Consider the following 265,000-nt stretch of genomic DNA (forward strand, 5'->3'; position numbering starts at 1 on the left):
CAGGTCAGTGGAGGCCAGCGCGAGAGGAGCGGATGAGCTGCCCTTAGTTGTCAGTAGAGCACCACTGTGTATTATACACAGTTACCGAGGCTTTGTGTCATTTTGTATACAGATTCCTGACAGCCTTGGGTGTGCTTCAGTTATTATTCTTAGCTGTTAGTGGTCAAGTGTGACGATATAGACCAGCGGTTCTTAACCTTGTTGGAGGTACCGAACCCCACCAGTTTCATATGCGCATTCACCGAACCCTTCTTTAGTGAAAAATAAATGTTTTTTTTTTTCATATTCAAGACAAAGTTACTGTATATGTTTTTGGTAACACTTTAGTATGGGGAACATATTCTAAATAACAAAGACTTAATTTAGAGTTATTTGGACACTAGGGGAACATATTCTAAGTAATAAATACTTAAAGGCCTACTGAAACCCACTACTACTGACCACGCAGTCTGATAGTTTATATATCAATGATGAAATCTTAACATTGCAACACATGCCAATACGGCCGGGTTAACTTATAAAGTGACATTTAAAATTTCCCGGGTAATATCCGGCTGAAACGTCGCGGTATGATGACGTATGCGCGTGACGTAGTCAGTTTAACGGAAGTTATGGTACCCCGTAGAATCCTATACAAAAAGCTCTGTTTTCATTTCTTAATTCCACAGTATTCTGGACATCTTTTGCAATTCGTTTAATGAACAATGAAGGCTGCAAAGAAGAAAGTTGTAGGTGGGATCGGTGTATTAGCAGCGGACTACAGCAACACAACCAGGAGGACTTTGTTGGAGAGCAGACGCGCTAGCCGGCGACCTCACCTTGACTTCCTACGTCTCTGGGCCGCCAAACGCATCGGGTGAAGTCCTTCGTCCTTCCGCCGATCGCTGGAACGCAGGTGAAGTGAAGTGAAGTGAAGTGAATTACATTTATATAGCGCTTTTTCTCAAGTGACTCAAAGCGCTTTACATTGTGAAACCCAATATCTAAGTTACATTTAAACCAGTGTGGGTGGCACTGGGAGCAGGTGGGTAAAGTGTCTTGCCCAAGGACACGACGGCAGTGACTAGGATGGCAGAAGCGGGGATCGAACCTGCAACCCTCAAGTTGCTGGCACGGCCGCTCTACCAACCGAGCTATACCGCCCCAGGTGAGCACGGGTGTTGATGAGCAGATGAGGGCTGGCTGGCGTAGGCGGAGAGCTAATGTTTTTAGCATAGCTCTGTGCGGTCCGGTTGCTAAGTTGCTAAGTTAGCTCCAATGGCGTCGTTAGCACAGCATTGTTAACCTTCGCCAGCCTGGAAAGCATTAACCGTGTATTTACATGTCCACGGTTTAATAGTATTGTTGATTTTCTATCTATCCTTCCAGTCAGGGGTTTATTTTTTTTGTTTCCTTATGCAGTTAAAGCACGATGCTATCACGTTAGCTCGTAGCTAAAGTGTTTCGCCGATGTATTGTCATGGAGATAAAAGGCACTGAATGTCCATTTCGCGTTCTCGACTCTCATTTTCAAGAGGATATAGTATCCGAGGTGGTTTAAAATACAAATCCGTGATCCACAATAGAAAAAGGAGAGAGTGTGGAATCCAATGAGCCAGCTTGTACCTAAGTTACGGTCAGAGCGAAAAAAAATATGTATTTCACTGCATTCTAGTCCGTCACTGTAACGTTCCTCGTCCATGAATCTTTCATCCTCGCTCAAATTAATGGGGTAATGGTCCGAATCGCTCTAGCCGCGTTGAAAACAATAGGAAAATATGAGGGAGTGAACAACTGACAACGTCACGCTACTTCCGGTAGGGGCAAGGTTTTTTTTTATCAGAGACCAAAAGTTGCGAACTTTATCGACGTTGTTCTATACTAAATCCTTTCAGCAAAAATATGGCAATATCGCAAAATGATCAAGTATGACACATAGAATGGATCTGCTATTCCCGTTTAAATAAAAAAAATTCATTTCAGTAGGCCTTTAATTTAGAGCTATTTGGTTAGGGTTAGGGTTAGGGTCAGGGTTAGGGTTATAATAAGCCCATGCCGAATAAGGCATTAATAAGTACTTAATAATGACTAGTTAAGAGCCAATATGTTACTAATTTGCATGTTAATAAGCAACTAATTAATGGTGAATATGTTCCCCATACTAAAGTGTTACCATGTTTTTTTACTGGTGCATAAAATGAACCGTGCATGAACATCACCTTGTTCAAACAACAAAACCAACACAGTGCATAAACTCACAACAAATTACACACCTGCAAATCAGTCAGCTGTTGCCGTATCCGTAATACGCTGATAGGGAGAAGTTTGTATTTACACGATGAGTCGGGTGTGTCTTGACCTCCGCCGAACCCCTGAGGCCGACTCACCGAACCCCTAGGGTTCGATCGAACCCAGGTTAAGAACTACTGATATAACCTCAATATAAATCCAATTCTTACACTGCAAAAAGTCAGTGTTCAAAAACAAGAAAAAAAAAAAAAAATTAGGGGTATTTTACTTGAGCTAAGCAAAATTATCTGCCAATAGAACAAGAAAATTCGGCTTGTCAAGACTTTCCAAAACAAGTAAAATTATCTACCCTCAATGAACCCCAAAATACCTCAAATAAGTATATTCTCACTAATAACAAGTGCACTTTTCTTGGTAGAAAAAAAAAGAGACCTTTTTGCTCAATATGTTGAAAAATATTCTTAAATTCATTAAATGCTAGTGCCATTATCTTGACATAATGATATGCACTCGGCATCATGATTTGTTTTTTCATGCTTGAAATAAGAAAATATTACTTTAAAAAAGTAGTTTTATACTTGTGAGTGTTGATGACACAGCTTTGCAACAGTTGATATTCTAGTTTCAAGCATGTTTTACTCAATATAGGTCATCAAATCTCAGCAACAAGCTGTAATATCTTACTGAGATCATTTAGGACCAAAACACTTAAAAGAAGTAAAACACTCTAATATAAAATCTGCTTAGTGAGAAGAATTATCTTATCAGACAGAAAATAAGCAAATATCACCCTTATTTGAGATATTTCATCTTACTTAGATTTCAGTTTTTGCAGTGTAACTACAGGCTTCCACCACCTCAATGTTGTTTATGCAATACAGTGAGTTGGTGTACATTATGTAAGTGCTGAAGAAAGCAGCAGAGCTATTTTAATTAACAGTTTGACAGTTTGGTACTTGAAAGTCAAGAGCCGGCAGCTCATTACTTCACTTTATCATTATTACAGGATACACTGTAACAACAACTAAATCTATTTACTCTGCAAAAAGTCAGTGGTCAAAAACAAGAAAAAACAAAACAAAAATAAGGGGTATTTTATTTGAACTAAGCAAAATTATCTGCCAATAGAACAAGAACATTCGGCTTCTTAAGGCTTTCCAAAACAAGTAAAATTAGCTAACCTCAATGAACCCAAAAATACCTTAAAATAAGTATATTCTCACAAATAACAAGTGCACTTTTCTTGGTAGAAAAAAAAGAGACCTCTTTGCTCAATATGTTGAAAAATATGATAGTGCCATTATCTTGACATAATGATAAGCGCTCGGCATTACATTTCTTGAAACCAGCAAACTTATACTAAAAACTAATTTATTGTTCTTAATAGAAAGGCAACAAGGCAACCGCTTGTTACTCTCGGGGTCTCCTAGCCACTCAGGCAAGTCATATTGTCTAAAAATGCATTTTTCCATCGATAACATGACATCATCGCGCCAAGTGCGTGATCTTTCAGTCAATTAGTGCTCATATATACAGCCCGGCCCCCGGCCAAAACATTTTTAAATGTAATTTGGGAGAATTCATCTGAATGTGCATGAACTATTTTTGTTCAAAATTGTTTGAAATGTCACATGTTAAATGTTTAAATAGTCAGTTTGCTGTACTGTGCCAACTGTACTACTATATGAGTACGTATTTTCTACTGTTTCAATTAAAATAAAACAACAAAGTCTATTTGGCTGTCTTCCATTTTAATTATGAGACACAATTGTGTCAAAATCATGATTTTTTTTAAATGTTGAAGTAAGAAATTATTAGTTTAAAAAAGTAGTTGTATACTTGTGAGTGTTGATGACACAGCTTGGCAACAGTTGATATTCTAGTTTCAAGCATGTTTTACTCAATATAGGTCATCAAATCTCAGCAACAAGCTGTAATATCTTACTGAGGTTATTTAGGACCAAAACACTTAAAACAAGTAAAACACTCTAACATAAAATCTGCTTAGTGAGAAGAATTATCTTATCAGACAGAAAATAAGCAAATATCACCCTTATTTGAGATATTTCATCTTACTTAAATTTCAGTTTTTGCAGTGTAGGGGCTAATCTACTAAAGGTTTGCGTGTATTAAAAGATGTGCAAACTTGATAGCGCACGCAACTGCACAGCAGTGGAGATCGTAAGCAGCACCAAGTTCCTCGGGGTGCAGATTACTGACTATAACCTGGTCCCTACACACTCTTGTAAAAAGAGCTCGGCAGCGCATGCACTTTTTTGCGTCGGATGAAAAGAGCACAGCTCCCTCCCCCCATTCTCACCACATTCTACAGAGGCACTATAGAGAGCCTACTGACCATCTGCATCTCTGTCTGGACCGGAACCGGCAGTGCCTCAGACTGGAAGTCTCTGCAGAGAGTGGTGCTTGATGTACAGCTTAAGTTGTTCAACAGGAATTATGGTATAGGGTTGTTTTTCCGGAGTTGGGCTTGGCCCCTTAGTTCCAGTGAAAGGAACTTTGAATGCTCCAGGATACCAAAACATTTTGGACAATTCCATGCTCCCAACCTTGTGGGAACAGTTTGGAGCCGGCCCCTTCTTTTTTCAATATGACCACCAGTGCACAAAGCAAGGTCCTTAAAAACATGGATGACAGAGTGTGGTGTAGATTAACTTGACTGGCCTGCACATAGTCCTGACCTGAACCCGATAGAACACCTTTGGGATGAATTAGAACGGAAACTGAGAGCCAGGCCTTCTCGACCAACATCTCGAACAACAATGCGCTTTTGGAAGGAATGGTCGAAAATTCCTATAAACACACTCCGCAACCTTGTGGACAGCCTTCCCAGAAGAGTGGAAGCTGTAATAGCTGCAAAAGGTGGACCGACATCATATTGAACCCTATGGGTTAGGAATGGGATGGCACTTCAAGTTCATATGTGAGTCAAGGCAGGTGGCCAAATACTTTTAGCAATATAGTGTACTTCACATAGTTGCGTAAGACAGCACTTTACGGCAGAACACGTCGTCAAACAATCTTATGAAAAGCGGGGTGTACAAAAACCAAGGCACCACTGATTTGCATGAAAGTGGGTTACTTTTAAAAATACCGTAAGGTATTTGGTCACCGTCTGGTAGAAGTCAGCATATCTACATTACAGGCCCAAAAAATGTGGAGTTAAAGTGAAGTCTTATTTGTGAAATGGGTATCATAAATTTCTATCCCCCTTATCCTGTTCAGAATCACGAGAAGCCGACTTTGAGGGAAAAAGGTGACTCCACTCCACTGGAGCATGGCCACCAGTAAATCACAGTGCATACGTAGAAAGATAACTACTGAATTTACAACAATGAATGTACAGTACTGTGTCTAATCACAATTAATGATTGCATGATTAAAGAGTCTGCACCTCTAAGCATTGTTTACATCAATTCTGTAGCTACCTGTTTTTTTTTTTAAATTACTGCTTTTGCCTCGCTAGGATAAGTTCCACATTAAGTGCTGAGAGCAGTTAAACATTAACTGCAGCTTTCCCACTGGAAAGATAATGAATGCATGCCTCTGTTTTGCCTGGTAGGTAGCCAATTGCATTTGGCCCACTGTACTGCATACTAGAGGTGGGATTCTTTGGCCACCTCATGATTCGATTATGATTCAGGAGCTACGATTCGATTAAAAATCGATTTTTTTAGATGTATGTTTAGTTTATACGGAGCCCCTAAAGGGACATGGGGGAATTTTTTTTTTTAAATAATTTTTTTATTATTATTATTTTTTTTAGACATGTATCTCGTGCACACAAGAAACTTTGTCGTGCGCACAAGAAACTTTTTATAAAGTTATAAAAAAATTATTTTTTTTAATTTATAATTTTTTATTTTTTTTTATACATGTATCTCGTGCGCACGAGATACATGTCTGAAAAAAATAAAAATAAATTATATATATATATATATATATATATATATATATATATATATATATATATATATATATATATATATATATATATATTTTTTTTTATAACTTTATAAAAGGTTTCTTGTGCGCACGAGAAAGTTTCTCGTGTGCGCAAGATAGTTTCTCCTGCACACAAGATATATGTCTGAAAAAAAATTAAAACAAAATAAAATTATTAAAAAAATAATTTCCCCCATGTCCCTTTAGGACATGGGGGGACACCCAAGGGGGGGGGGGGGGGGTATTTTTTATTTTTTTATTTTTATTTTTAATAAAGAAATACAATCATGTGTGCTTACGGACTGTATCCTTGCAGACTGTATTGATCTATATTGATATATAATGTATATATTGTGTTTTTTATGTTGATTTAATAAAAAATCAAAAATAAATTATTTTTTATTTTTTTAATTTCTTGTGCGGCCCGGTACCGGTCCGCGGCCCGGTGGTTGGTGACCACTGCTTTAGGAGCTCCGTAAGTTTATGTATATTGATGCAGGTTTACATTTCACTAAATAAGCGTTTATCATTTTCAGCTTATAAAAACGGTGCATTTTTATTAAGAAATTCCCATCACATATATTAAATTCATGGAAATGTGTGAAAAACTGGAATATACAGTCGTGGTCAAAAGTTTACATACACTTGTAAAGAACATAATGTCATGGCTGTCTTGAGTTTCCAATCATTTCTACAACTCTTTATTTTTGTGTGATAGAGTGATTGGAGCACTACTTGTTGGTCACAAAAAAACATTCATGAAGTTTGGTTCTTTTAAGAATTTATTATGGGTCTACTGAAAATGTGAGCAAATCTGCTGGGTCAAAAGTATACATACAGCAATGTTAATATTTGCTTACATGTCCCTTGGCAAGTTTCACTGCAATAAGGCGCTTTTGGTAGCCATCCACAAGCTTCTGGTTGCACTTTTGACCACTCCTCTTGACAAAATTGGTGCAGTTCAGCTAAATGTGTTGGTTTTCTGACATGGACTTGTTTCTTCAGCATTGTCCACACGTTTAAGTCAGGACTTTGGGAAGGCCATTCTAAAACCTTCATTTCAGCCTGATTTAGCCATTCCTTTACCACTTTTGACATGTGTTTGGGGGTCATTGTCCTGTTGGAGCGCCCAAGACCCAACCTCCGAGCTGATGATTTTAGGTTGTGTTGCGTCGACCAGCTCTTCCTCCCAGGGAATCTAAGTTACTGGTCAATCCCAAGTTCTTTTGATGACATATATGCTGAGTAAGAAGGACCATCAAGACAGAATAGGAATATTATCAAGTTTTACTGTCAGGAGATCAGCCCACACCAATACATTCATATCGGCTACTCGAGTTGATCTAACATTCAAACGGAAAAAAAACTAACCTTGACCTCATTTTTACCACACAATAATCTTTTAATCTGAGAACAATGACTTCCCACAATAAATCATACAGGACCAACTTTTTGTGTAATCCTTGTCACAGACAGATAAACCAGCAGGATAAAAAAACAAAAACATAAACTCCTTGGTGGGTGTCGATAAACTGAGATGTTACTTAACATCTCATGACATATAATACAAATAGTTTTATTTTGGCTCCTCCCACCAGTAAAACAGCAAGTCATCTGGCTGATTTGTGGGTTTAGTTTTCATTTCATTCATCTTTGCTTGGGAATGGTCATGGTTTACCCCATATCAATGTAATAGTGTTGTCCCGATACCAATACTTTGGTACCAGTACCAAAATAATTTCGATACTTTTCTGTACTTTTCTAAATAAAGGGGACCAAAAAAAATTGCATTATTGGCTTTATTTTAACAAAAAATGTTAGGGTACATTAAGCAAATGTTTCTTATTGCAAGTTTGTCCTTAAATAAAATAGTGAAGATACAATCCAACTTGTCTTTTAGTAGTAAGTAAGCAAACAAAGGCTCCTAATTTAGCTGCTGACGTATGCAGTAACATATTGTGTCATTTTCCGTTTTATTATTTTGTCAAAATTATTAAGGACAAGTGGTAGAAAATGAATTATTATTATACTTGTTCATTTACTGTTAATATCTGCTTACTTTCTCTTTTAACATGTTTGCGGGGGGCGTGGCCTGCGGACCTGCAGCGAAGCGGGGTGTGTCGGGGCTGGCTTCGAGATTAGCGACAGGTGCGTAAATGGCACACCTGGGTCGGTTTATCTAATCACCGGTCGCTCTGTTAAAGAGCAGCAGCCGGGAAGGAGAGGGGTGGTTGATGATGGAGAACGAGTACGAGCATGAGAGAGAGCGAGGACTGACACGTAACGCAATGACTGAAAAGGAACACAGGGAACATTTTTTGAAAAATAAATCATTGTTCAGAACTATGAATGGAGCTGTCATGTCCGTGATTGGTGGTCTGAAGAACCCGGAAGAGCAAGTTTTCCACAATGTTCTATCTAAGCTTCTGTTAAAATGTAATAATCACTTATTCTTCTGTTGTTTGATACTTTACATTAGTTTTGGATGATACCACAAATTTGGTTATCAATCCGATACCAAGTAGTTACAGGATCATACATTGGTCATATTCAAAGTCCTCATGTGTCCAGGGACATATTTGATGAGTTTATAAACATAATATAAATTAAAAAAAAACAAAAGAAAATGTTGTGATGCCAAAAAATATTGACGTAATCATAGTAGTATCGACTAGATACGCTCTTGTACTTGGTATCATTACAGTGGAGGTTAGGTGTAGATCATACTTGCCAACCCTCCCGGTATTACCGGGAGACTCCCGGAATTCAGCGCCTCTCCCGGTAACCTCCCGGAAGAAATTTTATCCCGATAAACTCTCGGAATTCAGGCCACGCCCCCTCTAGCTCCATGCGGACCTGAGTGGGGACAGCGGCGACAGTCTGTTTTCACGTCCGCTTTCCCACAATATAAACAGCGTGCCTGCCCAATCACGTTATAACTGTAGAATGATCGAGGGCGAGTTCTTGGTTTCTTATGTGGGTTTATTGTTAGGCAGTTTCATTAACGTCCTCCCAGCGCGGTAACAACACACAACAACAGCAGTCACGTTTTCCTCTACCGTAAAGCAGTTTGTCTGCCGTAAACAGCAATGTTGTGACACTCTTAAACAGGACAATACTGCCATCTACTGGATAGCCTCCGGAACACTGAAATTCAAGTATTTTTTTTTTTTATATGTATAATAAAATAAATATATATATATATATATATATATATATATATATATATATATATATATATATATATATATAGCTAGAATTCACTGAAAGTCAAGTATTTCATACATATATATATATATATATATATATATATATATATATATATATATATATATATATATATATATATATATATATATATATATATATATATATATATATATATATATATATATACATATGAAATATATATGAAATACTCGAGCTGGTGAATTCTAGCTGTAAATATACTCCTCCCCTCTTAACCACGCCCCCAGCCCCGCCCCACCCCTGACCACGCCCCACCCCCCACCTCCCGGAATCGGAGGTCTCAAGGTTGGCAAGTATGGTGTAGATCCACCAATGGCATTTGTTTACATTTTACAAAAGAAGATGTGTATTGTTGATATTTATTTGGTGATTTATTGCTCTATTTAAAAGCTACTAAAGTGCAGAAGGCACATGTTAGTTTGCGCATGTGGAAAAAATGTGTTCCTATATCTTTAATGGGATGAAGGATGTCTTCTTAATTGCAATACTCTGATATCTTCTTGCCTACGCTAAAAAACAAACTCTGAAGTACACTTTCTATCAAAGTCCCTGATCCAGTTGTCTTCCTCCTTTTCTTTTGAAGTGTGATGTTGTTGCACCTTCTTTGACAGCTGACGGACAGCTGCTGTTTACTTTCTGCAAAGCCAGTCTCACTGCTCTCATACCAATGGAAGGCTGCCACTCCATGTTGGACTCACAATGTTCAGTTGCACGTTGTACTGTGCAGTACATGTGTTGGCAAGGAATCTTTTTTTCCAGGGCGCTATAGGTAGTAGGCCTGGGCAATATGGTCTAAAAATTAAATCTCAGATTTTTTCACAAACAATTCCATTAATGATTTTTTTCTGATTTTTTTTTACCCTACTTTTGTCATGTCTGTGTGATCATGTTTTGTTTTAGTTATGTTCGGTTTTGTTTTTGGACTATTTGTGCACTCTTGTTTTGTCACCATGACGACCGATTAGTTGCACCTGTTTTCACGTTCGGTTTCACACACCTATTGTCAATCATTTCTGGATTATTTAAGTCCATTGTTTTGAGTTATTCTGCCTGGCGACATCATACTTTATGATCACATGCCATCTTCATGCCATGTTCACAGTCCCATGCCAAGTAAGTTTTTGTTTCATGTTTATAGTTTTTTGCCTTTGTGCAAGTCTTTTGTTTTTATTAGCCAAGTTTTGTACCTCCGCCATTGTGCGCGCCTTTCGTTTGTTCTTTTTTGATAGTATTAAATCAAATCATGTCACGTCTTGCCCGCGCCAACTTTCCTTTGCCTTCCGGAAAAACAAACCCCAAGGACCAAGTCGTGACAACTTTTTTTTTAAAGAAACTTTTGCAATTTTTCTTTTATATGATCAAAAACTATTAGTTTGAAATGACACTGCACACACTACATTTTATTTTTAGTAATTTGAATGTTTTTTTTTAAAACAAGATATAAATTGTACTTTTTATGGAATATTTTTCAAAGAACTAAATTAAGCATTTAAGCACCAACACCGTTCTAAAGGTACTGTTTTGGCACCAGTATCAGATAGACGACATCCAACCCTAGGTTTGATGAAAAAAGGGTTCTGCAAAACCTTTAGTTGTCTTTTTACCTGGTTGTTTTGTTTACCTTCCACTCCTCAGGATTCTGGCCATTCCTCAGCTCATTGACGCTCTGCTTTTTCAAGCAATAGTCTGCTAGCAGTCTGTGTCTTTGCAAAGAAAAACTCTGATTCTCTTATGACATTACACTGTAAAAACTGAAATCTAAGTAAGATTAAATATCTCAAATAAGGGTGATATTTGCTTATTTTCTGTCTGATAAGATAATTCTTCTCACTAGGCAGATTTTATGTTAGAGTCTTTTACTTGTTTTAAGTGTTTTGGTCCTAAATGATCTCAGTAAGATATTACAGCTTGTTGCTGAGATTTGATGACCTATATTGAGTAAAACATGCTTGAAACTAGAATATCAACTGTTGCAAAGCTGTATCATCAACACTCACAAGTATAAAACTGCTTTTTCAAAGTAATAATTTCTTATTTCAAGCATGAACAAAAAAAAAAACATGACTTTGACAATTGTGTCTCATAATTAAAACAGATCACAGCCAAATGCTGTTTTATTTTCAATGAAACAGGAGAACATATCTACCGGTACTCATATATAGTAGTACAGTTGGCACAGTTAATATTTAAAAATTTAACATTTCAAACTATTTTGAACAGGAATAGTTCATGCACATTCAGGTAAATTCTTCAAAATTACAATAAAAAAAAATTTGGCTGGGGGCCGGGCTATATCTATATATATACCGTATATTACCAAATAGTAGCCCGGGCGTTTATTTCATAAAATCGATTTTGGAGACAGGCGTTTAAAAGAAGCAGGCGGTTATTTGCACAAAGCTTTTATTTATTTTTGCACCAGCCTGCACCAGGCCATTATTTGGTTACAATGGTTACTGTCCAGTATTTTTTTTTCGTACAAAAAACTTTAAATGTAAAAGCTATTGTAAACATACAAACAAAAAAACAAGAGATTAACATGAGGTAGGCTATCAAAAGACAAGCGATCAACAAGGCCTCAACATGGCAGTAGTGCAACAATTTTCAAATAGAATACCAATACTAAAAATAAATACACTTTTTAAATAAAGCAGCCTACCGGGAAAAATAAAATGATTGTACCAGGTACTCAAGTATAAAACCCACCATCAAAACAGAACAATAATACTGTCACTTAAATAAAATAAAGGCTACAGTACTCCAAGTTTTAAATAAAGCAGCATACAGGAAAAATAAAAGTATGGTACCAAGTACTTTATAAAACCATCAAAACAATGATACCGCGGCAAACGCAACCCCAGTAGCATTTTAATCTAAAGTATGCAAATAACAGCCCATGGGCGGCTATTTGGACATAGGCGGTTATTAGGAAGAGGCGGTTAATTCACAAAATGGGGTCAGACCCCGGGCGGCTATTAGGACATGAGCGGTTATTTGCCCAAGGGCGTTTATTTGGTAATATACGGCAGTGGTCCCCAACCACCGGGCCACGGCCCGGTACCGGTCCGCGGACCGATTGGTACCGGGCCGCGCAAGAAATTTTATTAAAAAAAAAATATATATATATTATTATAATTTTTTTTTTTAATTAAATCAACATAAAAAACACAATATATACATTATATATCAATATAGATCAATACAGTCTGCAGGGATACAGTCCGTAAGCACACATGATTGTATTTATTTTTGAAAAAAAAAATAATAATAATAATAATCCCCCTCCACCCCATCCCCACACCCCGGTCCGTGGGACAAATTTTCAAGCGTTGACCGGTCCCCAGCTACAAAAAGGTTGGGGACCACTGATATACGGTATATATATATATATATATATATATATATATATATATATATATATATATATATATATATATATATATATATATATATATATATATATATATATATATATATAATTGAAAGAGCACGCACTTGGCGCGATGATGTCATGTTGTCGATGGGAAAATGCATTTTTAGACCATATGATTTGCCTGATCGGCTAGTAGACCCCGAGAGTAACAAGCGGTTGCCTTTCCATTAAGAAAAATAAACTAGTTTTTAGTGTAAGTTTGCTGGTTTCAAGAAATGTAATGCCGAGCGCATATCATTATGTCAAGATAATGGCACTAGCATTTACTTAATTTAAGAACATTTTTCAACAGAGAAAAAAGGTCTCTTTTTTTTTTCTACCAAGAAAAGTGCACTTGTTATTAGTGAGAATATACTTATTTTAAGGTACTTTTGGGTTTATTGAGGTTAGCTAATTTTACTTGTTTTGGAAAGTCTTGACAAGCCGAATTTTCTTGTTCTATTGGCAGATAATTTTGCTTAGTTCAAGTAAATTACCCCCCATTTTTGTATTTTTTTCTTGTTTTTGAACACTGACTTTTTGCAGTGTGAAGTGAAGTGAAGTGTGAAGTGAATTACATTTATATAGCGCTTTTTCTCAAGTGACTCAAAGCGCTTTACATAGTGAACCCCAATATCTATGTTACATTTAAACCAATGTGGGTAGCACTGGGAGCAGGTGGGTAAAGTGTCTTGCCCAAGGACACAATGGCAGTGACTAGGATGGTGGAAGCAGGGATCGAACCTGCAACCCTCAAGTTGCTGGCACAGGAGCTATACCGCCCAGTGTAGTGCGTAAACAATCGCCAGCTGTACTATTAGGCCCGGGGAGCACATATCAATGGCCTCTGGTATCTATTGTGGTCTTTACAGACAACCAGGCTCATCATCACACATGAGTGACCAGTTCTAGGTCAATAAGCACCACGTTTATTGACTGCTTCTCTGGCCCACAAGCACTTTGTTTTCTGGTGTGAGGTCAGCTTTGGCGACTCACATTGACCTCAAAGGGGACATGGAGTTGGTCAGTCAATAGATAACATGAATCAACCGGTTTTTTTTTTTCCAGGACAGCACAGATCCAGGACACATAGATATTTCAGCCCGTCCATCCCTTTCCACAGCTCACCGGGAAAGGTTAAGCCAGAGGTGTCCAAACTAATTCCATTGAGGGCCGCACACTTAAAAATTAAAGCATGCGGGGGCTATTTTGATATTTTTCATTTTCAAAACCAATACAATGTATAGATTTTTTTTTTTTTACCTTTAGGGATCCCCTCAAGTTTGGTCCCAGGGACATGAAAGGGTCTCAGTCATTAAAAGGTTACATCAGTCATATATATACAAATATTTTTAGATCAACTTTAGGTATATCTGTCAATATAAAGTTATTTATTTCTTCAAATTCAATACTTTTTTGGCAAATCCATTTATTTGGCAAAAACACAAAATATCCAGTCTTTTAATATTATATAATCAATATAACATTGATTTTGATTTATTATTATTTTTAGAGCAATGACAGTAAAAAAAAAAAAAAAAGTCCCACTAAAATTATTGGGGATCCAAAAGTGTCCCACTCATGAAAGTGTTAAAAATAAGTCATACATTTTTTTTTTTCCAATGCTTGAGTCTCTAGATCAGTGGTTCTTAACCTGGGTTCGATCGAACCCTAGAGGTTCGGTTAGTCGGCCTCAGGGGTTCGGCGGAGGTCAAGACACACCTGACTCATCATGTAAATAAAAACTTCTCCCTATCGGCGTATTACGGATACCCCCAAACAATGTTCCATCTGGTTTGCAGGTGTGTAATTTGTTGTGAGTTTATGCACTGTGTTGGATTTGTTCTTTGAACAAGGTGATGTTCATGCATGGTTCATTTTGTGCACCAGTAAAAAAAACATACAACTTTGTCTTGAATTTGAAAAAAAAAAAAAAAAAGGGTTCGGTGAATGCGCATATGAAACTGGTGGGGTTCGGTACCTCCAACAAGGTTAAAGGCCTACTGAAAGCCCCTACTACCGACCACGCAGTCTGATAGTTTATATATCAATGATGAAATCTTAACATTGCAACACATGCCAATACGGCCGGGTTAACTTATAAAGTGACATTTTAAAATTCCCGGGAAATATCCGGCTGAAACATCGCGGTATGATGACGTATGCGCGTGACGATGTCAGAGTAACGGAAGTTATGGTACCCCGTAGAATCCTATACAAAAAGCTCTGTTTTCATTTCATAATTCCACAGTATTCTGGACATCTTTTGCAATTTTTTTAATGAACAATGAAGGCTGCAAAGAAGACAGTTGTAGGTGGGATCAGTGTATTAGCAGCGGACTACAGCAACACAACCAGGAGGACTTTGTTGGAGCGCTAGCCGCGCTAGCCGCGCTAGCCGCGCTAGCCGCCGACTTCACCTTGACTTCCTACGTCTCCGGGCCGCCAAACGCATCGGGTAAAGTCCTTCGTCCTTCTGCCGATCGCTGGAACGCAGGTGAGCACGGGTGTTGATGAGCAGATGAGGGCTGGCTGGCATAGGTGGAGAGCTAATGTTTTTAGCATAGCTCTGTGCAGTCTGGTTGCTAAGTTAGCTTCAATGGCGTCGTTAGCACAGCATTGTTAACCTTCGCCAGCCTGGAAAGCATTAACCGTGTATTTACATGTCCACGGTTTAATAGTATTGTTGATTTTCTATCTATCCTTCCAGTCAGAGGTTTATTTATTTTGTTTCTATCTTCATTTGAGAACGATGCTATCGCGCTAGCTCAGTAGCTAAGTGTGTCACCGATGTATTGTCTTGGAGATAAAAGTCACTTTAAATGTCCATTTTGCGTGCTCGACTCTCATTTTCAAGAGGATATAGTATCCGAGGTGGTTTAAAATAAAAATCTGTGATCTACAATAGAAAAAGGAGAGTGTGGAATCCAATGAGCCAGCTTGTACCTAAGTTACGGTCAGAGCGAAAAAAGATACGTCCATCGCTGCCTCTCAAGTCATTCACTGTAACGTTCCTCATCTACGAATCTTTCATCCTCGCTCAAATTAATGGGGTAATCATCACTTTCTCGGTCCGAATCTCTCTCGCTCCATTGTAAACAATGGGGAATTGTGAGGAATACTAGCTCCTGTGACGTCACGCTACTTCCGGTACAGGCAAGGCTTTTTTTTATCAGAGAGCAAAAGTTGCGAACTTTATCGTCGATTTTCTCTACTAAATCCTTTCAGCAAAAATATGGCAATATCGCGTAATGATCAAGTATGACACATAGAATGGATCTGCTATTCCCGTTTAAATTTAAAAAAATCATTTCAGTAGGCCTTTAAGAACCACTGCTCTAGATCATTGCTTAGTTTATGCATTTGCTGTAAAAAAACGGAGTTTTCTTTGACAAAAAGGGTATAAAATAAACAAACAAACCAAAAAAATTCCAAAATAATGAAAACTTAGAATCAGCAGATAGATCTATCTGCTGATTCTAAGTTTTCATTATTCATTATAAAAAATTCCAAAAGTAAATTCCTAAAGTAAATTCCCAAGTTTTCATTATTTTGGAATTTTTTTGGTTTGTTTGTTTATTTTATAACCCTTTTTGTCAAAGAAAACTCAGGTTTTTTTTACCAAAAAAATTCCAAAATAATGAAAACTTACAGTAGAATCAGCAGATCTATCTGCTGATTCTAAGTTTTCTTTATTTTGGATTTTTTTAGGTTTGTTTGTTTATTCTATACCCTTTTTGTCAAAGAAAACTCTGTTTTTTTACGGAAAATCAGCAGATCTATCTGCTGATTCTAAGTTTTCATTATTTTGGAATTTGTTTGATTTGTTTGTTTATTTTATACCCTTTTTGTCAAATAAACCTCCGTTTTTTTTTACAGCAAATGCATAAAATAAGCAATATTTTCCCCCAAAAAATATTTCATTTTTGATGTGAAGTAATTGGAGCTTTAGGTAGGTCACTAATTCAAAACATTACTTTTGATTGATTATTATTATTTTAATAATTACATTTGTAAATGGAAAAAATACCTGCATTAGAGACAAAATTGCAACATTTTCTCGTTACATTTCACCTGTTTTGCTGTTTTATTTCACCTTTTGATGTTACATTTTCTTTTTCAGTAGTATTTGTAAAGGGTGCCAGGGGCCGTTAAACAAATTAGCTGAGGGCCACACTTTGGACACACCTGGGTTAAGCCTATTGGAAAGACAAAATGCACCCTTAATTGGTCTCCAGTCAATCACAGACCAACAATTATTCACCCATCCATTCACGCCAGATCCCAACCTAACCTTTTTTACTTCAGGCTTTCAATATGGGTATTGATTTAACCACACCAGCAAAACATCGGCATGCATGACTTGGTTGGAGTTTGTGGAAACAGAGAGGACCACAGAAATGAGTGTGTGGTTGAAATGTTGGATTTAGGAATGTGCATGAATCAAAGTCTGTGCAGCCTTTGCCTCTGATCCCAGAAGTGGAATAGCGGACATATTGAAATTCGTGCAGCGACAGCTTTCAACTCTACATGGTTTATATGATAATACTGGATTCTATCACTCCCAAACAAACAAGACACTCTCTGACAACTCTGAGCCTCTTGCATGTCATTTTGCAACCCCCTTGAGGTTTGCTCTAGTTAAGTGGAAAGGCCGTATGAATTCATAAATTCACCAAATATATTTTGTACTGTGGCTAACTTCTTTTTACACTGTGATATGCAGTAGGCACATTGCTGACGCAAATCACCCTTTGGGAGTTAAGACGTAGGGCCTGGTCTATGAAAGTTTGTATGTATTAAAACATGTGCAAACTTGAAAGCACACGCAAAATAGAAAGCACAATCAATTTAGCTTGTCTGGCTATATATGTACAGTCGTGGTCAAAAGTTTACGTACACTTACGTAATGTCATGGCTGTCTTAAGTTTCCAATCATTTCTACAACTCTCATTTTTTTGTGATAGAGTGATCGGAGCACATACTTGTCGGTCACAAAAAACATTCATGAAGTTTGGTTCTTTTATAAATTTATTATGGGTCTACTGAAAATGTGACCAAATCTGCTTGGTCAAAAGTTTACATACAGCAATGCTAATATTTGGTTACATCTCTCTTGGCAAGTTTCACTGCCATCCACAAGCTTCTGGTTGTATTTTTGACCACTCCTCTTGACAAAATTGGTGCCGTTCAGCTAAATTTGTTGGTTTTCTGACATGGACTTGTTTCTTCAGCATTGTCCACACGTTTAAGTCAGGACTTTGGGAAGGCAATTCTAAAACCTTCATTCTAAGCCTGATTTAGCCATTCCTTTACCACTTTTGACGTGTGTTTGGGGGTCATTGTCCTGTTGGAACACCCAACTGCGCCCAAGACCCAACCTCCGGGCTGATGATTTTAGGTTGTCCTGTAGAATTTGGAGGTAAATAAACGTAAATAAAAGAAGCCAATGAGAGGTCCACTATTCCGACCATAAGACCAAATAAATAATCATACAAAAATCGGCGAAAATATTCAACTTACATTTTGAAACTTGAATATTAACCAAATATCAGTGTTATTCTAAGCACTAAAGTTAGTGATCCGCTATAATAGCGGCCACGTGATCACTAGCTTATGCTGCTAGGTTGATATCGGCTAAACTCGTGAAAGTTTATTCTAGATCATAAATAATGCCTCTCGGGACATAAATGAACAAGTTAGTACACTTTGCCAGCCAATTTAGACCCGGGAATGGCGAGAAATACACGAAAAGACGCTTGGTTCCACCCCCCCTTTTCTTTTCTTCATCTAAATGGGAATCTAGCAGTCGACAATCCTAATAACAACAGACATTGTACAGTAAGTGATGTTTTATTATTATTATTGTTGGCGCTCATGAAGTCTGATAGAGTAATAATCAGTGATGTTGTTAAAGAAGAAAATTAATGTTGTAACGAAATTACAAATTCAATTTTAAAATTAATGAGCGAAAAACGTAAATATTACATGTTCTTTTAAATGTGCCCATCACTACATTACATATACTTACAGCATGTATATAAAACCTTAATGGAGGAGTTTGGGTGTTTTTTAAGCGCTTTATAGGCAGAATAGAGCGACTCTAATAGGCTCCATTGTAAGCTACTTTTGATCGTATTTAATTAATATTTCAAATACATACAAAAAAATGTGTTCCTGTCTTACATAAGGATTGTGAAAGACAGGCAACATTAAAAAAAGTGCAGTTCCCCTTTAAGGGACTAATTAAAACAACCTCTTTTTCTAATAATATAAATACATTTAAATAATATAAATACATTTAATAAAGTCAAACACAAATAAGGCAACAAGAGAAGTATCCTACACTTCTCTTTTGTAAAGTAAATCTGAACAGCCGATATGGGCATCTACATCAACTATATGAATTGCCTGAGAAGCTGGACAGGACAAAAAAATAAATCAATAAAATTAAATAAAATTAAAACAAACTCAATTGATTCATTTTGGTGTCTGCTGGCATTTTTTTAATGGCTCTTGTTTTTTCATTTGGGAGATACAGTACCGTATTTCCTTGAATTGGCGCAGGGAATATAGTATTCGCACGTCTAGAATTACTGCCGGGTCAAACTCGTTTCTCAAAATAATTAACGCATGCTTGGCCTAATCGCCGGTTTATTATTGAAGCTGGATCAAATTCGTTTCGCAAAATATTAATTTTATTATCGCATGTCTATAATTTTCGCCGGGTCAAACTCGTTTCGCAAAATATTTAGCATATGGCTACAACTTCCACCGGGTCAAATTCGTTACGTCACGAGTGACGCATCTGTCCTCATTTTCAAAATGGAGGAAGCTGCTTTCAGGGTTAGGGTGATGTTACCTGCACCTTATGTAACATGCATCCAGAGACTGTTTACCACCTGTTTTGGACTTGTGAAAGCACTCGATCACTATGGCAGGGCATCTGTCGCTTCATCCTGGACAATATTCACGACACATTTGTGCTTTGTTTTAAAGATGTGATATTTGGTTTTACACTATATGAACAAAAATTTGAAAAGGAATTTTACCTTTGCAACCTCATTATACTATTGGCTAAGTTTTATATTCATAAATGTAAGTTTCTCAATACCCGACCTGTCTTTTGTGCCTTTAAAAAAGAGTTAGAACTGTACATTAAGACACTCTCTACCTCTAGCAACCAGAAAGCTGTGAAGACGATTATGCTGTGTTCCAAATTTGAGTTGTTTACTGAAATTGAGTGAGCCTATGGCTTTGCACTTTGTTTATATTATATATATGTTTTTTTGCATTCTATTTTAGTTACTTTGAATTTATAACCCCCTGGCGCTGCTTTGTATTCTTTTTGTACTGTTTTGTACTACTTTTGTACTTATTTGATTGTTGAAATGTTGAAATGTATAAATAAAACTTTATAAAAAAAAAAAAAAAAAAAAGGAAGCTGCTTTCAGTAGTTTACAATCGCACAAAGGAAAAAAGATAAAGAGCTTTTCAGTTGGATTTAAGGTCCAAGCTATTGAATACTGGTACAATATGCTAAAGAGAACAGTAAGCAGCTATGTTTTATTAATATACCGTAGCTGCGTGTGTGAAATACTGTATAAGTCATTAAATGACTCCCGCCTCCTGGTGGTAGAGGGCGCTGCCGCGCTAGTGATCCTTCTTGCGACTTCCGGTACTGCAGAAGAAGTGAACACACGCAGGAAGAGATTTTTTCTTTTTCCTCTGCCTGAACTTTTAACATGGAGGATTACATACCGGTATCTAAAATAAAACAGTTTTCTAAACTGGACTTTCAATGGAAGCAGGAGGTAATAATTAAAGGAATATCTCCATCGAAACAGAGACTTTTAAAACTGAAGAAAGAAAATAAGGAAGACTTCTATAAACAAGTTATCGATGCTTTTGGTCAGAAGGAGCTGCAAATGGACTCCATTTATAAGTACAGGTAAGACCATAATAACGTTTTTTTTAATTAAATGTGCTTTTCATGATGGTATGCTTACATCACACTCAAAGCGCACGCCTAAATTTTATGGATTCCTTTTGGTAAACGCCGGAGTGAGAAGAGGTTTTAAAATAATTACCGCATGCACGGCCATCCCGCCGGTTTCCGGTAAACGCAGGAGTGACAGGAGGTTTTAAATTAATTAACGCCCCTGCGGCTATTCAAGGAAATACGGTATATTATTTTAAAAACATCTGCACGCAATCCGCTGATAAGGGGGTTATAGTAATGTCAAAAAAAAAACCCAGTGTATTCTGTCCTTCTAGAGGAGCGGAAGGAAATAAACTCGATCAAGTGATTCGAGACACGTAGTGGCTGCTGAACGGCAACACTGCAGAATGTCTCGAGCTTTGCCGTCCATCAACACCCCCAAGTGGGCGTCTGTGACGTCGCCGACTTGAATTGACCCGTGGAAAAGATGACAGTCTTGCAGAGCATTCGCTTTATTTATTTTTTTTATAGCAAACAACAACATAACAGTAACATCATTCCTGGTGAGCGTTGTACACACACACACACACACACACACACACACACACACACACACACACACACACACACACACACACACACACACACACTGGTTATCATTTGGAATGGGGACCAAGTTTTAAATCTCTGGATTGATGAGGTAATGTGCTCATCATTCTTACTAGGGACCCTGGGGAAAAAGAGTTAATATGGTTCATGGGGACCAAATTTAAATAATTTTGCATAATTCACACAAATTTGTATGCGACTACTGAGGACCATTTAAAAAAAAAAAAAAAAGTTCAAATTAAATATGACATGATCCTCAGAATACAGCACAACAGCTGTCCTCTTATAGGATGTTTCAAGTAAACATTGTTTTATGGGCCAAAGCTTAAAAATCACTTTGGCATCTTCAGAATGGATCTGACTATCATTTAAAAAGGTTTCCCTTTAGGGGACCTGTTTTTTTTTGTCCCCATACCGTCAGAGGTCCCCTAAAGGTGACTGTGTAAACCAGGGGTGTCCAAAGTGCGGCCCGGGGGCCATTTGGGGCCCGCAGCTAATTGTTTACCGGCCCGCCACACATTCTGGAAATACTATTGCAAAAATAAACAAAGAACATTCAAAAAAGTGGAATGAGGTGAAATCTAACGAGAAAAAGTTGACACAAAGCTGCCATGCAGGCTGTTTTTTTTTTAATTTTGTCTTTCTTTTTTTGCAATTGTTTAAAAAAAAAAATAATGACAAAAAAATCCATGTAATAATGAATTATTTTCAAGGCTTCAGTTACTTCAAATATTTCACTTTAAAATGTCTTAGGTGGTAAATATTGCATATATTGTGCAGATGCCATATAAAAACATTAAAGTTTTATTTGACAAAAGAGCATAAAACAAAAAAATAATAGTTTAAACATATAATGGACAGATGTATCTGAAGTTGATCCTGTAACTTAAGTGTTGAAAGTAAAAGAAAAACCTAATAAAAATGTATCACTTTATGAGTGGGGCACCTTTTGGATCCCAAATATATTTAGTGGTATTGTATTTATCTTTTCACTGTGATTACCGTACTCAAATATATTAAAGAATTAAAATCAATGGTGTCCTGCATTATTGATCTTTTAAGGCTCTAAGTACTAAATACTGCATATTTCAGTTTTACTATAAAAACTAAGTTGTTTTGACAGAAAAGCCATAAAACCTTTTTTTTAAAAATTACTTTATTTGAACTTGAAGTTGATATAGAGATTAACTGTAAGCGTTAAATAAAAAATAATAATTTTACTTATTTTTAACATTTTAAAAATGTCCTTTATGGTCCCCGGGACCCCTAAAGGTAAAATAAATAAAACATCCATATTTTTTTTTATGTTTTGAAAATGAAAAATATCAAAATGGCCCCCACATGCTTTAATTTTTCCATGTGCGGCCCTCAGTGGAAAAAGTTTGGACACCCCTGGTGTAAACAGAGCGATGTCCCCATTAAGTAAGCATTGCCAGAACACACACACACACACACACACACACACACACACACACACACACACACACACACACACACACACACACACACACACACACACACACACACACACACACACACACACACACACACACACACACACACACATCTTATTTAACTCCCACAAAACACTCCCCTGCTTTCCTGACCCCCTTATCAGCTGGCATTTGACACAGAACCCCATGTCTGCACATCACTGCCAATGATAAGCCCGTATAAAGTTCTATGGTACCATGGTACATTTTTAGTCTACTTTATAACTTTTGTTACCATGGTACATTTTTAGTCTACTTTATAACTTTTGTTACTATGGTACATTTTTAGTCTACTTTATAACTTTTGTTACTATGGTACATTTTTAGTCTACTTTGTATATTTTGTTACCATGGTACATTTTTAGTCTACTTTATAACTTTTCTTACTTTGGTACGTTTTTAGTCTACTTTATAACTTTTGTTACTTTGGTACGTTTTTAGTCTACTTTATAACTTTTGTTACCATGGTACGTTTTTAGTCTACTTTATAACTTTTGTTACTTTGGTACGTTTTTAGTCTACTTTATACCTTTTGTTACTATGGTACATTTTTAGTCTACTTTATATATTTTGTTACTATGGTACATTTTTAGTCTACTTTATGTCTTTTGTTACTCTGGTACATTTTTAGTCTACTTTATAACTTTTGTTACTATGGTACATTTTTAGTCTACTTTATATCTTTCGTTACTATGGTACATTTTTAGTCTACTTTATATATTTTGTTACTATGGTACATTTTTAGTCTACTTTATATCTTTTGTTACGCTGGTACATTTTTAGTCTACTTTATAACTTTTGTTACGATGGTACATTTTTAGTCTACTTTATATCTTTCGTTACTATGGTACATTTTTAGTCTACTTTATATATTTTGTTACTATGGTACATTTTTAGTCTACTTTATAACTTTTGTTACGCTGGTACATTTTTAGTGTACTTTATAACTTTTGTTACTATGGTACATTTTTAGTCTACTTTATATCTTTCGTTACTATGGTACATTTTTAGTCTACTTTATATCTTTTGTTATTATGGTACATTTTTAGTCTACTTTAGGCCTTTTGTTTTCACCCTCTTTTTGTGTCCTTGTGTGCATTATCCTGTCCATCCTTATCCTTTCCATCCTTTGTAACTGAGCTACTGTGTGGAACAATTTCCCTTGTGGATCAATAAAGTTTGTCTAAGTCTAAGTCTTTAATTTGTGGACCTCCAGAATCAGCATTTGGGTCAACAATTTTAATTTCCCCTATGGGATTAATAAAGTATTTCTGATTCTGATTCTGAAGATGAAATTACATCCGAAAACCTGTGACAAGTTGACTCCATGTCCGTCCGTTTCAAAGTGTAAAATAAGATTCGCCTTAAAAAAAAGAGGACTTTATTTTGAAAGTAAACCGTATCATCCGTCAGACTACCCCAGGGCAGCTGTGGCTAAGAAAGTAGCTTACCACCATGGGTTCTCACTTCTCTGTGAAGCGCTTTGAGTGTCTAGAAAAGCGCTATATAAATCTAATCCATTATTATTATTATTATTATTTATTTTGTGTTTGTGCATGACTTCCTGTCCAACATAAGCTACTTTGTAGGGATTTGTTGCGGCGACCGACAAATATAGAAACTGCGTATATTTAGCGCATGAATCCGAAATGGAACTGCTAGTCGGTGTCGTTTCAATCGTTCAATTTTATTTAATTTTTTTTGGTAATTTTAATGCCTTTTTTTACATCATGGCCAAGGGACTACAGATGAAAACTAGCCTTCTGGCTAATTCTGGCTTTTTAAACCATGTGTAGTCATGTATTTTATAAAATTGCATTGCCCCCTTTGAAATAAACTAATCTTAACAAATTTTTTTTTAAATAAAATCTAAATACAAATTAGAATTTTGCTAAGAGTAAGATGCAGTGTACGCAGTGTCATTTCAAACGACTAATTTTTGATCAAATGAAAGAACTTGTTTTGAATTGTCTCTGTCATTTGTATTCAATGGAGTCTTTAAAAAGTAGGGAAACAAAGTGGAAAAAATCTGGGATTTTATTTTTCGACCATATCGCCCAGGCCTATTTTACCTTGTGGTTAGAGTGTCCGCCCTGAGATCGGTAGGTCGTGAGTTCAAACCCCGGCCGAGTCATACCAGAGACTATAAAAAATGGGACCCATTACCTCCCTGCTTGGCCCTCAGCATCAAGGGTTGGAATTGGGGGTTAAGTCAGCAAAATTATTCCTGAGCGCGGCCACCGCTGCTGCTCACTGCTCCCCTCACCTCCCAGGGGGTGGAACAAGAGGGTAATTTCACCACACCTAGTGTGTGTGTGGGACTATCAGTGGTACTTACTTACATTATGGCAACAGTGTCGCCCTGTGATACATTATTTCCATTTCCATTATTTCCAATGGGAACACAAATCCATCAAACAAATCAGAGGTTGACCAGCGTCCCACATTTGACTGGGTATGTTCCATTGTATCTGTGAACACATTTAGTGGGATTTTAGCGCTTGTATGTCATCACTTGGAGTGACCAGTAATGGAGTGGCCTGTACATTGGCAGCAATGGTCAGACAGTGACCCCGCAGATAGGAAGGCATCTATTTTCTGTTGAGAGAGTGCCAAACTCCTGCGGGGGATGAAAGCTTAAGTATTCATCTCCTCCAGGTCACCACCTGGCTCCGCTTATGAGCCCTATGGGATCTGTTTACCCGCGTGGGAATTATGCTTCTTATATTCACATTTTTGCCACGCTTAAGAGCAGAGTGGGGGTCTCAATGATGGTTGACACAATCAAATGCATGTTTAGATGATCCACTGTTCTCTGGAGGGTTCATTTTTTCCCCAAAATGTGTAACTCTTTGAAAAGAAATAGCCCAAAAACAAATTGACTCTTGGCATGTTTTTACAGTCGAGCAAAAGGGAGCAAATGTCAAAGCCTGGTGTCCACACTAGGGTTGTACGGTATCCCGGTATTAGTATAGTACCGCGATACTAATGAATCATATTCGGTACTATACTATGCCCCCGTCGTCGTCAGGTCGTGTCATTGCTGGTTTACGAGCAGACGGGCATGTTCGGCAGTGCACAATCACAGAGTACTTACAAGCAGACACAGTGTGTAGACAGAAAAGGGAGAACGGATGCATTTTGGCTTAAAAACTAACGATAAAGGTGAAGTTATAACACTGAAACGCCCTCAGGAAGAAGTGTTTTAAGACATGGTTAGCTAGCTAGCGGCTAAAGTCCAGCCCCAGTCTTCTAAATCACAAATCCTCGTCTCCATGGCGACAAATAAAGTAAGTTTCTTACAAGTATCATCCCTGCAGGACGAGGAATAGCTGAACATGCTTCACTACACACCGTAGCTCACCGGCGTCACAATGTAAACAAACGCCATTGGTGGATCTACACCTGACATCCACTGTAGTGATACCAAGTAAAGGAACATATTTAGTCGATACTACTATGATTACGTCTATATTTTTGGGCATTACAACATCATCTTTCGTTTAAAAAAAATATGATATTATTTATATAAATTCAGGAAATATGTCCCTGGACACATGAGGACTTTGAGTATGATCCTGTAACTACTTGGTATCGGATTGATACCCACATTTTTGGTATCATCCAAAACTAATGTAAGGTATCAAACAACAAAAGAATAAGTGATTATTACATTTTAACGGAAGTGTAGATAGAACATGTTAAAAGAGAAAGTAAGCAGATATTAACAGTAAATGAACAAGTAGATTAATAATTAATTTTCTACCACTTGTCCTTAATAATTATGACAAAATAATAGAATGGGAAATGACACAATATGTGACTGCATACCTCAGCAGCTAAATTAGGAGCCGTTGTTTGCTCACTTACTAATAAAAGACAAGTTGTCTTGTATGTTCACTATTTTGTTTAAGGACAAACTTGCAATAAGAAACATATGTTTAATGTACCGTACATTTTTTTTGTTAAAATAAAGCCAATAATGTTGTGTACAGGAAGAGTAGACGGCACAGACCACAAGGGGGCATAGTTAAGCTCTAGATTTGTTTATATACATACAATATATATATATATATATATATATATATATATATATATATATATATATATATATATATATATATATATATATATATATATATATATATATATATATATATATATATATATATATATATATGTGTATAAAAAACAAAAAATGATATAATAAACCAAGGGAAATGGAGTGTGACGAATCTAAAGTGTGTGTGTGAGACTATTGTGGAGATTAGCTGTTGTGTGATTACCGGGAGTGTTGAGCGAGAGGCGCAAGTCACGGAGGAGAAACTAAAGGCATGCTCGAATGTCTGTGGGTCAAGCAGGAAGTCGGGGGCTATAGCGGGGTGTAGGAGGTCCGTGTCCAAGCGGGAGGTCGGGATCCAAGAGGCAGTCCGGGAAGCAAAGGAACAAGGAATGACGAGACACTGGTAGTGGGTTGATGAGGCGTCATGAAGCGTTTCGACACATTGCAAAACTGCATTGATACTGTGTCGATACTGTGTCACTAAATACTGACATCTGCTGGACATTAAAAATCCTTACAGGCAACCTATGAACCGACTCAACTGACACTGATTTTATGACCTAGTATATACAATAATATAAACCAAGTCATTGTATTTCATTTAGGATTATTTCATATCTTCATTTAAATCAAAATATATTTTTATCTTTTTTAGATACAGTCAATAAATAATGTGAACATGTATCATAACATGGAAATCTAAGAGAACGTGTTGTGAATGAGGATGCTTGTGCACTGGGAATTTTAAAATATTTTTTTTACACATTTTTATTAAAAAAAAAAACAGTTTGTCCAACGTATTAAATTTTACACAATTTCTCTTCTTAGTTATTATTTCTCCGGCTGTAGAAAAGACCCGCTCACAGGGCACAGAGGAGGCGTCAGTGCGACACAGTTCGCGTATCGGTCACGTGACCGAAACAGCTCATGATCGGTCACGTGACTTTCTAAAAGCGGTACTCGCACCGACACAGGGTTTTGCTCTATGAGCTCGACGCATGCGCCGATGCATCGGTGTTGCCGGACCCATCACTACGAGACACACAGCACGTCAACGCGGGAACGGAGGTCTGTAGACAAGGAGGACACGAGACAATCAATAACACGGGGAAGAAAAACACAGAGAGCAAAGTGTGCATACGGCAGGGTTAGTCGGCTTACGGTACACAAAGGGATGGTTACGTTCTGGCCCCGGATAGCAGGTTGCGCAGGCTTATGAAGGCAGGACCTCTCATTAACCACAGGTGCGCTGATTACAAGGTGTATGATTGCAGCTGCCGGCTGCAGCAGGACTGGCGCACTCCTGGAAGTGCTCTCATCAGTGCGCATTGGCATGCCCCCGGACCATGACAAATTGTTTGTGGTCCCCTTTATTTAGAAAAGCACCAAAATCATTTTGGTACCGGTACCAAAATATAGGTATCGGGACAACACTAGTCCACACTCATGCTTAGAAATGCAAAAGCTAAAGTGCGCTCACTGTATTGGGTTTCGCCATCTGGAGAGCACAATAATTGGTCACCAGCTGTCGAAGTGTACCTAATGAATGTAAATGCGGTGGAGATCCGCCAACACCTGCATGCAGTCGCTCCCCCCCTGCAGGATGGAGAGACGCACTGTGAGTCTGTGGCTCTGGCACGACATCAAAGCGTGGAGACGGGGGCCACCGTAGCCGATGACAGCAGTTGACAGTGTTCTGTGGGTGTAGGAAGACGGCAAATTAGCAGGCAGCAGTGTAGAATTAGTGTTTGCAAAGGTCCCCTCATCACACTGTTCAAAGGGGATCTCGCCGGCTACTTCAGAGCGTGCTGCTCTTCACATGTTCACACTGAATCCACTGTATTATTATTATTAAACGGGAACTTTAGATCACCGTGCCTACTTTATCATCGTCCGTCTTTATCTTCACATTTCGTACAGCGACCGTGCATCATCAGGACAAACAGGACAGCGTGTAATATTGTGGGTAATACTCGGCTTATCTGATTTGGGGCCCAAGCAGGCTGCTCTGCTGTGAATTCATTTGACGGTGACACGGTTTTTCTCTGCCTGCGAAACAGTCATGACAGCGTGGAGGCAAACATAGCTGCTCCTTTTGCTCATTAAGATTGCCTTTTTTGTCTCTGAACTAAACAAATAGATATTTTACACTTTATACGGCGTGTCATTGTATTCCAGACATGCGGCTCTTCACTGTGACCTATGAAACGTCCTCATTTATTATTCATTTATCACGTGTCACTTTCCATTAACCTTTCCGTTATGACCGCAAAATATAATTGAATAATTTGTAAAACAATTTACTTTTAGCTTTGTGTACTCGTTTTTTTGTTGAAATTACATGTCATTGTTATCAGAGCTTTTGGGTGTATTGTATCTTCATGTAAGCCCATTTAGTCGATTTATTTTTACTATCACAAAAGGATTTGTTTTCATGTATTTTCATTAGGGATGTCCGATAATATCGGACTGCCGATATTATCGGCCGATAAATGCTTAAATAAATATAATATCGGAAATTATCGGTTTTGGTTTCAAAAAGTAAAATGTATGACTTTTCAAAACGCCGCTGTGTACACGGACATAGGGAGAGGTACAGAGCGCCAATAAACCTTGAAGGCACTGCCTTTGCGTGCCGGCTTTTCACACACACAAGTGAATGCAAAGCATACTTGGTCAACAGCCATACAGGTCACACTGAGGGTGTCCGTATAAACAACTTTAACACTGTTACAAATATGCGCCACACTGTGAACCCACACCAAACAAGAATAACAAACACATTTCTGGAGAACATCCGCACCGTAACACAACATAAACACATACCCAGAACCTCTTGCAGCACTAACTCTTCCGGGACACTACAATATACACCCCCCCGCTACCTCCAACCCCGCCCACCTCAACCTCCTCATGCTCTCTCATGCTCTCTCAGGGAGAGCATGCCCCAAATTCCAAAGCTGCTGTTTTGAGGCATGTTAAAAAAAAAGAATGCACTTTGTGACTTCAATAATAAATATGGCAGTGCCATGTTGGCATTTTTTTCCATAACTTGAGTTGATTTATTTTGGAAAACCTTGTTACATTGTTTAATGCATCCAGCGGGGCATCACAACAAAATTAGGCATAATAATGTGTTAATTCCACGACTGTATATATCGGTATCGGTTGATATCGGAATCGGTAATTAAGAGTTGGACAATATCGGATATCGGCAAAAAAGCCATTATCGGACATCCCTAATTTTCATCTATCAATCCTAATCAGTAATTTATAAAGAATATCAACTCTGGCTGTGAAATGATTGGCATATTTGCAAATTATTATATTTTAAATCCAATTAATCAATGTTTTCAAATTAATTATTTGTGATTAATCACCACTCGCAGTTATATCTTAAATATGCTTATGTTCACCATCACACTATCACCTTGCACCTGCTTTTACCTTTATTTTTATTTGTTATAATTTATTTCCCATTTTCTATACTTGTTTTTACCATGTTTTTACTTAAAATCATCTATTTTACCGCTCTGAAGCACTTTGAGCTGCAATTCGGTATGAAAGGTGCTATACAAATAACGTTTCTTATTATTTACTGTGTTGTGCAGAAAGCCAAACGACGTCACAATTCTATACGTTTATGTTTATTGATAATCGCCAAATAAAAATGCAAATTTAAATCATGTTAAAACATATTACACAGTATATAATTAGTTTTGGTTTAGGTCAGGGGTGTCAAACTGGTTTTATTGAGGTCCACATCGCAGTTGTGGTTGCCGCGTTTAACAATGAGTAGTATATGAATATACATGTGTATGTATAATATACTAACAATGTATTTTTTTAGATAAGCTGCAAAAAAAAAAAAAAAAAATGTATATATGCAGCTCAGTCACCAGAATTTTACAGTGGAAGCAGTGTTTTTTTTTACAGCATTTAAAAAAAATGAATAAATGGAATGGAGACACAATACTGTCAGGTTCAAACACTGATGACATCTATTAAACAAGACAAGAAGCAAAGAATGAAACAGAGGCAGAATTCAATTTTGCTCAATTGAGGAGAAACGTGTCGACCTGTAACCTCTTACAGTGTCACCCACGCTCTGACGAAAAATGTTTACGTCTCCTCCTTTATTTGGACACTCTCTGTTTACACAACAACATCTGCTTTCAAAGGAATGGGGAGCATGTAAACCAGTGGTCCCCAACCACCGGTACCGATTGATACCAGGCCGTACAAGAAATTAAAAAAAAAAAAAAAATTAAAAAAAAAAAAGTATTATTTTTTTTAAAATTAAATCAACATAAAAAACACAATATATACATTATATATCAATATAGAGCAATACAGTCTGCAGGGATACAGTCCGTAAGCACACATGATTGTATTTCTTTATGAAAAATAAATAAATAAAAAATAATCATAATAATAAGCGTTGACCGGTCCACAGCTACAAAAAGGTTGGGGACCACTGACGTAAACAGTCATTGTTTTCGGTCACATTAACACAAAAGAAAAAGATGCCTCGGGCTTGGGCTGGTCCTGACTTCAGCCTGGGCAGGTCTTCGATGACAATAGATAACCCCCATCCCGTCTCCTCCCATCGTGCACAATGGGATTTTTCCAAGCCTTTGCTTGGTGCAACAAAGACAGCCTCTTGTCTGTTCATTGGGAACTCAGAGAATGGAAAGTTTTTTGATAATTTACATACAATTTTTCTGACAAATACCACTGTTTTTAGGGGTAAATTTTAAGGCTGCCATTTTGTTTTGTTTTTTACCATAAAATCTTGTTGTTATAATGTATTTTTTAAATTTTTTTTTTTATGTTTTAGTAGTAAAAAACAGTACCAAAGTTGATTTTACGGTAAAAAAAAAACCAAGTCGGCGGAATTTAACCGTAAAATCAATTGTCAATTTTACAGTCTACAATTTGATTGATAATTTGTATTGAAGTCATAAGTCAAGCAGATTTTTAAAGTACAGTATTTATTTTTATTTTAAGAAAAAATATTTTGAGAATACATGAGAATATATTTTGATTGTGATAATATTGAATTTAAAGAGATATGCAATTGAATGCAGTACATGATTTTTAATATTAAAAGTTAAATTAATATATTTAATAAAGAAAAATTAAGCATTTTATTAACGGTTTATTATTTCCAGGCTTTCGTGGGCCACTTAAAATAATGTGGCGGGCCAGATTTGGCCCCCCGGGCCTTCAGTTTGACACATGTGGATTAGGTGGATATTCTTAATTTGCGTGTTGTTGTGCATTATTTTCTGTCAGAGTCCTATTTTGTATTTTCCATACCCTGGTTTGGACTGTTGGCAGCAGTTTTGCCTAGCACTGGTGGTGTAGATGTGTGGAATTAGTAATCACCACTGTTATAAATCGAGCTGCAGTATTGTCTAATTGCTGGATCATTGCATGTGTTGTCTGCTATGCTATGTGTGATTTGCTCCAAGTTTTTCTTGCAATTCTGGATTGTTTGGTTTGTAACTTTTGCTCAATGCTTCCTGTTGCATCGTCCTTTGGCCAATTTCCACAAGGTGCCAGCCGTGCTTCCGAGCCAGCTTTGTTGTTGTTTATATACATATTCATTGTTGTGTCTTGCCCCAAGTGAGCTGCCTTTTTGTTACAATAAAGATTGTTTTTGACCGCACCTGCCAAAATGTCATCTCATTCTGGGGCAACGCCACGTTTTTGTAGACATGGCCGTACACTAGGTCACCGTTAGACTCTATCCGCGTTCTTCGATTGAACAGTCAGAGGCCAGATCTTTCAGGAAGATTTTACAACATTTATTCAACAAAGGTCACAGGTGAGAATTACAGCATTGGTCTCAATCAGCAATCGTCTAGCCACTGCCAAAAGGTATAAGCCTCGATCAATAGTTATTAGTTCTTCTTATAGTCCATGAGACGAAAGAAAGTTCATTGAGTGCAAAAAAACACGTTCATGGCCAAACGAGTCCTCACGAATCTACAGGATGTCTATATATTAGGGCTGTCAAATGTTTATTTAATCGTGATTAATCGCAGTTTGTTCATACTTAATTCAAAATCAATCGTGATTAGTCGCAGATAGATATGATTTTTCATCATTAAGTGTACCCTAGACAGATATTTTACAAGTTTTAATTACCTTGACTGGTCAAATAGTTTGATTTAATGAAATGTCTTTTTTTTTAAACAGCTCAACACAAATTAGACAAACACTTTTTTAATAACAATTAAAAAAATTACCTGCAGTCAGTCGGTGTCTTGGCAGATTTTGTACAGAATTTGTATTCCTGCTGTAGGAACACTTGCATTCAGGGGATAAGAGCTATACCATGTTAAAATACCAGCGTTGGACGTTAATAACACAAAAGGTGGATTGTTACGATGATTGTCAAAGATGTTTGGTAATGTATTCTGTGATATTTCTACCTGAATAAATGTTTCTGATATTCTGTACATGACATGTTGTACAAGTTAATGGTACTCATATCTCTGTGTGACAATGTTTTAACCTTCTCTGTTTATTATTAAAATGTAAAATTCAGCCTGCTAAACATTCTGTAATTGTGGACTATCAATCAGAACATGTTATACATGACACACTTTATTTCAATATGCCAGAAAACATTTACTTAGGTTGAAAAATCACAGATTACATTACAAAACATCTCTGACAAAGCATGATTGTAATGTAAGACATTTTTTATTTTGTTTTGGTAGTCAGACCATTCCTTTATCAAATGCCGCGGAATGGACCGAAGGTCAAAAGGGAGCCAAGACGCATGGGTGTTGTTCGCGCGTAGAAAAAAATTGTGCCGGTAAAGGAACTTATAGTTGATGCGGTATCATTGCGTTAACTTTGACAGCCCGAGTGATTATCATTTTAATATTAATCTGTAGTTTACAGAAGACAGTGTCCTGTACAGTGATTAGGACTATAGCTATAACAGTTTCATTATGTTCTCACAACAAGAAAGATCCTGTTAAAAGTCATGGACCGAAAAGACAGCGTAATAAAACAGTTTGAGTGTAAAATTGTGTAGTGTATTTAAAATGTATACATGCTACAATATGTTAACACGACCATGCATGTGGAGTGCACGGTGACACTTAGCATGGTACTCACAGCTTCATTGAAACGACGACGTTTTCTTGTAATTTGGTTTGACTGTTCCATCATTGATGTTTTTGGAATAAAATTAGGGCTGGCAATTGATTGAAATTTTTATTTTTATTTTTATTTTTATTTTTATTTTTATTTTTATTTTTATTTTTATTTTTATTTTTATTTTTATTTTTATTTTTATTTTTATTTTTATTCTTATTTTTATTTTTATTTTTTTATTTTTTTATTTATATTTTATATCAGGTTCAAACACCGATGACATCTATTAAACAGACGAGAAGCAAGGAATCATGCAGAGACAGAGTTCAATTTGGCTCAATGAGGAGACACGTGTTTTGGGCTGTATTCTAGTTACAGATCCAAACTACGTTCTAAAAGTCCAGCCCGCGTGCTTCCTCTATTTATTTGGGAGGTCCCTGGTTACATCACTGAAGCTGAGGGAAGGGGGTAATCTCGACAACTCCAGTTAGACACAATATATGATTATACAAAAATGCAAATGTATTGATGCTGGTGCTATCGCCCCGTCTCTGCTTTGTCTGCGTCCCAGTACCTGATGTTCGGCCTTGGCAGTCAGCAGGCCGAGTCTGGACACAACACTGATAGAGACGACTGGCAATCTTTTGGATAGATACAAAAATACAGATAATAACTATTGCAACGGCCCTTAAGCATAAAGTTGTGTGATAATGTATATACATGATTATTCCCACAACATTGTCCATAGTTAACTCGTGATCAATTACAGTCAATTGCACATAGAAGTTTTTTTTAAATCTTTAATATGTTTACCTTGGAAAGATAATTTTCAAGTTTTTGATACTATCAACATGGAAATAGACAATGTTTGCTTTTTGCAAATGTTTTTTTTTATTATTGAATATTACGCTTTTTAAAATGGCTTAACACAAAATGGACAAAAACGCTCTTTTACAGACACAAACACATTATTTCTCACACAAACAAACATATTGACTCACACATGCGTATTACTTGTCACTTTAAAAACAGGCCTACTATAAATGTCATGACAAAAAAAATGACCTGCAGTGCTCTTGCACCAAATGTGTGATATTTAGTTATTTTTTCTAGAGAAACACCTGCCGGGGCTTTAAAGCTAACCTTACCATTCAGTATACCCTTTTCTTTGTTCATTTCTGCTCTACCCTGCTGCGTTTTTTCCACACCGCAGCGTGTGCTGAGGGTCACTGCTGCTGTTAGATGGCGACAGGTGTGGACAATATTGGAGACAGACGCATTTGTCCCACGCTAAAAGCGTACCGTGGAGGAGATGTTGGTTTCATTTTCTCAATAGAGCGTCCATCAGCCGCTGTGACTGAGAGGTAATGATGAGAGGAGACATGCGGCGGGCGATGTGTCGGGAACGTTGCACAACTTGTTTATAAAGTCTTTAGTTTGTCTACTGGGATGCTCACTCGTCCTTGCGCAGAGGCTTTTTTTTAATTTTAATTTTTTTATTAAATTTTTTTTTTTATAAACCTTTATTTATAAACTGCAACATTTACAAACAGCTGAGAAACAATAATCAAAATAAGTTAAAAAGTTAAAGTACCAATGATTGTCACACACACACTAGGTGAGGTGGAATTTGTCCTCTGCATTTGACCCATCCCCTTGTTCACCCCCTGGGAGGTGAGGGGAGCAGTGGGCAGCAGTGGTGGCCGCGCCCGGGAATCATTTTTGGTGATTTAACCCCCAATTCCAACCCTTGATGCTGAGTGCCTGTAGCCAGTATGCTGTTTTTTTTTCCAATAAAATACTGGAAAGGATAGGAATGTAGATTGTCTGTTTTATCCGATTATTAATCGATTAATCGACGTAATAATCGACAGATTAATCGATTATCAAATTATTTGTTAGTTGCAGCCCTAATATATATATATATATATATATATATATATATATATATATATATATATATATATATGTATATGTATATGTATATATATATGTATATATATATATAAATAAATATATATATGTGTATGTATATATATATATATATATATATATATATATAAATATATATATGTGTATATATATACATATATATATACATATATATATACATATATATATATATATATATATATGTATATATATAAATAAATATATGTATGTGTATGTATATATATATATATATATATATATATATATATATATATATATATATAAATAAATATATATAAATAAATATATATATGTGTATATATATACATATATATATATATATATATATATATATATATATATATATATATATATATATATATATATATATATATATATATATATATATATATATATATATATATATATATATATACATATATATATTTATATATATTTATTTATATATATATATACATATACATATATATATATATATATATATATATATATATATATATATATATATATATATATATATATATATATATATATATATATATATATATACCATATTTTTTGGAGTATAAGTCGCTCCGGAGTATAAGTCGCACCGGCCGAAAATGCATAAGAAAGAAGGAAAAAAACATATATAAGTCGCACTGGAGTATAAGTCGCATTTTTTGGTGAAATTTATTTGATAAAAGCCAACACCAAGAATAGACATTTGAAAGGCAATTTAAAATAAATAAAGAATAGTGAACAACAGGCTGAATAAGTGTACGTTATATGAGGCATAAATAACCAACTGAGAACGTGCCTGGTATGTTAACGTAACATATTATGGTAAGAGTCATTCAAATAACTATAACATATAGAACATGCTATACGTTTACCAAACAATCTGTCACTCCTAATCGCTAAATCCCATGAAATCTTATACGTCTAGTCTCTTACGTGAATGAGCTAAGTAATATTACTTGATATTTTACGGTAATGTGTTAATAATTTCACACATAAGTCGCTCCTGAGTATAAGTCGCACCCCCGGCCAAACTATGAAAAAAATTGCGACTTATAGTCAGAAAAATACGGTATATATATATATATATATATATATATATATATATATATATATATATATATATATATATATATATATATACCTGTATATATACATACACAGTATATATATTAGTATGTACTGTCCTAATAATAAAAAAAAACACAGATCCATATAATAATAATCCATATAATATCACAGAACTTTGTTGTAAATATCTGACCTCTCAGGCTGGCTGCTGTAAACAAACCCCGCCCACTCCGTTTCCTGCCTTGTCTGCTTAAAGCTGAGGTGACATAGATAACCGTAATAACCCGTATCTCACTCAAAAGTGTAGATTCCAACCATTGGAATAATCTCCATATGTTCAAGACCTACGGTAATTTGGAAAATGCACGGCGCATCCTAACGGTGTTTCGATGGTAACGGTTTAAACTAATAATTTGGAGATGTTCGGCGAGCCGGATCGTAATGTACCCATGCCTGCAGTCGTGCTGAATATCTTAAAATGTGTTTTGTGGCAATTCCAACTTTTACTGCAGTCCCAGTTGCTATGTAGAGCGGCGCTTTCCATCATTTTTTGGCAGACCGCATTGAAAAATAATTAACCCCAAATCCCGCCCTCACCCACATTGCGCGAGATCCACCCAGGAATGGAGCCAAATGAGTCCCTTCCCACCTTAGGGTCTGTTTGCTCATCTTGCTCCATGTTGCCTGTCTGCTATACTTTCCTCAGCGTCATAACAAACACCTGCGTCAACTCTCCTTTTTTTTAACGTAATTAAATAAATACTATAAATTAGTTACCGCCATTAACTTATTTTTTTTGACAAGCCTAATAATAATAATAATAATAATAATAGATTTTATTTGTAAAAAGCACTTTACATTGAGTAAACAACCTCAAAGTGCTACAGTGTATTACATTTTTTTTAATAAAAAATAAAAAGATAATAAAAAATAAATAAAAATAAAAACTAGAACTGTCAAATAACTAAAACTAGAATGCATATATCTAAAAAAAGGCTTTTTTTTTTTTTTTTTTTTTTAAAAGAAGGGTTTTTAAGCCTTTTTTAAAAGCATCCGCAGTCTGTGGTGCCCTCAGGTGGTCAGGGAGAGCGTTCCACAGACTGGGAGCGGCGGAGCAGAAAGACCGGTCTCCCATTGTTCGTAGCTTTGTCCTCGGAGGTTGGAAGAGGTTAGCCTGTCCGGAGCGGAGGTGTCGTGTGGAGGATTTGGGGGTGAGTAGTTCTTTGAGGTAGAGGGGGGGCATTTCCATGGAGGCAACAAACATCAATTTTTAGACTGTGTTGTTGCTAACAGCGAACGGTGGCGGTTCACTGTTGGCGCTTTATTGGCAGAAGGACTCAGCTACAAAATTGCAGGAATTAATTAATGTTAGCATGCTAACATTAAAGTGCTAGATTTTTGAGCTAATTTTGCAACCGTTTACCTTACAGTCATATAACTTGGTATGTGACACTTGTTAACGGCTAGCATGCTTATTTTAGCATGCTAACCCTAAAGTTCTAAATTTTTTAACTTCTAGCATGCTTATGTTAGCATGCTAACCCTAAAGTGCTAACTTTTTTTAGCTATTTGTACTCGTTTTTGTTCTGTAATTCCCCAGCCATACACCTTAGAGTCATATAACTTGGTATGTGACACTTGTTAACGGCTAGCATGCTTATTTTAGCATGCTAACCCTAAAGTTCTAAATTTTTTAACTTCTAGCATGCTTATGTTAGCATGCTAACCCTAAAGTGCTAACTTTTTTTAGCTATTTGTACTCGTTTTTGTTCTGTAATTCCCCAGCCATACACCTTAGAGTCATATAACTTGGTATGTGACACCTGTTAACTGTTAGCATGCTTATGTTATGGTATGTGACACGTGCTAACTATCATTATGGTCACGTTAGCTTGCTAGCATGCTATCATTAGCGTGCTAACTTTTTGAGCTACTTTTGCTACCGTTCACCTCAGAGTCATATTACTCGGTATGTGCCACTTGTTAACTTTTAGCATGCAAATGATAGCATGCCAGTTGGCTAACTTAAACATGCAAACTTTTTCATCTACTTTTACACTTTTTTTCTCTGTTTCCGAAGCCATACACCTTACAGCCGTGTTAATTGACGTGTGAGACATGCTATCTGTTAGAATGCCATCGTTAGCACATTTGTTAGGTGTTATCATTTTATTGTGCGCATGCTAACGTTTTAGGCTAGTTCATTTTGTACAGTTACGCCTAAAACTCTCGTATCCAGACACTCGGCACCATCTAAAAAAGTACGGTGGCTTCCGGCAGGCCCATTTTCTATTTTTTTCTGACAAAAGAAAGAATATTTAAATGTCTAATGCAATATGTCATGAAGTAGCAGAAGTAAAGGTCAGCTTGACCTACATTGTGTGCACACTAAAATCTGTAAACTGAGCAACTATATTTCAATAATTGATCTGTAAAGGTGTAAAGTTTGGGAAACCCCGCCTCCTGTATGTGGCACTAATTAGATCCGAATCTAAGAGCTTTGCAATATTTTAATGTTATTATAGCGAAACACCACTTTGTCTTTATTGTGTAGGTGTTAGAATAATTGTTTCTAAGTTATCACAAAAACTTTGTGTTGCATTGAGTGTCCGGTGAGAAGACCAACAAGTATTTGAACCTACCAAGAAGAATGCTTGTAGGGGGGAAGCAACATGAAGGTGTTCTGTTTTCTTTCATGTATTGTAATCAACAGAAAGATATTGTTTTAACCCAAGGACTACAAAGCAGAGAGAAGGCAGGATCTGCCCAAGTTCCAGACGACCTATTTTTGAACCTCCTTTTTCAACTGTTTTACGAACCTCTTCTTGAACTCATTTACGACCTTTTCCGTGAACTGTTTACGACCTTTTCTTTTGAACTGTTGTAATAAAAGGCGATGGCTGTTTACGACCTCGTCCCTTCGAAGCAGCTGTTTTCATGTGGTCAGAGAAAGTCCAAATAAAGGAGGAGGAGTACAATCTTTCGCCGGAGCGTAATGACGCTGTACAAGGGTACAGATGTACACGTTTCTCCTCACTGAACCACATTGAATTTGGTCTCTGTTTGATTCTTTGCTTCTTGTCTTGTTTAATAGATGTCATCAGTGTTTGAACCTGACAGTAGGGAGTCAGTAGTCACATTTAATAACCATAAAGAAATAACTTTCCACCAACATGCAGGCGTTCTGTCCTCAGAGCAGTTCCTGTTAGGTCAGATGACTTTTATCCAGCCGTCAGTCGTCATAAAAGCATTCAGAGGTGATAGAGTTTTACAACAACTAGAGCAGTGGTTCTTAACCTGGGTTCGGTGAGGCGGCCTCTGGGGTTCGGCGGAGCCTCTGCCGCGGAGGACAGGACACACCCGACTCATCGTATAAATAAAAACTTCTCCCTATCGGCGTATTATGGATACCCCCAAACAATGTTCCCTCTAATTTTCCATATGCGTGCACCTACTCACTAGGTTAGAGTGTCCGCCCTGAGATCGGTAGGTTGTGAGTTCAAACCCCGGCCGAGTCATACCAAAGACTATAAAAATGGGACCCATTACTTCCCTGCTTGGCACTCAGCATCAACGGTTGGAATTGGGGGTTAAATCACCAAAAATTAGTCATTTCCATGGGATTTTTTTTCTAATATAACATATTGTTTTTCATGAGCTGTGTACTAATATTGCATGTCTGGTTGGGGGTCCTGCTTTGGAAATAATTTGTACCCCTTTCCGATATCGCATTTAGTTCCCACTAAAACATTCACATGTTGCACAATGAGATGTAAACATGGGATCATGTGTACATTCCTGTAACTTTCTGTTTGTAAAATATATCTTTATTAGTATTTCTTTAATATAATAACATCATTTCATGATTAATATTTATAAATTAAGATTAAATTAAGAAAAAAAACATTTTATGTTTCACTAAAGAAGGGTTCGGTGAACGCGCATATGAAACTGGTGGGGTTCGGTACCTCCAACAAGGTTAAGAACCACTGAACTAGAGTTTAGTGCTATGTCAGAGGAGGAGGGGGTCGGGGTGGGGGGGATTGAAGATTACCCAATGAACCTAATGACCATCTGCAGAAGCTTGGCTAGAGAATCCAGCTGAGGGTGAGTAATCTTGTCTGTGTGTGGGCAGCAGTGCAGCTACTGGTCCCCCAGCATTTGCTTGGCTGCAGAAGTAATCATCAAAAGGTCCTCGGAGGACCTTTTGTCAGCAAAATGGTTACATGCAGCTGCAAAAATAAATAGATTAATAAAGCCATTTATTTTCCCATCATGCACTAGCATGATGGCCATCACCATGAGTTAGGATTTTTGAATCTGCTCAAATACTGTACCACATTTTCATTTACACTGTGTAAACATATACTGTATATACAGGGGTATCCCAGTTCGGTAAGATGTGTTTTTTGATGGAAATGATTGACAAAAATATGTATATATGTGTTCGTACACTGACTCTGTTATTGTACGTTCAAACATTGCACCTAACAACTGATATGTTGACCTGCGTATCATTCGAATCAAGTGCCCAAACATATATTCCAACAAAAAGTTGCTTTATTACAAGCGAGCATCATTATACAGGACTGCAGTACCTAGAGGAGGTCAAGTCAAAAAAATTAGGCACTCCTAACTTAGAGGAGCTGAACCACAGTCTTATCTTCCTTTGTTCTCTGTCTAGGTGTGTGTTAATTCAGGAGAGTACAACCTGACCATGTAAGGAGATGTTCATATGTAAGTGACCCGAAAACAACCTCTATATGTTGTAACTTAAAAGTTGACGTAAAGATAGACAAGGAGTCTCTCCTCCAGGATAGAGCTAGCATTTTTGAATTCCGAAATCTGAATGTAATGCCTCTTCTGGTGAGAGAGTTAACCCAGTCCATATGCGAATGTCCAACTAAGGCTCCTTTAATTTATTATGGACTCAACCATTATTTACTTCAACCTGGTGGTTCGCTTTCTCCAAGTTGAATATAAACATTCACCATATGTTGAACATAATTTGAGTCAATTAATTCACTTCAGTGACAAACACAATTGAAGTCAAGCAAGTCTTAGCAAACAACGGATGTGATTCTCCCCATCCCTACTCCCTCTTTGCCGTCATTGAGTTTTCTATACAATTACCAGTAAAAGTGATGTTAAATGTTAATTTATCCATTTCATTCGTATATATGTTGCATTTTTTTCAGCATGTAAAACACATAATTAGTCTCTATTAGGGTTGTACGGAATAGCGGTATTAGTATAGTACCGCGATACTAATGAATCATATTCAATACTATATTCGGTCGTCGTCACATCGTGACATTGCTGGTTTACGAGCAGACGAGCATGTTCGGCAGCGCACAATCACGGAGTACTTCCAACAGACACAGTATGTAGACAGAAAAGGGAGAACAGACGAATTTTGGCATAAAAACTAACGATAAAGGTGAAGTTATTAACACTGAAACGCCCACCGGAAGAGGTGCTTTAAGACATGGCTAACATCTAAAGTCCAGCCCCAGTCTGCAGTGTTGTAGCTACTTCTAAATCACTAATCCTCGTCTCCATGGCGACAAATAAAGTAAGTTTCTTACAAGTATCATCCCTGCAGGACGAGGAATAGCTAAACATGCTTCACTACACACCGTAGCTCACCGGCGTCAAAATGTAAACAAACGCCATTGGTGGATCTACACCTAACATCCACTGTAATAATACCAAGTACAGGAGCGTATCTAGTCGATACTACTATGATTACGTCAATATTTTTTGGCATCACATCTTCTTTCGTTTTTTAAAAATGTGTATTATGTTTATAAACTCAGGAAATATGAGTAATTTTGATATGACCAATGTATGATCCTGTAACTACTTGGTATCGGATTGATACCCAAATTTGTGGTATCATCCAAAACTGATGTAAAGTATCCAATAACAGAAAAATAAGTGATTATTACATTTTAACAGAAGTGTACATATAACATGTTAAAAGAGAAATTAAGCAGATATTAACAGTAAATTAACAAGTAGATTAATAATTGATTTTCTACCACTTGTCCTTAATAATTTTGACAAAATAATAGAATGTCAAATGACACACAACTAGGAGTCTTTGTTGGCTTACTTACTAATAAAAGACAAGTTGTCTTGTATGTTCACTATTTTATTTAAGGACTAACTTGCAATAAGAAACATATGTTTAATATACCGTAAGATTTTTTGTTAAAATAAAGCCAATAATGCAATTTTTTGTGGTCCTCTTTATTTAGAAATAATGTAGGTACCGGTACCAAAATATTGGTATTGGGACAATACTAGTCTCTATAAAACGTATTTGGTGTTAACACTTATTATTGTTGTCATGACGAGGGGATTTTCGCAACTTACTGCGGGGTCGTTCTCCCAGGAAGGCAGACGGACTACTCGGGACAAGGCGTGCAGGTAAAAACATGATTTATTCTTAACCTGACTACACAGGAAAAGACAGGAACTAAAACAAAAGAAAAGTGAGCAGGTTGCACGGGAGGCTAAGGAACATAAAACTTAATGCAGGAAACATAGACGTAAACACTTAGCCTGAACTATGGACATAAACAAACAAGACTTACTGGACACGGCATGAATCGAACAGCATGAACTATGGCAAGAAACGAGCCAGAACAGAGCAGCATGAACTATGGCATGGACAGAGTAATCAGAGTAGCACATAGCAAGAACAGAGTATCAAGAGTAATGTCGCCAGGCCGACTACCTGGCAACTACAGGCTTAAATAATAGTCTCATTATTAGTGACAGGTGCGCGAGTCCAAATGAGTCAGGTGAAACCAATGAGTCGTCATGGTGACAAAACAAGGGAGCGTAAACAGGAACTAAAAGAGTCTTAAACAACCAGAAAATAACAAAACAAAACATGACCACAGAACATGACAATTGTCAGGAACAGCTTCATTGGATATACATAGTTTCCGAAAGGAAGTATAGTTTTGTTTTTTTCGTACGTTTTGGTTTTTGATGGACCTTTAAGAATCAATCAATCAATGTTTATTTATATAGCCCGAAATCACAAGTGTCTCAAAGGGCTGCACAAGCCACAACGACATCCTCGGTTCAGAGCCCACATAAGGGCAAGGAAAAACTCACAACCCAGTGGGATGTCAATGTGAATGACTATGAGAAACCTTGGAGAGGACCGCAGATGTAGGGAAGACCGGATGCAATGGACGTCGAGTGGGTCTAGCATAATATTGTGAAAGTCCAGTCCATAGTGGATCTAACATAATAGTGAGAGTCCAGTCCATAGTGGGGCCAGCAGGAGACTATCCCGAGCGGAGACGGGTCAGCAGCGCAGAGATGTCCCCAACCGATGCACAGGCGAGCGGTCCACCCCGGGTCCCGACTCTGGACAGCCAGCGCTTCATCCATGACCACCGAACGGGTTACTAATGAAAAAAACGGAGTTAGCACCGTCACACCACCCTCATTTGTCTTTGTAGCAGTCTGCTGCAGCTCAGTGAGTCATTACTTAGTTTCCTTTTTTATAAAGGCAAACGTTTCATCTGACATCTTGGTGTTGGTTCAGTGGGATTATCAGATTTGCAGTCTTCACCCAGGAGACGTTGACTCTGTTCCTTCAAATTAGTCCTCTATTGCAGCTTCCCGATGTAATATTAAATCCCTTTTTTAACTATTTCTCTTACTTCCTTTTCATAGCTGTTGTCACCGCTTTTGATAATGATGGCAAAGTCCTCCAACTTTAATCACTATCGACTTCTTTGCTATCTATGCCTTTCTATAGTGCCTTCTCTGCATGCATTCTTCGGGCCGGAGTGTGATAGAGTCATAAGACATCAGTAGGCAGGCCGTGTGTTGGGCGGCTCAAAGAGGTCAGACCCCGCTGATAGTGGCATGTGGGATGGAGAGAAAGAAATACAAGGATACTCATCTTCCTGCTGCTGAAAGATATTTAATGTGCCGGAGTCACCCATGACAGAATGCTGCATAGCGAGACAGTAAATTCTACCTCAAACCCATTTGTCATTGAGCCTCTTTACATTCATGTCGATCTCGCCGCCTCATGATCATGAATCTGTTTACTGTCTTTTCAGTCCCGCTGCATTCTGTTATTTCTTGCTTTTTGTCTGCGCGTGCCTGTGCCGGCTTCTTTACAGTATGTTGTATATTTACATCTGCATTTGTTAACCTCAGACAGTTAGGCTCATTACATCCCCCAATCTTGTATTTAATTGGATGCACATTTGTTTATTTATGTACAGCTTCCGGTCGACAATCTCTCAATCAATCAATCAAAGTTTATTTATATAGCCCTAAATCACGAGTGTCTCAAAGGGCTGCACAAGCCCCAACGACATCCTCGACTCAGATCTCACATCAGGGCAAGAAAAAACTCAACCCTGTCACGGTCAGGCCACGGGCGCTCTCTCTCTGCTACGGGCGTGCCTCCTCGCGCCTGCAGACAATCTGCAATCCGCACACCTGCCTGTGATGAGCGAGCTGCCTTCATAAGCCAGCACAACCTGCCATCCCGTGCCGGAATATAACCTTCTGTTCGCGTACATAGAATAGAATAGTATAGAGTAGAAAGTACTTTATTGATCCCTGGGGTAAATTCAGCACCACAGTTCGCTCACAATAGACAATAATAATAATAATAAATAATATATCATATAATATATATAATATATGAATAATATAAATAAATTCTACATATATTCTACATTTAAGTGCAGTCAAGGAACATGTGCATTATACAGTCTGATGGCTGTCGGTATGAAGGACCTCCTGTGTCGTTCCGTGTTGCATTTTGGGAGTCTGAGCCTTCCACTGAACGTGCTCATTCTCTCTGCAATGTCCAAGTGTGTGGGTGGGAGGTGTTGTCCATAATGGCTTGGAGTTTTGCTAGACTTCTCCTCTATGACACCACCGCCAGAGAGTCTGGCTCCACTCCCACCACGTTACTGGCCTTCTCTACCAACTTGTCCAGTCTGTTTGCGTCCCTCGCTCTCAGCCCATTGCCCCAGCAGGCCACGGCGTACAAGAAGGCGCCCGCCACCACTGACTCGTAGAACATCTTCAATATCTTTGTACGGACGTTGAAGGATCCTAGCCTCCTGAGGAAGTAGAGGCGGCTCTGTCCCTTCTTGTAGAGGGCCTCAGCGTGTTTTGACCCATTCAGCTTGTTGACCATGTGTACTCCGAGGTATTTATAATCCTCAACCATGTCCACATCGACCCCCCTGTTGGAACCAGGGGTCGCCGGAGTACTCCTCCTCCTTCCCAGGTCCATAACGTACCCTCAGTTGCCTTGAAAGTGAGCTGTGCGTCTCACTTTTCCCTGGATCTCCCTCTGGACTCTGACTGCCTTCGTCGAACCTCGACTCCCGCGCTCGGACCTGGACGTCTGGACGCCTCTCTCCTGCCCCCACGGACCTCGCTCGGATCACGGACCTCTTTTTGCTTCGCCCCTCTGGACTTGTTTGCTGCCACAACCAACACGCACTTACAACAACTTCTGGTAACTTATATTTGGTTAATTTCCACTACAGATTTACAGTATTATTGGCCGATAAATGCTTTAAAATGTAATATCGGAAATTATCGGTACCGTTTTTTTTATTATCTGTATCTTTTTTTTTTTTTTTTTTTAAATTAAATCAACATAAAAAACTCAAGGTACACTTACAATTAGTGCACAAACCCAAAAAACCTCCCTCCCCCATTTACACTCATTCACACTCATTCACACTCATTCACACAAAAGGGTTGTTTCTTTCTGTTATTAATATTCTGGTTCCTACATTATATATCAATATATATCAATACAGTCTGCAAGGGATACAGTCCGTAAGCACACATGATTGTGCGTGCTGCTGGTCCACTAATAGTACTAACCTTTAACAGTTAATTTTACTCATTTTCATTAATTACTAGTTTCTATGTCACTGTTTTTATATTGTTTTACTTTCTTTTTCATTCAAGAAAATGTTTTTAATTTATTTATCTTATTTTATTTAATTAATTTTTTAAAAAAAGGACCTTATCTTCACCATACCTGGTTGTCCAAATTAGGCATAATAATGTGTTAATTCCACGACTGTATATATCGGTATCGGTTGATATCAGTATCGGTAATTAAGAGTTGGACAATATCGGAAAAAAAGCCATTATCGGACATCCCTAATTTCCACACATAGCCTTGCGTCCACACACATAGTAGCATACACACCCAACATAATCATCAAGCTCAAATAAAACCCGTTGAGCTAGACCTCCTGCTGTCATGCCGTCTCCTTCCCCCTTTGTCGTACGTAACAAACCCAATGGGATGACAATGAGAAACCTTGGAGGGGACCATAGATGTGGGGACTAATAAGATGAGAAGTAAAATATGAATGATTTTAATAAAATAATTAATATTAGGTAAAAGTCAAATCAAAAAGGTGGGTCTTAAGCCTGCTCTTAAAAACATGAACGTTCTCCGCAGCGCAGAGGTCTTCCGGCAAGCTGTTCCATAGACGGGGGCCATAATGGTGGAAAGACATGCCATAAAAAAACATTTATAAACCATAAGAACAACCTTAAAATTGATCCTGAAACACACAGGGAGCCAATGAGAAGATTTTAAAACTGGTGTAATGTGAGCCTTCCTTCTGGTCTTCGTGCCGCTGAATTTTGGAGTAATTGCAAAGGTGTGATAACCTTTTTAGGAAGACCAGAAAGCAGGGCGTTACAAAAATCTGTCTCCACTCAAGATGATCCCCTGCTGGACTCTCGCACTATTAACTAGATCCACTCCACGTCCATTGCACCGGTCGCCCGGGGGGGGGGGGGGGGGGGGGGGGGTGTCGTCCCCACATCTGCGGTCCCATCCAAGGTTTCTCATTGTAGCCCATTGGTTTGAGTTTTTCCTTGCCCTGATGTGGAATCTGAGCCGAGGATGTCGTTGTGGCTTGTGCAGCCCTTTGAGACACTTGTGATTTAGGGCTATACAAATAAACTTTGATTGATTGATTGATTGATTGATTGATTGATTGATTGATTGATTGAAACTCTGGCTATATTCGTAACATGATGAAAACCTGTTTGTTGTATTTTTTATATGTGGTGTAAATCTAGGGCAACACGTTGGAACAGGGGTTAATGCATTTGCCTCACAATACAAAGGTCCTGGGTTTGATCCCCGGGCTCTGGGTTTTTCTGTGTGTAGTTTGCATGTTCTACCCGTGACTGCGTGGGTTCCCTCCGGGTACTCCGGCGGTATAGCTCAGTTGGTAGAGTGGTCGTGCCAGCAACTTGAGGGTTCCAGGTTCGATCCCGCTTCCGCCATCCTAGTCACTGCTGTTGTGTCCTTGGGCAAGACACTTTACCCACCTGCTCCCAGTGCCACCCACACTGGTTAAAATGTAACTTAGATATTGGGTTTCACTATGTAAAGCGCTTTGAGTCACTAGAGAAAAAGCGCTATATAAATATAATTCACTTCACTTCACTTCCTCCCACCTCCAAAGACATGCACCTGGGGATAGGTTGATTGGCAACACTAAATTGGCCCTAGTGTTTGAATGTGAGTGTGAATGTTGTCTGTCTATCTGTGTTGGCCCTGTGATGAGGCCAACAGCTCCCCCGCGACCCTGATAGTGACAAGCGGTAGAAAATGGATGGATGGATGGTATGAATCGAAGGTCAGAGTCGAAAACTCACTTGTCGTGATGGATTTAAAGACAATGGGCCCCATTCAGCAACCGTTCTTAAGAACAAATGTTGTTCTTCGGCCCACTTACGAAGTTTTTAAGGAGATTTTAGTATTCACCAATGTTTTCTTAGCTGGGATTTGTTCGTAGGTAAGAACAAAATCTACGAGTGCTCCAGAGCACTCTTAGGGTGGCCTATTTGTTCTTAGGTGTGACAAGTTCCCTCACTTCTATTGTCTAATGTTGAATTAATATCATAAATAGATATATAGACAGAGTTAGATATAGAGATATATATAGAGATATAGATAGATGGATAGAGATAGATATAGATTAAGACAGACAGACATATAGCAAAATTAGAAATATATAGACATTTCAAAATACTATGTGCATGCACACACACACACACACACACACACACACACACACACACACACACACACACACACACACACACACACACACACACACACACACACACACACACACACACACACACACACACACACACACACATACACATACACACACAATCATCAATTACCGGGGCGTTGATTTAGTGATTGGTGACTCTTTAAAAGACCAACGGGCCTCTCACACCCTGTTGCAACTCAACTCACACAATGGCAATGATTTTGCTGCTACTGCAAGATGCCACAGATCGTGCTCTGGGGAGGGAGCGCATATTTCACCACCATGTAGACCTATTTTGCCCGAAGTGACGAATATTTATTTGACCGCTTCGGGGCTACCTCAGCTGTCCCCCCTTTCTTAAACTTACATTTTGACAATATGTATTTCCCCCGCGGGATAATACGAATTTCTTTTCTGTAATCTGTTTGTGTTTTCTCCGTGTGTTTGATGTTTGGCTTTTCCGCCGGAATTGTGCCCTTATATGGGGAATTAAGGGCGTTTACCTATGCAAATTACAAAATTAAGGGTGTTTACATATGCATATTGGGGAAATAAGGGCGTGTTTATATGCAAATTATGATAGACATGCACGCGCTAACCATTTGGCATTCAGCAACTTAGGAACAGCAGGTGGGAACAATTTGGCCGTTTAAGAACACGTCATGAATTTGAATGGACTCCTCTTAGGAAATCACTTAAGAAGAAAGATATGAGGAAAAGTTAGGAACTTATTGCTGAATGGGGCCCAATGATTGTAGTTTTGATATGTGTTTCTCTCTCAGAGCATCAGGGCCAATGACTAGAAGTCTTGTCCTGGTTAAGCTGTAAAAAAGTTATCTGCCATCCAGGACTTAATATCTGAAATGCAATTAAAAAAGAGTATCAATTGGTCTCGTGTCTACAGGAGGCATGGAAATATACAACTTTGTGTCGTCAGCATAACTGTGGAAATTAATTCCATGTCCCCTGATGACACTGCCAAGTGGAATCATGTAAATATTAAAAACAGCAGCGCACTTCCAGCCATCACAATGGCAGTGCTGGGCCTGGTCTGGTCTGACGGCGCTAACAAAATAAAGGTTTCAAAAACGTACCTTACATAAACACTGGGTCGGTATTTAATCTTAGACAAAAACACAAGTTGAGTGCAGCAGTGGATGCACTGCAGCAAAGGGAAAGCTATGTAATGACAACATAACTAAAACAGGCTTCATGGTTAACTAACAGAATGCTGAAAGAGCAACAAAACTGTCTATTTCTCAGAAGAAGCGTGAAAACAAACACAATGTCCCGACCAAGAATGGTAGTCTAGGTTAAACTTAAATCACAGGTGTCAAACTCAAGGCCCGGGGGCCAGATGTGGCCCGCCACTTCATTTATTTGGCCCTCGAAAGTCTGGAAATAATGTATCAATACAGTACTGTAACTTTTCTTACTGAATGTATTCTTTCTTTATATTTTGGCAGAAAAAAAATATATGTACTCCATGTAATCGCAAATTATGTTAACCTAAATATTTTCTAATTATGCAAAAATATATTATCAAACATTCAAACCAGTTTTTGAATAGAAATAGTGATGATTTCAAAGCAAGTTATCCATCAAATTGTGCAATGTAAAAGTAGTGATAGATTTCATGGTAAAATTCTGAAATTTACTGTGTTTTTTTCAGCATTTTTCTCAAAATGAAAAAAAAACAGTACTTTTTTTACTGTAATAAACTGTGGTGTCAATTTGGCATTTACAATAATACACCGAAAAATCAACAGTTGTTGTTTTGTGGTAAAAAAACAACAACAAAAAAACAAAATGTTACTGTAAAATTGCAGTTTTTTTATTTACAGGAAAACATTTTTTTTTTACATTTTACAGTAAAATTCTGGCAGCTTAGCTGGCTTTTTTTGAACTATAAAAACAGCAGTACTGTTTTTACAATTTACAGTAAAATACACTAAATTATGAGGTGAAAATATTGCAATTTACCATATATTTTTTTACATTTTAGTTTTTTTTAAAAATCTAATAAAAAAATTGTGTAATAATAGTATTCACTGTTAGAAGCGGCCCTCTGGGGCCAAACATAACTGCGAAGTGGCCCTCAGTGAAAACAACTTTGACCCCTCTGACTTAAATAGTCCTAATTGCTAACACAAAACAGGTGTGTGAATCAATGCTAAGGGACATACATGACACTGTTACATTAAAACACCAACAAAACAGGAAAAGTCAACAAAATAAGAGCGCAGGACAGAAAGTGAAACACTAAATACAGGGGAAACCCAACAAACTCAAAATAAGGCAAGATCTGGTCTAACATTTATGTTACAAAATTGTTATGTTTTCAAAAACAGTTAACTCATGTGATTAATCACAAAAAATATTGCGTTAATCATGTGTATATGCAGATTATTCAAACTATTTTGACTGTACATACTACTTTACATTTAAAGGGTCATATTATGATTTTTTTTCTGCATTTGAAACACTTTATTTGGGTCTACCAATCATGTAAAAGTGGTTCTTCGGTTCAAATTTTGCATAGATTATATTCTACAGACCATCTTGAAAAAGGCTTTCTGATCGTCTAAGAATGCGGTTTTGTGGGCGGTCTTATTTAAGTGCCTCCACTTCGTCATCCATGTTGTAGTTTTTAACGCTTCCATATCGAGTCTACTGACAGATATGAGAACTAATTTTTATTAGAAACTCCAACATTGGAGGTTTGTGCCCCCACAACAAGAGGATAGAGATAGAGAAGGAACTTATTGACTACCCCAAAGCTGTTCGGGTAAAACTTTCACCATATATGGGAATATCCACTGACGTCACATGTTGGAAAAACATGATAAATTGTGTATATTCCAAACAGCTTGTTTGGAGGAAGTATAAAAGAAGACAACATTGATTTCTAAATATCTACGCAATGCCACCATGGTTTGATTTCAAATTTTCGGTATCCCAAATACACAAAAACAGACCCTTTAACCTCTATGGTCAGTCATTAAGTCAGTGCAAAGATGAGTGAGGGGAGTTCGACTTGTGTGCTCGCTGGAAAATTTCACTATAAAATATACTCCAAGAGGACTTTATTTATTTATTTATTTATTTTTTGTCCTGTCCAGCCACCCAGGCAAATCATATAGTTGATGTAGATGCCCATATCGGCTGTACAAATTTACTTTACAAAAGAGAAGTGTGGGATACTTCTCTTGTTGCCTTATTTGTATTTGACTTTATTAAATGGATTTATATTATTATTTGGTGCAGCCGGGCCGGAGCAGGAGGGGATAGAAAGAGAAAAAAAGGAAGACAGAGGGGGACAATTGGTGGATAAGACAGAAAGACAACAGCAAACACAACAATAACAATAACAACAACAGAACAACATCAGCAAATAGGATATGTACAAATATGATGGTAAAAGTGATAGCAAAGAAGCAATTAGTGAAATAAATATTAATAATACAGAAATGACAATAAACATTAATACAGTACACATGGAGCAATACAAATACCAATACAAATACCACTATTGATCATGAATAATACCAATAATTACCTTTATTATCAACAATACAATTGTTCAAATGCAACAATACATATATGTAATGATAACTAGAGATACAAAAGAATGCAGAAAATGGAGGGGAAGAAAGAGAAGCCAACTATATTAACCTTGTAGATTGTTATAGTAACAATAGGTTAAGCTTTGTCAGTGTGCCATGTGTTACCCAGTTTCCCTAAGTCCTCCCCAAGAGGACTTAAGATAAAACTATGAACAAGTTTTGAACAAACAAATGACGCCCAATCGAGTAAAACATTAAACATATTTCTGAATGACATTCTGACGATAAAAGTGCACTTGTGTCCAAATATTAGGGTCTGTTTTAAGTTAATTTAATTCATGAATGTCAGTAATAACCTGCGATTAATCATAATCAGCCCAAATTCAAAAGTGAGATTAATCGGATTTAAAAAATAAATGTTTGACATCACTAGTTTTTACTTAAAATATTGGTCAAAACTGTCCAATGATGTATTGCACCATGTAAGGACTGTCAGGTTCAAACACTGATGACATCTATTAAACAAGACAAGAAGCAAAGAATCAAACAGAGACATAATTCAATATGGTTCAGTGAGGAGAAACGTGCACATCTGTACCCTTGTGCAGTGTCATTACGTTCTGCCAAAAGATTGCACGCCTCCTCCTTTTATTTGGACCTTCCCTGACCACATGGCCATAGCTGTTTCTAAAGGACAAAGGTCGTAAACAGTTCACAGTATAGGTTGTAAACAGTTCACAGAAAAGGTCAGTTCAAAAAAGAGGTCCGTAAAACAGTTCAAAAAGAGGTCCGTAAAACAGTTCAAAAAGAGGTTCATAAAACGGTTCAAAAAGAGGTCCGTAAAACAGTTCAAAAAGAGGTTCGTAAAACAGTTGAAAAAGGAGGTTCAAAAAGAGGTCGTCTGGAAATTGGGCAGATCCTGCCTTCTCTCCGCTTTGTAGTCCTTGGGTTAAAACCATATATTTCTGTTGATTACCATTAATAAAAGAAAACAGAAAACCCTTCATGTTGCTTTCCCCCTTACACAGTGGAGTTTTACAAGCCTTCTTTTTGGTAGGTTTCAAAGACAGCTTTCGTCTTATTGCCAGGAACTCATTTCAACACAAATTATTGTGATAATTTAGATAGAATTATTCTGACAAGGACTTTTGCATTAAATTAACGCACCCTATATTAAATTGTACTTACAGTATTACACAAAAGCGATGGCGGTAAAATAACTGTAAAACGTGGATAAAATATATATATATATATATATATATATATATATATATATATATTAAAAAAAAAACACAGAATTTGGGAACAAATAAAACAGTTTTGATAGGGTTTCCTGTATAGTACATCTCAAATTCAGCAGTCCATATCCATGTTTTTGTGCCCACCCACCCACACACACACACGTACACACACACACACTGACGCATTAGTGGAGTGCGAGCATCTGTGCCTGCACACCCAGACCTAAGCTGCCGGGGTTATGTAACTTACTCTGCCATTTCAAATGATCTGAGACCACAAGTGATTGTTGTGGACTTGACTGCTGTGTCTGTCCATGCACTCTTTGCTGTGTGGTCAGCAGTTCCACTAAAGACTGAGCAGAGCTCGCAGAGATGGGTGTTGGTGAGTAACAGAGGGGGAATCCTCTATTGAAGACCCCGGCGACAGACTGCCGACTCAGCATTAGGAGCCCCTTTGCCACTCTCCTTAATGGTCTCATACCCAAAATGTCAGCTGAGTTGTAGTACACACACACACATACTGGTTATCATTTGGAATGCGGACCAAGTTTTTGATCATCACTTGTGGGGACAACCCTTTCTACAGGTTGTGGAGGCATAAAAAAATTGGTAAAATGGCCACTGCCCAGTTAGCTCTGGATTGATGAAGTAATGTGCTGATCATTCTTACTGTGGACCCTGGGGGAAAAGAGTTAATATGTGTCACGACTTGGACTATGGTGCAGTTTCCTGCGTGGAGTGTTTTCCCGAAATGCAAGCAAACCAGACTGGACATGGCGTGAAGGTAAATACATGATTTATTTGTAACTCTAAACTACAAAAAGAGTACAAACAAAAGGCCAGCACAAGGCGGAGAACAAACTTGGCTATGAAAACAAAACTAGCACAAAGGCAGAAACAATGAACATGAAACAAAAAAAAACACTTACTATACGTGAAAAGATCAGCATGAACTATGGTAGCAAGGGTAGCAGAAGCATCAGAGGTAACAGAGGTAATGTCGCCAGGCCGACCAACAGAAAATGACCGGCTTAAATAATAGTCACATGATTGGCAACAGGTGCGTGAGTCCAAACAAATGACAGGTGAAACTAATAAGTAGCCATGGTGACCAAACAAGGGAGCGTAAACATGAACTCAAAGAGTCTTAAACAACCAGAAAATAACAAAACATAATCCAAACCACAGAACATGACAATATGGTTCATGGGGACCAAATTTAAATAATTTTGCATAATTCACACAAATTTGTACGTGACTACTGAGGACCATTTAAAAAAAATAAAATAAAAAAAAGTTCAAATGAAATATGACATGATCCTCAGAATACAGCACTACAGCTGTCCTCTTATAGGAAGTTTCACCACTTAAATGTTCAGGCAAATCCTGCATCTTCTGTGACATTATTGAAAACTGCAATTTAGCAGTAAGGAAGTTGTCTGCCACTCACACTACCATATATAGAAGGATGGAACATTCTGAATGTGAATCATACTTTAAGGTAATAATGTACCAAGTACCAGGTACAGCCCAATGAGGGGGGCTGCTGTGCAAATGTCTCACACTCAAACTAACCAGTAAACATGTTTTATGGGCCAAAGCTTAAAAATCACTTAGGCATCTTCAGAATGGATCTGACTATCATTTAACCATTGTGTGGTGTTCGGGTCTGTGGGACCCGTTTTCATTTTTTATTAAAAGAAAAATGATACTATTAATACATTTTTCAAACTGACACTCACTGACTTTGGCTCGTTTTCTGTGAAGAACATATATCAGAATACATATTTAATGAGCACACACCATACACACCCCCTACACATTTCTATTACATATAAGATGTCCGGGTCCACTGGACCCGGGGCTAATAGAAGTGTGAAAATTGATGTTCTGTGTACCACACACACACACACACACACACACACACACACACACACACACACACACACACACACACACACACACACACACACACACACACACACACACACACACACACACATATACACACACACACACACACAGCAAGCCTAGACAGGAGGTGGACAGAGTGTAGGTACACAGAACATCAGAGGGTCAAATGTGCGAGAAAATGAGAGCAGACAGTGTTGACAAACAATGTTGCAACCTTGTGTGGGAACCGCAGGTGCAGAAACACAAAAGAAGAATCCTTGTGGGATGCAGAAACTGGCAGAGAAATTTTCCGTGCAACGTTCATATTGTTGTCACTCAGCCAGCGTTTGTGGGTCTGATGGACCCGTTGCAGTTTGTGGCTTTTAATGCCTCACAATCAAACACTTTTATGTTAAAATACTGAACAGATGTTTATTGGGATAAGGTAAACATCTGTTCAGTATTTTAACATAAAAGTGTTTGATTGTGAGGCATTAAAAGCCACAAAATGCAACGGGTCCATCAGACCCACAAACGCTGGTTGAGTAACAATATGAACATTAAAGCTGCAAGCAGCGATGGACGGGACCGACTTTGAGGGCTCATAAAATCCAAACCGGAGCAGTAATTAAAACTCTTTCATCAACTTTTAATCAGAAGGGTTCAATCTCTCCCCTGTGCTAATTTGAAGCCGACACGACAAACACGCTCAGAGGAGATAATGTTTGAAAAAAGGTGACTTTCAAAACTTTTGTTTTGAAGGGGGGATTGCAAACTTCCTGTTGATTTTTGCTGGGGGTTGTCAGTGTATGTAATATAGGTCTAAGTGAGACCTACATAGAGGTTTTTGTTTCATGTCTCTACGACATTCCTACTGGAAGTTACAGGCAGTCTTGTCTGTGTTTTCTTCCTAGGGGGCGCTAGAGCGCAATTTTGAGTTTTGGGGTTTGGTTTTGTGATTAAATCGCAATTTTTGCCAGTCCTGATGTGTGTGTCCAATTTGGTGAGTTTTGAAGTATGTTAAGGGGGTAAAATTATAGCTCAAAGAGGTGGCGGTATAATAATAAAACGCTACAAATTCAATAGGGTCCTTGTCTCAAAGGGACCCGGTCCCTAATTACACAAGGGTTAAAAAGGTTTCCCTTTGGGGGACCTGTTTTTTTGTCCCCATACCGTCAGAGGTCCCCCTAAAGGTGACTGTGTAAACAGAGCAATGTCCCCATCAAGTAAGCATTGCCAGAACACACACACACACACACACACACACACACACACACACACACACACACACACACACACACACACAAACACTGCCAGGATTAGCCGACAGTATCATCATTAGATTAGAAGTTAAGACTTTAAAACCCACCCAGCAGCAAGTGGATCAATATCGTTTGAGATCTGTATTATACCCTATCTGTCGTTTTCACAAAAATAGTAGATGAAAAAAAAAAACCTGCCCTCTGTACAAATTATTTGCCCTTCATTCAAATTATGCATATTTGAACACAACAGAAGATGAAAGAGCAAAGTGCAATGAGGTTCCTCCTGCTCGTTGGTGATTATTTGCTGAGCTCTTCCAGCTGCTGAAGATCAGAAGAGGCTTCTATTGGGATCAGGATACCCTCCTGAGTTAATTATGAGTTATTGTTGGAATCATGGTATCCAATTTTCTTTTCGAAAATTTTTTTTGTGGGAAAATCCAAGCAGAGTTACAGCAGTCTGGTTGTCCTGCAAACATTTAAGGGAGCTCTCCATGGTGCTTAGCCCTGACTGTGATAAGTGAATAAGTGGGAGTTTGGTAAGGTCAGTGAAGACACAAAAACGGGTTATTTGTAAAGCTGGATTAGACATTAGAGTGGGCTGGAGTAGCTTGCAAGTCACTTATAGAGAAAACAACGACAGAGGTTCTTTTCCCATCAATCTTCTGTTTTATTTTCATTCAACATTGTCTGTGCAGCGATGAAAATGCTCGCTTTCGTGCAGACAGCGCGTGAGGGAGTTCAGCTCAGTGACAGTAGGCGTGAATGTAAGAGTGAAAGGTTATTTGTCTCTTTGTGCCCAGTGATGGATTGTTGACCAGTGCAGGGTGCACTCCCACCTCTTTGCCAAAGTAAGCTCCAACTGCGACTTAGCAGGATAAGTGGAAGATGATAGTAAAAAGTAGTCATCCAATTAAGTATATTCGATTTTAGATTTAGATTTATTGGTCCCCGTTGGGGAAATTCATTTTCACTGCCATACATTTGAACAATAGACATTACACATCATGAAACAAAAATAACAAAAAGACATCATACATGACCAACACACATTTACAGGCTTGTCAGACAGGTCGGCCGGGCCTGCTGTTAAGGGCGGCTATAGCTTAAGGCAGTGGTCCCCAACCTTTTTGTAGCTGGGGATCGGTCAACGCTTGAAAATTTGTCCCACGGACCGGGGGGGATTTTTTAATTTTTTTTCATAAAGAAATACAATCATGTGTGCTTACGGACTGTATCCCTGCAGACTGTATTGATCTATATTGATATATAATGTACATATTGTGTTTTTTATGTTGATTAAATTTAAAAAAAAAAAAAATATATATATATATATATTTTTTTTTTAAAAAATTTTTTTATTTCTTGCGCGGCCCGATACCGCGGACCTGTACCGGGCCGTGGACCGATTGGTACCGGGCCGCGGCTGGGTACCACTGGCTTAAGGGATAAGGCTTTTCCTGAGGCGGGGCCTCCGGAATTTGATGGTTCTGTACCTGCGCCCTGATGGTAGTGGGATGATGTATTAGTGTAGTATTACTAGAGTAAGAATAAATATTCAGTGAAAAAGCTACTGAGGTACTGATCAACTGGTGAGTAACTACTTTTATTTATTTATTTTTTGTAAATTAATCAATCCAACAAAATAATACACAATAATACCATAATAATACAATTCCAATTCCAAAACCAAACCAGGCCCGGAAACATTCAGAATAGCAATCAACAGAGCAATTGAGAAAACACACAAACATGACACAAAACAATCCAAAAGTAGTCAAACAAAAATGAATAATATCAACAACAGCATCAATATTAATAAGAATTCCAACATAGCAGTGATTTGATATCCCTCATTGACATTATCATCACAGTCATTTATAAAAAATAAAAACATTAAAAAAAAAGAACAATAGTGTCACAGTGGCTTACACTTGCATTGCATCTCATAAGTTGACATTGTGTCCAACATCCATCCATCCATTTTCTACCGCTTGTCCCTTTTGGGGTCGCGGGGGGTGCTGGAGCCTATCTCAGCTGCATTCGGGCGGAAGGCGGGGTACACCCTGGACAAGTCGCCACATCATGGCAGGGCCAACACAGATAGACAGACAACATAATTTTCCACAAAAATAAAATAAGTCATATTTGAGGTTCATTTAACAGTTAAAACAAATGTAAATAATGGATCCCATATTCCAATACATGACTCATTATTATCTAAACTAAATGCAGTTTTTTCTACTGATGTCATCTCCATAGCTTGTGTGTACCAGTCAGTATGAGTTGGACTATCAACATCTATCCATTTTTTCTTATATTACCCTTTTTGTTATGATGCACATTGAAAGAAATGCATTTTTACTCTTTGATAACACATTACTAAATTGATGCAGATCACCAAGAATACACGTTTGCAGTGTCATTTGGATGTTTATATTTAGGAATGGGATTGCTTCTTTTGTTTTGTTTAGTCTTTATTTGAAGGGACAATGCACAGAAACATTAAGCTCAAAGACAGATATGTACTGCACCAGATTATAGCTAAATAGCTCATTTCCATCTGCAGTCCCTGGCTGCCTAAATTAAAGGGATACAAAAATCATGCAATAAAATTATGACAATAAAATCATACTATAGCATGTAATCAAATTAAGAAAAGTCATTAAATGCCCTTTCATTGACACATACTTATTATACAATACAATCACACCTAATTTACATCATCACACATAGACAATACAAGCTCTTGCTCACATCTGTCATCATTTGTAAAAACAACCATGATTTTAACACACACACCTCACAATTTACAACAAAAATGCTCTCATGGATAAATATAATACACATGAAGTTGATGTGTCAATCATAGTGCCCACCTTAGTGACCGTGTGAGCAGCTTTGATTACTCCAAAGCTACTTTTTGACTTCAATTGTGAATGAAGAGTCATCTGTTAGACTTTTTAAGTTTGTTGTGAGGTCGTTCCATTCCTTTATCGCTTTATATGAAAAGGCTGATTGTGCAAAATATGTTTTACATCTGTGTACGCTACACTGCCCCCTGGTGGAGGCCTGACTTAAACACGTTGAAAAACTTATTCGGGTGTTACCATTTAGTGGTCAATTGTACGGAATATGTACTTCACTGTGCAACCTACTAATAAAAGTCTCAATCAATCAATCAAAACCGTGTGTTTCTAGTTGTCACAGCAGATGCAAACTGGACAAAGTGCTTAAGTGGCGCTGGTGCAGTGTTAGTTAGGATTCGATGGGCCATTCGTATTGATGCTAATCTTTGAATGTTAGCGAAATTTAACAATCTATATTTTTGGAGAACTAAACAGATGTTGTTTTCAACCATAACTCTTTTATTCTCTGACATTCCCACAATAAATGAACAAGAGTTCCCTCTGCTCCTGTTCCCTCACTTCATACATAATTTGCTATCTACGGCACCAATTTTAAACAGCTGAGAAGATGTAAAATACAATCTATTCAAGATCTTAAATTGACTCATCTTATCTTTAATGCTTCTTAAGGGCTTATTGGCATTTTTCCAAATATCATACCACGATATGTCTAATTTCATCGGAAATTTTTAAGTCGATCATCCATTTCCGAACACATGCCTCATTTGCATTTCTAGTATAATGTTCATTTATTATTCTATGAAATCTTTTAATTAATTTCTTGATTGTATCTTGATTAAAAAGTGCATATTCTAATGTATTTCTAATGTATTCAGTAGATGTTAATGGTACTAGTACTACAATCATGGTGTGTGTGTGCTTGTGTGTGTGCGTGTGAGAGACAGAGAAACCCTTTTACAGCATCTACTACAAAAGCTGCACATTTTACAGTCACTTATTACATAACAGCGCTAGCGTTAGTATACGTGCAGTTATAACATGGAAACAACTTATTGCAAAATTGTTTTCTCTGGTTGGAAGTGGAATGCTTGTAGGCTGAAATGTGAATATTTCTACTCACACAAATGACATAAATCAGGGGTGCCCATTAGGACGATCGCGCGCCATACCCGTCGATCACTAAGGGTATGTTGGTCGATCCCCAGCCAGGCATAACAAAAATAAACCTAAAAGTTAACTATCATAAATCTTCTCTATGACGTCACTTTCATCACTTGATTGATATTGACGGCACCGAGCACCTTGTGAGCTCAGAATGAAAAAAAAAAAAAAACGACCGACAGGAACGCAAGAAACACTTTTTTATTGGAACAGATTCTCTCACCGTACCCGCTGTCAAAATTGTAAAGACAGACCGTACAGTTCCAGTCTTCACATTTTGAACTTTTTGCGCTGACGCAGGACGTACAGCCTCTGCTGTTCCTTTTTTGTCTGACTTTGTCAATGTGGGAGGTCCACTTCAGGTCCTGTGAGATTTTATTTATTCATTTATTTACAGACAGTTAATTCTAGATTATAAGTCATGCCTCTCACCTGTGTAGTAAAAGGTTGTTGCCATAAGCCGAGAAGTTGGTCAACTTTGACATTCATCTTAGGCCTACAGATCACGAGAAAGATACAAAAAGATGCAGATTTTTTTCTGTGAGGATTATGATTAATTCTTCATCTAAACGGGAAGATATGAACATCCCATCGGTCGGCATACCAGTGGGAGCAGACATTGCTGCCACCCTCAGAGCCAGTCAGAGTTTGTCTCTCGTCATGTAATGCACAAGAAAAAAAAAAGATTGTTTTTATCAGCGCTTGTCCTGTCTTTTTGCTTTTAAAGGCCTACTGAAATGATTTTTTTTTATTTAAACGGGGATAGCAGATCCATCCTTGATCATTTCGCGATATTGCCATATTTTTGCTAAAAGGATTTAGTAGAGAACATCGACGATAAAGTTCACAACTTTTGGTCGCTGATAAAAAAAGCCTTGCCTGTACCGGAAGTAGCGTGACGTCACAGGTTGAAGGGATCCTCACATTTCTCCATTGTTTACACCATTAGCGAGAGCGATTCGGACCGAGAAAGCGACGATTACCCCATTAATTTGAGCGAGGATGAAAGATTTGTGGATGAGGTACGTGAGAGTGAAGGACTAGAGTGCAGTGCAGGACGTATCTTTTTTCGCTCTGACCGTAACTTAGGTAAAAGGGCTCATTGGATGCCACACTTTCTCCTTGTTCTATTGTGGATCACGGATTTGTATTTTAAACCACCTCGGATACTACATAGTATACTATATATAGGCCTTTAAATTAGCAAACGTTTAATATAGTTAATATTTTTGTACCAGGCTGTTGAGCAGCACAGTTACAGTATTAAAAAAAATGTTTTTTCTGAATTAAGTAGTCATCTTTGTTAGTTAGTACATGCCTAAAAATATCTAAAGCCAAATTTAAAAGCCGATGGCTAAATTAGAGCCACTGGATACACTTCATAATCCGGTTAGTCCACTAATCTTCAAGATGGACGGTGAATTTTTGGTTTCAGCCCTAGGAACTGGCAAAATAAACCTTGTCAGCAGACCACACAATTGCTGTGTTAACCCTCTGGGCATCTGTTCAGCATAGATGTCATCACCTGTATACAGTATTGCAACATGCTGGTTTAGCAGCTATCAAAACAACTACCCAGTCACCATGGATGTCATTTCAACAGTTAAAGATACGGACATCATAGTAAATATATCCTTGTTTCCAATGCCCGATGCTGTGCTCATTCGTGTTGATGTTTTTTTTTTTTAACATTTAGGGAATATGCTGTTAGGAATATTTTTCACCTCCTCAAGTAGAATGGAATGAGAAGAGAGACATTCTCTGGACACTCCGTTCTCCTTGAGGAACAAAACACAATGAGTCCACCCGCTATCAGTTTCCCCTCGGGGTGATGGACGGCTGGCAGCGCTTCATAGCAGCAGTCGACCTCCAGGGCCCCAACTCCCCGCCCCTCTGTTGCGAGTTGTCGTGATTAAATGTAACGTGTTTATGTGTGCATTGCATGGAGGTTTTTTCCCACTCCAGACTAGGCCCCCTTATGAGCCCAGTCTAGATTGTATTTTTTAACTCATCTTCTTCCCCAGCGTTTAACCTTTTTCTTATCTTTTACGGAGCGCCTTTGGTGACCCATCAGCGTTCCTGTTCTGTAACCCTGTACACTGTTTGTTTGTCTAATCTTGAACGGGTTTGTGCTGAAAACATAGTTTTGTTGTACTTGTGCAATGACAATAAAGTCCTATCTTATCCTATCATTCATACACACAGCTTACGCTGTAGTTTCGATGGTGAGAGGAGGTGCCAGGTGCATGACGGAGACAAAGCAGATCCAAAGCAGATCCAAAGCAGATCCAAAGCAACTCCGCTTGGGAGGGGGTAGCAGAATGGACAAAAGCAAGTGAGCAGTGAAACCATTTTTAGCGAACGTGCCTGACTTTGCACAGCTTGGTATTCTCCGCAGTGCTGGTGTTGCTAATGTTTTTACTTACTGCATTTGTTTAATAATTTGTTAAACTTAAAGTCTCCTCGTTTTATTCATTCAAACACGGGAGAATTCTTCTCTTTAAAAAAGGAAAGCCCCGAAGAGTGCCGTAATTGAAATAACGGTGATGAAAAAATCTTTGAATGGCAGTCACCATTTTGTTATACTTAGACGGTGATTCTGTTTTTCTTGAGTAAGCAGGGAAAGGTGAACATTTTGAATTTCAATTGTTCAATTTCAGATACATTTTGACCATGAACATACATTAAATATAACTATCATATAATACAGTGGTCCCCAACCTTTTTGTACTTGTAATACAATCATGTGTGCTTACGGACTGTATCCCTGCAGACTGTATTGATTTGTATTGATATATAATGTATATATTGTGTTTTTTATGTTGATTTAATTTTTAAAAAAATTATTATTATTTTTTTTAATTTCTTGACCAATCGGTCCACGGACCGGTCCCGGGCCGCGGCCCGGTGGTTGGGGACCACTGATATAATGCCATTATCATTAGTATATTTTGTAGAAAATAACTAGAGATGTCCGATAATATCGGACTGCCAATATTATCGGCCGATAAATGCTTAAAAATGTAATATCGTAAATTATCGGTATTGGTTTCAAAATTATCGGTATCGGTTTCATAAACTAAAATGTATGACTTTTTAAAACGCCGCTGTGTACACGGACGTAGGGAGAAGTACAGAGCGCCAATAAACCTTAAAGGCACTGTCTTTGCGTGCCGACCCAGTCACATAATATCTTATGGCTTTTCACACACACAAGTGAATGCAAGCATACTTGGTCAACAGCCATACAGGTCACACTGAGGGTGGCCGTATAAACAACTTTAACGCTGTTACAAATATGCGCCACACTGTGAACCCACACCAAACAAGAATGACAAACACATTTCGGGAGAACATCCGCACCGTAACACAACAGAACAAATACCCAGAATCCCTTGCAGCACTAACTCTTCCGGGACGCTACAATATACACCCCCCCCCCCCCCCCCCCCCCCGCTATCCTCAAACCCGCCACCCCAACCCCGCCCACCTCAACCTCCTCATGCTCTCTCAGGGAGAGCATGTCCCAAATTCCAAGCTGCTGTTTTGAGGCATGTTAAAAAAAGAATGCACTTTTTTTCCATAACTTGAGTTGATTTATTTTGGAAAACCTTGTTACATTGTTTAATGCATCCAGCGGGGCATCACAACAAAATTAAGCATAATAATGTGTTAATTCGCCCTGTGATGAGGTGGCGACTTGTCCAGGGTGTACACCGCCTTCCGCCCGAATGCAGCTGAGATAGGCTCCAGCGACCCTAAAAAAGGACTGGTGGCAGAAAATGGATGGATGTGTTAATTCCACGACTGTATATATCGGTATCGGTTGATATCGGTATTGGTAATTAAGAGTTGGACAATATTGGAATATCGGATATCGGCATAAAAGCCATTATCGGACATCTGTAAAAATAAGCATTTGTGCTGTTTGCTAATTTCTGGACCCTGCAGGCAAACTTGTCTGTAGTCACAAATGTTCAAGTGAGCCTCCTGCTACACACTCTGTAAGAGACTAGACGTTCACTCTGCACCTTATTTGCATTAGTGTCAGCTTGATCCAGCTTAAAGAGATGGTCTTCCTCATCCATCTTCATCTGGCGTGCAGCTAACGCCTCCTCACTTATGAGGTAGCTCATTACTCACAACGGCAGCCATTTGAGTCTTGCATCAGAAGGAATTTTAATTGAGCGTTGGCAAAATGTGTTTCCAAGAGGCTGAGAGCCGTGTTTGCGGACACGTTTGCGAGTGAACGATTCATCGTGCGCGTTTGCACGCCGCCGCTGCCGTCTGGTTGTTGGAAAAATTTTCACTTTAAGATCCCGCCCGCATGGGAGATGACAAGCTGTCTGTGGAGGCTCTGTGTAATTCTCCCAGTCATTTAGAGCCAATATAATAGTGCCTTGTAGTGTACACATGGGTACTTTTTGATTAGATTGTGTTGCTTTCGCTGTTTAAAATCCCATTGAGTTGAAGGAACATCTGTCAGAATAACAATCTTGTTTTGTATTCATATAAGTTTAATACAGGGTAACGGAGGTGATTCATATTTTCTAATTCCCAAACCCAACTTGAAACCATAACTGCATAAACAAACTGTGTTTTTGCCATATAAGTCATTCTCATTAACTGTGTCAGGATTAAGCAAAACTTGTTTGCATGAATAAAAACAAATATACAAAAAAAGAGTCTGACATTTGGACACAAATGCAATTTTATTGTCAGGATGTCATACGGGAACATGTTTTCAATCCATCAATCAATGTTTATTTACAAACCCCGTTTCCATATGAGTTGGGAAATTGTGTTAGATGTAAATACAAACGGAATACAATGATTTGCAAATCCTTTTCAACCCATATTCAATTGAATGTACAACAAAGACAACATATTTGATGTTCAAACTCATAAACTTTATTTTTTTTTTGCAAATAATAATTAACTTAGAATTTCATGGCTGCAACACGTGCCAAAGTAGTTGGGAAAGGGCATGTTCACCACTGTGTTACATGGCCTTTCCTTTTAACAACACTCAGTAAACGTTTGGGAACTGAGGAGACACATTTTTTAGGCTTCTCAGGTGGAATTATTTCCCATTCTTGCTTGATGTACAGCTTAAGTTGTTCAACAGTCCGGGGGTCTCCGTTGTGTTATTTTAGGCTTCATGATGCGCCACACATTTTCAATGGGAGACAGGTCTGGACTACAGGCAGGCCAGTCTAGTACCCGCACTCTTTTACTATGAAGCCACGTTGATGTAACATTATTGTGGGAATATCAGAGAATAAAAGAGTTATGGTTGAAAACAACAAAAGAAGCAATCACGGTCCTTAATACAAACATCCCAATGACACTGCAAACTTGTATTCTTGGGGATCTCCATCAATTTAGTAACGTGTCATCAAAGAGTAAAAATGCATTTCTTTCAATATGCATAATAACAAAAAGGGTAATATTTAGAAAATGGATGGACGTTGATAGTCCAACTCATACTGACTGGTACACACAAGCTATGGAGATGATATCAGTAGAAAAAAGTTTAGATAATAATGAGTCATATATTGGAATATGGGATCCATTATTTAAATTTGTTTTAACTATTAAATGAACCAAAATATGACTTATTATATCATTGTGGAAAATATTGGACACAATGTGTTGTCAAGTTTATAAAATGTGATGCAAGTGTAAGCCACTGTGACACTATTGTTCATTTTTTGTAATTTTTTTTTATTAATGTTTGTAATGGTAATATCAATGAGGGATTTTTAATCACTGCTATGTTGAAATTGTTACTAATATTGATACTGTTGTTGATAATATTAATTTTTGTCTCACTACTTTTAGATTGTTCCGTGTCCTGTTTGTGTGTCCTCAATTGCTCTCAATGGGGCGGCATGGCGTAGTGGGTAGAGCGCCCGTGTCAGAAACCTGAGGGTTGCAGGTTCGCTCCCCGCCTCTTACCATGCCGTTGTGTCCTTGGGCAGGACACTTCACCCTTGCCCCCGGTGCCGCTCACACCGGTGAATGAATGTTGAATGAATGATAGGTGGTGGTCGGAGGGGCCGTAGGCAGCCACGCTTCCGTCAGTCTACCCCAGGGCAGCTGTGGCTATGAAAGTAGCTTACCACCACCAAGTGTAAATGAATGATGGGTTTTTAACATGTAAAGCGACTTTGGGTACTTAGAAAAGCGCTATATAAATCCCAGGTATTATTATTATTATAATTGCTCTGTTTATTGCTATTCTGAATGTTGCTGGGTCTGGTTTGGTTTTGAAATTGTATTGCATTATTATGGTACTGTTGTGTATTGTTTTCATAAAAAATAAAATAAAAAATAAAATAAAAAAATAATCGTTTTTGAATCGAGAATCTTGTTGAATTGAAAAAAAAATCGATTTTGATTCGAATCGTGACCCCAAGAATCGATTTTGAATCGAATCGTGGGACACCCAAAGATTCACAGCCCTAGTATATATAATATATACACTACCGTTCAACAGTTTGGGGTCACATTGAAATGTCCTTATTTTTGAAGGAAAAGCACTGTACTTTTCAATGAAGATAACTTTAAACTAGTCTTAACTTTAAAGAAATACACTCTATACATTGCTAATGTGGTAAATGACTATTCTACCTGCAGATGTCTGGTTTTTGGTGCAATATCTACATAGGTGTATAGAGGCCCATTTCCAGCAACTATCACTCCAGTGTTCTAATGGTAAAACGTGTTTGCTCATTGGCTCAGAAGGCTAATTGATGATTAGAAAACCCTTGTGCAATCATGTTCACACATCTGAAAACAGTTTAGCTCGTTACAGAAGCTACAAAACGGACCTTCCTTTGAGCAGATTGAGTTTCTGGAGCATCACATTTGTGGGGTCAATTAAACGCTCAAAAAGGCCAGAAAAAGAGAACTTTCATTTGAAACTCGACAGTCTATTCTTGTTCTTAGAAATGAAGGCTATTCCACAAAATTGTTTGGGTGACCCCAAACTTTTGAACGGTAGTGTATAATGGCCTTATCATACAACCAGTAAGCCATTAACTTAGAGTCTTCCCTCAATAACCTCAGAATTATTGCTTATTAGTAACCCTAACCTTATATGTTCCCCTAGTGTCCAAATAACTCTAAATTAAGTCTTTGTTACTTACCTACTCAGTGGCCTAGTGGTTAGAGTGTCCGCCCTGAGATCGGTAGGTCGTGAGTTCAAACCCCGGCCGAGTCATACCAAAGACTATAAAAATGGGACCCATTACCTCCCTGCTTGGCACTCAGCATCCAGGGTTGCAATTGGGGGTTAAATCACCAAAAATGATTCCCGGGCGCGGCCACCGCTGCTGCTCACTGCTCCCCTCACCTCCCAGGGGGGTGGAACAAGGGGATGGGTCAAATGCAGAGGACAAATTTCACGTGGTGTGACAATCGTTGGTACTTTAACTTTGAACTTTTTAGAATATGTTCCCCGTAACACTTTAGTATGGGGAACATATTCACCATGAATTAGTTGCTTATACTTAAAATATGTTCCCCATACTAAAGTGTTACCAGAATTATTTGGGAATGTCTGGCGGGCCAGATTGAAAAGCTTAACGGGCCTTAATTTGCCCAGGTGTGATTTAAAGTCTAGTCATTTTTTCATGTCATCATATGCATAGGAAGCTTATTTTGGTGTGACTAGGGACCATTGTGTGTGTGTGTGTGTGTGTGTGTGTGTGTGTGTGTGTGTGTGTGTGTGTGTGTGTGTGTGTGTGTGTGTGTGTGTGTGTGTGTGTGTGTGTGTGTGTGTGTGTGTATTGAACTCAAAAACATCCTTTTTTGTGGCCCACTTAGGAGAAAAGCATATGGTGCTGACACAGGCTAAATAAGTCATCATCCATATGGAAGTGATGTAGACTTTGTTTTGTTACAAGGTGAGTGTTGTTTTCAGAAGCTCATGCCAGCGCTTGATGGAATGAAATCGGGAAATCCACAGGACTCGGGGGTGATTTGAGGTGATACTTCGTTTTGTGTGACCTAATATCCGCTGACAAGAGACGCAGCACACATCAGGACCGATCAGAAAAATGTATAAAGACAAACTTTTAATGTTATCACTCTGAAATGAAGATTTTAGTACGCAAACACAATAGAAGAGGCTTAGGTTTTATTATACTTCTTACTTTTTAAACGTTGCCCCTTGGTATCCTTTTGTTTACTTGTTTTATGGCAACACCGCAACAAATTATCTCCGGACCTTTTTATTCTGGACTGATCAGAAGCCGTGCAATGTTTTCTGTTCCAGGAGACCGAGATCAGCGCCAAGAGAAAGGAGTGCAAATCGCTCGAGGCGGAGGTGAAGAGAAGAAATCAAACATGTCAGACTTTGGTAAGTGTTTGAAAAATACACCTTGGCCCTCTGAGTGAGAAAAAAAATTGATACGGGCTCTTAAATATCCCCTCTGATAAAATGAGTTTCCATCTTTCTGTAATGATAGCTTGATTCTCAAGAGGCGATGACAGAAATTGACAAATGGTAGCAATTAACACGGCGGTGTCCGGCAGAGAACGCGGACTTGCTTGCAGCAGCAGTCAAGAGTGAGGAGGCGTTGTAAAAAAGAGCAAGCGTGGAGGTGTTCATTCCATACCTTTCGCATTTCAAAATACGGCAAAATGGTTATTTTTCATCACATGACGCCGTGGAATTTAGAAAAAAAAAAAAAAAATCATGGCTGAGACAGGACTCGAATCCATGTCCTGTTTTCGCGAACCACTAAGCCAGGGGTCGGCAACCCAAAATGTTGAAAGAGCCATATTGGACCAACAATACAAAAAACAAATCTGTATGGAACCTGTCAACACTGATGACATTTATTAAACAGACAAGAAGCAAGGAATCCTGCAGAGACAGAGCTCAATTTAGCTCATTAGGAGAACGCATGGCGCTGAACACTTAGTCACAGTCTCGCCCAAGCTCTAAGGTACAGCTACCGCGTCCCTCTATTTATTCAGGAGTTCCCCAGTCAACTGAGGCCGCCTCTAAAAGGAGTGGTCACATATATCGTGCAAAGCAGCTCCAGTACGCACAATACGTGACGGAATGTGCTGGGCCTTGTGATTTCGCCTTGTCTCTGCTTCGTCTGCGTGCTGTCGTCTTATCTTCGTTGAGGTCCTTGAAGTCCTTGGCTATTAGCGGGCTAAAACAAAGATAACAGCTGAGGCCACCCCTCAGAAAAGAAGTGTTGTCCTTGCACAGATAGAAAAAGTAAAGCTTGAGCACAATAGCTAATAACTATAGCAACGGACTTTAAGCATGCTAAAGTTGTGTGATAATATATATACATGATTATTCTAACAGAACCGCAAAAAATGAAAACAATTATTTAAGTCTTATAAGGAAAGCAGCACATGACATAAGTGTCTATATTGGCTATAATAGCCTACTATCAAAATGACTATGTGTCGCAGGCTTGACAGAAATGTTGAAATGTAATATTTATTCTACACAATTTTACCACAATGGAAACCAGAAGGTGAGATAACTCCTGAAAATGACTGGCTTTTAATGGCCAAAGGTACAGATGTGTGTGTCCAAGTTAAAGGAAATGGCAGGCTGTCTTCTTTTAATAGATTTATTACAATCTTTGGCAAGCTAGGTCATGTTTGCTGTGGTCTGGAACAACATGGCACACAAACAACTATCTGAAATGCAGCCAATATTATATACAGATAATGTGTCATGAGGCATTCAAAACTAAATTATATACAAAGAGGATAAAAGTAAAGGATATCAAATGAGCTCAAATATACCTACAAACGAGGTATAATGATGCAATATGTACATACAGCTAGCCTAAATAGCATGTTAGCATTGATTAGCTTGCAGTCATGCGCCGACCAAATATGCCTGATTAGCTCTCCAACAAGTCAATAACATCAACAAAGCGCACCTTTGTGCATTCACGCACAGCATAAAACGTTTGGTGGACAAAATGAGACAAAGAAGGAATGGAAGATTTTATATGTAAACAAACTGTTGCGCCACAGTCCACACTATGGTGAGTTCAAAAACCGCCAAAATCAGTAGGACAAAACGATGTTTACCAAATACTCTCATCAGTGAAGCATACACACAAACATATTAAACGGTGGGCTTTCTAACAATTGGGAAGGTTTGTGTCATGTTTGTCCTCAAACAAAAAACATACTAAAACAAAAACAAAAAAGTTTTTCCCCCATCTTTTTCCATTTTCAATCCAGGGAGCCACTAGGGCGGCACTAAAGAGCCGCGGGTTGCTGACCCCCGCGCTAAGCTATCTACTCTGACACACATGCCCAGCAGTTAATGGGTTTAAGATAAGATTTCCTAGTGAGGAACCCTGTGATATTGCCCGAATGGAAATAAAAACGATTCTGGGTTCCCCACCAGAGCTTATAGTCGAGACATTCTTCAGGCTGCTCCTGTCAGTCCTTACTGGAAGTAACAGAAAGCAAGTGATAGTGTGAGCAGCTGCTTTATCTTATGAGGGGCCGTTAGGGACATGATTCAGAATGACCTCTTGCATACACTACTGAAATGCTCTCACATAAACAAATGAAATGTTTTTCTCTCACACACACTACTGAAACACTTTTATACACACTACTGAAATGCTCTCACGTAAACAACTGACATTTTTTTCTCTCACACACACTACTGAAACTCTCTTATACACACTACTGAAATGCTCTAAATAAACTACTGAAATGCTCTCACATACACTACTGAAATGCTCTCACATACACTACTGAAAAGCTCTCACATACACTACTGAAAAGCTCTCACATACACTACTGAAATACTCTCACATACACTACTGAAAATCTCTCACATACACTACTGAAATCCTCTAGGCCAGGGGTCGGCAACCTTTACCACTCAAAGAGCCATTTTGGCAAGTTTCACAAATTAAAGAAAGTAAGGGGAGCCACAAAAAAAATTTAAAAATTTAAAATGAAAAACACCGCATACAAAGCTTAAACGCTTTGTGCTATGTTAACTAGGGGTCTCCGACACACGCACCGGCACGCACTTTAATGTGGAAATTTGATGTTAGTGCAGCCCGCGAGTTTTGAATGAATGGCGCTTGATAGCGTCATACTTGCCAACCCTCTCATTTTTCCCGGGAGACTCCCGAATATCAGAGCGTGATGACACTGCATTTGGCGCCCTCTACAGTCTGCCCTAACAGTGTACCTGCTCGACCACACGTAGTATGCAATTTCAGCTTGCTCACATAAGTGACAGCAAGGCGTACTAACTCAGCAGCCACACATCTTACACTGACAGTACCAATACCCAGAATCCCATGCAGCCCTAACTCTTACCCTCAACCAACGCACGGAGAGGGGGGGGTTGATGTGTGGGGGGATTTGGTGGTAGCGGGGGTGTATAATGTAGACCGGAAGAGTTAGGGCTGCATGGGATTCTGGGTAATGGTTGTGTTGTGTTTATGTTGTGTTACGGTGGGATGTTCTCCAGAAATGTGTTTTTCATTCTTTTTTGGTGTGGGTTCACAGTGTGGCGCATATTTGTAACGTAACAATGTTAAAGTTGTTTGATACGGCTACCGTCAGTGTAAGCTGTGTGGCTGATGAGTAAGTATGCTTTGCTGTCTCCTGTGTGTGCAAGTAATAACAACATGCAACATGTGGCTGGACTGGCACGCTGTATGTAAATGCTATAGAGGACAATTACTGCAGTGCAATTAGGGCACGCCCTTTATTTAGTAATTAGAGTGTAAATAGGATTATTTTTTCCCTGGGAGTAATCTATGAGGGACACTGAGATCCATAAATCTCCTGGGAAAATCGGGGGGGGGGTCGGCATGCATGTAGCTGAGCCGCATCAGAGTGGTCAAGGAGCCGCATACGGCTCCGGAGCCGCGGGTTGCCGACCCCTGCTCTAGGCAGATATAAAAAGTCTTCTATATGTCAAGATATTTACACAAAGTTTGGATTTTTCGGAGAGATGTCTTCTTTGATGTCTTCGTGTCCATCCATCTCGCTTGCTTGGTTGATTTGAATGAATCATGTAACATGCGACTCGCCGCACTCCTTCCATGAGCCCACCTTCTAGTGTTGCCAAGGCTTAAGTCGAGCTGACCTGATCGCTGCAGTTTAGCAGCAGTACTGGAAAGTTGTGTTTTGTTGTGTGAAGCGCATAACGAAAACTACATTGGAAAGACGCCTTAAAAGAAGGACAAAGTTTTTTTACGTCAAAAACCAAAAGGTTGACAGGTATGGTTTGTGCAAGGCTCAAGGCTAGCCCTCTACGACCCAGCGCCACCATCCATTCTGCTGGAAAATATACAGTCCTTGGAAAACAAACTGGACTATTGAAGGCTGCAGAGGATCATGCAAAGAGAGATGAGAGAATGTTTTGTTTTTGTTTTTATACGGGAAACCTTCGGCTGTTCAGTTCTACAGAGCCCGACTTAGGCTACGGTGTCCACACAGCAGGGTAGGAAGTCCAATTCGGATTTTCTTTGTCAACTCTGATCTTTTTATGTACCGTATTTTCCGAACTACAAGACGCTACTTTTTTCCAACACTTTGAAACCTGCGGCTTAGAAAACTGTGCGGATAATTTATGGATTTTTCTTCACTAGCGTCCATAATGTTTTGCATTCAACAAGTAGTTCTCATATTACACCGGCAGAGAAAAATGGTGATATTGTTTGGGTTTTGGCGCCATCTTTAGGACGAGTTTTCTCGCTGCAAGTTGAAAATATACCACCTGTTTCGTGCCTTGAACCGGAAGTATAACAGGCCATAACGTTTCTGCTCAAAAGGATTCTTCCTTCATCACTCCAAGCAGCGTTTGTAAGTTTTGCAATATAACTAAAACTATTCATATTTACTTAACCATCCTATTTTGGATGTCTGTAGGAGTGTTGTCATGCATATTTGTATGTGCTAATGTAATCAAGCTAGCGTTGTTACCATTAGTGAATATGCAAATACATTTACAAGTGTCTGTGTTAGTATTATTAACTTACAATGGCATTCTTTTTGTATAGTTTGTTTTATAAATTTACCAAAACATCACCATGGAGTTATTGAGCCTGTTACCATTAGCTGATTAGGGAGCTAACTTCCGCAGCTAGTGGGTCCATGGCGATGACTTCTGTTTTGTTGGATCAACCGTTTTACTACAGTGTGAAAGACACCGTTTGGAAGTAATTAAGGTATGTAAATAAATATTTACAAAATATTTCGTACCGGTGTATATATATGCAGCTAATATATGTAAAAATATTTTTTTCTCCTAAAATTTGATGGGTACAGTTTAAATACCGGCGCACCATAATAATACTCATATGTTGAAGCACAGTACAATCCATCAAGAGGTGCGGCTTCATAGCTTACCAAAGTTGTACTAAAACATTTTATAGATTTTTGAGCGCCATGTGTAATGTTCTATATTTTCAATGGAACATATAAAATGTTGGTGTTGTTTACTTGAGTCATATTGCAGTCTACACGTACGCATCTCTTATGTTTGACTGCCATCTGCTGGTCACACTTATCATTTCACCATGTACCAAATAAAATAGCTTCGAGGTCGGTTCTCACAACCAGAATTATTCCATACATTAGACGCACCGGGTTATAAGGCGCACTGTCGAGTTTTGAGAGAGAAAAAACGATTTTAAGTGCGCCTTATAGTCCGGAAAATACGGTACATGCCATCTCATATTGCACCGTTTTGATCGACACTGTCAGCAAGGTATTCATGAACTATTTGATTGTGATACCGGGTCAAGCGACAGTATACTGCACCATACTGAAAGGTTTTTCTAAAAATTTGATAATCTTATTAGGATACATAAGAGTGCAAACAATACAATAACATTGATAAATATGATCAGATACATCAGTGGTCCCCAAAAACCGGGCCGATTGGTACCGGGCCGCGCAAGAAATAAAAAAAAAAAAAAAAAAAAAAAAAAATTGTTTTAATTAAAGGCCTACTGAAATGAATTTTTTTTATTTAAACGGGGATAGCAGATCTATTCTATGTGTCATACTTGATCATTTCGCGATATTGCCATATTTTTGCTGAAAGGATTTAGTATAGAACAACGACGATAAAGATTGCAACTTTTGGTATCTGATAAAAAAAAGGCTTGCACCTACCGGAAGTAGCGTGACGTAGTCAGTTGAACATATACGCAAAGTTCCCTATTGTTTACAATGATGGCCGCATGAAGTGAGAGAGATTCGGACCGAGAAAGCGACAATTTCCCCATTAATTTGAGCGAGGATGAAAGATTTGTGGATGAGTAAAGTGCAAGTGAAGGACTAGTGGGGAGTTGAAGCTATTCAGATAGGGAAGATGCTGTGAGAGCCGGGGGTGACCTGATATTCAGCTGGGAATGACTACAACAGTAAATAAACACAAGACATATATATACTCTATTAGCCACAACACAACCAGGCTTATATTTAATATGCCACAAATTAATCCTGCATAAAAACACCTGCGTGTTTGTTATGCTAGCTCCTAGCTCCTCTGCTAGCTCCTAGCTCCATAGAACACGCCAATACAATTCAAACACCTGATCAACACACACAATCACTCAGCCCAAAAGACCGTTTACCTAACCCAAGGTTCATAAAGCTTATATATTTTTAAAAAGTTACGTACGTGACGCGCACATACGGTCAAGTTATCGAATGTTTAGCAGCCAAGGCTGCATACTCACGGTACCTGATATTCAGCTGGGAATGACTACAACAGTAAATAAACACAAGACATATATATACTCTATTAGCCACAACACAACCAGGCTTATATTTAATATGCCACAAATTAATCCTGCATAATAACACCTGCGTGTTTGTTATGCTAGCTCCTAGCTCCTCTGCTAGCTCCTAGCTCCATAGAACACGCCAATACAATTCAAACACCCGATCAACACACACAATCACTCAGCCCAAAAGACCGTTCACCTAACCCAAGGTTCATAAAGCTTATATATTTTTAAAAAGTTACGTACGTGACGCGCACTTACGGTACGGTACGTGTTATGCTAGCTCCTAGCTCCTCTGCTAGCTCCTAGCTCCATAGAACACGCCAATACAATTCAAACACATGATCAACACACACAATCACTCAGCCCAAAAGACCGTTCACCTAACCCAAGGTTCATAAAGCTTATATATTTTAAAAAAGTTACGTACATACGCAAAAAAAAGCCAAAGCTGCATACTCACAGTAGCACGTCTGCGTCTTTGTCATCCAAATCAAAGTAATCCTGGTAAGAGTCTGTGTTGTCCCAGTTCTCTACAGGCGTCTGTGTATCCAAATCAAAAGTCCTCCTGGTTAGAGTCTCTGTTATCCGAGTTCTTCCATCTTGACTGCATCTTTCGGGAATGTAAACAAAGAAGCGCCGGCTGTGTACTGTTGTGGCTGACTACGTTCGAAAAATACGTCCATTTCGCACCGACAACTTTCTTCTTTGCTTGCTTGGCTTCCTTCTCCATAATGCAATGAACATGATTGAAACAGATTCACGAACACAGATGTCCAGAATACTGTGGAATTATGAAATGAAAACAGAGCTTTTTCGTACCGGCTTCAATGTGGAAGGCATACCCGTGTTCGTCGGGCTACGTCACGCGCATACGTCATCCTCAGAGGCGTTTCGAACCGGAAGTTTAGCGGCAAATTTAAAATGTCACTTTATAAGTTAACCCGGCCGTATTGGCATGTGTTATAATGTTAAGATTTCATCATTGATATATAAACTATCAGACTGCGTGGTCGGTAGTAGTGGGTTTCAGTAGGCCTTTAAATCAATATAAAAAACATAATATATACATATTGTGTATGTGTATGTCAATATAGATCAATACAGTCTGCAGGGATACAGTCCGTAAGCACACATGATTGTATTTCTTTATGAAAAAAAACAAAAAAACACGATGGGACAAATTTTCAAGCGTTGACCGGTCCCCAGGTACAAAAAGGTTGGGGACCACTGAGATACATGGTTACTGTTTTGATACAGCTATAAACCATCTCCATATCGTTCGAGTGTATTCCTAATAGACGTGCTGTTTTCATTCTGTTTGGTTCTGTTACTTTCCCAACTTCAACCGGGTGATGTTTTTATTAAGAGAGTAAGAGCTACTGTGAAGAAGGTTTCCTACCACAACATAAACTTAATATGGTCTTAGGGGTTTTACCTCTGTAGACTGAAAACACAGTTGCCTCTGTTATTATTATCTTTTTATATTACAGGCCGTTATGTTCTCGTTTATTCTGAGAGAATGTGACTAACCGCTGCCTTAATGTGCCAGCAGTGACTCTTTAAGCAAATTGTCGAATTGACTAGAGTTAACATGTATTCAAGTCCACATTTATCGGTTTGACTGTTAGATAATGTAGAAAGCCTTTAGATTACATTTGAGTTGAACCTGTGGAAGCAAGGGTAGGCAGAGAGTATAGTGGGTGACCTGGAGGTTGAGCGTTCCGATGAATAAGAACGGACCTGGGGGATGTACAGCAGTCATTTAGATGCCACTATGAATTCATCTTCTCATGTAACTCTTCTTGAGACCAGCTCTTTGTATGTGGTTCTCTGACACAAATAAACACTCCATTAGGAGTCTTTTCCTTGCAGCACTCCTCTCAAATTCCAGGCCCTCAGATGCACTTCCCTTCCCACCCATTGTCAGCCCACTGAGGCCAGGCGTACATGCATGCATGCCCCCCCCCAAAGGACAAACTGTCCCCAAATGGCATGCAGAAATGGCCGGTTCTACACAGACCTCAGCACAGCACTTCGCCTACACCAGGGGTGTGCAAACTACGTCCCCTTAATCCGGCCCGCCAAACATTAGGACGGCGTGGCGCGGTTGGGAGAGTGGCCGTGCCAGCAACCTGAGGGGTTCCCTGGTTCAATCCCCAGCTTCTACCAACCTAGAAACGTCCGTTGTGTCCTTGAGCAAGACACTTCACCCCTGCTCCTGACGGGTCTTGGTTAGGGCCTTGCATGGCAGCTCCCGCCATCAGTGTGTGAATGAATGGGTGAATGTGGAAATAGTGTCAAAGCGCTTTGAGTACCTTGAAGGTAGAAAAGCGCGATACAAGTATGACCCATTTAGCATTTACCATTTAAAACAGAATAGAGCAAAGATCTGTTTTAAAAATTGCCACAGGAAAACTGATTCTAGACTTTGATGCACTGACAACAACACTGCTCCCACTTAAAGAGAATGTAAGTGTTAACCCTTTAATACTATTTGTATGTTTCTTTGTGTCAGGTTCAAACACTGATGACATCTATTAAATCAGACAAGAAGCAAGGAATCATGCAGAGACAGAGTTCAATTTAGCTCATGAGGAGAACGCATGGAGCTGCACACTTAGTCACAGTCTCGCCCTACGCTCTAAGGTTCAGCTCCTGCGTCCCTCTTTGTATTCAGAGTTCCATAGTCAACATCACTGAGGCCGCCTCTAAAAGGAGTGGTCACATATATTATGCAAAGCAGGTCTAGGATGCACAGTACGTGACGGAATGTGCTGGGGGCCTTGTGATTTCGCCTTGTCCCCGCTTCGTCTGCGTGTTGTCATCTTATCTTCGTTGAGGTCCTTGAAGTCTCTGCTTCGTCTGCGTGCTGTCATCTTATCTTCGTTGAGGTCCTTGAAGTCTCTGCTTCGTCTGCGTGCTGTCATCTTATCTTCGTTGAGGTCGTTGAAGTCCTTGGCTGTTAGCGGGCTAAAACAAAGATAACATCTGTGGCTGAGGCCACCCCTCAGACAAGAAGTTTTGTCCTTGCATAGATTAGAAAAGTCTAACTTGAGCACAATAGCTAATAACTAAAGCAACGGACTTTAAGCATGCTAAAGTTAGTGTGATAATACATACATAATTATTCTAACACTTTGATGATATGATATTGTTGAAAATAGATGTATTATGGTTCAAATAGCCCATGTTTGAGAAGTCTACTCTTAAGTTCCAGCTGGTATGCTGTGACGCGTTCCTATATTAATCAATCAAGCAATCAACGTGTATTTATATAGCCCTTAATCACAAGTGTCTCAAAGGGCCGCACAAGCCACAACGACATCCTCGGCTCAGATCCCACTCCAGGGCAAGCAAAAAACTCAACCCAATGGGATACAATGAGAAACCTTGGAGGGGCGACCGGTGCAATGGACGTCGAGTGGATCTAGTTAATAGTGTGAGAGTCCAGTCCATAGTGGGGGCCAGCAGGGGATCATCTTGAGTGGAGACAAGTCAGCAGCGCAGAGACGTCCCCAACGGATGCACAGGTGAGTGGTCCACCCCGGGTCCCGACTTTGAACAGCTAGCGCTTCATCTGTGGTCTCCTGATAACCTCTCCACGCAGGAGAGTGGGGCAGAGCAGAAAAGAGACGGTCTAAAAGGGGGGTCTAATTAAAGGCTAGTGTATACAAATTAGTTTTAAGATGGGACTTAAATGCTTTTACTATATGCTTCTACTATATGACCACTTTCATCAAAACCCTAGACTTTGGGCTGTCAAATTTGGGATTTTAACGCATGTGAATAATCACAAAAGATCACTACATTAATCATGTATCAACACAGATTCATCGGGCAATTTATTTTCACTGCATATGCTCTCTACCTTAGCCACGGATGGTTACCTAGAAGGCGGCGTGGGTTGCTACACGGTCAGTGATCAAGTACGCCCTTGCTAACATGAGGGAGGAGACTTCCGACTGGTGTGCTTTGTGCAGAGCCACCTCTCCCTGTAGGCAAAACACACCTCATGCGTAGGTCCCCGTTTTGCGCAAACAAAACCATGTAAAAAGTAAATTAATGAAGTTCGAGGCACTTAATATTAAAATGTTACCACAACTGCATTCCTAGTCCCTTGTTACTCAGTTCTGCCTGTGGCAACCATGGATCTGTGACAAATGTTGCTTCAAAGTAAACCTAGATGGCACTTTAGATAAAGCTTTTATCAAGTTTATCAAGTTTAAAAATAAATAAATAATGCACATTCAAGTAAAACATTAAAGGCCTACTGAAATGCGATTTTCTTATTTAAACGGGGATAGCAGGTCCATTCTGTGTGTCATACTTGATCATTTCGCGATATTGCCATATTTTTGCTGAAAGGATTTAGTAGAGAACATCGACGATAAAGTTCGCAACTTTTGGTCGCTGATAAAAAAGCCTTGCCTGTACCGGAAGTAGCAGACGATATGCGCGTGATGCCACAGGTTGTGGAGCGCCTCACATCTGCACATTGTTTACAATCATGGCCACCAGCAGCGAGAGCGATTCGGACCGAGAAAGCGACGATTTCCCCATTAATTTGAGCGAGGATGAAATATTTGTGGATGAGGAAAGTGAGAGTGAAGGACTAGAGGGCAGTGCAAGCGATTCAGATAGGGAAGATGCTGTGAGAGGCGGGTGGGACCTGATATTCAGCTGGGAATAACTACAACAGTAAATAAACACAAGACATATATATATACTCTATTAGCCACAACACAACCAGGCTTATATTTAATATGCCACAAATTAATCCCGCATAACAAACACCTCCCCCTCCCGTCCATATAACCCGCCAGTACAAATCAAACACCCGCACAACACACTCAATACCACAGCCCAAAGTACCGTTCACCTCCGCAAAGTTCATACAGCACATATATTTCCCTAAAGTTACGTACGTGACATGCACATAGCGGCACGCACATACGGGCAAGCGATCACATGTTTGGAAGCCAAAGCTGCGTACTCACGGTACCGCGTCTGCGCATCCAACTCAAAGTCCTCCTGGTAAGAGTCTCTGTTGTCCCAGTTCTCCACAGGCCAATGGTAAAGCTTGACTGTCATCTTTCGGGAATGTAAACAATGAAACACAGACTACGGGTTTGTGTTGCTGCAGCCTGCCGCTAATACACCACTTCCCACCTACAGCTTTCTTCTTTGCTGTCTCCATTGTCCATTGAACAAATTGCAAAAGATTCACCAACACAGATGTCCAGAATACTGTGGAATTTTGCGATGGAAACAGACGACTTAATAGCGGGCCACCGTGCTGTCCCAAAATGTCCGCTACAATCCGTGACGTCACGCGCAGGCGTCATCATACCGAGACGTTTTCAGCAGGATATTTCGCGGGAAATTTAAAATTGCACTTTAGTAATCTAACCCGGCCGTATTGGCATGTGTTGCAATGTTAAGATTTCATCATTGATATATAAACTATCAGACTGTGTGGTCGGTAGTAGTGGGTTTCAGTAGGCCTTTAAACGAATGGTTTGAGTATGAGATTTTGAAATAAAATTGCATTTAATGTCAAAATATGGGTTGTTTTTCAAAGGTATCTTAAATTATGCAACTAAGACATTTAGTGCGATTAATCACAATTCAAAAGTGTGATCAATCTGACGTTAGAACTTGTTTGACAGCACACAACTTGGTATAGGACACTGGTTTAGACATAGCTTTTTCTGATCACCTCAGTATGAATAAGTTCATACTTGCCATTAACCTGATTAAAAGGCGTGTAGTTGAATGTAACATTTCCCTGGCTGGTCATGTTACGCTTCACATTTTCATAGAAACAGTTTATTTCCCTTTTAGCTGAACAAATAGCATGCCATGAGTACTTAAAGTGTTACTGTAAAGTCTTCTTCAAGTTTGTATGTCATGTCTGTTAATATATGTTCAGTTACCGAGTGTACACATCGTCTGTGGGAGTGACAGCACACACAGCCATTGCCATCTGGCACCTCCACCCTCCGGCGAATGAAGTGTGCGTCGCTAGACCCTTGGCGGTGCTGTTACCGTGGCAACCGGCATCGGCTTTGCAAGTGTCACTCGAATATGTACCGTATCAGTGCTAATCAAAGATCAATACGTGGGCAGACGCCAGGGAGAGTCAACAAGAGGAGGGACTGCAGAGTGTCTCTGTCCTCTCACACTGAGCTCCCTCGCTGGCGTTGGTAGCACGCAGTCGTGTTCCCTTTAGCTTTCATGGCACGCTGTTTGCAAACACAACGCCTTCTGTTAAAAGTGTGATTGGCAGCGCTTGTATATCAGCCTCACGCCGTGCATTACAGTATATCAACACGCACATTCTTGCCCGTCCAAAGATTGCCTGTTCTCTCTCAGAATCAGAATCGGAATCAGAAATACTTTATTAAACCCCGAGGGGAAATTAAGATTTTCAGCACAATCCCATTCAAGATCAGACAAACATTACAGGGAGACAGAACAGGATCGCTGACGGGTCTGCCAACTTCCGGCGCCCCTTACAACTCGGAGCTGTATCCTATCCAGAAGTTCGCGGATGACACAGCCATCGTCGGGTGTATCAGGGACGGCAGAGAGGAGGAGTTTCGGAGCCTGTTGAGGGACTTTGCTGTCTGGTGCCACAGAAACCTCTTGCAGCTCAATCCGTCAAAGACCAAGGAGCTGGTCTTTGACTTTGGGAGGTCGAGTCCAAGGTCACAACCTATTGTGATCGAGGGAGTCGAGGTTACAGACCGTGGACTCATTCAAGTACCTAGGGGTGTGGGTGGATAATAAGATTGACTGAACTGTTAACACGGACCACTTGTACAGGAAAGGACAGAGCAGGCTGTACTTCCTGAGGAGGCTGCGCTCCTTCAACATTTGCAAAAAACTCTTCTGGATGTACTACCAGTCTGTGGTTGCCAGTGTTCTGTTCTACATTGTAGTGTGCTGGGGGGGGGGGCAGTACGTCTAAGAAGGACAGCTCCAGACTTGAAAAACTGATCAGGCGGGCCGGCTCTACGATCGGAATAAAACTGGACTATGGTGACATGGCAGAGAAGAGAACTGTGGAAAAACTACTGAGCATCATCAACCTCTGCATACCGTTATCAGTAGCCAGAGGAGCCTGTTCAGTGCTAGACTGCTTCATCCCAAATGCAGGACTAATAGACTCAAAAACTCCTTTGTCCCACACGCCATCAGACTGTACAACTACTCTCTGGGGGTGGGGGGGGGGTGGGGGGGTACTAGGATGATAGGGGATGCAACAAATTCAGTCTAAGCCTAGGCCCCTGGAGAGGCGGTCTGGACTGAGGCCAATGGGGGAAAAAAAACTCATAGCTACAGCACACAAACATGTGTGTAAGAGGGAAACATCAAAGAACTCAAAGGACATTAAAGACATTAAAAGAGCAGAGCTGATGCAACCAGCCACAAAAGTAAAACAAAAACAACAACAACAAAAAATATATATATACACTGTTGACTTGGAGAAGGCATTCGACCGTGTACCCCGGGAAGTCCTGTGGGGAGTGCTCAGAGAGTATGGGGTAACGGACTGTCTTATTGTGGCGGTTTGCTCCCTGTATAATCAGTGTCAGAGCTTGGTCCGCATTGCCGGCAGTAAGTTGGACTCGTTTCCAGTGAGGGTTGGACTCCGCCAAGGCTGCCCTTTGTCACCGATTCTGTTCATAACCTTTATGGACAGAATTTCTAGGCGCAGTCAGGACGTTGAGGGTATCTGGTTTGGTGGCTGCAGGATTAGGTCTCTGCTATTCGCAGATGATGTGGTCCTGATGGCTTCATCTGGCCAAGATCTTCAGCTCTCACTGGATCGGTTCGCAGCCGAGTGTGAAGCGACTGGGATGGGAATCAGCACCTCCAAATCCGAATTCATGGTTCTCGCCTGGAAAAGGGTGGAGTGCCATCTCCGGGTTGGGGAGGAGATCTTGCCCCAAGTGGAGGAGTTCAAGTACCTCGGAGTCTTGTTCACGAGTGAGGGAAGAGTGGATCGTGAGATCGACAGGCAGATCGGTGCAGCGTCTTCAGTAATGTGGACGCTATATCGAGCTGAGCCGGAAGGCAAAGCTCTCGATTTACCGGTCGATCTACGTTCCCATCCTCACCTATGGTCATGAGCTTTGGGTCATGAAAGACAAGATCACGGGTACAAGCGGCCGAAATGAGTTTCCTCCGCCGGGTGGCGGGGCTCTCCCTTAGAGATAGGGTGAGAAGCTCTGTCATCCGGGAGGAGCTCAAAGTAAAGCCGCTGCTCCTCCACATCGAGAGGAGCCAGATGAGATGGTTTGGGCATCTGGTCAGGATGCCACCCGAACGCCTCCCTAGGGAGGTGTTTCGGGCACGTCCGACCGGTAGGAGGCCACGGGGAAGACCCTGGACACGTTGGGAAGACTATCTCTCCCGGCTGGCCTGGAAACGCCTCGGGATCCCTCGGGAGGAGCTGGACGAAGTGGCTGGGGAGAGGGAAGTCTGGGCTTCCCTGCTTAGGATGCTGCCCCCACGACCCGACCTCAGATAAGCGGAAGAAGCTGGATGGATGGATGGAATATATACCCTGTGGTGGCTTCTGCGGTGTTCCACGCCATCGTCTGCTGGGGAGGAGACAGGAGAAGACCCAACAAAGCAACCAAGAGAGCCGACTCCACCCTCTCGGCCAGTGTTCAGTCCGCATGGATGAGCGAGGATGCGTCCAAGGAGACCGAGGTGTCCGATACCTGCTCATTCAGCCAAGACACTGTGAAGCTTGTCCGTCCCAGCGCTCAGTCTCTTCATCCGCATCTCCTCCAGTCTCTCCAAACGGACTCTGGTGTGGCGGAGACCCAGCAGCTGGTCTCCATGGCCAAAAGGCTCCAGGGAGGCAGATCCAAAAGTTCACAAAAAAGCACCGCAGAAGTCACGAAAGTGCCACCCCTTGTCACAGAGTCCCAAAGGGTCCCGAACCCAAAGACCAAAAAACACACATGAAAACAAGAGGGAAACATCAGGACCACAAAAGGATGACACAAGAGCACAGAGCTCCTGCCACCAGCAGCCACTAGCGCCATCTTAGGGAAAAAACAGTATCATATGTAACGTTTGGATTTCCACTTTTAATTGACAAGTTCAATACGCTGACTGGTTCAGGATCTTTTGGACAAAGACAAATAGTGTGTTGTTATGCGTGTGTTTGTGTACATGCCTCTACCGAGGCTGCTTAAACTGCATCCAGCCAGCTTAGAGAAAGTGGAATGTTTGCTTTATTGGTCTGTCAAATGGCACCACTGATTCATCCGTCAGTCTGGTGGATGTTAAGCACACATCTGTGGCCATGAGTCAGGCCGTGTCTAGACGTAACCCACGCGATTAGGAACCAAGCCTATCAATACTCTGCAATTGCACTTTTATTATTCATATGCTGTAATTTCACTGAGGGGAATCATTGCGGTGTTTTCTACATTGTTAGATTATGGTGGTTGCATCTGTTAAAACATTGAGGGCTCAAGAATCAGCTAGATAACTTGTTCCAGACAATTTTGTGTTTTTTACTGTTCTTCCAATGTATACTATGGTTGTACAGTATACCGGTACTGGTATAGTATCGCGCTACTAATGAATCAAAAACGGTACTATACTCTGTTTGAAAAGTACCGATTCCCAGGCATGACGGCGCATCGTCACGTCATGACATTGCTGGTTTTACGAGCAGAGGAGCATGTTCGGAAGCGCACAATCACAGAGTACTTACAAGCAGACACGGTGTGTAGACAGAAAATGGAAAACGGACGCATTTTGGCCTAAAAACTAACGTTAAAGGTGAAGTTATAACTAGGGATGATGTTTGATTAGAAATTATCGAGTTCGAGCCCATTATCGAATCCTCTTATCGAACCGATTCCTTATCGATTCTCTTATCGAATCCAGCTAGGTTGTTGTATAAGGAAAAAAACACAATATGCCTAAAATAAAAGCTCACTTTTATTTTATTAGAAAAAAATAAAATACATTTAAAAAATAAATATTGACTGTTACCCCCCTAAAAAAATAAAAAAAATAAATATTGACTGTTGTTACCCAAAGTATATTAAGTGGGATTTTTCAGAAAAACAAATATATACAGTAACACAAAAACAACCTGTCTCTGTGATCACTATAGGTGTATAAATAATAATATAGTGTTAAATAAAATCAGTCCCTTGGGCACAAAACTGAAAATAATACAGCTCTCCAAAAAGTGCACTTCTGCTGCTATTGGAACATACTAACTACACACACAGGCAGACAGCTAACAAACAATCCAAGACGTCTAATAAAGTTCCAAAGGAGATTAATCCATTTAGGCTCTTATTGTTGTTGATCTTGCTTTGTCTTTTCCTATCCTTACTTTTGTCTTGCACTGGACTGTTATTTATTTATTTTTTAAACTGAAATACACAACATGGCAAATGTATAAGCTATGTGATTCAATTAACATACTGAAATGTAATACACAATATGTAAATATTAGCTTCACACAAATATACAGTACTATCATCAAACAAAAAGGGATTAGAGTCCATGGAATCAGTTCTTTTCTTATCGAACAACCGGGAGAATCGGTTTCGAACTTCTTCCCTAGTTATAACACTGAAACGCCCTCAGGAAGAGGTGCTTTAAGACATGGCTAGCTAGTTAGCTGCAAACGTCCATTCCCAGTCTGCAGTGTTTTAGCTACTTCTAAATCACTAATCCTAAATAAAGTACGTTTCCTACAAGTATCATCCCTGCAGGATGAGGAATAGCTAAACAGGCTTCACTACACACCGTAGGAGGATACAATAGCTAACCACTAACAGCAAGCTAGCATCCTGAATGTAAACAAATGCCATGGGCGGATCTACACCTGGCATCCACTGTAATGATACCCAGTATAATAGCGTATCGAGTCGATACTACTATGATTGCATCAATATTTTTTACTGTCACAAAATCTTTTTTCCAATTTTTTAAATTCATATCATGTTTATAAATTTAGGAAATATGTCTCTGTACAGATGAGGACTTTGAATATGACCAATGTATGATCCTGTAACTACTTGGTATCGGATCAATACCTAAATTGGTGGTATCATCCAAAACTAATGTAAAGTATCAAAGGTTGCCCTCTAGTGGGTTCCTCGGACCACCACACACTGCCACGAGAGCCCGGATTTCAGGGTACAACACTGTTTTATTTTCATAAATTGTGGCAGGCTTTTGCTTTCCAGCAAAATGTTTTTTTTTTTAGCTGTGTCTCTCTCTCTCTCTGGCTCCCACTCAAACTCCAACAACGTGTCTCGTTCCGGCTGCTGCTAATAAAGGCGACAGGTGATTAGATAACAAGGCCCACCTGGGCCATCTACTCACCTGTCGCTGTCTTCGAGGCCGGTCCTTGCACACCCCGTTCGGCGGCAGGCCCGCAGGCCACGCCCCCCCTCCACAAAGTGACTATTACATTTTAACAGAAGTGTAGATAGAACATGTTAAAAGAGAAATACAGTAAATGAACAAGTGGATTAATAATCAATTTTTACAGCTTGTCCCTCATAATTTTGACAAAATAATAGAATGATAAATGACACAATATGTTACTGCATACGTCAGCAGACTAATTAGGAGCCTTTGTTTGTTTACTTACTACTAAAAGACAAGTTGTCTTGTATGTTCACTATTTATTTAAGGACTAAATTGTTCTTCAATTGCAATAAGAAACATATGTTTAATTTACCGTAAGATTTTTTTTGTTAAAATAAAGCCAATAATGCCATTTTTGTGGTCCCCTTTATTTAGAAAAGTACCGACAAGTATCGAAATACATTTTGGTACCGGTACTAAAATATTGATATCGGGACAACACTAGAGTACATAGGAATGTTAGTTCTTCAGAGTAAACACCTGGACCCATAGCTAGCACACATTGTAAATAAAGGAATGAATGACTATGAAGAGGACTATCGACGCAATCTTGATTTTCAGACAAAATGCATCTATCTTGTGTGTTTGTGTGCGTCTGCGTGTGTGTTAAATAACAAGAAGGAAAAAGCCAATCTCTGATGCAAGTGTGAGTAACATAATATCGTCCTCAGGCTTCTGTTTCGTCATGGCAGCCTGTCCTTGACAGTTGACGCAGTAATTGTGCTTAATTAATATACCCTTTAAACATGCACAAAAAATCAATACATTTTCCTTCCAGCACCACTTGCATGAGTTCTTTGGCTTAGTTTTTACGTCAAATAGTCTTCCTGACGCAATCGCGTTTGAGAGTTCCGATGGCTGATGGTGTTAGTGCTGCAGTCTAATCAATGTACAGGGAGAGTCATTTTTAAATTGACAGTACTTTGTACTACGTCAGAAATTTTGTGCGAGTGCGGTACTCAGGTCTTTGTTTTTGTAACGTGGTCACAATTTGTGTGCTCTTTAGGGTCCCAAATTGCTGCTTTTGCAAGGTTTGGACACACCCTGAAATATATTGCATGAAACTAAACTTTTGAATGACACTTGTGAAGGTAGGTAGGTAGGTAGGTAGGTCTTTATTGTCATTGCACAAGTACAACGAAACTTTGTTTTCAGCACCAACCCGTTCAAGATGAGACAAACAAACAGTGTACAGGGTTACAGAACAGGAACGCTGATGGGTCGCCACAAAGCGCCCTGTAAAAGATGGGAAAAAGGTAAACGCTGGGGAAGGATGAGTAAAAAAATACAATCTAGACTGGGCTCCTAAGGGAAAAAAACTCCAGAGCAAATCACATATACATATTACAACATACAACTCGAGACTTGCAACAGAGTGGAGGGAGTGGGGGGTAAGGTGGCAGGCTGCAGCTCTTCAGGCACTGCCCAGCCGTCCATCACCCCGAAGGGATTCGCGTCAAGGGCGTTGGATGGGGGTTGGGGTATGTGTGTGTGGCATATATTTTTTGTGGATGCATGTGTGTGTGTGTGTGTAAGCCTGCCGCGTGTCTCTGTTCCGCGGCCTTGGTGTGATTGCAGCCGCCAGTCAGTCCAAAGTCAACAACAACAGGTGTGCGTCCATGAGAGACAAGAAGGGAGTTTGTTGTGTCTTCGCCGCACTGTCCTTCGGGAGAGTCTCGAAGCCAGGGAAGCAATCCAAGTTAGAATGTTTTGTATCCGAGTGCAAATAAAATTTGCTTTTCACTCTAAATTGTCTATGACTGGTCCTCAAATGCATCCTGCGGGGCAGACGGTCCAATGTTATCCAAATCACAAAGTGTCCACAGCTCTGCCCGCATCCTCCAATCCTTTGTGGCAGCTTTGGGGTACTTTGAAGACTGCCAGCAACTTCCTATTTGTCGACAAACCAGAGCAACGCTTACTCCAATCAGCGGATGTCCTGTTGTCATAATTCCAAATAGGTGGATATCTTTACGTCCTCGACTTTGCATCTGTCCATCTTAGATGAGCGTTTCTGGGTGTTGTTGATAAATGGCTTTCGCTTTGCATAGTCGAGTTTTAACTTGCACTTACAGATGTAGCGACCAACTGTAGTTGCTGACAGTGGTTTTCCGAAGTGTTTCTGAGCCCATGTGGTGATATCCTTTACACACTGATGTCGGTTTTCGATCCAGTATCGCCCGAGGGATGGAAAAGGTCATGGGCATTTAATGTTGGTTTTCAGCCTTGCTGCTTACGTGCAGTGATTTCTCCAGATTCTCTGGACCTTTTGATGATATTACGGACCGTAGGCGGGGAAATCCCTACATTCCTTGCAATAGCTGGTCGAGAAATGTTGTTCTTTAAACAATTTGCTCACGCATTTGTTCACAAAGTGGTGACCCTCGCCCCATCCTTGTTTGTGAACGACTGAGCATTTCATGGAGGCTGCTTTTATACCCAACCATGGCACCCACCTGTTCCCAATGACACTGTTCACCTGTGGGATGTTCCAAATAAGTGCATTCCTCAACTTTATCAGTCTTTTTTGCCACTTGTGCCAGCTTTTTTGAAACATGTTGCAGGCATCAAATTTCAAACGAGCTAATATTTGCAAAAAATAACAAGGTTTTCCAGTTCGAACGTTAAGTATCTTGTTTTTGCAGTCTATTCATTTTGAATATAGGTTGAAAATGATTAGCAAATCATTGTATTCTGTTTTTACAATCGTATTTACGATTCACACAACGTGCCAACTTCACTGGTTTGGGGTTTTGTAGTTTTTTACGCAGTTCAAGACCAATCCCCTGATGCCCCTAATGTCTGAACCTGAGTCAACCAACATCAGATAAAAGGAATTGATCCAACATTTACTGTTCCACTGTGACATGTTGTACATCGGGAAAACCCACAGCCACATGGAGAGAACATGCAAACTCCACACATAGACGTTGCCTCATTTTAAGGTTAGGAATAACATTATAAAAGGTACAAGTTGGGACTTATATGGAAGTTACATCAGATAATGACATACACAACTGTTAAAAGTATGTTTTATAGCAGGACAAAACACTGAGAAGTCTATTAAGATGACTAACGCTGGATCCATCTCTAATAATTCAGTGTGGCATCCTTTAGTCTAAACATCATTTTTCTCATGCCTCTTTATGCCTAGGAGAATGAGCTTCAAGATTTTCTCCAAGAGAACACACACTTAAGCCTCCAGTTTTTCAACAGCAGCCACAAATCATCTGAATATGAGCGGGTAAGAGACAACGAAGATGTACACTTGCTGTCATTCCAGATTTTTAAATCAACCGCCACTGAATTTGCATGCATAATGTTACGGGAAGCCATCTTTAGTAGCCCGTTGTTTAAGCCCAACTTACTTGGATAATTATGTTCCTACTCGATATTAGCATATAGAGCAGGGGTGTCAAACTCATTTTAGATCTACTCCCAAGTGGGCCGGACTGGTGAAATCACAGCACGATAACTTAAAAATAAAGACAACTTCAGATTGTTTTTTTTTTGTTTAAAAATAGAACAAGCACATTCTGAAAGTGTACAAATCATAACCCTGTAAGACCCAAATATAGAAAAACCTAAAAAAAAAAATTTGACCTTTCAGATGTTGTTGTAGGAGGCATTTGATGCAGAAATTGAAGAGTTTAAAACATTTTTTTTTAATGTATGTTTGGACAAATGTGTCCAAATTCCATCAATGTAAATGTAAATGGATTAATGGCTCTAATTATCATACTAAAAGGAAAACATGCATAACCCCATTACATCAACACATTCAGGAACATTCCTTTCCCCAGAACTGAATTGTCTGTTGATATCCTCTTTGTGGACAAAGTCATGGAATTTTAGGTCAGGCTGATCAATTAACAAAATTTTTTAGAGATACAACTTTTAAATCAGTCAAATTTCACCAGAACACAACACAAGGGTAGAATGTATACTACAAGCCAGCTATTACTACCACATTCACCCAGTGTTGTATAATTGCAACAATTATATAACAAGCTCTAAATGAAATTGGATGCATCTGTTCCACAATAACTACAAATGTTCATGCTCTAGACATTGTAATAACAACCAAAAAAAATATAAAAGACATTTTACTTACTCGAATCTGATGAACTCACTCCAATGAAACAAATAGAAGGAAAACATGAGAGGTTGTGTGAGTTCATGGCCAGAAGGCGTGACTGATAAACAAATGTACGATCCAATAGCCTTGTGAGACTGAACAATTGGAACCAATGACTATGTAAATGTGGTACAAAAAAAAAAAAATTACAACAGATTGTTTTTTTGGATGGTTAAAGGTAACGTTGTAATTTTAGAACAAGGGGTGTTGCAGGGATAATGTTGTTGTTTTGTTGCACTTACAGTACATGTTGCGGTTAATAGTATATATACTTTATTTGTCGTTATTTATATTTTCTGAATAAATGATGTGATAATGTTCATCAGTCAACTCATTGGTGTTAATTTTCAATCTATCAAGATAAAAAGAAATATGTAAAATTGCAGGATGTTATTTATGAAGTTTGATCATTTTCCTTGACTAATGTACTAACACAGGGGTCGGGAACCTTTTTGGCTGAGAGAGCCATGAAAGCCAAATATTTCAAAATGTATTTCCGTGAGAGCCATGTAATATTTTTTAACACTGAATACAACTAAATGCGTGCATTTTTAAGTAAGACCAACATTTTTAGAGTATAATAAGTTTGTTATTCTTTTTAATAACATTGTTATTCTAAAGCTAACTAATAATAAATAAAATACTTCTTACCATTAATTCGACTTCTTGAACAGGTGCGATAGAAAACGGATGGATGGATTAAAATGCATGAGAATGTTTTATAATTTGAACGTTATTTTTAACACTGTGATTACCAGCGGATTTATTCACTACTTATCGTGTTAAGCAATGTCAGCTAAGATTTATCTGAGAGCCAGATGCAGTCATCAAAAGAGCCACATATGTCTCTAGAGCCATAGGTTCCCTACCTCTGTACTAACATCATGTGGTTTATTTTGTACATATGTAGCATCATCTACAAAGATACCGCTCCCAGTCTGTGGAACGCTCTCCCTGACCACCTGAGGGCACCACAGACTGTGGATGCTTTTAAAAAAGGGTTAAAAACCCTTCTTTTTAAAAAAGCCCTTTTTTTTTTTTTAGATATATGCATACTAGTTTTAGCTATTTGGCTGTTCTAGTTTTTATTTGTATTTATTTTCTATTATCTTTTTATTTTATTATTTTTTTAATACACTGTAGCACTTTGAGGTTGTTTACTCAATGTAAAGTGCTTTTTACAAATAAAATCTATTATTATTATTATTATTATTATTATTGTTATTATACAAAGAATTGCTATTGCGACATCCAGTGGACACATTTAGAACAGCAGTTTATTTAATTCAAAAATTTCAGGTTAATCTTTATCCGGGCCGGATAAAACCTGTTCGCGGGCCCGATCCGGACCTCGGGCCGTACATTTGACACCCCTGATATAAAGTATTAACAATTTAACGTCAACATGTTTTTCCCCACTCCGTGGTCGATGTGTGGAATTGATGTAAATGTTTGTATACTTCTTGCTTGCATTCATATGGTTGCTTAATGAAATGGAAGAGCAGTGAGACTCTGCTGATGCAACAAAACACATCAATCCTCTCTTCATCACCTACCACCTGAACATCCACCAACCTGATGCGTCAAGAAAAAAGATGACTCTCTCGGGACATAAACAAATTACATGAGGGAGTTTATTGGCAAGAAGAAGCTTTTGGGGTTGAAGAAAGGTGGGATGTGTGTTGTTATTGTCCTATCGGCACATAGGCAGCTACCTTAGCATGTACACTATATTGCCAAAAGTATTTGGCCACCCATCCAAATGATCAGAATCAGGTGTCCTAATCACTTGGCCCGGCCATAGGTGTATACAATCAAGCACTTAGGCATGGAGACTGTTTCTACAAACGTTTGTGAAAGAATGGACTGGAACTGTCATAGGATGCCACCTGTGCAACAAATCCAGTCGTGAAATTTTCTCGCTCCTAAATATACCAAAGTCGACTGTCGGCTTTATTATAAGAAAAGTGAAGAGTTTGGGAACAACAGCAACTCAGCCACCAAGTGGTAGGCCACGTAAACTGACAGATAGGGGTCAGCGGATGCTGAAGCGCATAGTGCAAAGACTTTCTGCACAGTCAGTTGCTACAGAGCTCCAAACTTCATGTGACCGTCCAATTAGCCCACGTACAGTACGCAGAGAGCTTCATGGAATGGGTTTCCATGGCCGGGCAGCTGCATCTAAGCCATACATCACCAAGTCCAATGCAAAGCGTGGGATGCAGTGGTGTAAAGCACGTCGCAATCTGGCAATCTGATGGACGAGTCTGGGTTTGGAGGTTGCCAGGAAAACGGTACATTTCGGACCGCATTGTTCCGAGTGTGAAATTTGGTGGAGGAGGAATTATGGTGTGGGGTTGTTTTTCATGAGTTGGGCTTGGCCCCTTAGTTCCAGCAAAAAGGAACTTTGAATTATCCAGGATACCAAAACATTTTGGACAATTCCATGCTCCCAAACTTGTAGGAACAGTTCGGAGCGGGCCCCTTCCTCTTCTAACATGACTGTACACCAGTGCACAAAGCAAGTGTCAGGTTCAAACACTGATGACATCTATTAAACAAGACAAGAGGCAAAGAATTAAACAGAGACAGAATTCAATTTGGACCCAATTGAGGAGACACGCCTGGACACACTGTACTCTTGTACAGTCTCCAGCATGCTCTGCCAAATGATTGCATTCCTTCTTTATTTGACTTTCTCCGACCACCTGACCACCGCTTTCACTTCTAGAGGGAAGTGGGTTGTAAACAGCGTTGCCTTTGGTTACAGAGTAGTTCAAAAGAAGAGGTCGTAAAATAGTTCAAAAAGAGTTCCATAAAATAGTTCAAAGAGAGTTCGTAAAATACTTCAAAAAGAGTTTGTAAAATACTTCAAAAAGAGGTCGTCTGGAAATTGGGCAGATCCCGTCTTCTCGCCGCTCTAAAGTCCTTGGGCCAGAACAACATCCTTCTGTTGATTACCATACATGAAAGAACACAGGAACACCTTTTCATCTTGCCCCCCCCCCACACAGTGGAGTTTTACGAGCCTTACTCTTGGTAGGTTTTCAAAGACAGCCAATTATTCTAACAGCAAGGTCCATAAAGACATGGATGACAGAGTCCGGTGTGGATGAACTTGACTGGCCTGCACAGAGTCCTGACCTAAAGCCGATAGAACACCGAGCCAGGCCTTCTCGACCAACATCAGTGTGTGACCTCACCAATGCGCTTTTGGAAAAATGGTGGAAAATTCCTATAAACACACTCCGCAACCTTGTGGACAGCCTTCCCAGAAGAGTTGAAGCTGTAATAGCTGCAAAAGGTGGATCGACATCATATTGAACCCTATGGGTTAGGACTGGGATGGCACTTCAAGTTCATATGTGAGTCAAGGCAGGTGGCCAATATAGTGTATTAGCCCCTGATTCCATACCCAGATAGCTAAGCAACCTTTTTACTGTTTGTGGATTCATGTGACTACACCCATCAGGGGGAAGTGGAATTTATTAGGTATGTTTACGATTCAATCCCACAACAGTGCGCATGTTGGTCAGACAGTTTTTGTGTGGAGGCAACACTCAGCGCCAGCTTGTGCTTGTTTGACTTTGCCAACTTCTTGGACCAATTAGTTATTCATGGCTGCTCTGAGAATCAATGTACCTTCTTGCCCTTTGGTGTTCTTAAAAGGAGAGACACATACTTCATATTCTAGAATCTCACAAGAGGAAGAGCTCTGCACACATTTCAGGAAACATTTTTATGACAGTGTTTTTTTTCTGGAGAGACATTATAGAAATGAAACTTGGGTGGGCTTGGGTGTCAAAGTCATTTTAGATGGGGGGGCCACATATACTCCCAAGTGGGCCAGACTGGTAAAATCACGGCACGATAACTTCAAAATAAAGACAACTTCAGATTGTTTTCTTTGTTTAAAAAAAGAACAAGCACAAATGTACAAATCATAATGTTTTTTTTTTTTTTTTACACTTACGGTTAATAATTCATTTGTTATTTATATTTTCTGAATAAATGATGTCATAATGTTCATCAGTCAACTTATTGGTGTTCATTTTCAATCTATCAATATAAAAAAATTATATCAAAATCAAATTACAGGATGTTAGGTATGTAGTTTGATCATTTTCCTCGACTTATGTACTAACATCATGTGGTTTATATTGTACATATGTAGCATCATCTACAACAGGGGTGTCAAGGTCATTTTAGCTCAGGGGCCGCATGGAGGAAAATCTGTGCACACGGAGTCTCTGGGCCCCTCGGGGGGGGTGTCCCGCCTTTCTGGTCTCTTGCTGGCTTGGGGGGCTGGCTGTCCCCTGCTTCTCCCGTGCCTTGTCCTCTGCCGGGCGCGTCTGTCTACGGCAGGCCTGGGCAATTATTTTGACTCGGGGGCCACATTTAGAGAAAAAAATGTGTCTGGGGGCCGGTATATCTATTTTTAAGAACACTTATACAAAACCTCACAATAATGTCTGATTGAATGCTAAAAACGTTATGACAGACCGCCTTAAAAAACTTAATGGAATTTTACATTTTTCTATGAACGATAAAACACTGAATATTGACAAAATATGAACGTCACACCCCCTTTCGATCGATATATTTTACAATCAAGTGAAACGCAACAAAAATGCAACAAACAGTGAAATAGGAACGCGAAGGGTACAAAATAAACCCACCTACAATCTGATATATCTGATATATCACTAAGTTAGAACTTTGTTGTGAAAATCTCCTTCCGCGTCTGTGGAAACGCTTCCCCCCCACACTGCTTGGTGCCTCGTCTGAGCTGCTGTGACGTAGATGACCATATTAACTAATTAGATGACCATAGTAACTAATTAGATTACCCTAGTAACTAATTAGATTACCATAGTAACTGGTATATCATCCATAAGAACAGATTCCAACCATTGAAATACTTTGTATAGTTGAAGACTTATGGTCATTAGAAAACATCACTGCACATCATAATGGCAGCTACACTTTCCATCTTAAAGATCTAAAGAAAATATTTGGGAATGTCCGGCGGGCCAGATTGAAAAGCTTAACGGGCCGCATGTGGCCTCCGGGCCTTAATTTGCCCAAGTCTGGTCTACGGCCTGCTGCTGGCTCTTCCGGGCGACACGGTGGGCCGGGCTCTGGGGTTCTTGTCGCTGGCCGGCCTGGCCGCGTGGGGCCGGTGGTCCCTTGTTCCCTGGGTGCCACACCTCCTGTTTTGGGTTGTATTCTCTGGGTGGTTTGGGCTGTACTCTGGCTCCCGCACATACTGGGAGTCAAATATATTGTACATACAAATACACACATTATAGACCAGTGGTTCTTAAAGGCCTACTGAAAGCCACTACTACCGACCACGCAGTCTGATAGTTTATATATCAATGATGAAATCTTAACATTGCAACACATGCCAATACGGCCGGGTTAACTTATAAAGTGCAATTTTAAATTTCCCGCTAAACTTCCGGTTGAAAACGTCTTTGGAAGATGACGTATGCGCGTGACGTAGCCAGTGAAACAGAAGTATCGGTACCCCATTGAAAACAATACAAAATAGCTCTGTTTTCATCTCATAATTCCACAATATTCTGGACATCTGTGTTGGTGAATCTTTTGCAATTTGTTTAATGAACAATGGAGACTGCAAAGAAGAAAGTTGTAGGTGGGATCGGTGTATTAGCGGCTGGCTGCAGCAACACAACCAGGAGGACTTACTTGGACAGCAGACGCGCTAGCCGAGCTAGCCGCCAACCGCACGGATGATCGGGTGAAGTCCTTCGTCGCGCCGTCGATCGCTGGAACGCAGGTGAGCACGGGTGTTGATGAGCAGATGAGGGCTGGCTGGCGTAGGTGGAGCGCTAATGTTTTTATCATAGCTCTGTGAGGTCCGGTTGCTAAGTTAGCTTCAATGGCGTTGTTAGCAACAGCATTGTTAAGCTTCGCCAGGCTGAGAATTATTAACCGTGTAGTTACATGTCCCTGGTTTAATAGTATTGTTGATCTTCTGTCTATCCTTCCAGTCAGGGATTTATTTATTTTGTTTCTATCTGCATTTGAGTCAGATGCTATCACGTTAGCTCAGTAGCTAAAGAGCTTCGCCGATGTATTGTCGTGGAGATAAAAGTCACCGTGAATGTCTATTTCGTGTTCTCGACTCTCATTTTCAATAGGATATAGTATCCGAGGTGGCTTAAAATACAAATTCGTGATCTACAATAGAAAAAGGAGAGAGTGTGGAATCCAATGAGCCAGCTTGTACCTAAGTTACGGTCAGAGCGAAAAAGGATGTGTCTTGCACTGCATTCTAGTCCGTCACTCTAACGTTCCTCATCCACAAATCTTCCATCCTCGCTCAAATTAATGGGGTAATCGTCGCTTTCTCGGTCCGAATCGCTCTAGCTGCATTGAAAACAATAGTAAAATATGAGGAGGCGAACAACTGACTACGTCACACTACTTCCGGTAGGGGCAAGGCAAAGAGACCAAAAGTTGCGAACTTTATCGTCGTTGTTCTATACTAAATCCTTTCAGCAAAAATATGGCAATATCGCGAAATGATCAAGTATGACACATAGAATGGATCTGCTCTCCCCGTTTGAATAAAAAAAATCATTTTAGTAGGCCTTTAATCTTGTTGGAGGTACCGAATCCCACCAGTTTCATATGCGCATTCTCCGAACCCTTCTTTAGTGAAAAATAAAATGTTCGTTTTTTTTCAAATTCAAGACAAAGTTATATGTTTTTGGTAACACTTTAGTATGGGGAACATATTCTAAGTAACAAAGACTTAATTTAGAGTTATTTGGTTAGGGTTAGGGTTAGAGGGATAGGGCCAGGGTTATAGGGTTATAATAAGGCCATGCCGAATAAGGCATTAATAAGTACTTAATAATGACTAGTTAAGAGCCAATATGTTACTAATTTGCATGTTAATAAGCAACTAATTAATGGTGAATATGTTCCTCATACTAAAGTGTTACCATGTTTTTTTACTGGTGCACAAAATGAACCGTGCATGAACATCATGTTGTTCAAAGAACAAAACCGAAACAGTGCATAAACTCACAACAAATTACACACCTGCAAATCTGTGTGACTTCTGCTGTTGCCTTATCCGTAATACGCCGATAGGGAGAAGTTTTTATTTACACAATGAGTCGGGTGTGTTTTGACCTCCGCCGAACCCCTGAGCCCGACTCACGGAACCCCTAGGGTTCGATCGAACCCCGGTTAAGAACCACTGTTATAGACCCTTTGCTTGTTCTGTGTGCACAGGTGAAGACTGAGTATGCCCAACTCAAAGATACGCTTGGTGCTGTGACGCAGGAGAGAGATTTAGCTCAGTGGGAGAGGAACCAGCTCCAAGGCAAACTGGAGAACCTAGAGCAGGTGCTCAAGGTGAGTACGGCAGCTTCACGTGTGCACAAGTACATCTTCCCCCAGGACCTTCGCTGCCTCCTTCTGTCGGTTGTGTTCCCATTCACCAGTCTAATGTCCCTGACGTGTCTGTTGCCTTCCAGTGCCGTGCGGGAAGGTCTGACCAGGAGCAGTGAGCGATTAGAAGCTCGGAGCTTGACCCCCCTATTTCGATATTTTATGTTTCCTCGACCCTCCCTTAATTGCCTCTACCCCTGCTAGAGTTAAAAGGTATCGCTGCTATGTCCGTCCCAAGAAAGCAGTGCTGTTTTGTCCACCGCAGTTTTGTCGGTGGGATGCTTGCAGACAAACATACAGACGCTCACCTAGCCCTCCACTTTGCGGACTGTGATTGATGCATGAGGTGGAGCGGAATTGTGAGACCGCCATGATGATCTGGTCCCCACACATATCCACCAACACATATTACCCTTGAGCTTCCACTGGCACGAACATTGGCTCCTTTCACTTTGCTGCCACAAACGTTCACTCTGGGATATGAATGGATGACACGGGCATATTGAACACCATTTTATGTTGGAGTTTTTGGATGAGGCACAAGTGTTATGATCGGTTGCCCGGATCATGTTCTGTTTGGTTTTGGACTCCCCCAGTTCCTGTTTTGTGCACCCCTGTGTTCGTTTTCTGTTACCACGGGTGCCGATTGGTTACTGTAACGATCGGGTCGCATTGTGATGCGGGGAGTTGTTCTCCCAAGATGCAGACGGACTCCGGACGCAGCGTGAAGGTAGGAAATGATTTATTTGAACAATAAATCAGGCAGGAAAAATAAATAAAGCATGCTCATAGCACAGGAGGCAAAGCTAAGGGGGCTAGCGTGGAAGCTAGCATACAAAAAGAGCCTAGCGTGGAAGCTAGCATACAAAAGGAATCAAAATACTGTCGTTAACTGTTGCGTGTGGCAAACTACACTGCAAAAAGTCAGTGTTCAAAAACAAGAAAAAAAAATACAAAAATTAGGGGTATTTTATTTGAACTAAGCAAAATTATCTGCCAATAGAACAATAAAATGTGGCTTGTCAAGACTTTCCAAAACAAGTAAAATTAGCTAACCTCAATGAACCCCGAAATACCTTAAAATAAGTATATTCTCACTAATAACAAGAGCACTTTTCTTGGCAGAAAAAAAAAAGAGAAAAAAAATATTCTTAAATTAAGTAAATGCTAGTGCCATTATCTTGACATAATGATATGCGCTCGGCATTACATTTCTTGAAACCAGCAAACTTATACTAAAAACTAATTTATTGTTCTTAATGGAAAGGCAACAAGGCAAATGCTTGTTACTCTCGGGGTCTCCTAGCCACTTTGGCAAATCATATGGTCTAAAAATGCATTTTTCCATTGATAACATGACATCATTGCGCCAAGTGCGTGCTTTTTCAGTCAATTAGTGCGCATATATATATATATATATGATCTTTTTTTATAGTAATTTTGAAGAATTTATCTGAATGTGCATGAACTATTTCTGTTCAAAATTGTTTGAAATGTCACATGTTAAATGTTTCAATAAAAAATTAAAGTTGTCTGTTTTAATTATGAGACAAAATTGTGTCAAAGTCATGATTTTTTTTTTTTCAATCTTGAAATAAGAAATTATTACTTTAAAAAAAGTAGTTTTATACTTGTGAGTGTTAATGACACAGCTTTGAAACAGTTGATATTCTAGTTTCAAGCATGTTTTACTCAATATAGGTCATCAAATCTCAGCAACAAGCTGTAATATTTTACTGAGATCATTTAGCACCAAAACCCTTAAAACAAGTAAAACACTCTGACATAAAATCTGCTTAGTGAGAAGAATGATCTTCTCAGACAGAAAATAAGCAAATATCACCCTTATTTGAGATATTTAATCTTACTTAGATTTCAGTTTTTGCACTCTGATTAGTGCCTGGCAACAGGTGAGCATCCCAGACACTAATCAGAGGCAGCTGCAACCAATCGGCACCCACGGTAACAGAAAACGAACACAGTGGTGCACAAAACAGGAACTGAGGGAGTCCAAAACTAAACAGAACATGATCCGGGCAACGGATCATAACAACAAGTAGGCACACTGTGGAATTTGCTCACCCTTTTCATGTAACTTGATTAAGTACTGAGGATGCGACTATTACTCCCTGTAATGAGACTCCTGAGAGGCATTTTGCCACCTAAAGGGGGCAGCAAATCTAGCTGTTTTTTTTCCTGTTTTCTGCTTGTTATCACTTGGCTGTTGTGGCGAACAGAATGCTGCACACTTAATTCTGTCGTGCATTGAAAAACAAATTGTGTGACTGCAGAGGTATCCATGCATCAAAATATATATCCGTCCGCTTTCCATTCTGGTTAGCATGTTCAGGGTTGCAGAGACCCCCGGACTTGAAAGGCAAACGTAACCTGGACTCATTTCCAGTCACAGAGCAATTGATGCTACCTCAACTGCATGCGACAAAAATGATGTTTGTTCCAAGCTTACACTAATGCTTAAAAAGGGCTGTTTGCAACTTGCTCAAAGTGACATTTTTCAAAGCAAAAATAATAACAAGAACACCACTAGCTAGCTTATGTTCCCATTAGTGGTTTGACAGAAAATATATGTGGTAAAACTTACTATATTTTTTACAATTGCTACACTTCAAAAAGTCAGTGTTCAAAAACAAGAAAAAAAAACCAAAATTAGGGGTATTTTATTTGAACTAAGCAAAATTATCTGCCAATAGAACAAGGAAATTTGCTTGTCAAGACTTTCCAAAACAAGTAAAATTAGCTAACTTCAATGAACCCAAAAATACTTAAAATAAGTATATTCTCACTAATGATATGCACTCGGCATTACATTTCTTGAAACCAGCAAACTTATACTAAAAACTAATTTATTGTTCTTAATGGAAAGGCAACAAGGCAACCGCTTGTTACTGTCGGGGTCTCCTAGCCGCTCAGGCAAATCATATGGTCTAAAAATGCATTTTTCCATCGATAACATGACATCATCGCGCCAAATGCGTGCTCTTTCAGTCAATTAGTGCGCATATATACAGCCCGGCCCCCGGCCAAAATTTTTTTAAATTGTAGTTTTGAAGAATTTATCTGAATGTGCATGAACTATTTCTGTTCAAAATTGTTAGAAATGTTAAATGTTTAAATATTAACTGTCAGTTTACTGTACTGTGCCAACTGTACTACTATATGAGTACGTATTTTCTATTGTTTCATTGAAAATAAAACTGCAAAGTCCATCTGTTTTAATTATGAGACACATTTGTGTCAAAGTCATGATTAGAAATAAGAAATTATTACTTTAAAAAAAGTAGTTTTATACTTGTGAGTGTTGATGACACAGCTTTGCAACAGTTGATATTCAAGTTTCAAGCATGTTTTACTCAATATAGGTCATAAAAGCTGTAATATTTTACTGTGATCAGTTAGGACCAAAAGCCTTAAAACAAGTAAAACACTCTAACATAAAATATGCTTAGTGAGAAGAATGATCTTATCAGACAGAAAATAAGCAAATATCACCCTTATTTGAGATATTTAATCTTACTTAGATTATAGTTTTTGCAGTGTACTTTTGTGTAACAATTCGTTTTACCGCCCGGAGGAAAATGATTGGTGTTTCCAGCGGTCACTGACCCTGTCTCGCCAACACGTACGCGCAGAGAGTGCGTGCACACACACAAGAACAGTCCAGGAGAAGTAACAAACAATTTGCAATCATGTTGTTGTTATGATACAACATACCCCGACTTAAACAAGTTGAAAAACGTATTCGGGTGTTACCATTTAGTGGTCAATAGTACGGAATATGTACTTCACTGTGCAACCTACTAATAAAAGTCTCAATCAATCAATCAATCATTCAATGTTAGCTAATGCTAACTTTCCAAACCGCTATAATAAGCTAACAACACCCAAAGCTAATGCCCGTGCGTTGTTACATCATTGAAGCCGGAAGACGGCGGAATATAACGACTAATTTAAATTGGAAAGTTAAAAAAAATAAAAAAATAAAAAAAAAAAATTGGAAAGTTAGCGCCCTCGAAGCATCAATGCTGCAAACAGCTTCTTTAATTGTGTCTCAGGCAGCATTCACACTCGTGGTTTACAATCTGGTCCTGACCAAAAGAGTAGGGTTGCCAACCGTCCCTTGAAAAAACGGAATCAACCCGTATTTAGAAACTGATGTGTATTTCTGGTCTTGTCATCCTCGTCCGGACAGAAGGATGACACGGCAGTGCGGCTGGATCAAAAAGAGACGTCGGAGACGCTTTACTGAACCAAAACGTTGCTTTATTACAAGCGAGTGTCATTAGTCAGGTCTGCAGTACCTGGAGGACCTCCGGTCAAAAAATGACGGACTCCTAACCCGGAGAAGCCAAACCATCAGTTATATATTCCTTCTGTCTCAGTCTGGGTGTGTGGTAAGTCAGGACAGCACAACCTGACCATGTAAGGAGATGTCCGTGTGTAAGTTTACCATGAATTACCATGAATTGATTTACTTGGACCCCGACTTAAACAAGTTTAAAAACTTATTCGGGTGTTACCATTTAGTGGTCAATTGTACGGAATATGTACTGTACTGTGCAATCTACTAATACAAGTTTCAATCAAAAATCAATCAATCAAAAAGTTTCCGGAAAACAACTGCTTTAAGTCATAACTCAAATGTTGGCATTGAGCTAGACAGGTAGTCTCTTCTCAAGGATAGGGTTATCACTTTTGCATTCCGAAGTCCCAACTAGAGCCTCTTTTCCTACGAGAATAGATCCAATCCACCTGCAAATATCAAACTAAGGGGCCTTATTTATTTATGTGCTCAAACCGAAATACCACTATTTAATTCAACTTGGTGGTTTGCCTTCTCCAAGTTGGATGTCAATCTTCACCGTAAGCAAAACATGGTGTGAGTTAATGAATTCACTTCAAAACAAAAGTACACGTTGAACCCTCAAGGGACGCGATTTGTCCCGTGTTTTTATTACTGGATATTTTTTCATCATGTTCCTGCGTTGGTGATGTGGCAGAGGAGCCAATTTTTTTTTTTTGGTATATTATGTCAAGTAAGCAAAGGCTGCGCAGTAAGGAACATACTGTATACATCACACCTGGGCAAATTAAGGCCCGGGGGCCGCATGGGGCCTGCTAAGCTTTTCAATCTGGCCCGCTGGACATTCCCAAATATTTTGTTTTAGATCTTTAAGATGGAAACTGTAGCTGCCATTATGATGAGCAGTGATGTTTTCAAATGACCGGAAGTCTTGAACTTTACAAAGTATTTCAATGGTTGGAGTTTGCGCTTTTGCATGATGTACTAGTTACTATGGTCATCTAATTAGTTACTGTGGGGGGAGGTGTGGCCAGCGCGCCTGCAGGAGCAAAGGTCACCGCCTCCGTCTATGGTGCTGAGGACGAGCACCATCGAATGGGGGTGGGGCATGTGCTGACGGCGAGACACAGCTGACGGGTGATTAGATTTCACAGGTGGTACGTGTTAATCTAATCATCTGTTGTCTTTAACAGTAAGCGGCCGAGAGCAGGGGAGGAGAGAAGGACTGGGAGGGACTGAAAAGTCACGGACTTCTGAAAATACTTTTTGATTCATTGTTGAGCATTAAAACTTTGTTAAAAACTGCACGCCTGGCTTCGGTGACGTGTGTACAGTGGAACTGCTAGGAAGCAACTTCTACAGTTACTATGGTAATCTAATTAGTTACTATGGTAATATACGTCACAGCAGCTCAGACGAGGCACCAAGCAGTGTGGGTGGGGAGCGTTTCCACAGAGTGTTTCCAGAGCGGCCAGCCTGAAATGCGGGTGTCAGGGTCAGACACGGACTGGGATTTTTACAACAAAGTTCTAAAGCTTAGAGATGTATCCAATTGGAGGTGGGGTTTTTTTTTGTTTTTGTTTTTTCACGTTCATATTTTCCTGTTTGTTGCATTTTTGTCGCGTTACGCTTGATTGTAAATGATGTCGCTCGAAGGGGGTGTGGTGTTCATACAGTATGTTGTCAATATTCCGTGTTTTATCGTTCATAGTTAATATTGTGAATCCCACATTCTTTATTTTCATGTACATTCTGGGTGTCTCATTCCGTTAAAAAAAATGTAAAATTCCATTCCGTGTTTTAAGGCGGTCTGTCATAACGTGTTTAGCATTCAATCAGACAATATTGTGAGGTGTTGTATTAGTGTTCCAAAAAATAGATATACCGGCCCCCTCTTTAAATTTGGCCCCTCAGTCAAAATAATTGCCCACACTGCAAAAAGTCAGCGGTCAAAAACAAGAAAAAAAAATACAAAAATGAGGGGTATTTTATTTGAACTAAGCAAAATTATCTGCCAATAGAACAAGAAAATTCGGCTTGTCAAGACTTTCCAAAACAAGTAAAATTAGCTAACCTCAATGAACCCAAAAATACCTTAAAATAAGTATATTCTCACTAATAACAAGTGCACTTTTCTTGGTAGAAAAAACTAATTAGACCTCTTTGCTCAATATGTTGAAAAATATTCTTAAATGAAGTAAATGCTAGTGCCATTAACTTGACATAATGATATGCGCTCGGCATTACATTTCTTGAAACCAGCAAACTTATACTAAAAACTAATTTATTGTTCTTAATGGAAAGGCAACAAGGCAACCGCTTGTTACTCTCGGGGTCTACTAGCCGCTCAGGCAAATCATATTGTCTAAAAATGCATTTTTCCATCGATAACATGACATCATCGCGCCAAGTGCGTGCTCTTTCAGTCAATTAGCGCGCATATATACAGCCCGGCCCCCGGCCAAAATTTTTTTAATTGTAATTTTGAAGAATTTATTTGAATGTGCATGAACTATTTCTGTTCAAAATTGTTAGAAATGTCACATGTTAAATGTTTAAATATTAACTGTCAGTTTACTGTACTGTGCCAACTGTACTACTATATGAGTACGTGTTTTCTATTGTTTCATTGAAAATAGAACAGCAAAGTCCATTTGGCCGTCATCTGTTTTAATTATGAGACACAATTGGCAAGTATGAGGGAGGTCAAAACCCCCACCGATCACAGCGTGTTATCTGCGTATAAAAAGCGGTGGCCCTTCTCATACTTTTTTATACCGGACAATTTCATTTTCCCAGAAATGGTTGGCAACCCCTAAATTCATGACCAGCATTTTCCCATTGTTTTTGTTATTATTTTTGCTATTTTGGCACAGCAGCAGCACACTGCAAAAAGTCAGTGTTCAAAAACAAGAAAAAAAAATACAAAAATGAGGGGTATTTTACTTGAACTAAGCAAAATTATCTGCCAATAGAACAAGAAAATTTGACTTGTCAAGACTTTCCAAAACAAGTAAAATTAGCTAACCTCAATGAACCCCAAAATACCTTAAAATGAGTATATTCTCACTAATAACAAGTGCACTTTTCTTGATAGCAAAAACAAATATGAGACCTTTTTTCTCCATATGTTGAAAAATATTCTTAATAAATTAGGTAAATGCTAGTGCCATTATCTTGACATAATATGCGCTCGGCATTACATTTCTTGAAACCAGAAAACTTACACTAAAAACTAGTTTATTTTTTTAATGGAAAGGCAAAATGGCAACGCTCAGGCAAATCATATGGTCTAAAAATGCATTTTCCCATCGATAACATGACATCATCGCGCCAAGTGCGTGCCTTTTCAGTCAATTAGTGAGCAAGGAATATAGTATATACAGTACATACACATATATATATATATATATATATATATATATATATATATATATATATATATATATATATATATATATATATATATATATATATATATATATATATACACTACAGTTCAAAAGTTTGGGGTCACATTGAAATGTCCTTATTTTTGAAGGAAAAGCACTGTACTTTTCAAAGAAGATAACTTTTAACTAGTCTTAACTTTAAAGAAATACACTCTATACATTGCTAATGTGGTAAATGACTATTCCAGCTGCAAATGTCTGGTTTTTGGTGCAATATCTACATAGGTGTATAGAGGCCCATTTCCAGCAACTATCACTCCAGTGTTCTAATGGTACAATGTGTTTGCTCATTGGCTCAGAAGGCTAATTGATGATTAGAAAACCCTTGTGCAATCATGTTCACACATCTGAAAACAGTTTAGCTCATTACAGAAGCTACAAAACTGACCTTCCTTTGAGCGGATTGAGTTTCTGGAGCATCACATTTGTGGGGTCAATTAAACGCTCAAAATGGCCAGAAAAAGAGAACTTTCATCTGAAACTCGACAGTCTATTCTTGTTCTTAGAAATGAAGGCTATTCCACAAAATTGTTTGGGTGACCCCAAACTTTTGAACGGTAGTGTATATATATATATATATATATATATATATATATATATATATATATATATATATATATATATATATATATATATATATATATATATATATATATTTACAGCCCGGCCCCCGGCAAATGCTTGTTACTTTCGGGGTCTCCTAGCCGCTTAGGCAAATCATATGGTCTAAAAATGCATTTTTCCATTGATAACATGACATCATCGCGCCAAGTGCGTGCTTTTTCAGTCAATTAGTGCGCATATATACATATATAATTTTTATTGTAATTTCGAAGAATTTATCTGAATGTGCATGAACTATTTCTGTTCAAAATTGTTTGGAAATGTCACATGTCAAATGTTTAAATATTAACTGTCAGTTTAATTATGAGACACAATTGTGTCAAAGTCATGTTTTTTTTTTATTTCATGCTTGAAATAAGACATTTTTACTTTGAAAAAGCAGTTTTATACGTGTGAATGTTGATGACACAGCTTTGCAACAGTTGATATTCTAGTTTCAAGCATGTTTTACTCAATATAGGTCATCAAATCCCAGCAACAAGCTGTAATATCTTACTGAGATCATTTAGGACCAAAACACTTAAAACAAGTAAAACACTCTAACATAAAATCTATCAGACAGAAAATAAGCAAATATCAGCCTTATTTGAGATATTTCATCTTACTTAGATTTCAGTTTTTGCAGTGCAGTAGTTGATGTTGCTCTGTAACCGGATCAGTACGTTCTCTGCGCCCGAGTGGAATGCGTGGTGAAAGACTTGAGATGCACTTTGCCTTGGATCTTGGCAACACTAACATTAGCCGTCTTTTATGCCCTCCCCCTCCCCCCCCCTAACCCCTTCCTTCCACCCGGGTTCCCCAACCTCTCTTCCCTTTGCGGACCAGCATATGCGCGAGGCTGCGGAGCGGAGGCAGCAGCTGGAGTTGGAGCATGAGCAGGCCTTGGCTGTACTCAATGCAAAGCAGCAGGAGATTGACCTGCTCCAGAAGGTAAGACAAGTCAGGTTGACCCTTAAAGAGGTGGTGTTGTTTGCTGAGTCAGCATCGGTTGATTTGGTTGAACAAGCCATGGCGATACGTTCCAGTTCAGAGTCGGTCGAGGCAGTCGGCGTCTCTCCCGAAATGTCATCCCTGGCCCTACTTGAGCCGTCGTCCCCTCACACCACCCACCTTCACCACGTTGCAAAGTGGTTATGACACCTTTTCCGAAGGCCGTTTTGGTGCTTGGCCTTTTCTTTTCTGTGCACCGGAGCTGGCTTTAGTGTCAAAGCGAGTCAGGCAAAGGCCGAGATTGTTGATAGTGTGAACGTGATAGGAATTGTCGCGTCGCTCCGGCTTCACAGTCGACCACTCACAGGCGGCTTTTCTCCTCTCGTTAGCAGAAGCTCATTACTGCTTTATCTGCCTTCCGATGTTCCGCATTCCCCGTAATTAATTGCCTGCAAAGTAGATTTATGAATGTGCTAAGTCGACGGATGCGTGCATGTTTTCTCTCAACAGATGTTCATCTTTTTGAATAAAACGTTTTTTTGTTTTTGTTTTTCTGCCACATTTATTCGACGTAGGGTTGTACGGTATACCGGTATTAGTATACCGTATTTTTCGGACTATAAGTCGCAGTTTTTTTTAATAGTTTGGCTGGGGGTGCGACTTATACTCAGGAGCGACTCACGTGTGAAATTATTAACACATTACCGTAAAATATCCAAATAATATTATTTAGCTCATTCACGTAAGAGACTAGACCAGAGGTGTCAAACTCATTTTAGATCGGGGGCCACATGGAGAGAAATCTACTCCCAAGTGGGCCGGACTGGTAAAATCACGGCACGATAACTTAAAAATAAAGACAACTTCAGATTGTTTTCTTTGTTTAAAAATAGAACAAGCACATTGCGAAAATGTACAAATTATAATGTTGTAGTTTTTTTTTACACTTACATGTTGCGGTTAATAGCATTCTGTCTTTATTTGTTGTTATTTATATTTCCTGAAGAAATGATGTGATAATGTTCATCAGTCAACTCATTGGTGTTCATTTTCAATCTATCAAGATAAACAAATGATATCAAAATCAAATTACAGTATGTTATTTATGTAGTTTGATCATTTTTGTCGACTGATGTACTTACATAATGTGGTTTATTTTGTACATATGTAGCATCATCTACAAAGATACAAAGAATTGCTATTGCGACATCCAGTGGACACATTTAGAACAGCAGTTTCTTTCATTGAAAAATTTCAGGTTAATTTTTATACTTAGCAAATTCATCCCCCGGGCCAGATAAAACCTGTTCGCGGGCCTGATCCGGCCCTCGGGCCGTACCTTTGACACCCCTGGACTAGACCATACTTGCCAACCTTGAGACCTCCAATATCGGGAGGTGGGGGTAGGGGGTGGGGGGCGTGGTTATTTACAGCTAGAATTCACCAACTCGAGTATTTCATATATATTTCATATATATATATATATCTATATATATATATATATATATATATATATATATATATATATATATGTATGAAATACTTGACTTTCAGTGAATTCTATCTATATATATTATTTTATTTACATAGAAAAAAAAAATACTTGAATTTCAGTGTTCCGGTGGCTATCCATTAGATGGCAGTATTGTCCTGTTTAACTTCTCCGTTCATGATGAGTATATAATTCCGGCCACCGTGTTCAATGGAGAAGTCTGTTCTACAAAATATGACGTCATTGGGCAGGCAAGCTGTTTATATTGTGGGAAAGCGGACGTGAGAACAGGCTGTCCCCACTCAGTCTCAGGTCCGCATTGAGCTGGAGGGGGCGTGGCCTCCAGCTCCGGCTCAATACCGGGAGTTTGTCGGGAGAGGCGCTGAATGCCGGGATTCTCCCGCTAAAAACGGGAGGGTTGGCAAGTATGGACTAGACCAGGGGTCGGCAACCCGCGGCTCTAGAGCCGCATGCGGCTCTTTAGCGCCGCCCTAGTGGCTCTGTGGAGCTTTTTCAAAAATGTATGAAAAAGGGAAAAAGATGAGGGGAAAAAAATATATTTTTTGTTTTAATATGGTTTCTGTAGGAGGACAAACATGACACAAACCTCCCTAATTGTTATAAAGCACACTGTTTATATTAAACAGGCTTCACTGATTCGAGTATTTGGAGCGTCGTTTTGTCCTACTAATTTTGGCGGTCCTTGAACTCACCGTAGTTTGTTTACATGTAGACCTTTCTCCGACTTTCTAGGACGTGTTTTATGCCACTTCTTTTTCTGTCTCATTTTGTCCACCAGACTTTTAATGTTGTGCGTGAATACACAAAGGTGAGTTTTGTTGATGTTATTGACTTGTGTGGAGTGCTAATCAGACATATTTGGTCACTGCATGACTGCAAGCTAGTCGATGCTAACATGCTATTTAGGCTAGCTATATGTACATATTGCATCATTATGCCTCATCTGTAGGTATATTTGAGGTAATTTAGTTTCCTTTAAGTCATCTTAATTCAACGTATATCTCATGACACACTATCTGTATGTAATATGGCTTTTAATTTTTTGCGGCTCCAGACAGATTTGTTTTTGTATTTTTGGTCCAATATGGCTTTTTCAACATTTTGGGTTGCCGACCCCTGGACTAGACGTATAAGATTTCATGGGATTTAGCGATTAGGAGTGACAGATTGTTTGGTAAACGTATAGCATGTTCTATATGTTATAGTTATTTGAATGACTCTTACCATAATATGTTATGTTAACATACCAGGCACGTTCTCAGTTGGTTATTTATGCCTCATATAATATACACTTATTCAGCCTGTTGTTCACTATTCTTTATTTATTTTAAATTGCCTTTCAAATGTCTATTCTTGGTGTTGGGTTTTATCAAATAAATTTCCCCAAAAAATGCGACTTATACTCCAGTGCGACTTATATATGTTTTTTTCCTTCTTTATTATGCATTTTCGGCAGGTGCGACTTATACTCCAGTGCGACTTACATATGTTTTTTTCCTTCTTTATTATGCATTTTCGGCAGGTGCGACTTATACTCCGGTGCGACTTATACTCCGAAAAATACGGTAGTACCGCAATATTTTTGTGTCCTGGGCATGACGTTAAAGTGCATCCGGCAGTGGAGGCTCCTCTATGGGGTCTTGGGGCACTAGGAGGTTAACCCCTTTCACTGCAAAAAGTCAGTGTTCAAAAACAATAAAAAAAAATAAAAAAATGAGGGGTATTTTATTTGAACTAAGCAAAATTATCTGCCAATAGAACAAGAAAATTTGGCTTGTCAAGACTTTCCAAAACAAGTAAAATTAGCTAACTTCAATGAACCCAAAAATACTTAAAATAAGTATATTCTCACTAATGATATGCACTCTGCATTACATTTCTTGAAACCAGCAAACTTATACTAAAAACTAATTTATTGTTCTTAATGGAAAGGCAACAAGGGAACCGCTTGTTACTCTCGGGGTCTCCTAGCCGCTCAGGCAAATCATATGGTCTAAAAATGCATTTTTCCATCGATAACATGACATCATCATGCCAAGTGCGTGCTCTTTCAGTCAATTAGTGCGCATATATACAGCCTGGCACCCGGCCAAATTTTTTTAAATTGTAATTTTGAAGAATTTATCTGAATGTGCATGAACTATTTCTGTTCAAAATTGTTAAAATTGTCATATGTTAAATGTTTAAATATTAACTGTCAGTTTACTGTACTGTGCCAACTGTACTACTATATGAGTACGTATTTTCTATTGTTTCATTGAAAAAACCCAGCATCCGTTTTAATTATGAGACACAATTTTGTCGAAATCATGATTTTTTTTTCATGCTTGAAGTAAGAAATTATTACTTTCAAAAAGTAGTTTCATACTTGTGAGTGTTGATGACACAGCTTTGCAACAGTTGATATTCTAGTTTCAAGCATGTTTTACTCAATATAGGTCATCAAATCTCAGCAACAAGCTGTAATATCTTACTGAGATCATTTAGGACCAAAACCCCTAAAACAAGTAAAAGACTCTTACATAAAATCTGCTTAGTGAGAAGAATGATCTTATCAGACAGAAAATAAGCAAATATCACCCTTATTTGAGATATTTAATCTTACTTAGATTTCAGTTTTTGCAGTGTACTTTTGTTTGTTCTACTTATTTCCACTCACGTGTAGTCAGCTGCGAGTTAACTTCAGCTGCTATTAACGTTATTTGCTATTAAGCAAATTATTATTACATAATCTAGATTTAGGATTATCTTTCTTTATTGATACAAATAAATACTCTTAAAACTACAAGTTGCTACATATACTGATCACAAATATAAACACAACACTTGTTTTTGCTCCCATTTTTCATGAGTTGAACTCAAAGATCTAAAACATTTACTTATATACACAAAATATCTATTCCTCTCAAATATTTTTCACAAATCTGTGTTAGTGAGCATTTCTTATGTGCCAAGATAATCCATCCCACCTCACAGGTGTGGCATATCAAGATGCTGATTAAACAGCGTGATTGTTGCACAGGTGTGCCTTAGTCTGCCCACAATAAAAGGCCATTCTGAAATGAGCAGTTTTGCTTTATTAGAGGTCTTGGGGGGTGAGAAAAGCAGTCAGTATCTGGTATGACTACCATTTGCCTCACGCAGTGCAACACATCACAGAGTTGATCAGGTTGTTGATTGTGGCCTTCGATGCGAAGTTGCTGGATATTGCCAGGAACTGGAACACAGCGTGTGTGGTATACGGTTGTGAGGCCGGTTGGATGTACTGCCAATAGTGAACATTCAATTCACGGGCAACAGCTCTGGTGGACATTTTCCTGCAGTCAACATGCTGACTGCACGCCGCCTCAAAACTTGCAATATCTGCGGCATTGCGCCGTGTGCCAAAACTGCATATTTCAGAGTTGCATTTTATCGTGGGTGTCATGATCTGGATCATGTTTTTTGTTACTTTCGGTTTAAGACTCCACGAGTTTCTGTTTGCGCTCCCTTGTTTGTTTTAGTTTCCATGACGACTGATTAGTTTCACCTGTCTCATGTGTTTGACTCACGCACCTGCTCTAATCAGAGACTATTATTTAAGCCTCTTTTGCCAGTTAGTCGTCCTGGCGACATTGCTCTCTTTTGACTTTTTCATGCCATAGTTCATGCTGTTCGATTCATGCCGTGTCCAGTAAGTCTTTTTTGTTCCATGTCCATAGTTCTTGCTATTTGTTTCAAGCCACAGTTTAGTGAGTTTTTTCATGTTTTTAGTTTCATGTCCATAGTTTATGCTAAGTCTCAGCTTTTGGTTTCCTGCGTTAAGCTTGTCTTTGCCTTGAGCGCTTTTTGTAGTACTTTGAGTTTGAATAATTAAATAATGTTCCTACCTTCAAGCCTTGTCCAGTATAGTCCGATTGCATCCCGGGAGAACAATCCTCGCAGTGAGCTGCGTAAAACTCCACGTTATGACAGTGGGCAGCCTAAGGCACACCTGTGTGACAATCACGCTGTTTAATCAGTATCTTGATATGCCAAATTCATTGTGTTGCTCAAGGTAATATAATTGATATGGTGCTGGGATACCCATCAAAGTGGACAACTAATTTTTTGACCTCGGTATTTGTCAAATCCTAGTTACGGCTCTGACTATGATCAATGTCTGTCAGAAATTATGACATCTTCATTTCATTCCATTCACGTGTTGTCGCCTCCACACCATCCTCAGCTGAATGTGATTGCACAAACATCTGTGTCTATTTCATAGACGGTTCATCTTGTCTTGGGTGTGTTTGCCTTTAGAGTTAAATGGGAATTGTGAAAAGTCCTTGTTAGAACTTATTTTCTTCTCAAAAATGTTACGCACCGTAGATTTGCTTCTTTTCAGTCTGCTCCCAATAGTCCTTTGTGAAAATGTGTGAAGTAACCATTTGATCAATCAGCTGCAGAGATGGAGAAACTGTGTCCAATGTGTTTCTTGAAGGGGAACTGCACTTATTTTTGGAGTTTTGCCCATCATCCATGTGTGATAATGATACAGGATTTTCCATTTTCTGGGAATTTAAATAGTAAAAAAAACTGCTAGTACAAGGCGGTCAACAAATCAGGTAATGGGACTAATCTATTCCAACGATAAATCCCTCGAAAAAACATCCAAAATACTGCCAACAAGGTTCAAATTGGATGGCGTGGCCTGCATAGTGACCAAGCTACTAGGGATGGGAATCCGATTTCTGGGGTGACGATTGTCCATTCAAACCGATTCTCACAATGTATTAGTGAAGTGAAGTGAATTATATTTATGAAGCCCTTTTATATAGTGGAACCCAATATCCAAGTTACATTTAAACCAGTGTGGGTGGCACTGGGAGCAGGTGGGTAAAGTGTCTTGCCCAAGGACACAACGGCAGTGGCTAGGATGGCAGAAGCGGGGATCGAACCTGGAACCCTCAAGTTGCTGGCACGGCCACTCTACCAACTGAGCTATACCGCCCCAAAACCAGTATTATTTGGTATGACAATTACAATGAAACTTTTTCAAAACAGGTTAGTAAAGCTCCTTATGGATTGCTTACAAATGTCTTTAAAAAAAATAGATTATTAAAAAACAAAAAAAACCAATGTTTTTTATTGTTTTTTAAAAATTATGAATGATTTTAAAATCAGAATAAATAGGAATTGCTTTTTTTTTTTTTTTTTGCAGCGGGGTCTCCATTGTCGTATTTTACGCTTTCAATAGGGAGACAGGTCCGGACTACAGGCAGGCCAGTCTAGTACCCGCACTCTTTTACTATGAAGGCATTGTCTTGCTGAAATAAGCAGGGGCGTCCATGATAACATATGTTGCTCCAAAACCTGTATGTACCTTTCAACATTAATGGTGCCTTCACAGATGTGTAAGTTACCCATGTTTTGGGCACTAATACACCCCCATACCATCACAGATGCTGGCTTTTACACTTTGCACCTATAAACAGTCCAGATGGTTCTTTTCCTCTTTGTTCCTGAGGACACATAACGTCCACAGTTTCCGTAAACAATTTAAAATGTGGACTCGTCAGACCACAGAACACTTTTACACTTTGCTCCAGTCCATCTTAGATGAGCTCGGGCCCAGTGAAGCCGGCGGCGTATTAAAAAAATGTATTATTAAAAATCGTTTTCTTTAAATTATGAATCATTTTAAAATCAGAATGAATAGGAATCACAATTTGGATGTGGATCGGTTTTTTTGTGTTTTTTTGCAGCCCTTTTTGTAAGAAGGAACTACACTGCAAAAAGTCAGTGTTCAAACCCCCCCCCAAAAAAATACAAAAATTAGGGGTATTTTATTTGAACTAAGCAAAATTATCTGCCAATAAAACAAGAAAATTTGGCTTGTCAAGACTTTCCAAAACAAGTAAAATTAGCTAACCTCAATGAACCCCAAAAATACCTTAAAATAAGTATATTCTCACTAATAACAAGTGTACTACTATATGAGTACGTATGTTCTATTGTTTCATTGAAAATAAAACAGCAAAGTCCATTTTGCTTATGAGAGACAATTGTGTCAAAGTCATGATTTTTTTTTTTCATGCTTGAAATATGAAATTATTACTTTAAAAAAGTAGTTTTATACTTGTGAGTGTTGATGACACAGCTTTGCAACACTTGATATTCTAGTTTCAAGCATGTTTTACTCAATATAGGTCATCAAATCTCAGCAACAAGCTGTAATATCTTACTGAGATCATTTAGGACCAAAACACTTAAAACAAGTAAAACACTCTAACATAAAATCTGCTTAGTGAGAAGAATTATCTTATCAGACAGAAAATAAGCAAATATCACCCTTATTTGAGATATTTCATCTTAGATTTCAGTTTTTGCAGTGTACTTTTGTTTTTTTCTACTTATTTCCACTCACGTGTAGTCAGCTACGAGTTAACTTTAGCTGCTATTAACGTTGGTTGGTTAAAACAAGGAAGAAGGAGCTTGAACTACATTTTCAAATAACAATACTCAGTTATTGCCTTTGAGTTAGTAAAAGGCAATGCTACATTATACATTTTGCAAGTGAAATCTAAGTAAGATTAAATATCTCAAATAAGGGTGATATTTGCTTATTTTCTGTCTGATAAGATAATTCTTCTCACTAAGCAGAGTTTATGTTAGTGTTTTACTTGTTTTAAGGGTTTTGGTCCTAAATGATCTCAGTAAGATATTACAGCTTGTAGCTGAGATTTGATGACCTATATTGAGTAAAACATGCTTGAAACTAGAATATCAACTGTTGCAAAGCTGTGTCATCAACACTCACAAGTATAACACTACTTTTTTAAAGTAATAATTTCTTATTTAAAAAAAAAAAACATAAGATAATGGCACTAGCATTTACTTAATTTAAGAATATTTTTCAACATATTGAGCAAAAACGTCTCTTTTTCTTTTTCTACCTAGAAAAGTGCACTTGTTATTAGTGAGAATATACTTATTTTAAGGTATTTTTGGGTTCATTGAAGTTAGCTAATTTTACTTGTTTTGGAAAGTCTTGACAAGCCGAATTTTCTTGTTCTATTGGCAGATAATTTTCCTTAGTTCAAATAAAACACCCCTCATTTTTGTAAAAATGTTTTCTTGTTTTTGAACACTGACTTTTTGCAGTGTATACTAGAAGGTTGTGGCACAAAGCCGGGAACTTGGTCCGCTTTGAAAATTCACACATGCTACCAACTTGATATTAATTTGCTCTAAACTTGTCAATCAGCAAATTTGAACACGGCATCAAACCAACACAAAATCAACTAGAAAACATTCTTTATTCTGAGGAATGAATCTGAATTTTGCAGCTCAAGGAGGGCACAAATGCTGTAAGATACAACATCCCATGCATCCCAATGAGAGCGGACATTGTTAGTCACTGCTTTGTTTTCTTATTTGAAATGTTTAGCGCATAGCAATGGAAGCTACAGTATCTTTGCTATGTGCTCTGTGAAGTCAATGCACCCAAGTTACGATAATGCTTAAAAATGACTAAAATACTGTAGATATTACCTCCTATCTTAAATGTGCCTTTTACTACATTACATACATACTTACAGCATGTACCGTATTTTTAGGAAAGTATAAGTCGCACAGGCCGAAAATGCATAATAAAGAACGAAAAAAACATATATAAGTCGCACTGGAGTATAAGTCGCATTTTTTGGGGAAATTTATTTGATAAAACCCAACACCAAGAATAGACATTTGAAAGGCAATTTAAAATAAATAAAGAATAGTGAACAACAGGCTGAATAAGTGTACGTTATATGACGCATAAATAACCAACTGAGAACGTGCCTGGTATGTTAATGTAACAAATTATGGTAAGAGTCATTCAAATAACTATAACATAGAACATGCTATACCAGAGGTGTCCAAAGTGCGGCCCAGGGGCCATTTGCGGCCCGCAGCTAATCGTTTACCGGCCCCCCACACATTCTGCAAAAATTGCAAAATTGATAGTATTGCAAAAATAAAAAATAAACATTTTAAAAAAGTGGAATGAGGTGAAATCTAACGAGAAAAAGTTGCAATGTTGACACAAAGCTGCCATGCAGGCTGTTTTTTTTTAAATCTTTTGTCTTTATTTTAATTTTTTTTGCCATTGCTTGAAAAAAAAAAAAAAAAAAAGACAAAAAATCTATGTTACAATGAATTATTACTTTAAAAATTTCATTTTAAAATGTTTTATGTGGAAAAAATATTGCATAAATTGTGTGGTTGCCATATAAAAACATCAACGTTTTATTTGACAAAAGAGCATAAAACACACAAAATAATAGTTCAAACGTAAAATCAACAGATGTATCTGAAGTTGATCTTGTAATTTAAGTGTGAAAAGTAAAAAAAAGTAAATAAAAATGTATCACTTTATGAGTGGGAGACCTTTTAGATCCCAAATATATATTTAGTGGGATTTTATTTAACTTTTCACTGTGATTACTCAAAAATATTAAAGAATTCAAATCAATGGTGTCCTGCATTATTGATCTTTTAGGGCTCTAATTACTAAATACTGCATATTTCAGTTTTACTATAAAAAACAAAGTTGTCTTTGACAGAAAAGGCATAAAACCTGTTTTTTTTACTTGATATCAACCTGAAGTTGGTAGAGATATACTGTAAAAAATAATAATAATAACTTGACTTATTTTTAATATTTTAATGACTGAGACCCTTGACCCTTGACTGATCCCCGGGAGCCCTAAAGGTTAAAAAAAAAAAAAATCTATATATTTTGTTGTGGTTTGAAAATGGAAAATATCAAAATGGCCCCCGTATGCTGAAATTTTTCCGTGTGTGGCCCTCAGTGGAAATAGTTTGGACACCCCTGTGCTATACGTTTACCAAACAATCTGTCACTCTTAATCGCTAAATCCCATGAAATCTTATACGTCTAGTCTCTTACGTGAATGAGCTAAATAATATTATTTTATATTTTACGGAGTAAAATCCTGAGTATAAGTCGCACCCCCGGCTAAACTATGAAAAAAACTGCGACTTATAGTCCGAAAAATACGGTATATAAAAAGGGTGTTTGAGGTTTTTTAAGAGTGCTTTATAGGCGGGATAAATCGTATCCCCATTACCTGCAGTTAGCCGCCTCTTACTAGCAGTTGTTTAGTATTTAAAATGAACAGAAAAGGAAAGTACATGTGTTTTCTTGTTCTTGTGGCTCATGATAGGCAATGTTCCAAAAAAGGTGCAATTCCCCTTTTAGACTAATCATAGTGATGAAAAATGTTTTGAATGACGTCATCCTGATCTGAAGCACTGCATCTGTGTTTCCCAGGCTCAGGTTGTGGCTAAAAAGGAACATGAAGGCGCGGTTCATCTGTTAGAGGTGAGCGTCTGTACTGAGGGGGCGGGGCTTTGCATGTGTAGATTTCATGTAATATTGCAGTATAACATACAAGTAATACACTACTAAATATAGTTGTGTAAGCAGGTCATGTGTGGTTCTGGGTGTGAACAGTTGAGGGTAATGTTTTAATGGTGTTTTCAATGAAAATGAGCATGAGTGATGATGTTTGTCTTTTTAACATCTCTTTTTACTGCATTGGTGTTGTTGCTCAGAACCACCTGGACAGCATGCAGGTATTTCACCATTGCTTTCATATTGATGTACGTTTGATGTATAGTAAATAGCATCTATTATTTGGATGGTCGGTCCAGAAAAAAAAAATAGATCCTGTATTTGCTGACATACAGTGGGTACGGAGGGTAGTCAGACCCCTTTAAACTTTTCAGTATTTGTTTCATTGCAGCCATTTGCTAAAATAAAAAAAGGTCATTTAATTTCTCATGAATGTACACTCAAGCACCCCATCTTAACACAAACAATGAAAATGTAGAAATGTTTGCTAATGTGTTAAAAGAAAAGAAAAAAACACTATATATATCTATATATTGTGTATATGTGTGTGTATGTATGTATGTGTATGTATGTATGTGTATATATGTATGTATTTGTATATATATGTATGTATGTATATATGTATTTGTATATATATATGTATGTATGTATGTATACATATGTATGTATTTGTATATATATGTATGTATGTATGTATATATTAGTATATATATATATATATACACACGTATATATATATATGTATGTATATATATATATATATGTATGTATATATGTGTGTATATATATATGTATGTATATGTGCATATATATATATATGTATGTGTATATATGTATGTATATATATATATATATATATATATATGTATGAGTATATATGTATGTATGTATATATGTATGTATGTATATATATATATATATGTATGTATGTATATATATATGTATGTATATATGTGTATGTATATATGTGTATATATGTATGTATGTACATATGTATGTAAGTATATATATATATGTATGTATGTATATATGTATGTAAGTTTATATATATAAATATATACATACATACGTATGTATATATTTATATATATATACGTATGTATGTATGCATATATGTATGTGTATATATGTATGTAAATATATATATATTTTTTAATATATTTATACATACATACATACATACATACATATATATATATATATACATATACATATATATATATATATATACATACATATATATATACATATACATATATATATATATATATACATATACATATATATACATACGTATATATATATATATATATATATATATACAGTGGGGCAAAAAAGTATTTAGTCAGCCACCCATTGATTGTCAATGGGTGGCTGACTAAATACTTTTTTGCCCCACTGTATATACATATATATATATATATATATATATATATATATATATATATATATATATATATATATATATATATATATATATATATATATATATATATACATACATATATATACATATACAGTCGCGATCAAAAGTTTACATACACTAGTAAAGAACATAATGTCATGGCTGTCTTGAGTTTCCAATAATTTCTACAACTCTTATTTGTTTGTGATAGAGTGATTGGAGCACATACTTGTTGGTCAAAAAAACATTCATGAAGTTTGGTTCTTTTATGAATTTTTTTATAGGTCTACTGAAAATGTGAGCAAATCTGCTGGGTCAAAAGTATACATACAGCAATGTTAATATTTAGTTACATGTCCTTTGGCAAGTTTCACTGCAATAAGGCACTTTTGGTAGCCACCCACAAGCTTCTGGTTGAATTTTTGACCACTCCTCTCGACAAAATTGGTGCAGCTCAGCTAAATCTGTTGGTTTTCTGACATGGACTTGTTTCTTCAGCATTGTCCACACGTTTAAGTCAGGACTTTGGGAAGGCCATTCTAAAACCTTCATTCTAGCCTGATTTAGCCATTACTTTACCACTTTTGACATATGTTTGGGGTCATTGTCCTGTTGGAACACCCAACTGTGCCCAAGACCCAACCTCCGGGCTGATGATTTTAGGTTGTCCTGAAGAATTTGGAGGTAATCCTCCTTTTTCATTGTCCCATTTAAAGCACCAGTACCATTGGCAGCAAAACAGGCCCAGAGCATAATACTACTACCATCATGCTTGACGGTAGGAATGGTGTTCCTGGGATTAAAGGCCTCAAATTTTCTCCTCCTAACATATTGCTGGGTATTGTGGCCAAACAGCTCAATTTCTGTTTCATCTGACCACGGAACTTTCCTCTAGAAGGTCTCATCTTTGTCCGTGTGATGTCAGATAAAACAAGCATTGAGCTGTTTGGCCACAATACCCAGCAATATGTTTGGAAGAGAAAAGGTGAGGCTACCAAAAGCGCCTTATTGCAGTGAAACTTGCCAAGGGACATGTAACCAAATATTAACATTGCTGTATGTATACTTTTGACCCAGCAGATTTGGTCACATAATAAATTCATAAAAGAACCAAACTTCATGAATGTTTTTTGTGACAGACAAGTATGTGCTCCAATCACTCTATCACAAAAAAATAAGAGTTGTAGAAAGTATTGGACACTCAAGACAGCCATGACATTATGTCCTTCACATACTTGTCGGTCACAAAAAACATTCATGAAGTTTGGTTCTTTTATAGACAGTTTTTGGTTGTTTTTCTGAGCTACCCAAAAGTTTGCCATGCGCCTCACTGCCCGCCCACCCTGTCTTCAAACTTCCATCAAAGCCAGCGCTCACACAGAGGCTGAAGTATGACTGACTGGACGTCTCCCTGCCTTGATCACAGAGATATATTCAGCCTCACTTCTCAATAATTGATTAAAAAGACTTGACAAATAAAATAAAGCCTTCAAAGTCCTTTCATCAAGTTAAAAGAAACATCTGGCTGACTGACCTCAGCCATTTTGGAACACCCGAGATTCCAACATCAGAGCTTCAAACGTCTGCCTTTACAATAGGGATGATGTTTGATAAGAAATTATCGAGTTCAAGCCCATTATCGAATCCTCTTATCGAACAGATTCCTTATCGATTCTCTTATCGAATCCAAATAGGTTGTTATATATGGGAAAAAAACACAATATTTGGTTTAACAAAAGCTCACTTTTATTTTATAAGAAAGAAATCAAATCAAATAAATAAATATTGACTGTTACCCAATGGGCATAACATTGCAGGTCCCACAGGGCATTTCCTGTACGTGGGAAGGGATTCGAATAAAGAACCAACTCTTTGTCTTTACTATAGTGGCCTCGATAACCGGTTCTCAAAAAGGGATTAGAGTCCATGGAATCGGTTCTTTTCTTATCGAACAACCGGGAGAACCGATTTCGAACATCATCCCTACTTTACGAAGAAAATACTAAATTCTCAGTTGAACATCATTGTTGTTGTAGTCGTAATAGTGTATGTAGTACTTTAGTAGTTGTCATACATTTAGATAATGGAACCAACCCATGCAAGTGTTTCAATGTAAAGGAATCAGATTATAGCAGAACGCCAACAATAGAACCACAGCTCCCCCTGTAGTGCCAGCAGGACTCATGCAGCCAACACCACCATAATTGACTAAAGGCATGCATGACACAACCATCTTGCCGGGACAAACCATTAAGCTTTCAATAAACCTCAATATCTCCAGCATTTTGTTGATAAAAACATAAAGAAGCATCGCCAATTTGATACCGTACGTAGCCCAGCATCTGTTCTATGGTGTCCACTTGCTGCACAGTTACACAGCTGCATGTTGATGTCAAGTATCAGTCTGTGCATACAAGCATGACTGTGTTGTAAACAAAAATTCCAGGGTGTCATGATCAGAAATACTGTACCAAACAGGCTAACCTCCTCCATCCTCCAAGGACAAAGCTACGAACTATGGGAGATCTGGCTTTCTGCTCTGTTGCTCCCAGTCTGTAGAACGCTCTCCCTGACCACCTGAGGGCACCTCAGACTGTGGATGCTTTTAAAAAAGGCTTAAAAACCCATCTTTTTAAAAAAAGCCTTTTTATTGATTTTTATAGATATGCATGCTGGTTCTAGCTATTGGGCTGTTTCTAGTTTTATATTTTATTTATTTTTATTATTATTACTATTTTCTTTTTAACACTGTGGCACTTTGAGGTTGTTTGCTCAACGTAAATAGCTTTTTACAAATACAATCTATTATTATTATTATTATTATAATCCCCTGGGGGAAATTCGGGTGTTACCGTTCGTTGCTCTTTGTGTATGAATACAGAATAAGGAGAATAGAGATAGTACAAAATAAGCAATATAATAAACTAAAGTACCAAGTAGGACTACAATAATATATGTACAAGATATACAATATTTCCATGGTGAATTTGTCAGGTGAGCTGTGTGAAACAGGTATTACACGTTTTAGATAGAGATGTCCGATAAATGCTTTAAAATGTAATATAGGAAATTATCGGTATCGGTTTCAAAAAGTAAAATGTATGACTTTTTAAAACGGTGTACACGGACGTAGGGAGAAGTACAGAGCGCCAATACACCTTAAAAGGCAATGCCTTTGCGTGCCGGCCCAATCATGTAATATCTACGGCTTTTCACACACACACACACACACACACACACACACACACACACACACACACACACACACACACACACACACACACACACACACACACACACACACACACACACACACACACACACACACACAAGTGAATGCAAGGCATAATTGGTCAACAGCCATACAGGTCACACTGAGGGTGTCTGTATAAACAACTTTAAAGGCCTACTGAAACCCACTACTACCAACCACGTAGTCTGATAGTTTATATATCAATGATGAAATCTTAACATTGCAACACATGCCAATACGGCCGGGTTAACTTATAAAGTGCAATTTTAAAATTCCCGCCACACTTCCGGTTGAAAAACTCCTTTGGATATGATTTATGCGCGTGACGTCACAAAAGCAACGGAAGTGGTTGGACCCCATCGGACCCGATAGAAAAGCCTCTTGTTTTCTTCGACAAAATTCCACATTATTCTGGACATCTGTGTTGGTGAATCTTTTGCAATTTGTTTAATGAACAATGGAGACTGCAAAGAAGAACGTTGTAGGTGGGATCGATCGGTGTCTTAGCGGCTAAGTACAATACTGTAATATCTGTGATATTTGCATTAGTGTACTGTCTTTAAGGGTTTGGGGAACGCGCATGCGCGAGTGAGTTGGCGGAGAACTTGTGTGTGTGTGAGCGTGAGTTTTGGCTAACAGCAGCTCGTGTATGTGTGTGCGTTACTTTTTGAACTACAACCAGTTACCGCTTTTTAATAAAGCGATTGAGCAGCGCATCCTCGTCTGTGTGACTCCTTCTCCACTGCGGGGCATTACAATACTTACAGCAACACAACAAGGACTACTTACTACGCCTAGCCGATGCTTGCCGCCAAACCCACGGATGAAGTCCTTCGTCGCGCCGTTGATCGCTGGAATGCAGGTGAGCACGGCTGTTGATGGGTTTCTATCTTCATTTGAGAACGATGCTATGCGCTAGCTCAGTAGCTAAGTGTGTCACCGATGTATTGTCTTGGAGGTAAGTCACTTTAAATGTCCATTTCGCGTGCTCGACTCTCATTTTCAAGAGGATATAGTATCCGAGGTGGTTTAAAATACAAATCCGTGATTCACAATAGAAAAAGGAGAGAGTACATAGTTCTGTGAGGTCTGGTTGCTAAGTTAGCTTCAATGGCGTCGTTAGCACAGCATTGTTAACCTTCGCCAGCCTGGAAATCATTAACCGTGTATTTACATGTCCACGGTTTAATAGTATTGTTGATTTTCTATCTATCCTTCCAGTCAGAGGTTTATTTATTTTGTTTCTATCTTCATTTGAGAACGATGCTATCGCGCTAGCTCAGTAGCTAGCTAGCTAGCTGTGTCACCGATGTATTGTCTTGGAGATAAAAGTCACTTTAAATGTCCATTTTGCGTGCTCGACTCTCATTTTCAAGAGGATATAGTATCCGAGGTGGTTTAAAATACAAATCCGTGATCCACAATAAAAAAAAGGAGAGTGTGGAATCCAATGAGCCAGCTTGTACCTAAGTTACGGTCAGAGCGAAAAAAGATACGTCCATCACTGCCTCTCAAGTCGTTCACTGTAACGTTCCTCATCTACGAATCTTTCATCCTCGCTCAAATTAATGGGGTAATCATCACTTTCTCGGTCCGAATCTCTCTCGCTCCATTGTAAACAATGGGGAATTGTGAGGAATACTAGCTCCTGTGACGTCACGCTACTTCCGGTACAGGCAAGGCTTTTTTTTTATCAGCGAGCAAAAGTTGCGAACTTTATCGTCGATTTTCTCTACTAAATCCTTCCAGCAAAAATATGGCAATATCACGAAATTATCAAGTATGACACATAGAATTGATCTGCTATTCCCGTTTAAATAAAAAAAAATCATTTCAGTAGGCCTTTAACACTGTTACAAATATGACGCCACACTGTGAACCCACACCAAACAAGAATGACAAACTGACAAGAGTGCGCAAGCGTGATCATATCACACCCATCCTCAAATCACTCCACTGGCTCCCTATTGCATCCCGGACCCAATTCAAGATTAACCTGCTAACTCACCAATGCATCTACAGCAACGCCCCCTCCTACCTCAAGGACCTAGTTTCCCCCAACCTCCGCTCTTCAAACACTAACCTCCTCAAACCCATCAGGACAAAGTTACAATCAATGGGCCGACGGGCTTTGTGCTCGACCGCACCCGAACTCTGGAACGCTCTCCCCGACCATTTTAGAGCACCACAGTCGGTCGACCATTTTAAGAAGGGACTCCCTGCTTGGCACTCAGCATCAAGGGTTGGAATTGGGGGTTAAATCACCAAAAATTATTCCCGGGCGCGGCCACCGCTGCTGCTCACTGCTCCCCTCACCTCCCAGGGGGTGATCAAGGGTGATGGGTCAAATGCAGAGAATAATTTCGCCACACCTAGTGTGTGTGTGACAATCATTGGTACTTTAACTTTAACTAAAAACCCATCTTTTTAGCACAGCTTTTATCTAATTTCTCTACCTTCGTGTTTTTTAAATACACTGCTTGCCTATCTGTTTTATCCAGTGCTTTCATGCTTTTATTATTTTATTTTTATTGTCTGCATTTTAATTTTGCTTTTATTTTCTTTCATTTCACTTTGTTGTCTGTGAAGCACTTTGAGTCTGCCTTGTGTATGAAAAGCGCTATACAAATAAAGTTGCCTTGCCTTGCCTTGCCTTTATTTCTATTTTTATCTATGTTTCTGTTTTATCTAATGTTTATCTAGTGTGTGTCATGATTTCATTTCTATTTTATTGTATATTCTAACTTTCTATTTTTTATTTTTTTTTATACTTTGTAGCACTTTGAGATTTTAACAAATGTAAAGTTCATTATTATTATTTATTACAAACACATTTCGGGAGAACATCGTAACACAACATAAGCACAACAGAACAAATACCCAGAACCCCTTGCAGCACTAACTCTTCCGGGACGCTACAATATACACCACCCTATCCCTCAACCCCGCCCACCTCAACCTCCTCATGCTCTCTCAGGGAGAGCATGTCCCAAATTCCAAGCTGCTGTTTTGAGGCATGTTAAAAAAAAATAATGCACTTTGTGACTTCAATAATAAATATGGCAGTGCCATGTTGGCACTTTTTTTTTTCCATAACTTGAGTTGATTTATTTTGGAAAACCTTGTTACATTGTTTAATGCATCCAGCGGGGCATCACAACAAAATTAGGCATAATAATGTGTTAATTCCACGACTGTATATATCGGTATCGGTAATTAAGAGTTGGACAATATCGGAATTTCGGCAAAAAAGCCATTATCGGACATCTCTAGTTTTAGACATATAGGTGTAAAGAAACCACCGCTCCCCCAGACTGTTTTTTCTTTCACATTGTGAAGTGAGAATTGAACCTGGAATTTTAGTTTCAGTATTTTGGTTTAATGCATGTTCCCTTTGGTCCGAGTATGGATGCTGCACTTCTGGTTTAGTTCTTGTATTGCCTTCCATCAAAAGTGTGTACCGTATTTTTCGGACTATAAGTCGCAGTTTTTCTCATAGTTTGGCCGGGGGTGCGATTTATACTCATGAGCGACTTATGTGTGAAATTATTAACACATTACCGTAAAATATCAAATATTATTTTGCTCATTCACGCAAGAGACTAGACTTATAAGATTTCATCGGATTTTCCTTCTTTGTTATGCATTTTCGGCCGGTGCGACTTGTACTCCGAAAAATACGGTGTGCATCTATTCAAAGGACGTCCAGTGCAAGTTCTCCTAACTTTTTCCTCCTTTTGTGTTTTTACCCCGTCTTGCTGTTTTCTATCTCTCCTCTCTCATCTGCTCTCCGCCCCTCTCACCGCCATCAGGCCAAGGTGCGTGAGCTGGAAGAGAAATGTCGGAGTCAGAGCGAGCAGTTCAACCTCTTGTCCAAGGAGCTGGAAAAGTTTCGTTTGCAGGCGGGGACGTTTGACATCCTCAGCACGGAACCTCTGACAGTGTGTGAATCTCCCGGTTCTCCCAACAAGTCTCTGTCCCAGCTCCTCAATGGATTGGCGGCCCCCGTAGGAAAAGGTGGGTCTTAACAGACAATACATTCATATTGACGTACAAAATCCAAAACTAGTGAAGTTGCCACGTTGTGTAATTTGTAAATAAAAACAGAATACAATGATTTGCAAAATCCTTTTCAACTTACCGTATTTTTGGGACTATAAGTCGCAGTTTTTTTCATAGTTTGGGTGCGACTTATACTCAGGAGCGACTTATGTGTGAAATTATTAACACATTACCGTAAAATATCAAATAATATTATTTAGCTCATTCACATAAGAGACTAGACGTATAAGATTTCATCGGATTTAGCGACATATTGTTTGGTAAACGTATAGCATGTTCTATATGTTATAGTTATTTGAATGACTCTTACCATAATATGTTACGTTAACATACCAGGCACGTTCTCAGTTGGTTCTTTATGCCTCATATAACGTACACTTATTCAGCCTGTTGTTCACTATTCTTTATTTATTTTAAATTGCCTTTCAAATGTCTATTCTTGGTGTTGGGTTTTATCAAATACATTTCCCCCAAAAATGCGACTTATACTCCAGTGCGACATATATGTTTTTTCCCTTCTTTATTATGCATTTTCGGCCGGTGCGACTTATACTCCGAGCGGCTTATACTCCGAAAAATATGGTACTTACCGTTCAAACTGGTAAACTGTTATTTTTGCAAATATTAGCTCATTTGGAATTTGATGCCTGCAACATGTTTCAAAAAAGCTGGCACAATTAGCAAAAAAGACTGAGAAAGTAGAGGAATACTCATCTAACACTTATTTGGAACTTTCCACAGGTGAACAGGCAGTAAAAGCAGCTTCCCTGAAATGCTCAGAACATTTTTTTTTTAATAGATTAAGAATCGCGATTCATTCTAAAAATCGATTTTTTTTTGTACACCCTCAAGATGTACTGTCAGTATAAGAGATATAAAACATCAAACAGTAGATCAGATTACTTTGCTGTGGTAAATATTGATTCACTTTTGCAATAGCAGTAATGGGGATAATTGCGGCTATAGTGTTTGTGTATAGTGTTCCTTACGTTTTTATTTATTCATTTTATGATTTACGTGAATATTATATGCAATTACTGTAACTTCACTATAATTTCTCCACAGAGTTTCCACACACTCTCAACACTTTCAGCTCTTAAAACACTTAATCCACTCTAAAACCAACATCATTTTAACATAAAGCTTCAATGAAATCTCAATGGTACTTTAACCATTTTTAAATGTTGTTACTAGGCAAACACTCGCTCTCCTAACACTGTCCCTTTTGACTCTATTTTTTTTAACAATTTTCACTGTTTAATTTTATTTTTTTACCATGTGCTGAAGGCCAATGAAAGATGAGATGCGTGCCACAAATAACAGTGTCCATCCATCCATTTTCTACCGCTTGTCCATTTTGGGGTCGCTGGAGCCTATCTCAGCTGCATTCAGTGTGTGATCTACTAATAATTTGTATTGCAGTTGGCTACACATGGTGGTATGTTTTCTTCAGATCTGCCGTGTTATGTGTGATGAAAATGTGATGTGTTTGATGCACAGGCAACGAGGCTCCAACAAGCAGATCTTTGATATCAGAGTTCATTCGGCCGCTCCAGATCAGTGGAGACAAACCGGAGCTCGTCTCTGTCAAGCCAACATTCCTCACTCGCAGTCGAGGGAGCAGCCAAGGGAGGGCGCTGCTCTCTGAGGTTTGTGTTGAAAGTCCACATGGGATCTCATACCACAACACATATGTTTTCGATACCTTATATCGCAAAATTATCTGGCATCTAATAATCATACAAAAAAAAAAACTGAGGTGTCAAACTCATTTTAGCTCAGAGGCCGCATAGAGGAAAATCTGTGCACACGCAGGCCGGACTATTAAAATCATGACATTAAAAGTGGATGTTTTGTTTTCTTCTGTAGATGGACAAAGAGCTCGGTTCCACCACCAGATCTAAACCAAGGTTTACAGGGAAGGTTCGCTTGTGTATAGCTCGCTACAGGTATGTATACTCAACCGTGTCCAAAAAAAACATTATAACAGTAGAAAAAAAATCAATAAACTAAATCCAAACAAACCAGATTAAAAATAAAATGTAATCATTTGTACATTTAGACTTAGACAAACTTTATTGATCCACAAGGGGAAATTGTTCCTAAAAGATAAGTGATTAAAAAAAGCGAGAAAAGTTGAGAATAATACCAAAAATAAAGAAAATGAAGGAAGTCAAAGGAGCTACTGTGATGTGCTGCCACATCAAAACAAACAAACAAAAAATAAATACAAAAAGCTTATCATGTGTTTTGATGATAAATGTCTCAGGTGTGCTTCCTTGAATCTTACTGTGCTATAGTTACAATCCTTATGATGGGCCGAATGAGCATCCTGAGGCAGAGCTCCCCCTGGTGGCAGGAAAGTACCTCTATATTTACGGAACTATGGACGAGGATGGCTTTTATGAAGGTCTGGTGCCTCATATATTTTATTCTCCTCTTTTTTTTTTAATAAATACTCTTGATATTGCCAACCATCTTTTTGTGTTTCAGGAGAGCTGCTCGATGGCCAGCGGGGGCTCGTCCCTTCCAACTTTGTGGATTTTATACAAGAGGCGGCGAAGGCGTCGGTCCAACACAGAGACTCTGTCACGAAAGAACCTGGCAACCTCAACCACAGTAGCCTGGGATCCCACAGACTGGGGGTGAGCAGAGGGATGGTGACATGTTTGGGCAGCCTGCTGTCGGACAGTAAACAAAGCTGTCTGAGCAGCAGCAATTTGGGCATGGACCTCCTGGGCTCCTCCAGCAACGGGACGGGAACCTTGGATGTCAATATTGACGAGGTCGGTGAAGACATTGTGCCTTATCCTCGCCGCATCAACCTAATTAAACAACTGGCCAAGAGCATCATCATTGGCTGGGATCCCCCTGTGGTTCCGCCGGGCCGAGGCTCCGTCAGTGGCTACAATGTGTTGGTGGACAAGGAGGTACGGATGAGCGTCCCCTTCGGGGGCAGGACTAAGTCCCTCATTGAGAAACTCAACCTAGCCACCAACACTTACCGCATCTCAGTGCAGAGCGTCACAGAGCGAGGACTGTCGGATGAACTCCGCTGCACAATGCTGGTGGGCAAAGACGTGGTGGTGGCTCCGTACTACCTACGGGTGGACAGCATCACGCAGGACTCTGCGGAGCTCTCCTGGATGCCCAGCAACAGCAACTACAGTCACACCCTCTTTCTGGACGGCGCAGAGTACGACATGATCAAGGCCGGGAGCTACAAGTATAAGTTCTTCAACCTGAAGCCCATGACGGTTTACAAAGTGAGGGTCGTGGCACAGACGCATCAGGTGCCTTGGCAGCTGCCCAACGAGCAGAGGGAGAAGAGGGAGATCTCTGTGGAGTTCTGCACTCAACCTTCAGGTCAGCCTATAAAACGTATTGTCACACACCGTTAAAAAAAAACCTTGAAATCTCGAAAAAAGCAGCAATATTAGGAATTTTAGGTTTACATTAGGTTTGCGCGAAATCGACAATACATTTGGCCGATTACAAGAGCTCTTAATACTTTTGTTGTATCGTGATAATGCATGTTTATGAAGCAAATGTCGCTCCTCAGTGCAAAGTCGCTTCTAAATCAGCAATCCTTGCCTCCATGGTGGCAAATAAACATTTCTTAAATGTTCATTATCACTGGAGGATGAGTATAGCTAAGCATGCTACGCTACACACTGTTAGAGGATATGCTAACCGCTGAGCTACACGTACCGTATTTTTCGGAGTATAAGTCGCACCGCCTGAAAATGCACAATAAAGAAGGAAAAAAACATATAAGTCGCACTGGAGTATAACTCGCATTTTTGGGGGAAATGTATTTGATAAAACCCAACACCAAGAATAGACATTTAAAAGGCAATTTATTTATTTATTTATTTTTATTTTTTTCTTTATAATGTCCTGCCCAGCTTCTCGGGCAAATCATATAGCAGATGTAGATGCCCATATCGGCTGTTCAGATTTACTTTACAAAAGAGAAGTGTAGGATACTTCTCTTGTTGCCCTACTTGTATTTTGACTTTATTAAATGTATTTATATTATCATTTGGTGCAGCCGGGCCGGAGCAGGAGGGGATAGAAAGAGAGAAAAAGGAAGACAGAGGGGGGAATTGTGGGGACAAGAGGGGGATTAGACAGAGAGACAACAACAACAACAACAACAACAACAACAGAGCAACATCAGCAAATACGACATGTACAAATATGATGGTAAAAGTAATAGCAAATAAGCAGTTAGCGAAAATTAAAAAAAAAAAAAAAATACAGAAATGACAATGAGCATTATTACACTAAAAATGGAGCAATATGAATACCAATAGAAATAGTGCTATTGATAATAAACAATACCAGTACTTTACCTTTATTATCAACAATACAATTGTTCAAATGCAACAATACATATACGTAATGATAACTTGAGATACGAAAGAATGCAGAAAAATGGAGGGGAAGAAAGAGAAGCAACCTTAACCTTGTAGATTGTTATAGTAACAATAGGTTAAGCTTTGTCAGTGTGCCATGTGTTATACCCAGTTTACCCTAGGGCAACAACGTTAATATATGTTTGATGAAACGTGATTATGTGCATGAGTGTATGTGTGCATATGTACTTGTATATGTACAGTATGTGTAGGTTACGATGATGCTTAAAAATGACTAAAATACCGTAAATATTACCTCCTATCTTAAATGTGCCTTTTACTACATTACATACATACTTACAGCATGTACCATATTTTTAGGAAAGTATAAGTCGCACAGGCCGAAAATGCATAATAAAGAAGTCGCACTGGAGTATAAGTCGCATTTTTGGGGGAAATGTATTTGATAAAACCCAACACCAAGAATAGACATTTGAAAGGGAATTTAAAATAAATAAAGAATAGTGAACAACAGGCTGAATAAGTGTACGTTATATGACATATAACATATATATATACCTCAATATAGATTTTAGGCCATATCGCCCATCCCTAGTTTACATGGTACAATCCTGAGAGATTTACTGTTGTCTACTCCTATGGCTTTTGTCTGTTGGCAAAATCCAAGGAAATGAAAGTGTTCAAAAGTGCTTCCTTATACATAAAATTTAAGCTGAGTGAATTATTGTCTAAAAAAGTTCACCTTCAATTTGGGAATACACCATCAAACACTTTGCACTACTACATCACATAATCACATTCTGTTCCCCCGGAGCCACTTGTGCAGTCCCCTGAAAGATTTCTGCGTTTGTCATAATAGGGGCAGCACGGTGGACCAGTGTTTAGCGTGTCAGCCTCGCAGTCAAAAGATTGAGGTTCCTAAAATCTACATTGGAAATTCTAAATCAGGGGTGCCCATTACGTCGATTGCGAGCTACCGGTCGATCGCGGGGGGGTGTGTCAGTCGATCGCCAGTCAGGCATTAAAAAAATTGTCCTAAAAATGAGCGATCATAAATCTTCACTATGACGTCACTTTTGTCGATTGACATTCACGGCACCCGAGGGTTTTGTGAGATGACACTGGCTGCTGCCAGCTCATTATTAAGAAAAAATTACCGACAGGAAGGAGAGAAACACTTTTTATTTCAACAGACTCTGGCGCCGTACCTGTCGTCAAAACTCCAAAGACCGACTGCACAGTTGCACAATAAAAGCTCTGCTCCATCCTGCCTGCGCTAACAAAATAAGAGTCTCAGAAAGATAGCGTGCACAAGCTAGCAAGCTACGGAGTTTGCCGCCAATGTATTTCTTGTAAAGTGTATACAAAGGAGTACGGAAGCTGGACAAATAAGATGCCAAAAACCAACCACTTTCATGTGGTATTGGACAGAAAGGAGGACTTTTTTTCTCCATTTGAAAATGCGGACGTTATCAGCACCACTGTCTGATTCCTATCAATGCAAGTCATCAGAATCAGGTAATACACCAACTTATATTCTTGTCTTCGTGAAAGAAAGGCATCTATATGTGTTAAACATGCCTGTATTATCATTAAACACCTTTAACTTATTAACAATATTAACTATATGTGTTAAACATGCTTGTATTATCTTTAAACATCTTTAACTTGTTAACAATTTTAACTATATGTGTTAAACATGCTTGTATTATCTTAAAACACCTTTAAGTTGTTAACAATATTAACTATATGTTAAACATGCTTGTATTATCATTAAACACTTTTAACTTAACAATATTAACTATATGTGTTAAACATGCTTGTATTATCATTAAACACCTTTAAGTTAACAATATTAACTATGTGTTAAACATGCTTGTATTCTCATTAAACACATTTAAGTTGTTAACAATATTAACTATATGTGTTAAACATGCTTGTATTATCTTTAAACACCTTTAACTTGTTAACAATATTAACTATATGTGTTAAACATGCTTGTATTATCTTTAAACACCTTTAACTTGTTAACAATATTAACTATATGTGTTAAACATGCTTGCATTATCTTGAAACACCTTTAACTTGTTAACAAAAACATTTATTTCATAAATAAGTAAATCTAAATTATATATATGAATGAGGTAGATCCCCACGACTTGATCAATTGAAAAGTAGCTCGCCTGCAGAAAAAGTGTGGGCACCCCTGCTCTGCTCTAAATAGTTCATAGGCATGAGTGTGATGGTTGTTTGTCTATGTGTGCCCTGCCTGATGTATGGTTGGCTTGGCCTAAAAAGACGCCTTTGATAGTGACATAAAATCGATAGATTCAAACAATATGTAGAACATGGTTTTTGTTATTGTTTTTCATGGGACTCGCTGCACTTTTTAATGTTGCAGAGTTTAAACCGGCAATCTGAAGTCAGATTGGATTTATGTCAAGGGAGTAGAAACATTTAATTTCTAAAGAAAAGGAAGCAGGTTCTTCAGTTACTGACAATCAGGATGTTGCACAGAAATGAATGCATGGATAGAAAAGAGGGTCAGCAGGGGAAAGATAAGGACAACTTTTTTCAAAGGGCATCAGATGGGAAAACCTACTGAGAGTCCATTAAATGATCCATCCAGTGAACGTTTTAATTAGAGGCGTCAAAAACAGTCTCAGTGGATGACTGTCATTAAGAAGGATAGTGTCTCTCTGGGCAAACTGAGTTAGACTTTCAAACTCACTATGTGTTCCTCAAACCAGTAACTGCATTCAATTTGGCAGTATTGCAAATGATTTGTCAATGTAGCCTCCGCTTTGAGCCATACATTTGCTGCCTGTTGTTTGCAACTGGAATTAATGAAAGTAGCTGCACTCAATAAATCATTTAAACACACTGGGCAGCGGTTTGTTGTCTCTGACAAGAATAGTTTAAAATATCAAGTAGAAATTGAATCATAAAACAGCTATAGCCGCAGGTCCAAGACTGTGTTTTATCTGTGGGTGGAAAAAGTGTGTGTGCTTCCTACAAACACACACTGCTAAGTGCATCTAATCACTGTGTGCTTTATATGTGGAGATGATCCTTTCAGCACCGACTATACCAAAATAGCATCTATGATTGCAGAATGCTGGTAAAAGAGCCATTAATTTCACTCAAGTATGGTATAGAAGAGCCATGAATAATTATTACATGTGAAATTTGTCCTCTATCCCTTCCACTCACTATTTGTTTTTTTAAGTCCAATTCCAAAAAGTTGTTATTAGATGTAAACAAAAAAAAAGTTCCTGTTTTTGCCCCCAGGACCTCCCCACCCTCCACAGGAGGTTCAGGTCCAGTGTGGTCAGACACCAGGGGTTCTGCAGGTCAGATGGAAACCCCCGCTTCTGACGTCTGCCGGAACCTCCAATGGTGCCAATGTAATAGGCTATGCTGTATGCACAAAGGGAAAAAAGGTACCATCCATTTTCTACCGCTTGTCAGATGTTTTTTTTCTTGCACGTCAAAGCTAAATTCTTCACAATTGTCAATATTCAGTCAAGATAATGGCTGTACTGTGTAGCATCTAAAGCATATTAAGTTTGAGCCTGATTCCTCTACATTGACAAAAGTTCATGAGTTAGTTATGGCCTAATAGACTATCGTCTGGTGGAAGTTGGATTTTTTCCCCCCTCACCAATCTGTCCGAAAGGACAGTCGCGAGTATTAATAATGCAAAGACAAGAATGTCAGCACTTCTGTGATTGCAAAATGGAAAGTAAAAATAACCACAAAGTGACTAAGTTCTTAACCTTGTTGGAGGTACCGAACCCCACCGGTTTCATATGCGCATTCACCGAACCCTTCTTTAGTTAAAAATAAAATGTTTTGTTTTTTTCAAATTCAAGACAAAGTTATGTTTTTTTTACTGGTGCTCAAAATGAACCGTGCATGAATATCACCTTGTTCAAAGAACAAAACCAACACAGTGCATGAACTCACAACAAATTACACACCTGAAAACCAGTGTGACTTCTGCTGTTGCCGTATCCGTAATACGATGATAGGGAGAAGTTTTTATTTACACGATAAGTCGGGTGTGTCTTGACCTCCATGGCGGAGGCTCCACCGAACCCCTGAGGCCGACTCACTGAACCCTTAGGGTTCGATCGAACCCAGGTTAAGAACCACTGGACTAAGTTGTAACTTCAGCAATGAAGGACCAACTTGTTGAGTTATGGTGAACAGTTTATATAATGTGTCCTCCAAGTCTTACAGACAAGACAAGGAGAAGAGTTAGTTTGAAATTGGAGTGCCAGATAACGTTAGAGCTGCACATGTAAGACCAATGTCCAACATAAAATAAAAACAATATTTTGCTGTATATCATCAAAGTATATTATATGGTATATAGACTCCAGTAGAACCGTGATTTATGAACTTAATTTGTTCTTGAACAAGGTTCGTAAACAGACAAGTTCATATATTGAAACTAGGGCTGCAACAACTAATCGATTAAATAAATTAAAATCGATTATAAAAATAGTTGGCAATTAATTTAGTCATCGATTCGTTGGATCTATGCTATGCGCATGCACTGAGGCTACGTTATTTTTTTTTTAACCTTTATTTATAAACTGCAACATTTACAAACAGCTGAGAAACAATAATCAAAATAATAGGGGTGTAACGGTACGTGTATTTGTATCGAACCGTTTCGGTACGGGGGTTTCGGTTCGGTGCGGAGGTGTACCGAACGAGTTTCCACACGGACGTATTAAGTAGCGTACTGCACGTTGTGTAAACAATACTCAAAATGCTGGACATTTGAGGCATTTAAGAAACTCCGCCCTGACAGCTCCGCAAAAGAGGACATGTCCGGTGAAAAGAGTACGTACGGTCAGTCTATCCTAGCCCGTTAGCTGCTAGCATGCTAGCAAAAGAGGACATTTCCGGTGCTAGCAGCGACCGGGCTAGGATAGACTGACCATACGGCCTCTTTTCACCGGACATGTCCTCTTTTGCGGGGCTGTCAGGGCGGAGTTTCTTAAATGCCTCAAATGTCCGGCATTTTGAGTTATGGTTGCGTGTATTTTCAATGTACGTTCAGGGTTAAGAAGGGGTTAAAAACTAAACAAATTGTGCGCCCAGCAGCATTCGTGAGGGAGGGGCAGAGACAGAGAGAGCGAGAGAGTTATGATAAACGCGCATGCGTCGCCAGGGTCTGCTTTTTATCGATAGATTTATCAGATTAAATTTTTTATTATCTATAGCAGGGGTGTCAAAAGTGTGCATTTTTGTAACATTTTCCTTGTTTTATTTGGCAAGTTGAAAGAACATTGCGCCAGTATGCTGTTTTTTTTTCAATAAAATATTGGAAAGGATAGAAATGTAGTTTGTATCTTTTATCCGATTATTAATCGATTAATCCCAGTAATAATCGACAGATTAATCGATTATCAAATTACTCGTTAGTTGCAGCCCTTATTGAAACAATGTAAATATGAATGGGCTCCAGCCTTGACAGAAGTCCGTAAATGTTTGTACACTTTCAACACAATACAAAGCGCTATGCAGTATTTTATATTAAACAAAATAACAAGTGGGTGATATATCAACTTCATATTTAATAACAAAGTCCAAACAGCAACTAGTTGAACTGTCCTCATTTACAGGCGCCCTGCCAACATGCGCACACACTGTCACTAGCCCCGTGGTGCGCTCACAATTTCGAAAAAACTCCTCAACTTTAACAGCCAGTTTGCTACAATGATTAGCAAAAAAACTAAATAAAATGTAGTTTACCTTGTTGGTTAATCTTCTTGGCGTACAGCGGAAGGGAAAAGGACCGGGGGGAGGCAGTGTCGACAACACCCAAAGTAGCACTGAGCACAGTAGCTAATTAAAGCACCGCTGTGCTGACTGAATGAGCACAAAAGAGGGATCCACGGGGAAAATGATGAAACATTCGTACACTGAGGCAAGGTCTGTACTATTCACATCACAGACTATTGCTATTCTAACTGTGATTCATAAATCTAAAAGTTTATACAAAGAGGGGTTCGTAAATTAAGCTGTGAACTGTGTGCAATTCACTCTTTTCCCTCAGGTGTTATCTGAGTTTTATGGTACAAAACAATATGATTTATGTACTAATATAAAATATATGCACTCTGAGAAGTTGACTGTGGTTGTTTTTGTGCAGATAGCAGAGGTCTTGTACCCCACAGCGGACTATGTGACGGTGGAGTTAAACAGGATTGAAGGTCTGGATGCCAGGGAGATCATTGTAAGAACGTTATCAACACAAGGAGAGTCCCAAGACTCACCTGTGGCCGTCATCCCTCATAATCTATTGGGCTCGCCTCACCTCACTCACCGAACCACGGGGCCTCCCCACACTTTGCCTCACACCCCGACGCATCCAGTTCACTCCCAAACTCATCCTCCTTATCCATCCACGTATCCCCCGAATCACCCCCAGCCGCAGGTGCAGCCCGTCCCCATGGCCCAGCCCCACACACTGCCCCACGCACAGCCCGTCTGCCACCAACCTCCTCACCCCCAGCCTCAGTTCCAGCGCCAGCCCGCCCCCAAGTCCAAACCGTTCTTAAGTGCCAGAGAGACAGATACCAAAGAGCACGAGGCGAGCATGCGGCCAGGTGCGCCCTGGGAACGCTCTCCCTCCCCGCTGCCTCCAATGCGCGGCCCCAATCTGGAGCCACCGCCCTTCCAACAACGGCGTTCGCCCTCTCCTCAGAGAATCCTGCCGCAGCCTCAGGGAGTCCCCATCCCCAATACCATCGCAAAGGCCATGGCCAGGGAAGCTGCACAGAGGGTGTTTGCTGAAAGCAACAGGGTATGAGAAGAAAGTATCAACTGCACAGCAATTATCCCTTGAATGCCTAAACCACTGGCGAGAAGAGTAAACACATTTCAGGACAATCTAATCCAATCTAAAATAAAACTTCTCTCTCAGGTGGAGAAAAGGAACATCTTCAGCGAGCGGGGAAACGCACTCCATCCACTTAACTCTGACGAGGAGGAGGATGGTTATGATTCTCCTCATAGAAGAAGAGGAGCCTCTGTGGATGAGTTCCTCAGAGGCTCTGAACTGGGAAGACAGGTATCCCTTAGGGTGCACTCACACAAGGCTGTGTTTGACACCTGAAGTGTAGATCGCTTGATGAGTGTAAACACTTTGGTGAGCTCCAGCAATCGTACACTAGGGGCCTGATCTACCAAGATCCAGCGTGTGTAAACTTTAAAACTGTCTGCACTATTAGCGGACGTGTTGCGTGTGAGGATTCGCCTTCTTTCTCAAAGCCATTTGTGTGTAACTCTGCCAGTTCGTACGGACATTTCAAAACATGATACATATAGACGTCTGCAGAACAGTTTCAATCTTACTAAATCACATTCTAAAGATAGGGCTGTGAATCTTTGGGTGTCCCACGATTTGATTCAATATTGATTCTTGGGGTCACGATTCCATTCAAAATCGATTTTTTTCGATTCAACGCGATTCTCGATTCAAAAACGATATTTTCCCGATTCAAAACGATTCTCTATTCATTCAATAAATAGGATTTCAGCAGGATCTACCCCAGTCTGCTGACATGCAAGCAGAGTAGTAGATTTTTGTAAAAAGCTTTTATAATTGTAAAGGACAATGTTTTATCCACTCATTGCAATAATGTAAATTTGTTTTAACTATTAAATGAACCAAAAATATGATTTGTTTTATCTTTGTGAAAATATTGGACACAAGCTTATGAGATGCGATGCAAGTGTAAGCCACTGTGACACTATTGTTCATTTTTTAAAATTTTTATAAATGTCTAATGAAAATGTCAACGAGGGATTTTTAATCACTGCTACGTTGAAATTCTAACTAACATTGATACTGTTGTTGATAATATTCATTTTTGTTTCACTACTTTTGGTTTTTTCTGTGTCGTGTTTGTGTCTCCTCTCAATTGCTCTGAGTGTTGCTGGGTCGGGTTTGGTTTTGGAATTGGATTGCATTGTTATGGTATTGCTGTGTATTGTTTTGTTGGATTGATTAATTTAAAAAAAAAAGAAAGAAAAAAAAAGAAATAAATAAATCGATTTTTAAAAAATGAAAATCGATTCTTAATCGCACAACATGAGAATCACGATTCGAAATCGAATACATTTTTTCCCACACCCCTACTAAATGATTATATTAGCATCCCCTGCTCCCAGTATTGTGGGCGTTCTAATAATCCGCATATACTGAAGACAGTCTAAATGGATTACACTCTCGATTTTGCTCATTTAGGAGATGCAATCCTCTGTGCACGATCTTAGTACATCGGCTTTGCAAGTTTGCACGCGTTTTATCTAATACACGCAAACCTTTAGTAAATCAGGCCCTTGGTTTGTTCATGTGGAAGCACATGCATGGATCCCTTGCCATGTATTAAAGCACGGTCTGATATAAGTTGTGTAAGTGTGCTCTCAAGGTTGCAGCAGACCAGCTGAAGTGTGTATTCCTGGAACAAGTATATTTATGCCACTATAAAGTTAACATCATTGTAGTGCACAAAGCTACATGGGAGTTTTGACTTGATAGACTTGACAGATTGGAGGGATTTGAAAAGGCCTATGTGCTCAAATACAAGTGCCAGTTTCTTTTGGCAACAGCAACCTGAGCCAACTAGACTCTCGAATGTGGCCAAGAGAGAAAGAATGGATTGGAAAAAAGAATAAAAACATAAAATGATGCTGCTGTGCCTCGTTTGTTTCCGCTTAGCACCACCATCCCCACCACTACAGTCACAGTGAGGAGTACTACACAGAGAGCAGCCGGGGGTCAGACTTGTCGGACATCATGGAGGAGGACGAGGAAGATCTTTACTCCGAGATGCAGTTGGAAGAGGGCCGCCGGCGGAGCATCAACTCTCACAACTCCCTAAAGGTACTTAGCGCACACCTTCCCTCTGTATAGTGATGGAGGAATTGAGGACAGGGGAGTGGTGATGAAGGGAGATGATCACCTTTTCAGTTTTTGCTGGGGCTGGAGCTTGGCTAAATGCTACTGCTTTTTCTTCTTCAATACATTTACTAAGCCCCCTACTGCTACCACTCCCTAATGCACTCACGCCATGGCTGTGTATACTATAACAAACTGTACAGCATGCCAGACTGTAAATGGAAACACGGTGGTTTGCATTGCATTTTTTAGAGGGCACTTAAGCAAGATGATAAGAAAATATACCGTTTCACTGGTTCATGGCATATCAAGTGCACTTGGGAATCTCATTTAAGTGAGCACTTAAATGGTAATACCGTATTTTTCGGAGTATAAGTCGCACTGGAGTATAAGTGGCACCGGCCGAAAATGTATAATAAAGAAGGAAAAAAACATATAAGTCACAGTGGAGTATAAGTCACATTTTTTGGGGAAATTTATTTGATAAAACCCAACACCAAGAATAGACATTTGAAAGGCAATTTAAATAAATAATATAAATAAATAATTTAATTTAAATAATTTAAAATAAATAAAGAATAGTGAACAACAGGCTGAATAAGTGTACATTATATGACGCATAAATAACCAACTGAGAACGTGCCTGGCATGTTAACGTAACATATTATGGTAAGAGTCATTCAAATAACTATAACATATAGAACATGCTATATGTTTACCAAACAATCTGTCACTCCTAATCGCTAAATCCCATGAAATCTTATACGTCTAGTCTCTTACGTGAATGAGCTAAATAATATTATTTGATATTTTACGGTAATGTGTTAATAATTTCACACATAAGTCGCTCCTGAGTATAAGTCGCACCCCAGGCCAAACTATGAAAAAAAACTGCAACTTATAGTCCGAAAAATACGGTAATCACTTTTGTTTGTGTCTGTCATGTTCAAATGTTTAATTGTGACTACTGACAGTGTAAATGTTATTAATACAGTCCTGTCTTCATTTGTTCTGTGTGGCTGTAACGCCATTGTGGTGAAAAATGTTAGAAGCTGCTGGGCTTTGTTGTCTGGAACCACAAACTGTTACATTTTCACACTAAAGAATGTATTTACGTTCATCACTGTTTTGTCGTTGCCTTCCACAGTGTTACCTCAACTTAAGAGTGCCCCTACCTATAGAGTGTTGTGAGAGCTGTCTCTCGGCGAATTGTTATGCTTCAAGTGACAAGCGGAGATTTTAGTAACAAGCATCCCCAACTTTAGTTGGTGTAGCAAATGCCACAGTGAACCCCGTAAGATCCAACCAAAACATCTGGTCTTAATCTCTAGCATTAGCTTGAAGCTAGAAATGGACTTAAATGTGTTATACCATCAATTGGAAGGAAGGAAGTGAGTGTGAAGGACAGTGATGAGAAGAAGTGAATGATGACTTGTCGAAGCAATTCGAGCTTATTACTGCTAGTCAGCATCAAACTAAGGCAGACTGAGTCTAACGCTACTATCCATAAAAATATGGAAAAGCTGCTGATGGCAGGTTTGACGGAGAATCAGCTGGATAGAGATACCATAGTAGTCCACTTTTGAAGGTAAATGCTGTAAATTAGTATTACTTCATAAAACTACTGTAGTTGTTTGCAATATATTCTATAGTATTGTTTTCATACAATACATTGTATCTAAAAGTATTTTTTTTCTTTATTGAAGGTGTGTTACGTAATATTGTGCTGTTTCCCAATTAAATGGATTTAAATTAATTTTAGTGGGGGATGATTTCAGATGCAGGTGTTTTATTTATGGAGCTCTGTCATAAAACCAATTAAGCTTGTTTGTTGAGGTACTACTGTACTTTTATCAAAATGTTGCGGATGACCTACCCCCTTCTTGTACAAACCCCGTTTCCATATGTGTTGGGAAATTGTGTTAGATGTAAATATAAACGGAATACAATGATTTGCAAATCATTTTCAACCCATATTCAGTTGAATATGCTACAAAGACAACATATTTGATGTTCAAACTGATAAACTTTTTTTTTTGTTGCAAATAATCATTAACTTTAGAATTTGATGCCAGCAACACGTGACAAAGAAGTTGGGAAAGGTGGCAATAAATACTGATAAAGTTGAGGAATGCTCATCAAACACTTATTTGGAACATCCCACAGGTGAACAGGCAAATTGGGAACAGGTGGGTGCCATGATTGGGTATAAAAGTAGATTCCATGAAATGCTCAGTCATTCACAAACAAGGATGGGGCGAGGGTCACCACTTTGTCAACAAATGCGTGAGCAAATTGTTGAACAGTTTAAGAAAAACCTTTCTCAACCAGCTATTGCAAGGAATTTAGGGATTTCACCATCTACGGTCCGTAATATCATCAAAGGGTTCAGAGAATCTGGAGAAATCACTGCACTTAAGCAGCTAAGCCCGTGACCTTCGATCCCTCAGGCTGTACTACATCAACAAGCGACATCAGTGTGTAAAGGATATCACCACATGGGCTCAGGAACACTTCAGAAACCCACTGTCAGTAACTACAGTTGGTCGCTACATCTGTAAGTGCAAATTAATTAAAACTCTCCTATGCAAGGCGAAAACCGTTTATCAACAACACCCAGAAACGCCGTCGGCTTCGCTGGGCCTGAGCTCATCTAAGACGGACTGATACAAAGTGGAAAAGTGTTCTGTGGTCTGACGAGTTCACATTTCAAATTGTTTTTGGAAACTGTGGACGTCGTGTCCTCCGGACCAAAGAGGAAAAGAACCATCCGGATTGTTATAGGCGCAAAGTTGAAAAGCCAGCATCTGTGATGGTATGGGGGTGTATTAGTGCCCAAGACATGGGTAACTTACACATCTGTGAAGGCGCCATTAATGCTGAAAGGTACATACAGGTTTTGGAGCAACATATGTTACCATCCAAGCAACGTTACCATGGACGCCCCTGCTTATTTCAGCAAGACAATGCCAAGCCACGTGTTACATCAACGGGGCTTCATAGTAAAAGAGTGCGGGTACTAGACTGGCCTGCCTGTAGTCCAGACCTGTCTCCCATTGAAAATGTGTGGCGCATTATGCAGCCTAAAATACCACAAGGGAGACCCCCGGACTGTTGAACAACTTAAGCTGTACATCAAGCAAGAATGGGAAAGAATTCCACCTGAGAAGCTTAAAAAATGTGTCTCCTCAGTTCCCAAATGTTTACTGAGTGTTGTTAAAAGGAAAGGCCATGTAACACAGTGGTGAACATGCCCTTTCCCCAACTACTTTGGCACGTGTTGCAGCCATGAAATCCTAAGTTCATTATTATTTGCAAAAAAAAAAAAAAAAGTTTATGAGTTTGAACATCAAATATGTTGTCTTTGTAGTGCATTCAATTGAATATGGGTTGAAAAGGATTTGCAAATCATTGTATTCCGTTTATATTTACATCTAACACAATTTCCCAACTCATATGGAAACGGGTTTTGTATGTACACGACAATACCAATTACAATTTCACAAGGGTGAGGTAGTGTACTGTTGCCTGTTTCAGCGTAATGTTTGTAACGTTGCAAATGTACCATCAGTGTGTCTAATGTGTAGGTCCCATCTTTTAAAGATGTATTGATTTCTTTTTTGTTGTTTCACCAATTTATTAATTTTCCTTTTCCCTGAGCAAAATTCCCTTTGTCCTTAATTAACCTTTGTGTCCACGCCAGTTGGTCCGCTTGTAATCCATTCATCCACAGATTCCTGTCTGAGAGCATGCCATTTCCTCTTCATGGAATGAGACTGCATGTTTTGCTACATTGCCACAAATAACTAATTATGTCTTTATTTTGTCTTTCCCCCCCATTTATTCTATTCACACAATGTGTTGTTTCCCGCCTGTGTTAAAACCTTCCAAAACGCGTCAACTCCCCTTCCAAAACACTAAACCATGTCCGCTGAACTGTGAAATCATGTGGATCCTTGCCTCATGAAGGCCTACTACAAGCGGCAGGACCTAGCTGAAGAAAGGGACTGCTGGGACCTCCAGAGGGAGGTAGTGAAGCACAAGTCGCTGCGGAGCAAGCGGCTCCACAGCATCCCCGAGGTGGAGGAGGAGTCAGACGGTGTGGACAACATGGGCCAGCCTCTGCGCTTCGAGGACGGAGGTCGGCCGGGAATCCCGCGCGCACAGCGGAGGCCGTACCCCCATGACGGTCACAAGCACAATCACATAACCGCCAGCAAAAACCTTCGCCACTTGCAACGCCAGCGCTCTTCGCCTCGCTTCGCAGACCTCCGCTACTGCTACACCGCGGAGGATCGTGTCCTGGGACGACCCAACCGCCAGAACACCAAGAGTCCTGACAGTGGTTTGGACTGTGGCAGTGAGGAAGAAAGCTCTCTGGGCAGGGGGCATCGAGGGTACTACACCTATGGAGCGCCCACGCGGGGCCCTGTGCGAGTCATCCACTGTGAAGGCCCCGTGGAAAGGCGAGCTCTGGCCATGGGCCGTAAGAGAACTCTGACACGCCAATGCAGCGTGGAGGAGGAGTTTGCTGACATTCCAATGACCTCGATTAAGTCAGTCCACACAGGTGACTTTAGAAACCGAGAACACTTTGGGCCACGGAACTACTCCCGAGAGGGGGTCCTGAGTGAGAGCAGGCTGAACGATCTGGAAAGGGGCTATTACGGTCCTCACAGGGAGGCTAGAACCCACTCTTTGTCCAGGCTCCACTGGGACCAGTCGCTGGTGTGTGACCCTGTACTTTACAATCAGCAAGCTGCAGCTATTTTTGTTTTCTCAATGCCATTGTTTTTTCGTCATATTTATCCCCTCCTTTTCAGTTTGTTTGCTTTTTGTGATCACGTTTCATGGTCGGTCTAATTTGATGTCTTTTTTGTAAGTTACTTTGCTTGTTCTGTGACTGACAGGATGTTTCTTTTTTGTACAGCCAAACTTTAATTTACCTAAAGGCCATTTTAAAAGGTTCTGACTTGTCATGTCTTTAGGGAGACTTGTCCTATTTTAAGAACGCCACTAGCAAGGCTTGTGTTTTTTTTAAATCTAGCACTTTCACCTGCTGGCTGCACAAGTCTTATTTTATGACTTGTCAAAGGATTTTCTCATTCATGCAGGTCATTTTATTCTCAGGGCATTCTATCGAACACAACTGGACTTTTCACTTTGTCTTAGAAGACGTTACGTTACATCTCTCATCTGAGCAGCCTTCGTCAGTCTAAATAAAAACTAGCCCTACGACTAGATTAAGTCAAGTCCTAAGATAAAACCAGACCTAGGACTTGGTAAGCACTAGTCTTAGGACAAAATAGTCTTAGGACTAGTCCTGGCCAATCTAAGTCTTTGAGAAAAACTAGTACTGACCAATCCACGACTAGTTCAGATCAAGTCCTAGTACAAAACTAGTCCTAGGAATTAGTCAAACTTGTACTACGATAAAACTAGTCCTATGACTTGGTCAGATCTAGCCCTAGGACAACATGTCTTTGAACTAGTTATAGCCCATCTAAGACTGAGCAAAACTAGTACTGACCAATCCAAAACTAGTTCAGATCAAGTCCTAGTACAAAACTAGTCTTAGGAATTAGTCAAACTTGTACTATGATAAAACTAGTCCTATGACTTGGTCAGATCTAGCCCTAGGACAACATTTGTCTTTGAACTAGTTATAGCCCATCTAAGACTGAGCAAAACTAGTACTGACCAATGCAAAACTAGTTCAGATCAAGTCCTAGTACAAAACTAGTCCTAGGAATTAGTCAAACTTGTACTACGATAAAACTAGTCCTATGACTTGGTCAGATCTAGCCCTAGGACAACATGTCTTTGAACTAGTTATAGCCCATCTAAGACTGAGCAAAACTAGTACTGACCAATCCAAAACTAGTTCAGATCAAGTCCTAGTACAAAACTAGTCCTAGGAATTAGTCAAACTTGTACTATGATAAAACTAGTCCTATGACTTGGTCAGATCTAGCCCTAGGACAACATTTGTCTTTGAACTAGTTATAGCCCATCTAAGACTGAGCAAAACTAGTACTGACCAATCCAAAACTAGTTCAGATCAAGTCCTAGTACAAAACTAGTCCTAGGAATTAGTCAAACTTGTACTATGATAAAACTAGTCCTATGACTTGGTCAGATTTAGCCCTAGGACAACATTTGTCTTTGAACTAGTTATAGCCCATCTAAGACTGAGCAAAACTAGTACTGACCAATCCAAAACTAGTTCAGATCAAGTCCTAGTACAAAACTAGTCCTAGGAATTAGTCAAACTTGTACTACGATAAAACTAGTCCTTTGACTTGGTCAGATCTAGCCCTAGGACAACATTTATCTTTGAACTAGTTATAGCCAACCTAAGACTGTGAGCAAAACTTGTACTGACCAATCCAAGACTAGTTCAGATCAAGTCCTAGTACAAAACTAGTCCTAGGAATTAGTCAAACTTCTACTACGATAAAACTAGTCCTATGACTTGGTCAGATCTAGTCCTAGGACAACATTTGTCTTTGAACTAGTTATAGCCAAGACTAGATCAAGTCCTAGTACAAAACTAGTCCTAGGAATTAGTCAAACTTGTACTACGATAAAACTAGTCCTATGACTTGGTCAGTTCCCAGTCCCAGGACTATATCGGAACACCATCCATTCTAGAACTAGGACCAAGGTCTTAGATTGGATTAGGATAAAACTAGTCCTAGGACTTGTTCAGACATTTTCCACAGATAAAACTACTCTTTGGACTGGATCTGAATATAAGCATGAACTGATGAAGCCTGCTGGAATGAAAGGTCTTTTAAGGCAAACTGAACAGTTGAGTTGCAATGGATAAAATGCACAGAGTATTCCATGACATGTTATGGTTGCACCAGCGCCATGTGCTCAGAGCATCACATGCCTCATATTACTCTGCATGCATAATTCCTTCCCCTCCTGCAGTTACTAATTAAATCCCTCCATATTAACACCTCACACACAAATATAATTGTGTCATGTAATGATAGCGGTTGCAGTGATCCGCCAGCTGAACTACAACTTCAGTCAGTTTCTGCAACATCTTTTTTTTTTTTACTGATATATCATCTTCTATTTTGTGTCTTCTCATGGAGCTGACATGCGCAGAACAAAGCAAACCAAACAAATGGTCTTTAGCTGAACATGCGGCTCTACTAACCCCAATCCATGGTGCTGTGTTGGGGATTGATTTGATTAGTTTCGTTATTGCTTTGTTTTTATCATTTAGCCTTTCTAAGGACAAATGTAAACAAACATTTGCTCTTATGGCTTTTCAGTTGTTTTGACAGAATTGGGGGGGTATTATTTTTTTGTTTTGAATTCTTACATTTTTTATAACTTTATTTTTTTTTTTTAACAGTTTGTCTTTTCTTACTCTAAAGATCCTTGGAAACTCGCCATCACATGGAAACGCTGACCATCTGGACCACTCGGGGCGGAGGTCGGTTCACATAGGCACACCCCCTCAGCGACGGCCCATCCCATCCATTGGTTAGTGAGGTCGCCACATGAGGAGACGTCTCACCTACGCCTAGAGGGCTACTGATGTCTGTTGCGATCAATACCATGTGTCTCCCTGCCCCATGTGAGCCGAGCTGTACATCGCTTCCATAGCGCTTGACCCACCTCCTAACCTCTTTATGTTGGGTGTCTGCACACCTTGTAAATGTCTATCGTCACGAATCGGACCTACCAATGATTCATGTGCGGTTTTTCAGGAAAGTTACACCCCCTAAGCCTGCATTTACAGTCGGTCAACCTGTTTACACATCCTACTAGTGTAAGCATTGTTTTACATAACTCAAGAAGAGTGAGTCCTGTTACCAACTTCATCATCCTACTGTCCCAGCATGATTGAGTGGTGATTGAAGGAGCCGTGTGTGTGTGTTTGTGAGCGTATGGGGAATCTCTGACCATAACGTTGTGATTGGTGTCTTCTGTAGAGATCACCATGGACAGTAACAGTGAGGGGAGTGAGGGGAACCTCTCCCCCGTCAAGGCGGATGTTTACTATGGCAGTGTAGCTCGGCGAAGGATATGGCCGTCTATGTCCTCAGAGGATCAATATGGTATGTGGTGCAGCTTTTCTCCAAGATGACCAGTTCAACTTGACATGCCAGAAAAAAAGGCCCACAGTGCTATCATGACCGTCTGTGTTCTCTGCCGGACAGTTAGCTGATTGATCAATCTAACTTAGCCCAATTCATTGAACCAGATAGGGAACGATAAGATTGACCCACTTCACTTTTCCCATTGCTGGAGTATGAAGACCCTTACCTGTATTTACTCCTGAAACCCCTAAAAACTCCCCCTGTTCACCCTTCACTATTTCCAATACCATGTAAAGCCAGTTCAGTTTAATGCATTAAAAAATATTTGGTGCTTGTTTTGTCCCAAAAAACTGACAAAGTGCTGTCAATCAATTAATCACAATTTATTTATGTAACCCTTACTCACAAGTGCCTCAAAAGGCTTCACATACCGCAAATAAATCCCCTGGTCTGAACCCACATCTGGGCAGGGAAAACCTTCAAAAGCCCAAGTTGGGAAAATGAAGAAAACTTGGGAAGGGTGACCGGTTGCAATGGATGACGAGTGGGTACAGTTATCGAGTTACATTAATACAGACCTGGGCAAATTAAGACATGCGGCCCGTTGAGCTTTTCAATCTGGCCCGCCGGACATTCCCAAATAATTTTTTTAGATCTTTAAGATGGAAAATGTAGCTGCCATTATGATGTGCAGTCATGTTTTCAAATGACCGTAAGTCTTTAACTATAAAAAATATTTCAATGGTTGGAATTTGCGCTTATGGATGATTTACCAGTTACTATGGTCATCTAATTAGTTACTATGGTAATCTACATGACAGCAACCCAGATGAGGCACCAAGCAGTGTGGGCGGGAAGCGTTTCCACAGACGCGGAAGGAGATTTTCACAACAAAGTTCTAAAGCTTAGTGATATATAGAATAGAATACGATTGAAAGTACTTTATTGATCCCTGGGGGAAATTCAGCAAATATCAGATAAATCAGATTGTAGGTGGGTTTATTTTGTTCATATTTCACTGTTTTGTTGCGTTTCACTTGATTGTAAAATATGTCGATCGAAAGGGGGTGTGACGTTCATATTTTGTCAATATTCAGTGTTTTATCGTTCATATAAAAATGTAGAATTCCATTACGGTTTTTAAGGCGGTCTGTCATAACGTTTTTAGCATTCAATCAGGACATTATTGTGAGGTTTTGTATTAGTGTTCCTAAAAATAGATATACCGGCCCCAGACACATTTTTTTCTCTAAATGTGGCCCCCGGGTCAAAATAATTGCCCAGGCCTGCATTAATAGATATTGTAAGAGTCCAGTTTATCGAGAAGCCAACGTAAGGTCATAGGAGGATCTTCTTCCAACTAGACAGGTCGGCAACGCAGAGATGCCACAAACTATGCATAGAAGAGTGGCTCACCCTGGGTCTTGACTTCAAACAGCTAGCGCCTTTTCCAGATTGGTACCTCTCCAGAGATTATCCGTGATTTGAGTGTCCTTTAATTGGTTGACAGTGCAAGCTGAAATGCTATGTCAAGTAAAATTACTGTTTCAAACGCACCATGACACATTAAACTGAACTGTAGTGCTTGGTGTAAAAATGGCTTCAGCTCACCCTGCTTTTCAGTCTTGTCCCCTACGTCTGATCAATCTCCTCCCTTTCTTTTTTTGGTACCAGGTGCCTCTTTTTCACTCTTAATTTTGCATGGGCTATTTTTAGTTTACAGTGGAACCTATACAGTCTGACAATTAATCTGCTTTGTTTTCATTTAAAAGATTTAGTTTAGTTTATAATTATAACAAATAATCATTACTACCATAAGCCAGAGGTGTCAAACTCAAGGCTTGGCCTTGAAATAATGAGGGTAAATAAAGCAGCTCATCTTTCAAATGTATTTCATGCAGTTCTTAACTTGATACTATCTGATACAAAAATGCCATTGTAAGCTTTTCAAATTAAATCATACACCAGCTGAACTAGAATAGTTGATGGTAAACAATGGTAATAATCAAATGAAGTGGCAACTGTGTAACTATCAGTTACACCAAGATTTATTTTATTTTTTTTTGTCATTGCTGCGCACTAAAATGCCTGATTTTGCTGCAGCATTTTCAAAAAGTTTCAACAAATTGCCCTCGGTGATGCAGAAAAAAACTTGTTTGGTCCAAAAGTTGCGTTGCGTGTGAGTGCTGTTAGGACACATTCGATTGGTGAAATATCAATGATTGGCAGGGGAATTGCAAGGATTGGGCAAAGTTGCTAGAAATTGATTGAATTTTCTCCAATTTGCAACATTGCAAAATCCCAGGGGAACTGATTAATATCATAAAGCGGCTCTTTGAGGGCTTCCGTGACTGCAAAGTGGCCATAAACCTGTTTTTGTTGACATTTAAACGGTTTCTAACAAGTGGAAACAATTATTTAATCATATTTTAAACTGATATGGCACATGAACATGTCACACATTTATTGGTGAAGAGTAAATAAAGAACATTTTAGATTAGATTAGAACAGACTTACAACGCATGTGTTGAAAATAATACATTTTATAAAGAACAAGGGAAATTCTGGTCATCTTTGGTGAAAGCGGTTCAAGGGCTGACATTGTGTACCACTATTTTACAGCATTTGACTTTGGAGATTCCACTGTATTCATAGAGAAACACTCCCCAACCAGTTAGGGTGTTCATGCGTTGTTGGGAAGAGCCAGACACTCATTAACTCTGCTGCCATCTAGCATTTTTTGCATCGTCCAAAAGGCATTTCATTAAATGGCCGCCATATATCAGACTAATTTACTATTCTGTCATTCAAACATTTAACATGGTGATCCATGAAAAGCATGAGGAATATCAGGTTCATCCCCCCACTGTCTCTGATATCTATCACTGGGGTATTTAATGTTTCTTCTCCTTCTGGAACGGGTGCCTGTTGCCCTTTTAGCTTCCTTATTGTTTGCAGACATGGCACACTGGCATGACATGACCCACATTTGATGTAGGAATGCTGGTCTCATTTTTTCCCAACCCAGGAAGGCATGCTTTTGACTGGGCCTCAGGGAGATAAGGCAGTGGAACAGCAATGAACTATCGTGCTGTGCTTCTTGTTTTCTCTTCATACCGCATTTTGTTGGCTTTTCCTATCACCCTGAAGCTGCAGCTGCTTGACGTGTTGTTCTGTGATGTCATTCCCACAGCTAAGCATGCGTGAACAAAGAACCAAATGATAGCGCTATTGTCCAACATTGTTCGATTCCAAATTGTGAGTCTAATAGCGTTTGGCTCTTTTTTCACACACGCATGTCACCGCCCACTCCCCTGTCAGCTCTAACAAACAGACATCTTCTGCTCTCATTGCCTCTACAGCCAGCGTGGCTGTTTAAGGCTGGTAGTAGCAGCAGAGGCCTCCTCTCTGTTTCAGACAGCTATGGCGGACGCAGGCACGGGCGAGGACGACGCTCGCCGGATTACTTTGAGGAATCGGAGCCAGAGGAGATGACTCGCGTGTTTGTGGCCCTTTTTGACTACGACCCCCTGTCCATGTCTCCCAACCCGGACGCTGCTGATGAGGAGCTGCCTTTTAAGGAGGGCCAGATCATCAAGGTGTGACTGATATAATACCAACAACTTCTACTTTATTGCCCTTAAACGCGTCATAATTTTACACTACAACATTGGATTCGTCATAAAACAAGCAATGTTTTTTACCATTTAGGAATTACAGCCATTTTAAGCATTTGTCCTTATACTTAGTACCTGCTTAGGGCCACTAGAGGGCCCTCAAACACAGGCCCCAATGACAAATCCTGCATAGGGTCCTCAGATGCCCAAAACCGCGACAGCTCAAACATTTCTGAACAAAGTAATATAACCAGAATTGTAAGATGTGCTATGCCTTAGAACAGGGGTCACCAACGCGGTGCCCGCGGGCACCAGGTCGCCCGTAAGGACCAGATGAGTCGCCCGCGGGCCTGTTCTAAAAAAAAAAAAAAAAAAAAAAAAAAAAATTTTTTTTTTTTTTTAAATTAAATCTACATAGAAAAAACACAAGATACACTTTCAATCAGTGCATCAACCCAAACAACCTCCCTCCATGCACACTCATCCACACCCACTCACACAAAAGGGGTTATTTCTTTCTGCTACCAATATTCTGGTTCCCACAACATAGACAACACATCTGCAAGGGACACAGTCCCTGAAGCACACATAATTGTATAGGCTGCTGGTCCACTAACATTTTCATTAATTACTATTTTTTATGTAATTATTTTTATATTGTTTTACTTTCTTTTTTATCCAAGAAAATGTTTTTTATTTATTTATCTTATTTTATTTTATTTTTTAAAAAAGGGCCTTATCTTCAACAGACCAGGTTGTCAATGAAATTAGATTTGTTTAAAGGGTTTTTAAAACCAGGTCCAGTCCAGATAATGTCCAAGTCGGACTCAGCAACACACACCTTCATTCATGTACACAGAAAACAATTAGGGAACACAACAGATTGCATATAATTTATAAACAAAATTACATTTTCAAAATAAGCATTTATGTACAGTCCAGATTATGTCCAGGTCACTCAAATTAGGGAACACAACAACAGATATCATATAATCTATAAACATAATTATACTTTCAAAATAAGCCTTTGAGGACTTCTCATCTTTTTTTAAATGTTTTTTGGCATCATTATCGTTTTCAACCATGTAACTTTCTAAAGTTAGAAAATACTGAATAAATGTTTTAGAGAAAGTAATACTAAGTGAATATCTGTTTTTGGCCTTAAAAATAAACATTTTACGGAGTACTATAATTAAATTGACTAAATCATGATTGTCAATGAACTCTCCTAAAATAACAGAAACCACATTAAGCTTCATAAACAAACCAATCCTTAAACATATTTTTTCAACTTCCACCCAAAACAAAGACACAATATGACAATACCAAAACAAATGCAGGGTGGATTCAGACTCCTGACAACAAAATCGGCAATCATCTGACTCTGTCATATTCCATCATTTTAACATTTTCCCTGTGGGCAAGAAGTTATAAATAATTTTAATTTGAAAATAACGATTTTGCACATCGATAGTAGTTTTATAGATTAGTTTGAATATGGCATCCCATGGCAACGGGCAGTCAAAAAAGTCCTCCCATTTTCCATATGTGTTGTATGGGGCAGCCTTCAAAGATTTCTTTATTAAATAAAAATTATATATTTTTCTATTTATTTTAGTTCCTTTTTGCCAACTAGAATTTCTTATTAGAGGTTTACAAACTAATAATTTAGTAGTTCCATAATTAATTATTTGTTTCCATCTTTTCCCAATTACTCCAGTTAGTTGATAAAATGAAAAGCTTGAGCAAGCATCACCATACATAGTTCTAAATTCATCATACTTCAGCATTTTACCATTCTCATTGATAATATCATTGACAAAAATGATTCCTCTTTCAAACATATTTTTCCAAAAGAAAGGCTTTCCATCTATTACAATATTAGAGTTCATCCATATTATCTGCTGCAAAATATCGTCTCTTTTTTCTGGCACATAAAATTGAAAACACCACTATAAGTGGATTGTTTCCTTTATGAACCCTGCCATGTTTCCCAGCAGACTCTCTACATAAGAAACATAGGAGGGGATCACTTGTAAAAAAGGATACAATTTCTTTTGATACAGTACATGTTTTTTGTCCAAAATGACATTTGTGTACCACTCAATGTTTAAATACATCTTTGGAACAATTGATGCTTTTAAAGACAGACACATAGCTTCAAGGTTGAGAAGTTTCAGGCCCCCATATTCATACTCTTTGTACAAAACCTTTCTTTTAATCTTTTCTGGTTTGCCGTTCCAGACAAAATCGAAGACCCTACGCTCATAAATCTTAAAAAAGTTTTGTGATGGAGCTGGTAATGACAAAAACAAATAAATAAATTGAGGAATAATTAACGAGTTGGCAATAGACATTTTACCATACAAGGTTAGGAATTTCCCTTTACATAATTGCATAATTTTGTCCAGCTTTCTTAGTCGATTATCATAATTTACTGAGCCTAGATCTTCCAGATTTTCTGGGACAACAACACCAAGTATGTTAACTGGTCCATCTGTCCACAAAACAGGTACTTTGCATTCCATTCGAAAGGACGTTCCCTTTAGATTTCCGATCCTTAACATTTTACATTTATCATAATTAAGCTTAAGGCCAGATTGCTGTGAAAATATGTCCAAAAGATTAAGAAGGTTCCGCAAACAATGAGGAAAAATCTTATCTTTGTGAATCAGCCTTTTCTGACATGAACTTCATCAAGAACAAACACAGAACACGCCTCACTGATGCACATCTGCAAGACTCACTCAGAGTTGCAGTGTCAAGTTACACACCAGAGTACAACACACTAGTTAACAGCATGCAATGCCAGGCTTCCCACTAACTGACAAAGAAACAGATAACAGATTTGGTGTCCAGTTCAAAGTGTGACATGATTTAAAAATTTGAGAGTTTACTTTTGTATTTTACATGAGTTATTATTTGTACAAACATGGTGCAAAGTAATTCATGATTTGTTAAAAAATGTTAGTGGCTAGCTAGTTAAAATGGGATATTGTGATTTCACAAGACTGTCTTAGAAGTGATCATTTGAAAATGTTCAATTTGAAAAATGTGCACTTAGAGAAAATATAAAAATAAAGTGTTGCATATTGATATTTATCTGTTTCTATATATATTTATTGTGAGAAATCATTAAGATGATCAGTGTTTCCACAAAGATAAATATCATTAGTTATTAATAATAACAGAGTTAAAGGTAAATTGAGCAAATTGGTTATTTCTGGCAATTTATTTAAGTGTGTATCAAACTGGTAGCCCTTCGCATTAATCAGTACCCAAGAAGTAGCTCTTGGTTTCAAAAAGGTTGGTGACCCCTGCCTTAGAACATGAGCCTATTTCTTCAGTTCAGAAGCGGGTAGAGTAGCCAAAAATTGTAGTTCAGAGTACCGTTACTTTGGAGCAGTGATTCTCACAGTCTTTTTACCAAGGATACCTTCAGAAAACACTTAATGATGACCATCATTCAAATAAAATAGAAGTAGGCTTAAGTATTCATGAAAAACAAGGCAGATATGTAAGTATATTGTGGCCACTGTAACATTACACACAGTTTGAACGGTAACGCTGTTTGAATAGTTAATTAAGTGATTATTTGGCGTACCACTAGATCAGTGGTTCTTAACCTGGGTTCGATCGAACCCTAAGGGTTCGGCGAGTCGGGCTCAGGGGTTCGGCGGAGGTCAAGACACACCCGACTCATCGTGTAAATAAAAACTTCTCCCTATCGGCGTATTATGGATACGGCAACAGCAGAAGTCAGACTGATTTGCAGGTGTGTAATTTGTTGTGAGTTTATGCACTGTGTTGGTTTTGTTGTTTGAACAAGGTGATGTTCATGCACGGTTCATTTTGTGCACCAGTAATAAAACATGGTAACACTTTAGTATGGGGAACATATTCACCATTAATTAGTTGCTTATTAAAATGCAAATTAGTAACATATTGGCTCTTAAATAGTCATTATTAAGTAATTTTTAATGCCTTATTCGGCATTGCCTTATTATAACCCTAACCCTCTAACCCTAACCAAATAACTGTAAATTAAGTTTTTGTTACTTAGAATATGTTCTAGTGTCCAAAAAACTCTAAATTAAGTCTTTGTTACTTAGAATATGTTCCCCATACTAAATTGTTGCCAAAAACATAACTTTGTCTTGAATTTGAAAAAAAAACTTTTATTTTTTACTAAAGAAGGGTTCGGTGAATGTGCATATGAAACTGGTGGGGTTCGGTACCTCCAACAAGGTTAAGAACCACTGCACTAGATAGAGCTGGCCTACCACAAGTGGTACCCGTACTAGTTTGAGAATCACTGCTTTTGGACTAATGACTTGAGTAATTATTTGGAGGACTACTTTTTACTTAAGAGTAAGTATTCAGTGATAAAACTACTCAATTACAGAGTAACTGGAGAGTAACTTCTAATTTAGTCGCAATTTTTGGATGGTTCTTGCACTACAATTGTAGTTGCCGTGTGTGTGTGTGCACGGGAGAGAGACCACAAAATATGCACATTTTACAGTCATTTATGCCGATATAACGGAAGTATTGTTAACGCGTGTGCAGTGAAAACATAAAAACACATCTACAACGTACCGCAAATTGTTTTTTTAGTTGGAAGTGGAATTCTTGTAGGATGAAATGTGTAAATATTTACTGACATATGACAGCGCATAAATATTATTTTTCATATTTTGTTAGGTAAATATTAAAGAGTCTTAACTCTACTGATTGCAGGTTGCACACAGTCATGTCACTTTTTAAAGTGTGTTACGCGGTCATGTGACTGCCAGACTCCGTTTGATTGGTGAAATGCAGTCAAACGTCACCAGTGCTTATGCTGGAAGAAGTCTCTCGAACAAGCCAAATGAATCATATCTGGAAGATGTAATTTCACAAAATGTAAATGTATGTAATAATACATGTATAAATGAATTGATCATGATCGCAATGAAACTCAATGTAACTGAGTAAAAGTGACGTTTTTCTTCTTCACAAAAGGACTCAAGTAAAAGTAAAAAGTATATTGCATATTCACAAATACAATGTATCCAAAAAAGTGCTTAAGAGAGTCTAGCGCGATGTAAACTGACCTTTGGTGTCACATTCTATGACAGGGAAAGCTTTTTTAAAAAATTTTTTATAGATATTTTCTGGCAAAATGTAATGTATTTCCTTTTTCTTGGATGGACACCTGTTATTGTGCATTGAGAGTATTGGAAGCTGCAGTCAAACATCTGGCAAATGTCTACTTAACCACACACTTATTGTTGCTTTATTTGTCTTGACAGATAATCAATAAATATTTACAAGTCCTAATACTTTTAGCAATCTTACAGGGTGCCAATTACTGAGGTAAGAAAGAAAGGGGACAATAATTGGACAGACTACATTGGGAAACTGTACTTTATACTGTAAAACGAGCGTAGATGACAAAGGTGTTTACAGCACACTTCTTACATACTGTACACCAGTGGTTCTCAAACTTGTTTTGTCATCCCCCACTTTGGACAAGGGGGAGTTTTCAAGCCCCACCTGCCCCCATCGCCCCAATAGAACGCTAATGCCAAGCTTAATATTTTCAAATGTATTGAACATCAAGTAACATCAAGTTGTATACATTCAAACTCAATAACATAAAATAACATCAAGTTCAATAATAAATAAAATAACTGTGCAGCTGTGGTATAACTTGCATCAAGTTATACCACAGCTGCACAGTTATTGATGCAGGTTAACTTGCATCAAGTTCAATAATAAATAAAATAACTGTGCCGCTGTGGTATAACTTGCATCAAGTTCAATAATAAATCAAATAACTTGCATCAAGTTCAATAATAAATAAAACAAGTGTTATAACTTGCATCAAGTTCAATAATAAATCAAAAAAAGTGTTATAACTTGCATCACGTTCAATAATAAATCAAATAAAAGTGTTATAACTTGCATCAAGTTCAATAATAAATCAAATAAAAGTGTTATAACTTGCATCAAGTTCAATAATAAATCAAATAACTTGCATCAAGTTTAATAATAAATAAAATAAAAGTGCTACTTTGCAATCTTTGAAAAAAAAAAAAAGGAGGAGCTATGCATTTGGCAAGACAGGGCAAGTGAACATGAGTTTTACAGTACTCCAGCATTAGTGGCTGCAATGAGCCTGTTTTGCACTGCACAGCTTTTCAAATTGGGGTTGCAGGCTTGACACTGCCACTCTTAAGTCATGCTCAATGACGTTCAGCTGAGACCTGTACTTCGTTTTGAGTGAAGCAACAGCTGAAAAGCCTATCTCACACAGATAAGATGTGGCAAAGGGGAGAAGAATGGACACAGCTCTCTGCTCCATGAGTGGATATTGATTAGCCTGCTACCCATCCGCGCGAAAGTTTGTTCCGCTTAGCCCCGCCCCCATTAGTTACTGTTGCTATGTCTGTCAAACTTTCGCTCCTACCTAGAAGTTTAAAGCCTACAGGAAAAATAAGTAATTTACATTTATTTATATAGCGGATTTCACAGACAGAATCACAAAGTGATTTACAGTGTGTATAGAAAATGAAAGCATAGTAAAAAAAAAATCTAAGAATATAATTTAAAAAAAATTTTTTTAAAGTGACATTTCCTCCTGTTCCTCGCGCCCCACCTGTCATGTCTCTATTCCCCACCAGTGGGGCGCGCCCCACACTTTGAGAAACGCTGCTGTACACACAGGCAACAAAATAGGTGGCTGACCAGGGATTTAACGATGTACTGTATTAATGACAGCCGCGATAAAACTCTCAGCAGTTATTATTACCGTTTTAAATGAAAATTATCGAAAAACTTTGGTCAACTCAGACAGACTGGCGCTAGCTCGTTAGCTTAAATGCTAACATTAAAACGGGACATTAACAGGGATTTAACAATGTACTGTATTAATGACAGCCGCAATAAAACTCTCAGCAGTTATTATTACCGTTTTAAATGAAAATTATCGAAAAACTTTGGTCAACTCAGACAGACTGGCGCTAGCTCGTTAGCTTAAATGCTAACATTAAAACGGGACATTAACAGGGATTTAACAATGTACTGTATTAATGACAGCCGCAATAAAACTCTCAGCAGTTATTACCGTTTTAAATGAAAATTATCGAAAAACTTTGGTCAACTCAGACAGACTGGCGCTAGCTCGTTAGCTTAAATGCTAACATTAAAACGAGACATTAACGTCTTTCCCCATTAAGAAAGGACAAGCCCCAATCTAAACGTATATAACACACCACTGTCTGAGCAACTAAGATATTCAACAGTACACATTGAAGCGACAAGCTGTGCTCTTACAACAGAGTGATCGATGGAGGAATATAACACGGAGGTGTTTTTAAAAGAAGTGTTCAAGGACCGCTGAACTGAGTAGGACGTCACGACGCCCGCCAGAAACACTTATCAGTGAAGCACACTAAACACAAAACATACGAAATAGTGGGTTTTCTAATAGTGTCTCCATTTTTTTTTTTTAAAGAATGTGCTCAAGTACATTTTGAGCACATTCAACAATACCGTGATTTTGGCCACAATAATAGACTGACCATGCGTCCTCTTTTCCCCGGACATGTCCTCTTATGCGAGGCTGTCCTGGCGGAGTTTCTTAAATGCCTCAAATGTCCGGCGTTTTGAGTTAGAGTTGCGTGTATTTTCAATGTACATTCAGGGTTAAGAAGGGGTTAAAAACAAAACAAGTTGTGAAGGTGTGCACACGCAGCAGCATTGGTGAGGGAGGGGCAGAGACAGAGAGCGCGAGAGAGTTATGATAAACGCACATGCGTCGCCAGGCACTGCTTTTTATCGTTAGATTTATCAGATTACATTTTTTATTATCTATAGCAGGGGTGTCAAAAGTGTGCCCCGGAGGCCTTTTGCGGCCCACAGCTAATGTTATAAAGGCCCACGGCACATTCTAAAAATACTGTTATAATAAACAAAAACATAACAAAAGTGACATAAAAAAGCTTAAAGGTGAAATGTAATTTAGAAAAAGTTGCAATGTTGACTAATAAAACAAAGCTGTTTTTTTTTTCTTTCAAACTGTCATTGCTCAAAACATAATATTGAATCAAAATCAATGTTATTATGAATGATTGTCCTATGCAAGGTTCCGATTACTTCACATCAAATATTCCACTTTGAAAAATATTGTTGGTGGAAGATTTTGCATATTTTGTGTGTTTGCCATTAAAAACATAGTTTTGTTTGACAAAAAAGGGCAGAAAACAAACAAACAAAAAAACATAAAAAAAACTAAAACATTTTGAAATGAGGGATAGATCTGAAGTTTAAACAGACTCCAGAGATTTAAGCGTTAAATATAAAATGTATGTATGTATGCCCTGGCACACCATTATCATCATTTCATGACCGAAGCAAAACACTTTTATACTGAAATAAATACACCTACAACTTATTAAATAAAAACAGAAAAAACTATCATGAAGGAAAGAAGAAAGTGAATGAATGTTTATAACTGAATACATTTACATATATACACACACATTTGTTTTCTTTTTTTAATTAACGTTTATGACAACCTTTTTCCAGAACACAATATAGAATGTGAGATATAACAGGATAATGCATACGTTTATAATTTTTTTCCCCAAAACGCTTACAAAAAAGTGGCACCCAAAAAATTTACTGTGGGACCCCATTTTTATGACTTGATGGGGTCCCTGGGACCCCATTTAGAAAATTCCTAGAGCCAACACTGCTGTCAACAGAGGAGAAAAAATGCTTTATTTAAATAAATATATTATTTATAAAGCAAGTTCGAGTATCATTAGCAAATGTTCACCTAGTCCCGGCCTTGGCACGCATATGCGTATGTGTCCTCTTTTGGGGATTTCAGAATATGGTCAGCCTACACAATAACCTAATATGAAATGGTCATATTGTTACATCCCTATGGCTAACAAAGTTGAATGAAAGCCTATTACTGTAATTTGGGAAAGAAACCTCCCCTTCCAAGAGCGTTGTCTTTGTGTAGCAACTACTTCAGTTACGTAGGAATTCATCGTATCAGGAGCTTGACTTAAAATACCCTTTTTTGCTAGGACGGGGGTCTGAAATGTCACACTAGATTGTCATTATTGTGATGAAAGCAATCATTTTTGTTGGAAAAGTATCTTAAACCTCACACACTAGATGCTGGCATTTGAAGTCACTCATCTGATAATCAGATTGCGAGATGCAGTGTAAACACACACTTGCGTCAAACCTCGCCCCCGCTGAGTCTGCTGGCTGTGATGAGACTACTTGGTGGGATATCCATGTTAAAAAAGTGGCTACTAGATGTTATTCCTAAATACATAATTTTTTTTCTTCAAATCCATGGTGGTGGTGTACGAAGCAAATCTCTGTTCAAATACTTCGGGACCTCAGTTTACATCTTTGCTTGTATTGGAGTTGTTAGGGGTGGTCTTCGCTAACATGTGCTCGTCGTTCCTTTAGGTGTTTGGAAATAAAGACACGGATGGCTTCTACAGGGCAAAAATTCGAGATCGAGTGGGTGTGATCCCTTGCAACATGGTCTCTGAGATCCAAACGGAGGACGACAACATGATGGGTCAACTCCTTAAACAAGGTTTCCTGCCGCTAAACACTCCCGTGGAAAAGTTAGGTGAGGACATATTTGACACGAACATCATTTTTGGACTAGTACAGTATCTGTTTATTTTTCTTTACTGCCAACTAATTTCTTTTTTCTTTTGCGCCACTCTCCACACCCATGTCTGACGTTCTGCCCTCCTATGAAGTGAACTGCGACCGTTTCAAAGACGGACGGGTAATAAACCGCAGGTCGAGAAAGTCGAAGCGAGGTCTGTGTCCTGTCCACTCATACATTGTTTTTACTGTCCCCCTTTAAAAATAACTTCTGGAAGTTGTGTCAATACAGTGGAACATCTTTTAGGTTACCGGTAAATGCAATCTTTCGATGGCCTGATTTGTTCCAGCGGATTACACTTTTTCTCAGCTCTGTTCAAAAAGCAGAAATTACATTTCCAAAACTCTTAAGACTTTGCATGAAGACGCACATTAAAATGTAAACTATTGAACAACAATATATTCGTATATTGCACCCCAAAACGTATTCCTGGCCACGTTTTTTTGATTGATTGATTGAGACTTTTATTAGTAGGTTGCACAGTGAAGTACATATTCCGTACAATTGACCACTAAATGGTAACACCCGAATACGTTTTTCAACTTGTTTAAGTCGGGGTCCACTTAAATTGATTAATGATACAGATATATACTATCATATATACTATCATCATAATACAGTCATCACACAAGATAATCACATTGAATTATTTACAATCAGGGGTGTGGAGGGGGAGGGGGGGGGTAGGATATCGACAGCAAGTAGTGGAGAGAGAGAGAGAGAGAGAGAGAGAGAGAGAGAGATCAGAAGGCATAAGAAAAAGTATCTGCATTTGATTGTTTACATTTGATTATTAGCATTTGATTATTAGCAATCCGGGGTGGGTGTTAGTTAAGGGTTGTAGCTGCCTGGAGGTGAACTTTTATTGCGGTTTTGAAGGAGGATAGAGATGCCCTTTCTTTTATACCTGTTGGGAGCGCATTCCACATTGATGTGGCATAGAAAGAGAATGAGTTAAGACCTTTGTTAGTTCGGAATCTGGGTTTAACGTGGTTAGTGGAGCTCCCCCTGGTGTTGTGGTTATGGCGGTCATTTACGTTAAGGAAGTAGTTTGACATGTACTTCGGTATCAGGGAGGTGTAGTGGATTTTATAGACTAGGCTCAGTGCAAGTTGTTTAACCCTGTCCTCCACCTTGAGCCAGCCCACTTTGGAGAAGTGGGTAGGAGTGAGGTGGGATCTGGGGTGGAGGTCTTTCTGTCACTGATTAAAATATGAAAGCAAAATTTTCTCCGTCACTTCCGGTGACAGACGTCATCAGTACTTGAAGTGCAAAGCAGAAGATTTTGGGTTTGAACCATAGTCGTGGTTGAAAGTTTGGTATGTTTTTTTTTTAATTTATGTTTTCATTATGTTCAATTTGTTTAATTTTGATAGACTTCAGGACTTCCTAGACTTCAACGTCATCACAAATCTCCGTTTGTGCCGTGCTGAGCGGAGAGTTTTGGATCTCTACACTTTGGCCAGCGTTTGTAAAAGTCTGCCTTTCTAAAGACAAAAGTATGCGTCTGAGTGTGGACAAGAGGCCGAAACGTGAGCGTTGACTACTAAACGAGGCAAAATGCCGTAATTAAAAAATATATATATATTTTTTTTTTAACGACGCAGAGGCAGCAAAAATTATTCGAATATATTTTGTAATCAAATTACTTTAGTTACTCTAGGATCGTTTCAGCTCTACAAGTAGGCTTCATAAGTTTGTGCTCATATTTAGATTGGTCAGAACTAGGACGGGGGTCTGAAATGTCACACTAGATTCAGATCTGACCAATCTAAGTCTACGAGCAGGAACTGATGAAGCCTGCTCAGATCAGAGGTGAAACGTCATCTAAGACAAACCAAACAGTCCAGTTGCAATCGATTCAATGCCCTGAGATGACAATGACCTGGATGAATGAGAACATTCATAGATATGTTCTATATTTTAACACATTTATTAACAATGATTGCTTTTTTTATTATTGTATCACTCGTCATACATAAAGTATTTTTTAAACATGCTGAACATTGCGTCTTAACCCTAAAAAAAACTAAAAACTTTCCCATGTAAAGAGAGGAACAGGCGGAGTGGACGTCAGCATCCAATGTCAACACGCAGAATGGTGGCCCTTTATGACTACGACCCAAGAGAGAGTTCCCCCAACATTGACATACAGGTACTGTCCACCTACACTCTAATATATTATACTTACAATCCATTTATCAACACATTTTCATTACCACTAGCATGATTTACGGACATTTGGCACATTTGCACTGACTTGAAGGACATGGTAAATGTTGCTCTCATGTCTGAATGTGAAGTTTACTAGTATTACATGTATACAAATACAGTAGATCCCCGTTATTCTCGAGGGTTAAGTTTAGACATTATCCACAAACAGAAAGTGGGTAATTGAAACATCCATTACTAAACTCTGGTAAAGCTTCGATTATGCTGCTGCAATTAAGCATCACATTAGGCTGGATCACTCCTCGCACTCAAAACCCTCCTGATATTCTCCTCTGATTTTGGATCAACATTTGTACTAAAATTGACTGTTGTAATTATTAGATTAGATTCAATTGCCACGCACAGGGGGCGCCGCCATCTTGCACTGGCGTCACGTTGTACATGCATTCTGTTTTTCATAATGTCGTGTAATTACATTATTACTGACTTAAAGTAAATGACATGTTTTATGGAAATGTATTGTTTTTTAATTCAATTTAAAGAATACAATTACAATACAAAATTATATATAATTTTTTGATGAGATATCTGAATTTTGGCGTATATGAATGCTGAATTGTGAATATGTGGGGATCCACTGTATTTGAAATTAAATATATAGCAACTTAAGTATTATGAATAAAGTTCAGATTTTTATTTTTTTCAGTATGTCCCAATTGTCAATATTCTTTATTGTGATGAGACAATTTAATTGGGCTGGTAAAATTTACATTACAGAATATTTTTAAATTACATTTTCACAAGGCCATCTGGGGAATGGGACTGAAATCCATTTGTGGTGTTGATGTGTTGTGAGGTGGGAGAGGCGTGGAAGAGGCGCCGAGTTGACGCTATAATTCTCAGATTTTCCATAGTCCCTGAAAGTCTCACTAGTTTTGTCGCAAGTCGCTTTTAAAATCAAATATCTATAGAGGTCTGATTAGGTGCTAATTCTAGTTGGCAACTGATTCCCCTTACTCCATCGTTTTATCATAAAGTGTTTATGAGGTAATTTCTCGTCAAATCTATTTGTCCAAAATGTGCAGTTTGTGAAACACTGTAATAATAGTATGCTTACAATAAAGAGTAGTACCTCAATTTACAAGCTTAATGGGTATGTGACAAAGCTCTCAGCTCAAAACAATTGTATCTGAAATGAACGCCTTCGATTTAAAAACATAATTGAAATTTAATTGGTGCTTGGCACCCCCAAAACCGCAAAATTTTAACATGTAACATCCCATTTAAAAATAAAAACAAATCTTCGGATAAGAATTATATAAAACAATATAATCAAATGTACTACTAACTACAGTAGTAGTAATGTGATAATGTATAGCATTTACCTTTGAGAGTGGACATCTACAAATTGTATCTCTTTCCAACTGCTTCTCTGTCAAATACACCATCAGCAGCCTTTTCATAATTTCAAGGATAAATGTACACCGTGTAGCTATTTTAACATTCTTGGCTGGCATTACTCATTCTGCTTCAGATTGGAACAGACTAGCAGCGATACGCTCAAATTGCTTCATCAAGTTGGTAAGTGGTGTCATTTTCTGGATGATTTCTTTAATTCAATGAATATCATCCACTTCTTCTATGCTTGTCCCTCATTCACTTTCTTCCTTCCCATGCTGGGAAACACAAAGTGATCTTAATCTCTAGCTATAAGCTAATGCTGGCTAGTAAGACCAGATCTTAAGAGGTTCACTGTGACGTTTGCTAGACCAACTAACGGCAGGGATGTTTGCTTGTAATTTAAAGCATAACAATTAGCCAAGAGACAGCTCTTATCTAAAAACATTCTTAAATTGAGGTACCACTGAGGCTGATCTGAGGATATCCAATTTCTTGTTTTTCTTTTCCTCTTAAAGCTGCCATGACGCATATCCGAAGAGTACCACTATTGAGTTTGAGTTTGAGTTTATTTCGAACATGCAAGCATACAACATGATACATCACAATTTCCAGTTTCTTTTCAACATGTTCGAAAAGGAGTAGGAAGAAGCAGAGCTTATTTAATCCTACCCCTTTTCTTTACATAACAGTTGCAAAACTTTTTGTTCACTTCCTGTTCACAATTTTTTCACAATAAACTCCATAAGTAATTACAATAAAAATAAATAAATAAATAATAGTAAGAATTTAATAATAATAATTGGTGAAGTAAGTCATATTTCATATGATGAGATAAGTAAGATTACTTTAAGAATGAATGAATGGATGGATGAAATAAATTGAGAATGTTTGTCATGGTTCTTCTTCATTGTACTTTGTAAACACTTTAAGTTTGAAGAGTTTCTTGAAGTGTATCATATTAGTACATTGTTTGATTGCTTTGCTTAATCCATTCCATAATTTAATTCCACATACTGATATACTGAAGGTCTTAAGTGTTGTACGTGCATACAAATGTTTTAAATTACGTTTTTCTCTAAGATTATATTTCTCCTCTTTTGTTGAGAAGAATTGTTGTATATTCTTGGGTAGCAGGTTATAGTTTGCTTTGTGCATAATTTTAGCTGTTTGCAAATTCACTATGTCGTGGAATTTCAGTATTTTTGATTCAATAAATAAAGGGTTTGTATGTTCTCTATATCCAACATTATGTATTATTCTAACTGATCTTTTTTGTAACACCGTTAATGAATGAAGTGTACTTTTGTAATTATGGAGCCAACATTGTGTCACATGCACTTATGTAAATGCGCCTTAAAAATCGGTCCCCTTCATTTGTCTCACCATACCATTGGTATTTGTCCGTAAACTGACAAGATGGATTTGTGAAAAAAAAACTTTGTATTCTCTGTAGTCCATCGGCCTTCGGAGAGGTTACAGTGAAATCTGAACACATTTTAAAAATGACTTTACATGTTGGTGTTTACTTACTCTCACCTTTCTATTGGCACTCCCGCTGACACAGTATGACGGCAACAGACTAGATGACGAGGTGAGTGAGGGTGAGGCGGATGCATTACTGCCTGCTGTGTGTGTGTGTGTGTGTATTTCCTCCTAACTGTTGGAGTCCAAAGGGAAGTGGTGCTGTTTCAAGCTCTTGGCGGTCACAATTACAAACCTGCGCTAACGTCCCCACTCTTTAATTTTTTGTCTTTGTGTCTGCAACATGCTAGTAATGTACACACTTAGGACATATTACCAAAAAGATATTTTCACTGTTACAAATTGACACTTATATCCATTAATATGATGCCTCACAATTTTACACACCGCTTAGTGCCTTTACCAGATGTGACGTTTATGGATGTACAGTATGTGGCGATGCTAGGAAAACACGGGAAAAATATTCAACTTGTTCTATGTTGCTTTTGTCTGACAGGCTGAACTGACCTTCTGTGCTGGCGATGTCATCACAGTTTTTGGGGAAATAGATGAAGATGGATTTTATTACGTAAGTGACCTATATTCATTTCTAAGACACCTGTCAGTTTATTTCATAATTACAGTACATTATTGTGCCTGGTTAGCGCCGTGCATGGCAGCTCCCGCCATCAGTGTGTGAATGTGTGTGTGTGAATGGGTGAATGTGGAAAATAGTGTCAAAGCGCTTTGAGTTCCTTAAAAAGGTAGAAAAGCGCTATACAAGTACGACCCATTTACCATTCCTTAACATTTTTACTGGCCATAACACTTCACTTTTTCCTAATTTCTTACTTTTTTTACTCACAAGGTTTCAAACAAACTTTTAGTTTCTCCTGAATCAACATAAAACTCACTGGGATGCAGTGTTGATTCTGATCTTCCAGTCAAGCAGTAAACCTTCCCATCTCGATAAAAGTGCGACCAGTATTGATGGGAGTGAGAGATGGGCTTTATGGCTTTTTGAAGGGAGCCGGATCTTGAGGAGCCATTCCTTTCAAAAGAGCCATTCCATTAGGTGGTGCCATATTTCCATTCTTTGGCAGTGACATCAGTAGTTAGAATTTTCCCTCACCTAAAAAAAACATAACATTTTAATACAGAAACAACACACTAATAATAAAATGCATTAATGGATACAAAAAGTATTACAGATGGGGTGTATAATAATAATGAACCCGAAAAGTGAATCCAAATTAAAAAAATAACAATTTAAGATGTTTTTTTTTTAATGGAAAAAGGTTTTATTTTTATAAAAAAGTTGATCTCAGCTTCTTTTAACTGACTCATTTTCTAGTCTAGTTGCTAGTCGGTTGACACGCAGACACGTGCAGAGTGAGTAATTGCTGACACTAAACTTACATGTGCATAAAAAACGTCTCTCAAAGGAATGACTCACAACAAGATTCTCATCGTTTGCTTAAAAGTGCCATTCAAAAGACTCCATTCATTCACAAACGTTATCTCAGTTCATGTTAATTTTCACATGCATGGTGATGGCTTTCCCTTTTTGCATACTGCCACCAGAAAAGCCAACTTTATGCCTGGGAGACAACGTGCAAAAGGTTCACTGATAAGCAGTGCGATCCATGTTAGCCCTTGCCCTTTACTACAATTGAATTCAATAATTGGTAATTCCACCCAAACATGTCTTCAGCTGGTATAGGATTCCATTGTGTCCAACTACAGTTGTTGTGCACCCAAAAAAGCTAATTATGCATTGAGCTAAGAGGATACACCAATAACTAAGACTAGAGCTGTCCTATTTACCGGTAGTCTGGAGCAGGGATGTTTAACTTTTTGTTGCATCTTTGCAGTTTATTGAATTAAATATGATAACATTACAGTGCTACTGTTGAGGGACTTGGACCAGTGAAAACTTTTAGAAATTGACATTTTAACCTCCACTGCACTTCATCATCAAGCCACTACAGACGATGCTGGTTCTAAAATTAAGGATAATAGTGAAGGAAGAAGTTGGCACCAGAACATTTTGGGAATTGTGGCACAGAAAACAATTTAGCAAAAATAACCCTGGTCTCGAGAAGGGGTGTCAAACTTGTTTACATTGAGGGCCACGTTTCAGTTATGGGTGCCCTCAGAAAGCGTATTGTCACAGTAAATACACAATATTATTATTTTTAGACGCCTCAGATTTGTAGAGATTTAAAAAAAGGGACAATATATATTACTGAACATTTGACATGTAAATATGTAGGATTATTGCCAGAGGCAAATTTCCATCTCAATTTTCTTGATAAATTGATGTTAAAATTACAACAAACAAAGACTTGGTACACAGGTTAACAATATAAACATGCACAATTCTAAGGTTTAAGTACCAAAGGAGCTGTTGTAGGCACTCACTCCCACAAATGTACCTTGTACATTACATGAAACAATTGATAAATGCAAAATTCATAACATACACTTCCATTTTATATTTATTGTTACACAATTGCCTGTGCATTTGATTATTGTATTAAAAAAACATTTTACACACAAACTGATAAGATAACATGCTTTGAAATAAGACAGGGTGACAAGCAGATAAGTATTTAGATTTTTAACAAAATAACATGTCTGAGAACTATCTTGGGTCATATTAATTTTTTTCTACGTTTGAAACAATTCAGTGTGGTCTACATAACATGTAATGGTGGTTCTTTGATAAAAAATTTGCATAGATTATGTTTTACAGACAATCTTCAAGTCGCTTTCTGACAGTCTCTTCAGGATGCGCAGTTTTGTTTTATGTGCGTCTTTAGCGCTTCAGATACACAAGTTGAAACTATGTGATACCTTTTATTTGAAATGGCAACATTGAAGAATGCGTGTACTGTACGAGCCAGTCTGCTCCACAGCAAGATGATAGAGAAAAAGAAGAAATTTATTGACTACAGCGTGGACTACAATGGCGGATTTGTGCAAAGCGCTTCAAGTAAAACTTTACCAAATATGAAGAGATCCGCTGAAGTCAGCAATAGGGAAAACGTCACAAAATGGGGCAAATTCCAAACGGCTCGTTTGAAGTATAAAGAAAGACAAGATTGTTTGATAAATATCTGACATGCCTCCATGGTTAAATGTCACATTTAATTAATTATATTTGTTGCATTGTCCGATAATATTACATTTAAAAGACTTACAAAAGCAATGTTGCTGCATGTGGGGCATATCTTCAAAAAAATTGTGTGTTTTTTACACAATTTATAGGAGGGCGTTCATAACCACTAACAGCACAGAAGGTCATAAAACAAATATCACTTAAACGTGACTGACATCCTTCTGTGTTCTTCAGGGTGAGCTCAACGGACACAACGGACTTGTTCCTTCCAACTTTCTAGAAGAAGTGCCTGATGATGTGGAGGTTTTTCTCACGGACTCACCATCTCGATACCCCCAGGACACGCCTACACGAATAAAGACCAAAAGGGTACATACTCCTTTGCAGTACTAGCAAGCCTCATTTTGGTTTCTTCTATCCTGTGTGTGTGTGGGCCAGTGTCTCTCATCGGTCAAAGTGCATTGACATTTTAACTGTAAATAAAAACAGTCAATCAAAATTAATGTTGACAGAACTAATATTTGTATGTTAATGGTCTTTCCTTTGCAATTGTTATACTATATGGATGTATTTTTAAAAAAAAACAAGGGGAACTGCACCATTTTCGGGGGGCTTTTTGCTTATCGTTGACAATCCTTATAAAAGACAAGAAAACAAAAACCAAAATTTTTCTTGCATTGTAATTCATAATAATGGGCTTGTCTCGGTGGCTAGCAATGCAGCAAATGGGAGGACTCTATTCTGCCTCTAAGTCACTTTAAAAAAAATCCAAAAACCACCAACAATACTTAATTTATGTTCCGTAACCTGTATAAGAATCAAGCTGTAGCAACATTGTTATTGTAAGAGTGAACACTGAGGTACTGTTTATCTAGCAGAGTAACACTTCGCCTTGAGATGGCATGCTACGGCATTAGCCATGAGCTAGCTTTTGTGTCAACAGCTGAATGGCTTTTGAGTTTGTAACAACTTGACGCACTATGACACCAATCTATACTGACTGAAAAACATGATCATATTATTGTATCTGTAGAATAATAACAGACATTTCATGTTTTGTTTGTACACAGCTAAATAGACAGAGCATGTCGTAATAACAAGCATGACGTGCTGCATGTATAGTGATAACATTTTATAGTGACTTACTCGATAGTTGTCTGTTTGGCAAAGCTGGCCGGGGACGTTTCCAGTCAATTTTGGGTAAGCATGCCATTTATGTCGGCATAACTTGGCTCCAAGTTCCGCATTTCACAGTTCCACCTTCCACATGAATCCTCATCCGTCCAAAAATATCCATCTTCATCATCTATTACCAAGTCTGCCAAGATTAAAACACATGCATTTATTGCCGGAAGTGCACTGCTATGTGAACGTAAATAAATGCGCTGAGGAAATAATTTCCAGTAATGCTCAAAATGACCAAAATAAGGTAAATATAGTGCACATTACATATTATGAACATGCTTGTTACAACATATGTATACTTGCAGTGAGTATATAACACATTGGAGGGTTTGGAAGTTGTTTTAGAGGGTTTTGAGCGCTACAATGGTGACTCCCATTAGCCACATCTTAAAAGCGTTTATCATCTTTTGGAATCTTGAAAAAATAAGACGTGTGTTCTTTCACTCATAATGTGAATGATTGTAATGATGTAAATGATTCCAAAAAAAGTGCAGTTCCCCTTACAACGAACACTTGTTTGAATTGTTACTAATACGGTTGTAAGTTTTGATGGATGTGGCTTTTAGGCCAGTATTTAACACGATAGTCACATTTTTGTATTTACTCATATTTTATCAGTACCGCCTGAAATAATTCTAATAAATGTGATGTTATTTTTCTGTATTAGGGACAATGCAATTGTTTCGGGAAAAAACGCATCAAAATATTTTTCTGTGTTGTAATTCAACATTTTCATCGTGCCAACTATTGAAATGCCGTCACCATCTATATTTTATTTTTATTTCTTTTCCTCACCTGCTTGGCAAAACAGAAGAAGAGCGTTCATTTCACACCTTAAAGGCTCTGTTTCCGTCACGTAAGTGAGCAACTGAGGATACAAGATTACGCTCCCCTCGTCTAATGCAGATGACATGGGTACTCTTAGTTTCTGGGTATGCAACACATACTACCACTTTATATTTTAATGCTCCTATACCTTCAGGCAGTGCTAAGGTGTATACTGTATGTTGCTAGGTGACAGTAGCCCTAGCCAATGCATTAGACAAGACGTGTGGTATCTTCAGTTGCTTCTCCTCCGAGTGGTGTACATGACAATGTGTGTCTCCTACTGTAACCCATGTTAAGCTAAAAGGCAATCTTGCACTCTTCCCTGCCCTGCTAAAATCAAAATATCAGTTAAAAACACTTACATGAGTATGTTCACTTTGAGTAGCACACTGTAGTAAAGAGACAGATGCTGAAGCTAATGTAATTTTGATCAATATATGCTAAACTAGCTAAACAAAACATCTGCATCTTAGTTTTGTTTTATAGACAAATACAATGAGTGTAATATCTATTAATAGATATGTAATATGTGTTAAATTATGTTTAGGTATGCCAAAGGCCAAAACCAAAGAGCCGTGGAGCCAAAATGTTCCCCAGATTGCACTTTGGAGACCCTTGGCCAATACAAATTATATGTGAAGAGAAAGATAAAACGCACTTGAGATGTAATATGAGAATATCACGGTTATTGTGACTAAAATTGATGAATGACGTAGCCCTCCATATAAAATTGTACCGCAAATGTATTCCTCGTCAATGATTAGAATATTATTATCTAGTTACACTAATCAAACATTGACCGAAGTAAATTTGGGATGGTTTTAAAATGTATGTTTTAATGTTCAAATTTAAATTTTTCACAAAGAAAACACAGCAATATTTTCCCTATGTGTTTCTTTTTGGACAAATTAAATTCAAATCTTATTTATTGAATGTCTAAAAATTGTTTCACATAAGTGTATAAATAAATAAAATTTTGCTGAGGGCCCCAATTTAGCCTGTGGCCGCCCTGCTTAATTATCAGTGTTGTTGAATGTGCTCCAAAAGTACTAACACACTGAATTATTTTAACCTAAATGTATTTAAGACAAATTAGAAAGTATATTTCTACAGTGCAATTTAAGGGAGCCTTTTAGCTTATGATTACAGAAAAGGATCCCTCTGTAACCCAGTTGTATCTGCAGTCTCTATAGAGAAATCAATTTAAGAGATCGTTGTGATTTGTCCCTCTTGTTCTCCAAATGCAAAGTGTATTTGTGTAAGTGGCTGCCTTCATTGGAAAAAGGTGGTCCTAGTGGATGCAACACGTGTTTTCTTTTGTCGAGGCAGCTTCATTCAGAAACAAAGACAAGCAGTGTGTTTGTACCTGGCAGACAGGGTGGGTGGAGCCTTGGAATGCTTGTAAGAAGTAGGACAGAGCTTTTGGTGTGACAGCTGGCTTTTTAACACCCTCAACTATCCCCTGTGGATCTTCCTTTAGGTTCCATGGGACGATTCAGGTCCGCCCATAAGAGCAGGCTCGCCGACCGTGCGTCCACACATCATGCAGTACCATCAGGGCCCCTCTGGACATACACGCCTCCAAAAAGATAAAGGAACTTCACTGCGGAGGGAAGAAGCTGTTGCTCGACGCTGTTAACACCTTGACCTACACATACTGCAAGTGAACAGGCGGCATTAATTCTTGAGCTTTCTTACTTTTAAATATTACATCTCATTTTTACTGAGACTCCAGTGTGGATCCTTACCTCAGATGCATAATGCATGTTTCACATCAGCACCTGCCCTCCTGACCCATACCTAGCGAGAAAATCACTCAAGGAAAGTGGAACGTGTGCCTTCGCACAGTATGGCCAACATGCCGTTTTGCTTACTATCAAAGCAAGCACTCAGAATGAGCAGCAGGGTTATCTCCTTACTGCTGAAGTCCAACATCACACAGGTCAAACCTCCATATAATTGCCTTAATATCACAAATGAGTCCCTGTCCGCTGCACGAACAACAGCAACATGAAATTAAGGGCAAGAAATCATTGAGGCAGGATGGCGCCTGTGTGACAGCGCAGACTTCGAGACAGAAGTGTCACTTCTTGTCCTGTGTTGAAAGCATTTGATGCTGTCAGGCAAGTATCCTGTTACAGCAGACAATTTGTAAACAAATATTGGGCTGTGGGATGTTGTGTGAACAGGTATTACAGTATTGCTTTAGTGTTTTGAACTAAAGGTGGATAAATTCAGGATCTATGGTTATGTTACACATTCTGCTACATTCGAGAGTGAAAGAAGCAGTGTTCAATATTTTTTTTTTTAAAGTCACATTTGTATTATCTTTTGTGACATGATTCATCCAATAAATTCCAAAATGCAAAAAAATAAAAACTGTCAGCAAACTTTACACCTTAAATTCATACCTTTTTAATAGCTGACAGCAAGTATAAGTAATACTGGAGATTAGATTAACGTTGTAGTTCACCTACCTCTTTACAGCACCTCTCACCTAAACCCCAATCCACTTAATTGGAAAGGTTTAATCAGTCACTCAGTCATGGTGCAGGTTATAAGTACTGTAACTCTATACATAGCCACAGCTCCTTATACTGTATGTAGTGAATGTACGATCAATTGAAAGCCATTGTATTTAGCCATCCCTATAAATTAATCCCCAAGCATCTATAAAGGCGTGTCCTGTACACTTGCATTGACTTAAAACTGCCAAAAGAAATGGAGAAGTATGAATGCACATTGTGGAAAATAAAGACTTTCTGGCCAGCCATGTCCACCTACACCCTTGTACCTATGTCTCAGTTCACATCGCTTCCTATCAATTTGTGTGACTGATGCTCTTTTGTAAATTGTAAATGTTTATACTTGATTTTCAAATTGCCTTTTTTGTACATTCACTTTATAATCAAGCAGTACAAGTGTTTCCCATGGTGTCTTGAAGACCTTTTTGTTTGCAATGTGTGCTAGCTTTATTATAAGAATAATCAGCCTATATTCATGGTTACAAACTACTGTGTGGGTGTGCATGTGCAATCTTTTTTTTAAAACAAGCTAAATAAATTTGATATTTTGTAATATTTGCAAGTCTGATTGATTTAACTCAAAATATGACACTGGTTTGAGATATTTTATTGAAGAAAAGTGTTCATTTGAGCAACTTATGCTAGACATTATGCAAAAACATTCCTGTGATTATTGCCATTTTTCAGGTCATTGATTTCTCAAAGCACTCTAACTTAATCACAACTGGACTGTTCAGATCAAATATATTTGTAGACTTTCGCATTAAAAGCCCATAAGTAGTACCATCTCTTAATAAAATGTTGACTTTGGATCCAGCACCATCTTCTCAGTTTTGGAGCTGTCCTTGATTGAACTTATAGGAATTTATACAGACCAGTTGCGATCTATTGATGGCTCTTGAACAAAAAAGTGCTACAATGCTCATTTTTCCAAGCAAAACAAAATTAGTACCATCTCTTTTTGCTTTAAACAAAACTATTGCTGTTGGACAACGACAGTATGAAATGTAACAGAGCTTTGCTTAACATACCAAAATAAATCCCTTTCATTTGCCTTACAAACTAAAAAAACAAGGTGGAACAACTGATTGAGGCAAACAAGCACACTTTCTTCTACAAATAAAAGAGGAGGTTATCCAGCTCCATATTTGGCTCCTTGTGGATGCTTTCACCTACCAGGAAGGCCAACTTGTGGGCATACTGGCAGGGAGCAGGTACTGCAATTATCCCCTAAAAAACAATGTTCAGAATAATTAGAACTAATGCAAAAATAAGTAGATATGTGAGTCATTTATTTCTAATGACAAGGGTGTGGTAGGAGTAATTCGGAAATAGGACTGTTGACTATATTTCAGAAAAACATTGTCAATATTAAACAGCAGACTGTAGTTTAGATTTTTGTAACATTAAATCAGTTGTCACTGTTTTACTGCAGAGCAGGTTCGACGATGCTCCATATAACACTGAACTAGTTCTCTCTCTAAACATCTTAATCTTCGTTCACAGACAAAAACACAAGTGACTTGCCTGCCAGTTGTAGTACATGTGGCAAAGCTTGTATGTAAGCCGCTGCATGTGATCAGGCTTGAGTCCACTGGTGTCATACACAACATTGTAGTGGGTTGGAGAAACACTTCCAAAGTTGACTGCCTGGCTCACAATGTAGAAGTCATACCTGGCAAAATGTATGATTGTCCATTAAGGATTAGTACTTTTGTCAAAGCACTAGGTTGTGTTCATTTATGAAATACCCAAACTGATCAGAAATCATTTGTGTGGCAAAAGATTGACTAACAAGCCATTGACCGATGTTACGCCACTCTGACAAAGACCACTTAGTTGTGTACACAGTTAATTAGGATCTATCTTAAGAGAAAAGATAGGACTTAGAGGAAAAACAGGTTACCATTCTGGACGGGTGACTTCCGAGTCGACAACAGTCCCTGGAGGTGGGTTGTACATCTTTCCATTGCTGTACTCAAATAGCCTGCAGCTAATGCGCTTCTTCACCACCACCACAGTCAGCTTTGGCCTGCAGAAATTGAGAAGTTGTGAGATACAGTATGTGCGGAATGGGCACTGAGGTTTCAAGGTCATATTAAGACACTTGCATGTAATCTTGACCCATGGCTTTGATGGAGTCGATGATCTGAGCGACCTCGTAGTCGACCACACTGTGCAGCTGGCCGTCTCCCACTCCATCACGATACACAATGATACGTGTTGGAAGGCTTTGGTTTAACTTGTAGTAGTCTTTGAGTGCACCTGCAGGTAAAAATGTTTAATATTAGCAGAAGGAATCTTATTTAGGAATTGTTTTTAATAAACTTGCCAGCAAAGGCCATCTTCAGCCCGTCCATAATTTCCTGCCCTTTGTTTTGCAGTTTGACCTTTGAGTACCACCTTGACAAAAAAAAAAAGTTATCTTTTCCCAAGTCACTTTTGCACAGGTTTAAGCAAGACAGATTGTCAGGCTATTGTGATTTCCCAAACCTGCTCATGTTCTGATTGAGACTAGCCACCAGCGCACCAACGGACCTCTTCTCCGAATATGCACCATGGTAGCAGTCAATGCCCACAATCATGAGCTGCTTGAGCTGCACAAAAAAGGACCATTTAACTATAATATTGATTATAATACACGCAGCACACCATGCCTGTTATTACAACTACAGTACATAAACTGTTTAGCTGTGTATAAACAAAGCATGAAATGTGGGCTAATACTTTACAGATACTGTATTATTGTTCATGTTTTCCAAGCAATACAGATTGGTGTCCTATCCAATTGTGTTATGTATTACGAACTCAAAATTATTCAGCTGCTGATGCAAAAGCTGGCTTATCTCTTTCCATAGCTAGCTTACGGGATTTAGCATGCCGTCCCAAGACAATGTCTTACTCAACAGAAAAAGTTTCTCAGTGTTTGCTCTTACAATAAAGTCGCTACAGCTTGGTTATTATACAGGTTACGTAACACAAATGAAGTATTGTTGGTGGTTTTTGGATGAATTTTCAAAGTGATTTAGCGGCAAAAACGATTGCTCCCATTAGCTGCATCGCCAGCCATTGTAGGCATATCTTAACATCTGCCGGCGGGTTTGGAGGTTTGAGTTAGTAATGCTGACAAAATATATACAATTCAAATGTCCATTACAGAGGATGCTGGTTCTCAGGCATATACAACATAAGAATAATCAGTGTTTCCCATATATTAATTTAATCGTGGCGGGTCGCCACAAATTTAAGGCCACCACAAGAAAAATGAAAAATAAAAAACATATATATACGCTGTATATTAGGGCTGTCAAATGAGTAATGTTTTAAATCAGATTAATCACACTCTTAATTAATCATGACTAATCACAGGTTATTACTCGAAAATACCAATATTTGGACACAATGCAATTTTGTTGTCAAAATGTAATCAAAGCACATTTTATTTAACTGGAGGTGAGTCCTGGACAGCATATTCAAGTCTGCCAGCTGTTCAATCCCAACTACAGAAAAAGCATAGCAGTAGCCAAGCAAAGTAATGCACATTCTAAATTGGTTGAAGTCAGGACATCTTTATTATTGTATAATCTGGGTAATGTTCCAACCCACACTTGACACTTGTTTGGATACTTCGTTGGCATCTGTCCATGCGCATTGTGATATTACATAACGTTCACTTACCTAAATTGACTTATTATACTACTTGGATATGGCCAGCCAAAAATATCAGATAGGCAAATAAACAAAAAAGGACATTTAACCATGCAGTTTTAATCCAGTCTTACTTACAGGGATTTCCACGCTCCAAAGCTCTCCTCCAATTTTGCAGGCCATCTGCAGTGCAATCTTTGTGGCAATGGTCATGAGGGCCTGAGGTCGGCCGAGGGTCCGGGCCAACACACATTGGCTGGGAGTGGGGCACTCTACACAGAGGTATTGCTTAACAATCTTGTATTTGTCCTCTCTATTACTGCTGAGGACCACCACCACCTGAAAAGTGTGATAATACAATGTTAACCATATTTATTTAACTTTGAACACAAGTACATGAGCAGTTGAAATAAAAAGCATGTTTTTGCTACAATATGTAAAATACAATTAATAATGTGCAGGACTGCCAACACTTGTTTGCAATCTAGTAAAACTAATTCCATGCACTTTAGTCTAAGCCCATTACTTGACAAACCTCAATGTTTGGGGTAAGGTTCTGTGAGAATACCAGGATTCATTACATTTCTTCACCTGTGAGACGACTCCTACACGCTGAATTTTAGAATAAACACATCTAACATAACATTGATTAAAAAATGTGTTATGTGGTAGTTTAAGATGGCTGGACAAATACCATGCCGACGATTAAGTTCTCAAATAACTAGCTAAGTGATTTATGGTTCACCTATGAGATAAATAAGATTACAATTTATTTTATTAAATAAGGTTCAATAAGTTTATAAAGATTTTTATTTGTATTTTGTTAACATTTGTAGTGAAAACATTTACTTAAACTGTATCATATAGTACATCAGACTTCCTTGCTTAATCCATTCCATAATTTAATTCCACATATTGTATATGCTAAAGGTTTAAAGAGTTGTAAGTGCATACAGATGTTTTAAACTAGATTGTTCTTAGTTATATTTCTCTTTTGTTGAGTACAAACGTTGTATTCTTGGGTAACAAGTTATAGTTTGCTTTGTACATACGGTAATTTTAGCAGTTTGCAAACGCATGGCAGATGATCACTGATGTTGGATATTAGCAGACCACTTGTGGTACTATCAAAATCCTAGGTCAATAAATGTGTGGCACTGTGTCCCGAGATTCTGCTTGGCCTTTTGATTTTTGGGTATAAACTTGTGCTATACGTTGAGTGTCTATGAAGTCATTCATGGACTTTCATTAGTTAGGGTTCAAGAGGTCAATGTTGAAGTCACCACGTACTGTAAGCAAATTACATTTTGACTGATTTTAGTAAGAGTTGCTTTTATCCAGTTCTCAAACGTGCCAATGTTTGACTCCTTTATAGACAACGAATTAATGTTTTTTCATGACATATTTCAATGGTTTAACTTCCTAAAATATTATCATTAGCTAATGACTTTTTTTTTGCGACTTGTAATTCAAGTTCTTCATCACGTACGCAGCTATACCTCCTTCGTTCTTATTGGTTCTGTATAATTTAGTTTATATACTTCCAGCTCGGTTGGTAGAGTGGCCGTGCCAGCAACTTGAGGGTTCCAGGTTCGATCCCCGCTTCCGCCATCCTAGTCACTGCCGTTGTGTCATTAGACAAGACACTTTACCCACCTGCTCCCAGTGCCACCCACACTGGTTTAAATGTAACTTGGATATTGGGTTTCACTATGTAAAAGCGCTTTGAGTCACTAGAGAAAAGTGCTACATAAATATAATTCACTTCACATGCTTCACGTTATTTGCATAAAAGCTTCTGCTGTTGAAATGAATAGTTTGTTGGTTTTAATGTTGCTATTATGTTGTTCATTTGTGTAATTAAAAAAGTTATTACTAATGTGGTTGAAAAAAATGTATCTCTGTCAATATCCTTCTCCAATTCCAGACTATGTTTCAGAAGGTTTTCAGTTCCATATTTTCCTGTTCGGCAATCTTTTGTGTTACTTTATGAATGTCCATACGTGTGGATGAAATCATAAATCCCTTGGAGCGTCGTAGTTAAATGTCGAAGTTTGTTTTTGGTTAGACTATTATTGTTGTCTTAGTAGCGCTTGGAGCATCAATATTTGTCCAGATCCTTGATGTGTTTGACAACAAGTACTCTTGTTTCTGGACTTCAATTCAGTTTGATGTAGATTTTGCCGTTGGTACTCCAGGTTCCCAGAATTATCCCGTTTCCTCAAGTCGTGTACAGCATTGCGTTTAGTGAAGTCATCGTTCATGTACAAAACCCAAAATCAGTGAAGTTGGCATGTTGTGTAGATCGTAAATAAAAACAGAATACAATGATTAGAAATCCCTTGAAACCTATATTCAATTGAATAGACTGCAAAGACAAGACATTTAATGTTCAAACTGAGAATTTTTTTTTTTTTGCAAATAATCATAAACTTAGAATTTAATGGCAGCAACATTGCAAAAAAAGTTGGCACAGGGGCATTTTTACCACTGTGTGACACGGCCTTTCCTTTTAACAACACTCAGTAAACGTTTGGGAACGGAGGAGACCAATTTTTGAAGTTTTTCAGGTGTAATTATTTCCCATTCGTGCTTGATGTACAGCTTAAGTTGTTCAACAGTCCAGGGTCTCCATTTTGGTATTTGACGCTTCATAATGCGCCACACATTTTCAATGGGAGACAGGTCTGGACTACAGGCTGGCCATTCTAGTACCCGCGCTATTTTACTACGAAGCCACGCGATTGTAACAGATACAGAATGTGGCTTGGCATTGTTTTGCTGAAATAAGCAGGGCCGTCTATGAAAAAGACGTTTCTTGGATGGCAACATGCTGTATGTTGCTCCAAAACCTGTATCAATCAATCAAAGTGGATTTATATAACCCTAAATCACAAGTGTCTCAAAGGGCTGCACAAGCCACAACGACATCCACGGCTCAGATCCCACATCAGGGCAAGAAAAAACTCAACCCAATGGGATGACAATGAGAAACCTTGGAGGGGGGTCGCAGGGGGTTCTGGAGCCTATCTCAGCCTTTCAGCATTAATGGTGCCTTCACAGATGTGTAAGTTACTCATGCCTTGGGCACCAATACACCCCCATTCCATCACAGATGCTGGCTTTTGAAATTTGCGCCTTTAACAGTCCCAATGGTTTACCTTTTTGGTCCGGAGGACACAACGTCCAGTTTCCAAAAACAAAGGTCCCCGGCATTGCCGCTTACGTGCAGTGATTTCTCAAGATTCTCTGAACGTTTTGATGATGATGATATTACGGACCGTAGATGGTGAACTCCCTAAATTCATTGCAATAGCTCGTTGAGAAATGTTGTTCTTAAAACTGCTCGACAATTTGCGCACGCATTTGTTCACAAAGTAGTGACCCTCGCCGCATCCTTGTTTGTGAATGACTGAGCATTTCGTGGAAGCTGCTTTTATACCCAATCATTGCACCCACCTGTTCCCAATTAGCCTGTGGGATGTTCAAAATATGTGTTTGATGAACATTTCTCAACTTTCTCAGTCTTTCTTGCCACTTGTACCAGCTTTTTTGAAACATGTTGCAGGCATCAAATTCCAAATGAGCTAATATTTGCAAAAAATAAAGTTTACCAGTTTGAACGTTAAGTATCTTGTCTTTGCAATGTAGTTAATTGAATAAAGGTTGAAAAGGATTTGCAAATCATTGTATTCTGTTTTTACCATTTACACAACGTGCCAACTTCACTGGTTTTGTACACATGTTGTACCTTTCAGTTTCTTTCCATGTTTCAGCAATGCCATTTTGAAAATGATCCTGGCAAGCTTCATGACTGGCTTGGTGGTGGTGTTTCTTTAATAGTGTGGAATTAGTGTTCGGCTATACGGACCAAAACTTATACCGCGGTATATTTAGTTCAAATTCCGATATATCGTATATACAGGTATCTTAAAAAACTTACAAAGTGCCCAGGTTTGCCTCAGTGTTTTATGGCTAGATAACCAGTGTTGAGCGTACTCAGATTATGTTTGTTGTAAGTACTAACATAACGCCTTCTTTATTATAAAAGGAAATAGTTAGCCGTTACGATGTCAAAGCAATTTTCGTTAATTTATGTAAGGTTTATAGTCTCACGCGTGTGCGCGGCATAGATGGAGCTTCGACTAGCTCACTACGGTGAAAGCCTCTGGCTGTTAGGTTTAAAGTTACTTTTCACCCACCTAGCCAGTATACTACAGTAAGGTTAGTCCGCATGGGCTATGGGCAGAGGCACTTTTGAACGGAGTTGTAGCTTAACATTTGACACCGAGCTAACATCAGAGGTGCCATCGTTAGCTTCATAAACAGATGAGATTGATAGTAAAGTCGCTACAAGGAGAGATATACTCTAGGTTCTCAAGCAAATTGGTGTATGTGTAAATAAAGCTGTAGTCACTCACTAATAGCCAAATGCAGTCGCTGTCCAAAGCAATGCATCACTCGGGAGTCAAGAAGTCGGCAATGCGCAGACACATTCAAAAAAAAAGAAAAAAAGAAAAAAAAAAGTTTGATTCGTGTGTCATATTAGCCTGCATAAACACGCAAGGGGCAGGGGTGAGCCAAATAGGATGCCCTGTGCTTCGCCTGTCAGGCGCAGACAAGAGCAAATGGTCGTAACAAAGGCACATCAAAAATACCAGTATGGCGGTTAGGGTTGGGTATCGAGTATCGATTGGAACCGGGACTAACTTTCCGATTCTCGCGGAATCGTTCAAAAGTTTAAATTTCGATTCCTATTTTCGATACCCAGTCCGCCAACCGGAAAAAATTAAAAAAAATATGTCCGCCGAACCGGAAGAAGAAGCCGCTGAGCACCAACGAAGAAGCGCCCACCGCCGGAAGTGTTAGCATAGCCGAGCGAGTCAGTCAAGCTCAAGCATGGATAGCGGGCGTCGGCGGTCGAAAGTGTGGCTTTACTTTACAAAAAAAAATGAAATAACCGCGAAATAACAGAGCTCCATGTCCATCAAGAAACGAGTGGAGAGAGAGCTGCAGATGTACCAGGACGTTCCACCGATATTTAAGACTGACGACCCTGCTGCATGGTGATGGTCCGGTGGAACCAACAAAAGACTTATCCTTTGCTGTCAGATCGCGCTTTCTCCTATTTATGCGTTCAAGCTTCTTCCACACCCAGCGAACGTGTATTTTCCACAGCAGGAGACACTATCTGTCCAGAACGCTCACACATCCTGCCTGAGAAGGCGGATATGGTCATTTTCCTAAACAAGAACTGTCTCTGATTTTATACTGTACCTGCTGCTAATCTGGACTGGGTTTTGCAAGTTGTTTCTTATTGTTTATTTGCTTTTCTGCACCAGGTTAGCCCATCAGTGGGAGCACGGTAACATTTTTAAGTACCTGCAGCATCATACACTTGTGTGTGTAAATGTGTTTTCATGAGGTTTTCAAAAATAAAGCTCTGAGGAAAGTGTACCCCTGGGAAAATGTATTCATAATTTATAATATTTATATTCAAGTTCATAGATTTGATATTTATATTCTAGTTGAAAACAGCCCTGTGAGGAATTTATAGCAAAGTTCATAAAACGTTAATAGAATTAAAATTTGATGGAGAATGTCAGACTATTTCATTCAGAAAGACTGTAGGTTAGCTAGCTCATTTAAAATATCCTAAACTTTTTTTTTGACCCTGCATCTTAAAATAATCGGAATAGAGAATCGCCAGGAATCGGAATCGAAACAAAGAATTGGAATCATTCGAATTCAAACGATACCCAACCCTAATGGCGGTAGTCTTAAAAATATACCGCTTTCTAAAATATACCGATATTAACTATGTTACTGGTATACCGCCCAGCCCTAAGTGGAATGCAAGCCTCGATGGTGTTAGTATAGACGTCAATTACCTTTAAATTCAAGAAGTTGACCAATTGTCCCCGATCGGTGATATCATGTTGTCTGGAATTTAACCGTTGGTGCAATGTTGCTTTCTCCTCTACAAGCATCTTCATCTCCTGTCTTAGTGCTGTGTTTACTGAGAATCTTCAATTTTTTTTCTCTGAACTTTCTAATTTTTATCATATCACAATATTCCTTTTTCTATCTGTTTCTGAAGATTTGACAACATTTTGCATACAATTTAAAATCTGTTCTTTAGTTAATCAACATTTTTTTGAACACTATTGACATTGCCCTGCAGAGTTCCTTTCAACGTTCTTAAATCCGTGTTCTCTTCTGTCTGGTATTGCTCTGTTGACTTTATCTTATGCTCATGGTTGATAGGCAGCCAAGACAAGCCGTATGCGTTAGCATTGGCAGAAAGCAGCACCTATAACTTGTTTGTCCATGTACCTTGAGTTGACTAGAGCTATGTCAGCCTTTCTTGTAGATCATTGTTTGGTCAGAAACGCATAAAATGTGTTCAACTCTCACGGTTTCGTTGTTTAGCTTCGGGTCCGTGATTGAATAAGCACTTAAGTGAGATAGTTTGTTACATTGATGTGTTTTTCTGTTTTAATAGGCTGTTGATCGACCACCTCGTCATCCTTTAGAAATCTTGACAAAATAAGCAATATTTTGTGCGCACACAAAAAAATCAATCCGGGAGTTTTGTAACTTGGATGTTGGTAGACAAAGGGAATATTAGTAGGGATGATGTTCGTTAAGAAATTATCGAGTTCGAGCCCATTATCGAATCCTCTTATCGAACCGATTCCTTATCGAATCTTTTATCGAATCCAGATAGGTTGTTGTGTGTGCACTGAGTTCCAAAAGCCATAGATGTTATGTGACTGGGCCGGCACGCTGTTTATATAGTGGAAAAGCGGACGTGACTGAGGACAGCATGCGGCCGTTATAGGGTGAAGGTTTCGGGTGAGAGAGGACGCTAAATGCACGCCCCCAGTGAGCATATAGTGCTGCTATGTGCGTTGTAAATAAAAAAAATTGCTGACAAACACATCACCAACATGGACGAGGTGCCGCTCACTTTCAACATCCCGGTGAAGCACACTGTGGAGAAGAAGGGGACCAGCGCGGTAGAGAATCGATACGCACAATGGGGCAAGAGAAGTCGGCTTTCACTGTTGTGCTAGCTTGCTATGCTAATGGCCAACGAGACTGACTTTGAAAATGAGGAGAGGGAATCTGGCGTGTTTGATGGAGAACTTGCCCAGCTGTTCATTTTGGACACAGAAGATGAAGACTTTGATGGATTTGTAGATGAGGATTAAACAAAAAATAATGTGAGTACATTGATAAATACTTCAATAAAGTATAACTGAACTCAGCTTAGCTCCTGCTGCCTTTTTAAAACAGCGTCCATGCAGGCAAGCGTATGTTTTAAGCTAGCGTATGTTTAACCATGCCTGCGCCCAAAAATACGCTGCGCCTTATTTATGCATTAAATACAGAAATAGCACCCGTAATTGACACGGCGCCTTTTAATCCGGTGCGCCCTATGGTCGCGAAAATACGGTATAGTGCAGGGGTGGGCAATTAATTTTCACCGGGGGCCGCATAAGCAACCAGAGCACTGCTGGAGGGCCACACGACAATATTTCAATTAAATTTTGCTCAATATTATTTTTGATATACCGTAAGATAAATAATAATGATGATAATAATAATAATAATTAATAATAATAATAATAATAATTTAATTTAACCTAACTTAACTTTATACAAAAGCAGATTGCTTTTGATGGTCACTTTATCCTGCATTATCCAACATTTTTCCCCATCAGATTTGGACAACCATCTGTTGTTAAAAATAGTTTTTAATCATATTTATTGTATATTGTTTTTTATATTGGTTTTATATGTAATTGTTTTTTCTTTTTATTCAGTCATTGGTGGAGCTAAGGATAATATTTGAATATTGTTTGTAATATTGTTGTGCAGCACTTTGGAAACATTTTGTTGTTTAAATGTGCTATATAAATAAAGTGGATTGGATTGTCACACCTGCCAGCTTGTCCCAACACGCATTTACCTCTGTGAACAAGTCATTACCTGTGGTTGTCTCTTTAATTGACTGCATCAGAGCTCTCATCCAAAGTTAGCGAAAAACAGCCCAAGTCTCCGGGCATTATCAGCGCAACAAAGTCCAATAAGCACTCCTTAATAAACTCTCCGTCAGAAAACGCCTTACTTTTTCTGGCGCTTTTGTGAGAAATGACGAAACTTGTCCTGACGGCTGCATCTCTGGGGGTGTGAAATATGGCACAAAGTCCTTGTTGGGTTTGCAGTTTTGCCATCAACGCATCAGCCTCCCTTGCGCGCGCTTCATCAGACACATTCCGGTATTTTCCCTCGTGTTTCTTCGTGTAGTGGCGATTAAAATGATATTTAAACACAGCAACCTGTGTACCACACATTAAGCACACGGCTTTACCATTAATTTATGTAAAGAAATACTTGGCAGTCCATCTCTTGTTGGAAACACGCCATTCCTCATCAACTTTTCTTTTTTTTAGCGTCTCATCACTTGTCTCTATGCGCCTTCACTCACAGGTTCCCTCCGGACATACGGCATAAATAACACATTTCAAAATAAAAGCAGCACAGTTGTATTGCGCGCACGACATAGATGTTTTTTAAACTTTATTTTGTAATTTGTAATTGCGCCGTTCAATTCACTCACAATCGCACACGCGCATACGTCCACACGGAAGTAATACAAATAACGCTTTTCAAAACAAAAGCAGCACCGTTGTATTGCACACTCGACATAGATACTTTTTTAAATTTATTTTGTAATTTATGATTGGCCTCACGCGGGCCGGACAGGGATGCGCAAAGGGCCGGATGCGGCCCGCGGGCCGTACAATGCCCAGGTCTGGTATAGTGGCTTCGATAATGGGAACCGGTTCTCAAAAAGGTATTTGAATCCATGGAATCGGTTCTATTCTTATCGAACAATCGAGAGAACCGATTTTGAACATCATTCCTAAATATTAGGGAGTCTTCCGGAGAACCAGGACAAGTTGGAAGGTCTGAGAATGTGTCAAAACCCTAACAGATATAAATTAAGATTCTGTGTACCTTTATTTTGTTTGATTATGTGCTGCAGGCTAATTATGGTGCCTGGACTGTATTTTAAACCTCCCTATTTTGATAGTTTTCACTGTTGACACGCGATGTGACACTCTGTGAGAAACAACAGTTCTTGACTATTGGCATGGTAATAGAAGTGGTAATAATTGGGCACCTCCCAAATTAGGTTATGTTTACATTATAAAACAATTCATGTATCTTTGGTTATTATATTGTATATTATTTGGTGTATTATCCATTGTATATTATATATAATAAATATTTATATTTATGTTAGAAGGCTTCTCCTTTGGCTACTGACGGAAGATTTATTGCATTATTTCCATTGTTTGATGGAGCGCACACAGCATAGATACTTTCATGAACGACTAGATATGTGAGAACTGTAACTGACTGCTACATAAATAATTGTCCTTACTTGGTGTGCAGGCATCCTAGTTGTAATTTCCATGGCTTTAACAATAGAATGCCAGGCACTTCGCCCCCAGTTATGCAAGCTTCCATTCAGACAAGTTGTCGCATTTTCATTGTAGATATCCTTTCATGACTTATTGATCTATTAATTTTTTTTTCTTAGCCATTGTTGTAACTTGGTTCTAGTTACCTGAAACAGGAGAAATGTATCCAAATTGCCCAATTCAAATTCAAGGGTGCATGCCAGGTGAAAATATCAGTACATGTTGGCAGTTCTGCAAAAAAGTCACTACAGTAACTACTACATGCATTCCAATTATAAAAAAAACACTGCCACCAACCATCTGTATGTGATTTCCAACATTGTGTTGCAGAGTTCTCAAGAGAGACTCCGGACGATCTTCATACTCTATCCTGAATAACACACCCATATACTTTAATAAACAGGATAATAAGAGGGACAACACAGGAACTGCACTTTTTTGGAACTTTTACCATCTTTCACAACCCTTATGTGAGACAAGAACACGCCTTTTTTAATGCATTTTAACAAAAATGCTAACAAGAGGCGGCCAACAATGCAGGTAATGGGGATTCGATTTATTGCATCTAAGAAGCGCTCTAATAAAATACCCAAAACCCTCCATCAATGTTTTACATCATACTGTAAGTATGTATGTAATGTGACAAGCACATTCATAACATGCAATATTTAAGTATTTTCATAATTTTAAGCATTACGGTGACTTATTGATTTTACAGAGCGCATCACAACGTTCACATTTTCTTTAAAAAAACTACTAATAGTAATCATGGCAGACTTCATGATAGCAAACAACAATTTTTGGACAAACGATGATCCAGAACCTTAAAAGGGGAACTGCACTTTCATTAGAATTGTGCCTATCGCTCAAAACTATATTGAAAGACATGACAAATAGATTTTTTTTATCCATCCATCCATTTTCTACCGACAAGTCGCCACCTCATCACAGGGCCAACAGTTAGACAGACAACATTCACACTCACATTCACACACTAGGGCCAATATAGTGCATTCAGAAAATAAGTAAATGCGATCAAAAGTCTGCTTACAATGGAGCCTATGGCAGCCGTTCATTTCTGCCGATAGACCCTAAAAACATCAAAATACCTCCAGTAGGGTTTTATATAGATGAAAGCATATATGTACGTAGTAATGAGCACATCAACAAGAGATGATATTTACGTATTTTGAAGATTTTAAGCATACACGATGCATTAATTTAAAAAACGCGTCATGTTAGCTTTTTTTACTTCAGCAGTTGGTTCTTTTTGAATGGTTATCGGATTTTATGGACGGAATAGTGGATCTCTTATTGACTACGCTGTAAAGGGACTTTTATTTGCGTTTAATATTTAGAATGCATTAAAAAAAAATCAATTAGTCATGGAAAAAATCCAAAACAAGGTGCAGTTCCTCTTTCAGTCTGAATATAAAACTGATGGGCTAAAAGTTTTAGATGCCAACCAAGGTTGATATGCAGATCCAGCGTTAGTGAAACATTTAGCTTCATGTTGCATTATATGATAAGACATTAAGCGTCATGTAGCACTATTGCCAAGTGCTGAAAAAGAAATACAAACTACAAAGCAAATAAAACAATCACTTATTGTACAATGTCCGCTTTCACTGGGATGCTGACTAATGGGATGTTTATATCTTTCAGCAAAGGACTTGTGTTCCCCATTTAGCTAATAAATTAATCACAATCTTCACTCTTGGTGTTAAAACCTATTTTTTCTTCTAAAACAAGCGTCTTTTTGCAATGTCTTCTTGTCTAAATTGAATTTCAAAGTTGACCAATCTCTCAGCCTATGCCCACAACCTTCTACTATACAGGTGAGAGGCATGACGATGCAGCAGCCCACCGGCTCAATAGCTACATAAGCTAGGTGCCGCTTCAGTAAGTTAGCACTCATAGTAACAATGTCGCTAATACTTGGTGAACATGCAGATCACGAGATGTAAATGGAGAATTTGGCGGTTTTTGGAAATTTCGTTAAAGGGCTTCATGGGCGAACAGATGACTCATTGAATCCATTGAATCTCAGTGAATCCTATATTACAACTTGGCATGCATAAAAAAAGAGAAAAACGTGGTCTTTTTCTCACTGCAAATAATTCCAAAAAGTGCAGTTCACCTTTAAAAAGACATGACACTCACATTACAGCTTTATCCAACCGGATCCCAAGTGGTGCTGTGACTTTTTGAAGGGACTGTAGGAGGCTCTGAGCTTCCCTGCCGTTTCGTCTAGTGTAAAGTAGAAGCCACTTTTGCAAAGGAGGAGAGTAGATCACAGGCAGTCCGCGCATTTCTTTTGCCCATTCAGCTGTTCGGGGGTTGTAGGCATACTATGGAGTAAGATTTTGTCAGTATCTTTTTAAAACACCTAGCAAAGTGTAACACTGAAGCATCATCATACAGATTTTGATCCCTGGATAATCCTTTCTGAGGGGAGGACTCGGCCTTTCAGATTTAAGAGTTCCTTATCAAAGTTGAGTCCCCACTTCTCCAACTCTTCCTGTGCTTCAGCATTCCTGTAAAGTAATTTTCTTTTAGTTTATGTTCCAATCTTATGAGTGGAGATATAAAGATGCCCATCTGTTTCTTTGTACACACAAATAAGGCCTATTATTCCTAATTAGATTGAATCCACCTACCTCATTATTGCACAGTTAAGAGACAGGTCATACTTTAATACTTCAGAAATCCCCTATATAATTTGAATCATCATAAAAAAATAGTGGCCACCTACTTATTAATGGTCTCTGCAAATCTGAGAAGGCGCCCAGACCTCTGTTCTGGTGCCAGCTTGGTATGACTATTCAGGTCCTTCATAATGGTGTAATCTGCACGCATCTTGTCGGTCAAGCCTAATACACACAGAATTTTCATATAATTTAACACATATATACATACACATACTGTATATACATATGCACAGTATATATATTAGGTATGTGACCAGATCTTGTGTGAAGAAATCTTGTGAGATTAAATCTTGACAATAGCTCTCATAGAAAAATAAGTTTGGTTTTTTGGAACATAACATGTGAGGGGTTGGACCCGCACATTTAATGCTTTGCACACAAACCGAGAGGTAGCAAACAAAGCTACCCTCAGCATTTCCTGCACCAGCGGCGCAACTCACTAACGTGGACAGGTATGGCAAGTTTCTCACATATGTACAAATCAGGGCTGTCAACGTTAATGCGTTAACGCACGCGATAAATAAAAAATTATCACATTATCATATATGAGTGAAGATTATTCACATCCCAGTTAAAGCTTAACACATTCTGTGATCACAATTGTATTTTGGGAGGGCCAAGAACAACTCATTTATTTCAATGGGCAGGTCTGATTTGAAGTACGAGTAGTAATGTGCGAGTCATTAACTAATCGCTCAAACTCGCAAGTTTATTACTGAATCAGCACTCCCGAGTTCCCATCGCCATTAACTCGATCAGTGACTCGCCCCTGCCATGCTAGCCAGTTAAGAGGATAAACCATGTAATATGAAGTTAATTATTCCCGTTAGTCTGTGTTTTTATAAATGTATTAGCCCCATAGAAACGACTACAAATGTTTCTTGCCTTGCATCAACTCTCCTTTCCATTTCCTGCGCAAGCTGAATCACTCGCTATGTCACAGTTTGCAGTGTGCTGCTGCAGGTGCTTGACGAAGACTCACTGAATCGGTTACGGAGTGAACGAACTAAGAAGTGAGCGATGGGTCTCACTGATTCACTGACATTTACTTACTGGTCATTGGGGGCAGGACCATTGATGTGGCTGAGTCAGGAGGGAACCATTGAAAACTACTTTTGCATCATAGTGAGGCTGTTGTCCTGTTAGTTAATTTAATATTGCACTGTTAAATCGTATCTTGCATGTTTCCACACCACCTCTTCCATCACATATGATAGAAAGACTTATTTATCACACAATGGCAATATAGTGATCTCATTCAAATTGCATTAATATTATACGCCGTTACACGAGGAACCCACAGGTAGAGAGAGAGACATGAGTGTTTGGCAAAAACTTTACACGCCGTTAACTATTACGACTCTGCATGTTAAAACTAAGTAAACGTATCTAATTGCTTTTACAATTGGCGAATCAATACTGTTACTCTAAAGTTGTGCACCATTAACCTTTACGAGTGTTAATAGGATTACTTGTTACTGTACATATGTGCGAGTCCCTACGCATGCGCCTTGTGATTGCGAGACTTGTGCAGTCGCCAATAATGTGCAATAATCTACACATGCGCTCTGTGATAAGTGAATAGAGTGGGGGCAAGCTTTAGCATGCAGTAACCATGCGCAAGTTTTTGCGCATGCTTTTTGTGATGAGTGAATCGATTCACTTTGGTGAGTGACTCACAGGTACCAGGTCTGTAAAAAGAATCACGTTTACCATCATAGTTATGAGCATTTGGGGTTATAAGCTTGGTCGTGTAACAGAATGTGCTTGTCAATAGAAGTACCACAGAAATTTTCATTAGTTTACAGCTAACCGCCTCCACATTCATTGTTTGGCGCTCAAATAATTAAGTATATTGCAAAACCTATCTGAGCCTTTATTCTTCATCTGAATTGAATTTCACATCAATTAATTGTACTTTACTGCACAATATTCTAATATTAATGCAAATGTATATGTATAATCTGTATCTCAAAGGAAATCACAGTACCGTATTTTCTAGACTGCAAGTCGCTACCTTTTTCCCCAAAGCTTTGAACCATGCGGCTTATACAGTATATAGATGCTGCTGATCTATGGATTTTACTTAGCTAATGGCGAAATTATGGAATGGATTAAGCAAATAAATCAAACAATGCACTAAAGTTATCCACTTTCAGAAACTGTTCAAACTCAGTGTTTACAAAGTACAAGGAAGAAGAATCCTGATAAATCTTACAAAGGATGAATTAAGATATCAATTACTTGTGTTTTGTTTGATCAGCCACCTTACTACCATGTTACAGGTACTGTTTGGAAACCAGGTATGTAAATAAACATTTACAAAATCCATCTTTGAAAATATCTCCATTCACAACGTACCAGTGCATATCTGCGGTGCGGCTCATTTATGAAAAAAAAATGTCTTCTTCTGAACTTCATTAGGTGCAGTTTATATATGGCTGTGGCTTATAGTCCAGAAAATATGGTAATTATACACAACACATTATAATGTAGAGTTCTACACAGTTCGGACCTGTTAGGTAGCAAAATTCTGGGATGAGCATAGCAGGTCCAGCAGGAGTTTGACCAGGACGACCCCTCTTCACTTTGCTGACCAGCAGCACTTGGTTGCCATCAGTGATTTCCAGGCCATATTGCTGGAACACAATTCAGGATTAATGACATGATTATATAAATAAGTTAAGTATATCACAATTTTTAAGCTTTTAAGTTTAACTATTGTTTGTTAAAGGCCTACTGAAAGCCACTACTACCGACCACGCAGTCTGATAGTTTATATATCAATGATGAAATCTTAACATTGCAACACATGCCAATACGGCCGGGTTAACTTATAAAGTGACATTTTAAAATCCCCGGGAAATATCCGGCTGAAACATCGCGGTATGATGTATGCGCGTGACGAAATCCGAGTAACGGAAGTTATGGTACCACGTAGAATCCTATACAAAAAGCTCTGTTTTCATTTCATAATTCCACAGTATTCTGGACATCTTTTGCAATTTTTTTAATGAACAATGAAGGCTGCAAAGAAGACAGTTGTAGGTGGGATCAGTGTATTAGCAGCGGACTACAGCAACACAACCAGGAGGACTTTGTTGGAGCGCTAGCCGCGCTAGCCGGCGACTTCACCTTGACTTCCTATGTCTCCGGGCCGCCAAACGCATCGGGTGAAGTCCTTCGTCCTTCTGCCGATCGCTGGAACGCAGGTGAGCACGGGTGTTGATGAGCAAATGAGGGCTGGCTGGCGTAGGTGGAGAGCTAATGTTTTTAGCATAGCTCTGTGCAGTCCGGTTGCTAAGTTAGCTTCAATGGCGTCGTTAGCACAGCATTGTTAACCTTCGCCAGCCTGGAAAGCATTAACCGTGTATTTACATGTCCACGGTTTAATAGTATTGTTGATTTTCTATCTATACTTCCAGTCAGGGGTTTATTTCTTTTGTTTCTATATGCAGTTAAAGCAAGATGCTATCACGTCAGCTCGTAGCTAAAGCATTTCGCCGATGTATTGTTGTGGAGATAAAAGGCACTGAATGTCCATTTCGCGTTCTCGACTCTCATTTTCAAGAGGATATAGTATCCGAGGTGGTTTAAAATACAAATCTGTGATCTACAACAGAAAAAGGAGAGTGTGGAATCCAATGAGCCAGCTTGTACCTAAGTTACGGTCAGAGCGAAAAAAGATACATCCATCGCTGCCTCTCAAGTCATTCACTGTAACGTTCCTCATCTACGAATCTTTCATCCTCGCTCAAATTAATGGGGTAATCATCACTTTCTCGGTCCGAATCTCTCTCGCTCCATTGTAAACAACGGGGAATTGTGAGGAATCCTAGCTCCTGTGACGTCACGCTACTTCCAGTACAGGCAAGGCTTTTTTTTATCAGCGAGCAAAAGTTGCGAACTTTATCGTCGATTTTCTCTACTAAATCCTTTCAGCAAAAATATGGCAATATCGCGAAATGATCAAGTATGACACATAGAATGGATCTGCTATTCCGGTTTAAATAAAAAAAAATCATTTCAGTAGGCCTTTAAGTATAGTCATAAATGATGATGGTAAACTACATTTGTAGCCACATGCAAACACCACAGCCACTACGACACAATCTGGAATTGAGGTCATTCTTCCAAAGATATCGGCGGGAAACTTGGGACACAATGACAAGGGAGCAGGACTTTGACCGTCAAATATTTACTCGAGCCAAGTCACCTGTCGCAAGTGGCGATGGTGTGAAGTGAAAAGTTTGTGACTTACGAGTATATTTCCTCTTTTTCCACAGGAGGCAAATGAAATTCGATAGTGGCAATACTTTGGCATACCCCTACAATCACTGGTAACAACTGCATTATAGTGTGGCTCAACAGCGCAAATTGTCAGACGTTCACTTAATATGCACACAAATGGCAGTAGATTACTAACTTTTAGCCCCATATTACTAGAAGTAATTCTATGCCATTTGACATGCCTATTTTTCTTTATCATGTTTGGAGTATTCATATGAAAGTAGTAGTGAAACCAACATTTTTGTAGTAGTTCTTGAAGGAGATGTCTGTGTCCCCCCTGGTGAAGGTGTTGTTGGGTGTTTGATCCCAAGCGATCCCATCAATCTTGTAGGTTTTGTTGTTGTACCTGATAAAAACAGAAGACCAGAAGAGAATATAAAGATTAACAATGTCAATATCATTATTTGGGGTGACTAACAGTTGCATATTAATAAAGCACACCAATGTAAAATGTGTTTCTTACTTAGTGAGGACAATGAGCCCAACAAGCTCTTTGGTACAGATATCAGTGAAGGAATGAGGTCCAGCCCTCTGCTTCAGGTTGACCATAACGTCGAGAACTGTCTCACTACGCAGCACCTTGTGGCTCACATCAGTACACAGCATGAAGGCTGACTCGTACAGCAAAATGGTTGTGGTATAGCCTGGCCATATGGTCAGTCTGGAAAAATCACCATAATGTGTAAAAGGAGAATGTTCTACATTTAAGTTGGCAAGATACTAGAAAACAGTGCTTTACGTTTTGTCTTAAAGAGGTAATATTTTTTCTTTTCTACCTTCAAAACCCTTTTTTGTGGTCTACATAACATGTAATGGTGGTTCTTTGGTCAACATTTTGCAGAGATTATGCTTACAGACCATCTTCAAGCAGCTTTCTGGCCATCTCTTCAGTTCTATTTACGTGCCTTCTCTTTGACTGAGTATTCTGCCAGTCAGCCATGTACTAATTTTTAACAAGAAAAAGAAGAAACTTATTGAATATGTTGGGCTTCCTCAAAGTATCTTCAGGTAAAACTTTTGTTTTTGCTCTTATTTTTCATGAGTTGAACTCAAAGATGTAAAACTCACTATAAATACAAAAGACCTATTCCTCTCAAATAGTGTTCACAAATTTGTGGCAGTGAGCATTTCTTCTTTGCCAGGATAATCCATCCCAACTCACAGGTGTGGCATATCAAGATGCTGATTAAACAGCATGATTATTGCACAGGTGGCTGCCCACAATAAAAGGCTACTCTGAAATGTGCAGTTTTACTTTACTGGGGGTCAGAAAAGCAGTCAGTACATGGTGTGACCACCATTTGCCTCACGCAGTGCAGCACATTTTATTCGCATAGAGTTGATCTGGTTGTTTATTGTGGCCTGTAGAATGTTGGTCCCCTCCTCTTCAATGGCTGTGCAAAGTTGCAAGATATTGGCAAATGGAACACGCTGTCGTATACGCCGATCCCCAGCATCCCAAACATGCTCAATGGGTGACACGTCCTGTGAGTATGATGGCCATTGAATAACTGGGATGTTTTCAGCTTCCAGGAATTGTGTACAGATCCTTGCAACATGGGGCCATGCATTGTCATGCTGCAACATGAGGTGATGGTCTCGGGTGATTGGCACAACAATGGGCCTCAGGATCTCGTCACGGTATCTCTGTGCATTCAAAATGCCATCAATAAAATGCACTTAGGTTCGTTGTCCATAACATACGCCTACCCATACCATAACCCTACCCCCACCATGGGCCACTCGATTCACAATGTTGATATCAGCAAACCGCTCTCCCACACACGCTGTCTGCCATCTGCCCTGAACAGTGAAAACCAATGTGCCAGACGCCATTGAATGTAAGCATTTGCCCACCCAATTCGCTTACGACGACAAACAGCAGCCAGGTCAAGACCTTGATGAGGACAATGGGCATGCAGATGAGTTTCCCTGGGACGGTTTCTCAGTTTGTGCAGAAATGTGGTTATGCAAACCAATTGTTGCAGCCACTGTCCAAGTGACTGGTCTCAGACGATCATGGAGGTGCACCTGCTGGATGTGGAGGTCCTGGGCTGGTGTGGTTACATGTGGTCTGCGGTTGAGGCCGGTTGGATGTATGGCCAAATTCTCTGAAACGCCTTTGAAGACGGCTTATGATAATGAACTCTCGGGCAACAGTTCTGGTGGACATTCCTGCAGTCAGCATGCCCACTGGACGCTACCTCAAAACTCGTGACATCTGTGGCATTGCACTGTGTGATAAAACTGCACATTACAGATTGGCCTTTTATTGTGAACAGCCTCAGGCATACCAGTGAAATAATCATGCCGTTTAATCAGCATCTTGACATGCCACACCAGTGAGGTGGGATGGATTATCTTCCAACGAAGTAATGCTCACTAACACAGCTTTAGACATAATTGTTAACAATATTAGAGAGAAAAAAGTATTTTGTGTATATCGTAAAAGTTTAAGATCTTTGCATTCACTCATCAAAAATGGGAACAAAAGAAAAAGTGTTGCATTTATATTGTTCACTATATGAAGCAATACACTGATGGGAAGAATGTCACAAATAGGACACATTTCTAATGGCTGGTTTAGAGGAAGTATGAAGTAAGGCAAGATTGTTGAACAAATATCTTTGCCATGCCTCCATGGTTTGATTAAAGTTTTCAGGATTTATGCAAATCCTGAATACACAAAAACAGGCACCAATAAGTCAGAAAAGTTGTAGTCTTACAATAGGTCCCCTTTAACGGAGTACAACAATAAAGCCATCAATGTTCTTTAGATTCTGCGCTACATTCTATACAAACATCCCAGGTAGTTTAATAACACGAAATATAGACTTGATTTGAGGGAGAAACTAAATTCGCAATTAGACTTCAGGAAATGTTAGAAAGTGATGTTTTCACAGCAAAAGATTATACCTGTGATTCGGGAGATTGAGTGGATCTTTGGCATTGTAGTAGTTGCGTCCAATCTGTTCCATGCCGAGTATTCTCAAAATCCTTTAAAAGAAATGAACAACAATTGGTGTTAGGCTGCACAGTAACCATTAAAAAACTACAAAGTAAAAAAGCCAAACAATATAGTTTGGCGTGGTGTACATTTATTTGAGGTGGGCTATCGGTAAATCAAAGGGGATGTTTGCAACTTGCTCACAGTTAAATTTTTCAAAGCACTAAGTACGAGAACATTGCCGGCTAGTTATCATTAATGGTTTTTAACACATCTGTTTTAAAACTGTCCTTATTTTTCAAAATTACTAAGTTAATGGAATTTTTTTTTTTTTACCGGCACAAAGTGTTTACGCCGGTCATTTACTCTGTCTCGTTTACACATACGTGTCAAATACCAGTTGATACGAGAACCGGGAAAGCAGGAGAGTGGCTGTAGTGACACACTGGCCAAAAATTGACAGGACAGAGTTTATTTGCTTCTGCTCCTCTGGAAGGACAGAATAAACTGTGGTCCACTTTACTAAAACTTCCCTTATCGCACAAACTCACGAAATCTTGTAAGAAAGTATGCGCTATTTGTTTGCCCGACGGAGTGGCGGTGGGGATGGCCGGACTGTGGATGGAGGTGCTGTTGCGTTAAGCAGCCATTCTGCATTCAGTGAAAATCTGGGGTAAGCCTGCAAACAAACTGCAAAGCCAACGTTAGGACATCCCACACACCTAACTAATCTCTTCTGCTTGTTATTGTTAACAAATTAACAAAAAACACCAATTCAAGTTCGAGGTACATACAGGCTGGCAGCAGTAACTCACAAAATTAAGGTTTAAAAAAAAAGAGAAAACCTTACATTTCACTTTAAAAAGGGAACTGCACTTTTGGGGGAATTTTGTTACATTTATGTTAAAAAAACTATTTTGACTTGAAGGGTAACTGCTCTTTTTTATTGGAATTGTGTTCATCATTCCAGGGTTTCTACATGTATTAATCTAATGTAATACTTTTTAATACTATCTAGTGAATTAAAACTGGCACGCAAAGAATGTTTCATCTGAAAATTTTAATTTTTCTGTAGTTGTATTGTTTTTTTTTTGCATAAAGAAATACAATCATGTGTGCTTACAGAATGTATCCCTGCAGACTGTATTGATCTATATTGATATATAATGTGTTTATTGTGTTTTTTATGTTGATTTAATAAAAATAAAAACAATTTTTTATTTTTTGCGCGGCCCGGTACCAATCGTACTGGGCCGCGGCCCGGTGGTTGGGGACCACTGATCCAGTGGAGAGCCGTGACTCTTACGTTGTTTTAAATATAAACAGTCTGATGGCTAGTCTCGCACGGCACCAAAACCATGTATAGAAGTCTATTCTCACCTCCACTTACAGAAATATCAGGGTTTCCCGCAGTGCTTTGTTGTTAAGGCGGACGCCTTAAAAACAAAGAGCCACCGCCTAAACTAAAGTCTTAACAAGCTGCTCAGCTTAGTTCTGCCTCTGCCAGTACCTGTCTGCAGCACCCAGCATTGTCCCACCCACAGAACCATCTGATTGGTTACCGTAACCAATCAGCAGTGCGTATTCAGAGCGCATGTAACAGCCAATCAGCAGTGCGTATTCAGAGCGCATTGAGTCAGTGCTCAGCCACGCAGAGAGAAGAGACGGTGGGGTGAGCAGAAAGGTGTTTTGCAAGTGAGCATAATGCAGCAGACTCTACCCAAATTTTAATAAACACTTCCAAGTTAACTACTAGTAACATCACTATGAGCCCGTTGACGTCCTAGAAACAATAAGCGGCAGCTCAGCTCGCTCGCCGTCCTTGAGGTGAAGGCTAATTAGCGTAACGTTAGCTCACTGTGCGGTGTGTGTGTTACGGACAGCCTATTCAACTTCAGCATTGGAGCATTGACATGCAATTCCTTCAAGAATTGCCTCATCTAGTTACAGCTCAAGTTGTCTATTGAAAAAAGACAAATAACTTAAGTTTAGCAGTCATTTTTTTTAAAACAATTCAAGAAAGTTCAGCATACTTATCTAAACTAGATAAAACAATAATTTCTAAATAAATGATCAGGTCTTAATGCAGTCTTGTGTTTGCTTAACCTGCAACTCAAGTGACATTTTCTTTGAATACCTACGTATGTTTGGATTATTGTGCATTTCACTAAGCCAATTGTCTGTCACATATTCCAGATTAGATTAACGTCATAAATTTTGTATGCACTTGATATATAGTGTGAACAAATGAGAACAGACCGTGTACCAGTGTGAAGATTATCTGCAACAGAACTGTACTGCATAAAAAAAAAATACTGACCTTTTGAATATGATGTTGTAAAACTGCAGACACACTGGTGATGTTGGTGGCAGTTCATTAGTCAGGGTGACAGTTATCTGAACTTCCTCATCATTTCTTGTCTTGCTGTGTAGCACAGTCTCCTGAACATGTGACCGACATTTGGGCAAAATAAACATTCTATTTGACAACAGAACACATCACAGCAATTGTATAGTTTATAAAGTGTCACATTTTTGTAGTCCAACAGCACCTTGTTATGAAGTCTTAGAGGCAGAAAAAGCATTGCTCCATCAAAGCAGCGAGCTGGGCCTAGAACTTGCTCGTGCTGAAATAGGAGAAATGATCGAAGCCGACGGGACTCCATTGGTGGTTTGAAGTCCACACAGTACTGGTACAGAGCCCACTGAGGGCGGGAGAGAATGCGAAAAAAGTTGGACGACAGTTGAATTGTAGAGCCAGTCGTTCCTGAAATAGTCAAGCAGATAAAATCTGTATATTTAGTCATAAAATAAAAGAGAAAATAAGTTTTAATGTATGAAAACTAACAGACCAGACTTTGACTCTTTGACATGCTCCATTGTCTGTCTGGTGTTAATCCCGACATCATGGAAATCTCTACGGCGCCCACCTCTTTCTCCCAGTTTCACTTTATGAAACCCAGCTGAAATCTGTAGAACATCTAGAATACATGAAAATAAATTAAAAGTAGTAGAGTTATCTGTTTAAGTCAACACACATGCACACAGGCTTAAACTACGCAGCACTTAAGTACAGCCGCACAATTTTGGTAAGAATTATAGTTACGAATATTTTTGATTGATATTGTAACCACGATTAATAACACAATTATTAATTAATTTGAAAACACGAGTATTTATTGTACAAGCAAAACAACTATTTTTTTTATATAGTTTAAAAAAATGGATCTACATTAGTAACGAACAAACCACAGGAAGTGAAATAATTTGAAAACCAATACAAAAAATAAAATTCAGTTTTTATTTACATTTCATTTGTTTTTAGATCCCTTTTTTATCTTTTACACTTATTTTTCCACCATAGAGTGTGTGCTTTCTGTGTCAAATAAAATTTAATAAATGTTTTGTTAAATACTGTTAACGAAAAAATATTCCCATTTATTGGGTGCAATGCATTTTTGGACAATTTTGACCAGCATTTTAGGTCAAAGCATAATTGTATAAATGTATCGATAAGAGTTTAAAGTACATTATACTTGTGTAAAGTACTTTTTTGAAAACTTTATTTAGTTAGCGCAATCAGATGGTACACCACACTATTATTGTTAAGGGACAAATTGTGCTGCGCTGTTCTCAGCTTGAGGAGCACAGGAGGCTTAAGGCTGTATAAACAAATTTAAAAAGAAAGAGCGAGCCTCTCAAGCTGTTTCTACATTAATGCTGCATTAATGTTCAAAAGTACACAAGCAGATGTGTTGTGGGTGTATGGATTGCTCTTGCAAGCTTTAGCTTTGTAGTTTAGCTGCTGTTTCAAAGTGGCCGTCTCAACATTGTTTAGTTTTGGGGATGTATGAGTGGTCCCGGGCATGTTATTTTCCCAAACAAAATGTTCCTTATCCTTATGACAGCATTTACCTCAAATGTATGTCAATTTCACTGATATTCTGCGTCTAACAGCAGATTCTGTTTTATTTACCAATTATGTGACTCCATTACTCAGTTACGTGAATGCGGAAATTATATGCCTTACTGTTTTAGTTGAGTTTAGTGATTATTTATTAGGCATACTAGCACTGTGTCACATAAAAAGTAGCAACCATGGTGAGATGCCAAACTTTGATTAGACGTGGTCGTTTTTAGACTCATTCACTCATCCGTTTGCATGCCCATTTATGTTTTTTTTAATGATATTTTCATGATCATGAGAAGCCTTAATTGAAATAAAAAATGTGATTGTCTAGCCTTAATTAAATGTAGTGTGCTATTGTACACAAGCTCAAAACAACTATAGCATTAAATTGAACCACAGCACAGCTTTGTGACACAATATACCTTCTTCACCGTAAGGAACTGGCCCGCTTTGCTGCCTTCCTCGACCAACCAGCCCACTCGATGCAACTTTTGGTGCAGGCTCCCGAGCCTGAGTCTTTTGAGTACAATGACATACCGTAAGAGTTAAAATCTTTGACAAAAAGGCAATTAAAAAAACAATTAAATTATTACATATAACGTTTTCTTTCATCAATAATGTTGTGAAAATAAACTAATTATCAAAAAGGTCAAATTAAAGGGCAACAAGATAGAACTTTTAATACTATAATTCAGGCAGAAATCTTATTTTCCTAAAAATGAAATTGGACTGCTCAAACTTTTAAATCAGTGCATTTCCCCAAAAAAGGGTAAGATTTGTGGAAACTGATGAGAAACGAGTGCAGCTCACACTCCACTCCAAGGGGACAGTCAAAGAATGCATGAGTTTGCAGTGATCACTGCGTTAAAGGTGTATTTGGTATACATTAAAGTTATTTCCCATTTAAATATCTTGATATTTGCATTTCTTAAACACCTTTGCTACGAGTGTTTCGAAAATCACCGCTTCAGCGTGTCTAAATAAAATAAAGCAAATGTGAACAATTACGAAGACTGCGTGTGCAATCGTAAATTGATGCAGACCGCTCTATTTTAATGAGGGTTTTACGTGTACTATACAGGGCATCACCACAGAGACACTCATTGACGGCGCATTCATGTTATAATGCTCCTACCTGCAATCATATCAAACGAGCACTTTTTATGGGCACTTTAGAAGCAGTCCTGCAGTGCATTGACACCACCTATTTTTTTTACCGCTGAAGGTGCATGGAACTCTCGAGAGGCTGCACTTGGTCAATATACAAACATGCATTCTTAAATAATTTTTTTCCCATAAGAAATATTCTAATACCGTATTTTTCGGAGTATAAGTCGCTCCGGAGTATAAGTCGCACCGGCCGAAAATGCATAATAAAGAAGGAAAAAAAACACAAGTCGCACTGAAGTATAAGTCGCATTTTTGGGGAAATTTATTTGATAAAACCCAACACCAAGAATAGACATTCGAAAGGCAATTTAAAATAAAGAATAGTGAACAACAGGCTGAATAAGTGTACGTTATATGAGGCATAAATAACCAACTGAGAACGTGCCTGGTATGTTAAAGTCACATATTATGGTAAGAGTCATTCAAATAACTATAACATATAGAACATGCTATGCGTTTACCAAACAATCTGTCACTCCTAATCGCTAAATCCGATGACATCTTGTACGTCTAGTCTCTTACGTGAATGAGCTAAATAATATTATTTGATATTTTACGGTAATGTGTTAATTTCACACATAAGTCGCACCTGAGTATAAGTCACACCCCCGGCCAAACTATGACAAAAACTGCGACTTATAGTCCGAAAAATACGGTATATATATTCTATGTGAAAAAAAGAAATCATGATAAAAATACTAAACACCAAAACACATCAATTGAATTTGTTTTAAACAGCCTCTTTAGTCTTCCAGTAGCTATAAAATGATGTTACTGAATAGACATGTCTAAAATGTGAGTCTGTGCAGCGAGACCACTGATACTGCAGCCATGTGTGGAACTGAGTTTGCACTGTTAATAAATAAGATGCTAAATAGTGCTTGCAACATGCAGATGAGTATTGATAAATCAAATTGAGCGTGGTAAATAATTATATTTGCATTTTCTCCTCCCGGTAATGTGGGCGTTTTGATGATCAGCATATATTTTGCATATTAATGAAGACAGGGAAAAAATGGATAGCACGCCTAGTTCTGCTCACTGAAGAGACGCAATCCAATTTACACACGTTAAGTAGATCAGCTTTGCGTGTGCAATTAAGAGGATTGCACTTTGTCAGGCCCCTACATTCACACCTGTACAACTTTGGTGTCCCACCTGAAGAATAAGCCCCTGCTGGTACCTTTGAACCACAATAAGGTGGCAATCACTTAGGAGGGAAACTAAAAAATAAAATTATAATGATTAAAATATGTATATGCCCATGTGTATATATATATACATATATATATATATATACATATATATATATATATATATATATATATATATATATATATATATATATATATATATATACATATATACACATATACATACATACTGTATGTGTATACATATATATATATACACATATATATATACACATACACACACACATATACACATATACATACACATATATACACATATATATACACATATATACATATATATATATACACATATACATATATATATATACACATATACATATATATACATATACACACACATATACATATATATACATACAAATACATATATATACATATACACACACATACATATATATACACACATACATATATATACACATATATACATACATATATACATACACACATAATATATATATATATAATATATATACATACATACATATACATACATATATATATATATACATACATATATATATATATACATATATATATATATATACACACACACATATATATAATAGGGCTGTGAATCTTTGGGTGTCCCACGATTCGATTCAGAATCAATTCTTGGGGTCACGATTCGATTCACAATCGATTTTTTTTCAATTCAACACGATTCTCGATTCAAAAACGATTTTTTTTTTTTTTTTTTTAATTTAATAAATGAAAACAATACACAACAATACCATAATAATGCAATACAATTTCAAAACCAAACCTAATTTTGCTGCCGGTGGTGTTATTGTTTATCCTTTTCCTCTGATAACTGTGGGTGGTGTCTGTCCAAGTGAGCGCGGGGATTTGAAGTATTTCCAAAATACTTAACTTTAGCGTTGCAAAGTCTGCAAATTGCATGAGTCATGTCAAGCCCTTTCTTGCCACGGTAAAATCCAAAGTGTCTCCAAACGTTTGCTTTCAAAGCCCGCGGAGGCGGTTGTATTTCTTTAGGCTGCTCTGTGTCTTTTTCTTTTACCTGCATTTTAGCGGCAACACAACACTGTACACTCCCCTTAGTACTAGCTAGCCACCAGGTAGCAACGCTGCTTATTGCGCAATACCTACGGTAGCCCAGAAGGCACATACACATTGCCGGGAGCGGGGGAAGAAAATTGATTTTTGGAAAATGAGAATTGATACCGAATCATACAACGTGAGAATGGCAATTTGAATTCGAATTGATTTTTTCCCACACCCCTAGCTGACATGCAAGCAGAGTAGTAGATTTTTGTAAAAAGCTTTTATAATTGTAAAGGACAATGTTTTATCAACTGATTGCAATAATGTAAATTTGTTTTATCTATTAAATGAACCAAAAATATGACTTATTTTATCTTTGTGAAAATATTGGACACAGTGTGTTGCCAAGCTTATGAGATGCGATGCAAGTGTAAGCCACTTGCATCCACTTGCTTAATTTTTTTTTATAAATGTGGAATGATTTATATATATATAATCTTAGAGAAAAACGTAATTTAAAACATTTGTTTGCACGTACAACACTTAAGACCTTCAGTATATCAGTATGTGGAATTAAATTATGGAATGGATTAAGCAAAGCAATCAAACAATGTACTAATATGATCCACTTCAAGAAACTCTTCAAACTTAAAGTGTTTACAAAGTACAAAGAAGAAGAACCATGACAAACATTCTCAATTGATTTCATCCATCCATTCATTCATTCTTAAAGTAATCTTACTTATCTCATCATATGAAATATGACTTACTTCACCAATTATTATTATAAAATTCTTACTATTATTTATTTATTTATTTTTATTGTGATTACTTATGGAGTTTATTGTGAATAAATTGTGAACAGGAAGTGAACAAAAAGTTTTAGCAACTGTTATGTAAAGAAAAGGGGTAGGATTAAATAAGCTCTGCTTCTTCCTACTCCTTTTCGAACATGTTGAAAAGAGAAACTGGAAATTGTGATGTATCATGTTGTATGCTTGCATGTTCGAAATAAACTCAAACTCAAACTCAATGATGTCAATGAGGGATTTTTAATCACTGCTATGTTGAAATTGTAATTAATATTGATACTGTTGTTGATAATATTCATTTTTGTTTCACTACTTTTGGTTTGTTCTGTGTTGTGTTTGTGTCTCCTCTCAATTGCTCTGTTTATTTATTTGTGTACCTTTTCTTTTTTTTGTGTACATCCAAGATGGCGGCGCGTGTACACGCAGCGACCACTCTCTCTCCTGATAATGCGGTGTTTTCTTGTTTTACGTGTGTTTTTTCGTCTCGTGTGTGTAAGTGTTCGTCGCGTTTATCTGCCCCACGGCAAACATACAGCCGTGAGGGACTGCTCGCCATAGGCAGCACCGGAGTTAAGGACTTAAACCCGGCGGACGTCGAGGTGCTACGAAGCCTCGGATTACTCCGGCGGCCCACCACAACACCGACCCCCACAGCTGCTCCGTGCCCGCAGAGGAGGCGCCGCAAGCGGTGTGCGAGAAGGCGGAAGCGCGGCAAGCGCGGAGGTATCCGAGCCAGGCTAGCGGCTAGCCCAAACAAGCCGGCTATTCCATCCATCCTCCTAGCCAACGTACGCTCCCTGGACAACAAACGGGACCACATACAGCTCATCCGATCCACACAGAAGACGGTGAGAGAGTGTTGTGCTTTTGTGTTCACTGAAACGTGGCTCCACGACGGCATCCCGGACTCCGCCATCCAGCTCGACCAGCTAACATGCTATCGGGCAGACAGGGCCCTCACTGCAGGAGGTAAGACCCGCGGTGGCGGGGTCTGTGTTTACATCAGTGATGCATGGTGTAAGGACACTGTTGTTACACAGAAGCACTGCTCAGCCCTGGTGGAGTTCATGTTTTTAAAGTGTCGGCCTTTCCACCTACCGAGGGAGTTTACAGCCATTCTACTAGCTGCTGTTTATATTCCCCCCTGCTCTAACAACAAGGACAGAGACAGGGCACTATCTGAACTGAACTGTGCCATCACCGAACACCAGACAGCCCATCCAGACGGCTTCCTCATCGTGGCTGGTGATTTCAACCAGGCTAACCTCAAGTCAGTGTGTCCACAGCTACATCAACACATTGACTTTCCTACAAGAGGTAATAACACACTGGACATGGTCTTCACCACTCAGAGAGGAGCTTACAAGGCGTCACCCCTCCCCCACCTGGGTGCTTCTGACCACCTCACTGTCATGCTAATGCCAGCATACAGGCCGAGGGCTAAAGTCACCAGACCAGTTCAGAAGCAAGTGAGGGTGTGGCCAGTGGATGCCTCCTCTGCTCTGCAGGACTGTTTTGACACCACAGACTGGGACATTTTCAAGCAGGCAGCCACCTACAACCACCACATCGACATACAGGAATATACAGAGACTGTCACTGCATACATCACTAAATGCATCGATGATGTCACAGAGACCAGGACCATCACGGTACGGGAAAATCAGAAACCATGGCTGACGGGGGAAGTCCATAGGTTGCTGAGAGCCCGGAACGCTGCCTTCAGAGCAGGAGATGAGGCTGGCCTGAGAACAGCCAGGGCCAACCTGAACCGTGGCATCAGAGATGCTAAGAGGCAGTACGGCAGCAGGATAGCCCACCGCTTCAGTGACAGCAGAGACACCAGGAGCCTGTGGCGGGGGATCCAGACCATCACGGACTATAAACCCCGACCACAGACCTGTGACAGTGACACCGCTCTGCTGAACAGCCTGAACGAGTTCTTTGGACGCTTTGAGGCAAAAAACAGCACGCCTGCACGGAAGACTCCACCCCCTCCGGATGACCAGGTGCTGTCCCTGTCTTCGGCCAGCGTGAGGCGTTCCCTCTCCAGAGTCAACGCACGCAAAGCTGGAGGCCCGGACAACATACCTGGTCGTGTGCTGAGAGACTGTGCAGCGGAGCTCACAGATGTCTTCACGGACATCTTCAACACCTCCCTGAGCCAAGCTGCTGTTCCCACGTGCCTCAAAGCCACCACCATCATCCCGGTTCCCAAGAAGGCTTCCCCATCCAGCTACAACGATTACCGTCCCGTTGCACTGACGCCCATCATCACAAAGTGCTTCGAACGGCTAGTCTTGCAGCACATCAAGTCCATCCTCCCCCCCACCCTGGACCCCTACCAGTTTGCATATCGGGCCAACAGATCGACCGATGATGCAATCTCCACAGCCCTCCACTCAGCTCTCACCCACCTGGACACTAAAGACTCCTACGCCAGGATGCTGTTCATAGACTTCAGTTCAGCATTTAACACCATCATCCCACAGCAGCTGATTCACAAACTGGACCGGCTGGGGCTGAACACGTCGCTGTGCAACTGGCTGCTGGACTTCCTGACTGGGAGACCACAGGCAGTCCGGGTCGGCAGGTACACATCCAGCACCATCATCATGAACACAGGGGCCCCTCAAGGATGTGTGCTGAGCCCCCTTCTCTTCACCCTGCTGACCCACGACTGCACGCCGAAGCACAGCACCAACCTCTTCGTCAAGTTTGCGGACGACACAACTGTGGTAGGTCTCATCCACAATAACGATGAGACCGGCTACAGAGACGAGGTGAGCCAACTGGCCACATGGTGCGGTGACAACAATCTCTCTCTCAATGTAGAGAAAACAAGGGAGATTGTTGTGGACTTCAGGAGAGCGCACACCCAGCACCCTCCTCTGACCATCAACGGTGCGGTGGTGGAGAGAGTGAGCAGCACCAAATACCTGGGTGTGCACATCACAGATGACCTCTCCTGGAAAACCAACACTGCATCACTGGCCAAGAGGGCTCAACAGCGCCTCTACTTCCTCCGCAAACTGCGAAGAGCAAAAGCCTCAGCCTCCATCATGCACTCCTTCTACCGGGGCGTCATCGAGAGCATCCTGACCAGCTGCATAACTGTGTGGTACGGAGGCTGCACGGCGTCCTGCCGCAGGACGCTGCAGCGCACAGTTAGGGCAGCTGAGAAGATCGTCGGTGCCCCCCTCCCCTCCCTCCAGGACATTTACAACACACGCCTGTCACGCAAAGCACTCCGCGTGGCAGGCGACATCACACACCCCTCACACGGCTTCTTCAGACTGCTGCCATCCGGCAGACGACTGAGAAGCCTCCGAGCTCGAAGCTGTAGGCTGAGAGACAGCTTCATCCATCAGGCTGTCAGGAAGCTGAACTCTCTCCCGGCCCCCCCCCCCTTCTCACTCTGCCCTGCAATCTGATCTGAACTGTGAACTGAGACACTACACCCCCCCCCCCCCCACTCACCCACACACACACACACACACACACACACACACACACACACACACACACACACCATCTATCACTTAGCCACTTTACTCCGGACTCAAAATGCTGCTAACTGTTTTAACTGTTTACACTGTTTACATTGCACTTTGCACTCCCATCTAAATACTTGAATACTTACGTTGCAATACTGTATATACAATAGATAGATATTATAGATATTCTGGTAATATCTTCTTCCCCTGTATATTTTCCCCCCCCCTCATGCGACTGTTTAAATTGTTGTCTTTTTTTATTCTTCTTTACACTTTATATTTATAGACACCGTGGTTGTGAGAGGAACGTAATTTCGTCCACCTGTATGTCCTGTACAAACAGTTGTTTGACAATAAAGCTGACTTTGACTTTATTGCAGTTCTGAGTGTTGCTGGGTCGGGTTTGGTTTTGGAATTGGATTGCATTGTTATGGTATTGCTGTGTATCGTTTTGTTGGATTAATATTTAAAAAAAATAAAAAAATAAAAATTGATTTCTTAAAAATGAGAATCGATTCTGAATCGCACAACGTGAGAATCGTGATTCGAATTCGAATCGATTTTTTCCCACACCCCTAATATATACATACATACATATATATATACATATATATACACACATATACATATATATATACACATATATATATATATATATATACTTTCATACATACAGTATATATTCCTCGCGCACTTGCTGTATGTCACGTTATCGATGAGTGGTAGTGGTTAGAGTGTCCGCCCTGAGATCGGTAGGTTGGAGTTCAAATCCCAGCCGAGTCATACCAAAGACTATAAAAATGGGACCCATAACCTCCCTGCTTGGCACTCAGCAACAAAGGGTTGGAGTTGGGGGTTAAATCACCAAAATGATTCCCGGGCGCGGCGCTGCTGCTGCCCACTGCTCCCCAAGGGGATGGGACGAATGCAGAGGACAAATTCCACCACATCTAGTGTGTGTGTGTGACAATCATTGGTACTTTAATCTTAATCTTAAAATGCATTTTTAGACAATATGATTTGCCAGAGTGGCTAGGAGAAAATGGACTAGTAAGGACAAATAAAAAAATTTTAAAAAATATATTTTTATTTTTTTTTAACTCGGGACTTCCCGCGGGCCGGATTTTGGACGCTGGAGGGCCTTATCTGGCCCGCAGTTTGGGGACCCCTGATCATGAGCGTTCTGTTCAGGTATATTTAATTTATATTTTGATAAATCATCATATTTATGTATTACTAAATTTAAAAAGGTATTGATCAATATTTAAGCTGTGTATTTGATTTCAGTTTGCTTTTGACATCTTATTTAGAATTGTAGTTGAAACTTTTACAACCTTGTGTTGCGCTCATGATGGCGTAACCAAACTAGATTATTTTAAATATTTATTCCCTTTTTTACATTTAGTGTATTTAAATATACTGTGTGTTATGCTTTTTTCTTTTTGGAACATGTACTATACATATTATACAATAAAGTCCCATATAAAATTATGTTTCTAGTAGGGATGTGCGTATCGATCCTGTGGTATCGATATATCGATACTCACACGCTACTCATTTGGCATCACTTTTCTGAAAAAAGTATCGATATAAACCAAAAAACGGCGTGTGGGGGGTGCAAGCATCACTTTCAGATGATTTTGATTACTTACTTAACTTACTATGTGCTGGGACACCCCTGTACCTGGCAGAGTATAGAGCTGGCCCAGTCACGTGACAGGAGACAGCGAATGAGCGTCGTCAACGTGCAACACACACACAGCCAGCCGACAGCGATGCAGCCAGGCATATCCAGTGTTGTCCAATTGTTGACTTAAAACAGGCATTGTTTTTTTTTTTTTAGTAATGTTTACTGAATATTTTTGCTTAAATGATTATCCTAAATTCAAATAATTTCCACAGGGGAATTTACTGTTAGTTGAAAATTGCTTGAGTATTTAAAACAAGATAAGAAAGAGATACAATTTGGAGATTCTTCATCTTTGCATTACAGTTTTATTTTTTTCCAAGAAAATCTTGAATATATGATTGAATGTGATTTTTGTTTTAATCTGTAACATGATTTCTTACATTTCGAAAACATTAGCCTATTTCATTAATTGCTAATTATATCACAAACTTTAAAAAATAACTGCAGCTTCTTGCAATTCGGATTTGACTGTTAATTGGAAAGCCCTAATATTTAATTATTATTATATATAATATATAGTTATTATATATAATATTTAATTTATTTTTCATATTTATGTTATTTATTTTAATTTTACTTTTATTATATATTGACCATAATAAATGTGGTATAAATGGTCTGTATTTGTCTTGTGATTTGTCTTAAATAATAACAATAGTAATAATATTTTTGACTGACAAAAAATTGCCAATGAGAAATTATTGGTGACGGTATCGATGAAAATGCAAGAAAATGTATCGGTATCATATCGAATCCTAAAAGTGTGGTATCGCCCATCCCTAGTTTCTAGCAATACTTTAATTTTGCCTTTGAAAGTAACTGTACACCTATAAAATCCACATATCCTGTATTATTTCATGTGACCACAACAAATATGTTATTATTAGTCTTCTTACCGCTCCAGGTGCAGCTGGCTCCTGGCCACGAGCTCGGCCTCGAGATCTGGCACGTGACCGACTCGCCATTCTCACTCGAAAATGCCTGAAATGCGTCAAAGTACATAGACTGAACAACAACGTCGAAGTTCATCGCACATATTCAACTTTTTTATCCATCACGGACAATCGATGAAAACAAAAACACCAGAATACGCCATCATTAGGCCTCGCTGTAGTTAGGCCTAAGCCACCATTTTACGCGCACTAATTAAGATAACGCTTTCCACGTGGTCGCCATCATGCTAACCCTAGTTCAATTCGGCGAAAATTAAATCATAAACATATGTCACATTATTACATAATATATTTAACGGTTTTTACACCACCTGTACTATATTTTAAACGTTTGCGTGAACTGGCAGAGATGAACTATTACATGCAATAATTACCCCCCCCCCCCCCCCCCCCCCGCCCCACCCAGCGACCTCCGAAAGGGACACAAAATGGATGGACATAATTACAAAAAGCTAAATTATTAGAGTACTGATTTTAAAAGTCTATTAGAGTACACATATTTATACTGGTATACTTACTCACTTGATGGAGAAACTATTTATTTGACGAGCTAACTTTAGTGCGACCACCTCCGCGATGACATCAACACGTCTAACTCAATTGCTAAATTAGCCTCATCACTCAGAAAATCCTTCCGCATTACAACGGCGAAAACGGCAGTTGTACCAATTAAAATAAACGTAAGTTGTTAAAAACAAATTCAGTAGTCTGAAATATAATTAAGTGAGTTGTCGGTAAAAAGAAATGTAGACAACTTATTGATTATTAGGTGTCTCGAACTACTTTCTGACGCAGTGATACGTCTCTGTACTGAAACAGGGGGTGTACAAATGTTGAAGTGCAGGGTTTTTGCCACTAGGTGGCAGCACAGACCATCTCGTATATTCACTGTCTCGAGTCAAACCTATTTATTGAATACAGTACAATGAATACATTTTATTAAATGTAATTTAGCTTGTGTGTATTGAACTGAATAAAAAAACAGTCTAATTGTATTTTCTGAATGATAGGATAAATAATTAGTCTTAATGTCAGATTATCACAATCAACTATGTTTTGCTCTATAACAGCGGTTCTTAACCTTGTTGGAGGTACCAAACCCCACCAGTTTCACATGCGCATTCACCGAACCCTTCTTTAGAGAAAAACTTTTTTTTTCTTCTTAATTTAATCTCAATTTATAAATATGAATCATGAAATTATGTTATTATATTAAAGAACTACTAATCAATATATTTTTTTACAAACAGAAAGTTACAGGAATGTACACATGATCCCATGTTTACATCTAATTGTGCAACATGTGAATGTTTTAGTGGGAACTAAATGCGATATCTGAAAGGGGTACAAATTATTCCCAAAGCAGGACCCCCACCCAGACATACAATACTAGTACACAGCTCATGAAAAACAATATTTTTTGTTATTGTCATTGTAAGTGGGCCAAAACATTTATATTATAAAATATGGAAATTACTTCTGTCATTTGATTATAATAATAAAACATTTAACTTGTTATTTAGTCAGGTTTGGGACAGGTGTGGCCACAGTGCGTCTGACGTCGCTCACATGTGCTCCACTGAATGCTCAAGGAGTTTTTGCGTTTGCTCCCGCATATGGAAAATTAGAGGGAACATTGTTTGGGGGTATCCATAATACGTTGATAGGGAGAAGTTTTTATTTACACGATGAGTCGGGTGTGTCTTGACCTCCGCGGCGTAGGCTCCACCGAACCCCTGAGGCAGACTCACCGAACCCCCAGGGTTCGATCGAACCCAGGTTAAGAACCAGTGCTCTATAAAGTTACAGTTAAAGTACCAATTATTGTCACACACACACTAGATGTGGCAAAATTATTCTCTGCATTTGACCCATCACCCTTGATCACCCCTGGGAGGTGAGGGGAGCAGTGTGCAGCAGCAGTGTGCAGCAGCAGTGGCCGCGCCCGGGAATAATTTTTGGTGATTTAACCCCCAATTCCAACCCTTGATGCTGAGTGCCAAGCAGGGAGGTAATGGGTCCCATTTTTATAGTCTTTGGTATGACTCGGCCGGGGTTTGAACTCACAACCTACCGATCTCAGGGCGGACACTCTAAGACAGCATGTTTGTATTGTTCACTGACATTCACACAAGTGTTGTGTCTCCAATCCACCTAAAATGCATGTTTTTTTAAGATATGGGAGGAACCATCTTGTAAAATCACTGACTGGATCGAAACCAATTTATTGAACTATGAACTGAATACAATAACTTGTTAAGAATAAAGTATTTAGCTCATGAATATAGAATTTCGAGTTATTGATGAAAGTAACCACTAATGGAATATTGCAGTCATCTAGAAAAAAACCAATCCAGTTTAATTGTAATGAATGATAAGATTCAAACATTATTATTTTTGTTAGAGTATCACAATCTACAGCTATATTTTGCTGTAGATAGACAGCATGTCTGCAGGTGAACCTTACCTTCATTATTAATAGTTAATCCATCAAATAACTTTGTTTTAGGTCGGTGAGCTGTAGCCTATTCCAGTACACGCAGGACTGGTCACAAGTCAATCACAGGGCCCATTTTGACAAACAAGCATTTACGGTCTCCGATTAACCTAAAATGCATACTTTTAGGATGTGAGAGGAAGCTTTAGCTGCTGAGGACAGATGGAAGCCAATGACAGCTCAGTGTCATCAAGTGCAATTTTTTGCATCGAGGAAAAATTCATTTTTCCACCATCCGAATTCTAAATACAGAATAGCAGGAATTAGTTCTATTTCAGATACAGTTAGAATGCGAACATGCTTGAAATCACACACCTGACACAAATAGTTCAACTGCTCAAATCTTGTGCCAGAACATAAAAACCTACCTAAGGAGCAGACAAATAAATGAGAAAGAAGGATTGAAATCTGAGTATGTAATGTATTTTATCAAGGACACTGAAACAAAAGTGGATAGATGATGGTAGTCCAACTCACACTGACTGGTATACACAAGCTATGGAGATGATATCAGTAGAAAAAGCTGCATTTAGTTTAGACAATAATGAGTCATATATTGGAATATGGGATCAATTATTTAAATTTGTTTTAACTATTAAATGAACCTAAAATAAGACTTATTTTATTTTTGTGGAAAATATTGGACACAATGTGTTGTCAAGCTTATGAGATGCGATGCAAGTATAAGCCACTGTGGCACTATTGTTCATTTTTTAAATGTGTTTATTAAAACATTTTTAAATGGCTATGATGATTATGTCAATGAGGGATTTCTAATCACTGCTATGTTGGAATTCTTATTAATATTGATGCTGTTGTTTGACTACTTTTGGATTGTTTTGTGTCATGTTTGTATGTCCTCTCAATTGCTCTGTTAATTGCTATTCTGAATGTTGCTGGGCCGGGTTTGGTTTTGGAATTGTAATTGTATTATTATGGTATTGTTGTGTGTTATTTTGTTGGCTTGATTAATTAAAAAAAACAAAAAATAAAAAGGACACTGATGACTTAAGTACACAGAAGTGTGGATTACAATACATGCCAATGCTAATTATGTTCTGTTAGATTGTAAGGCGTGATCAATTACTGACAAAAAGCCTGGTATAGTGAAAATATTGTTATGAAATAAATACTTAATGATTGTTATATTAATCGTACTGAATTCACATTTTAGGCTATGTTTACACTATGCAGGGTGAAATGCAAGAGCTTAAAACAAAACTGTTTGTACTGCGGTATAAATATTTCACGGCACACATGTGATTAGTCATAACAAGATCAAATAGATCAGAAAAACATGAATTGTTTGAAACAGGTACTGCTATTGCCATGTGACTATTTCTAATATGGTTTTTGTACGCTCCTCTGTCCACATAGTATTTGGTTTTTGATAGAGATTTTTTTGCCCAAAATTTTCCTCAAAAGTGTTCCAAGGTTTTAGTATGGCCAAACATTGCATGTAACAAACATATAGTCTCTTTTTCGTTCCTAAGAAAGTTTTGTATGGCAACTTCGATAAAGATACATTTATCACTAGTGGTATGCAGGCTCCATCTAATGGTATGCCAAAGAATCACTTGATTAAAGTAAAGTCTTTTATATTGCTATATTCAAACACAGTGTCACTATTCAAATTGTGTGTAATGTTACAGTGGTCAAAAATATTAAATTCATCCATCTTCTACCGCTTATTCCCTTCGGGTAAATATACTTGTTAAATAATACCTCTGCTTTGCTTTTAATGAATACTTAGACCTACTGCGCTACTGCATTTTAATGTTGGTCATTGTGGTCGTCCTTCGAGAGCCAAGTGTTTTCTGATGAACCACTGGTCTGACAACCAGTCTATGGTGTACCGCATCTTTCGCCCAATGTAGGCTGGGATGGGCTACAGCTCAACCATGACCCTGAAAAGAGAAACGGTTGAAAATGAAGGAATTAACTTTGAGGGATCCGTTTGTAGACAATCATTTTCTGTTCGAGCAAGATTACGTCCGTAAAGACCTGCTTGAATGAGTTCAGCGTGGAAAAACTTGAGAACCTTCACCTTAATTTCATCAAGAAGCTTTGGGATGACGATGTAATTGTCTGTGACAATTTTAGCTCTTAGAATTTTAAATACAAAACCCAAAACCAGTGAATTTGGCATGTTTTGTAATTTGTAAATAAAAACAAAATACAATGATTTGCAAATCCTTTTCAACATATATTCAATTGAATAGACTGCAAAGACAAGATATTTAATGTTCGAACTGAGAAACTTAATTTTTTTTTGCAAACTATTATTAACTTAGAATTTAATGGCAGCAACACATTGCAAAACGGTTGGCACAGGGGCATTTTTACCACTGTGTTACATGGCCTTTCCTTTTAACAACACTCAGTAAACGTTTGGGAACTGAGGAGACACATTTTTGAAGCTTTTCAGGTGGAATTCTTTCCCATTCTTGCTTAATTGGAATGCGCCCTTTTGCGACATTTATTATCTTAAAGTTTATTTTTATTTTTAAAAGGCATGCTACATGTTAAAACCGTGCTGTTTTGTGAGGGCCAAGAACCAATTAGATTGATTTCAGTTCATTTCAATGGAATGCATTGATTTGAGATGCGAGTCTTTATTATGGACAACTCCACAACTTTGTCCAATCCCCGCAACCGCCCCACACTTTTTGGCTAACCATTAGGGATGTAACGGTTTTGTAGATAATGCAGTATTTCGGTTTTAAAGGCTTCACAATAACGCCTTGTCGTGTGATGGTATCAATCGAAAACTAGGTGAGTGTTGTTTTTTTCTGGTGCTTTAGAGTTGGCTGGGTCTGAAAATAAACTACATCTCCCAGAACCCTTTGGGAACGGGAACGGCAAGGTGGGGATGTGGAACGCCGTAAGTAGGGAGTGAAGTGTGTTTGTACTCGTAGAAGATAAGAGGATTTTTTTTTTTGGAAATGCAATCTTGTCCGTAACTGTTTGAGTTATGTTGCTAACAAACAGACAAACCCTGGCGAAACCATGTCCTCTTTGGCGGAAGTAAGAAAGTCTGCGTTCTGCAAAGCAAAGCGTGCACAGAGGGAAATCACCAAAAAAAGTAAACCTCAGGAAATACGAGTATTACAGAAAAGCTACTTGATGAATCCCCAATTCATCCATTTTCTACCGCTTGTCCCTTTTGGGGTCCCGGTACACCATGCACAAGTCACCACCTCATAAACCGTCACCCAGAAAAGATATTTGAAGCCAGCGAAACTAAACATTAATTTGTCAGGTATTTGCATTATAGAAAGTTATATTGTTAGTTAAGTTTTCTGAGAAACAGCATATTTCAGACTGATATAAAAAATGTCCACTGTAGAGGACACTGCTTCTCATTATGTAAAAGTTGAAAGGCACTACAGTGAACATTATTGTTTTACACTTGTTACACTGGAAGTTTACATTGTCATTTCATACACATCAACTTAAGTAATTTTTTAAAAATATGTGCTTGAAACATGTTCCAGCACAGTTATTTGCACTTGAAAATACTGTACATGTTTGTGGTAACATTTTAACATTATGTATGTGTTCAATTACAGTGTGTTTATCCTAAACATTACTGCCACTTAATTTTACACACGCTAACATTTTTACCATTTTCTTTTTTTTTTTTTGCACATATACCACAATAATATCGTACTGTGGCCTTAAACCGTGATAATATCGTAACGTGAGATTTTGATAGCGTTACATCCCTACTAAGCATAGTCATTTTCGCCTGGCTAATGTGTGCCCGACTCGCGTTTCAACTGTCTCACCCATCCTTTTTTCTTCTGAGAGCTACTTTTACGAAATAAAAATCGCAGAAAGCTACTCATTTTTGCAGCATTTATTTATTTTGCTTATTTCAACCCAAACAAATGGAATAAACTTGTTTGGAAAATGTTGTGATTCACAACTCACATTTTGCATTAAAAAATAACAATTATGTTATTAAATAGTGTGCATTTTTTTTAATCTTCAGTTAGCATTTTTGTCTAGTGCAGCATTTTAAATCACTTTTAGAGCTAATTTGACAAAAATAAAGGATTTTGTGTTTTATTTATGTGACTGACGACCTTTAAAATGCATTTTAATTAGGAAACAGATCTTCACTCAAACAGTGCGGCAATTCTATGTATGCTGTATAATAGACTGTATTTATGTTATTCACATGTGAATAATGCTGTATAATAGGCTGTATTTATGTTATTCACATGTGAATAATGCTGTATAATCGACTGTATTTATGTTATTCACATGTGAATAATGCTGTATAATAGGCTGTATTTATGTTATTCACATGTGAATAATGCTGTATAATCGACTGTATTTATGTTATTCACATGTGAATAATGCTGTATAATAGACTGTATTTATGTTATTCACATGTGAATAATGCTGTATAATAGACTGTATTTATGTTATTCACATGTGAATAATGCTGTATAATAGGCTGTATTTATGTTATTCACATGTGAATAATGCTGTATAATCGACTGTATTTATGTTATTCACATGTGAATAATGCTGTATAATAGACTGTATTTATGTTATTCACATGTGAATAATGCTGTATAATAGACTGTATTTTTGTTATTCACATGTGAATAATGCTGTATAATAGACTGTATTTATGTTATTCACATGTGAATAATGCTGTATAATAGACTGTATTTTTGTTATTCACATGTGAATAATGCTGTATAATAGACTGTATTTATGTTATTCACATGTGAATAATGCTGTATAATAGACTGTATTTTTGTTATTCACATGTGAATAATGCTGTATAATAAAATGTATTTATGTTATTCACATGTGAATGATGCTGTATAATAGACTGTATTTATATTATTCACATGTAAAAAATACCTAAGTGTTTATTGTCTATTGTGAGCGAACTATGGTGCTGAATTTCCCCCGGGAATCAATAAAGTACTTTCTATTCTATTCTATTCTATTTTGTGGTAATGTGTTATCAAATAGAGGTATATAGTCTGAATTGAACAAATATACGAATACTGAGAGTTTGAGCAAATATTCTTTGACCTTTTGGGGAGCTTCTCCAAATCACCTGGTAAGCCACCTGTAGCTCACGAGCTACTGACTGGAGATCACTGGTCTAACGAGTCAAATCCATCCCTGCATTGTCCACCCATATCCCCACTTCCTTATTTACATCAGTAGAGATTAGTCTAAATTACGTGCGTGTGGGGTTTAAGGTTACAAATACCATTTAGAACTCTTAAAATCACTAGTTATATCACAATGTTTTTTTTTTTAAAGGGCCCGAAACATGGCAAATTTTGCCACAACTTTGTGAAACTGCTGCGAAATCAGGCATTTTAGGCCGCCACAATCACACAAGAAAACCTGGTATATTAAACTGAACTGTTACTGGGGGCTTTAATATTGACTCCACACAAGGATTACTGTCCATGTAATATTGTTATTATGACTTTCTTCATAACCCTTTTGTTCAACAAGACGTTTCCTGCTTTGAGGAAAAATCTCTCATACATTTTGATAATCAATTACACTGTAATTGCGCCAAATGTCTGCAGGCAACTACTCAGGGCCGGCCCGTGGCATAGGCCGTATAGGCAAATGCTAAGGGCGCCGTCCATTAGGGGGCGCCAAGCCAGTGCCACAAATGTTGGAGAAAAAAAAAGAAAAAAAGTTGGTACTATTATTTCTAAATACAAAAAATAATCCCACGTTAATTAAAATGCAAAGTAAAGCCTATTTAATAGAAATATTATTTGTTACAACATTACGCCCGCCCCCCTCTGCCCCACCCCCCCGCACGGTGCGCCCCCTCCCTTCCCGTATCATGACTCTTACCACATCAAAAAATCAACACAAGATGTCAAAACGGCCAAAACTGTCAGGTGCCCAGGGAAGAAAAAAGAGAAAAGAAGAGGAGGAGAAACGACAAAAAGACAGAGGTAGCAGGTAGGTAACGTTAGCCTACATTAAATTATTTGTCTGTTACAGAATGTGATAGTAACCTGGCTTTTTAGCATTAAGCTAATGTTACATGATTCGGCAATTGCTAATCAATAAATAGCTAGTTCTGTTTTAACGTCGGGTTAATATTGTGGATGGGGCTAAATTGTTATGGAAAATAATAATGTAACGTTAGGTAATTACAGTACTCCCACCTTACATTCCCCAGGGACATTTGTATTAGATCTTTTAAGCAGGTGTTTTTTGTTTACATTGTTATTGCCTTCTGGTTAGCTAATGTTTGCCCTGCAGGTAATAGTCACTTTTCCACCCCTTTATATATTAGGTATAGTTGTAATCCTAGTTGTTAAAGTGCACATCATTAATGTTAATTAAGCAATATCGCATTAGAGGGAATGCTGTTTTTTAATTTGAGCACTGCTGTGATTCTGTTAAAGATAATCATAACATAACATTCTCATATAATATGTTAATTTGCTTTCTTTAAGTAAAAAAAAAAGGTCAAAGACAAAGCTATTCGGTTTCTTGTGAGCCACCTAAAATCTTGCCTAGGGCGCCAGATTTGTTAGGGCCAGGCCTGCAACTACTGCATCTGCTGATACATCATATTTCATCTCGATCAGACATTTGTAAGCCAATACTTCTCGTTGTCTTTCAATCCCAATGCCCATTATATCACTTTCACAAAAAATCCCAATCTTTTAACAGGTTCCAGGGGCCGTGGCTTATTTTTGAATAAAATATAAACAAGGGGGAAATATCAAACCCATTAATCTTTCATTAAGCGTGCCAGATAAAAAAGAATCCCTTAAAGTATCTTTCGTTACCATCAGTGCCAGTGCAGAAGCCCCCTGCTAACATCAAAGGCTTGTGAAAGAAACAGAGCGGAGAGAGTCAGTTAGCTGAATTTGGCTAAGAACCAGCCTGCAGTTATCCTTTAATATCCACAGACTTATGTTGGCACTGAGGGTGAGATACAACTGATCTATATTGTGGCATGGAAATTCACATTGATCATCGTCGGCAGGGAAAGGTCAGAGGTCGCTCAAGGCCCAAAAATGGTAAAACTTAACTTATGCCTCCTTTTAGACCTCCTTTAGAGTTTATTCAATGGAAAGGTTGATAAGCCTTGAAATAAGCACAAAATATGTTGTTAATGACACCCTGTTTTTCCCCCATTAACTATGTCACTGAAAGCACTAACCAGCCTGGCAGCCATGCCAAGTAGGTTAATGACATGCACTGGATTAAGGTTTTAGCATTGCAATGCACTGATGCCACACTGCCAAAGTAATCTAACAAAGAAATGAACCTCTTGTGATTCTCTATATTGTATAGATGCAATGACACATTCGTCTTTGTCTGAAGTGCACAAGAGAAGAAGCCTTCGATTGACTTCACAGTCCCAGTATCGCACGAGTTAGCCACGGTTACTGAATTAAACATGGGAAGACGAGCTTCCTTTTATCTGCAGCCAAAGTGCTAAATCTGACCACTGCAACCGATATTCGCCCACTTCAAAATCCTCTCTTTGATAGTGAAGGCGTAGGAGCTTAAGATGTACCAGTTTGTCCTCATTTTTGTAATGGTTTTCAGCCGCAAACACTGCAGGATGTTTGCAGCTGCTACAATAGCTACCAGTAAGTCTGTCTGTCGTTTGTTCCCTTTTGAACCAAACCTTCTTGATATTTTCCAGGTTGTACTTTCTTGTTACTTTTTAGGCAAGGCAAGGCAAGGCAACTGTATTTGTATAGCACTTTTTATACACAAGGCAGACTCAAAGTGCTTCACAGCACAACATGTGGTACAACAAAGTGAGATGAAAGAAAATAAAAGCAAAATTAAAATGCAGACAATAAAAAATAAAAACAGTGCGGACGTTAAAAGTTAAAAGATTTAGCTGAAAGCTAAGGTGAACATAAACGTTTTCAGTCTAGTTTTAAAAGTAGTCAGAGTTGGGGAAAGTCTGACATCTTCAGGAAGTTTATTCCAGCTATTTGTTGCATAGTGACTGAATGATGCTCTCCCTTGATTTGAGTTTACTCTTGGAACCGCTAACAGATTGGTCTCAGAAGATCTTAGTGATCTAGAGCAGGGGTGTCAAACATACGGCCCGCGGGCCGGAACCGGCCCCCAAGGAGGTTCGATCAGGCCCGCAGGATAATTTGAAAGTGGAAAAAATGCATAAAAGACATGGAATTAATATTTTAAATTCGCTGCAATTCATGGATTATCCGCTAAGGGGCGCACTCTTTCCATCAGAGTAGAAGACAAGCCGCATCACTGAGACAGACTGAAAACAGCAGACGGTATCAATGCGCCATCTGCTGCTTGTTACGACGTTGTTAATACCTTGGTCTCTACCTCTCCGCTACACCCTCATTAGCCAAAATGTCGTTATCCAAACGGAGAAAAGTAGATAAGGAGTGTAGAATTTTCAAAGAAAAATGGACCACGTCCTATTTATTTACAGAGATGCACGGAAAACCTTCGTGCTTGGTGTGTTTGCAACAAGTTTCGGTATTGAAGGAATATAATATTCGACGCCACTACGAGACTCATCACAGCGAAAAATATGACGGCTTGCAAGGACAACTGAGAAGAGATAAGATTAACGAATTGCTGGCGGGTCTGAGGAAACAGCAGTCAACTTTCATCCAGAGCCGAGAAGTCAGTGAAGCAGCAGTAAAAGCCAGCTACCTAATTGCTAGCGAAATAGCATTAGCATCGAAGCCGTATTCCGACGGTGACTTTGTTAAATTCCTTTCTTTAAAAGTCTCATTTAATCTTAAAGTGCATTACTATATTTTTCAGTACCAATTAAAGTTTTGTGCCTTTGTACAATCAGTGGGATCAGTTGCAATGCATATTTGTGAATGATAAAAGTAAATTGCACATTTGTCTAAGGAAATATGAGGTGTTTCATGAAATGTTTTGTAAAAGGATAGTTCATTAAATTTCAATATTTTCCTAATGTTCTTGTGCTTCTTTACACCAAAACAAAGGAAAGACATGATATTTTGGTTATTTATAGCAGAGTATGGTATAATTTTAATGGTCCGGCCCACTTGACATCTCCCTAGGCCGTATGTGGCCCACGATGCGAAATGAGTTTGACACCCCTGATCTAGAGGGCTTATATAGTGGGAGCATATCAGTAATATACTTCGGCCCTAGACCATGTAGTGATTTATATGTGAGCAGGAGGATTTTGAAATCAATTCTCTGATGTACAGGGAGCCAATGTAAGGATTTAAGAATTGGTGTAATGTGCTCACATTTTTTGGTCTTTGTTAGAACTCTAGCAGCAGCGTTCTGAACAAGCTGTAGCTGCCTGACAGTTTTATTTTGGGAAGACCTGCAAGGAGACCATTTTACATTGTTTTTGCTTTTTTTTTTTGCCATTGCACAACTAAAAAGTAATGATACCGGAAAAAAAACGTATAGTTTGACAACAGCAACATACTGTAAACTTCAACTGCCTTTTGGCAAAGATCAAGTGTAGTGTAGTATCTTAATTTCCAAACCTTTACAGACAGTGAGGCCACTGGACTTTATTTGACAAAAATTATTTCCCTTTTCCTTATTTCGCCACTGTTGTGGCTAAAATCTAGATTTATTATAGGTAGGCAATATTGTATTTTGTTTTATTATCCGAAACCAAGTAACTGCAGTGGTTCTTTGGTTTTCGTTGGTAATAAGTTTCTAAAGTACCTGACAAAGACCAAATCGTATACGACAGGGGTGTCCAAAGTGCGGCCCGGGGGCCATTTGCGGCCCGCAGCTAATTGTTTAGCGGCCCGCCACACATTCTGGAAATGCTATTGCAAAAATTAAAAATAAACATTAAAAAAAGTGGAATGAGCTGAAATCTAAAGAGGAAAAGTTGCAATGTTGACACAAAGCTGCCACGAATGCTGTTTGTTTTTATTTTGTCTTTTTTTATTTTGCTTTTTTTGCCATTGCTAAAAAAAAAAAAAAAAAAATTCAATTCAATGTTATAATCAATTATTGACCTATTTAAGGCTCCAATTACTTCAAATATTTCGCTTTAAAATGTTTTATGTGTAAAATATTGCATATATTGTGTGGTTGCCATATAAAAACAATGTTTTCTTTGACATAAGAGCATAAAACAAACAGGACAGATATATCTGAAGTTGATCTCGTAATTTAAGTGTTGAAAGTAAAACAAATATATGATAAACATGTATGACTATATGAGTAGGGGACCTTTTGGATCCCAAATATATTTAATGAGATTTTAATTATCTTTTCACTGTGATTGATCAAAAATAATAATGAATTAAAATCAATGGTGTCCTGCATTATTTATCTTTTTAGGGTTTCAATTACTTCACATCAAACATTGCTTTCTGAATGTTTTGGGCCGTGGGGAAAATACTGCATATTTCAGTTTTACTATAAAAAACAAAGTTGTCTTTGACAGAAAAGGCATACAACCTTTTTTTTTTAACGTTATGTCAACCTGAAGTTGATATAGAGATTTAGTGTAAGCGTTTATCCATCCATAAATAAAAATAATAATAATTTGACTTATCTTTAACATTTTAATGACTGAGACCCTTTATATTCATATATTTTGTTATGATTTGAAAATGAAATATATCAAAATGGCCCCCGCATGCTTTAATTTTTTTCGTGTGCGGCCCTCAATGGAAAAAGTTTGGACACCCCTGGTATACGACAACAGAACCATAAGACATAATGTAAATCACTTAATCTCTTCCAGACATCCAAAAATATTAACACAAAATATATTTTGTGTCGCTACCTCATTGCAGGGGCAACACAGATAGACAGACAGACAACATTCACACACTAGGGCCAATTTAGTGTTGCCAATCAACCTATCCCCAGGTGCATGTCTTTGGAAGTGGGAGGAAGCCGGAGTGCCCGGAGGGAACCCACGCAAGTCTACTTCACACAGAACGATCCCGAGCCCAGGATTGAACCCAGGCCTTTCATATTGTGAGGCACACGCACTAACCCCTGTGCCACCATGCATTAGATCAGTGTTTCTTAACCTCGTTGGAGGTACCGAACCCCGCCAGTTTCATATGCATATTCACCGAACCCTTCTTTAGTGAAAAATAAAATGTTTTTTTTTTTCAAATTTAAGCCAAAGGGAATATGAGGAACATATTCTAAGTAACAAAGACTTAATTTAGAGTTTTTGGGACACTACGGGAACATATCCTAAGTAACAAAGACTTAATTTAGAATTATTTGGTTAGGGTTAGGGCCAGGGTTAGAGGGTTAGGGTTATAATAAGGCCATGCCGAATAAGGCATTAATAAGTACTTAATAAGTACTTAATTATGACTAGTTAAGGGCCAATATGTTACTAATTTGCATGTTAACAAGCAAGTAATTAATGGTGAATATATTACCCATACTAAAGTGTTACCATGTTTTATTACTGGTGCACAAAATGAACCGTGCATGAACATCACCTTGTTCAAAGAACAAAACCAACGCAGTGCATAAACTCACAACAAATTACACACCTGCAAATCAGTCTGACTTCTGCTGTTGCCGTATCTGTAATACGCCGATAGGGAGAAGTTTTTATTTACATGATGAGTCGGGTGTGTTTTGACCTCCGCCGAACCCCTGAGGCCGACTCACCGAACCCCTAGGGTTCGATCGAACCCAGGTTAAGAACCACTGCTCTGGATTCTGCTGAATGATACAAGGACAAACAGACTAGTTTGTCAGACACAATGTTTGGTTGTACAATAACCTAGACCAGGGGTCTCAAACTCAATTTACCTGGGTGGTGTGGTGAGGCCACATGAAACAATCACTTAAGTCATGCTTTAACCATAATATTAAACATCATATGACATGAAGAGAATATGAATACTTTTAGATATTTAGGGAATGTAAATTAAAAACGACCTTTATCTTTAATTATGATTGTGATTTCTGGTTGTTAGGCCAGCAGAGAAGGCCTTGCTGGCCCACCACTGTTTAATTGATATTGTGCAAAACTATGTGAAAAATCTAACAAATCAGATTAAACTAGAGATGACCGATAATATTGGCAGGCCGATATTATCAATATTGTCGATAAATGCTTTAAAATATAATATCGGAAATTATCGGTATCTTTTTTTTTTTTTTTTTTTTTTTTTTTTTATGAAATCAACATAAAAAAACACAAGATACACTTAAAATTAGTGCACCAACCCAAAAAACCTCCCTCCCCCATTTACACTCATTCACACTCATTCACACAAAAGGGTTGTTTCTTTCTGTTATTAATATTCTGGTTCCTACATTATATATCAATATATATCAATACAGTCTGCAAGGGATACAGTCCGTAAGCACACATGATTGTGCGTGCTGCTGCTCCACTAATAGTACTAACCTTTAACAGTTAATTTTACTCATTTTCATTAATTACTAGTTTCTATGTAACTGTTTTTATATTGTTTTACTTTCTTTTTTATTCAAGAAAATGTTTGTAATTTATTTATCTTATTTTATATTATTAATTTTTTTTAAAAAGGACCTTATCTTCACCATACCTGGTTGTCCAAATTAGGCATAATAATGTGTTAATTCCACGACTGTATATATCGGTATCGGTTGATATCGGTATCTGTAATTAAGAGTTGGACAATATCGGAATATCGGATATCGGCAAAAAAGCCATTATCGGACATCCCTAATAAAAATAATTTCTCAGAGACAGCCCTACACAATATATTTGAGGAAACACAACAAGATAGCTATTTGTGAAAACAAATATCAAAGAGAATGAAAACATATTTATCTCGTATCAACCTCGATAATATAAACATTTGGGTTGCTCCGCATGCACCACTTATCACTTTGGCATAAAGTATGCGTGATTGTCTGTGAACGCATTTCTATGTGGACAGTTTCTTTCAAACATGCTCTTTATGTTAAATATCTGTGTTTGCACGTATGTGTGAACTTTATACGTACAGACGGGGAAAATGTGCATGTGGCTTTTGGGTATTTCATCTTTGCTGGTGTGGAGATACCTTTGGAAAAGCATGGTTGAAAGCCCTGGGTCGTGTGGCTAATGAGATACCGAGGCAGTGGGAATGATGGTTTTAATTACTACCCAGGACTGATCTAAAGGGGGCGATTGGTGAAGATCATGCTGTGTGTCCTAAGTTGGGAGTTCACACCGATGCCAGTCCTGCTGTGCCTGGCTGCCTTTGATGCTCACTCCCCTCTGTTTTATTCCCACATTGTGCTTTTTAGATCCTCTGCTACCGATGCTTCGCTGCACCTTTGTTTTAAAGCAAGTTATTTGGACAAGGAGAAGCACAACCGTTGAGGTTTGAATGTTGATGCAGAAGGCAGTGTAATCTTTTGTGTACATTTAAAGGCCTACTGAAATGAATTTTTTTTTATTTAAACGGGGATAGCAGATCAATTCTATGTGTCATACTTGATCATTTCGCGATATTGCCATATTTTTGCTGAAAGGATTTAGTAGAGAACATCGACGATAAAGTTCGCAACTTTTGGTCGCTGATAAAAAAAAGCCTTGCCTGTACTGGAAGTAGCGTGACGTCGCAGGTTGAAGGGCTCCTCACATTTCCCCATTGTTTACACCAGCAGCGAGAGAGATTCGGACCGAGAAAGCGACGATTACCCCATTAATTTGAGCGAGGATGAAAGATTCGTGGATGAGGAACGTGAGAGTGAAGGACTAGAGTGCAGTGCAGGATGCATCTTTTTTCGCTCTGACCGTAACTTAGGTACAAGGGCTCATTGGATTCCACACTTTCTCCTTTTTCTATTGTGGATCACGGATTTGTATTTTAAACCACCTCGGATACTACATCCTCTTGAAAATGAGAGTCGAGAACGCGAAATGGACATTCACAGTGACTTTGGGGTTCAATCCCCACCTTCTACCATCCTAGTCACGTCCGTTGTGTCCTTGGGCCAGACACTTCACCCTTGCTCCTGATGGCTGCTGGTTAGCGCCTTGCATGGCAGCTCCCGCCATCAGTGTGTGAATGTGTGTGTGAATGGGTGAATGTGGAAATACTGTCAAAGCGCTTTGAGTACCTTGAAGGTAGAAAAGCGCTATACAAGTATAACCCATTTATCATTTATCATTTATTTACTTTTATCTCCACGACAATACATCGGCGAAGCACTTTAGCTACGGAGCTAACGTGATAGCATCGGGCTTAACTGCAGAAAGAAACAAAAGAAATAAACCCCTGACTGGAAGGATAGACAGAAAATCAACAATACTATTAAACCATGGACCTGTAACTACACGGTTAATGCTTTCCAGCCTGGCGAAGCTTAACAATGCTGTTGCTAACGACGCCATTGAAGCTAACTTAGCTACGGGACCTCACAAAGCTATGCTAAAAACATTAGCTATCCACCTACGCCAGCCAGCCCTCATCTGCTCATCAACACCCGTGCTCACCTGCGTTCCAGCGATCGACGGAGCGACGAAGGACTTCACCCGATCATCGATGCGGTCGGCGGCTAGCGTCGGATAGCGTCGGATAGCCAAGTCAAAGTCCTCCTGGTTGTGTTGCTGCAGCCAACCGCTAATACACCGATCCCACCTACAGCTTTCTTCTTTGCAGTCTTCATTGTTCATTAAACAAATTGCAAAAGATTCACCAACACAGATGTCCAGAATACTGTGGAATTTTGTGTCCGAATACTTTTCATACGTTTCAACGCATACGTCTTCTACATAGACGTTTTCAACCGGAAGTTTCGCGGGAAATTTAAAATTGCGCTTTATAAGTTAACCCGGCCGTATTGGCATGTGTTGCAATGTTAAGATTTCATCATTGATATATTAACTATCAGACTGCGTGGTCGGTAGTAGTGGCTTTCAGTAGGCCTTTAAGATAAAGGAGAGATGGCACAATATATTGAAAGAGGCAAAAAGTAAATAAATACATAGTTTTGCAAAAGACAGGGAAAGATTGGTGATGAATAATGATTTCAGAAAGCTCCCTCCTTTCAGCCCTCTAAAATTTGGGATGCTAGAAGTCTACAGTAGACCCGTTAGTTCTGTGTTAGATGTGCTGTGAATCCTGCGTCTCCTAGGCAGCTCTCAGCAGGAGGGTGTTGCTATGTGTGGGCTCTGTGTTCTCCTGAAGCCCAGCTGTGGACCAAGGCTTGTTGACTTTCCAGAGATCACATGGCATCCTCGTCGTGGGCCGCCTAAATGGGGCTCGCTCTCTCCAGGACGCTGACTTGACCCTCTACCTCCTGCAAGAAAAGGTCAGAGCTGGCCAATGTTTGAACTCACTCAGCATATTTAAAATCACAACATTGAAAAGGTACCCTGCAGCGATGTTGCCAAATACTTTCTTATACTGACCCCACACAATTTTAACATGAATTTATCTCTGATTACTGTCTGGGCGTAAGAAGCAAGCTTCAAAATAATGTTGTTTTCTTTTGTAAAGAATGGAATATGTTAGTGGTTATTTTGCTGAGAGCATACAGTCGTGGTCAAAAGTTTATATACACTTGTGAAGGACATAATGTCATGGCTGTCTTGAGTTTCCAATACTTTCTACAACTCTTATTTTTTTGTGATAGAGTGATTGGAGCACATACTTGTTTGTCACAAAAAACATTCATGAAGTTTGGTTCTTTTATGAATTTATTATGGTTCTACTGAAAATGTGACCAGATCTGCTGGGTCAAAAGTATACATACAGCAATGTTAATATTTGCTTACATGTACCTTGGCAAGTTTCACTGCAATAAGGCACTTTTGGTAGCCATCCACAAGCTTCTGGTTGAATTTTTGACCACTCCTCTTGACAAAATTGGTGCAGTTCAGCTAAATTTGTTGGTTTTCTGACATGGACTTGTTTCTTCAGCATTGTCCAGATGTTTAAGTCAGGACTTTGGGAAGGCCATTCTAAAACCTTAATTTTAGCCTAATTTAGCCATTCCTTTACCACTTTTGACGTGTGTTTGGGGTCATTGTCCTGTTGGAACACCCAACTGTGCCCAAGACCCAACCTCCGGGCTGATGATTTTAGGTTGTCCTGAAGAATTTGGAGGTAATCCTCTTTTTTTTTTGTCATACTTGTCAACCCTCCCGATTTTTCCGGGAGACTCCCGAATTTCAGTGCCCCTCCCGAAAATCTCCCGGGGCAAACATTCTCCCGAATTTCTCCCGATTTTCACCCGGACAACAATATTAAGGGCGTTCCGTGATGGCACTGCCTTTAGCGTCCTCTACAACTTGTCGTCGCGTCCGCTTTTACACCATACAACCAGCGTGCCGATCCAGTCACATGATGTATGCTGCCTCTGCAGACACACGTAAGTGACTACAAGACATACTTGATCAACAGCCATACAGGTCACACTGAGGGTGTCCGTATAAACAACTTTAACACTGATGCAAATATGCACCACACTGAACCCACACCAAACAAGAATGACAAAACACATTTCGGGAGAACATCCGCACCGTAACACAACATAAACACAACACAGAACCCCTTACAGTACTAACTCTTCCGGGCTACAATATACACCCCCGCTACCACCAAAACCCACCCCCCAACCCTGCCCACCTCAACCCCGCCCCGCCCCCCCACAGCTCAAACCCCCCAATCTTCCGAATTCGGAGGTCTCAAGGTTGGCAAGTATGTTCATTGTCCCATTTCCTCTCTGTAAAGCAGCAGTTCCATTGGCAGCAAAACAGGCCCAGAGCATAATACTACCATCACCATGCTTGACGGTAAGCATGGTGTTCCTGAGATTAAAGGCCTCACCTTTTCTCCTCCAAACATATGGCTGGGTATTGTGGCCAAGCAGCTAAATTTTTGTTTCATCTGACATCACATGGACAAAGATAAGACCTTCTGGAGGAAAGTTCTGTGGTCAGATGAAACAAAAAATTAGCTGTTTGGCCACAATACCCAGCAATATGTTTGGAGGAGAAAAGGTGAGGCCTTTAATCCCAGGAACACCACCCCGACTGTCAAGCATGGTGGTGGTAGTATTATGCTCTGGGCCTGTTTTGCTGCCAATGGAACCGGTGCTTTAAATGGGACAATGAAAAAGGAGGATTACCTCCAATTTCTTCAGGACAACCTAAAATCATCAGCCCGGAGGTTGGGTCTTGGGCGCAGTTGGGTGTTTAAACAGGACAATGACCCCAAACACACGTCAAAAGTGGTAAAGGAATGGATAAATCAGGCTAGAATTAAGGATTTAGAATGGCCTTCCCAAAGTCCTGACATGTGGACAATGCTGAAGAAACAAGTCCATGTCAGAAAACCAACACATTTAGCTGAACTGCACCAATTTTGTCAAGGGGAGTGGTCAGAAATTCAACCAGAAGCTTGCCAGAAGCTTATGGATGGCTACCAAAAGTGCCTTATTGCAGTGAAACTTGCCAAGGGACATGTAAGCAAATATTAACATTGCTGTATGTATACTTTTGACCCAGCAGATTTGCTCACATTTTCAGTAGACCCATAATAAATTCATAAAAGAACCAAACTTCGTGAATGTTTTTGTGACCAACAAGTACATGCTCCAATCACTCTATCACAAAAAAATAAGAATTGTAGAAAGTATTGGAACTCAAGACAGCCATGACATTATATATATATACATATAGTTATTTGTTAGTTGTTGTTATGTGGAGAGGGGATGATATTAAATAGTCTCTGCTTCTTCCTACTCCTTTTCTGACGTGTAGAGATGTAAAACTGTTAACCTTAATATGTGCTCAAATGTAATCTGGTATGCATATCCGGAATAAAATAAACTGAACTAAACTGAAATGCATACCACCGGGCTTTTGTTGCATGTGTGCAGCTTAAAATTATGTAAAATGTTGAGCTGATTGACTTGTACGACAGCACTCCCAACTAGCTTCGTAGCTGCAGCACTCTTATTCCCCTACAGAGAGCGTCATCAAACCACTTTCTGTTTAAGTAACCTTAACAAACAATTATTCACAATGTATTTCCAGTCTTTTTTCAAGTTGTTCTGTTTATATCTATTGGGCAAGGTGGTAGTGATTGCATTAATTAAAAGACATGTCTTTATTACTAGAGGTCAAACAATACATGTATCTGTATTGGGCGACACAGAATGTAATATTTATTTAATCAACCAGCCTACAGATCTGACTTTATGATAGTGACACTACACAGTCTCCAACAGGTAGTTGGTGTGATACCAGTAACTCTTCAAAGGGTCATATAATATATCTTAGTAAATGTATAACTGTTCAATCCAGACATTACGCTTCTTTTTAATGACAAAGTACCACAAAAAAGCATCAAAAGATTCTCCACACTGCGAGTGAACATGCATTTTGTATTACAAGAACTTTTCCTTTCTTTTTGTCAAAGTAGCTGTCACAGTGATGGAAGTTAGACACATTGCTTTATCATAAATCTGCACACTGAATAAATAAAGTGAATTATTTTATTTAACTCTTTTAATGTAGTCCGGGCTGATTTTTGTTAAATCAATATGTGTATTTGGTACCACTTTAGTATGGGGAACATATTCTAAGTAACAAAGACTTAATTTAGAGTTATTTGGACACTAGGGGAACATATAAGGGCTAGGGTTACTAATAAGCAATATTTTTGAGGTGATTGAGGGAAGACTCTTAGTTAATGGCTAACTGGTTATATAATAAGGCCATGCAGAAGAAGGCATTAATAAGTACTTAATAATGTCTAATTAAGAGCCAATATGTTACTCATTTGCATGTTAAGAAGCAACTAATAATGGTGAATGTGTTCCCCATACTAAAGTGTTACCATTTATTTGTATCTTGTTGCATCCGTTTAATAAAGGAAATATTTCTTGCAAAGGTTTGTTTATTCCAGCTATTAGAATCCCAAGGTATAACTAACATACACTATATTGCCTTGACTCACATATGAACTTGAAGTGCCATCCCATTCCTAACCCATAGGGTTCAATATGATGTCGGTCCAACTTTTGCAGCTTCAACTCTTCTGGGAAGGCTGTCCACAAGGTTGCGGAGTGTGTTTATAGGAATTTTCCACCATTCTTCCAAAAGCCCATTGGTGAGGTCACACACTGATGTTGGTTGAGAAGTCTCCGTTCTAATTCATCCCAAAGGTGTTCTATCGGGTTCAGGTCAGGACTCTGTGCAGGCCAGTCACACCAGACTCTGTCATCCATGTCTTTATGGACCTTGCTTTGTGCACTTGAGCACAGTCATGTTGGAAGAGGAAGGGGCCCGCTCCTAGACTGTTCCCACAAGTTTGGGAGCATGGAATTGTCCAAAATGTTTTGGTATCCTGGATAATTCAAAGTTCCTTTCACCGGAACTAAGGGGCCAAGCCCAACTCCTGAAAGACAACCCTACACAATAATTCTACCGTGCCAGCAATCGGAGGGTTGCTGGTTACTGGGGTTCAATCCCCACCTTCTTCCATCCTAGTCACGTCCGTTGTGTCCTTGGGCAAGACACTTCACCCTTGCTCCTGATGGCTGCTGGTTAGCGCCTTGCATGGCAGCTCCCGCCATCAGTGTGTGAATGTGTGTGTGAATGGGTGAATGTGGAAATACTGTCAAAGCGCTTTGAGTACCTTGAAGGTAGAAAAGCGCTATACAAGTATAACCCATTTATCATTTATTATCATTTATGTTGGGATGTACATTGTGGACGCCGTCTTTGCTCCACAGGAAGTCTTTGCTGTCGTCCAGCATTCTGTTTTTGTTTACTTTGTAGCCAGTTCAGTTTTAGTTTTGTTCTGCATAGCCTTCCCTAAGCTTCAATGCCTTTTCTTAGGGGCACTCACCTTTTGTTTATTTTTGGTTTAAGCATTAAACACCTTTTAACCTGCACCCTGCCTCCCGCTGTTTCCGACATCTACAAAGCAATTAGCTAAGGGCTGCCACCTACTGATATGGAAGAGTATTACACGGTTACTCTGCCTAGCTCTAGATAGCACCGACACTCAACAACAACACATCATTTGCAGACTATAATTACTGGTTTGCAAAAAATATTTTTAACCCAAATAGGTGAAATTAGATAATCTCCCACGGCACACCAGACTGTATCTCACGGCACACTAGTGTGCCGCGGCACAGTGGTTGAAAAACACTGGCTTAGAAGGTTTGATATACCCGGTAATTCGGATGAATATGGCTTATTAAAACCTTGAATTGAAAATTTCAGAAAATTTGGACCTGTAAACCATTACCATACGTAGTGAGTTTATATCACATAATAGTTTCATAATTGAAGTTGAATTGCTGAAATTAAATGGACTTTTACACGACATTCACATTTTATTGAGTTTCACCTGTAAAAAGGTACCTAATTTGATACCCATCCCCAGGCCTGGCCCTAACCAATCTGGCGCCCTAGGCAAGATTTTAGGTGGCGCCCCCCCACATCGGCAGTGAAGTGTATATACCCACAAGAAACCGAATAGCTTTGTCTTTGACCTTTTTTTTTTACTTAAAGAAAGCAAATTAACATATTATATGAGAATGTTATGTTATGATTATCTTTAACCGAATCACAGCAGTGCTCAAATTAAAAAACAGCATTCCCTCTCATGTGATATTGCTTAATTAACATTAATGATGTGCACTTTAACAACTAGGCTTACAACTATACCTAATATATAAAGGGGTGGAAAAGTGACTATTACCTGCAGAGCAAACATTAGCTAACCAGAAGGCAATAACAATGTCAACAAAAAACACCTGCTTAAAAGATCTAAAACAAATGTCCCTGAGGAATGTAAGGTGGGAGTACTGTAATTACCTAACAATACATTATTATTTTCCATAACAATTAGCCCCCTCCACAATATTAACCCGACGTTAAAACAGAACTAGCTATTTATTGATTAGCAATTGCCGAATCATGTAACATTAGCTTAATGCTAAAAAGCCAGGTTACTATCACAGACAAATAATTTCATGTAGGCTAACGTTACCTACCTGCTACCTCTGTCTTTTTCTCGTTTCTCCTCTTCTTTTCTCTTTTTTCTTCCCTGGGCACCTGACAGTTTTGGCCGTTTTGACATCTTGTGTTGATTTTTTTGATGTGGTGACGTCCAAAAAGAGTCATGATACGGGAAGGGAGGGGGCGCACCGTGCGGGGGGATGGAGGGGGGGGGTCGCAATGCTGTGAAAAATAATATTTCTATTAAATAGGCTTTACTTTGCATTTTAATTAACGTGGGATTATTTTTTGTATTTAGAAATAATAGTACCAACTTTTTTTTTTTCTTTTTTTTTTTTCTCCAACATTTGTGGCACTGGCGTGGCGCCCCCTGATGGACGGCGCCCTTAGCATTTGCCTATACGGCCTATGCCACGGGCCGGCCCTGCCCATCCCTACTCACCACTAGACCAAAGTGCTGCTAATAACGAGACCGTGTTGTAATACGCAAATTTTAAAAAAGGCACAATTTCCTTAATTCAACTGTTTCATTTTTTAATAATGTATTATTGGTTAGACCTGCTCTAATAACATGATGTCAAGGCTCTGACATTAAACGGCACTGACTATCGTTCAAGTCGGGACAACATTGCCTTAGGGCATAGACACACCAAACAGATACGCAAGAACGAACAGCAACAAGGGGTGACGGTTGTTTCCTCGCATAGACTTGTTTGGGTCAAAAAATTGTTGTTAAAACACAAAGCAAAGACTCTAACCTCTAACAGAACACGGAACCAATTTTCTCTACCAGCAGGTTACAAGCTCAGATACTTTGAAATATTCACTCAAAGGACAACCCAAGAGACAAAGGATACAATACCTGTCTGTCTGTCTCACTGTCTCTCTCTCTCTCTCTCTCTCTCACACACACACACACACACACACACACACACACACACACACACACACACACACACACACACACACACACACACACACACACACACACACACACACACACACACACACACACACACACACACACACACACACACACACACACACACACACACATTCACACACACACACTCATAAGCCAACTAAGGTTGTAGTGCAAGTATCATTAATAAACAGCTACTAAATAAATCAGATATTACTTACTTAGTGCTTGAGTAGTTGTTTCACCGAATGCTTACTCTTATGCAAGTACGGTAATTATTTGGTTGACTACTTTTTACTTTTACTTGTGTCATATGATTCTAAAGTAGCTGTGGTAGCCATTTTTGTGTTATTTATATTTCGCTAGTCCTGCATATATTAACCCTTATCTGGGTCTGTGGGACCCATTTTCATTTTAATTTTTTTTAAAAGAAAAATTATACAATTAATTAATTTTTCAAACTGAGACTCACTGGCTTTGGCACACACACACACACACACACACACACACTCACGCACGCACGCACGCACGCCCGCACACACACACACACACACACACACAAAGCAGGCCTAGACAGGAGGAGGACAGAGTGTAGGTACACAGAACATCAAATGTGCGAGAAAATGAGAGCAGACAGTGTTGACAAACAATGTTGCAACCTTGTTTGGGACCCGCAGGTGCAGAAACACAAAAGAAGAATCCCTGTGGGATGCAGAAACTGGCAGAGAAATTTTCCGTGCAACGTTCATATTGTTGTTACTCAGCCAGCGTTTGTGGGCCTGATGGACCTGTTGCATTTTGTGGCTTTCAATGCCTCACAATCAAACACTTTTATGTTAAAATACTGAACAGATGTTTATTGGGATAAGGTGTGGGTCATTGTAGTGGTGTTTGATGAATGCTTGGGCCTACTGTGCTACTGCACTTTGGTGTTGGTCATTATGGTTTTGGTAGACATTTTTGTGTTATTTATATTTCTCTGGCACTGCATACATTAAGTTAAATAATGTATTTTTTGAATTAGAAAGTCATTTACATTTTGTGTCAGTTACAGCACCCGTGACGAAAGCATATATGGGCGCACAGGTGAAACTGATTGGACAAATGTCGGGTGGAGAGACTGGCGGTGAAACTCTTTTTTGACCACTGCTTACGCAACACTTGAGCTTAGTTTTGTTTATAGCTTTGTATGTAGTTAAAGTTGTTTTTGTTAATCTTGGAAAGAAAACTTTTTTTTTCCAAAATAAAGCTATTTTTGGAAAGACTTAAGTTAGAAGTGCGTATGAAAGTGCACTACCTGTCCTGGCTCACCCCACGGCCTTTGGTTTAGAACCTGGAAAGCTCGGAAAAGCCGATACAGTAGCGGTACTTACTTGAGTATAATTTTTGGCTACACGAGCCACATAGTTTTATTCTCATTGCATTTAAAAAAAAGCACAACAAAATTAATTTTATTGACAAGGCACTACAGCTATGGCCTCCCCAGCTACTCATAGCCCCCACCTCAAGGGACGGATCCCAGACGTCCCCCGGGAAGCCAACACAGGACAGGGATGGGTGGGAGGGATTACAAAAAGAGGCTAAGCATTTCCTCGATTCAGCCATCAACGTTAAAGCATTGTTAAGCCTCTCTGCAATCGAAATCTCCGCGGGGTTCGTGTTTGGCTGGAGTATTCTGTCAGGAGCTGTTGGTGACGAACCCCAAGATGCAGAGAAGGCAGGCTTGGTGCAGGAAAACATGATTTAATGTCCACAATAAAGAAAAAACACAAACCCGGAATTAGGAATAGCCAAACTGACAACAGGAACCAGCAAACAGAAAAACTGGAAACAGCTAACGGCTAACAGGATAACATGAAACAAGGAGCTAGGAGACAGCAAACTGTAAATAGCAATTAGGAACTAGCAAACAGGAACAGCTCGACAAGTATTAGCGACATCGACAGGTAGTGATGACAATCACATCGACAATACTCCAGCCTTGACTGGCTGGCAAGGCAGGTTTAATTAGCATCTGGCTGATTGACACCAGGTGTGACCAGGTGCCAATCAGCCGCAGCTGAGGGAACACAGCGCTCAGGGAGACAAGGCGAAAACAACCAAAATAAAAGCGCCGACAGGAAATAAAGACAAACACAGAGGAAAAACTAAAACATAACCAAACTGTCAGGGACAAGCCTGACACCTACACATTGTTGGCTTTATATCACAAACACATTAAAGGGGCCCTATGATGATTTTAATCTACATTTAAAACACTTCCTTGTGGTCGATATGCTTTGGTTTAAATTTTGCGTTTTATAACCTATGTCCCCTAGATGTTCATTGTGGGGGGGTTCCCAGATTGCAAATAAAACCACACCCAGCACTCCCAAAAAAAATGTACTTTTAAAAATGTACACTGTTAAATTTAAGTCTTGAAAACGAACGCCACAGCTGTTTTTTTTCAGACAGTCAAAAATATCAATCAATCAATCAAAGTGTATTTATATAGCCCTTAATCAATCACAAGTGTCTCAAAGGGCTGCACAAGCCCTGCAAGCCCAGATCTCACAACAGGGCAAGACAAAACTCCAATGGGATACAATGAGAAACCTTGGAGGGGACCGCAGATGTGGGGACCATTTTATTGAAAATAATTGTTGTATATTCTTGAGTAGCAAGTTATGGTTTGCTTTGTGTATAATTTTAGCTGTTTGCAAATTCACTATGTCGTGGAATTTCAGTATTTTCAATTCAATGAATAAAGGGTTTGTATGTTCTCTATATCCAACATTATGTATTATTCTAACCTAGTGGTTCTTAACCTTGTTGGAGGTACCGAACCCCACCAGTTTCATATGAGCATTCCCCGAACCCTTCTTTAGTGAAAAATAAAATGTTGTTTTTTTTCAAATTCAAGACAAAGTTATATGTTTTTGGTAACACTTTAGTATGGGGAACATATTCTAAGTAACAAAGACTTAATTTAGAGATTTTTGGACACTAGGGGAACAGATTCTAAGTAACAAAGACTTAATTTAGAGTTTTTAGGACACTAGGGGAACATATTCCAAGTAACAAAGACTTCATTTAGAGTTATTTGGTTAGGGTTAGGGTTAGAGGGTTAGGGCCAGGGTTAGAGGGTTAGGGTTATAATAAGGCCATGCAGAATAAGGCATTAATAAGTACTTAATAATGACTAGTTAAGAGCCAATATGTTACTAATTTGCATGTTAATAAGCAAGTAATTAATGGTGAATATGTTCCCCATACTAAAGTGTTACCATGTTTTTTTACTGGTGCACAAAATGAACTGTGCATGAACATCACCTTGTTCAAACAACAAAACCAACACAGTGCATAAACTCACAACAAATTACACACCTGCAAATCAGTGTGACTTCTGCTGTTGCCGTATCCGTAATACGCCGATAGGGAGAAGTTTTTAATTACACTATGAGTCGGGTGTGTCTTGACCTCCACCGAACCCCCGAGCCCGACTCACCGAACCCCTAGGGTTCGATCGAACCCAGGTTAAGAACCACTGATCTAACCGATCTTTTTTGTAACACCGTTAATGAATGAAGTGTACTTTTGTAGTTATTTTCCCAAATGTCTGCACAATAACTCAGATATGGTAACACTAGCGAGCAGGAGAGAATATGGAGTGATTTTTTTGTCTAGAACATGTTTTGCTTTATTCATTGTTGACCTGTTTCTTGCTACTTTATGTTGTATATTTTTTACATGAGATTCCCAGTTAATTTTATCATCATTATACCTACAAATTTGGTTTCATTTACTCGTTCAATTTCTATTCCGTCTATTTGTATTTGGTTTTGACTGTAAACTGTAAACAAAAACTCTCTCTTAACTTAATGAGCAGGTGAATTGTCTGACTGACACAAGTGTAGCAAGGTTAAAACCCCTGTCAGCCTTAGAGTGGGAGAAACCAAAGCATTAGGGACTTTTAGAATAAGTCGGGAGAGAGGTGAATGTTGCACTGTTTTGGGGCCCATTCTTTTGTGTGAACCTCTGTCTCCTTGTCTAACCCTTTGTGATTTATGCCGGTCTGTAATTACAATGCCAACAGCGGCAGCCTTCACGCTCATGTTGGGCGAGGCACAGACATGCCCAACTACCTGAAAGCAGCCTCTCGCCAGCTCAAGTGCTAAATGCAGCTGCAATTTTCCCTTCAGCTTATTCGCCTTGAAATCGGCCCAAGGAACATTCTTCTGTGACAACAAGACACCCAAGAGACATACTGCCAGTCACCATTGAAAACCACAGTTGAGGTTCAAGAGCAGTGTGAGCCACAAACATTTCTGGTGAATTGTTAGAATAATATATCAAACACTAGAATTCCTCTATTTTCCTTAAACTTCATTTGACTTCAAACTATTTGGTTAGACCGTCAGGCTGCCTTACTACCAGGGCCGTTGCTTCGAATTCTGGCCCCTCTGAAAGAGTAACAATGCAGCCTCTGATAGGCGCATACTGGAGCATGATCTGTTTTAAATCATTCTTTTTTTCTTGACCTAAAATCTCCATGTGGGGATGGGGCGTGGCCTGCGGACCTGCAGCAAAGCGGGGTGTGCCAGGACCGGCTTCGAAATTAGCGACAGGTGCCTAGATGGCACACCTGGGCCGGTTTATCTAATCACCGGTCGCTCTGTTAAAGAGCAGCAGCCGGGAAGGAGGGGCGTTGTTGATGATGGAGAACGAGTACGAGCACGAGCATGAGAGAGAGCGAGGACTGACACGTAACGCAATGACTGAAAAGGAACACAAAGAACATTTATTGAAAAATAAATAATTGTTCAGGACTATGAATGAAGCTGTCATGTCCGTGATTGGTGGTCTGAAGAACCTGGAAGGGCAAGTTTTCCACACTCCATCATCCAGCTATTGATTTACTATTGAGATACTGGCAGAAGTCAGTATTTTTATACTGCTGACGAAGCGGTAGACGGCTTGGATTAAATTTGCCGTCAAATGTTTAAATAATGGGCCGTTATTTGATTCTATTGCGTTTCAACAACTATTTGTATTCTCTCTTCAGATTCTGAACTCATTGCAACTCTCAAAAGCCCACATTTTCAGTGGAGCTTGGGCTGTTCATGCCTTGCCGAAATTTCCAGCAAAATCTGAACTGCGTTCCAAAGTAGTAGTCCCATCACTACTTGTGACCTGTTGTTTTTTGCCCCTTCTACACTAAGCCAGCTAAGGTTATCCAGGGTAAATCCCACTTAACCTTATCCTTGTCCACACACACACAGTGGTCGTTTAAGACCGCCCACCCGTCCGTCGGCCGGCTCAACGCGACCTAGTACGCATGCGCGGAAAATGTGCACGTCATAGTCACCTCCAGTGTTGCTTTGTGTGCAAGTTCTTAAATTAAATGTAACTTATCTGAACAATATCCAGTGTTGTGGTATTTCAATTAACTGGAATCCAGCGTGCTGTGGGCATACTTGCCAACCTTGAGACCTCCGATTCCGGGTGGTGGGGTGGGGCGTGGTCGGGGGTGGGGCGGCGGCGTGGTTGGGGGTGTGGTTAAGAGGGGAGGAGTATATTTACAGCTAGAATTCACCAACTCAAGTATTTCATATATATATATATATATATATATATATATATATATATATATATATATATATATATATATATATATATATATATATATATATATATATATATATATATAAAAAATACTTGACTTTCAGTGAATTCTAGCTATATATATATATATATTTATTTTATTATACATATAAATAAAAGAAATACTTGAATTTCAGTGTTCCGGATGCTATCCAGTAGATGGCAGTATTGTCCTGTTTAAGAGTGTCACAACATTGCTGTTTACGGCAGACAAACTGCTTTACGGTAGACGAAAACGTGACTGCTGTTGTTGTGTGTTGTTACCGCGCTGGGAGGACGTTAATGAAACTGCCTAACAATAAACCCACATAAGAAACCAAGAACTCGCCCTCAATCATTCTACAGTTATAACGTGATTGGACAGGCACGCTGTTTATATCGTGGGAAAGCGGACGTGACAACAGACTGTCGCCGCTGTCCCCACTCAGGTCCGCATGGAGCTGGAGGGGGCGTGGCCTCCAGCTCCGGCTGAATTCCGGGAGATTTTCGGGAGAAAATTTCTTCCGGGAGGTTTTCAGGAGAGGCGCTGAATTCCGGGAGTCTCCCGGAAAATCCGGGAGGGTTGGCAAGTATGGCTGTGGGGCCCTATTGTAGTGAATCACACCTGCGACATCATAAATTAATCACATCTTTAATGGACATGTGAAAGTAAACAATGTGATAAAGAACATTTTACATCAATCAATCTAGGGATCTATACATCTGGTCAGGACACTGCTCACTCTTTTGCCTTCACCTTCATTGTCAATTCGTTTTTGGTGACTTTATATACTCTGGACCTAGACTTTGAGTCCGCGACATACATGGCGGACAATAACTGATACAGTCTGCTTTGCAAATCCAAAAGCATTCGCTGTTTTCCGTAGTCTTCCCTTGACGGCCAGGTAATACAAAGCACAAGCTACCTGTTTTTATCACATCCACGGGAGCCCGCATTCTCGTTGTCTCTTCTTCGACAAATGGACGAAATTTTTCGGTAAGTAGAATGACAGCTGACCTGGACATTCGAAAGTTCTCTTGCCGTCTGAGAAGTGTTGTATCCGTAATAGCTGCAATTGCTTTCTTTTAAGGTATTCATGTGTGATTTCCACAAGCGTCTGTACAGACGGAAGGAGAAACACGGGCATGTCTGGATAACTCGCCTCCATATTTCCAGTGGTTAGCTCCAAATTACGAAACCGCTTTATTATAAAGCTGGCTGTGGCGAGTTCTTTCTGGCGTCACTTCCTCTCCGAACTCAGTTTGTAAATGATCGATGAGTCCATAAAAAGCTAAGAGCCGTAGATTGAAGAAATAGTCGGCGCACTTACCCGTGTAAAAAAATATCCAAGGAGGGGAACCTTGAACAATGGTTTAGTGTGGCTGAAACGGGGATTAGGCTAAATAATTATTTGTTTATTGAGTTATCCATCTTAATGTAGACAGGGTCTTAGGGGGTTCCTATCTATCAACTTGTGCACTGCAAAAACTGAAATCTAAGTAAGATGAAATATCTCAAATAAGGGTGATATTTGCTTATTTTCTGTCTGATAAGATAATTCTTCTCACTGAGCAGATTTTATGTTAGTGTTTTACTTGTTTTAAGTATTTTGGTCCTAAATGATCTCAGTAAGATATTACAGCTTGTTGCTGAGATGTGATGACCTATATTGAGTAAAACATGCTTGAAACTAGAATATCAACTGTTGCAAAGCTGTGTCATCAACACTCACAAGTATAAAACTGCTTTTTTAAAGTAATAATTTCTTATTTCAAGCATGAAATAAAAAATCATGACTTTGACACAATTGTGTCTCATAATTAAAACAGATGACAGCCAAATGGACTTTGCTGTTTTATTTTCAATGAAACAATAGAAAATACGTACTCTTATAGTAGTACAGTTGGCACAATACAGCAAACTGACAGTTAATATTTAAACATTTGACATTTCAAACAATTTTGAACAGAAATAGTTCATGCACATTCAGATAAATTCTTCAAAATTCCAATAAAAAAAATTTGGCCGGGGGCCGGGCTGTAAATATATATATATATATATATATATATATATATATATATATATATATATATATATATATATATATATATATATATATATATATTCCTTGCACACTAATTGACTGAAAGAGCATGCACTAGGCGCGATGATGTCATGTTATCGATGGAAAAATGCATTTTTAGACAGAGAGTAACAAGCGGTTGCCTCGTTGCCTTTCCATTAAGAAAAATTAAAAAATAAACTAGTTTTTAGTATAAGTTTGCTGGTTTCAAGAAATGTAATGCAGAGCGCATATCATTATGTCAAGATAATGGCACTAGAATTTACTTAATTTAAGAATATTTTTCAACATACTGAGAAAAAAGGGCTCATATTATTTTTTTCTATCAAGAAAAGTGCACTTGTTATTACTGAGAATATACTCATTTTAAGGTATTTTGGGGTTCATTGAGGTTAGCTAATTTCACTTGTTTTGGAAAGTCTTGACAAGCTTGTTCTATTGGCAGATAATTTTGCTTAGTTCCAGTAAAATACCCTTCATTTTTGTATTTTTTTCCCTTGTTTTTGAACACTGACTTTTTGCAGTGTGGTGTTGAATGTACGTGATATTGACTGATCGACAATTTTTTTGCGGGAGTGAGACCAACGCTGTAACATTTTCTTGTGACCAGCTTCACATAAATAGTTGTGAAATCTTCCAGAACACCCGACTTTTGACTACTTCCCTATAGAACGCGGTTACAGTCTAACAATATCAAGGCTTGAAAACACAACACTGTCTTTTTTTTAGCCTCATCCATACAGTAAATACTGCAAATGCCGATTTTCAGAGAACAGAAGTATAGTTACCATCAGGGGCGTCACTAGCTTTTAAGGACAGGGGGGGGCTTAGCCCCCAGGAGATGCACAGGATGTGAGCGAACGTAGCGCACGAGCACAAAACTTCACAAACGGCTAACAAAGACTTAGAAATGATTCATTGTTATTATTATTATTATTTCAGTGGGTTTATTTTCAATCTGTGTTCAGTACAACAACAAACATGGGTTTGCACAGTGACATTTTGTTTACAGCATCAACAAGAAACAATGACTTGCATGATCCTTCAAGATACACTGAAACACAATGGAAGTCATGGCATTAGCCTCTATGTTATTCATTCACAACATAGAGGCTAATGCCACCACTTTCGCTCACAATACAATAATTGTTTGTTCCCAAATATTTTGAAGTTGCACAGATTACATTTTGGGCGCATGTGTGACTAAAATGGTTGTACATTCAAGCCCTGGAAATATTACTTAATTACTTGAATTAAAGTAATATCTGGATCGGGATAATTTGGCTTGTATATAATATATTTATATATATATATATATATATATATATATATATATATATATATATATATATATATATATATATATATATATATATATATATATATATATATATATATATATTATGGCAAGCCGTTAAGGAAATTAAATATATATGGAAGTCTGAATAGAAATGAGAAACGTTTATATATACTGTAAATAAGAAAGACTTAGTCTGCTGATCTGAAAAAGAGCCAAAGCTGTCAAAGAGCTGAGGGACCATCTTCAAAGTGCAATGCTGAAACAAATAATGCAAACAATAAAATGTAACATCCAGGGCTTGAGATTAACGTAGTCCCGTCGTCCTGGGGACGGTAAAAAAAATGCACGGGACGAAATTAAATGCTCCCCGGGACGATGGCTTTTAACCATTTTTTTTCTTTTTCTTTTTTATGTATTTATTCATTTTACATTTTATATTAAATGTCTTGGTTTTTCCACCCTCTGAAAATCCTATGAAATGTTTAACAAGCCATCCTATAATAATACAACATCTATTAATGTAACAATACAATAAAACAAATATATTTTATGATGTTTTTTTTCATTATTTTAACAATAGGCTAATGTATATTACTTTATATACACTACCGTTCAAAAGTTTGGGGTCACATTGAAATGTTCTTATTTTTGAAGGAAAAGCACTGTACTTTTCAATGAAGATAACTTTAAACTAGTCTTAACTTTAAAGAAGTACACTCTATACATTGCTAATGTGGTAAAAGACTATTCTAGCTGCAAATGTCTGGTTTTTGGTGGAATATCTACATAAGTGTATAGAGGCCCATTTCCAGCAACTATCACTCCAGTGTTCTAATGGTACAATGTGTTTGCTCATTGGCTCAGAAGGCTAATTGATGATTAGAAAACCCTTGTGCAATCATGTTCACACATCTGAAAACAGTTTAGCTCGTTACAGAAGCTACAAAACTGACCTTCCTTTGAGCAGATTGAGTCTCTGGAGCATCACATTTGTGGGGTCAATTAAACGCTCAAAATGGCCAGAAAAAGAGAACTTTCATCTGAAACTCGACAGTCTATTCTTGTTCTTAGAAATGAAGGCTATGCCACAAAATTGTTTGGGTGACCCCAAACTTTTGAACGGTAGTGTAGATTCTACAAGAAACACAAAACTTAAAAAGTAAATTATTTACAATTGCAGACACAAGGTTGTTGTTCTGCAGTGCTGTGTGCTAATGTGCTTCGTACACCTGCAGGACCGCAAGCAATGTCGCAGAGAAAATGCGGACAGGATTTTGAGTGATGTGGGCATTTTTCTATATGAACAAGTGGAATGGATTGGATACCGACGCACTAAAGAGGCTCTCTACCTTACGCTATGAAGTGAGGGGAAACTGAGTGAATAATGACAGGTTATATGATGTTTTATTTAAACTCATATTCGGGCCACTTTATAAATGAATATGTCGGCATGTATTTGTAAAAAAAAAAAAAAAAAAAAAATATTTAGGGGGGCTTAAGAAAATTTTAGGAGGGCTTGAGCCCCCCTAAAATAGGCCTAACAACGCCAATGGTTACCATGTATTGCACCTGCTCTTTGCACACTGCGCAGTATATGCAAGATGTCTTTGACACAACGACCACTGTCAGTGGACCAAACAGCTTTACTTTTAAGGTCCTTGGTAAATCATTATGTCAGAAAGTAAAAACCAAGTTGGAAATAAAGAAGGAGAATGTGCCTATATGAGTGGGACAAGGTGCTGCTGGACTAATTTGCTCACCATAGCAACCATGCAGGGTGGGTGGGGGGGGGGCTAAAGGGCCAGGGGACCAACTGGCTTTTTCGGCACGGGCACAATGCACTGAGGCACAGCTGTCTTAACCTCATTGACACCGCTGTTGTTTGCGGGTCAAATGCTTGAATATCAATGAACTGACTCAGTGCCCCTTGCAGTAGTCCTCAAAAGTGTCTGAGTCACATATAAGGAGCTCTCGCTGCCCACTCTGACCTCTGCTGACCTTCCTCTAGCCTTTTGCTGCTTTTTTTTTTTTTTTACATCCAACAAGCCGGATTGAACAAGTTAAACAACACTTCATCAACACTAGTGTGTTTCTGCTTTCAGTTTGAAGTCCGCTTTAGTTCATTTCTAATCTGGCAGGCACTACTAAATCGGGGTCCTTGTAGGCCAGAGGCAATGTTTGAAGTTGCCAGGGGTTACGTATGCTGCAATTTACAAAAAATCCGAAGACGTCTCCTACTCTTTTATTTTGACACATAATACTAATTTATTGTTTGTATGGTTTAAGTTTTTGCAATTTTTTTTTATACATGTATAGCTTTTATATATTTGTGTTACCCCTAATCCAGGGGTGTCCAAAGTGCGGCCCGGGGGCCATTTGTGGCCCTCAGCTAATTTTTTAACGCCCTTTAAAAATAACACTGAAAAAAAAAAATTTCAACATAAAAATGTGGAATAAAACAGCAAACAGGTGAAATGTAACGACAAAAAGTTGCAATTTTGTCTCTAATAACACAAAGCTGCCATGCAGGCTTTTTTTCCATTTAAAAATTTAATTATTAAAAAAATAATAATCAATCAAAGGTAATGTTTTGAATTAGTGACCTATGTAAAGCTCCATTTACTTCACATCAAAAATGAAATATTTTTTGGGGAAAATATTGCTTATTTTATGTGTTTGCCGTAAAAAAACCCCTGAGTTTTCTTTGACAAAAAGGGTATAAAATAAACAAACAAACCGAAAAAATGACAAAATAATGAAAACTTAGAATCAGCAGATAGATCTGAAGTTGATCTAGAGACTCAAGCATTGGAAGAAAAAAAATGTATGACTTATTTTTAACACTTTATAACTTTATATCGACAGATATACCTAAAGTTGATCAATATATATATATATATATATATATATATATATATATATATATATATATATATATATATATATATATATATATATATATATATATATATATATATATATGACTGATTTAACATTTTAATAACTGAGACCCTTTCATGTCCCTGGGACCAAACTTGAGGGGAGCCCTAAAGGTAAAAAAAAATCTATATATTGTATTGGTTTTGAAAATGAAAAATATCAAAATGGCCCCCGCATGCTTTAATTTTTAAGTGTGTGGCCCTCAATGGAATTAGTTTGGACACCTCTGCCCTAATCCTAACTGTAAATGTATTTTCTTTAGAAAAAAATACATCTCAGCACAGTCATGTGGCCTGAATTATTTATTTTATTTGTTTATTTCTAGAATACACTTTTTTAATCACTGTAAAATGCTCAGTGTCAAGATTAGGGATGGGTACCAAAAAGCACTACCTCCATGCTAATTTATATTGGATTTACCATAGACATGCTGAAAATTAACATTAGCGATTTTAGTTCATTATTACCCTGTAGTAGTAACCCTGTGCATGCATTTGCATGTGTGCGTGTGTGTGTGTGCGCGAGTGTGTGTGTGTGTGCCACCTCACATCAAATGTATCAGTAACAACGTTATAACATATATACAAGCAATTATGTATATATATATATATATCTTTTTTTTTTATATTATGTATATTATAATATGTAATGCCGTTTTTACCAACACTGTAAATGACCAATTCTGAATGAGACTGACATTAGTCCCTCCTACCTCATTAGCATACGGACACAGACATGTGAAAACAAATGCATGTAGAACTAAGTAAATGTAGAAATAAATACATGTGGAAACAAATAAACGTAGAAATAAATACACGTGGAAATAGATGAATGTAGTATTATATACATGTGGAAATACATTTTAGACATTATTCAATCAATCAATCAATCAATCAATCAAAGTTTATTTATATAGCCCTCAATCACAAATGTCTCAAAGGGCTGCACAAACCGCAACAACATCCTCAGCTCTGAGCCCACATCAAGGCAAGGAAAAAATCAACCCAATGGGTCAACAAGAAACCTTGGAAAGGACCGCAGATGTGCACTGTAATTGCCTGTGTCCGAGTTTGCTTTAGTGTAGTTAGTCAAGTGTGATTCAAACAGTAATATATGTATCTAGAAAGAGTGATGGCGCCTCCCAGGTTAGGGTGAAGGCCGTCCCTCCTCAGCGAGCCTGGTTTGCCCCAGAAAGAGGGCCGATCATCAATAAACGTTGGTCCCTGTTCTCTACAAAAACTAGAGAGCCACTTAGAATTAGACTTAGACAAACTTTAATGATCCACAAGGGAAATTGTTCCACACAGTAGCTCAGTTACAAAGGATGGAAAGTGTAAGGATGGAAAGGAGCAGGTATAAATAGACTAAATATAGTAAAGCGAGACTAATCTGCTACGCCTCTCATCATTGCCACTCGCAGGCAGGGGGCCCGAGACAAGTAGTCGATACCGAGACATATTTCTAGCGAGATTACAAGTCCTAGCTATGTTCCTCTTTGTAATCTCTGACTGTCTCACCCTAGTGTCATTGGAGCCGACGCATACAACTATGTTCGTGGTGCGATTAGCCTGTCGTACGTGTTTACGAGGCCTGTTGCGATTCAGCTCCCTAAGATTAGCTTGTCGGATTCTCGGGCCCCGGGAATACATTTAAAGGCCTACTGAAATGAAATGTTCTTATTTAAACGGGGATAGCAGATCCATTTTATGTATCATACTTGATCATTTCGCGATATTGCCATATTTTTGCTGAAAGGATTTAGTAGAGAACATCGACGATAAAGTTCGCAACTTTTGGTCGCTGATAAAAAAGCCTTGCCTGTACCGGAAGTAGCGTGACGTCGCAGGTTGTGGAGCGCCTCACATTTGCACATTCATGGCCACAAGCAGCGAGAGCGATTCGGACCGAGAAAGCGACGATTACCCCATTAATTTGAGCGAGGATGAAAGATTCGTGGATGAGGAAAGTGAGAGTGAAGGATTAGAGGGCAGTGGAAGTGATTCAGATAGGGAAGATGCTGTGAGAGGCGGGTGGGACCTGATATTCAGCTGGGAATGACTAAAACAGTAAATAAACACAAGACATATATATACTCTATTAGCCACAACACAACCAGGCTTATATTTAATATGCCACAAATTAATCCGCATAAGAAACACCTCCCCCCTCCCGTCCATATAACCCACCAATACAACTCAAACACCCGCACAACACACTCAATCCCACAGCCCAAAGTACCGTTCACCTCCGTAAAGTTCATACAGCACATATTTTTCCCCAAAGTTACGTACGTGACATGCACATAGCGGCACGCACGTACGGGCAAGCGATCAAATGTTTGGAAGCCGCAGCTGCGTACTCACGGTAGCACGTCTGCTATCCAACTCAAAGTCCTCCTGGTTGTGTTGCTGCAGCCAGCCGCTAATACACCGATCCCACCTACAGCTTTCTTCTTTGCTGTCTTCATTGTTCATTGAACACATTTCAAAAGATTCACCAACACAGATGTCCAGAATACTGTGGAATTTTGCGATGAAAACAGACGACTTAATAGCTGGCCACAATGGTGTCCCAATATGTCCGCACAATCCGTGACGTCACGCGCAAACGTCATCATACCGAGACGTTTTCAGCAGAATATTTCGCAAGAAATTTAAAATTGCACTTTACTAATCTAACCCGGCCGTATTGGCATGTGTTGCAATGTTAAGATTTCATCATTGATATATAAACTATCAGACTGCGTGATCGGTAGTAGTGGGTTTCAGTAGGCCTTTAATCAGGGCTGGTTTACTAAACTGTATGTTCCGGGTGATGGAGTCCCTTATGAGGTGTGGTGCCCGGTAGACTGGAGTTTAGGACTAGCTAAAGGGCTAAATCTATTACGCATCTTAAAGGCCTACTGAAATGAATTTTTTTTATTTAAACGGGGATAGCAGATCTATTCTATGTGTCATACTTGATCATTTCGCGATATTGCCATATTTTTGCTGAAAGGATTTAGTATAGAACAACGACGATAAAGATCGCAACTTTTGGTATCTGATAAAAAAAGGCTTGCCCCTACCGGAAGTAGCGTGACGTAGTCAATTGAACATATACGCAAAGTTCCCTATTGTTTACAATGATGGCCGCATGAAGTGAGAGAGATTCGGACCGAGAAAGCGAAAATTTCCCCATTAATTTGAGCGAGGATGAAAGATTTGTGGATGAGTAAAGTGCAAGTGAAGGACTAGTGGGGAGTTGAAGCTATTCAGATAGGGAAGATGCTGTGAGAGCCGGGGGTGACCTGATATTCAGCTGGGAATGACTACAACAGTAAATAAACACAAGACATATATATACTCTATTAGCCACAACACAACCAGGCTTATATTTAATATGCCACAAATTAATCCTGCATAAAAACACCTGCGTGTTTGTTACGCTAGCTCCTAGCTCCTCTGCTAGCTCCTAGCTCCATAGAACACGCCAATACAATTCAAACACCTGATCAACACACACAATCACTCAGCCCAAAAGACAGTTCACCTAACCCAATGTTCATAAAGCTTATATATTTTTAAAAAGTTACGTACGTGACGCGCACATACGGTCAAGCTATCAAATGTTTAGCAGCCAAGGCTGCATACTCACGGTACCTGGTATTCAGCTGGGAATGACTAAAACAGTAAATAAACACAAGACATATATTTACTCTATTAGCCACAACACAACCAGGCTTATATTTAATATGACACAAATTAATCCTGCATAAAAACACCTACGTCTTTGTTATGCTAACTCCTAGCTCCTATGCTAGCTCCTAGCTCCATAGAACACGCCAATACAATTCAAACACCTGATCAACACACACAATCACTCAGCCCAAAAGACCGTTCACCTAACCCAAGGTTCATAAAGCTTATATATTTTAAAAAAGTTACGTACATACGCAAAAAAAAAGTTGCGCACATACGGTCAAGCGATCAAATGTTTAGAAGCCAAAGCTGCATACTCACGGTAGCACGTCTGCATCTTTGTCATCCAAATCAAAGTAATCCTGGTAAGAGTCTGTGTTGTCCCAGTTCTCTACAGGCGTCTGTGTACCGAAGTCAAAAGTCCTCCTGGTTAGAGTCTCTGTTATCCGAGTTCTTCCATCTTGACTGCATCTTTCGGGAATGTAAACAAAGACGCGCCGGCTGTGTACTGTTGTTGCTGACTTCATTCGAAAAATACGTCCGTTTCGCACCGACAACTTTCTTCTTTGCTTGCTCAGCTTCTTTCTCCATAATGCAATGAACATGATTGAAACAGATTCACGAACACAGATGTCCAGAATACTGTGGAATTATGAAATGAAAACAGAGCTTTTTCGTATTGGCTTCAATGTGGAAGGCATACCCGTGTTCCCCGGGCTACGTCACGCGCATACGTCATCCTCAGAGGCGTTTCGAACCGGAAGTTTAGCGGCAAATTTAAAATGTCACTTTATAAGTTAACCCGGCCGTATTGGCATGTGTTATAATGTTAAGATTTCATCATTGATATATAAACTATCAGACTGCGTGGTCGGTAGTAGTGGGTTTCAGTAGGCCTTTAACTGGTTCACCGTGGCCTATAGTCCGCTTAGCTACAAACTGGGCTTTACCATGAATTGATTAACTTAAACAAGTTGAAAAACTTATTCGGGTGTTACCATTCTGTGGTCAATTGTACGGAATATGTACTGTACTGTGCAATCTACTAATAAAAGTTTCAATCAATCAATCAATCAATCAATCAATCAATCAATCAAAGGCTAGTCAGCTCGCTAAGGCTAAAGCTTGCAAACGTGTTTGCGGCGTCTAAAGTTACAAAATTACTAGTCCTCCAGTAGAGCCAACCTTATCCATAATAAAGGTGCACAAGGAACAGGAAGCCATACTCATGTTCTTTCTTTCAACAAGTCGAGTTCTTGCGGTCTTCAGAGTGCAGTAGCGTCGTACCAGGACTAGCTTAGCTTCGCTAGCTTAGCAGCTAGCTGGCTGAAAGTGAGGCGGTGAAACAGAGAGTGGGTGCTTTGAAGGTTCGATAATATCACTAATTGTTCTGGAGAAGGAACAAAGAAAGCTGTAAAACAATTAGAAGCACACAGATAGGACGATAGCACTTAGCCTTTGAACTTAGCCTGCAGCAGCAGTTTATATTTATTCATTTATTTATTTATACTTTTGTCAGGTCCATCGTAAGTGAACAAGTGAAAGAAATGTAGACAGAATCTGCCCCCCAAAAAATGTGCTTGTATAAATTCTCAGGAGAGAAGATGGTCATGAAATAAGTTGCACAAACAGTACAACTCTAAACCACACAGTAGATGAATGAGCCTCGCTTTCTGGGGACGTGCTGCCTCCACCCGTCAGTTAAAGTCATAGCTTGATCAAACGCTTGTGTATTTCCAGTTTGACAGAACATTTTGCTGTCTTTGCTTTCTTTGCCTTGCTTGAAGAGAACAAGAAGAGTAGCACTGTTTCGTTCTACACACTCATTTGAAGTGGAGGCGTTCCCTGAGTCTGTAGTGAACAAATCATTAGTTAACAGTGAAGGCGTTGTGTAACAAACTTGCAAATGCATAGTTTACATTCTTAAGTGGAACACCCTAAAACACACTGTCACCTTAAGCTATTAAAAGCTCAGTTAAAACACTGCACTTCAAATTAACATTTTAAAGGATACACCGCATTTCCACTGGGATGTCGAACTACATTCACCGATTGATTCTTTCAGTGTTCTCCTATATCAGCAGTCGGCAACCCAAAATGTTGAAAGAGCCATATTGGACCAAAAATACAAAAGTAATAATCTGTCTGGAGCCTTAAAAAATGAAAAGCCGTATACAAGTGTTATAATGAAGGCAATATATAACATAAGTGTCTATATTAGTTATATTAGCCTACTATCAAAATGACTTTGTGTCGCAGGCTGAAGCTAATTTTCGTTAACATAAATGTTGAAATTTCATATTTATTCTACACATTTTTACAACATTAGTAAATCAGAGGCTACTCAGAAGGTGAGATAACTCCTGGAAATGACTGGCTTTTAATGGCCTAAAGCAGGGGTGTCCAAACTTTTTCCATTGAGGGCCGCACACGGAAAAATTAAAGCATGCGGGGGCCCATTTTGATATTTTTCATTTTCAAATCATAACAAAATATATAAATATAAAAGGGTCTCAGTCATTAAAATGTTAAAAATAAGTCACATTATAATTATTTTTTTATGTAACGCTTACAGTAAATCTCTATATCAACAACAGGTTGATATAATGTTAAAAAAAAGGTTTTATGCCTTTTCTGTCAAAGACAACTTTGTTTTTTATAGTAAAACTGAAATATGCAGTATTTTCCCCACCGCCCAAAACATTCAGAAAGCAATGTTTGATGTGAAGTAATTGGAGCCCTAAAAAGATCAATAATGCAGGACACCATTGATTTTAATTTATTATTATTTTTGATTAATCACGGTGAAAAGATCAATAAAATCCCATTAAATATATTTGGGATCCAAAAGGTCCCCCACTCATAAAGTGATACATTTTTATCATATATTTTTTTACTTTCAACACTTAAATTACGAGATCAACTTCAGATATATCTGTCCATTTTACGTTTGAACTATTATTTTGTTTGTTTTATGCTCTTATGTCAAAGAAAACATTGTTTTTATATGGCAACCACACAATATATGCAATATTTTCCACATAACACATTTTAAAGTGAAATATTTGAAGTAATTGGAGCCTTGAATAGATCAATAATTGATTATAACATTGAATTTTTTTTGTTTAAATATATATTTTTTTGAGCAATGGCAAAAAAAGCAAAATAAAGAAAGACAAAAGAAAAACAAACAGCCTGCATGGCAGCTTTGTGTCAACATTGCAACTGTTCCTTGTTAGATTTCACCTCATTCCACTATTTTTAATGTTAATTTTTAGTTTTTGCAATAGCATTTCCAGGAATATGTGGCGGGCCGCTAAACAATTAGCTGCGGGCCGCAAATGGCCCCCGGGCCGCACTTTGGACACCCCTGGCCTAAAGTATAGATGTGTGTGTCCAAGTTAAAGGAAACGGCAGGCTGTCTTCTTTTAATGGATTTATTACAATCTTTGGCAAGCTGTGTAATGTTTACTGTGGTCTGGAACAACATGGCACACAAACAACTATGAGACATGCAGTCAATATTACATACAGACAATGTGTCATGAGACATGCAAATATCAATCAATCAATCAATCAATGTTTATTTATATAGCCCTAAATCACTAGTGTCTCAAAGGGCTGTACAAGCCACAACGACATCCTCGGTGTCGAGTGGGTCTGATATAATATTGTGAAAGTCCAACACATCAGCGAAAGTCCAGTCCATGGTGGGGCCAGCGGGAACCATCCCGAGTGGAGACGGGTCAGCAGCGTAGAGATGTCCCCATCTGATGGACAGGCTAGCGGTCCACCCCGGAGCAGAGTAGAAAAGAAAAGAAAAGAAACGGCAGATCAACTGGTCTAAAAAGGGAGTCTATTTAAAGGCTAGAGTATACAAATGAGTTTTAAGATGAGACTTAAATGCTTCTACTGAGGTAGCATCTCTAACTTTTACCGGGAGGGCATTCCATAGTATTGGAGCCCGAATAGAAAACGCTCTATAGCCCGCAGACTTTTTTTGGGCTCTGGGAATCACTAATAAGCCGGAGTTCTTTGAACGCAGATTTCTTGCCGGGACATATGGTACAATACAATCGTCAAGATAGGCAGGAGCTTGACCGTGTAGTATTTTATACGTAAGTAGTAAAACCTTAAAGTCGCATCTTAGGTGCACAGGAAGCCAGTGCAAGTGAGCCAGTATAGGCGTAATATGATCAAACTTTCTTGTTTTTGTCAAAAGTCTAGCAGCCGCATTTTGTACCATCTGTAATAAATTAAATACACAGAGGATAAAAGTAAAGGATATTAAATGAGCTCAAATATACCCACAAACGAGGCATAATGATGCAATATGTACATACAGCTAGCTTAAATAGCATGTTAGCATTGATTAGCTTGCAGTCATGCACTGACCAAATTTTCCTGATTAGCACTCCAGCAAGTCAATAACATCAACTAAGCGCACCTTTGTGCATTCACGCACAGCCTAAAACGTTTGGTGGACAAAATGAGACAAAGAAGGAGTGGAAGATTTTACATGTTGCGTCACGGTCCACACTATGGTGAGTTCAAGAACCGCCGAAATGAGTAGGACAAAACCATGTTCACCAAATGCTCCCATCAGTGAAGCATACACACAAACATATTAAACAGTGGGCTTTACAACAATTGGGAAGGTTTGTGTCAAGTTTGTCCTCAAACAAAAAAATACAAATACCAAAAAATTATTTTTTTCCCATCTTTTTCCATTTTCAATCCTTTTTTAAAAATGCTCCAGGGAGCCACTAGGGCAGCACCCCCGTCCTATATGTCTCTATGGCTAAATACATGGGTCTTGCTGCTACAATTGGCCTGATTACCACAATCTGACCTGCCACTGGTGTCCAGAAGGCCAAGATTCTCTTGCACGTGTTTGAGAAATCAAATAATCACACGCCCTGGCATTAGATACACTTGCAATCCCAGCAGTGAAGTCAGTCTGCGCCTCAACATCTCCTCATTACTTTACCAAAATTGCTTCCAGTCGTGCGTCTGCATTAGGCAAGCTTGGAAACAATCTTGGAATGCTGCATTCAAACATATGTAACGTTTTCTGCCTGCCAATTCATATTTACTTAAAAAGGAGGAATGCAAGAAAAACCGTTTAGACTTCTAAAAGCTTGAAATATGAGCAGGAAAACCATTAGATGACTGACAAACAACATAATTGTTGCAATGTGGCTTTTCAAACACTACGACCAAGCAAGTGGATATCCGCGATACAGTAGCTGACTAGAGATCTGTCTCATTTAAGCAGTGGAGTTGGTTTAGTTTTTTTTGTGGAACATAGTTCATTTTGATTGTGTTGTAAATGTATTTTCTGTATAATTCCCATCATTTTCAAAATAATCTTTGGAAAATTTGGAAATTTTCTGATCAAATAGGGTCAAGAAACCTGAGATGAAGCTGTGCAAGCCAAGCTGACCCTCTAAGGCCCTTTCTACACTAAGGTGGATTATCCAGGGTAAATCCCACCTAACCTTACCTTGTCCACACACACACACAATGGTCGTTTAAGACCCCTCCCCCACCTCCATCCGCCGGAGCAACTCGACCTAGTAAGCATGCGCGGAAAATGCGCACGTCAACTTATCTGAACAATATCCAGTGTTGTGGTATTTCAATTAACTGGAATCCAGTGTGCTGTGGGGCCCTATGGTAGTGAATCACACCTGAGCCATCAGAAATTAATCAAATCTTTAATGGACATGTGAAAGTAAACAATGTGATAGAGAACATTTTACATCAATCAATCTAGGGATCTAGATATCTGGTCAGGACACTCCTCACTCTTTTGCCTTCACCTTCATAGTCCATTCGTTTTTGGTGACTTAATACACTCTGGACCTAGACGTTGAGTCCGCAACATACATGGCGGACAATAACTGATACAGTCTGCTTTGCAAATCCAAAAGCATTCACTCTTTTCCGTAGTCTTCTCTCGACGGTCAGGTAATACAAAGCACGAGCTACCTGTTTTTATCACATGCACGGGAGCCCGCATTCTTGTTGTCTCTCCTTCGACAAATGGACGAAATTTTTCGGTAAGTAGAATTACAGCTGACCCGGACATTCGAAAGTTCTCTTGCCGTCTGAGAAGTGTTGTATCCCAAATAGCTGCAATCGCTTTCTCTTAAGGTATAAATTAATAAATTAATCAAATCTTTAATGGACATGTGAAAGTAAACATTGTGATAAAGAACATTTTACATCAATCAATCTAGGGATCTAGATATCTGGTCAGGACACTCCTCACTCTTTTGCCTTGACCTTCATAGTCCATTCGTTTTTGGTGACTTTATATACTCTGGACCTAGACGTTGAGTCCGCGACATACATGGCGGACAATAACTGATACAGTCTGCTTTGCCAGTCCAAATGCATTCAATGTTTTCCACATTGAGATGATTCAATGCCCAGTAGTGCGCGAGTGTGTATCCATCCATCCATCCGTTTTTCTACCGCGGGGGGTGCTGGAGCCTATCTCTCTGTATAGTATTTTTCAAGCCGTGGTCATGTGGCAACATAAATGATTGTATTTTGAGAGGTATTCATAGAGCGTTTTCTATTCGGGCTCGAGTACTCTGGAATGCCCTCCCGGTAACAGTTAGAGATGCTACCTCATTTAAGTCCCATCTTAAAACTCATTTGTATACTCTAGCATTAAAATAGACCCCCCTTTCAGACCAGTTGATCTGCCATCTCTTTTCTGCTCTGCCCCCCTCTCCTTCGTGGAGAGGTTATTAGGTTACCACAGATGACGCGCTAGCTGTTCAAAGTCAGGACCCAGGGTGGACCACTCATCTGTGCATCAGTTGGGGACGACTCTGCGCTGCTGACTTGTCTCCACTCAAGATGACCCCCTGCTGGCCCCACTATGGACTGGACTCTCACACTATTATGCTCGATCCACTCGACGTCCATTGCACCGGTCGCCCAGGGGGCGGGGGGTCCCCACATCTGCGGTCCTCTCCAAGGTTTCTCATTGTCATCCCATTGGGTTGAGTTTTTTCTTGCCCTGATGTTGTGGCTTGTGCAGCCCTTTGAGACACTTGTGATTTAGGGCTATATAAATAAACTTTGATTGATTGATTGAAGTCGGACTAAGTAGGACATCACTGAAGGCCTAGGTGGGAAACGCCCGGTCCGCCATTGCGTATAATAATCTGGGCTCTAAATCATGGGTGTCAAACTCGCCGTGTAATTTCACTTGGCCCTTGAGGCGATATCAAATTAACACTAGAGCTGGCCCGGTGCCGCGGTAACACCGCATTCACCGCTAATTCTCATACTTGCCAACCCTCCCGGGAGACTCCCAAATTTCAGTGCCCCTCCCGAAAATCGCCACGTCCGCTTTTCATCGAGTCCAACGAGTGCTGGCCTAGTCACATAATATGTGCGGCTTCTGCACACAAGTGAATGCAATGCATACTTGATCAACAGCGATACAGGTTACACTGAGGGTGCCGTATAAACAACTTTAACACTGTTAGAAATATACGCCACACTGTGAACCCACACCGAACAAGAATGACAAACACATTTCGGGAGAACATCCGCACCGTAACACAACATAAACACAACAGAACAAACACCCAGAATCCTTTGCAGCACTAACTCTTCCGGGACGCTACAAGGTGTGTGTGTGTGTGTGTGTGTGTGTGTGTGTGTGTGTGTGTGTGTGTGTGTGTGTGTGTGTGTGGGGGGGGAGGTAGATTTAGTGCTGCAAAGGATTCACATATCTTGTGACTGGGCCGGCACGTTGTTAGAATGGATGAAAAGCGGACGTGACGACAGCTCGTAGAAGGCACGCCCCCAAGACTGTGGTCCGGGTGGACTACGAGATATAATGACGGATGAACACCTTCGTTCGATAATGAAGGTTGCCTCAGCTCAAAGCCTGAGCCCCGACATTAATGAACTAGCATCCAAGAAAAGATGCCAGGTATCTGGCTTGGGCACATCAGATTAGATCAGTGTGTGTCATGATCTGTGGTCTAGATCAGTGGTACCCAACCACCGGGCCACGGCCCGATATGGGTCCGTGGATCGATTGGTACCGGGCCGCACAAGAAATAAAAAAAATTAAAAATTAAAAAACTTTTTTTTTTTTTTTTTTTAAATTAAATTAACATAAAAAACACAAGATACACTTACAATTAGTGCACCAACCCAAAAAACCTCCCTCCCCCATTTACACTCATTCACACTCATTTGCACAAAAGGGTTGTTTCTTTCTGTTATTAATATTTCTGGTTCCTACATTATTATATCAATATCGATCAATACAGTCTGCAGAGATACAGCCCGTAAGCACACATGATTGTATTTCTTTATGACAAGACAAAAAAAATAATAATAATAAAAATAAAAAAAATACCATACCCCCCTTTATTAGGCATAAATCACCCAACTAGCAGAACACAGGCACAGAACAAAAAAGGCAAAGACGTGAAGCTAAGAATGAACAGAAGCTATGGCATGGAACAAGAAAACTTACTTGGAACAGGTGTGACGTAAACAATGAAGCCAGGCCAAGCTTAAATAATGCCTCTGATTAGTGCTCGGGAAGCAGGTGAGCGGGCGAGCACTAATCAGAGACAGGTGAACACAATGAGTCGCCATGGTGACAAAAACAAACAAGGAAGCGCAAACGGGAACTAAAGAAGTCCAAAACTAACAGAACATAACTAAACAAGACATGATCTAGACCACAGATCATGACAGCGTATTGCAAACTGAGCAGTTTAAAGTCCTGAATGGTTGGTTTATTTATTTATTTATTTATTTTATTTTCAAATGTATTAGCCTGTGGAAAAAGTTAATGTTGATATTTACCTCAGAAGGCTGCAAATTGAAAAGAGGCATTCCAATTTTTATTCAAATTGTATTTGATATGCCATTGATATTTTTTAATTATTATTATTATTATTTGAAACTCGATTTTGCATGTCACTATAAAGTTATATAAGCCTTGCTTGTTCAATATTCAATGCAAAACTTGTTTGGGTCCCTATTAAAAGGTTCATTTGTTCAACCTTGGCCCGCGGCTTTGTTCAGTTTTACATTTTGGCCCACTCTGTATTTGAGTTTGACACCCCTGCTCTAAATTATCAATTTACAGTCCTTATATTTTATGAAAGAACTCTCTAAAAGGTCTTCAATGTCTGATCTTCTCTAGTGATTTGTTTACAGTGCTTAGAAAGGAAACAAAATATATGGCCTCGACTCCAGCAAAGTTCATTTTTGCATGCAATTATTGATTCGCTTTGTTGCCGAGCTTGAAAGCCAAACGTCTGCGTCCTATTTATTCCATCGACATGTTGTCTCCAAGTTTATATGACAGTCTATTATGTTGTTGCCTTTCATGTGATGTCCCTCTGTGCCGCCACTCTTTGTTTGGTTTGGTAAGCGCATGTGTGAACCACAGGCACTTGCTCTCAGCAGTCTTCACAATCACCGCCAGATCCGCCATCATTCTCTCCTCCTGTGCATCCTTCCCGAGCTTCTATCACTGTCTGTTCCCTCTCACTATCAAACATATATATCATTTTGTACGTGCAAAGACAGTCTGGTGGGCTCGCTCTCGCCATGCCACCATCACTTCTGTCACTGCTTGGCTGCCACATGCACAGCACACACACTTTTTCATGTAACGACATCATTAGTGTGTACACTAGTGTGTACATTAGTAATCTTACTCTTCATTTAAAAAAATATTCAATCATTTATATCTAATTTCGATTATTATTAGGTTAGATCAGTGGTCCCCAAACTACAGCCCGCGGGCCAGATACGGCCCGCCAGCGTCCAAAACCCGGCCCACAGGTAGTCCCGGGTAAAAAAAATAAATATATCAATGTTTTAAATTTAAAATACATTTTTTATCTGTCTTTCCTAGCCCATCCATCAATCCATTTTCTACCGCTTGTTATTCTCGCGCTTTTTCAGTCAATTAGTGCAGGAGGGAAAAAAATGGCGAAATCATTGGGGAAACGTATAATAGACTCCGAGTGTAGAGTTTTTAAACATCAGTGGACATATGACTTATTTTTGTTTAGTGTAAGGAAAAGGAAAAGGCAGTTTGTCTAATCTGCAATGAGACAGATTATATATATATATATATATATATATATATATATATATATATATATATATATATATATATATATATATATATATATATATATATATATATATATATATATATATATATATATATATGTGTATATATATGTATATGTGTATACATATATATATATATATATATGTGTGTGTATATATATGTATATGTGTATATATATATATATATATGTATATGTGTATATATATATATATATATATATATATATATATATATATATATATATATATATATATATATATATATATATACCTATCCTATATATATATATATGTGTATATATATATATATATATATATATATATATATATATATATATATATATATATATATATATATATATATATATACTCTACCGTTCAAAAGTTTGGGGTCACCCAAACAATTTTGTGGAATAGCTTTCATTTCTAAGAACAAGAATAGACTGTCGAGTTTCAGATGAAAGTTCTCTTTTTCTGGCCATTTTGAGCGTTTAATTGACCCCACAAATGTGATGCTCCAGAAACTTAATCTGCTCAAAGGAAGGTAAGTTTTGTAGCTTCTGTAACGAGCTAAACTGTTTTCAGATGTGTGAACATGATTGCACAAGGGTTTACTAATCATCAATTAGCCTTCTGAGCCAATGAGCAAACACATTGTACCATTAGAACACTGGAGTGATAGTTGCTGGAAATGGGCCTCTATACACCTATGTAGATATTGCACTTAAAACCAGAAATTTGCAGCTAGAATAGTCATTTACCACATTAGCAATGTATAGAGTGTATTTCTTTAAAGTTAAGACTAGTTTAAAGTTATCTTCATTGAAAAGTACAATGCTTTTCCTTCAAAAATAAGGACATTTCAATGTGACGCCAAACTTTTGAACGGTAGTATATATATATATATATATATATATATATATATATATATATATATATATATATATATATATATATATATATATATATATATATATATATATATATATATACCAGCGCAGACTACTCGATGATGCAAATATCGGCACACAGGAATCGATTACGTCGCCACTATAAATAGTTTGTCTGTGTTAGCACTTATAATAACAATAACAGCTTGGTTAATATTCCAGTCACAAAATGTAAATGGAGTATTCTTGGCGCTTTTCGAATGGTTATTTATTGGATTTTACGGGCGGAATAGTGAAGCTCCCCTTGACTCTCCTGTAAGCAGTTCCCCTTTAAGGACTGGTATTGTCTTGGCCCCTGAATTCCCACTGCATCCTTTGGAAAGACTCACTCCCATCATCGTGAGGACCCTAACCTATCTTAACTTCACCTAACCTAACCTAACCTAACCTAAACTTAACCCTTACCTGCATAAATAAATAATGAGATGTAAACTAGGAAGTCAGGATGCCATTGTGTTTCTAAATGTTTGTATATTACATTACCCAGAAGGCTTATTTATTTGTGCTGAATGAACAATAAATACTTGATGAATTGTTACACGTTCCTGACCTGGTTATTCTACACAAGAAACAAACATGCGTTTTGATTAGACAGTTGACGTGCGTGTTTGGCTTGCGATAATGATGCTAATTAGCTAAAATATGCGGGGGAGTTGCGGGCATTGAAAAAAGCTGCGCATAATTAGCGGGGACTGGTTGAATTTGCGTGGGACTGATGTGAGTATAAAATACTAAACGGTCGAGCTCCATCCTATCTTGCTGATTGTATTGTACCATATGTCCCGGCCAGAAATCTGCGTTCAAAGAACTCCAGTTTATTAGTGATTCCCAGAGCCCCCCAAAAGTCTGCGGGCTTTAGACCCTTTTCTAATCGGGCTCCAGCACTCTGGAATGCCTTACAGGTAACAGTTAGAGATTCTACCTCAGTAGAAGCATTTTAAGTCCCATCTTACTAGCCTTTAAATAGACCCCTTTTTATACCAATTGATCTCCTGCGTGGAGAGGTTATCAGGTGGCCACGGAATCAGTTTCCAGGGAGGACGTGCTAGCTGTTCCAAGTCGGGACCTCGGATGGACCACCTGTGTACAAATTGGTGAAGTCTCTGTGCTGCTGACTTGGCTACAAACAAGAGGATCCTCTGCTGGCCTCACTATGGACTGGACTCTCTCGTTATCAACCGTATTAACTCGCCATCCATTGCCCCGGTCACCCGGTCACATCTGCGGTCCCTACCAAGGTTTTTG

At 38.8% G+C, this 265,000-nt stretch overlaps 2 protein-coding genes across 14 annotated transcripts; one reads left to right on the forward strand and one right to left on the reverse strand.

Moving 5' to 3' along the window:
- The first annotated feature begins 15,330 nt into the window (after positions 1 to 15,330).
- On the forward strand, positions 15,331 to 175,866 carry rimbp2b (RIMS binding protein 2b). Of its 13 annotated transcripts, XM_062051086.1 has the most exons (28): positions 15,331 to 15,350; positions 69,500 to 69,583; positions 90,580 to 90,669; positions 98,839 to 98,961; positions 108,220 to 108,324; positions 119,136 to 119,186; positions 119,420 to 119,440; positions 127,690 to 127,894; positions 129,440 to 129,588; positions 129,809 to 129,888; positions 130,240 to 130,349; positions 130,433 to 131,305; positions 135,613 to 135,764; positions 138,494 to 139,147; positions 139,268 to 139,414; positions 141,068 to 141,232; positions 145,217 to 145,975; positions 148,645 to 148,753; positions 149,206 to 149,331; positions 152,731 to 152,912; positions 162,414 to 162,582; positions 162,719 to 162,781; positions 164,679 to 164,782; positions 167,765 to 167,791; positions 168,179 to 168,250; positions 171,020 to 171,154; positions 172,782 to 172,826; positions 174,279 to 174,416. In XM_062051086.1, exons 5-27 carry the CDS (start codon positions 108,223 to 108,225, stop codon positions 172,806 to 172,808), a joined length of 4,482 nt encoding a protein of 1,493 aa, XP_061907070.1. In that variant the 5' UTR covers positions 15,331 to 15,350; positions 69,500 to 69,583; positions 90,580 to 90,669; positions 98,839 to 98,961; positions 108,220 to 108,222; the 3' UTR covers positions 172,809 to 172,826; positions 174,279 to 174,416. The 13 variants fall into 13 exon arrangements, 12 of the variants coding, with proteins under 12 accessions (XP_061907070.1, XP_061907063.1, XP_061907064.1 ...); XM_062051079.1 differs by lacking the exon at positions 172,782 to 172,826 and having other exon boundaries at positions 15,332 to 15,350; positions 174,279 to 175,866; XR_009826569.1 differs by lacking the exons at positions 15,331 to 15,350; positions 90,580 to 90,669 and adding an exon at positions 174,128 to 174,176 and having other exon boundaries at positions 69,505 to 69,583; positions 174,279 to 174,389.
- Positions 175,867 to 175,914: 48 nt separating this feature from the next.
- Positions 175,915 to 213,341, reverse strand: piwil1 (piwi-like RNA-mediated gene silencing 1). The gene is made up of 21 exons (XM_062051087.1): positions 213,192 to 213,341; positions 212,617 to 212,701; positions 202,752 to 202,845; positions 201,272 to 201,400; positions 200,972 to 201,186; positions 200,740 to 200,861; positions 198,389 to 198,469; positions 195,936 to 196,133; positions 195,710 to 195,818; positions 193,698 to 193,821; positions 191,227 to 191,344; positions 190,894 to 191,008; positions 190,635 to 190,822; positions 188,769 to 188,841; positions 179,110 to 179,310; positions 177,817 to 177,920; positions 177,656 to 177,726; positions 177,435 to 177,588; positions 177,230 to 177,355; positions 176,851 to 176,998; positions 175,915 to 176,553 (listed from the first exon to the last, which is right to left on the reverse strand). Exons 2-21 carry the CDS (start codon positions 212,683 to 212,685, stop codon positions 176,437 to 176,439), a joined length of 2,556 nt encoding a protein of 851 aa, XP_061907071.1. The 5' UTR covers positions 212,686 to 212,701; positions 213,192 to 213,341; the 3' UTR covers positions 175,915 to 176,436.
- Positions 213,342 to 265,000: the final 51,659 nt, after the last annotated feature.

The sequence above is a fragment of the Entelurus aequoreus genome, linkage group LG06 (assembly GCF_033978785.1).
Source record: "Entelurus aequoreus isolate RoL-2023_Sb linkage group LG06, RoL_Eaeq_v1.1, whole genome shotgun sequence".
NCBI lineage: Eukaryota > Metazoa > Chordata > Actinopteri > Syngnathiformes > Syngnathidae > Entelurus > Entelurus aequoreus.

Excerpts from the sequence above, each read along its gene's own strand:
- rimbp2b (XM_062051079.1), top strand. The coding sequence starts at position 108,223 with ATGCGCGAGGCTGCGGAGCGGAGGCAGCAGCTGGAGTTGGAGCATGAG. Across the intron at positions 148,754-149,205 it reads ACGGCCCATCCCATCCATTG|AGATCACCATGGACAGTAAC; the intron begins GTTAGTGAGGTC and ends TGTCTTCTGTAG. Across the intron at positions 162,583-162,718 it reads CACTCCCGTGGAAAAGTTAG|TGAACTGCGACCGTTTCAAA; the intron begins GTGAGGACATAT and ends CCTCCTATGAAG.
- piwil1 (XM_062051087.1), bottom strand. The coding sequence starts at position 212,685 with ATGGCGAGTCGGTCACGTGCCAGATCTCGAGGCCGAGCTCGTGGCCAG. Across the intron at positions 201,401-202,751 it reads AGTTCCTTACGGTGAAGAAG|ATGTTCTACAGATTTCAGCT; the intron begins GTATATTGTGTC and ends CATGTATTCTAG. Across the intron at positions 201,187-201,271 it reads TGTCAAAGAGTCAAAGTCTG|GAACGACTGGCTCTACAATT; the intron begins GTCTGTTAGTTT and ends TGACTATTTCAG.